The 265,739-nt window shown below is 38.4% G+C and overlaps 14 protein-coding genes, 1 long non-coding RNA gene and 1 other non-coding gene across 26 annotated transcripts; 10 read left to right on the forward strand and 6 right to left on the reverse strand.

Annotated features, from left to right (window-relative positions):
• Positions 1–1,036: 1,036 nt before the first annotated feature.
• LOC114363241 (uncharacterized) lies at positions 1,037–1,655 on the reverse strand (the record flags this gene model as incomplete). The annotated part of the gene is made up of 2 exons (XM_028318917.1): positions 1,152–1,655; positions 1,037–1,081 (listed from the first exon to the last, which is right to left on the reverse strand). Coding segments are annotated over exons 1-2 (300 nt in total), but the record flags the coding sequence as incomplete, so codon positions are not given.
• A 3,178-nt stretch (positions 1,656–4,833) lies between these two features.
• Positions 4,834–26,229, forward strand: LOC114363237 (uncharacterized). The gene is made up of 17 exons (XM_028318912.1): positions 4,834–5,101; positions 5,555–5,707; positions 6,015–6,200; positions 6,525–6,753; positions 7,069–7,165; positions 7,379–7,483; positions 9,878–9,966; positions 10,247–10,278; positions 14,501–14,818; positions 15,341–15,493; positions 15,986–16,171; positions 21,953–22,175; positions 22,791–22,887; positions 23,896–24,000; positions 24,671–24,759; positions 25,397–25,463; positions 26,075–26,229. Exons 1-17 carry the CDS (start codon positions 4,843–4,845, stop codon positions 26,135–26,137), a joined length of 2,451 nt encoding a protein of 816 aa, XP_028174713.1. The 5' UTR covers positions 4,834–4,842; the 3' UTR covers positions 26,138–26,229.
• Positions 26,230–30,828: 4,599 nt separating this feature from the next.
• LOC114363238 (uncharacterized) lies at positions 30,829–33,376 on the reverse strand. The gene is made up of 2 exons (XR_003656759.1): positions 32,762–33,376; positions 30,829–32,323 (listed from the first exon to the last, which is right to left on the reverse strand). It is a non-coding gene; the product is annotated as an uncharacterized LOC114363238 (long non-coding RNA).
• On the reverse strand, positions 33,232–33,393 carry LOC114363242 (U1 spliceosomal RNA). The gene has a single exon (XR_003656760.1). It is a non-coding gene; the product is annotated as a U1 spliceosomal RNA (small nuclear RNA).
• Positions 33,394–33,784: 391 nt separating this feature from the next.
• Positions 33,785–35,495, forward strand: LOC114363225 (chymotrypsin-1-like). The gene is made up of 3 exons (XM_028318891.1): positions 33,785–33,799; positions 34,090–34,263; positions 35,322–35,495. Exons 1-3 carry the CDS (start codon positions 33,785–33,787, stop codon positions 35,466–35,468), a joined length of 336 nt encoding a protein of 111 aa, XP_028174692.1. The 3' UTR covers positions 35,469–35,495.
• Positions 35,496–37,671: 2,176 nt separating this feature from the next.
• Positions 37,672–39,647, forward strand: LOC114363240 (trypsin theta-like). Of its 2 annotated transcripts, XM_028318914.1 has the most exons (3): positions 37,672–37,779; positions 39,169–39,275; positions 39,459–39,647. In XM_028318914.1, exons 1-3 carry the CDS (start codon positions 37,728–37,730, stop codon positions 39,630–39,632), a joined length of 333 nt encoding a protein of 110 aa, XP_028174715.1. In that variant the 5' UTR covers positions 37,672–37,727; the 3' UTR covers positions 39,633–39,647. The 2 variants fall into 2 exon arrangements, with proteins under 2 accessions (XP_028174715.1, XP_028174716.1); XM_028318915.1 differs by lacking the exon at positions 39,459–39,647 and having other exon boundaries at positions 39,169–39,451.
• A 6,606-nt stretch (positions 39,648–46,253) lies between these two features.
• Positions 46,254–62,863, forward strand: LOC114363228 (oxidative stress-induced growth inhibitor 1). 2 transcript variants are annotated; one of them, XM_028318893.1, is made up of 8 exons: positions 46,254–46,388; positions 46,779–46,878; positions 54,468–54,551; positions 55,118–55,306; positions 57,687–57,796; positions 58,342–58,499; positions 60,190–60,347; positions 61,749–62,863. In XM_028318893.1, exons 1-8 carry the CDS (start codon positions 46,300–46,302, stop codon positions 62,502–62,504), a joined length of 1,644 nt encoding a protein of 547 aa, XP_028174694.1. In that variant the 5' UTR covers positions 46,254–46,299; the 3' UTR covers positions 62,505–62,863. The 2 variants fall into 2 exon arrangements, with proteins under 2 accessions (XP_028174694.1, XP_028174695.1); XM_028318894.1 differs by lacking the exons at positions 46,254–46,388; positions 46,779–46,878; positions 54,468–54,551; positions 55,118–55,306 and adding an exon at positions 55,372–55,794.
• A 1,015-nt stretch (positions 62,864–63,878) lies between these two features.
• Vhl (von Hippel-Lindau protein) lies at positions 63,879–65,411 on the reverse strand. Its single transcript, XM_028318896.1, has one exon. The coding sequence runs from the start codon at positions 65,394–65,396 to the stop codon at positions 64,890–64,892; it is 507 nt and encodes a 168-aa protein (XP_028174697.1). The 5' UTR covers positions 65,397–65,411; the 3' UTR covers positions 63,879–64,889.
• On the forward strand, positions 64,437–69,533 carry LOC114363230 (trafficking protein particle complex subunit 2-like protein). Its single transcript, XM_028318897.1, has 4 exons — positions 64,437–65,662; positions 68,201–68,412; positions 68,904–69,080; positions 69,256–69,533. Exons 1-4 carry the CDS (start codon positions 65,573–65,575, stop codon positions 69,299–69,301), a joined length of 525 nt encoding a protein of 174 aa, XP_028174698.1. The 5' UTR covers positions 64,437–65,572; the 3' UTR covers positions 69,302–69,533.
• Positions 69,534–70,158: 625 nt separating this feature from the next.
• On the forward strand, positions 70,159–72,563 carry RpS20 (ribosomal protein S20). The gene is made up of 3 exons (XM_028318913.1): positions 70,159–70,277; positions 70,817–70,978; positions 72,325–72,563. Exons 1-3 carry the CDS (start codon positions 70,275–70,277, stop codon positions 72,529–72,531), a joined length of 372 nt encoding a protein of 123 aa, XP_028174714.1. The 5' UTR covers positions 70,159–70,274; the 3' UTR covers positions 72,532–72,563.
• A 27,077-nt stretch (positions 72,564–99,640) lies between these two features.
• On the forward strand, positions 99,641–129,592 carry LOC114363227 (flocculation protein FLO11-like). The gene is made up of 10 exons (XM_028318892.1): positions 99,641–99,659; positions 100,307–100,469; positions 101,022–101,167; positions 101,930–102,035; positions 109,980–110,175; positions 110,638–110,845; positions 123,695–123,927; positions 124,507–124,690; positions 129,279–129,489; positions 129,571–129,592. Exons 1-10 carry the CDS (start codon positions 99,641–99,643, stop codon positions 129,590–129,592), a joined length of 1,488 nt encoding a protein of 495 aa, XP_028174693.1.
• A 5,457-nt stretch (positions 129,593–135,049) lies between these two features.
• LOC114363232 (tubulin beta-1 chain-like) lies at positions 135,050–159,297 on the forward strand. Of its 3 annotated transcripts, none has more exons than XM_028318902.1 (3): positions 135,050–135,351; positions 139,092–140,363; positions 158,815–159,297. In XM_028318902.1, exons 1-3 carry the CDS (start codon positions 135,295–135,297, stop codon positions 158,827–158,829), a joined length of 1,344 nt encoding a protein of 447 aa, XP_028174703.1. In that variant the 5' UTR covers positions 135,050–135,294; the 3' UTR covers positions 158,830–159,297. The 3 variants fall into 3 exon arrangements, with proteins under 3 accessions (XP_028174703.1, XP_028174702.1, XP_028174701.1); XM_028318901.1 differs by having other exon boundaries at positions 139,092–140,372; positions 158,824–158,935; XM_028318900.1 differs by lacking the exon at positions 158,815–159,297 and having other exon boundaries at positions 139,092–140,689.
• LOC114363233 (tubulin beta-1 chain) lies at positions 152,776–159,197 on the forward strand. The gene is made up of 2 exons (XM_028318903.1): positions 152,776–152,949; positions 157,543–159,197. The coding sequence occupies exons 1-2, from the start codon at positions 152,893–152,895 to the stop codon at positions 158,827–158,829; spliced, it is 1,344 nt and encodes a 447-aa protein (XP_028174704.1). The 5' UTR covers positions 152,776–152,892; the 3' UTR covers positions 158,830–159,197.
• Positions 159,174–170,730, reverse strand: LOC114363235 (uridine 5'-monophosphate synthase). 3 transcript variants are annotated; one of them, XM_028318905.1, is made up of 3 exons: positions 170,630–170,730; positions 161,243–161,380; positions 159,174–160,890 (listed from the first exon to the last, which is right to left on the reverse strand). In XM_028318905.1, exons 2-3 carry the CDS (start codon positions 161,378–161,380, stop codon positions 160,387–160,389), a joined length of 642 nt encoding a protein of 213 aa, XP_028174706.1. In that variant the 5' UTR covers positions 170,630–170,730; the 3' UTR covers positions 159,174–160,386. The 3 variants fall into 3 exon arrangements, with proteins under 3 accessions (XP_028174706.1, XP_028174707.1, XP_028174705.1); XM_028318906.1 differs by lacking the exon at positions 170,630–170,730 and adding an exon at positions 167,441–167,516; XM_028318904.1 differs by lacking the exon at positions 170,630–170,730 and adding an exon at positions 163,472–163,611.
• A 1,629-nt stretch (positions 170,731–172,359) lies between these two features.
• On the forward strand, positions 172,360–203,728 carry LOC114363231 (tubulin beta chain-like). 2 transcript variants are annotated; one of them, XM_028318899.1, is made up of 3 exons: positions 172,360–172,534; positions 197,356–197,464; positions 202,167–203,728. In XM_028318899.1, exons 1-3 carry the CDS (start codon positions 172,478–172,480, stop codon positions 203,372–203,374), a joined length of 1,374 nt encoding a protein of 457 aa, XP_028174700.1. In that variant the 5' UTR covers positions 172,360–172,477; the 3' UTR covers positions 203,375–203,728. The 2 variants fall into 2 exon arrangements, with proteins under 2 accessions (XP_028174700.1, XP_028174699.1); XM_028318898.1 differs by lacking the exon at positions 172,360–172,534 and adding an exon at positions 182,517–182,630.
• Positions 203,729–208,552: 4,824 nt separating this feature from the next.
• On the reverse strand, positions 208,553–214,665 carry LOC114363236 (activin receptor type-1-like). 4 transcript variants are annotated; one of them, XM_028318911.1, is made up of 3 exons: positions 214,515–214,665; positions 210,681–210,891; positions 208,553–209,149 (listed from the first exon to the last, which is right to left on the reverse strand). In XM_028318911.1, the coding sequence occupies exons 1-3, from the start codon at positions 214,538–214,540 to the stop codon at positions 208,997–208,999; spliced, it is 390 nt and encodes a 129-aa protein (XP_028174712.1). In that variant the 5' UTR covers positions 214,541–214,665; the 3' UTR covers positions 208,553–208,996. The 4 variants fall into 4 exon arrangements, with proteins under 4 accessions (XP_028174712.1, XP_028174708.1, XP_028174711.1 ...); XM_028318907.1 differs by lacking the exon at positions 214,515–214,665 and adding an exon at positions 213,721–213,871; XM_028318910.1 differs by lacking the exon at positions 214,515–214,665 and adding an exon at positions 213,025–213,173 and having other exon boundaries at positions 210,681–210,893.
• Positions 214,666–265,739: the final 51,074 nt, after the last annotated feature.

Genomic DNA, 265,739 nt, shown 5'->3' on the forward strand with positions numbered 1-265,739 from the left:
GGACCATAACTCTATCCTAGTACAACAGAGTCACTTATAGTGACCACTGATGGTAAAAATTTAAAAGCCAACCGACATATTTTACGAGATTCAACTGTTGCGATTCTGAGCTGGATGCGGCTGGTGCGCTCACGCGCATGACACGTGATGACTGTTTTGAAAGTCAGGAGGTCAAGTCCTCTGTTTTCATCGGTTGTCTGCCTTTCGGGGAAGTCCCTTCAAGGTTAAAATCGTATAAGAAAGGACTTTTTGGTGGCTGCTGATTTGATTTTGGGATTCAATTCCAGATCAGCCCCAAACTTTGAAGTTCGCTAGGCAGTTTTTCGTGTTTTGGAAAGTTTTTATCAAAAGACATGGCGTCAATCTTCGGTGTTTGTAATAAATAAATAAATAGATGAGTCTTTTAACAATTTCACACAGCGCCAGCTGGCCCCAAAGTAGGTAATAATTGATCTTATCTTTAATGAGTCTAAGTAGAATTACGTTTTTTCTGATAAGGAATTCTTAGTAGACAGTCGAGAAAATGCGATTGGCATCGATAAGAAATTCATATTAAGGTAATTGTGTTGAGGCTTGTCCTACACAGGATCATCACCAATATTACAATCTCATCATGAAGGGGCGCAGCTGTTTCAGACCAACAGCGTTGCAGGTGTGGAATCTAATTGATTTCTAGTTTCAGCAGCAGCGGAAGCGGCGCAGATGTCAACGAAAGCAGCAGCGTCGGCGGCGGCAGGGTTCGAGGCTAAGGGTTCTGAGTCCAATGTTTCGATAGCCACTAATGGTTTTTCACCTGCTAACGATTTGGCGTGTATCATATCACCACCCGGTAGTGTGGATATAAACCCATCAAATTATGTCTTATTAAGACAACTCCCAATTTTTAAACAAGTAGGTATGCATTATTGCATTTTTTTTTTAATGTGATATGTACTTTTACCAGTATGGAACAGCCCTTTCGACTGCCTGCTAAAATATGTAGCGGGTAGGTAACAACTTAACACGAATTATCTGCATGCCTAGTAATATTGCTCACTGTCGGCTGACTTAGGCCATGGAGGTCACCAGCATCATCTTGTACCTGAAAATGTATGAAAATAATTATAGCAGCCACGACAAAGGGATAAAATAAAACACTTTTTTGTGCTTACCTCACGACGTCCCCAACATCTTATGGCCACTAAAACTTGCAGTTCAGGACACGTGCCACCACCTCTAGCGCTCTGAACCAGATCATCTTCCACCAAATCTATGATGGTGCGCACTGTGTCCTTATTGAACCTATATTTTATTTTAAAATTTAGGTCCCGCAAATCGAATGGGTTGCTTCGTTGGCGGTAGAGCTTTCTACGTCGCGCTGGGTCGGCATTATTGGCTAAATGCACAATTGCATTTATAGCATTCATTTTCACAAGCAAGGATCACAGCAAGGATATTTTGAATAAATAAACCAACGAAGTGACATTCATATGAAATGACATTTATAAAAGTTAGGTTAAAATAGGTTTATTAGAGCTTTAAACAAGGCCCGAGCTCTCGATAACTTATCACACAGATAAAAGAGGATTTTAGCGCTAAATGACGATTATGAATAACAATTTTTATCAAACGTTTTATAAACCTCTATTAAGCATTTGATAAAATGTGAAAAATGATTATGAATAAGACCGCAAGTCTTAATGGTATAAAGACGAGGAGAATATTCATTGTCCAAATCTTAATACTTTTACTTTTTTATTAGTAGTACTTTATTCATAATATTGCCCGAAGTTATTAATCGACCGTATTTACGTATCTCTCTGTATAGTTCACAGCACTTGCTTGTCAAAATTAATAATAACCTTAGGCTCAGTTGCACCACCTAACTTTAACGGTAACTATGACGATAACCGGTGATTTTTGTATGGAATTTGGCAGATTTTTGACGTTTGTCAAAGCTAAAGTAAGATGTTGCAACCCAACCTTAGAAAAGCGACGTGTAATGATGATGTTACCAGCATTGACTTATGGTGACAATATATTTCGTATAAATAAACTATCATTGTTAACATCTTTACATCAGCAATAAATTCTTCTTCTTCTTGTCAACAAAAAGCCTTTGCTTTGTCGACTGGAGAACAAAATCGCATTCGCACTCAAAGTGTGAGTTGAGCATAAATTGATTTTATTTTTACAAGCTTTTTATTACTTTCACATGTCTGGTGTCTGTCGTCAAATCTTGCAACTTAAAATTGACCCACTTCCCGGTTTCCTATTGAGCTGAAATTTTGCATACATGTGTAAGTCCGATGACAATGCAATATTATGGTACCATTGAGCTGGTCTGATGATGGAGTCGGGAGGTGGCCATAGGAACTCCTAAACAAAACGGCGGAAACTCATCGAGTTTGGGTTCGTTGGATTTGTCTTTTCGAGCACTTTAGTGTTAGATAACGTCCAGGGTCCTGAGATTAAGATATAACTAAAAAGTGTAAAATAAAATTATAATAAAAATAAACTTTTTTAAAAACAAGCTTTTATTCTGAATTTCGAAAGCTTGTAGCGCAAACAGAGAAAAAGAGGAATAAATTCCATGCGCGATACAAACTTTCGAAATTCAGAATAAAAGCTTGTTTTTAAAAAAGTTTATTTTTATTATAATTTTATTATGATTTTGTCAACGCGACATTCGTTCGATTCCTTTTGACTACAATTCTTGATAGCTTATAACCTTTCCTCCCGTTCTTTTTCTTCTCCTTTTGTTTATAACCAGGTTCATTCCTCAATGCACATTACTTGATGGCAATATAACTGTCATTTGCCTCATATACATATACAACATTTGCAGTTAACCAGAATAAACAAATAATGCTTAAATATTAACACAAACATCATTCCTCCAATGTTCTCCTTCAATGTCGGCAAGACCATTCAAATAAAAAATGAGGAGTTAATACTTCGTTGCAACATTTCTCATATACAAACATCACATCAAGCCAAACTCTATAACCTTATGCAGTTCCAATAAGTGCTATTTTGCAACTAAAATGTTGTAACTAACTAAAGTATGATGTGCTGTACAAGTAATAGGAAGCCGGGACCCTCATCGTGGCAGAGGTGCGCTTGACAGCTGAAGCGGACGTAAATAAACGGCTGCGTTTATGTAAGTCCAGAGTGGTCAGATGGAAAACATCTTAGAAATTTTCTAAGATGACACTACATATATTTCTTAATGTACTCTCTGAAATCAGGAAAGTAATGTTATGCTTGGTTCAATTCAGAAAATATGGAACCTTTTGCGCAAGGCGGCGATTTTTCCACGCAAATTACTGGATGTTAACCACTCACGTCGTAAGTCTCTTAAAAGTCCGTACTGTACTGTACTGCACTTTACTCGTGATTAGGTATCGCATTCTTAGAATGATTTAGTACATATACAGTCATCGGTCTCCCTTCAGTACATGTTATATTTCAAACTTCTCCTTATATTCTTCTGACTAAATTCGTTCCACGTTCCAAAACAGTAAGCTACTCAACCCACTATTTGGTTTTGATAATAATCTAAACTGGTTGCCACCAAAAAGATGTTCGTGAATATTAACCAAAAACAATTAAATACTTGCGCCAATATTGGCACAAAAGTCGATAACAGCTTAAAGATATTTGGTTTAAATAATCCTTGCAACATTTCCCTTGCAAGCTTAATAGCTTGAAGGAGCGAAGTGCACTCGACAGCTACGCCCGGACATAAATAAACGATACTGCGTTCGCGTAAGTCCTACCGGTCAGATGGAAAGCGTCTTTAGAATATTCTAGGAATCTAATCTGTAAAACCTGAATTATTATGATAGCTGAATAATAATATAATAATAGGAGAAAAAAATCCATTGGCAAGCCGCAAAAAAATTTACCGATGTGAAATCAACAATTTTAGAGACGTATAAGAATAATTTAATCCTTGTCCTAAAAGTTACTTAATACATTTATTGATGACTGAATGAAAAAAAAATTAATCAATTCAATAAAGTAGGGTGTTTTTTACTCTGGAAACCTTATATAACTAAAATTTGTTTATACAACAAACAAAGATTTATACCAACTGAATTTCTTTTATTACTAATTTCTCACTTCTACAATTTTCCACTTTAAAGTGTAATATAATGAAAGACAACAGTCCTGTAAAATGTATGAAGGTTGCTCGTTAACAAACCTGTGATTATGCAATCACCGTTTTCACCACAACTACGAGTACAAAACTACAATCGTCAAACGATAAAATCTTAGAAGGGGCTATTCAAACGAATATTTTATTTGTGGACAAACACAATAAAATAATCTTCATTGAAACCAAAATAACATGCATTGAGATGTAGATCAGTGAATATAATAGCCAATGACGAGTCATAAAAGTCCGCCTATGTTTAGCAGAGGACTGCTATAGAAACTGCAAAGTGCGCTTATAGAAGTGACAAAAGCTATCTCTTTAGATTTAGAGCTTCATTTACCACATTATTTTCAACAGCTCATTTTGCATATTTTGATGCCATTGTATAATACGGCAATTTGGCTCGCTCAAAAACTCGAATCAAATTCAAAAACTGGTCCAAATCAGTGATAGATTACATTTTATAGATCACACTTTTTTGATGTTTTGTTAATTTTTTTGAAAGATGCATCTATGATTTTCTTTCGCCGGTAACAAAATGATACGTTATCATATTGTTAAAAATTCTTTGGAAATTCCAAATGGCTCTATTACATACAGTTTGAAAATACTGGATCATTCTTGATTGAAGAGCCGAATCCATTGTTTGTTCAAGTTTTTCTATTTTGACTGTTTTAGATGGTTTAACAATATTTTCAATGGAGGGCTTAGAAGCGTACCCCGAAGAATTTGCAAATTTTTTAAAACTATCTTTGGCGTACTATAAACGTGTCAACATAACATTTTTCGATTCCAAATCCAGTTTTTGGGATAAGTATTGGCATTTCTTTGTATTACTACCACCTTTTGCATTCTTCTACTATACCATGACAATGTACATGGTAAAACTTGTTACTGAAGGCTTAGACCCGTTTGCGAAGCCGGATATGATCGCTTTGTGGCTTGTATCAAACCAAGGTTTGTATTTCTTGTTTACATGTGTTTAAAACAGGGAATGCACGGGATTTCTGTGAATCAGTAGTAAGCGTTTCAACCTCGAATAACTTGTGTAATCCCTAGAGGATCCTAAAGGATCAGCAAGATGAAGCACAGAATAAATAAGCTGATCTGGCAATAGACTGATCACGTCTACTGTAATAGAACTCCGTTGGAGTAAAAATTCCTAGCAGTTTGGAACGCCTTCTAGCTGGTAGCGACTTGAATAGAATAGCTGTGGAACAGTCGAATTAAGGCCTATTTGGGAAAGCCATGATCAATACTGGATTTATTTAGACCACGTGAAACACGAAAGGCCAGATGCAAAATCTGACAATATGCCTGAAAGTGTATCTTGCCTTCTTTTTTAATTTTTGAAATAAGTCGTGTGTTGGTAAAAAACACTATATTAAAAAAAATCCTTTTTTCTTGCAGTTATCTTTAAAGATATATTATTTACCAAAAACAAGGAGGCCGTAAGACTGGTCATCGAACATCTGGGTGCGGTTTGGAGGATGACCGATCTGACAAAAGAACAAATAATAATAAAGAATACCTCGCTCAAATTCCTTAAATACGGAATATACAGTAATGTTATTAAATTTATAACTATAGTTGATTGATTTAATAATCCGAAGCAATTATATCGAACTTTATATGGCCCTAGTAGTTAATTTTGATAAATGTAGCAAATGTAAATGATGTTAAAACTTCTCAGCCGAGCCGTTCAGTCTCTTTATGAGTCCATTTTTTACATTACCCGTTTTATGTGCTACCTATTTCCTTACTCTACTTAAATTCTTCATCTTACCCTTTTACGAGTATGATCACCTTTTTACAAAACTACTAATATAATTTGTCTAGTGTGCTTTTTTCAAATATCTTTTGTTTTTAGTATACAACAAGTCCTGCATGACAGTAGCATGGCAGTACCTTCTATACCCGTTCATCTCGATGCTGTTCAAGCACATCTTTTGGGGCAACGAAATAGAAATGGTTCTGCCGTTCCCTTGCGAGTATCCGTTTGCTATTGACAACTGGCCGGTTTATTTCGCAGTTTATGCATTACAAATATTTGGTGGTAAGTTAAAACTGTTAGGAGAGTAGTATCGGCAGGCCTCCCACTAGGTCTTAGTACTCATACTAGTGACAAGACGGACCGACGATTTGGTGAAAGTCATGCGAAATACCTGCATGCGGACCAGTAGTGGAAATACTTGGGAGAGGCCTTTGTCCAGCAGTGGATCACATTTGGCTGATACGAACGAACGTAGATGTCATCGGCAATGTAACACCTTCATAATTATTGCACGAGAAGTTAATACAATAAATGGGCATTTTCTTTGAGTTTTCATTAATGACGTCACATACTCGTACCTTGTTAAAAAGCAAGTTCTCTTTTCAGTATTACAAATGGTTTACCTATACTTGGGCGCAAATTTTCTTCTGATCAGTTTGAGCATTTACATCAGCATACAGTTTCAACTCCTGCAAGATGACTTGATTAATATTAAGCCAACGAACAATAAAAAGACCAAATATTACGAGTATTATGACACGGAAATATCTGAGTATCATGAAGGCAAGGAGTACACAATCGAAGATTTTGTCAGACGCCATCAGGATATTTTATTGTAAGTTGGTATTTTTTTATCCACAATGAGGAAGCTCTTGGCCTATATCTCACCTGATGGTAAGTGACGATCAGGCTGAAGGTGGAAGCGAGCTTCACCCGGAATCCTCAACCACGGAGGAACTGGCTATCTTACCTCTAACTGCCGGAACACATTAGATTTGCTTCGAGAAAAGGTGACACACGGTGCCTTTCTGCTGGACTTGGTAGGCACTCCCGTGTCTCCAGATTTGATGAGGTTAATGGTATTTTAGAGTTCATTACTACGTAGGTAACAAATTATAAAATGTTTGTTTAAAATTCGTCTTTGTTTAAGGTTGACGCGGCAACTGAACGATGCGTTCAACAAAATGGTATTTGTAAACTTGGTGATCGCTACAGTCGTCGTTTGTTTCTTTGCGGTTGCTGTGAAGGTAAAGCCCGCCATATTGTATGGACAGCTTGAAGCCGCTAATATCGACAGCTTCAAGCTGCGACTGTATACCAAACTACAGTATTCTACGTACGCAAACTTATACTCGGAACCGCTCAAGCAGTTGTGACTGCTTCGGGCGGTTGACTGACAGCACATGTTAAGTTTAATCGGACGATACATATTTTAAAGAATAATGGTAAATTATTTTCAGACCACCACAGATACAGCGTATAAGTTAACCAATGGAGCTGCTCTAGTTGTGTACATGGCGAACATACTCATTGTTTGCTACTGCAGTGAAATACTGAGTATATCTGTAAGTAGCTTTTTGTATCATTCTCGTTTCAGCCGAAAGACGTCCACTGCTGGACAAAGGCCTCCCCCAAGGACTTCCACAAAGACCGGTCCTGCGCCACTCGCATCCAGGCACCTCCCGCGAACTTCACCAGATCGTCGGTCCACCTAGTGGGAGGCCTGCCCACGCTAAGTCTTCCGGTAGGCACTCAAGAACTTTCCTGCCCCAGCGGCCATCAGCTCTATGAGCTATGTGCCCCGCCCACTGCCAATTGATTTTAGCGATTCTGCGGGCTATGTCAGTCACTCTGGTTCTCCTACGGATCTCCTCATTTCTCATTCGATCACACAGGGAAACTCCGAGCATAGCACGCTCCATCGCCCTTTGGGTGGCCTTTAGGCTTTTTATGAGGCCCATAGTAAGTGACCACGTCTCAGATCCGTATACCATCATACCGTATACCGTTTTGTATCATCATCATTATCCTATCACCGTCATACATTCATTTGAGTCATCAATAGCCAAACGATAGATTGCCGATTTGAAATCCGAAGAACACATTGTTCGATATCAGCCGACCACTGGACTATTGTGGTGAAACCATAATACTATATCAACTAATCCATGCTTATCATTCTAAAGCATAATAACGTAAGTGCGCCTATTAACGACCCCCCAAAATTTGTATCCTATTACCGCCCTATTTTTCTTTCTTTCATAAAAGACATAATAACAGGTTCCAGAAAACACGTTACTTAAAAAATATCTAGATATGTTTATTGACTATCAAAACGATTAAAGTTTGTGTTCGTAAATAACCAGTAAACGGAGTTATTTCACATTAAATGGGACGCGCCCGCAACGGACGCACTTTTCATACTGACGCGCTCCCAGCTACTTAAGGTGCACCTTGTTATTAATTAGCGATTTTAACACATTTAAAATGAGTATACCAACATGTTTTTGCATAACAATATTAATTCGTACTTTAGTTTCTTTAATAAACCCTCAATATAGCCCTCTCGCTGTATTTATGTGGCTTAAATACAATTTTAAATAAGGGCGGTAATAGAAACACTTTTCATAATTTGGTTTCTAATACCGACCCATGGCGTTGTTAGAATTTTGATTAAGTTTCTTATTTTAGTATTTATATCTTTAATTACGCATTTAACCTCCACTTTGTTGTCTTGATCGATTCATAAGAATATTTCACATAATTAAATCAATTAACGCCATACATTAATTGTCATAGGTTTGGCATAAAACTGCAATGAACATTAAAGAATATCTCTAATAATGTATGACAATAGATTTTATAAAAACCTGTTAAATTCTAATTAGTACTTATTTGATATAAAATAAAACCTAATAGAAATGATACTTCACTGATCACGTCTTCGTTAAAGTAGATATTTTAGCTGGTTACTGTTTTTTTTTACGGTCGGTAATAGAATAAAGTAATATTCATACTTAATTCTATTACCGCCTCATAATTATAACGCCACCTGCGAAGACTTATAAGCCTGTATTTTGTATATAACTAACATTTATGACATGACACCTAACCAATCATGCGTTATCACAACTACTATGTAACTTTTTAAGATCTTTTGGATTAATAAAAAAAAATTAAAATAATTATATAGACATTGTCCAATTGTCCATAGTTTAAATTAAAATACACAATTACACACAATTAAAATCAAAAACATCAGTCAAAAACGAAAGTCAAATTAAAAATAAAATATTAAATGCAAATTATTTTTTATTAAAAACTCAAATATACATAGTTTAAATAATGACCCCCACTACTCACTAGAAGACCTGGTATCGCGTAATCAAGTATAATTGAGGAATTTATTATTCTACTATTTCTGCTTGATTATTTATTTATTTTCGAGAAGCGTGCCTTTTCTCTTTTAACAATAAAAAAAAATAACTTGAAAAAAAAAAACAAATTTAACTAAAACTAAAAGCAAAACAAATTTAACTTGAAAAAATCAAGTGGTTCCCGAGCCTATGAGCGGGAATCGAACCCGTGCCTCTTGGAATATACCCAATTGAAGAGCAATATTCTTAGCGGTCGGTAATAGAAACAGAAAAAACGTTAATAGAAACACACCTCGTCTATAGGTCGGTAATAGAAACAACTGCTTATTCAGATTAAATTGCTATTTATTAATTATTGTGTGATTGAATACTCATTGTTACTACTTGAATTCAAAGATTACTTCATCATTGTTATAAATAAATTAAAGTGTCTTTTCTATCACCACGTCTTATATCTAATTTTCTAACGTTTATCCGAAGTCAGCTTAAACTGGCGGTAATAGGCGCATTTACGTTATTTGCTTCTATTTTTTCAACTTATGATATCCACGATGTTATTTTACCCTCCATTTATTATTCCAGAGCACGGGTATAGCGTTGTCCGCTGCCAAGAACATGTGGTACGACGGGGACTTGCGATATCAGAAGATTATTTGCATTATTATCATGAGGTATTATTTGAGACCAGATATTAAAAATCTGATATCTTGTTGATACGACGTGTTGAAGCAATTAAGAAATAACGAAAATTATCTAAGGCGCAATAAAACTCTTAATTGACATGTACCTACTTTGAAATACAACAAAGGGCGCTTAAAATGGATTTTTCAAAAAAATTAAAAACATATATCTAAATAAACAGTCTCTTACGATGCCATAATGTTATACACCCACGTTTTCGTCTGAAGAAATATTTTTTCAACATTCACGAAAATTGTTTAACCTTTTCAGATCGCAAAAGCCGTGTACTTTACTGTCGCTAAATTAGGGGAGACTGGGTACGGTTGAAACAAAGGACGGTTGAAACAGAGCAAATATCTCGTAAACGGTTCCACGGGGAGTAAGGGGTCCTAGGGGAAAAAGAAGCGGAAGACAGGTCCGAACACGAATTTAGTGCCTAATAACTTCTTAATGCGTTTACGTTGTGTATAAAACACCATTTTGTTTTTTACTACCCAAAGTAAGTATTTTTCTTTAGACATTAACGCTTATACTACCTGTTCTTTTTATGTGAATGTATCGAGTGTGCGTTTGCGATTATAATGAAGCTTTTAGAATAAGGGACAGTAACTATTTTTAATTTGTGATTATTAGTGTCGAAACTATAAAGAATATTTTACCAAAAGTGGGGTTGGGGACGGTTGAAACATTTTTTTTGGGTACGGTTGAAACAGAAAATGTATTAATGTTTATTTTTTGTAGATGCCGAGAGTTTGGGTAAGGAAGATTTCCAGGGAGGAAATTGACTTGGTAAAGCATTAGAGGAGGTAAAAGCTGGAGATTCACTGCGGAAAGCTATGGTTTGAAAAAAAAAAAAAGATTTTCGTTAACTTTCTTCAGAATGTTAATATTATTTTATTATTAATGTTTATTAGATTTGGAAATATCATTTATTTTACCATATTTCTGTTATTTTTTTAAATGTTTACTACTTATCAAAGGCTAATTATTGTTTTAGAAATATTAAATACTTAGACTGATTAATGTTATCATGTGCTACCATAATTTTAATATTCGTAGTGTTAATGATAAATAAAACACGTTTTATTAGTAATTATTCTATTATTTGTATGTATTTCAACAGACCCCAATCGCTGTTTCAACCGCCCCTGGCATGGGGACGGTTGAAACAAAATTTCTTTTTTTTTAAATTTCGTATATTTCTAAAAATAGTAACCCGGGAACTATAATGATACAGCCATATCATAGCCAAAACTTCAAATTTCAATTTCACGTATCGTAATCGTTACTAGGTTATTAAACAACAAAATTATAGGCAATAAAAGCAAAATTGTTTCAACCGTACCCAGTCTCCCCTATTCTTCAATCAGCATGAAAACGTTTAACAAGGTATGTACATGAAAGTAGGTCCAAACTGCTATGAAAGGACTACCAAAAATCATTTATTTTTATAATGTAGCAAAATAAGTAACATATTTTTTCTAGACTAGAGAAGCCCTTTGAAAAAAATATCGCAATGAAAAATAAACATTTAGTTTTTCCCAAAAAGTGTTTCCGGGAAACGATTCCAATTTATCTGTATGTATGTTATATGTATGTAAACCTTTCTCGGACTTCAAAGAATATTTGAAAAAAATAATATTATTATCGTTCTAGCCCAGACCATTAAGTCTAGCCATTGAGAATCTTAGTATAGTAAAAGTACTTCTGTATAATAATTAAAATACGAGTAGATGTAGATACGTATAAAGTACACAAGGTAGTCAGATTTCGGGAGCGGGGTGGAAGCTTTTTAAAAAGGATTATATTTAATTAAACTAAGTGATCACGTCCTCGCCGAGTTGGAGGCGATTTAATAATGATTTAATATTGTGGCCGATCGCAGTCGTCCAGTACGGTGTTTACAATTTAGTTCTGCTGACACATCTCTTATGTGAATAACAATTCTACGAATGCTTACACTGTAGAGTGGAAAGTGATGACTTATCTTGTTTAGTCTAGAGCAGAGGGAGCTGACGGATGTATAACTAGGTAGACCAACGACCTTATAAAGGCAGCAGGATGCTACATGTAGGCCCGTATGTACATAAATACCAACTGGTCACTATGGAAATCATTGGGATTGGCCTAAGTTCAGCAGTGGACGACATATGGCTGGCAATGATGTTGATGAGATACTTACCGTAAATAGATATTTAATTTTCGTCAGTGACAATTTTAGTAAAATTGTCAGGTTCAATTCATTTCTGATTTATTCAGAGCTAATATTTTACTGTGTCTCTTAATACTTATTTCTATTGCAGGCGTTAAAAACGACATATTCATATTTCTCTCTGGCAAGCCACATTTACGATGCGAGGGATTAACAAAAATAGACATAAGAGATGAAGTAAGAAGAGAGAAAATGCACTACTAAGTATTAGAAAACTGCTTCTCTGCACTCAATTAGCTGGCAGTAGGAAAAATACACAAAATGTTGTAATGAATGTTGTTGTTGTGTATTCTTACTATCAATTTGTAGATTTGAGTAATAAATAAATGCAATAAACTTTATCTAATGCATAAGCTTAAGTTTTTTCATTTTATTATACCTCATATTTTGAATTTTGTCTATGGTTGTACTTCAAATGCTTCAAAAATTAAGTAAGGCAGTAGTGGTAACATAACAACCAACAATTTTATGGACACTTAAGAAGAAATTATTACTTTAGTTACGTAACACATTTATTGACGATTGATTGAAACAAATGAGTCAATTAAATATAGAAAGGTATATTTACCGACCGTTATTACAACAAACAAAGCTTTATACCAACTGAATTTCTTTTTATTATTAATTTTCCACTTTAAAGTGAAACATAATGAAAGACAACAATCATACAAAATGTATGAAGGTTGCCTGTTAACAAACCTGTGATTATGCAATCCCTGTTTTCACCACAACTGCAACCGACGAACGAAAAAGTCTTAGAAGGGGTATACGTAAGATTTGATTTGTGGCAAACACAATTAAATAAATGGGTACTTCTCATTTACACTCAAATTTGATGGTCACACAATAATACTTCATAAACGGTTTAAGTTAGAACAATAACTTTGAAATCAGATGATAAAATATCTATTTAGCTACATCTTCTATACTTATAATAAATCTGTAGAGAGGTCAATTCTGTACATGAAATATATTTTCAAAATAACTATCAGGGGGTGATTAGTGATCGATACTGATGCCAAAAATGCAATCAGTAAAATTTTTGTCTGTCTGTCTGTCTGTCTGTCTATCTGTCTGTCTGTCTGTATGTTCCTTATAGAAACAAAAACTACTCGACGGATTTTAACGAAACTTGGTACAATTATTATTCATACTCCTGGGCAGGTTATAGGATACTTAGGAATTCCCACGGGAATTTTAATAACTAATAAATTATACGTGGTAAGTAGAGATCAGTACATCAATAAATAAATAAGGGCCTCGTATTTTTGTTGTCTGTCTGTCTGTGTGACTGTATGTATGTCTCTTTATGTGACTGTGTGTGTATCTGTTTGTAAGATAAATTTAATCTGAAGTTTGAGTTAAAAGTTGTACAACAAAAATACGAGGCCCTCTGGCCTTAATAAAAATATATTTTCGTTGAGGGACTGATAATCAGTTAGAGTTCTTTTTATTGAGGTACTGATAATCCTTTTTTTGCTTCTTTAGCAATTCAGAATGCCACCAGTGTCACCCTTAAAACCAATTGCGTAGAATCTTGTAACTTAGTAGGTGACGTAATCGGTAAAATTTTATCTTGTATTTAAGTAGGTACCTATTTATATTATGTTATTGCTATTTATCTATGAAAATAAGACAAAATATATGTTTTATAAACACTTTAGAGTCATTTACAGTAGTAAAGTTTAAAAAAAATATTGCTGTGAAGTACAGAATCACTTTCGTGGCATCAAAAAATTCAAAACGTTAAAGCTTCCAAACGAGACTCACTATTTGACTGATTTACTGAGAATACAATCTTCACATCAAGCGCTACAATTTTTGTTTACAAAAAAATGAAATAAGTTAGAAATAAAATTCGCCACGAAGGTGACGATGAGAACCGTGGCGATGAGAAATAGCCAAATCTCTATTGAGACCAAAATAACATGCATTGAAACATAGATCACTTACATGAGTGCGATGTCAATGACGAGTCATAAAAATTACTAGCGGACTGCGATGTAGGACAAGGTGCGGTATAGATAAATGACTTGAAAGCTCTAACTAAAGCTTCATTAACCAGAATTCTAACATTTGGTTAAAATTCAAGAATACACAGATCCAAATCTCTGACTAATTAAATTTGAAACTAACCACACGTTTGTAACGAGGACAAAGATGCATTTGTGTTTTTCGTTCACCAGTAACAAAATGATATGTTACCTTCTTGTTAAAAATTCTTTTGAAATAGTAAATGGCTCCACTACATGCAGTTTAAGAAAATATTCCATTATTCTTGATTGAAAAGCTGGATCATTTGTTTGTATAAGTTTTTTTTTCTTTTTCGACTGTTTTAGTTGGATGGTATAACACCATACAATATTTTGCAATGGAGGGCTTAGAAGCGTACCCCGAAGAATTTGTAAATTCTTTAAAACTATCTTTGGAGTACTATAAACGTGTCAACATAACATTTTTCGGTTCCAAGACCAGTTTTTGGGATAAGTATCGGCATTTCTTTGTTTTCGGCATACCTTTTGCTTTCTTCTACTATACTGTGACAATGTACATGGTAAAAGTTGTAGCTGAAGGCTTAGACCCGTTTGCGAAGCCGGATATGATCGCTTTGTGGCTTATATCAACCCAAGGTTTGTATTTGTTGATGTTACAGACAAAACTCATAATCGGTCCTGCTGGCTCAGCTGGTAGGGTAAAAAGATTATGAGACATGTAGAGGCTCCTTAAGAGCAAAATGACGATTTGTAAGAACTATTTATTAGTCTAAAAACAAATTGACTTTGACTTTGGTCAAAACCACTTTTGACTGCTAATCAAAAGTGAAAGCACTCAAAAGTGATTTTGACCGACGCCCTTGTACAAAACCACTTTTGACTGGGAAAATAAGCCAAAAGTGGTTTTGACCGATTATGAGTTTTGACTGTAACATTTATGTACGGTAAATGTGATAAATGTGAAAATTGTTAATAATAACCGGTTATTATGAATAATTACCTCATGATTTCGTAAATGTGATAAATATGAAATCGTTCGTTCATTCGTTCGTTCGTTTCAGCCAAAGGACGTCCACTGATTTTCCAGCCAAATATGAAATCATTTTAATAAAACTAAATAGGCGGCTTAGGGGTGACCTTTAACCTTTGATCTTGCAGTTATCTTCAAATACATATTATTTACAAAAAACAAGGAGGGCGTAAGACTGGTCATCGAACATCTGGGTGCGGTTTGGAGGATGACTGATCTGACAAAAGAACAAATATTAATAAAGAATTCCTCGCTAAAATTCCTTAAATACGGACTATACAGTAATGTATCTGTTACTACTATATTATGATTAATTAATTTAATAAATTTAACATTTTAATATTCCTGCGAAGCAATAATATCGAAATTAATATTATGATCCTAGTAGGTACCTATTTATTTTAAAACCTATCATTGCAAATTGAAATGATGTTGAAACCTCACAGGCAGTTCATGATATACTTTTTAAATACATACATAGTAACACCCAGACCCGTCACAGAAATTAAAATTCATCATTTCAATTTCTGCCGGCCGGGAATCGAACCCGGGACCTCTCGGCATAGTAGTTCGTTTAAAGGTGCGTACGGATTGCGCGTACCCTGGGTACGCGTACTCAGTATACGCGTATCCGGAACGCCTAGTCCATGTATGTATGGACCAGTCCATGTATGTATAGACTAGGCGTTCCAGAAACAGGGTACGCGCAATCCGTACGCACCTTTAGAACCACTACACCAAACGGCCGACCGTTTATATCTTTTGTTTTTTAGTATACAACAAGTCCTGCATGACAACAGCATGGCAGTACTTTCTGTACCCGTTCATCTCGATGCTGTTCAAGCACATCTTTTGGGGCAACGAAATAGAAATGGTTCTGCCGTTCCCTTGCGAGTATCCGTTTGCTGTCGACAACTGGCCGGTTTATTTGGCAGTTTATGCATTACAAATCATTGGTGGTAAGTAAAATGTCATAAGTCTAAAAGTTATTACCATTTGATACCTTTTTATTTGTTGCATGAGAAAAGTACCTAAATAATATGGACTATCCTTTTGACTAAGATCTCCTATTAAACGCTATACGCGTTCCTATCGACGTCCATACGCCTACATTAACGTTTGAAATAGACTTGATACACAGTACATTTCTATAGTAAGCATTATGACACAGCCTACGGCATTTATAGGAGACCACGAGTTTAATTTTGGTTAATTTTGATTTCGGCGGTCGGCCGTCACTTAGTAAACATCTGTGTTCGTTAGCTCCGTAAACAAATCAGTAAATTGTTGGTAAAAAGTGTAATACCAGTGTCTAGTGCGCAATATTCTTAAAGCCTGTGATCTACACTACATTGGGAAGTGATCAGTTTTCATAAATACGTTATAATAGTCAAGTTATAAGCGAATACATTTCAATATTTTAATCGGCCGTTACAAACTGTACCGCCCGCTACGCTACGCGGTACGCTCGCAGCGCTGAGTCACCGTCCGCCGCCCGAGCTCCAAGCTGCGTTCTGCGATCGAGATGACGTCACTACGCCAAGTTAACTGCGCGGGTTGCCGCGGCGTTATTATGGAAGACAGCGCGTATATGAGGTGTACCAAATGTAAACAATACTTTGATCTCATATGTGCCAATTTTACCGCAGAGATATTTGTTACATTGACACCAGAATATAAAACGATTTGGATATGTTGCGAATGTAAAAGCAAAATACCGAAAAATGATAACTCGCTAACGCCTGTGCGCCGCCAGCTAAGTCAAAATACGGGTGTTGTTAGTGATGTCTTGTTGCATGGCCCTGATAATGTTACGGTCCGTAATGTGCGGCGCCCGGTGCCAAAGTTGGTTGAGCCTGTTGAAGTAACGATGATGCACGACTCCAGCTCCAATAATATGATTACTGTAATTCAGGAAATAAAGCAAATGCAGGATGGATTTGAATCGCGCCTTACCGAGAGACTTTGCACATTATTAACCCAGCAATTCAACGAATTTAAGGCGACGGTGTATGAAAAAATTTGTCAATTGACCTGCAAAGTTGACAAATTGGAAGACATGATCCAAAACAGGGACAAATACAGTGCTGTGTCAGCACAGGATAAGGTGGCCGAGGTACAGCAGTCATCAAACATGGATAATGGAAAGACTAAGCCGAAACAAAATTATTCTCGTCAGAATAAGAAAGAAGCTGCAGGGAAAGCTGGCACGCAGACTAAGTTAGGAGTGCCTTCTACCTCTCTGGCACCTGTTCCTACCCGTACTCAGGCTCTGGTATCTGATGTCGCCACTCCAATTAAGAACCCGATCAATAGAGCAACTCAGAAATCCGGAGACATTACCACTGTGCAAAAAAACACAGAAGAGTGGACTCAGGTTAGACGTAAATCTGGGCGAGCGTCATTACCTAGTGTGCTCCGCGGCACCGCAGCTCCAGGGACCACTACGTTGCGTGCATCTGAAAGATGGAGGTATCTGCATCTCTATTATGTGCAGGAGGGCACAACAGCTGAGCAGGTCCATGATTGTCTTCGTTCTATCAATGGAAATGTTGATTACACAGNGTACACAGTTGAGGAACTGAAATCCAGAGGACGCTACTCTTCATTTAAGCTAGGTGTCCCAGCGAAGATTGCCGATAGTGTTATGTCTCCCAATAACTGGGCTGAAGACATTTGCATTAAGCCATGGCGGCAGAATTTTCGTGCCAAAGATAAAAGTCCGTAGATTGATTTACTGTTATCAAAACGTCAGAGGGCTACGTTCGAAAACTGTAACTTTTAAAAATAATGTGACACAATGTAACTTCGATGTGATTGCTTTGACTGAAACCTTTTTGACTAGTTCTATATCAGACGGTGAACTGTTTACTTCGGAGTATGTGGTAGTACGTAAGGACAGAAATGGTGACACTGGTTGGGGAGGAGTGCTCTTGGCCGTACGGAAATGCTACACAGTACAGCACGTAACTAATATTGATGCTTTTACGTCTGATATGGAACTAATTTTTGCCCTTGTCAGTGGGAAAGGCATTGGTAAGTTTTTATGTTGTGTTGTCTACCTACCTCCCAGTTATAATGATGACCAATATCTCAGTGTTTTAACTTGCATTGAGAATGCTATTGTTACATACTCGTCCTTCAATGTTATAATCCTAGGAGATTTTAATTTAAACTCTTGTAGTGTACATGTTAAATCCTATTTTGATTCTTTTTGTGACTTTTGTGGGGTACAGCAACGTAACATTGTGTATAATAATCGTGGCGGCATGTTAGATCTCGTATTAAGTGATCTTGACCCTGAGCTTATTACCGTGTCCGATGGTTGTGAACCCTTAGTACCAATCGATGAGTACCACCCTCCACTAGAGGTGACGATCAGATTTTGGTGCGGCGCACCGGCCCTGTCCCCGTCCTCTCAGCTACCCGCACAACGTCCTGGACATCGCCCGGACTGGAATTGGCGTAAGGCCGATTACCAAAATTTGTATGCGGCATTAGGATGCATGAATTGGTCTGATTTATATGAATTAACTGACATTGACGCTGCAGTTGCACTATTTTATGACCGTATTTACAATTGTATTGATCAACATGTTCCTGCCAAATCCCGTTACGTACCAAATCGCAAATTCGTGTATCCAAAATGGTTTACTGCCGATATTATAAGCAATATACGTAAAAAATATTATCACTTGAAACGGTTTAAGGCTGAAGGCAAAGAATTTAACAAGGAATTATTTAGATATTATAGATGGCATGTTAAAAACTTGATTGACAATGCAGAGAAGCAGCACCTATATTTGACTGAAAAAAGTATTTCTGATAACCCAGCAAAATTCTGGGAGTACGTTAAAGACAAGAAAAAGGATAGGCAGTCCTTAAATGTATATATGGCTGGTAACACTGAGGTTGTTGATCAAGCGGCAGCAGATGCTTTCGCGGATTATTTTAGTTCCGTATATCAGCAGGGGTGCCCGTATTGGACCCAGTCGATGCGATACAGACAGCACATAGTCAATGTAATGCTAACTATATTTCGGTAAATGCAGTTGATGATAGGGATCTCATTAAAGCAGTTAGTCGATTAAAGCCGAGATCATCGAGTGGTCCCGACGGTATTCCTGTATTTTTAGCAAAGGACTGCATATCCGCTTTCGAAGGTCCTCTTCTCTATCTTTTCAACTTGCTACTGTTTTACTCAAAGTACCCACAACACTGGAAAGTTTCTAGAGTCACACCAGTTCCTAAGTCTGATAGTGGTAATGATGTATCTTCTTTTAGACCGATTGCAGTGTTATCAGTCTTTGCAAAAATATTTGAGACAGTACTGTGCCAACAAATCAACAGGCAAATTGCAAATCTATTACATGATAGTCAACACGGTTTTAGAATTGCTCGTTCTACTACAACCAACCTAATAGCCCATGTAGACTTTGCATNTAGCAACCCATTTTTACGTGGAGGTAATTCGAACTGACACCCCAAGGAAAACTATAGGGTGTTTAATGAAATAAAATATGTAAAAAATGTTTGATTTACATGGTATTGGTTTTGTTTAAAAGATGTTCTTATGCCATTTATGTTTCAAAATGATTTCGGGCCAAGGGCGCCACGGTTGGCTCAAATGTAGCGTAATCGAGATGTCCAATTTTGAATTTCTTTTTCGAGCAACTGGGGCCATACATCGGCAATAACGCGACGAATGTTGGCATTGAATTCCGTAGTTTATCTGCGCAGTAGTGGACTTCACGTATCCGCAGAGAAAATAATCCATAGGTTCGCGTGGTGGTTGGATATTAAAACCATAGCTCTTCCACCTCAATATCATTCATCTGAGGAATAAAAAGTTACGAAAATTACGTCGACCGTAATAGGCGTTTGTATGGAAAACTGAACCATGATTTTCAAAATATATTTTTGCACAATTTGCAAGTGTTGCGTTGTTCCGAAGTAATTCTATTTAATTATGAAATGGCAAAACATACTGACCACAAGTGTACCACCAACTATCCAATTAACTGTCACTAGAAAAAGTCTAAGCAATTTAAAGTTGTATACCTCTAAAAACAATACCACAACAACACCCTTTATAACGGTTAAGATACATTAGTTAGTTTTAGAGTAATAGTCATTTGACTCATGTATAAAAATTCCTTAGAAGAAAATATGAAAAGTGACTTTAGATGAAGTAATTGCTTGCTTCTGAAATATGTGTATGTAGACTTTGTATATGCTGAATTGGATGCTGGTAGGCAGGTGGACGCTGCCTACTTTGATTTCAAAAAAGCATTTGACTTGGTTGACAATGACATCTTATTACGTAAATTGGCAGCGTTAGGCTTTACACCAAAACTTGTAGCGTTTTTTTCAAACTATCTGCGTGATAGGCGTCAATTTGTTAGGGTTGGTGAGTTCGTGTCCAGTGATTATTTTACAAGATCAGGAGTTAGTCAAGGAAGTACGCTTGGGCCTTTGCTTTTTCTGATTTTCATAAATGACCTGCCGGAAAGGGTTATCGCTTCCAAATGCTTACTATTCGCAGATGACCTCAAACTGAGCCTAGGCATAGATGACCCAACCGATGGCGACACTCTTCAGAGAGACATCAATGCGGTTGTGGATTGGAGTGTTTCGAACCGTCTTCCATTTAATAAAAATAAATGTAAGATCATAACTTTCACGCGTAAACGTTGTCCACTTCTATTAGTTTATAATCTATCTGACGCACCCTTGCAGAGGGTAAGTGAAATACGTGACTTAGGTTTAATATTAGATTCCAGATTGGACTTTCATAACCATGTGATCAGTGTTTGTAAAAAGACCAGCAAAATGCTTGGTTTTGTCATGCGCACTTCGTCTCAGTTTAACGGATCAGGGGTCCCATTGGTACTGTACAATGCGTATGTACGAAGTATACTCGAATACGGTGCCATTATATGGGATCCATTTGAAACAAAGTATTGTCTCATGATTGAGAGGGTACAACGCAAATTTTCACGCTGGCTATATAAGAGGAAATACGGTTACTACCCGTACCTATATCCGTCTTTATTTGTATCTGGTATGGTTGGATTAGATACGCTTAAATTTAGGAGAACCATGCAGACGATAATTCACTATTTGTGTATTATACACAATAGGATTGATAGCCCGACGACGCTGAGTAAAGTGGGGCTACTAGCTCCCAAGCGCCTGAGTTGGGACGAGGAAGGAACGGTAGCGCCGCGGCGGCAGCCGCGCCTGCTGTGGTGCCCGCCCGCGCGCACTAGGTACGCCGCACACGCGCCCACCACTCGTGCTTTGCGCCTAATTGGGGATATGCTCGCTCACGATTATGATACCGACCTATTTGCTGACAGTCTTGGGCAGTTGTGTTGCAAAGCCTTTTCGTTTATTAATGACATTTGTACTTAATTAACATTGTGTGACTTGTTTTAATGTTTATTTCTGACTGCAATGATTTGTGTTGACTTGACTGTTTTACATTATGTTCTTCCTTGGACGCCTGTCTCTGGAGCTATGACTTGTATTTAATGACCATATTAATGATAATGTATTTTATTTTTGTATTTGATTTGACATGGTAATCCTAATTTATGACATGCAACTAAATGTAAATTAATTATATTATATGTATGTGTTTTGGACCTGTCTGTAAACATACATTTTCTGATAATAAATAAATAAATAAATAATGGTGTCACGTATCTTGTAAAAAAAGCAAGTTCTCTTTGCAGCATTACAAATGGTTCATCTATACCTGGCTCCAAATTTTCTACTGACCAATTTGAGCATTCACATCAGCACACAGTTTCGACTCCTGCAAGACGATCTGATTAATATTAAGCCAACGAACAACAAAAAGACTAAATACCAATATGACATGGAAATAACTAAGTATTATGAAGGCAAGGAGTACACAATCGAAGACTTTGTTAGAAGACATCAGGATATTATATTGTAAGTTGGTATTTAAGTAAGTATCATCATATCGATGACATCATAAAAGTAGCAGGGAAGCTTGGACGCAGGCCGCTACCAATCGATCAACATGGAAAGCATTGGGGGAGGCTTATGTCCAGCAGTGGACGTTCTATGGCTGAAATGATGATGATGGTATTTGAGTTGCTTCGAGAAAAGGTGACACATGGTGCCATTCTGCTGGACACACGGTGTCTACACTGTAGACAGTTGCATTGTCTTGCCGTCGCTCGATGTCACTCGCTTAGTTGGCCGAGGTAAGTCAACTGCCAACGTGTATGGAACTCATTTGGTGTAGTCAAAAATCAAAATCAAAATAGTTTGTTACTACTTGCAATCACTCGCGACCACGTCTTGCCGCACTTCGGAACGTTGTCGGTTTTTCAGCACAAATCAAAGGCGCTCGCGCGCACTCGGTCAATAGTGTTCACATGTTTGTCCGCGTATTTTGCATTGGTTTTCGACAAACTTGCCAAACGTCGAGGCAATACCACTTGCCTTGTATTAATTTGACTACACTCGCATTGGCCTAAGCTCGGCCAACGTGACTTAACAAATAATAAAATGATTGTTTAAAATTCGTCTTTGTTTAAGGTTGACGCGGCAACTGAACGATGCGTTCAACAAAATGGTATTTGTAAACTTGGTGATCTCTACAGTCGTCGTTTGTTTCTTTGCGGTTGCTGTGAAGGTAAGGCCAGGCCTGACATCTCCGCGAGTTTACATCGAAAACAAAACACGCACGATGGCCCACCTACAGGATACTATTCGACAAGGCCTCACATACGAGCGAACATTGACTCACGCACGCGTATTCTTGTGTATGATGGAAGAAAATAAAGAAAATATTGAACTAAATACTGTGCAGTATTTAACTGCCTAAATAATAATAAAAACATAGAATGAACTTTTATAAGTTGCCTCAAGACACTGAGAGGTAAATAAGTAGTTAATATTATTCATGATAATTCATGCTAAATCATGTATCTCCTCCGCCATTTTCCGCAGTTTGGCACCTCACGTCACATAATTTTACCGATGTCAGCCCTATAGCTTCGGCGCAGTGCCGATCACTGACGTTTGTCAACAAAATGGTGCTTGACTCTTGAGACAGGCTAAATTACACCATATTGTTAATGACATTGAGCATACATTTTTTAAAATACCTTCGAGAAGTAAATCTTCTGTGCGTAGTACTTATTATTATTCTGTGGTAAGGCCTGTCATATTACTTTTTATTTTTTTTATTTTATAGGAAAACACAACACATTACATCATTTAGATTAATACTAAATTTACAATTGTGTTGAACAAGAAAGTAATCCTTTAGCGCAGTGGTTCCCAAAGTTGTCTGGGCTACGACTCATACAAGTTCCCAAACTCGGAACCCACCTACCTATAGGAAATTTCGCCCTCTGCCCTGCGGTTTGATCGGTAGGGTGGTGTGTCGTTCTACAGGCTTGGCCCACTCAATGTGTGTTGCGACCCATAGTTTGGGAAACCCTGCTTTAGCGTGTTTCCACGGCATACTAGTAATGAAAGAAAGAAAGATACATTTATTACAATGAGAAGCTGACTGCTTCGGGCGGTTGACATCACATGTAAATTTATACAATTAATGCATAAGTTAATTTAATAGGACGATACATTTTAAAGAACAATGGTAATATGATTTCTTTTTCTCCACAATGATTTTCAGACCACCATAGATCCGGCGTACAAGTTAACTAATGGAGCTGCTTTAGTTGCGTACATGGCGAATTTACTCATCGTTTGCTACTGCAGTGAAATGCTAAGTATATCTGTAAGTGTTTTGTATTATATTATGATGATGCATTCTACCACCGTCATACATTCATTTGAGGCAACAATAGCCAAAAGATGGACTCATCATCATCATTTCAGCCATAGGATGTCCACTGCTAAACATAGGCCTCCCCCAATGACTTCCACATCGCACGGTTGGTAGCGGCCTGCATCCAGCGGAAGGCGCTGGACTGCTACCTTTATTAGGTCGTCGGTCCACCTTGTGGGTGGACGTCTCACGCTGCGTTTTCCGGTACGAGGCCTCCACTCCAGAACCTTGCTGCGCCATCGGCCGTCAGTTCTGCGTACTGTGTGCCCTACCCATTGCCACTGATTGCCAAACGATGGACTGCCGATTTGAAATCCCTCAGCCGACCGCTGGACTATTGTGATAAAAGGGGAGTAACTAGAGCGATTAACGGGAATAATGAAGTAATTTATGCACAACAAATTACCAAACACTCTTTACAAATACCTACCTTTATTTTCGATCTCGAAAACAAATGTGGACCACATTTATACGAATACACACCGATACGAAATAATTATTATTTTCATACTCATAATATATCAACTAATCCATGCTTATCATTCTAGAGCGTAATATCATTTTATTTTGAACTTTTGATATCCACGATGTTATTTTTACCCTCCATTTATTATTCCAGAGCACGGGTATAGCGTTGTCCGCTGCCAAGAACATGTGGTACGACGGGGACTTGCGATACCAGAAGATTATTTGTATTATTATCATGAGGTATTCTATATTATTTGAGACCAGTCTTATTAATATCTTAGACCCACGTCATAAAGATACTCTCATAGATCTATTTGGCATCAGTTTCTTTGATTTACTTTATGGACATAATCCTAGTTTAAGAAAACATATATTAATTCGAAAATAAATAAGATGTAGAGCTTCGTAGAATATGAGCCGTTGGTCCAATTAAGCCATGTACGAGTATGATATGACGTGTTTAAGCAATTAAGCATTAACGAAAATTATCTAAGACGCAATAAAACTTTTAATTGACATGTAATTTGAAGTGACAAAAGGTGCTTAAAATGTATTTTCAAATAAAATGAAAACATTTCCAAATATACGGTCTCTTAGGCCCAGAACAGACGGTGAAACGCAACTGCAACGAAACTGCAACTGCTAGTTACTTTTGAGTTGCATCTAAGTTTCTGCCATAGCGTCCGTTGAGAGACCACACATGACGCGACCATTTTGAAACTTTCAGTTTCAGTTTCATTCATCAGAATCATCAGAAAGTTGCAGTTGCATTTCTCCGTCTATTCTGGCCCTTACGATGTCATAATATTAAAATACGCCCACGCTTACGCATGATTTTTTTTATTTAACATTCACGAAAATTATTTAACCTTTTCAGATCGCAAAAGCCGTGTACTTTACTGGCGTTAAATTATTATTCAATCAGCATGAAAACGTTTAACAGAGTATGTATGAAAGTAGGCCCAAACTTTTTGCTATGAAAGGACTACCTTAAGTATAATTTGTTATGTTTCAAGGCCAGTGTATATATTTTTTATACCAAAGAGACGGCGCCGCGCTTTTTGAAAAAAAATATCGCAATTGAAATCCATCTCATGGAAAAATAAACATTTAGTTTTTCCCAAATTTGAAATGATTCCGGAAAACGTTTCCAATTTGACTGTTAATAAAAACTTTTCTCGGACTTCAAGGAATATTTGAAAATACTAACATCGGTCTAGCGCCACTCTAGCCCATAACAAGCGGCTAGCCGTTTCAAGTTTTAACGTTTAGAAAAACATTTATCGATAAATAAATACACAATTTCAGTAAGAACTTTCGAGCACTCATAAATGTAGTACAACGGTCGAGTTCAACGCCCGTATTCACAAACGATACTTGCTTAAGTGAAGCAGCAAATCGAACGCACAGCGTTGAATAGAGAGAGCTTTATGATTGGTTCGTGTGTCACCTTGTACTCATAGTAATGTTTGTGAATACGGGCGTTATTCACTTCAGATTTATTCTAAAAAAGTTAATATTTTACAGTTTTTGAATAATCCTTATTTTATTTCAGGCGTTAAAAACGACATATTCATATTTCTCTTTAGCAAGCCACATTTACGATGCGAGGGATTAACAAAGATAGAAAAGAAAGAAAATACACTACTGAGTATTAGAAAACTATTTCACTGCAATCAATTAGCTGGCAGTAGGAAAAATATAATGACATGCACAAAATGTAGCAATGAAAGATTCTTTCTTAGTACCAATTTGTAGATTTGAGTAGGAATATTTATTTAAAGTGTAATAAAATTTATCTATACGTACCTAAGCATAAGTTATTTTATTTACCTACCAGCGTTTTCCGGTACCTGGCCTCCACTCCAGAAAACGCATTTAGGAAAAACACTACACTCCAGAAAACGCAGCGTGAGACCTCCACCCACAAGGTGGACCGATGACCTGATAAAGGTAGCAGGAAGGCGCTGGATGCAGACCGCTACCAACCGTACATTGTGGAAGTCATTGGGGGAGGCCTATGTTCAGCAGTGGACGTCCTGTGGCTGAAATGATGATGATGAAGTACCTATCTGATATTTTGATTGGTCTATGGTTGTACTTCAAACGCTTCAAAAATTGAATAAAGCAGTATACAACATGCGTAAGAAAAATATTTACTCAGTTATTGTTTGGAAAAAAATTCAATACTTACATAAAACACGACAATGCGTTTAACATGTAATTATCCAAAGGGACATTACCTTCAAGCGGGCGCGCGGCGTCGAATCGACCGCGCCTAACACATTTTCGTTCATAACTTTTTTTTTACTTGTTACACATATTTTTCATTTTTAGTAGCCTGTCGCTTGCTCATTGTGAGTGAAATAAAGAGCTTACCTCAGCTCTCCGCGCTTTTCCCACCCCATGGCTTGCTATTGTTTTAGTCGCGGCGCCGGCGTCGAAAGCACGCCACGCGCCTGTCGTCGAAAAGACTACGCGCGACTCTCTATGCGATATAACATTTCTTCGGCTATCACCCAATATTATTGAATTAAGCTTGCAATACTGTTTTTTCTTATTAAATAAGTCGTAGACTGCTAGTACAAAGTGAAATAACAGAGGCATTACTATGAAAAGATGAAAAAGAGAGTGAATCGGAGCTCAGAGACCAAGCTAAACTGAACCAAAATTATAAAATTATGTTTTATCGTTATTCTGCCATTTCTATCGTTTTTACCAGGTACATTAACTATTCTGAGGTATTTTAAAAGATTTTGTGTTCCAAAAATTGGTTTTTAATCCAAATAATATTTGCGTTATGTTAATTGATTAAATAATTGTTTCTGTAACTTAATTCAAATTACTTATGACTTTAATACAATCATAATATATCTGCGTACAAAATAATAAATTATTATTGGAAAATAAGTGCTTTATTTCTCTACTAGACCCTATAGGTCTTTTCGTTTACGCGCGACCGCTGCCATTACAAAAGACCGCGCGCCCGCTTGAAGGTTAAATAACTTCAGACTTGATGAATGAAGTCGTGAGTTGGATACTACGACATAATTATCACAGGTTAGCGCCGTGATCGCCTTATTAGCAAGATCTGCAAACATTGTGACGTAGTTGTTTACTATCAACACGTGAATATGTAATATTTGTGTCAACAATAAACTTTGGGACATCGATTTTTAATTTTTGTAGCAGATTAGAAATTGATAAAGTTACATAATTTAACCGCTTGAGTCCCAGACGGCATTCATTAATGTCATAACAATTGATTATCTATTGTGTCTAGATTCGCGGGCCTTGAAGGATTAATGAGATTACGTTGGCTGCAGAATCCTAATACGAGAATGTCTGTTAATCCGAAATAGCGGTATTTTTTATTAGTTATTCTGTCATAGCGGTAGTATAAATAGGTAAAGTATTTATATTCCCAAATAGATCGAATTCCGCAATCAAAATCTTTCTCTCTCTCTCATTTCTATAAATAGATTTCATTCTGGTGAAAGTCGCGGGAAGCACCTGGACGCGAGCAACGCGCAGGAACTGTCGTAGTGGAAATCTTAAGGAAGCTTTGACCAGCGGTAGACGTTCTTTGGCTGAAACGTACAGATTTTGTATAACGAAATCTCTATTCCACCATGCAATTAAGAGAATAGAAATCCTTAGATGGATAGTTTCGTTCGTTCGTTTCAGCCGAAAGACGTCCACTGCTGTACAAAGGCCTCCCCCAAGGATATCCACAAAGACCGGTCCTGCGCCGCTCGCATCTAGGCACCTCCCGCGACCTTCACCAGATCGTCGGTCCACCTAGTGGGAGGCCTGCCGAAGCTACGTCTTAGATCAGTGGTTCTTAACCTTTAAGTCAAGAGGGACCATTTTACTAAATTTCTATCTTGTCAGGGACCACCTCAATCGGTCAAAACCAGTTTGACTGCAAAAATCAGTTAAAATTGGTTTTGACCAAGGTGTGCAAGTGCACTTCGTGGACCACTTGGAATGACTTCAGGGACCAGAAAACCACTGTCTTAGATAGATGGATAGGTACTACGTTATTATCAAATTAACCGTACCGTTCTAAGGCTGAGTTGCACCACCTAACTTTAACGGTAACTATGTAGTGTATGACACACCTCTCCTTTAGTACCAACTTAATGCAAGGCATATACTTATAAGTTAGCTGTAACTCATTTTAAAGTAGTATTAAACCGATCGTCGACGAATTAACATCTTTTATTCCATCTCCTTGGTCCCCACATTACATGGCGACCCTGCCAGTGCTGCCTTAGGGCAGTGCTGTGCACATAATTATAATGTGAATTTCGTGTACAAGTGAAAAACTAAAGTCGGACAATTTATTTTAAATGATGCGGTAAATACTATCTACGTTAAAAAGTTAATCAAGTGCGTTGGAGGAGACATTTTGATAGCAGCCGGGCGATGATGGTGCTCAAGGATATTCAAAATGAAGATCCAATAATGGAATAATGGCGAGTTATGCTGGGTGCCGGGCGATGGTAGGAGTCCGATGTCGATGATGTTTGTTGCTGGGCGCTGGGTGTTGTTGGAGCCGTGACGATTGTGGTTCCCGCCGGGAGTGTCATGCGTGTCAATGGACAAGGAGAAGACGCAGTTTCGAAAAAACGGAGAAGACACGGCAACCCCATTGTATACTTTCTTTTTTTTTTCTTTTTCCCTTAATGGAATTTTATTAATTTAACTTTTACGTGGCCACGCTAAGTTACCTAGTATGTACGCTAGATTATTATATTACGGTAAATGAGAACGGACGGATCAATTCTATTTTCATTATAATGCTATATTATTACTTAAATTTTGTTAAATACAAACAAAGTAAATTTTTTTTGCTTCACTGGAATTAACTAATTTTATCAACATAGATTGCTGCTCAACGACAGTAAAATTACACAAGTTTTATTTTAAAAAGGTAAGTGAAATGATTATTTAATAAATGAATAATTAATATTTATTCATTCCATTACTCCATTAATCCTATAAATAACTTTGCATACTGTGATTATTATTGCATTTTGAAGTAGCTCTACACGTCAGGAATAGCGATAGGTTAAAATTGCTGATTGGATGAAATGTTATTTTTAGATGCCTGTACGAATATTATGATGTTTAACATTTCGTGGGTTCAAATCCCGCCTGAGGCAATTAGTTTTTTTTTTTTCTCAAAGATTTAGGTTAATTTCTCATTTATTTCTTTAACACATTGGGTATTATTTGCACAGTTTGCATACAAAATACATGATGTTACATAAAACTTTTAATTTGGTTTTCTCAAATTTAAATGTAAAAAATGTACTGGCGTAAGTAATTAGGTACAATCGGATTTGCAATTTTTTAAGTAACAACTCTTTTTAGGCTTTCAATTATTCAAGATTGTAATATCCAATCATTTTTTTGCATAATAATAATATTAAGTAAAACATCGTAATCAGTGTGTCCTTATACATTTAAATTCTTAATAAAGTTTAAAATTAAGTAAATCATATAATTGCCAATATCAAAATTATTGCGTTAAAATATTGACAAGTAGTTTTGACATCAGTAGATTTAAAAAAAAATACGTTTATTTTTAGAATTCGTCGTAAATTACAATAGTTGAATTGCATAATAATTTAAAACATCGTCTTACTTTTGCTAGGTGGATGTCATCATCATTGCATCGAACCATATTTGTCGACACGTGTTGTAGCATCAGCATTTTGCGAAATATGAAGCCCTTCTATATAGAGAAACGAACACTAACACAAACAATGTTTATACCAGAAATTATTTTGCAAATTAGCTCAATCTAATCTTTGTTATTCGATATCATAACTATTTTATTTGGAATTCTTGTTAGGTACTACTCGTAGAATAATAGGATGCAGCAATCCGTTTAACTTGTTATTTTTCTCAACAGTGGGTTATCTAAAAATGTTTAATTTTCATTTTCAAGTTACAATAAAAAGCATTAGATAAAAAAAAAAATGAGACATAGATAGGTAGTTAGAATAGAATGATGTGTCTAATAATTCACGGAATTGACTTTTACTTATATGCGATGAGGAAACGTAGGAATAATATTCAGAGAGTTATTACTGAAATGGCTATAGGAATGTATTAAAATAGCTTTGCATCATTAAAGCTGCATTAGCTACATTCCAAATAGTGATAGAACGGTGGTAGGTAAATAGCAGGTAGAAGTAGTTAAATGAGTCTGAAAATAATGATTGACAATTAGATGGTGATGAATATGTAAGATGTGGTAGATAGTTTAGAAANCACACTTTTCTTTGTTAACAATAAAACTTTATGTGGATAAGATCTAAAATCATGTTCATATTATTAAAACATAATATAGTCTTTACCAATACCCGGATAATTGTCAATTATAAATAATTGAAATGCAACTTTTCTCTCATAGAGCAGCTGTAATTTGCTGTAATTTTCTAAAGTCCAACAACATTTACTTAGTAATGTTTTCCTTCATAAAAATAAATAAATACTTTACCTTAAATACTTTTTAACAACAGTCATTTATATTAGTCAGGTAATATGCATCTTTGTGATCTAAAGTTACTAAATAGGTAATAATTATTCTGTATAAGCTTACATACTGTGCGATAATCCTCTAGTTTAAAATGTTCAGTATTCACAAGTGTTAAGTTTTTCAAATTCAAAATGAAACATAGGTACCATTTGGTTTCTTATAACAAAGACTGGAGAACAGAATCGATCACTTGTAACCATCATGTTTCAATGGCATTCGTACTGAGTAACAATTTAAATTTTAATTTAATCTGCCGTTGGTCTACCAATAGCAAATTATTGTTTAGGGGTAGAGACCCCTGTTGAGGTAATTATTTATAACCCTGGACACAATATAATATCACAGGATCACTAGTGATTTGCTTCCAATTGTTAAGAATAAAAACTGATTCTGCCTACCTTAGCATTATTTTTACCCTCGTCTCCTTGCTGGCTGGTTTTGACGATTGCATGTCGGCCCGCCTGACCTCTGGAACCTCTGTGATCACATCCGAGGAGGGCCCCACCAGTTTGAAGCACGATTGTTCTCGTTCTCAGCACTGATTTCAGGTCACCTTATGAAGTTCTTCTTTTTCTCATTCACTGTCACCTTTAATTCCTTTCATGATTATTGAACTGCCCTTGCAGTTTTTATTTTTTCAATCAGATTATTATCAAACAAATAATCTCCATTCTCAGTTTCAAGTAATGAGTCCTTAGATTGATACTTTTTATTGTTGAGAGTGCCAAGTTTCTACATCAATTGGTTTCCGGAACATATATAATCACTTAGCTGCTAACCCGCTTCATTCAGTTTCTTAATACAGTTTTAGTTGTTAATGATCTCCAATACACATCTATACAGCATGGCCTACACAGGCCAAGGCTGTGGACATTTGTTTCTGTCGGGTTTCAATTACTTGATCCCTTCTCTTAGCCCTGTCATTTAGAGCAGCGGCAACTTCCTTATTATGTTTTTGAGCACACATCTTGAGTACATTCTGGAAGGCTGGATTGTCTTTTGTAACTGTTTCTTTTTCATCTTTTTTCAGTCCTTTCTCCAGGATCTCGCACCATCTCTCAGCAATTTGTTTGAGCAGAAGTGCATTCTTAGGGGCTGGAGCGGGAGCCACTCCTAGTATATTCAGTACTTCATCCCCTAATTCCTTCTTTTTGTTGTAATCCTCGTCAAGGATAAGATCCTCAAGGAATTCTGTTTCAGGATGATCATTCTCATTTTCACTTTCAACTTCACCTTCAATCTCCTTAACTGTAAAAGAAACACTATTGAATGGAAGCTCCCGGTACTGTGCTGCATTGTACCGCGAAATTTACATGCATTCCCTCCGGATGCATCGAGGTTTGCCGACAACGTGTGCGTCCGTCATAGAAAACATAGTTGCATAGCTTGTCATGCATAAAAGTTGCGTGCATTCCCGAAGAATGCCCTTGGTAATTATTGCCAACCGTGTGTGTTCCCACAGAACACCCCAGTGGTTGCATAAATAGACAAGTATTGTTTTGTCGTAGCGTGCCTTGCCGCCATATTGCGTCATGCAACAAATGCGTACATCGCCGCAAAAAAAGTGCTCTACTTATATCGCCAACCTCGTGTGTTCCCACAGAACACCCCCATGGTTGCTATAAGTAAGTTTATTACCAATAAACCAGAGCCTCGAACAGATTCTTCATTTTTTCATAACCTCACCTTCGTCATCGGATTCCGGTAAACTGATTATTTTCTTTTCCAACCGTCAAATCTTTTTCAGTAGAGGAAGTTTATGTTCTCCTTTCCTTTTTATTTCCATTATTTCGAATATTCAGTACAAAAAACACTCTAAATAACAAATTTTTCACGACCGCAAACGTGACGCCATTAACACGGAAAACCGAATGAGTTGACAGGTATAGATGGCGTGGTGGGACCTAGGTACGACTGCGTTCAGAAATATTTTATTTTAGCTTTAAAATTGTGTGACGCCAGAGGATGTAAGCCGGGACTACACTAGTTATCTTTCATCATCGAGGACGAGACAACAACGAGCATAATTTTAATCTCGATACTAAACGCGGATTTGTAAAAGTACCACCAAACGATTATATCTGTCCAATATTGGTAGAAACTGCCTGATATAAGGCCTCCGAGAAGACGCTAACTAATTCATGGAGGGAATTCTGGGGGGACGGCGCGTACGCAGTCCCCACTACCAAAAATTACGCATCCGAGTTATCCACATTAGGGATAATCGCAGGGGTCAACCGTTCCGCAGTGCAATGGAACAGCCTCGCCCTGGGGGAACCGCCTTCATGATCACGGTGTCCCCTATGCCAGGTAAGTATGCTTTGAGATTGGTTGGCAGGGGTAGTCTTTACCGGAAAAAAAACTCTAATATCGCGAGTCAAGTGCGCACAGTGCCATCTAGCGCCGTATTGGTGGAAACTAACTCGCGCTGCAAGACACACTTCAAACTTACAAAGCATGCTAAAATCAGCACGTGTTGCCGTTGCATGCAACCAATACAAGACGAGGGTGCATAAATTACGAGATTTTATTTAATTTTGCGCCGGTTCTGGCCAGGTATTGCCTGTGGGATGATTTATGAAATTCACTTCCATTCTTGTTTTTCAAGAGAGACTTTTTTGATAGTTATCATAAATTTGAAAACATAGCAAAAGTTAAAAAAAAAAATTAATCAAAATAATCATTTTAATTAGTATTTATTTATTCTCAATGCCACATACATTGGTATATGAGGCGAACTTTGGGTTAATCGGGAAGAAAAAGTTTTATTTAGAATAGAAATTAGTTTGGTGGTGCTTAAAATGCAATAAGATACAGACTACAAGTACCTACTCAAGTAGGTACCTATAGATAAAATTAAATTTATGTACATATATTTTCCTCAATTACATGAAAATGTAACATGATACAGAAAATTATTTCCCAAGCGTAACCAAACACATTATATTGTATTTTTTACCTTTTTCTTTTTTTTATCGCAAACACATTGTAACTCATTTTTTTTTATTTCTCAGGCTAACGCAGCCATCCCGGCCTCGCTACTAGAAGTCCAGCTTCCCACCATCGACGGCCAGCAATGCGTGCGCGACGCGGCGCTAGCATCGGTGACGCTCAACATCAATGCTCCGCCTGTAGAACCACACATCGAGCTGTGCACCTTCCACTCCCCAGGCAGAGGCACTTGCCGCGTAAGTTATTAAGCTATTTTGGATCTTGTTCCCTTGTCATAAGGAGGCGTCGGTGACGCTCAACATCCGCGCTCCGCCTCTAGAACCACACATCGAGCTGTGCACCTTCCACTCCCCAGGCAGAGGCACTTGCCGCGTAAGTCACTAAGTTTTTTTCAATCTTAGACAGGCCAATATTGAAAGTAACGTGAGATTTTGGGTTTAGGATCTAAAGTTTCTAAACTATCGTAACTAGTGCTGCTTGCGGATACTCAAGAGAAACTAGTGTGGGGAGTTCAAGCGTCATTTGTGTCCAATCACCGGTGTCAACTGCAGTTTTAAGGTAAGTATGACGTTAATAGAAGTCCAGCTACCCACCATTGACGGTCAGCAAGGCGTCGGTGACGCTCAACATCCGCGCTCCTCCTGTAGAACCACACATTGAGCTGTGCACCTTCCACTCCCGAGGCAGAGGCACTTGCCGCGTAAGTAGATAAGCACGTCATTTTGAATGTTGATGCTTTGTCTTAGGGCCCTCGCCCACGGTGACAGAATCACTACTAACGCGCGTTAGTCGCATTTGCAACGCACTACAGAAGTGATGCCAACGCGCTACTAACGTCAGAGTCTGCTAACCTGCTATAGCAGCACGACTGCATCGCTACAAAGAGTCGCTGTAGGCGAGGGCCAATATAGATACAAAAATAGGCACAAAATGTTTTAGTGACGATCACGGATCGAAACGTAACAGCCCCGGTCACTGGATTGACGATCTGGAGAAGGTCGCGGGAAGCGCCTGCATGAATGTAGCATACGATGCACCAGCAGTGCACGACTTTGGTTCGAAAAAAATAAAACAAAGATTAGAAATTAATAATAATTATACTTAACCCATTAGTGCATATTAAATGTTAGAACTTGCTAACGCGCGCTTACAAGATGCAAGACTCTGATAAAGTGAGTAGGTATACCTACAGAATAAAGCTAGACTTATTTCCCCACCATTTTGTAGGAGATCAGATGCTTAATATAGTGAAATATTATTCTCTAATAATTTATGGTTCATTTTGTCATTTCAGGGTGACTCCGGCAGTGCTTTAGTCCGCATCGACCGCGGCACCCAGATCGGAATCGTGTCGTGGGGCTTCCCTTGTGCCCTCGGAGCGCCCGACGTGTTCGTCCGAGTCAGCGCCTTCCAATCCTGGATCAACCAGCACCTCCGTTAATAAATGAATAAACACCTGATCTGCTAAACTGAATGGAATAGTCGTTTTATTTTAAGCCAATATCGATAGTATAACGAAATTCATATCAATGATAACAATGGCAGTGCATTTAATGCATTGTAGTAGAGATTGCATCAAATTATTTTGATTGATACCACGATTTTTCATAAGTTTTTACTATGGTAGGGATCTAGATACATACAGGTGACTTTATAAACAGTACCTACCTACTTATTCATTTTTTTTTCGTAATCCAGTAGGTATTAGTAGTTTCGGGAATTCGTGATTATCATTGCCTTTTAGTCAAGTCATCTTTTTTTCAATTACAAATAACTTTACAATCTACTTACTTATTAGACACGCTTTAGATAAATGTACCTACTTAATTAATTTTTCAATTGATGACTGGTTTTTCCATAGTTAGATATCTATTGATAAATCCATTACTCAGTAATATCGGCTAATCAGACCCAAGTCGATAAAACTATGATCTATTAAAGGGAAAAGCCAACAGTTGAAATTAAGCGAAAACACTTCGTTAAGCCCGAGCCGCTGTGAATGTGATATCACGATTTTCGTCATAAGACGTCCAATTTTGAACATAGGTCTTTCCCAATTATTTCCAGATTGACTGTTTATAAGTAGCCTGCATGCTAATTTAATTAAGTATAAGCTCATTTGTCTGTAATCTATGATTTTGTACCGTCACCTAATCTGAAATAAGGGTGTTTAGCAGTCACATAAAGTTCTATTGACCTAGTCAAATGTGAGCTATTTTGAAGATTTATCCAGACTAACCTAATCCATCTTAAGACGCTGGTAAAAACGACAGCGACAGTTATAGTGATCCTATCCTAAAATACTGGATAGGTTACCGTTAATTTTATGTATGTAATTTTATGTGGGACCTATTACTCCCACAAGAACCTATGTGATGATTCCAGGCGAAGGCTTGACAAAGCTGTGCTCATCATAGTAATTGACTGTGATTGATTAGTTAATCTTGAGTTTTAATGAAGCTACGTGTCTTCTTCTGGCGGTTTAAAAAAAATAGTACCTACTTATCTATGGAAAACCCACAAAAGAAGAGGAAGCTACTGACATACCTAATAGAAGATTACACACGAATACGATCGCAATAAGTATTCGGTACCAGTCAGCGTTGCCAGTTTTTTTTTTCGCCAAGTCGGGACTTTGGTACTTTTTGAGTGAAAATAGCGGGATTTTTCCGTCAGAAGCGGGACATAGTAAAAAAACGTACTCGTATATAATCAAAGGTTTTCAAATATTTATCTTTTTATTTGACTTAAAATTAAGTTTTTTTTTATCCACAACGAGGAAGCTCTTGGCTCTCGCCTGATGGTAAGCGATGATCAGGCCGAAGGTGGAAGCGAGCTTCACCCGGAATCCTCAACCACGGAGGAACTGGCTATCTTACCTCTAACTGCCGGAACACAACAATGCTGTTAAATTGTTGTTATAGCATGTTGTTTACGTGACAATAGATAGCAAAAGTAGCCATAGAAAATGTATTTTAACAAAAAAATTATATTTTAAATCAGATTTTTACTCTATCTTTAAATTCGTCTTTAGAATAAAAAAAGAAAAAAAATCGAAATTAAAAAAGTTTTATTCTTCAGAATAATATGGCGTTTCAAACAATAGTCTGATGAAGTGAGTGACTCTCTCCGAAAAGCGGGACCGAGCCTGTCCCGCGCGGGACATTTAAATTTGATTTAAAAATCGGGACGTCCCGCCAAAATCGGGACGTCTGGCAACGCTGGTACCAGTCGGCCTGTGACCACGGTCGGTGCAACGCAGTTTAAAAGCAAAACAAACTTACTTATTGTCAACGTTTTAATTATTTGATATTTAAGTAGGTACATATTATGCATTTGATCGTGTCAATTTCCGTGTTCTTACCTTAACAAAATAATAGAAAATGGTTATGGTCCATTGTAACTAGCAGTACGAGCGCATGCAAATAAGTAGGTAAGTTGTATTGGTTTTTTTAATCCTCAGACAGCGATTAAAATTAGTACCCAGGTAAATACGTATCTACTTATTATTTGTTTTTAATCCTGCACCTTATCAACTTCAGAAACGTTTTTGTTATGAGGTTAAACTAATTAAGTGTCGTCATTTGTTATCTAGGGTAACTTTAATCTGGCCTATCAATTAATTCGTTGATAGATTGAGCCGGTCTATAAAAATCTGTGCATTAATCATTTACGTTCAAATCCTTCTCGGGCTTCCAAAATGGCAGTAAAAACCGGAATACTTTTCTTCACCCTGCTCGTGGGATGTCTAGGTAAGTTTTCTAGCATATAAAAGTACTAAATAAATACCCTTCCCCATTATTTTTTAAAATAACAGCATCTTAGATTAACATTTTGAAATGCTGTCTGTTTTTTAAACCGTTTTTCTTTATTTAGTGCTCGATAAGTAGCCTTACTTAAGTGCCTTTTACTAGGTTTTTTATTTTATTTCGTAGAATTTATTAGTGTCTCAATTATTATGCTAGTTATGATAACTCATTCTCACTGATTAATAAAACATTGTAGTTAACTAAAAAAGCGCAATCCCACTTTTTAAAAACATCAGGGATGATAGTTCTAACATACCTGTTAGTAAAGCTGTGAACTTGCCTAAGCCAAATTTTTAAATCAGTACGAAATTGTGTTCAAACAAGTTATCTTTAATATTTATCAATCAATACAAATTATTCAGTAATCATTATCAGGAGGCACGTGTCCACGTGATGCTTGATAAATTAATTCAGGTCCTGAATCGCGATTACAAAATAAAGCGTAAGCGTATTTTACCATTGAATACCGATAAATCTTAACTGATTGTTTAATAATTTGAAACAATATTTCATTCGGCCTTAATTTATACAACAATGCTGACTAGACTAGAGGAATTCTAATTCAATTCCCGTATCCCTCGTATACCTACTTATATCATCTAATTTAATAAATCAATACAGTATCGAGAAACTGCACGAAGTACTTTCTTATCTTAAACATCAGTAAGTATCTGTGCATACGAGTTTACAATAACTCCTTTCATCTTTCGAAAAATCTTTATGATCCTTATCCTTAATTGACTCGACAAATGGCAATGCCAGATTTTGTATGGAAAGTGGCGTCTTTTTTTTTTCGCGCGGCCATCGATCAAACTTTGTTTTTTGATTACAAAATAGTGTAATAAACCAAACTTACTATGGCATGTATACCTCTAAACTCAGTCTGAACTGAGTTACGAGCATTAGAAGTTTGATGATTTTCATACTAGATTTGCTTTTTGTGCGCAAGTTTTGTAAGAAATTGCAACAAAATATTGCGCTATTTTTTTATTGCACTGATTCTGCTCCATACTGATGTCTGGAGCCTTTAAGGATGGTATTGTTTGTTTACACATACAATCTCACTAGTTTGTTGCAATTTCTTACAAAACTTTGCGCGCAAAAAGCAAATCTAGTATGAAAATCATCAAACTTCTAATGCTCGTAACTCAGTTCAGACTGAGTTTAGAGGTATACATGTCATAGTAAGTTTGATTTATTACACTATTTTGTAATCAAAAAACAAAGTTTGGTCGATGGCCGCGCGAAAAAAAAAAGACGCCAATTTCCGGCATTGTCTTTTCTGCCGGAGAGTAGTAAAATAAAAGTCTTAAATTATCATTATATTTCCAGCTATCCCCAAGCCCGCGTCGGATGACCTGTCCCAGTTCTTCGAGCATGCCAACCCAGATTCCCGCATCGTCGGCGGGACGGTGGCAGCCATCGGCGCCCACCCTCACATGGTGGCCATGAGCAACGGTCTCCTGATCAGGAGCTTCGTTTGCGGTGGCTCTCTCATCTCCTCCCGTACTGTTCTGACCGCTGCCCACTGCATCGCTGCTGTCTTCAGCTTCGGCTCTCTGAGCAGGTACGTTTTAGGGCCGTAGCAACCTTCTGTTGTTTTATTAACGTTGGGCCCACACATGGTGGCCATGAGCAACGGTCTCCTGATCAGGAGCTTCGTTTGCGGTGGCTCTCTCATCTCCTCCCGCACTGTTCTGACCGCTGCCCACTGCATCGCTGCTGTCTTCAGCTTCGGCTCTCTGAGCAGGTATGATAATTATATCGGCCGTAGCAGCCTTCTGTTGTTTTATTAACGTTGCCCACCCCCACATGGTGGCATTAGCAACGGTCTCCTGATCAGGAGCTTCGTCTGTGGTGGCTCTTTCATCTCCTCCCGTACTTAGTCTAAGATCCCGCTATACAACGACCTTCACCGAGATGCTTNCCTGGTATAGGATACTTGTTCTTTCGTCCGCGATCTTGTCACGAGTAGACGTGTTACCAATTTATTTTTCGTAAAAAATAAACTTGTGTACGCAATTGTGACAGTTAAAACCATAAACATAAGGTCCATTTAAAATAATCCATTCCGCATAGTTTCTTGCGAACGTTATCGACACTGTCGACACTGTGTGATTCATCTATTCATTGGCGATGAGCGGGACCACATTCCAGCGCGAGTGAAAGTGACAGTGCTATACAAGTTCTACCGCACACACTCCCACCTTAAAGAACGCCAGCCGTAGCACTCCATCTACGATCCCCACCGTGCTCAGTGACTACGCAGACTACGAAGTTACTACGAAACCAGCTCGCTGAGAGTAAACACTGTGCTACGTACCACAATCAGCTGCTTGTTCCTGATAATACATTAAAATGTCTCTGCAAAGGACGCCTCCTTCACAATCACCGCTAGCAGAAAATCGACCTCACATGACACAGTATTCTTCAGACCCCTCCAAATCGAACAACAAATACTAGTGGAGGATTTCTCACGCTCGATGACAATATTACTCAACGAAATAAACAGCAGAAATTGGAAGACTCCCCTAGCGAGCGACCCAGTGAGTCACCCAGCGAGCTTTCTCTTTTTAAGGACGAGATAAAGGATTACATAAGGTCGCTCATCAGTGCACAGAGTAAGGAACTTACGTCCATAACCAACAAGCTACACGAGTTAACTGAGTCAAATGCAAAAATTGACGCGGCTATGTCACTGTTAACGTCACAAAATGAGGAGTACCGTGGCAAAATTGCACTCCTGGAAAATCAAGCTCAAAAGGACCGCGAATACATCTGCATATTGGAAGAAAAAGTTGAAGATCTTCACAGAACCGCCCGTAAGACCTGCGTGGAAATCAAAAACGTCCCCAAAAAAGCCCTGGAAACTAGAGAAGACTTGAAACAAATGGTTGTGAACCTCTCAAAATCAATCCATCTTGATATGAATGAGCATGATATAAATGACATACACCGCTTGAACTCAAGGGGTAATGGGGAGAGGAAACCCACAATCATCCTAGAACTAAGGTCTGCAATTCTGCGATTTGACCTACTGAAAAAGGTGAAAGACTTCAATCTCAAAAACAAAACACGACTGCAAGCTAAACATCTAGGCTTCACTAGCAACGAAGACACACCTATCTTCATAACTGAGCATCTTACCTCCAAAGGGGCTCGTTTGTTTTTCTTGGCGCGGGATCTGAAAAGAGCTCAAAAGGTCAAGTACTGCTGGACCTCCATGGGTAAAGTACTTGTAAGGAAAGATGACACGTCAAAAATTATTCACATTCAACATGAAGCACAAGTGCAACAACTAATGCAAGAAAAATGACTATCTATGTGCATATTTCTCATAAAAATATTTTTCACTTATAAAATATTGTTTTTTAACTGTTTGGTAAAATTATTAGTGTATAATAATATGTTAAATACATACAATGTAACAAAACACTCACAAACGTTTACACATATTCAAACACATACATACACACTCCTATTGCACAATAACAGTAGCACATTCTATACCTCACTCAAACTACACACTCACTCTCAAAACAATTATTCAAAACACAAACAAGGCTTACATTTACCTACATATATTTACACCACCAACACTTATTATGGAAACGAACTCTTATACTACATTTATTACAGATACCTATCACTCTATACACCATTTACTCAATCATCTAGACAATTTTATACCACATTCACACCCACACTTTTATACTCTCCACTACCTAACCTGCCGCTAACTGCACAACCTAACTACCCCAGTTGTAACCTCAAGAGTAATAATTTAATTTTAAATGGATAGCTTTGATACGCTTAAAGAACTCGATCAGATACAGCCAGGGCCGGATTAACCATCTCGGGGCCCCTAGGCACAGCTCGTTTCGGGCCCCCCCTTTTTCATACCACGACAATGCAATTTGGAAATTTTTACTGTCTACATTACGAAATTGAATGAAGGTGCCATCAATTTATCGCAAAGGTATACGTCTTCCTTCAAGTGAAAAGACTTTCGCCACAATCTACAGGACGAAGTATTGGAGTCATTTAAAAATGAAATAAAGAATAGGAAAATCTTGCATATTTTTATAAAAACTAACATAAGTAAATACTAAAAAATAAAAATGTACATATTGTACTGATTAAGATGCATGTTTAAATATTTACCCTTCTAATTTTTTTGGATACAAAATCGTTTAAAACTTCTTGAAAATTGACCTTTTCTTAAACATCATCTTTCTTTAAACATATGTTTTTTTTTCATTTTTTAATTAGGAGTGCTGGGCCCCTGGTCATAGTGGGCCCCTAGGCACTGGCCTAAAGTGCCTTATGGATAATACGGCACTGGATACAGCTCTCAGAATCACTCAAATGTAATATACAGGATTTAAAAATAAATTCTGACAATTCTACACATAATTTCATAGTTTTAACACAAAATATTAGAAGTATATACAAAAATTTTAATGACTTACAGCTTACATTGGCACAACTGAAATATGAATTCGATATTTTAATTTTAACGGAATGTTGGCTAAACCCTAACAAAAATATACCGCAATTAGAACATTACAAATCCTTCCAAACAAAACATCATAATAATAACCAAAGTGACGGGGTAGTCGCTTACACTAAAAATAGTCTATCAGTAAAATTCAAGGAGCTAAAACTTGCAAATGCTACCGGAATCGAATTACAAATCTTAAATTATACAATACTAGGTATTTACCGCTCCCCTTCTTTTATAAACGCAGGTAACTTTATTGTTATAATATCNAGATTTTTCGGATACACTATAAAAGTTCAGCTACCTGTCAAAGATCAACGTACGCATGACACATGTCAGCAGAGCACCGAGCGACGTGACCTCACTCTAGAACGCCTCGAGGCGGACTGAATTTGAACGATTCGTGCGCGGCGATTTATAGTAGTTTTCAAATACTCATAGAAAAAAAATTACAATGAATTATTTAAAATTTCAAAGTAAATATTTTAGATAAGATATTCTTCTATTATATTAAGCTATTTTTGTGTTGAATAAAGGAAGAATATTGGTGAAAAAATCACTTTGATTTTTGGGTATTTCACGTTCTTTTAATTTGTGATTTCTTAGTGTAAAATGCTTAAATCTAAAAATTTTCTCAGATAACTATTTGCCCAAGGATCTATGCTATAGGATATATATGTTTGTTAAATCGTTTTCACAGTGTTTTTATAAAAATTTCAGCTTGTAAACTGACGCTAAAGTGGAAATTTACAAAACCTGTGTGGACTTATCTGGATAGAATTCTTAAATGCTAAACTAATCGCAATATTTTCTCAATTAACTATTTAGACGACGAAATTGTCTAACTATTTATGCCTATAACATATTTGTAGTATTACTGGTTAATGATTGTAACGAGTTGAAAAAGTACTGTTTTTGCGCCAAACGGCGTAAACGCTCTTAATTTAAAAAAAAGTATATTTGACAACTAAGACTACCCGACCCGATACTTTTGGATACCCGATAAGATTACTACTGGACTGGACCCGAGGTTTTTAAATTTTTTCCTCTTCTGGCAAAACACCAATTGATAAAATTGAATTAAGTTTTAAAAAATATTTCAATTGACATACCTAGTACTTTTTATGAAGTTTAAAAATACTACTGCTACATTTCGTATAATAAATTGAAGATGTGACGTCATTTTTTCACTAAAACAATTTTGACAAGCTATTTATTGGTTTCAAATCAAATAATTGAAAATTGTTGCAGTCCCAGTTGAATTTTCTGTGCTTTTGGTATTTTTATAAACTGAAAAAAAGGGAATAATAAGTATGTATATCGTGCTAATCCAGACCAATAAAGTGTTTGCTAGAGGCTGTAATCTGTATGTAACAATAATAGATAAAAAAATAGAGAGGCCATATTTGGCTAAGGCGACAAATGGAACACAATCTCCACGTGTACAAAATGGCGGTCACGGCTTTTGTTTTTATTAAACAATCAAAAACATTATCAATCAATCGACGGTGTCATGTTCAATACATTCATTCATCAAAAACTTCCATAATATTCAACAATTGACTGTATGACCCAATATCAATCTCACAAAACAAAAGAAGATTTACGAAAATTGGTCATTGTTCAAGAAAAAGTCAATTTCATTTGTTTTAACGTGTCATTTCTTCTTGATTTAATAACCCTGTGGTTAGTTGATGACCTAACTCTGATAGTGAGATCATAGAACACAAGGTTTTTCCAAATTGAGCTTTCGCTGGCTTTAATGTGTGCTATAATGAAACTACTGATACGTAAGTCCGAATTGATTCAGGGTTTCATAGATTATGGACTTTCTCATTTTCGGTAATTCCTTACAAAAAGGTTTCGGTGGGTTAAAAATATGGGCGTTATAATAAAACTACTGATAGGTTTTTGGTCCATACATTGTGGATCTTCTCCTTTTCCGATAATTCCTTGTAAAAAAAATCATTTCAAAAATATAATTTTATACCAGCGGCCACTGGTGATATTCAATGAGGGTTTTCGCGTATGAAAATTCCGCCAGATAGCAATACGTAGACGCGAGGTCCAAATGCTGCATGATTGGTTATTTTTGACATGACATTGACAGATATGTCAAAATCCACCAATCACGCAGCAGTCAGACCCCACATCCACGTCCCGCCATCTAGCGGATCTTTCATACGCGAAAACCCTCATTTCTTTATCCTTCTTTATGTAGGTCCTTTACAGGGCTTATAAGCACCGCCTAAATATAGCTTGCTCTACCACTTTGAGACAACAATATCGGTTGGTGCTGTGAGAAGAAATAGTTCTTTTCTTTTTATAAGAGACTCGTTTTCAATCAATCAATCAATAAATCATTTATTGTCTTAGTTATAGGTATTACAATTCATTGAAAGCAGGGGAGTAGCTACCGCCGTATCAGCCGTATCAATAATACGGGGCCCCAGAATACAGGGCCCAGTGCCGGGGTTTTTGGATTAGACAACTGGCTAGGAAAGTTCTATAATTTTGAAATGTAATTTTTTAGATGAAAAGGACCCCTTGACGTAATTACTTTTTTAGATGGGGCCCCCAAAAAAATTTAATACAGGACCCATCTAAGGCGCGATACGATATTCAAAGAGTAAAAACCTCTGCTCGCGCGGTAACGTAATATTTTCATAGCTAATTATTTTTATCAGTGTTGCAGTATTACACAATCAATGTTTACTACTATTCGTGTATTTGCTATTGTTTGGTCTTCGATAGATTCATTCATGTTTTGTACATACTTTTAAACTGTTTTTACTATTACTGGTAATATTTTTTTGTCTTTTTAACATTTGTGAACTATACAATAGTGACTGAGTTTCTTGTGCTAAGTTGCGCTGCTTCTTCTCAGCACACACAAATTTCTGTAGTGTCCTGATTAACACGCGCCAGACACGGGATAGATATCAATCGTGTCCGTCTGTCCACCGGATCGCGACAGTTGACTCGCGTAATTGGCCGGGTCAAAGCAATTGTTGCGGAACGATCTGGAACTTGAGACGGTGTCATTATCTTGATGATCCATTTGAGATCTCACGAAAATAAGGATCAGCTGGGGGTATCTGCAGGATATAATCTTCCGTAACATTATATCAAATTGGACATGTAATGAACATTATGAATAAATTTCTTATTCTTATTCATTTTTGACGACAAATGCGTAGTTTTATCGTCTAAAATGGATTTAAAGAGAATACGAAGACGCGAGCGGCCGCTAGCCGCCCGCGACTTCGTATTCGTGGACCCCGTTTTACCCCTTTAGTTTCTTAAAATCCGTTCTTAGTGAGCACCTACCATCTAAAAGGAACCCCCATGCAAAATTTGAGACTCGTAGCACTTGTAGTTTCTGAGATTTCGTGATGAGTTAGTGAGTCAGTCAATCAGTGACCATTCGCTTTTATAGATACATTCATTTTTTGGTTTCCTCCATCCAAAACATAGTTTTATTACTTTTCATCCTTAATTGTTGGTACAATTTTTTTCGCGATTAAAGGTAGCCTGAATTTTGGTATAGACAGAGAACTATTTGGTACGGATTTATTTTGTACGCGTAATAGAATGACCTATTAGAGCATGTGTAGTGTAATCCTAAAGCTAAACGTAGCGCTCCCTAAAGCGGCCTCTGTGATGATGAATGATGGAAGGCGACTATAGTCTGGTCTCTGAGCACGTAGAATTTTGTCCAATGACCCCAAGCTATTCATTCTTATCGCTCGCCCGGAATTATGTCGCTGTCGCGCTCGCACTTTACTGCGGGCGCCCGTCGCACAGTCGCGACAGCAATATAATTACGCGCGAGCGATAAGGATGGGTAGCTTGGGGTCATTGGACAACATTCTACGTGCTCAGAGACCAGGCTTTAGTCTTTTCCATTGGCAATCAATAACAGCTGTATAAAATCCTCAGGCAACGGCCCCAGCGGGATGGTGACGTCATTCATGCTGGCAGGAAACGTGCCCTACCTGAAGAGAGTGCCAGAAGACCTGCCCATTGACGACATGCTCAGAGCCAGGTAACTTGCAAGTATTTAGAATTTCAGCCATAGGACGTCCACTGCTGAACATAGGCCTCCCCCAATGATTTCCACAATTGCCCGTTTGTGGCGGGAGACGGCATTTAGAATAGAATAATATTTGCGGGAAGCACCTGGATTCGGGCAGCGCAGGACCGGTTGTTGTAGAAATCTTTGGGGGAGACCTTTGTCCAGCAGTGGACGTCATTTGGCTGAATCTAACGAACGAAAGAAAAAATGTATTCAGTATTTCGTTACAACCAAGAAAGTCCGCTGCAGGATATAGGTCTCCCAAAAACCACAACAACCGGTCCTGCACAAGTGACCTGCACATTTGTCCCTCTGATTCTTAGAAAGGTATACCATTTCAATAATCTCTGTGTATTTCAGATTATCAAACCTGCCAGAAGGACAGAATTTATACGAAACAGACTTACTGGAGCTGGCCGAAGGTCTGGAGGGAAGAAGCCAGAACCCCATCCCTTTACTGGTGAGTCTCTTTGATACTAAAATATTGGTCAAAAGACTATTCCCATCTCTCGTTCCCACCGCTGCAACTCCTGTGTAGCCAGGATCTACAGCTTGACCGCCAGTAAAATGGATGCCGATGGGTCAACCAGCTCTGTTTCTTTACGAGATCGAATCAGAAATGAGCGTAAACGAATTAAAGTCGCTGACATAGCCCGACGGATTAGCAAGCCGAAGTGGCAATGGGCAGGGCACACCCAGAACTGACGACTGATGGAGCAGGAAGGTTCTGGAGTGGAGGTCACGTGCCGTGGAACTTCCATGCACAAGGTAGACAGATGACCTCATAAAGGTTTCAGGAAGGCGCTGGATGCAGGCCGCTACCAACCGACTTACCTGGAAATCGTTAGGGAAGGCCTGTTTTCAGCAGTGGACGTCCTGAGGCTGAAATGATGATGATAAATTAATATTGAATGAAATAATAGGCATATGATTATACACTTTGCCTAAGAAGGAAAACCATTGAGTTAGGTAAATAAATAAACTATGAAGCGGATTGATTGCTTACGCAAATAGGGTCGGTAATTGTTTAGTCATGTAATGATTTGTGTAAATTTAACTACTTACAATGAAGTAATTAATTGTATACAGTTAAAGTTCAAGTATTTCAACTAAATGAAGCCAATAGGTAGGTTTAATTTTTGATGAAATTAAAATAATAATAATTGTTAGTTGTTACGGACTTGCAGTAAAAACTTATGGTAGGTAATTTAGGCCTCTATTTTATTTTAAAATGAATTGTTAGGTACAATTTCGCAAAGTTAATGGTGTCGATTATATTACATTATCTGCCTCGCCTCATTGCCATTAATTAAAACACTAATCGCTTAGCAACAAACTAGCAACTTGACACACCCGTTAACCTCTGGTAAGTTTTTTTGAGTGCCCCCCAGTAAATTAATCTTTATCGTGTTTAAAATATGTTCAAAAATATTGCCACGAGAATTGGTTCCTACAACCAAGGTGAAAAAGTTTTGTATGATTTGTAGGTCGCGAAGTAATCATTTGATTGGTAGTTTGAATTAAGCAAATTGTTATTTGCTATTAATAATATAACATACATAATTATCATGAAGTGGTGGTAGAGCAAGCTACATATATTACGGACATGTAAGTGCCCTGAAACATTACAGACATAAATACTGAGGAAAGAATTCGTAAAACTTAATTATCTGTTAGTGTATACTTCACGTGTCATCCACCGTGGTGTCAACAATCCACGTGCGTCTACGCATTCCTCAAGTCAGGAAGCGTTGTCGAGTAGTCATTGTAAGGTGGTAGACGTAAATTACCACGTCTTGTAAACACGATTAAATGAAGAGGCGGTGTGTTGATTATTGAATACGTGCTATGTGCTGTCTTGAGTACACTAGTCGCTATAGCTATAGCTAATTAAATACTAGTGGTTATAGCTCAAAGAGCAGTCCGAGTTAGAGATGAGACGTATTTACTAGAACAGGTCCACACACTAGGTATTTTACAGTACTAAGTGGCACCTATTCCAATTTTTAAAATACTTGATCCACTTAGTATTTTTTAAATTACACGATTTCCGACCCTACCATCAAAGTAATAGAGGTTATTATTGCATAATACGTAGTCGTGTATTACACGCACCGCGTATTTCTCGCTAAGTATTTTTTAAATTACACGATTTCCGACCCTACCATCAAAGTAATAGAGGTTATTATTGCATAATCCGTAGTCGTGTATTACGTGCACCGCGTATTTCTCGCTAAGCTTATGTGCGAACGTAGAGATTCACTCCGTCTCTGTCTGACAAACAAATTTGAGCGCAGGCAGGTGTGAGATAGGAATAGGTGTTTGATGTATTACGTAATTTAAACTCTATTTGTACACAGGTAAGGTTTTGAATATTTTAATTTTTGTTCTCTCTCATCCAGCTCACTCCTTGTTGACTAGCCGGTAAAAAACCAGTTTTTATTCTTCCGACAGGTTTGTTTTGGTTTGTTGTCACGCGTCCGTGATAATTGCATAATTTGTATTGAAATAGTAATTTGATAATTAGATTAAATTGGAATAGTTTTCGAGTGTTGATTAGATAGAATTTAACTCCTGTTTCTGAGAAGTTACCCGCTAAAATACCGGTGGTGACAAAAGTTCCCAGAAATTTTTGGTAGTAGATGACCCATGGGGAGTTTTGTCACCAAGATTTTTTGTCTGTGTTTCTTTGTCAATTTGGGCGTGTTCCTTTACATGTATGGAGATTTGCTATTTTTGACATCAACGTTGATAAATTTAGCGATATCTGTGATATTTCTTTAATCTGTAAGCGTTTTGTGAGCGATGTGAAAAAATGTTGAAATGGAACACTCTCAGTTTGACATGAGCCGTCACACGTCCGATTTTTGAAGTGTTTATTTTTTATAGAAGAAACATTCTATTCTACAAGTTATTCAATTTCAAATTGCATTATTAATACTACGGTTGTATCTTTTCAAAGAAAATTGTATTTTAAAGTCATAATACGTGGATTAGTCCGCACTCCGCACTAGTCGCGTCAAGTATGGTAAATTACTACGTACTAAGTGGAACAGGTATTTGGATCACGTATTAATAAATACTTGGAATAGGTGCACCTAGTATCAAATTTACCTAGTATAACCCATCTCTAGTCCGAGTGAATATAGCAAACGAAACATCATTTAAGTCAATTGCAATCCATTGCTGGGCAATAGTCTTCCCAAGGAGCGCCAGAAATTTGAGGAAGAAGTCTACTAGAAGTTTCCACTATTGGACGTAAGATTATCCTAAGGAGCGACAGACCTTATGGAAGACGTTACACGTATAAGTACTGGCTAATTAGTGATGACACAAGTAAAATTCCACCTCTCGTTCCCACTACTGCAACTCCAGTATATCCAAGATCTACAATTCGGCCACCACCAAACTAGGCATGGAAATATTTGCTACTTTTCATTCATTTTAATTTCATCAAAAGTTCCTTGAATGGTTGAGATTTTATTGGCGGTGGGAACGAAAGTGAGCAATGCTCCCGTACTCAGACTTGGCCTTGGCATGTGTAATTGTGTACTGAATGCACTTATTACAGTCATTTTACAGTCACGTATATTTTTAATCATTAACCAGTACGGTACGCCACAGACCGCGGCCTTATATATAATGTATATTCATATTTTGCTATCGTGGGCCGCGGTGGCGTTCGATAACCTGTTGCCATGCCAACTCATTCATTCATTTGCTGATTTTTGACACCTCGTTGATCTAGTGTGTGTACTAATGTGTGAAAAACTACACATAAGTGCTATACAAACTACTATTGTGGGTACAGTCAGCGTCAAATATACTGGTCCTCACAAAAATCGGCCCACCTACGTTTTACAGGAAACCTCGTTTCTACTGACACAATCATGGTGCCCTAACAATATTGGTGTTATTTGAAAGCCCAATAAATATCCATAGACATAACTTATAGAGAACACATTTAATTTCTTAATAAACGATTAACATATACAATGGTGCTAACATTTGTGGGAAGTGCGAATGCATACGTTTGAAAGTGCTTGTCGCGGGAGGGTTGATTTTTGTGATGACCAGTGTAGTTCGTGACACCCAAAGTAGCTAAAAAATTCGCAACACGTCTTTGTTACTATTCGAATAAGGTTGTGTTGTCGACTTTTTGGCCACTTTGGGTGTCACGAACTATATGACGCTGACTGTACTTATACTGTTATAATACTGTTGCCAGAAAGACACAGCAAAACTTTAAAGGGCGTGGGAAAGCCTTGGAGGGACTTGTTACGAAAATGTCACTTATCGATTGTATTTCAATTAAAAAGACAATGATGATCATAGAGTAGCAAATGCAAGCATATACACTTTATAATTTAAATTGTCTTAAACACAAATTGCATTACATAAACGTACTGATTTTAACTGAAGCATGTAAAAATGTAGAGCTCACAAACAAAAAATAAGCGTTTTTACTTATTACCACATTATGTTTTAATTCGCTTAAGAAGTTATTTGCGGTTGTTTTAAAATATATTTTAATAGTACTAAAGTAGTACCTATCAGCAGATAAAACCAAACGTGTGTTGATACGAGTAGCTTTTAAGAACAAATAAGATTATAAAAAAAAATCTTATCCGAAAATACTTTTTGTTGATTCCACTTTGCCGGTCACGAATCCAAATCCAATATTTTTTTCATTCACTTTTTGCTTAATTTTTTTATCACACGACAGTGTTTCCTATAAAGCTTTGGTTCTTTACAAAGCTGTAGCGGAAGCGGAAAAACGAATGTCCTTTGATGATTGCAACGCCTTGGTTCAATAGTTTTAGACTCTTATTGCAAGCAATTTGAAAAAGGACCCTTTTTGCATATGCCCAAAATACGATTTAATCTGTCCTGTGATTGGTCTAAATATTTTGAACCAATAAAATTAAGGCCTCGATAAAAGTAAAGGCCTAAAAGTGCTTTTTAAAAGCCTACTTGCAAACATTTTTTTTTATTTATCCTTGAAATTGAATCTAGTTTTTTAAGCCTGGTAACCTTATAATCCAAGATAATGAGATTATTTTTCCTATTGTTTTATTTTAAAAGTTAAGGAACTTGCATTCTTTAAATTTATTTCTTAATTGCCGTTTATAATTTTAACTTGAAAGTATTCGCTTTGTATTAATTTATTGATACCGGTAGTAATGTTAATTTATTTACAAATAAATAATTTTGAAAGTCCAATGTCAAATGAATCAATGGACACTTCCTAGAATCCAACCAATTAACATTATTTTAATAGCTTGTGAAAAATAAACTGTAACGGTTGATCAATATTATAAGTAGCGCTAGCGTTGTTATAAATATTTATCAATTATCAATAACTACTTACCTTTAGCCCGTGGCATTGCCTATTAAGTAGAATTAATTTTTTACAACTTTCCTTTCAAAGTTGTCTGTTGTATAAAATCAAGTTTTCTATACTAATCAAATAGACTTTATATCATAAAAATATGAATCAAGGCAAATCAAGGTTAATTCTTTAAATATGACTATCATAAAATATGACATCGATTAGCACTTAGATTATGTTTAAAAACGTACTAAAGATTTTTTAGTGTATGTTGGTTGTCCTAATAAATAAATAAATAAAAATAAGTAATTATGTACCTATGTCCGGCTTTGCCGAAAAGCTACCTCTCGCTACTTTTTCGATCAATAAGATTACAATATAAAAAGTAAAAATGTCCGCTCCGTGTTCGTGATTTATGCGCCCGCGCGTGACTTACTTCGGGTACATGACCTGTGGGTCTTATTCTTATTTTTATTTTATTAATTAATATATTCGATGATTTTAAATTGAAAATTCCTGTCTGCAGAAATCGCATGCACTTTTTTGAAATACAAATTACAATGGCAAAAGAAGAATTATTTTTTCGTCATTTAGCGAATAAAAGAAGTAAAATCTAGTTAGTCTTTGAAAATCATCATTTTTTAAATTTTTTATTTATCGAGCTCTTTTAGCTTTGAACCTACAAAGTTCGTGACACCCCAAGTATCCAAAAAGTTCGCAGCACGACTTGGAATGAGGTTGTGTTGTCAACTTTTGGCCACTTTGAGTGTTATTTGACGCTGACTGTACAATAATTTAAAAAATGGTACCAATACAGTATACCTTAGGTACTGTGATAGAATACATACGTTCCTATCTGCAGTTACTACGAGTTACATACTAACTAATTAATGTTTATCATTAATTATGTGTTTTTTATTCATAACAAATGACTCGCCGTAGAATATTCATTATGCAATGTTTATTTACTCGGAGGAATATAGGTCATAGCCTGGTCAGTGGTCACACTATCAGGTTTGGTGGATCCGGTTTAATTTATTGGAAAAATAATATCATGACCGTGTGGTCTTGGCAGAGTAGAATAGGAAACCGCCACTCTTCCCGTGGATGTCGCAAAAAGGCGACTTTAGTCATAGTCATAAATGTTTATTGCATCATGTTGGTACATTTGGATGGGCCAAATATTATGCGAATATTATTCCTCCCCAACGCGTCTGGCCAAGGGAGTGTATATGTCACCGTAAAATTGTGAATTCCGTCAGATTATAATCTGACGTAGTTAAATTACAATCTAACCTAACCCACTGTTAGTTTACAATCTAACGCGTTATATTATAAACTGACAGAGTTCACAATTTCACGTTGACAATACATGCCAAATCCTCAATTTGCCTCTGGTGGATTAGAGAGTTTGTAAAAAGCGACTAAGGGACAAATATGCGAACATCGGGCCTCCAACCAGTCTAGTTAGCGTAAGATTGTAGGTCAAATCATCCATTTCATAATCATCATTTTAGCCACAGGACGTCCACTGCTGAACATAGGCCCCTGTCTCTCCCAATAATTTCCTCGCCCGATTGGTAGCGGCCTGCATCCAGCGCCTTCCTGCTACCTCCATGAGGTCGTTGGTCCACCTTTTGTAGGCGTCTCACGCTGCGTTTTTCGGTAAATGCCCTCTACTCCAGAACTTTGCTGCCCCATCGACTGTCAGTTCTGCGTACCTGCCCTGCCTATTGCCACTTCAGCTTGCTAAATCCGTCAGGTTATGTCAGCGACTTTAGTTCGTTTACGGACTTGCCTCTGGTAAATTAAAAAGGATTTTTACCTAGTAGGTACGACAATCACCAAGTCAGAAGCCGTCAATATTTTAAACATCCAAACTATTGAAATGAAGGTATTGTTATACATACAAAGTCATTGCTACTCGTGAAGCGTGGCACTTCGGCTTCTTCGGCCTTCGTCTAACAAAGGTTATTGAATTGACTATAAACAAAAAATGGATCGTTCGCGTTTTTATACATCCTTGAACTGTTTTAGTGTCAGTGACTGTAGTAGTTCAAATACGGCCTATAACTGCTATAACTCAGTACCTCTATAAGAATAGCTTCTAACATTTTTGGGGCTAGAACGCGCCGTGATAAAATCTTATCGATTTAGACGACAAATGTATGGGCTTATCGCGTACCTGACCTTTAACTTCATCTTTTCTTTCCCTAATTATCTATTCCTTCTGCTAGATGTCTACTCTCCCAAGATCAAAGTCGACCCTGAATGCTATGGAGAACATTTAAAAGATCATGCAAGTAAATTAAGAATTATGTATTTAATCCCAATTTAACTAATTTTGAAAGCGAAGAAGTTTTATATTGATTAAAGTCAAATAAACATGTGAGTTAGGGAGTAATTTTGCAAAAGTAAAAATGACAAATGATTCGTGAACCACAGTAAACGTTCAAAATCCTTTGAACTGCGTCAAATTTGTGGCCTGCTGATGAGCGAACTCTCTCTTTCCCTGAAGAAATACCAAAAAAAAGATGACGTCTCTAATTTACTTGTTTTTGTTTGTAAGAACAATGTTTACTCCTAATTTTACAACTCAACAATGAAATTACTTTTCGATTCAATTCACGCAGCGTTCTTGACATAGAATGCTCAATGTCTAACAAGTAATTGAATGGAACGGCGATGTCAATAAATGATTATGTACCATGTTTCAGATGGACAACCTTCTGAGGCCATGCGCTGACCTGGGCATCCCAGCTGACCCTCTGATCGAGTGGAAATATGACGTTGAGAAACAGGTAAGAAGAATTAATTCTACTTCTTCTTGTCGTGTCGACAACAACATACAGTGTCAGCCCAAAACTCCGCCACAAGAGTGGCGTTGTCAGTTCATTAAATCTTCCTGCGTGTAGTTGTTTGGGCACGCAGGGCACAACACCATGACGTGTTTCGTCGACTGGGGAACAAAACCACACTTGCACTCCTAGTTTGAGCCATCCAAGAATCCCCAATCCAATTACTTATTATGTAAAGCAAAGTAAAACTTTGTTTACGTTTACGTTACCTTATGCTTCATCTTATCTCATCATGTCTCGCCTGTCGTAGTCCGTTATGAAACACTAACGGCCGACAAACAGTAAAAGTTAGCGCACATAGAGGCGGGAAAGCAATCTGATAGCGACCTAGCCCTAGCGCGAAACGGTGAACCGGTGGTAGTGGTGGTAGCGCGAACTAGAACAAAAATATCGCCCCTGATCGCGACCGCTTTCCTGTTCTTCCCGCCTCTGTGTGTGCTGACCTTATAGGTCACGTTTTTCCCGCCGGAAAGTCAAACTGACTTTAAATGACACGAAATCTATTTCAGATCTCGCACATAGTGCTGGGGCGGGGCCCGCCCGGCGGCGCGTGGCATACCTTCCCGCCCGGAGTGCGGACGCTTTCACCCGGCGCGTGGTTGTCACTACCACCGTTAGCTGCCGCCGCGCCTGGGAGGCTGAGGGCGCGGGCTGTGGCCGATTATTGTAGGAGATACGTACGAGTTTGTAGGCTACAGGTACGTACTAATCTCCATCAGCAGGGTTGCAGGTCCTGTACTAGAACCTCCATCATCATTAGGGTGCGCACGCGCCGTCACCGATTACTTTTGACGCTATGTGCGCGTGCGTAGATACACCTACAAGTCTGCAGATTACAGGTACGTCCTAGAGCCTCCGTCATTATTAGGGTGCGCAAGCGCTGTGGCTGATTACTACCGGCGCTATAGACAAACAAGCAAAAGTTTGTATGATTGGGGCAGTAGGTCAGTACTACGAATACAGACTCCACAACCAGTTCCCGCCCGGCGGCGGCGTAGGTATTTACTATAGTTTCCATTACACTAGTTTCCATCACAAGTGGCATACCTTCCCGCCTGGAGTGCGGACGCTTTCACCCGGCGCCTGGTTGTCACTACCACCGTTGGCTGCCGCCGCGCCTGGGAGGCTGAGGGCTCGAGCTGTGGCTGATTATTGTAGGAGATACGTACGAGTTTGTAGGCTACAGGTACGTACCTACAAAAGTGTCTATCATCAGAGTTATTAGATCAGTAGGCTAGGTACTACACGCTCCATCATCATCAGGGTCCGTCACCCTATAACTTTCGCGCGTTCTATTCTATCATCAGAGTTGTAGGTCAGTACTGGAGGCATTAGCCTCCATTACACAATGGAATACGATCACACGTTCCCCCAATTAAATTAAATAATGTTTTGCAGCTCTACGAAATTGATATTGCACATCGTTGACCGGTTTTCACAAAAGCGAAGTGGAAATAACGAAATCTGATTGGTTATTCAAAACACTTCTCCGCTCTGCATTAGTGAAAACCAGGCCTTCGGCTGTGGCCATGCTTTTGACAGCCTTTTAAGGCTGGTTTTAAGTGTCACGCGGACCGTCCGGTGCGGACCCGCTCCGCACGGCCAATCTGTATGAACTTCTAGGGAGCGTTTTAGAGTAATACGGTCCGGAGGAATCGCTCCGCTCCCTAGCAGTTCATACAGATCGGCTGTGCGGAGCGATCCGCACCGGCCGGTCCGCGTGACACTAAAACCAGCCTCAATGGATGAAGCATTTGCGACATAAATATGTCGGCTCGTCAGGGATTCGAACCTCAGATATTGTGGGCGAAATAGGGTATCGTGCAATGAGAATGAGACTTGTGTTCGAACACTTTTAATAATCGTCAGAGTTCAAAATCAGCACTTAGTTCTTAGTATTACAATCTAGACTTCGTCGAGCGATAAAATAGGCACTAGGTGAAACGTGGGACAGTTCCGTGACGATGTCTTCTCTTGTCGGCGTCCGGAGCGAAAGTGAGTAGTGTTGCCGATCGATAGTCGACTATCGATAGTCTATCGATAGTCAAACTATCGCAAGACTATCGATTGGCCTATCGAGAGTATCGATACTGTCGATAGTATCGATACTATCGATAGCTCAAAACAAGGCAATACTATTGAATATGTGCAATACTATCGATACTATCGATAGTATTGTTGCTCGTGAAGAATAAACTCTCGATAGTATCGATACTATCGATAGTATTGTCGCTTTTGAATAAAAAGCTATCAATACTATCGATAGTATCGATACTATCGATTGTTTTAGACTATCGATTGTTCTAGACTATCGATAGTTTGGCAATTTACAATAGTATCGTTTACAATATTTGGGTATAATAGTCAATAGGCACAACAATAGGGTTAATGGAATACTTGAATTATTTCATATAGTTAACCATAACATTAAATTATATTTTTCCAAAATTGGCAATACATTTTATTTGTCGTACTTAACTAATGCAGGTAGTTTTAAATACAAGTGAGATTATTATTGTTAGTTATAATATGTTTAGTTGGTAAGTCAAGCAAAACATTTGAAATATTATAAAAATGAATTTAAACATACCCAATACTATTGCAAATTTACAGACTATCGATAGTCTAGAACAATCGATAGTATCGATACTATCGATAGTATTGATAGCTTTTTATTCAAAAGCGACAATACTATCGATAGTATCGATACTATCGATAGTTTATTCTTCACGAGCAACAATACTATCGATAGTATCGATAGTATTGCACATATTCAATAGTATTGCCTCGTTTTGAGCTATCGATAGTATCGATAGTATCGACAGTATCGATACTATCGATAGGCCTATCGATGGAGAAGGCTTTTTCCAATGAAAACTATCGATAGTTTTACTATCGATAGTTCGGCAACACTAAAAGTGAGTTCGATCCATCCCGCCGTGACCGTTACGACTCTGTCGAAGCGCGCCAAAGCGGTGTTGCGCCGATTCGCCGCTAGGTGGCGCACTTGCGTTTCACTTTAGTGTCCGTACTCATGACCGTCTGCGACAAATATTTAAAGTGTTTGGTGGTTTCCAGAGGTACTTCCGCAGCGGCGCGGTGGTGACGAGCGTGACGCGCGCGCCCCGGGTGGCTGCGCCGCGGTGCGTTGCGTCGTGCCCGCTGCAGGCCGGCTTCTGGGTCTCGGGGTGAGTACAATATTACTAAAGCCCGGTCCGTAAGCACGTAGAATTTTGTCCAATGACCCCAAGCTACCCATCCCTATCGCTCGCGCGTAATTATGTTGCTGTCGCGCTCGCACACTCACTGCGGGCGCCCGTCGCCGCACAGTCGCGACTATACCACCATACTAGTTTTATAATGGTTATTTTGTACAGAGAGGCTCTTCTAGGTAGCTAAGTAGGACTTCATAATAAAATTGATGTTTACTATCTGTGGTGCATCATATCTTTTCATAAAGGTTTTAATTTAACCTTTGTTTTGTCACCTGTCATCCTTTTTGCACTGGAGGGAAGTCGAACCTAAACTTCGAACTCCTCCAATGTTCTTCTGATTAATTTCGTTGCGTCCAATGATAGTTTAACTTTCTCCTGGGACAAACGACCTTCAGTGGTTGGTTTTTACTTGAGTGGTGTAGGTCCTGGCTATACAAGAGTTACAGAGGTGAGAATAGTCCCGTTTTGTAGTTGTTATTTTAATTGCACACTAAAGATTTTCTGTCTATCTATTCCAGCTTCGACGTGTGTGAAGGCCGTGCTTTCCGCTACTTATGCCGGCGCGTGGTGGTGGCGTGCGGCGCCGGCGCCAGACCTAACTCACTACCACATGCGACAGATGCACTACACGCGCTCGCTGATATAGAGCAGGCGCTTACTGAGCTGGGAGACTGCGGTAAGTCCTGAACGAATCATAATCTTTCTTTTCACAGTCCAGCTACCTTCCTCTCACTCTAAGGTGGCCCCCCTCACATTCAAGCTGCCCCTGTTCCTTTACCTAAGCGCTGGCCCCCTCTCACTCTGAGCTGGCTCCCTACCTCTAAGCTGGCCCCCTCTCACTCTAAGCTGGCCTCTTTTTTCTCTAATCTGGGCCCCTCACTAAGCTGGCCCCCTCTAAGCCGACCCCCTCACTCTAAGCTGGCCNCCCCTCACTAAGCTGGCCCCCTCTAAGCCGACCCCCTCACTCTAAGCTGGCCCCCTTTCACTCCAAGTTGCCCACCTCTCACTCTAATCTGGGCCCCTCTCACTCTAAGCTGGCTCCCTACCTCTAAGCTGGCCTCCTCTCACTCTAAGCTGGCCTCCTTTCACTCTAATCTGGCCCCCTGTCACTGTAAGCAGGCCCCCTCTCACTCTAAACTGGGCCAGTCTCACTTAGTTGCCCGGCCCCTTTCTTACTTCCCCTCTCCTTCCTTCGCACTCTTTAAGCTTTCCCTTTCTCCCTCTCACTCTAATCCTCCTTTCGCTACTCATGCCGGCGCGCGGCCCAACAGCCTGCCCCACGCCACAGATGCCTTGCACGCGCTCGCGTATATTAAGCATGCTCTTACTGAGCTGGGAGATTGTGGTGAGTCTAACTTTAAGCTATTCCCTCCTTCTCTCTCACTCTAAACTGTTCGAGCACGTAGAATTTCGTCCAATGACCCCCAGCTACCCATCCTTATCGCTCGCGCATAATTATTATTGCTGTCGCGACTGTGCGACGGGCGCCCGCAGTGAGTGTGCGAGAGAACAGACGCGCTACACCCGCTCAGTGAACTAGTAAACTGTGGTAAGTACCCCCTCTGACCTCTTACTTGAGCTGCCTCCCCTCCCCCTCGTTTCACTCGAAACTACTCTCCCTCTCACTCTTAGACTGCCCCTCCTTCCCTCACTCAAAGCTGCCCCCTCTCACTCTAAGGCGACCCCGTCTCACTCTAAGCTGCTCCCTCCTTTCGTTACTTGTGCCCTAATTCATTACCGCACGCGACTGATGCCTTGCACGCGCTCGCGGATATAGAGCAGGCTCTTACTGAGCTGGGAGACTGCGGTAAGTCTAAACGAATTCCTTCTCTCCTCCCTCTCCCTCTAAGATGGCCTCCCTTACTTACTCTAAGCTGGCCCCCACTTACTCTCCTCCCCCCCTTTCTATCCCACTGTATGCTTTCCCCCCCGAGACGATCAATCTTTTTTTTTTTTTTTAATGGCAACCAAACATCTATGGGNCCTCTCTGGGAGGTTTATTTCTGCCAATGTCGAGTGAAAATTGACATAGTTATCAATAGAACGTGGGTGTTTCAGTTCTATTGATTTTTCATGGATTCCGTGGAGTTAAGTATGCCCGTAAGCAGGTTTCGAGACGCCACCGGGTCCAAAGCGGGTTGTTCATACGACAACCCACTCGACACTCGATGCGCGCTCAAATTCGAAGTATTTCAATGTTTTTTATAATTTATCACTTCACTGCACTTTAGAACACAAAATAACACCAAATTTGTACACTAAAGTCCATTAAATAATAAATTGGTCAAAAAATCATGAAATTCGTGTGACGTACTTTATGGATGGCCCCTAATCTTTTTAAAAAAAATCTTATTTTCTTGTTCCAGGCGGCACGCACACAGCGCTAGTGGTGGGTTCCGGCGCGAGCGCAGCGGACGCGGTGGGCGCGGCGCGCGCGCGCGGCGTGCGGGCGCTGCACGTGCACCGCGCGCCGCCCGCCGCGTTGGCTAGGCTGGACCCGCAGGAGTATCCCGACTACTGCCAGGTCAGTAGCCATAATACAATTTAAACGGGACTATTCCCACCTCTCGTTCCCACCACTGCAACTCCTGTGTAGCCAGGATCCGCCATAAAAACCCAACCAATGAAGGTCAAGTTTGTCCCGGGGGAAAGTTAAACTGTCATTGGATCCGCAACGAAATTAATTAGAATAACATAGGTAGGAGGAGTTCGAAATTAAAAGTAGGCGCACACCGTTGATTTTTAGTCGGCCGATAGTTGTGTCCGTTTTTAAATTGTATGAAGAATCGGCCAAATCGAATCGGCGTAGTGTGCGCACTCCCATACTGATCAACTGCCCGACTAAACTATCGGCCGACGAAAAATCAACGGCGTGCGCCTACTCTAAACGTCGCTATAGTGGATGGTTTACACGTGTAGGTAACGAAATTTTAACTTAATTTCAAGTGATTAAATTGCATCGTAACTAAATTTTAACTTAATTCCAAACGTCCAGCTCTTTTAATTTACTATGAAACTGCTTGTCAAAACGTGTCAAATAACAAGCCCCGCCCACCAACTTGACAGAAAAACCAAGTAAAAATTTAGTTACCTACTTATCTACTTAACACGTGTTAATTAAAAGCTTTAACCAAACCAACGCGTGCAGATCGCGAATTTGGAAAGCGCGACCCATAACAGTCCGGGCGACCTGTCATTGGCCTATGATCGCGCCGTCAATGGAGATGTGTAAAGCCTGGTCCGTGAGCACGTAGAATTTTGTCCAATGACCCCAAGCTACCCATCCTTATCGCTCGCGCATAATTATGTTGCTGTCGCGCTCGCACACTCACTGCGGGCGCCCGTCGCACAGTCGCGACAGCAATATAATTACGCGCGAGGGATAAGGATGGGTAGCTTCAGGTCATTGGACAAAATTCTACGTGCTTACGGACCAGGCTTTACATGTATTGCCGAACTTAACTGGCGATGTAGCTAGTAGAACTGATGACCGTTGCGCGTTGTCACAAAAGTTCTCGAGTGGCGACCACGGGCTGAAGACGGAAAACCAGACGATGATCTAGTAAAAATAATAGAGATAATTTGACACACAGAGAAAAACAAAGAACAATTTTTATACCAGGTTGAAAAAGTGAGATTTATTGCGCATACGCGCAGTTAATATTTGTGTGACAGACCGAAATAAATGCAGGAAAATTTATTTTTGAAGAAATTCTTCAATTGGAATTCTTCTTAAATTGCAATTCTTCTTCATTTTCCAATTTAATTAAAAATTCTTGCCAGTGCTAACATAATATTATGGTCAAAATCAAAAGTAAGACCTAGTGGCGTCACGTCATTTTTCCCCTATGCGGCGTCTACCCTACCAGCCAGCTAGGCTATATTTTGATTAAACAATTGCTAACTAAAACATTATCTATTACAGGTCTACAAAATGATGTGCGACGGCTCCAAAGGCAACTACCCCAACTACAAGTCGTTCCCGGACCACGTGATCATCGACGTCACGCCCGAGGTCACCGACCCCGCCTGCGGACACGGCCTCAAGCGCGTGCGCCTCCTCGACCTGACCACAGACCACGTGACCGAGGTCACCGTCTCTCTCATAGCGGTCCTCATCGGATCCAAACCAGACCTCTTCTTCCTCCAAACAAACTTCAACCTCAACTGCATACAACAAGACGACTGCATCAACTGCCTCCAAGAAAAACACGTCAAGAAAAAAATGGACGACGAACGCAAGGAATGCTTCCTCAAAAACCACTGGATGAACTTCAAAAACGTATTGGAACAAGGCATCAATAGCTGCAAATCTAGGTACTTGAATTATTCCGAGATAAACGGGAACACAGACACAAAATGTGAACTGTCAGACTGCAACAGACGGCCGGAGAAGACGAGATGCGCGTGCGATAAGACTGAAGAAATCATTCCGGACAATTGCGAGTGCCAGGCTAACCCGTATTCGAGCGGGATCGGTTTCGGTATCGATCCCAAGAAGCCTGTCGATGGGAGAGCGAACCCAGTGGCCATAGACAAGAGCACGCACGAGCTGCTAAACGGCCCCAAAGGTGTCTATGCCCTCGGGCCGCTGACTGCGGACAATTTCGTCCGCTTCATCCCGGGCGGCGCCCTGGCACTAGTAGCGCACATACACAAAGACAAGAAGTCAGCCGAGTGACTTGCCATACCTAAAGTGATTGTGATTTCAAATACTTAATTGTTTTTTTACAATAAATTATTTTTTATACCCTATACTTTGTTTCACTTGCATTTTAATTAATCTTGCTTTTAAAAGACATTATATCTTGCCAATAGAGTAAAAAAAATACAATTATAACTCAAAAGCAACAAGGAGAATAATCAAATACACTCATAGACATCAATGTATATTTTAATTCCATCAAAATTGTATATTTAAACAACATCAAAAGCTAAAAAGTAATATGGCATTCTTAGAGTTAATTCCTTAAATACTAAATGACTGTCGGTACAAGGTAGGTAGATAGGTCAAAAATAGTTTGTATCTTTAAATATAATTAATAGTTAAATAAAAAATTAGATTTCTCAAACACTAGATTGATAGAGGTTAGAAACTCGTATGGTATATGGATAAACTATTAATCACATAAAACAAGAATAAATCATATTATCAAAGTAATATTAGAAATAATTAGGTACCAAAATATGAATTTAATTGTCAATTAGTGAAGTAGAAATTGGGAAACATTTAGTAGTAGAAAAAGTGTAGGCCTAGTGCGTTTATATTTGGCTTATTACCTAATTTTGTTGGTATAATTAATTATAATTAATAATCAACATTCATTACCTAACAGATTAATTTAACATTTAATTGGATTTCAAGTTATAAAAATAAAATAACTATACAAAATACAAATAATTATATAAATGCAACCATCTTTTTCTTAGCACAGTACATTGTATACTCGTACATTCCATCTAAAGTTATGTACCTACATCACAGATTAAATTATAAGAGTCACAATAAAACTATCGTACATAATTAAATGTATGTTGACAGTATGTAATTTTTAATTTATATGTAATTTATTTTTAATTAACTTAATCCATCACAAAGTCTAAATAACATTTATGGGATATACAATAGATTTTTATAAAAATTTTGATTCGATATCTTCTTGATCACAAGATTCACAAGTCAGTTCCACACCAAATCCAAATATTCAAAGAGAAGAGACAAACATCGCTTCATAGCACCGCCTAATAATTAGTGCAATCTCTAGTGCACCTAATTATGGCCCAGAACACACGGTGAAACGCAACGAAACAGTTTCGTTTCAGTTGCGTTTCACCGTGTGTTCTGGGCCTATTTCTTTCCTTTTGTTCTATCTATCTAAAACTTGAAATAATCATGGACTTATTCTCAAAAATTTTACGTCCATAATCAGTCGATTTACTTTTAAAGAAAATAAAAGATATTTTTGCCAGTTCCTGGCGCAAAGTTTTGCACCTGAACTAATAGAAGTGTGCATGCACGTCAATACTTCAAGAACTTTTATCAATTATGCATAACAATTTTGTAACGTATCGCTCAAAACGATGATTATCTAAATATCCTTAGCAATTCAGTCTCAGATGTTACCCCTTACATACGAAACAATTCCAAATATTATCCATTCCCAAGCTCGTTTTTAGGAGTGCCCCATTTTTAGGCGTTTACTCCCTTAAAGCTTGTCATTAAATTCTTATCTTTGATAATTTTTTCGATTAGGTACCTACCATAAATTGGTTCTGCTTTGCTTCAAAATTGGAAAACAATTGTTTTTCCATCATAATTTGGACTTATTCGAAGGTACCCTTTTAATCCCCTAAGATTGAGAAGCAAAATAGGTAAAAGCAAAACCTTTGGTTTTACGTACATTTTAGAAATGTTTTTGTAATAATTACAATTTTATTTTAGCTGTTATTAATCATTCTATGCATTAACAAGCCATCTTGCCATTATCACATTTGAAATTAAATCATTAATTTATTAACTTAACAATTAATTAGAAATAAAATATGTCTTACCTGTGGTCTTACTGCAAATGGGGAAGTAATAAATAAAATTAAAAAAAACATTAAATTACAAATTAACCACAGAAGATAATCCGCTAGATAACATTGAGCATATTGCAACAAGTCAAGACATAAGTGTCTTAAGATTACGCTAAAATTATAGTTCGCCCTTAATTTATACAATTTAAGGGACTTCGATAAAAAATATGTACACTAATTAAATGTTGTTTAAAGAAAGGACTTAAACTTATTGATTTTTGGTTTAAATCACGAATTAAAAAGGCAGCACTTAATGTAATTTATAATGTTAATAGTAGTAAGATAGGAACAGAAAGATATTTATAATATCAGTTACTTAGTTTCGCTTTTGGATAGGCTACTATCAGAAATGAACTCAATCCACAAAATGATCTTAAGCACATAATTCAAACCATATCTTACTGACTAAACAAACCAGAAAGGCCCCCGCCACAGATATAAAACTAATAAGTACTGCCGTCCGCCCATTTGTATCCAAAACCATATATCAGGAGCGCTGCGGCGGAGGCGGTGTGTTCTGAATAGCTAAGATGAGGCCCTCTAAGTCTCGGGACAGCTCGCGGGGCAAGCCAAGGGCGGGCACCCGCGTAGGACATTTTAAGTGCTGAGCCAAAAACAATAGAGCAGTTTTCCGTAGGGACCTTACCTGGACGCAAACAAACCAGTTGGTCCGGTGCTGCACCCCCGCCAGGCAGCTGGGAGCTCTGAAGAACCTCTTGTTGTGGATTACGTAGTTCTCGTTAGTCGTCGGATCGGTGAACTCCCAGGGATGAGTGACGTAGGTGTCCACGTTGAAATATGTGCGTGGCTGCATCCGCACATAATGACGACGGAGGCCTTGGAAATCGATCCACCAGATGTCTACCGGGCGCGACACGCTATTTACGAAACGTATGTAAATAGCTTGCTCGGAAGCCGTCGAGCGCACCATGACACGCTCGCCGCGTTCGTTCGTCTCGTAAAAGTGGTGAATGTCTTCATCGTTACCTGCCATTTTAAAATCTGGATTCTGGACCACAAATCGATCAATCAACACATTGCCCTAAATCACCTATGATGCAACTTCACGCAGACGTCCGCGTCCGATGGTATTAAATAATCAATAAAATTATTGTCATGCACACGTATGTACGCCAATAAAGTTTTTCAAAGTTTCCCGCCTTGTATGTAATGTTAGTTGTAAGCTGTTGGCAGCACCAATTTACTTCCCGTCAACATAGAGCAACGATGGCTGTTTGTGTCGCAGTTATTGGCAAAGATGTAAGTTTTTCAGTCATTTTAAGTACCTAAACACATTTTAACTTATTTATTTCACCAAAAATCACCTCTAAGAACATTTTCAAACACAGTCTTGATCTATTTTTGGAAAATCAGTAAATTTTACACGTCACTTTGTTTTGGTGTCATTCATGAACCATAGACCACCATAGACAGACACCAATGAGAAAGATCGATTTTAAGGGGCGGTGTAGATTTTGTAAAAAAATTTTTTAAAATCGGCTTTCTTATAAAAATAAGTTTTAGGACGATTTTCAGAAACTTTAAAATAAAATTATATTTCACTACGTGAATAATGAAATATTAGACCTTTTTATTACGTTGTAATAAAAAAATAACATGCATGCAGAAAAATGTAACACATAGATGGCGCTAGTGTTACAAATAGGTCGCTCAAAGAAAGTTGAGGCGAACATATCCTCACACCTATGTAAAATTTGAATACAGAAAACAAACAACACATTGAAGTTCAAATGTCAAATACAGTAGTTACCAGCCAACCATGTTCATGTTGTTAAATGTTTGCAAGCGAGACAGAAAGCACTTTGTCAGTCCGACTTAGAGATGGGTTTCCACCCGGGTAAAAACCCACATGAGGGTAAAAACCCGTTTCATTCCACCCGTGGGTGTTTACACCGGGTGAAAACAAATAATTTTATAATTATTTCAATTGGTATCTTTTCTTTATTTTTATTGAATTTTTCTCATTTAAGTTTATTGATTAATAAGTAATAAGTCAAATTTAACACTAATATGCAGTGTCCGACCGAAACTAGTTTTACGACCGAAACCGAAACCGAAAACGAATTTCGGCAACGGTGTCTATTTCGGCCGAAACCGAAACCGAAACCGAAACTTCCTTACAAGGCTCATATTTTGAGGGAAAAATAAAGAAAAAGTTATTATAATCAGTCAGTCTTTATTGTTTTCTCTTTCAATTGCATTAAAATTGAACTTATAAAGCGCCTTTTCGAATCGCTAAAATAAAATGACAGTGGGCGGGGCACATAGCTCGTAGAGCTGATGGCCGCTGGGGCAGGAAAGTTCTTGAGTGGCGACCAGTAGCCGGAAGACGTAGCGTGGGCAGGCCTCCCACTAGTGGACCGACGATCTGGTGAAGGTCGCGGGAGGTGCCTGGATGCGAGCGGCGCAGGATCGGTCATCGTGGAAATCCTTGGGGGAGGCCTTTGTCCAGCAGTGGACGTCTTAAGGCTGAAACAAACAAAAGCGCCTTTTTACTCTAAAAGGTATCAAATAATGTATTAAAAAAGAAAAAGAAGGATTTATAGTCTAGATTTTTTTTAATTACTCGCAATATTCAGGACGACAACATCTACATAACCCCTCCCATGGTCGGGTCTTTACCTTAATAATTTCTCAAAACAAAATTGGTAGTACGTAAGTTAGTATCTACTGTACTTGCCACTTGGATACCTTGGTGATAAATACTTAAATGAACTTTGAAACTCTGAATCCATAATATTATCACCATGAAATGCACTATAGTCATTACTAACTACCTAACTAATGTTTGTTTACGTATAGCATTTGCGAACCAAAAAAAAGGTAGGTATAGGTTAGATTAAACTTGATTATACTTTTATTAGTCATATTGAATATTTTTTTTTATGTTTACTACCTGCTCTTATGTTATAACGACATAAAACGAGATAAAACTTACCAAATTCAAAATAAATCACTCGAATTTTTTTTTTAATGAGGGATCGGATTCATTCACTCATTCAACGCGCCGAACATGACCGATAACAGCGCGGAAACTCCCGAATGCATATTCGGTTTCGGTCGTAGTTTCGGCAAGTTTGCCGCCGAAAACGAAACTAAACCGAAACTCGTGTTTTTACCGAAACTCAACCGAAAACGAAACCGAAACCGAACATTCGGTCGGACACAATATGCATTTATATCGTGGCCAAATCGTAAAATTGATCACGTTATGATGATGTGACCAATTATTTTATAAAATGGTGTTATTTCAAGAATCGTTGAACCGATTTAGAAGAAATTTAGTAGGAACACAATAATTTGTGATCATGGCAAGGACATGGAGGGGGGGGGGGGATTCCAAAGATGTCAAACTCTCTCTTTGATGACATTACGGTATAAAGTTACAAATAACAACACCAACTACAAAGTACTTCTGCTTAAAAACTTGAAGTCGAACCGCCCTTCCGCCACTGTAACGCATTGTAACGTTTTTCAAGACATCCTCTCCCCCCTGATTGCATTACGTAACACTAGAACGCCCCCTTAGCAACAAATACCACTTCTCACTTTAAAAAAAACGCTATTTTTGTTTTCACCCACCAGAATGGGTGATAATGGGTAAAAACCGGGTTCTTACCCAAATCACCCAGTTTTAACCCAATCGGGTGAAATGGGTTTTTACCCACTACCCATCTCTAGTCCGACTACGCAGTTAAAAAAAGTCCATAGGATTAGGTGCTTTTGGCATTCTACTACACAATACGAAATTAGTAATGAAGTCGATATTTTTTCCAGAACTCCCCGTTATACATAGGCGGTATCGGCAATGATTCCGGGTCAGACAACGAGCTATCACGACAATGGTTGGTCCACACCGCCCTTGATGCATTGGAGGAGCGTCTTACCACCAGCAGCAATGGCGCTGCTGGCGCCAACGCGAATGCAGCCCGCACTGATATGAGAGACCTGTATTTGGGACTTTTGTACTCTACTGATACGCATAAAATGTACGTTAACTATTTTTAACATGACTGTAATTAAGCAGGCACTAACTTTCTCTTTCAGTTCCACTTAAAGTAGGCGCACACCGTTGATTTTTCGTCGGCCGATAGTTTAGTCGGGCAGTTGATCAGTATGGGCATGAATGGGAGTGTGCACACTACGCCGATTCGATTTGTCCGATTCTTCATACAAATTAAAATCGGGCACAACTATCGGCCAAAAAATCAACGGTGTGTGTGGTGTACTACTACACAAATAAAGAGTGTGCGCTATGGCAACACTGACTAGTACGGCGCGGTGGGGGGTCAGTCGTAGTCGGGCCGCCACACGGGACGGACGTCAGTGCTTGCACTAGCTTACACAGTGAACATATATCAGTGTTTTATTTAAGACACCACAGTGTGCGCCTACTCTTACTATGATTGACCAAAAAGAACATTAGACAGCTAAGTCTTTTATTACGAAAAAATATACCTATGCTTTAAAAACATTCCAGTTACGGCTATGTGACCAACACGCGCATCAAGCTGGTGCTTGTAACGAGCTCTACGTCACCCAGCGGCAGCAATATCCGCGACGCAGAAGTCCGCACAGCACTGCGACGACTGCACGCGTTGTATGCCGACGCCATTTGTAATCCTTTCCATCTACCAGGAGACCCCATCTCTTCCCAGTAAGTAAAAATAGTAAAATGAAGTATGCTTCTAAACCAATTTGCTACTAATAAAAGAACACTTTCCTATAAAATAATGACCTATTAAAACTTGTGTTCTTTATGAATGTAAGCTGTCCGAGATAAAATTAATTCTTTATTGATAATTTTAATTTTATTCATCTTTTATTTTCAGGAAGTTCGACAAGCAAGTGAAGAATTTAATGCTGAACAACGTCTGATTTAAATTACATACATCATTTTTGCCCGTTGTATAATTTATATGATTAGTAAGCCAGAAATATCTAAACAACTTTATCTGAATTATGTGAATGCATTGGGGGACATGGAGGGTGATATGTGATAAATGATAATCTAGCTATGCTTTACCAACACTACTGGCCCCGTCGTTAAAATAATGTTTTATTTTAATTTTAGTACTTTAATTTATATTATTAAATGATACCTACCGTTCAAGTGATTTTTATTAACTATTCACACTGATTCAACGAGGAAGCTCTTGGCCTGTATCTCACCTGATGATCAGGCCGAAGGTGGAAGCGAATGCTCAGATAGCATAATATTATTACGAGTATAACTTCTTTAAATCACGAAAGCGAGTGAGTGAGCTCGCTCGCCTTCGTGGACAAGTCGTTTATTTATGCCAATATCACGTGGAAATTGATGTTTAACACGAACAAAAGAACATAGGTGTTTTAGTTCTATTGTTTTTTTGTATTCAATGGAAACAAAAAGTACTCACGTAGCCAGGTTTCAAGACGCCCATCGCGTTGGGTCCAAAGCGATTTGATCCCACAACAACTCGCTGTGAACTCGCTTGACACTCGATTCGCGCTACAATTCAAAGTGTTTCAATGTTTTTATAAATTTATCACTTCACTGCACTTTAGAACATAAAATAACACCAGATTTGTTTACTAAAGTCCATTAAATAATAAATTAAAACAGATCGACCATGTTTTCCGTCCTATCGGTTCAGCTACCCGCCACGGAATCCTAAACTTGTAGGAGTTGTAGGTGGCGTTAGTGATTACATTACAACTTCAGTTTTTTCATTAAAATTTGTTTATTTTTGTCTATGGTATGAATTCTCTCTTCTTTTCGTGACATTTGTCAAGCAAGCTGTTCTCCGGTTCAGCGCTGAGCAATTTTTAGTCGAAAAGTTGTTTATCTCGACCGGGAAATCGCATCAACATGGTAAGTAAATCCAATTTTATCGACAGAAATATGAATTTCGACATTTATTAAGTTTTTGGCTGAGTTGTGATTCATTGAAATTTTGAGGTTAGCTTCGCACACGTGTGGTCCGCAAACTTCTATTTATCATCTCTTTCAATAGTTATTGTCTAATTAAAATCATTAATTATATTATATTCTCATGCCTTTTGTTGACCATAAAGGTATTATTGGTGGTACGCCTCTAATACATTTTAAGCTCGAATCCTTCTTTATCAAGTGAACTGGAGGCTTTTTACGCTTTTAATGCACAATAAACAATCAATGTGTCCCTTAAGTGGACTTTCAATGTGTTTAATACCATTGGACTTAAACAAATCGCTATGGTATCCATCCTAGAGAGATGATAACAACTTAGTAATAAATACCACATACCTAACTTGAAACCACAATATTTTGTAGTTCTGACCGCAAACTACTAGTCTAATAGCCACAAAGACTGTCTACAATACTTCTATCAATAGCTAACAATAAATAAAATAATAACTATGTAATTCCAGGCAGCCGCCGTCGTAGCAGGCAAGGACATCGAGAAGCCCCAGGCTGAAGTCTCCCCCATCCACCGCATCCGTATCACGCTCACGTCCCGCAACGTCCGCTCGCTCGAGAAGGTCTGCGCTGACCTCATCAACGGAGCCAAGAAACAGAAGCTGCGTGTTAAGGTGAATATTACAAAAATATGAACCTATTAGTTCCTTATTCATTACTACTGTTTAATGACAAATAACCTTAGAGTTACTCAACATTTGTATTAGAGGATTAGTTAACTAATCTTTGATAGAGATAAAGGAAGGAACTTTCCATGTTAAAGTCCAAACCTAATAACCTTCAGTTGACCACACTTCAGACAGATGTTTTTGGTGCTAAATGGTATTTGTATCAACTATCTAAGATGCAACAATGTTTGATGTTTTGTCATCTGTACATGTCCTCATACAAAGACTTAAAAGGTATACTACTGCCTTAATACTACTCTGTAGTTAGGCATATAGCGCCCAGATGAAGACACTATGTGTTCTGTGCCATAGTGTTCACAAACCAGCGCAACATCAATACTCTTCAAAGTGCAGTGTTTGTCTTCCATTGCTGACTCTGCTCATAGGAGAGTTACAATTTAAACCCTGTCGTTTATGTATTGTTTATTATTTAAACAAAAGACAGACCAAATTCATAAAGCCAACAACTTAGGCCCAGAAGAGACGATGAAACGCAACTGCAACGAAACTGCAACTTTGTGATGATGCTGATGAATGAAACTCAAACTGAAAGTTTCAAACTGGTCGCGTCATGTGTGGTCTCTCAATGGACGCTATGGCAGAAACTTAGATGCAACTCAAAAGTAACTAGCAGTTGCAGTTTCGGTGCAGTTGCGTTTCACCATCTGTTCTGGGCCTTAATCTCACAGAGCATGGAATTACATGCTCTGTGGTTAATCTACAGGTCTAGCACACTAACTGAGTCAGTCCCTAACGTATCGGAGTAGTACGAGAGGGTGTTTTGGTGACATCAAATGTCAGCAAGACTTCCGATGCACTTCAGACTTGTATGCTCTGTCACGTGATATATCACTCCTCTCCTGTGCCACTCCACACACCTCAGGCACTGCTCAGTTATGTGCTAGACATGACCCTTGTGTACCCTTTGCACCACCGGCCTGCACCACTGGTGGTGCAAAGGGTATTTTTAAATCCCTCTTGCACCACCAACAAATAGTGCTGTGCTACCATCGACTGTAAAACTAGTAGTAGACTGTAAAATACTTAATAATTTAATTGTTATAAATAAATCAAAACCTACCTAAAAGTTTTAATTTGTGTGTCTATAAACATTTCACTTCAGACCCACAATACCCCGGGCCTACATCCTACATCCAACGAATAAAGTACCAGGGTTACATTTTGTATCGCTTCTCGTTGGCCGTACTTTATACATGTTATTTTTACTTCTTTTTGGGTTCCTATATTGAACCAAGTTAGCCAAAACTAATTCTGCTCCATCTTCATTCCAGGGACCCGTCCGCATGCCAACAAAGATCCTCCGCATCACCACGCGTAAAACCCCTTGCGGTGAGGGTTCCAAGACCTGGGACAGGTTCCAAATGAGGATCCACAAGAGGGTCATCGACCTGCACTCCCCGTCTGAGATCGTGAAGCAGATCACGTCCATCAATATCGAGCCCGGCGTAGAGGTGGAAGTCACCATCGCCGACGCGTAGGCACAGCTGCCAATAAACTTTATTTTGATTTATTTATGTCTTTTATTTGAAATTGTTGCCTGAACTTCTTCTTCTTTTCGTGTCGACAACAAAACCTACACAGTGTCAGCCCAAAACTCCGCCACAAGAGTGGCGTTGTCAGTAGCACTCATCAAATCCTCCTGAGTGCAGTTGCTTGGGCACTCAGGGCATGACATCAGGTGCCTCATCGACTGGGGAACAAAACCGCACCTGCACTCCATGTTCAAGCCATCCAAGAATCCCCACCTGGCCAGATTGTCCTTACTACGGCCAACCTGCGTACGAAGTCTATTTAAAGACTTCCAGGTAAGCCAGGGGAGCTCATGTCCAGGTGGAGGACTCTCAGACATAGGGACAAAAGGGCAGATGTCCATGTGGATTGAGTGATCCTTGCTTCAATCTTAACAAAAATCGAGGAAGTTTTACTTAAAATATGTTAAAACATTGCGATGAAGTTTAAAAATTTGTTAAACCTAAGATAAAAATGTTATGGCCAATAAATAGGAGCACTCATACCGCACGCTTTAAGAAAACGTCAACATGTTTATTTCAGAAAATAAAGCCTTTCCACTTCTTTTTATAGTATAGAAAAATTGTTAAGAATTTGTTAAAACTATTAACAAATTCAGAAATTCCTTACACTTCCCGTTCCAAAGTTATGACGATTATTTAGGATCACTCACACCGCACACGGGCCGTACGAGTGCTCTTCAAAATAATGACTTTTTATTAATAAATACGTTTTATTTCTGTTGGGAAATGTGTGCAAACTGACGAGCGAATTTGTTAAAGAATAAGTGTGACAAAACTTAAAAGCTGAAGGAAGAAATTAACCTTTATTCTTTCCTCCAATATGCCGTGTGAGTGATCCTTACTTTTACCTCTATCTGCTCATATGTAGTTCGTAGGCAGACTGAGATAGTATCTAAAATTGTTAATTGTTTTTAACAATTATTTGGCATATATTTTGCTTTTATTAAGGTCATAATTTAAGAAATATCAGGCTTAGATGATTCCTAAAGGAAAATGTTGATTAGGGTACATATGATTTTTTATTTTGTGAGACTAAGGAATTTCTGAATTTGTTAATAGTTTTAACATATTCTTAACAATTTTTCTATACTATAAAAAGAAGTGGAAAGGCTTTATTTTCTGAAATAAACATGTTGACGTTTTCTTAAAGCGTGCGGTATGAGTGCTCCTATTTATTGGCCATAACATTTTTATCTTAGGTTTAACAAATTTTTAAACTTCATCGCAATGTTTTAACATATTTTAAGTAAAACTTCCTCGATTTTTGTTAAGATTGAAGCAAGGATCACTCAATCCACATGCACATAAGGGCAGGGGAGATCAGCTCTTGTTGTTGCCTGAACTGACGGGCTAGGATGCGCGCCGTGATAAAATCTTATCGATTATAGACGACAAATGTATGGGCTTATCGCGTAAAGTCGATAAAATGACGTGATAAACGCTTATCGCGGCGCGCATCCTAGGCCAACTGGGTTGAATTGGCGTAATAAGAGCAATATGATAGATTTTAAAATTATGAAAAGGTAACTTGAATAACTATTATGAATATAACTTGAACGAGTCTTTTAAATAACTATGAAAGATTTTGTAATTAGATAGGTAGTGGAAAAAGTAGTAGACAATTATTTTAAGCAAAATAATGAATGCAGGCTATGACTATAGGCAGGCTAGGTAGGCTTATTAATTTAGAATACTATTTCCATCGCAATTTAAATTTTATCTTACTGATATTATAAATGTGAAGATATTGATGTTGGGGATAGATAAATGTGTTTCTTGTACTCTGACGCAAAAACTACTGGACGGATTTTGATGAGACTGATACACATTTGAGTAATGAAGGGAAAGAAGCCCCGTGCGTGACAAAGCTAGACTGCTGTTTTTTTTTTTAATTACTGCTTGCTTAGTAGTTAAATATCCAGCTTAGATCGATTCAGATGTATAATAATTAATAATATAGGTGCTAAAATGAAATTGTGTCGCTCCAACCGTCACGAAATATTTGATAAATGAGTTTAGTTTCTTCAAGGTCGACAGGCGCCATTTGTTCGTCGTGTCATGAAGAAGAATAAATCGCTTTTGTTTTGTAAATTATAAATGAAACAGCTGCTGGTTTTCCCATGTCAACTGTATGCCCATCATGCAATATATGTCTCATCAACTAAATAATGTAAGTAAGGATTTTTGTCTTTTCATGTTTGTAAATCTCTCTTCAGTAAGATCTCGTGACAAATTCAGTTTTGTGATCACCTAGTTGGGGTTCCGTAGCCAAATGGCAAAAAACTGAAACCTTATATCGATGGCTCCTACGTATAAGGGCGAAACTGCCGCTTACGCCTTTTTCCAATTATTTAAGCAATGATTTCACTTTGCTCTAATCTATAACATCAGTAAGAAAAAAAAATTTTTTTCCATTAGATACAAAATAAAATTTTAGGCAAATAGGCGTATGTGCTAAACTACGCCACGTATAAAGCCCAATCATACGATTCGTCAATCTATACGAGTAGTTGCTTACATAAACATATATTTTTTATAATCCAAATCTTAAATAAAGCCATGAAAATATTTAGCAAATTGTTTTATTTATAAATTATGACACATTATATAGTTATTTAATTTTTAGCGTTAAGAGTCGCATCTCAAACTAATTTGAAAATTATAAATAACTTGAAAAAATCGAACTGCCTAAGGCATCGTGGGTTCAATTCCCGCCTTAGGCAATTCGATTTTTTCAAGTTATTTATATTTTTTAAAAATATGACACATTATGTTAAAAGACCTAACTAAATCTCGAGCACAGTATATGGGCGTATTTGCGTTAAAACTTAAAACGGTACATTAAACGACTTTTTCTAACTGATTTATTATTGATATAGCACATGATAACAATTAAAATAATTACATGCATAAATAAAGAGAGTAATCGCTTAAAATATTATATTTACGTTGTCATTTAAGTCTCTTTACGTTGAACAATATACATGAAATTATAGAAATATGCCGACGTAAAAGGGCAATGCGTAAAATCTCAAAATATATAAGAAAAATATAAAAATTGATAACAGCAGTAGCAAAAGCATTACATGTTAAGGCTAAATGTGAAATTTCATTAAATTCGTTTTAGTAGGTCAGAAGATATGACCCAAAAATATGGTTCTGGCCACTAAAATGGCTCTCCTGTAAAATTTACTTTTTTCACTTACGCCAGTATACGTAGGAGCCATATTTTTTCTCGTAATTTACTTCGCTACATGAAGCGATCATGAAATAAATCTCACAAATGTAAAATAGAAGGCTTTACTCAGTTTCTACCAGTCGACAATCGTGGCGTGCTCTGTGGCGTAAAACACAAACACAAGGCTTTATAGAAAGTAGGTAGGTATACAGGGTGGAATTTTGTAATGCCACCTGGATGTAAAGTACCCTTAATACTGAAGATAGAAAATTTTTCTCAAAGAAAACATTCCTTTATTTTTAAAAAGAAAGAGAACTGCATTCAAAGATTTTCGAAAATTTACCCCCATACCATACAATTTTCTGTAGTTAAATAATTACAATAATCTAAGATTTCATGGTTTTCCTTTCATTTGATTTATCAAATTTGTTTGAGAGATTTCATCCTTATACTTAACCCTAACTATCGATGCATAAAAAATACAGGGTGTAATTTTTAACATATTTTAGTTGGTTCGATTCCCGGGTGTAGCAAGCAAATTTTTGGAAATCTTTGAATGCAGTTCTATTTCTTTTCAAAAATAAAGGAATGTTTTCTTTGAGTAAAAATTTCTATCTACAGTATTAAGAGTACTTTCCCTTCAGGTGGCATTACAAAATTCCAACCTGTATATGCACGGGTAGAGACTAGAGACGCTGGATAATGAAAATGATATTAGTTTATTTTTATAATATTATATTTTGATTCTGGTAATTATAATACAGATCTGTCGGGTTATGTAGCGGGTTTTGATGAATAACTTCTTGCATTGTACTTTGATGGCTAGCAACACTGGCCATTTCCGCTTCCGTATTTGGAAAGCCTGCATCAGTGTTGCTACTCTCGGGAACGATTTTGGGGGCTTGTTGTTTGTTTTTCTCAGTTTTCTTCCTTTTTGTCCTTCTGGTAGAGTGGGGAATTTTCTTTTTGTTCAATATTTCTGAAACGGTGCTTTTCGGGATGCTCAGCTCATTTGCCAGCTCTCTAATAGTTAAATTGCGGTTTTCCTTCATTTTTAATCGCACACGCTTGACGTTTTCAGCCGATTTCGAGGGTCGGCCAGAGCGGGCAGCGCTCTCGACAGATGTTCGGCCATTTTTAAAGCGCTTGTACCATTCTTTTATCTGGGTTTTCCCCATGCATTCCTCCCCGAACGCCTTTTGTAGCATTTCGATTGTTTCGGCACACGTTTTTTCGAGTTTGTAACAGAATTTTATACAGATTCTTTGTTCTGTTCGTTCGGTCATGGTCGGAAAGTGTTTTTTGTCACCGTATTGATACGCGACGATAGACGCTTGCTTTTGTGAGACTGACCGGTTTGCAAAACTTATGAAGGAGTTTTGACTTGGAATCCTATAGATGGCGCTAGAAGGCCTACGCCGCGAAATTACAAACATGTCGGATAGTTGTTGGACAGAGCCGCAGCTTCGGAGAGCTTTAGAATGAAAACAATAGGTATTTCTAAATTTAATTTTGTCCTTTATACTACACAAAATGTTATCTTAAAGCTCTTGTTAATAAGGTGTTAGTATATTCCGTCTTCACTTGTTTACCTTACCTACAAGTTTTACACAACTTTGCAATTTCATTATCCTGTAATTTGCAATACTTACCTATTATGTTATATTCAAGGCTGAAAATATGAAATTTATTCTGACTTTTGGGTCTCAAAAATCACGTTCCCATTCACATTTCAAAAACCCACGTAGCAGGACACGTTTCAAAAAATGTGGGCGGGATCGTGGGCAGTCGGTAATCGGTATCACTTACCAGTTTAATTTCTTCAACTTACCTACACACAATACTTATTTGCTTTTACGACATATAAACCATATAACTAAAATCTTTATTCCATTATTATCAGATTTTGCATTCAATAAGAATAAAGGCTAATAATCCAAGGATCACGCGATACGCAACTCAATAATAAACCATTATTGTGTAAAAAGCTTAGCGTTATTGTTTTAGCAAGAAGGGTGGATGTCGAATGGCAGTGTTTTGGCGTGTTTAGGGCAGATTATCAAGTTTCAGGGCAATTTTGGATGTTTATTTATGATTTGTTTTCGTTCAGGCAATATTTCTTTCGTCGTATGTCGGTAACATGAAAGGAATAAGAATTACTTCCGATAAAGAACTAGGTCACATAAACGGGGTTTGGAAATAAGAATTCAATTGAATTGGAATTAATTTGGTTGGCACAGTTGGCCACTATTATGGACACATTTCAATATTAAACAATGTAGAGACAATTAAATGTATGTAATTTGAATACCTAACCCGAAGCTTTTTAAGCTTGCTACAATGTGGGCCAGTGAAAAGGCACAACATAAGAAAGTGTTGGTTGTTCGTTGGTTTCAGCCAAATGGCGTCCACTGCTGGACAAAGAAACTGTTATTTCCAATTCAAGAAAATAAAATTAAAATCCTGATTAAAGTGGCCATAGCGGAAAGTTACTAATGAAGTGTGTATTAAATAAAGGTGCTAATTCAAAGAAGAAACTTAAAACCTCATCTTCAAAGTAAACAGAAAACAGATAGGCCAGGAATAGGCACAAATTGAGGAACGAAAGCGACGTGCACTTATCTAATTAGTGCGGGACGCGGAACTAAATTTGGGAGGTATACGACACTCTTTGAATTCGTGTGCACTCTTTTGAAGCTTAGAAAATTACAGATCGATGTCTTACACCTATTTCGAAAACAAATAAATTGCACTTCAGAATTGGTAGCTACCGGCTAGCTGCCTTTTAGGTTACTTAAAAGTTACCTGTGAAGTTAAAGACCGAGAAATGAGGATCATTTCGATTTTTAGCTGTGAATGCAGATTTATAGGGCTAAGAAATCCTTAATACACAGTGCAAAAATTTTTGTTCTACGACAAAAATTGACGAAGTTATGGCCAAATTACTAAAAAAGTTCACTGACCGCCCGGCGCGGGGACGATGACGTCATTATATCCGATCCGAACGCTGCCGGCGTACTGCGTGGATAGAAAATATTTTTTTCTAGCCAAATTATCAGTTTTAGAGAAAAACTTGTAATGACATTTATTCATCAGAATAAAGTAAGCTATCGATAGGTAATTTTTAAAAATGGAAATTGTGAAAAATAACGCAAAAAATCCATACGCTCATACGATTCAATGGCACGCAGAGACGCGATTGGGGTCTCCGCGGTGGTATATTTGGCGATTTATTCAAATAAAGTGTACATAAGTGTTGTTAGAGTCATATCTTCTTCCAAGTAAAATATAAAAATGTATAAGTATTAATTGTATTATTATGTTCAATACAAACAATCATTAAGTTACACTCACCCCAACCGCGTCTCCGCATTGCATCGAATCCTATGAAAATGTGGTTTTTGGACATAGCAATACTTATTTTTCACAATTTTTATTTTTAAAAATTACTGGTCGATAGGTTACTTTATTTTGAAGAATAAATGTTATTAAAAGTTTTTTTCTAAAACTGATAGTTTAGCCGGAAAAAAATATTTTCCATCCCATTAGTACGCCGGCTGCGCTCGATTCGGATATAATGACGTCACGCGGCCTTGCGTACGTTGACTTTTAGCGGCAAAAACGGCCTATGTTTATTACTTAATATCTTCGTAAGTAATGGTCCGATTTGGATAATTCAAAAAGATATATCTTTCTTATGTCTTAAAGATTAACGTAGATACTAGTTTTATTGAATTTTCTACAACAGTACTGATCCTCATTGGGGAAATGTAGGTAGGTAGAGTACTTAAGTCCGATATTATCTTCTAAGTTCACATTTTATATTGTTGCTAGGCTACATATTGCTGGTGTTTATGCAAATTAATTCTCGTTTTCGTCTTTGACTTGCTTTTGTGCTTAGTTAAAATTGCTGTTCCATCATCATCATCATTTCTGCCACAAGACGTCCACTTCTGAACATAAGTAGGCCTCCCCCAACGATAACGATGGGGTTGGTTTTCCACATCGTCCTCTTGGTAGCGGCCTGCATCCAGTGCCTTCCTGCTACGTTTAAATAAATATAGCACTCTTTTTTATCGAACGTCTTTCCTCTGAATCTAGGTAGCGACATAAATGTTCCTTAGCCGTATGATGCAATGCCGTATAAAAATAAAAACGTTTTGTCTCTGGCCGGCGCCGCGCGCCATTGCGCATAGACAATCGGATGAAATATGGCCACTTTTATTTCGGAAGTATCCTGTACGACCTTGCAGGATTGGATTAAAAGGCATTTTGATTTGCGTTTGCCACTGGATTTCATTGAAATTGGTGTTTCAGTGAAAAATCCCATTATTATCCATGAAATTCGCTTATTCTGGTCTTTAAAAGAAAATAAACTTTGTCCTTAGTTCCATTAATAATAATGCTGCCCACCAAAGACGTATGGCTGTCTGTAGACTGTATGGTAGACTTTTATGAGTTGAGAGAGGTAGTTAAATCTCTTATGACAGTAGAAAGTCCCCAGACAGGCACTTCAGAACCATTCGTACCTACCTATACGAGTATGTACCTACCTAATTTTAATAAAATTGAAACTTACTCGATTGATATGACTTTATTGTTAGTCCCGTATTAAGGTAGTTTAAATTATTAACCTGAATAGAAAGAAACTTGACTTCTACTCGAATCTTGAAACATTAAATCCGCAATTTCTTTATTACTTAGTGGTCCTTTTGGAATTAATCTTTCACGAAAATTGACTTAATAAGATTCAGAATGGCTTGCTGCTCAAGAACTCTACAACCACAACACAAAATCTGTTTTTAAATGTTGCATTATTTTAAAGATCCCATCTAGCGTCATTCTTTCTAATCTAACTCCCTAATTTAGCCAGTCCATCAGACATTTGAATTGACCAATTTCCCGGCAAAAAGACCATGAAAAGGCCAATTAAACAATCAGTGTGGGTACAAGCAATAATGGTGTCCAAACGCGTAGGCGTGTCAAAAGTGTTAGTTCCTAGTATAACTAGAAATCTCCAAGCGAATATGAACTGTATTGGTAAAAATATTGAGTGGATAATGTCTAGGCGGAATAAGAAATTGGTCTTTGAACATAAAAGTCACTTTACGAACAATCTGTCTCAATATACGTCCTCAAAGTTATCTGGGCCATCAAGGGAGCTCTTTTGGTCCGTCATGTCAGGGACAGATAAAACCCATCAAAAACAATACTTGTCAAAAAAACCAAGTCTCGCAACTCAGTTGTTCTACGGTAAAAAGTTGTGAGATCCATGTAATACCAAGTCCAGGCCAGGAAATCTTTAACGTTTTACATAAATATATTGACTTGGCCATCGCACTAAATAATTTAATTTACACGTGTTTTCATGCGATGGCCAAGTCAATATATTTATGTAAAACGTTAAAGATTTCCTGGCCTGGACTTGGTATTACATGGATCTCACAACTTTTTACCGTAGAACAACTGAGTTGCGAGACTTGGTTTTTTTGACAAGTATTGTTTTTGATGGGATCTCATTTCTTTTTGTATTTTGTAGACAGCAGTTATGTATCTAGAAAACTGGACCGAAATTGAAAAATTTTACTCGACTTGGCGGTTGCACTACCGTGCCCCCAAATATTTTAGTTTTTCCTTGATTCATACACCAAACACTACTTATATTCCAAATTTGAAGCTTCTAGGTCTGCTAGAAGTGCCTTAGAGTTTTGATGATCGGTGAGTCAGTGAGTGAGTCAGTGAGTCAGTGAGTCAGTCAGTGAGTGACAAAATTAAGTAACTTTGACCCGTTATAATTCTTAAACTACTGGTTCAAATTGAATGAAATTTTAAATATACCGTGTCTTTACAATGCCTGCATAGCTAATGAAAATTCAGCCTTCTAGTTTTATCCACAACGAAGTTACAGGCGGTCGAAAATGGCCTGAATTGCTTCGAGAAAAGGATGGTACGGCCGTGCCGCTTTTTTGCTCGACTTGGTGGGGGCACTGCCGTGCCCCCAGATAAATCTCGCTGGATTAAGTAGCGGGATTGAACAAGATTGATACTTTAGATGAAAAAACGAGATAATTTTAATAATTTGCCTTTGCAATTTGCAAGTGGTGGGTGGGTTATGTGATAATGAGTAAAGCCTAATACACACTAGGGATAAAAAAAACATATTTTATTGTGCAACGCTGACTCAATACTTATTCAAGCAGCTCTGAAAACGAGCACACGTTTGACAGTCTTATATTATTAAAAAAATAGCAATAAAATAGCTAAGTTATATAATAGGTACACGCCCTTTTCTTCAGTCATGTAGCTTTCTGAAATGAACTTATTATTTTATTTCGAGATTATAAAACGTATACATTATAAAACGTATGCCTACTTGCCTAAGTACCCATATTCAGCGTTACGTAATTTCAAGTATATCACAAACTCATCAATACTCCCACTCCCGCCACCCACAGGTCGCCATGGCAACGCTACCCAGACTTCCTCTGTAACCTAGTGCTTGAGCGAGCGAGGCAGCCTTATGCGGATGGTTCTCCGTCTCGCTCTAGCAGCAAAAATGGAAGGCTGGAAGCTGCGCCACGCCCTGAAAGCTAGACTGAGATGCGGTAGTTAGGTTTGCTGGGGCCGGTTGAACCGATGGAGCTGATGCGGGTTTAACTGTCGATTAACAGGGAGGGGCTCTTATCCCTCTGATCAGAAGGTACGATATTAGCGAAACGTCTATCAGCGCGAAATTTCAATTGCTTCATAAACACTATGTGTTATCAGCAGAACTCTATTCTGTAATAAACGTCCCATTCTCAAACCGTTTGGACAATTGCATCGTTAATTATCCTGATCATTTTGGTTCCTCTCACGATCACTTGTAATAAGTTGTAATCGATTGATCGATTACGACATGAACATTTACACTACTCATGTGTCCAGAGCCCCGATTACGGTCATTTTTAACGTCTCCAATCCAGACGTTAAAAATTACCGTAATCGGGGCTCAGTCCAGCCTGGAAATAGAACCTAGGTATTCGACCACGTGTAAAGACTATTGTATAGCCTTCTTTCAAAATAACCATTTCTACTAAGACCTAAAAAAATACGTTTAAGTATTGCTACTAAATTATCAGCAATCAGCAATACAAGCTATCTGAACTATCCTTCGATTGTTGACCGCTCTGTTCGATTGTTAGTCCACTGTTACCCTTATCGCTACTTAGCCCTGAACCACAAAGGCAGGGCATTAGCAGGGCTACTCAAAAATAAATTGATTTTCGTGACCTAGCTTAACCAGCGATTAACTAAACCCCTCTCAACAGCAGTTAGTGCCACCCGCCCGCATCCAGGCTGTAGGCTGTATTGATCCGCGGGGCATCGACCGCTATGACCCGGTACCTGGATTTTACTACCCTGGGTGTAGCTAGACCGAGTTATTGATATTTTAAAGAATGAAACTAAAACATGGCTCTACATTTTGAAGCCACTAGTGTAGGGCTTATGTTTAACAAAACACCATTGAATTGAGAGTCTACATGGTACTTATTAGGAATTTGGTAAAAGATTGATCCTAACCCCAAGTAGGTTACCTATGGTATCCTTAGAAAGGTTACTTATTCGATACCAAAAGAAACAAAGTTCAAGGTGATCAAAAAGCTTCATCAATCAATCAGAGAGAAAAAGAAAAAGATACAAAAGACACTAAATTAAGTAATAATACTTACCTAAAATAGTAATGATGCAGGAAAAATTTGAAAATATAGGGTGAAACACAGACTTAATTATTAATATTTTTGACTAGTAGAACAGGTAAATAAAAAGCCAGACTTGAAAGGCTGTATACAGCAAGCAGCCTGCATCGAAAATCACTGCGGAACAATTTGGCAGCGCCAGCGAATATTTTATAAACTGTTCCCGGTTTTTTGTCCTGGAGTGTAATGGCTTTGCAATTTGGCATGCCACACAGGGAAAATTGAATTGCGGGAATTATTCTACGAAATAATATTGTTTAAATGGAAATAATGAACATAAGTAAGTACCTACCAATCAAATTTAATACTTTTAAACCAAAAATTCCCAAGTCAGTAACGAACTAACGATACAGAATAACTAAGAAGTAACGATGAACGCAATATTTTGATCCCATCGCAAACTAGGTAAGTAGGTACGTTAATAATACTTAATTTTACTCAAAAGCAAAAAATCTTAAAACTTTAATATTGGACTCTACTTGACCTTGGCATTATTCAAATTCTACTTAATGCAGAATCACTCGTACTCTACAATTTTAGCCTAAATTCTTCAGTAAACACCAAATAATGTCCTCATTATAATAAAATTGAAAACCAATAACTTATTATTATCCTCCACAGCCTAATATAGTAAACATAGCGCCTTCCTCGAATAATGACGTGTCCATTGTCATAACAAATAGCAGATGTTCGGAGGCCTACATACAGCTACCTACGCCCCACAAGTCACAACCGCAATGAAGTAATCAATATAATAATATTTAGTGTCTATTATTTACTTAATCCATCCTTAAAGTGGTTCAGATAATCCTTTGTCCCCCTTAGGCATTAAGGCCATTTTTACCCAATTACTCCAAAAGAAGTTAAAAAAGTGCTCCAGAGCAGTTAAAATTCAAATGATTAGACACCAATTGAGTTTTCCAGCTTGAACGTGCTTAACTTCTACTCAATGAATTTAATAAAAAAAAGTTCATACTTTTATCATCATCATTTCAGGTAGGTTGAAGGAATAGGCGTGGCACTGCTCAGCGCCACGCCTATTCCTTCAGCACTATCAGAACCACAGAACATAGAAATTTCTATGTTCTATGATCTGAAGTCTGAACATAGAGTTCCCCAATACGTACTGGCTACTGTTTATGCTATGGCTAAATGTTGAAAAAAAAATTGGAATTTAATCTTACAAATCGTCAAAGATCATCAGAACATGAGGTAAACAGTACCTACTTAAATGTCTTAATAGGAAAATGTTTTATTAAAATCAACTTAGTCATCGCATTGTGCATTGTAAAGAACAATATTATTCATATTATTATAATAACAATTGCTAGCAACCATGACATAAATTGAGGTTTATTTTATAGTACTTATTTGTTTATAACCAACATCACAGTATACTCATCAAAATTCACAACAACTACAAGTCAGTTTGCCTTGAAGCGGCTTCGAACCTGCGACCGGTGAGTCACCGACCGGCCCGCCTACGCAACGCGCCGGTGCAGTAAAAGTTGTTCAATGACATTATGATTGAGAGATGACATAATATATACGTACCTGTTATATCGAATCGAAAATCGAATCCGTCAAATTCCATACAAAAAAGGGGCTTTTCGACCACTTTTCGACTGGTTTGCGATTATAATGGCACTTTGTCTAGACCCACTGAACACGATGGCCGGAGGGAAGAAGTGGCGATTCTCAACAGGGTCAATTATTGATCGTAGCTTAAAGTTTCATGGCATCGTAAGTCTGTAATTCTGTACAATTTTTAGGTTAGTTATTGACTTGATACGAGTACATTATATTTTAATGAACTAACTCCTAAAGACTAAAAAGTCTTACCTGTAAAATTATTAAAACTTTCTTTAGATTCCAGGTACATGAAATGCCTAGCCTCAAAGACTCAAAGCAAATAATGCTGAAAATGAAGGTACTTGATTATTTTATATAATATCTTCACATATCTACTAACTAACTAGTTACCCACACGTGTGCCTCTACCCCTACCCTACTTATTTTTTTTTAAATTTCTTCTCCGTGTAGATGCGGGTGCGGATCTAGCCAGTTCTGTTGCAGATTTAGCCAGTGACAATTTATTAAGTAATTTTTTTTTGTCAAAAACCTGTCGTGGTTAAACGCAATCCGCGAGAGCCATAAAGAAGAAAAAAAAAGTTAATTTTTTTAGGACTCTTTGTGACCATAGTAAAAACATGCCTTAAAAAATGTTAACTTCTTATTGATAGTCCAGTAGAATTAGCTTTTAAATCGGAAATAATTCCTACAAAAGATTTTATTGTTTTAATGGCTTCATTGGTTGCCCATTAAGACTCTCCTAAGTTTTCGACTTCGACGGAGTTGTGCTTAAGTGGTGGGGGCCCCCGAAAGAGGCATTTTTTCGGTTTTCCGGTTATACCGCGTAAAGGACTTACCCTATCAAAAAGTGGTCTTCATGACGGTTGAAGGGCACTTAATCCTGCATTGAATAAGACCAAATTCATATGTTTTGGACAAACCGTTCTCCAGCTAATGTTCGGCAAAGTAGAAAATATAAGTATAATTAATGACCCTCTCCACGTCCAATGGTTTGTTACCCACAGGCTTCCAAGTCTTGAAAAGGGCCACCTCAACCAGTGTAACCCTATCAAGGCTTACGAGCTTGATGCGCCTATCCTTGTTCGTCCCAGCCGTTCCTTAACTGCGGTTGCTGCACCTCTTCCTGGCACTCACCTGAACGACTCTGTGTTACCTACTGTGGCTGCCCCTCTTCCTTGTATCCTCCTGCATGACTACGTTGCCTAGCCGTATGCCTGGTCTAAGGTTCGACGCCAAAAATCAACAACAACAAGTTCATATTAAAACGCTGAAGAGTTTTTTGTTTGTTTGTTTGAACGCGCTAATCTTAAGAATTACTAGTTTGATTGAAATCATTATTTTTGTGTTGAATAGCTCATACATTGAGGAAGGCTATAGGATATAAACAATCACTCTACGATTAATAGAGGCGAAGCAGTGAAGAAAAATGTTGCAAGCATGGAAAATAGTATTTAAACTATTTTCACGCGTACAAAGTTGATTTTGTGGCGTCGAACCTTGGACCAGGCATATAGCTAAGCAATGCAATCGTACAGGCTCAGAATACAGAACAAACCAGAAGGAGTGTTCGATAACATTTCTACGCGGCAACTTGTGTCCAAAATACTTCCCCTCCCGCGCCCCTCTACCCCCTTTAGTGTTACTAGCGCCGTGTGACACCCCCGGCGCGCCGGCCATTGACTAATTGCTCTAAAGTCAAATTAGTGCGTTTTGGAGTAATTTATATGAATACACATTTACGCCCGTTGACGGTTTCTGGTTTGTTCCGTATTCTGAGCGTACAGGAGGGTACAAGGAAGAGAGGCAGCCACATTAGGTAACACAGAGTCGTTCAGGAGAGTGTCAGGAAGAGGTGCAGCAACCGCAGTTACGGAACGGCTGGGACGAACAAGGATAAGCGAATCAAACTCGTGAGCCTTGTTAGGGTTACACTGATTAAGGCAACCCTTTACAAGGCTTGGAAGCATGTGGGTAACAAGCCATTGGACGTGGAGAGGGTAATTAATTATACGTATATTTTCTACTTTGCCGAACTTTAGCGCGAGAACGGTTGTGGGTAACAAGCCATTGGACGTGGAGAGGGTAATTAATTATACGTATATTTTCTACTTTTCCGAACTTTAGCGCGAGAACGGTTTGTCCAAAACATATGAATTTGGTCTTATTCAATGCAGGATTAAGTGCCCTTTAACCGTCATGAAGACCACTTTTCGATAGGGTAAGTCCTTTACGCGGTATAACCGGAAAACCGAAAAAACGCCGCTTTCAGGGGCCCCCACCACTTAAGCACACCTCCGTCGAAGTCGAAAACTTAGGAGAGTCTTAATGGGCAACCAATGAAGCCATTAAAGCAAAAAAATCTTTTGTAGGAATTATTTCCGATTTAATCAATTTTTGTGTTTAATTCTACTGGCCTATGAGTGATTATTATCACTCAAAAAAACCTAATCATCATCATCATCATCATCTCAGCCATAGGACGTCCACTGCTGAATATAGGCCTCCTCCAATGCTTTCCATGTTGCCCGGTTGGTAGCGGCCTGCGTCCAGAGCTTTCCTGCTACCTTTATGAAAAAAACCTAATATTAAAATAGTAATTTCATTTAAGTAAGTGGATTAAGTTACATACCTCTACCTACTAAGGCCATTAGCAAATTTGAACCCATTTCGGCTGCACACCTTACTGGGGCGTGTCGCGTCCAACCCCATGTCGGCGAACCCCTGTCTGGCGTGTTACCCGCGGGAGGTGACGTCATGCAGGGCTACCACTTCATAATTTTTCCATGAACAGACCCATAATAATAATACGTACAGAGAAAACGACTTACAGGATATTGCACTAGCTTCAAACTATACCAATTTATAAAGAAAAGATTTGATTTCTGTGTGACTCCAAAACTACTGAAACGATTTGAAAAATTCTTTCACCGTCAGAATCCTACATTTCTGGTGAACATAGGGGTAATATAAGTTCGCAGGGTCAGTTGACTGATTAGAAATGTCACTGGAACATTGCATGATGAACCAGTCGCCTGAGGAGCGTTCAGACAGAATGTTATAAAATTAAATCTAGATCAGAAAAGTAGAAATTAACACATTGTCATGCAGGGTTTCATGTCCAGACGAATAGAAGCCAAAAAGTCATAAAAAAGTAATTAATTGAAAATTCTTTAGCGCGAGGTCAACGCATGTTCGTGTTCAAGCTTCTATCAGAAATGTAGTTAAAACAAAATTCTTACAACATTATGGTTTGCGGAATAAAAATTATGCATTTGGTTATTATGCTTATGCATTTTGTAAGGTATGAAAGTACGAATTCAGCCCCATTTCATCTTATAACAGCCTCTATATGGTCTAGTGGCAAAACCACCTGCTTTAGACCCAGGGGTTCTGGGTTCATTTCTCAGTGACGAAGGCTAGCTAACAATATCACCTAAGTATGTCGCGAAGGTGGAAGTGCTCCTCCTGAAGGCACCTTTGGCTGGAGTTGACTGTCACTTTCCATCACGTGAGATGCAGGCCAGGCCAAGAGTTTACTCGTTGAGGGTTAAAAAAAAAACACTATTTCCGTTGTACCATGTAACATGCTCATAACTGGCGTATTATGTTTTCGATGATCGCCAGTACTTACACATTCGCATGGACGCAAGCTACGTGGCAGTGTACCTAAATAGGTATACCCCTAATCTTTTTTGATGACTATTTTTTTATTTTATTTGTGCTAAGCGGCTATTCTAGTTCAGTAAAGTCCTAGTAAAGACATCGTAAAGGTAGCAGGGAAGCGCTGGACTCAGGCCGCTACCAATCGATCAACGTGGAAAGCATTAGGGGAGGCCTATGTTCAGCAGTGGACGTGCTATGGCTGAAGTGATGATGATGATGATGAAAGTCCTAGTATCACTGCGACCGTTATCGATCTATTGTGATCGCCGCTATTTTCACTTTGATGACTAACTCTCATCTCAAAAATACACACAACAGTCACCCCCTAGCACACCCCTGAGGTGACGTCATTCGGTGACTCAGAGATGACACACCCTCGGGCTGGACTGAAAAGCAACTGTAAATTATTACATTAGGGATTGTGTGAGCAAATGTAATAAATTTGGACTTTGCGGCTAGTTTTGGTAGATACGCGCTAGGTCATTCAAATTTGACAAAAAACATAAAACTTTTATTGCAGTTTACTTTCAGAATAACGAATATTCTATTATTTCATTAAATCGTCCAATGAACCATTAGGGCATTTCTTAACCTTTTTGTAGAGATCTACAAAACTTTAGTTCGCGGGGTTCAAACTTCAAAAGACCATAAAATGGATTCCTATTTGAAAATGTATTATCTTGTCCAGTACCTGATAATATTAACGGTTATTAGGAGAGGATTTCTTTCCTGCTTCAGTTCTAGGTTTGTTGCCATTTTTAGTCAGACTTTTATCTAATGTTATTCCAAAATCCTAATGGCTAACGTCCACGTATTGTTAGTTCCCGCATCGGGTGCGGCCGATCGATATGGTGCGGTGTGCGGACCCAGACATGTATTATACAACTAGGTACAACAACATCAGACTGATTTTTAGGGCAAAATAGCATTTATCACCACTCTATAAGATGTCACAGTTTTGGCTTATGCTGTTGTGGTCTGTACCTTCCGTGAAACTCCTCGAGACATATGACCGAATGAAGAACTGTAATCAATAAACAATCTGCGCTAAGAGCAATAGACGTGACACCACTCAGTACCAACCAACTAATTTAGTTTCTACAATCTGTGGTACGTTGTGGGATTTTTTTTTCATTATTAATCTGTTCTGTAACTGTTGTACACCTTCTCCTTTTTACGCCTGTTGAACTTGTCGCAACATAGCGAGTGCGAATTTACCTTTACTAAATCTAAATTTAAATAAATCAAAGGTGACTGACAGACTGACTGACATAGTGATCTTCTATCAACGCACAGCCCAAACCACTGGAAGGATCGGGCTGAAATTTGGCATGCAGGTAGATGTTATAATAATAATAATAAATAAAATCATTTATTTGCAAGAACATGGTTACAGATTGGTGTTAATTTAGTTAATTCCAGCATATTCTGTCGCATGCGACGTGCAAAAGTTTTTATTCTTAAAGTTATGTTAATTATTATTGCTACATTTAGTCTTAGATTTTACATATTTTTACAACTCAAAATACTTTTACTCATAGTTGTTTTTCATATATCATGACAGTAACAAGTAACAATACAATAAATACATGTCAGGGAACAAAATTTGAATTGCAAATGTCAAAGAAATTTAAATTAATTTTGTAGATGTCAAATTAAGTTACATTACCGATGTCACATCATTCTATCATTTAAAAAGTCATTCACTGTATAATACATTTTAATTAACAAAAAGTCAAAAACTGCACTTTTAAATTTGGTAAAAGTTAACATTTTTACATTGTTTGGTAATTTATTAAATATTCGTATAGCCATACAATAACAGTTTTTGGAATACAGTGTCAATCTTTGAGGTGGGATTGATAAGTTGTCTGCCTTCCTACCTCTATAGCCATAAGTTTTATTTGTCTCAAATAAATGGGTATATCTCTTGACAAACATTGCCATCTCAAAGATGTATAAGCATGGAAGTGGCAATATGTTTAGATCTTTAAACAATGGCTTGCAACTGTCTAAATAATGTGCTCCGCAAATCGCTCTAATGCACTTTTTTTGTGCTCTAAAGGCTACAGGCATATCGACTGAGTTTCCCCACAATATAAGGCCATATCGTAATATTGATGAAACATATCCATGATAAGCCATAAGAGCTGCGCTTTTATGACGTAGGCATACGCTAAGAAAGGATTTTACGAAACGCCACCCATAAGGGGGTAAAACCGGGATCCACGTAAGTATACGATCTCGCGGCCGGGCGGCCGCTAAGTAGTTGGATGTAAGATTGTACCCGACGACATCATAAAGGTAGCAGGAAGACGCTGGACGCAGGCCGCTACCAACCGGTCAACATGGAAGTTTGTGGGTGGGGGAGGCCTATTTTCAGCAGTGGACGTCCTATGGCTGAAATGATGATAATGATGATTTTTAAATAAAAATGTTAATGACAAACAAAGTAATTATTTAAATTGTAAATGAAAGCGACTCACCTTTGCATATACTAATACAATCAGTAGATATTGATCATGAAAGAACGCATCGCCTAATAAGGCCGCCTGTGTGGGATTGAATCGAACACGTCAGAAGCGACACGACACGACACATCATAATGTTATACAACCTAATACGGCATAATCTTCTTTCATACAGTACTAGCTTTTCGCCCGCGGCTTCGCCCGCGTGGAATTTTGTCTGTCACAGAAAAACTTTATCGCGCTCGTCCTGTAGGCCTAAGATGCGCGCCGCGATAAGCGGTTATCACGCAATTTTATCGATTTTGATTTTACCCATACATTTTGACGTCGATAGAAGTTATCACGCCACGCATCTTAGGCCTATGGTTTTAAAAACCGGGATAAAAACAATCCTTTGTCCTTTCCCGGGACTCAAACTATATCTGACTCAAAATCGGATCAGTGGCTTAGGCGTGAAAGCGAGACAGACAGACAGACAGAGTTACTTTCGCATTTATAATATTAGTATAGAAGTATAGATAGATGCATTTAGGGTTGCCATCTCTAAAATTTGGCAACCAGGTAGGGTTCCCAACCCTCCCGGATTGCCCGGGAGACTCCGGAAATAATGGTTAACCTCCCGACCTCCCGGAGAGCAATATTTTCTCCGGTATTTCCAAAAATTAAATGCATCCATTGCTGCTCGTACTTGTTTATAAATTTTATCCTTAAAAGAACCAATCACATGGACCAGCATTACTAAACTCCAGGAATTATTAATTATTGACATAGATAGTGACAAATTGTACGATGAGGTTGGACTTTTGCGTGAGGAGCAACCACATCTTATTGAAGAAAATCGAGTGGATTTACGCTGGGTTGACTTCTTTACGAAATCGAAAGACAGAAATCCCTGTTATTAATGCTTCATTCGAGCTACTATAGAGCAAGCCCCCCCCCCCCCCTACAAATCTCCCGGATTGGTCCTTTCAAGAGTTGGCAACCCTACAACCAGGACAAGACGCGTCAAAACCTCGGATTTTGGAGCCCAGAACCAACTTTTCAACTTTGTCGCGTTGCCCGACATCGACCTAAGAACGAAATTTTTAAACTCTAAATGAGACCCCACCCGGACGCCATCTAAACTAGGACAAATCCGTGGAAACCCGGACGGGTGGCAACCCTACATCGTCATCATTAGGTCAAAAAGTCTCCATTGCAGTAAGACGTTTTAATAGAGTACCTAGACTAGGTACCTAGTTTCTAATTTAGTACTTACCATGAAGCAAAATGGAGAATTTGGCCTACACTCCACTTCCCTTCTACGATCTGAGCTCTCCACGCTCTGGCCAGACGGAGCATGGGAATGGGGTTTTAAAGATGAATGTAGGTACGCTCGCACACTCGCGAGCGCGATAGCAACATAATTATGCGCGAGCGATAAGGATGGGTAGCTAGGGGTCATTGGACAAAATTCTACGTGCTCACGGACCAGACTATAGTAACATGAAAGTAATCACAAGAAAAATATAAATAAAATTGTAACTATTACTTTAACAGTAAAAAACCTTGTTCAAACGTTTCCTAAAATTTTCGAGACGGCGCCGCACTTATTACTGCCCGCACCACCCCCGCGTACCTCGCTACACCACCGGGCCGCCGCCCCGGGAGAGTGTGGGGACTGTCCGGTAGCTCGCCCGCGTAATAATACCATTTTCCTGATTTCATGGATTTTTCCATAAAAATTTAAAAATATTGTTTTTAATTTTTTTTGGCATCAGTGTCGTGTATACTACCATCCCTGAGACGGGCGTTGTTTTACAAAACCACACCCTGTATTAAGGATTCAAAATTATTAAATTTATTTTGTTGTTATTTGTCAAGTAGATAACCAACAATTTAGCGTAATTAAACTAGATAGTCTATGTAACATACATAAATAGATAAATAAATTTTCTATAATTATTATCGAATATGAATATTTTATGACTCTTCTTAAGTTTTGTAGTACCATCACATTGATTTTTTTGTAATGTTTTGTGTATTTGTAATGTATGTAAGTACCTATTTCTGTTAAATAAATGACTTGACATGACATAATTCATTAATTATTTTCCTTCTTCCATCCTTGACCGCATACCTACCCACCTACTTAATGACTTATCGAGAATTAGAGACAGTACCTGTTTGGTTAGTCAACTACAAAAATTAAAAAAAAAACATCATGTACCATCGGCAACAGTGTTAAGTGTTAACTATTCATTGCCTGTCATGTCGACTCGTTCTATCGCAAAGAATCACCATTTTTTAAGAGAGCGAGAGCAAAAACGGAAATGGATGGATAGTTAACAGCGTGGCCTACAAGTACAAAACAAATACAAAATTTATTTTCAAGAGAAGTAAAAAGTAGGTAACAAGAGAACAATTTAGTTACGTAGGTTACAAACATAAAACCCTAAAAAGGTAGAGAGTAAACGTTGAGCTTTAGGTAAGGTAGGTAGGTACCCAAGTTAGGGCGATCGCGGACGGCACGGGTAACTTTCTTCACCGTGACGTCCGTGACAGTGGTGACAGTCCTGTATGTCTCTATTTTTCTCTTTATGAAGGTGTAAAAGAAACATAATAATATTCAAATATAAATAAATTATACTATCACGGATAACATTGCCTCGGCGACAACTCATCCGAGCAGCCGCTGCTTTATTTATATTTGGGCGCTGCGCCCAGCACTCTCTTAGCCTTAGGGCAAAGCCCTATTTTAGGATAAGTGAAGGCTCTGCCCACAACGAAAGTCACAGAAAGATACATCATACACCTATTATGCTTTATTTATTTAAGTAGCCATTTTAGTTCTTCTTTCTTTTAATATTGTATTTTTTTATTTTGTTTTTTCTCTTTTGTTTGTTTTTGTGTATTGTCTCATGTTTGCCCAGCTCTCTCCAAAAATGGTCACCGCAGAATAACAGCGTCGTGTTCTGGGTTTTATTTACCACTCCAGAGCATGACACATGCTGAGCGGTGGCCAGTTTTGGTTCTAACTTGTATCTGTTATCTGTTTTTTTGTTATCTGATTTTGTGTGCTATATTTTAAGTTGGAACCAAATAAATGTTTCTCTTTCTTTCTTTCTTTCTTTCTTTCATTTTAATTGCATTTTTAGGGTTCTGTAGTCCTGACAAGGAACCCTAATAGTTTCGATATGTCTGTCTGTCCGAGGTTTTGCTTGGAAACTATTGGCACTAGGGAGCTGTAATTTTGTGGAGGTATGTATATTAATTACGCCGACAAAATGGTAAAATAAATTAAAAAAAAAATTAGGGCAGCTCCCCTACATGTAAAGTGGGGATGAATTTTTTTTCATCTTCTACCCCATCGTGTGGGGTATCGTTGGATAGGTCTTTTAAAATGGCTTCGGAGTTTCCAGACTATTTTCCCATTTAGGGATCTGTTTGCAAATTATTAAAGTTTAAAGTGCCAATTTTTGTTCGAGTAGGGCGTCCCCCCCTCTAAAAATAAATGTATCTTTCCTCTAAAAATACATTGTAATAAATGTATCTTTCTTTCTTTAAAAACTAAACTGTTGGCTTGAAAAATCTGAAAAAACGTAATAATACTGCTTTTCATGAACTTTCAAAGAAAACTATAACGGTTAAGATACATCAGTTAGTTTAAGAGTATCATCATCATCATCATTTCAGCCACAGGACGTCTACTGCTGAACATAGGCCTCCCCCAATGACTTCCACATCGCACGGTTGGTAGCGGCCTGCATCCAGCGCCTTCCCGCTACCTTTATCAGGTCGTCGGTCCACCTTGTGGGTGGACGTCTCACGCTGCGTTTTCCGGTACGTGGCCTCCANATCATATTTTAATATAATTTGGCAAAATGAGTTTGGACTGTTTCTTGCGTAACATTACTTTACCATAATGCCTATAACACATTGTTTTGATTTAAAGTGAAAAATAGGTTAAAGTGCGGCGGGGGTGGCCCTAGCCGCCTATTTAATTTTATACACACATAAATGATCTCATATTAATCACATTTACCAAATCATGTGGTAATTATTCATAATAACCGGCGATTATTCATAATTTTCACATTTATCACTTTAACCGTAACATATTCAATAGACTGTAATTCTTCTTACGTTATAGGTACCATAAATTCTGATTTTTATGTATAATATTTGGGCAATGATTAGAAGTTCATCAGCCGCACAGTTTTGACAGTTCCAACTCCTTGCCAGACAGTTTTTTTAGGATAGGTGCCAAAGCAACGATGACCCAAACTTCATAATCCACCAACATTCTAACCTGTATTGGGAGCATACGCTGACAAATTTTCAGCTTTTATAAAATGACGTAGGTCTGGCCTTCACCAGCTCTTAGTCTATAGTATCTCAATCTCAGAGCCTTGGTTTAATTACAATACAATTTAGCACCAAAGTGCTCGAAAAGACAAATCCAACGAACCCAAATTCGATGCGATGCCGCTGTTTCATTTAGGAGTTCCTATGCCCACCTCCTGACTCCATCATCAGACCAGCTTAATGGTACCATAACATTGCATTTTCATCGTACTTACATAAGTGTACCAAAATTCAGCTCTATCGGTTGAGAACTGGTCTTAAAATCAGTTGCAAGATTTGTCCCACACATACTAACAAACCCAAACTAAACTGTTGGCTTTAAAAATCTAGTAAAATTCGTAAAGATACTGCTTTTCATGAACTTTCAAGGAAAACTGTAGCGGTTAAGATACATCAGTGAGATTAAGAGTAATAGTCATTTAACTCATGTATTATAAAATTCCTTAACTAGTGAAAATTCCTTAGAAGAAAATATTAAAAGTGACTTTAGATGAAGTAATTGCTTGCTTCTGAAATATATTGTGTTAATGACGGACAACTACGGAACCCTACACTGCGCGTGGCACGACACGCACTTGGCTAATTTTTATTCTAGTGTTTTTCAGCGTGCCTGCTGTATCTTTTTGGTAAATAGTAGGTACTGGATTAACGATTAACGGACTTAGGATAATTTAACGGAAGTTAACGAGTCCGTTAACATTTTTTAAAGTTAACTTAAAAGTTAATCCGTTAATAGAAATGTTAACTTCGTTAATTAACGATTAACGGATTAACGAGTTAATGCCCAGCTATGATATAAACAATCAATCAACCAATATTAAAAATAACCTTTTTCGAGTTATATTAACAGGTTCAGGTATCAGGATAGTCTTCGAACCCATATAAAACTTGCTTGCTCATTCGCGATTGTAAATTTAGTGCATATTGTAATCAAAACTTCGTAATAATATGGGAAATGATCAGGAGAAGTCTTATTTTTTTTAAACAAACAAATTAATATTATTATCAGCAAACATTTCACTTATTGAACTCTTCGTTGTCACCTTACACAAATAAATCATTTAAAAATTTCGTCGACTATAATCTCGCAAGGTTANCAACTAGCCTATTTAGGCAGTTGCAATATGGACCCAGTTAAGGCACAGCAACTTTGGAAAGAGGCAGTAAATATTATCATAAAATCATACGTGACAGCCCTAATGGCATGGCTCGTCTGTATTTCACGAGAATGATTACTATTTTTATAGTACTATGCAGACTTCAATATCGCCCACGCGTCGCTAAGGTCATAGACGAGACGGGCGCGGGAATCCCACTCGATTCCCGACAGCGTAGTGTAAGGGGTCGTCGACCGCGAACAGCTGATGCAGTGACGTCACGGTCACGTGTTTCTGTTGTCGTAGTGTGAAGACGGTGGCAAAGTTGATCCCTGATAGTTTAGGGTGCAAAATATCCTCCAACATGACGCCATAAAGTTGCGCCAAATGCTAAGCTTATGTGACGCAAAATGTGCGACATTGGATATGTTTGGCCAAAAATAGAAATTGTAAGCAAAATGGCGATTGCTATGGCAACTGCTGAAAACTTTCGGCTGTTTTCGGCGAGGACACGTTTGCTTTGCTTGTGACAACTTCCATTAGTGACGTTTTTCATACATCTTTTTAAAGTTCCAATATACTGCTGAACTGTCCTATCCATCCATGACATTGACAGCGGGGTGCCACCGTCAATACCGGATCGCTGGTTCCGATTTTTGCCATGTTGGAAACCATATAGTTGAACGATGGTAGCGCCCCCCTGTCATTGAGTTTGGTGGGACAGTTCAGCGTGAGTCATCTATAGCAGTGATAGCACTTACCGCTTAGCGATCGACATTTTGTTTACGATTTCTATTTTCGTCATTTGTCACCCATTGTCTACTGGACATTTACGTAGTTGTGGTGCCATACATAGGGATATTCCCAAGGCTTGTGATGATCTTTCTAGAGATGAAACGGATATCCGGTAACTATCCGGTAGGCCGGATATCTGGCCTAAATTTACTATCCGGCCGGATACCGGATATTAACTCACTATCCGGCCGGATACCGGATATTAAAAAATTACGACTATTTCCTATTAATAAAATTAAATACATTAATCTTTGAGGTAAATATCAATAAAATGGCTTACAATAATTACGGCTTTTATTTAAAGTTCAAAAAGTTACAAAAAAGCCATAAGGCCTTTCAAAGCTAATTTCTTTTTCTGGGCTATTCACTCTAATGACTAATAGATAAATAGTAAATATCTGTTAATGTTGAAATATCGCCAAATAAAATAAGCGATTTGTTTTTCACTGATGATACAACTAATTAAATTTTCGTTATTCAATCAGACACTCAAGATTGCAAAAGTGGCAAAATCTGACATTCTATTCGGACAGATTCGATTTTCAAAAAGTGTGACTAGTCTAGTCTACTAATAGACCCACTGATCGCGTTCGAAGCACCTGTGCGGCGCTAAACTCGTCACGACATGCAACGAGACAATGGGCCAACTATCCGGCCGCCGGATATCCGGCTATCCGGCCTAGCAGCTGGCCGGATATCCGGTATCCGGTCTCCGGCCAAACAATTATCCGTTTCATCTCTACAAAAAGACCACGTAAAAAGTATCCTTCCTTGTTACATATGTATAGGAAAGATCGCCAACCTCAGTACATCTGGAAAGTGCAGTCGGGGTTATTGACCGCGACATACAGCTGATGTGACGTCACATAAATAGGTCACGTTTATTTACGTTGTCGTAGACGTCCTTCGAAAAGTATTGAACTCTTGTGATCTCAAATCGATCGTCGACATAAAGATGGGTTGCTCACTTCTACTGAAATCAACCTTGGCTTTGGTGTGGTATACCTAATTACCTATACATTATGTTTTATGACCCATTTTATCAGTCAGTTTATACTTAACAAGAATTAATTTATCTTTCTAGCGTGCCTAAATGAAGGAATCTGTGGAAGTTGCTCACCCTTGTATGGTGCGGTAATTATAAAATTGTAGAAGATGACGTACACGTGTTTTAATTAAATATTGCTAATAGGACTGCTCTATACGGCCAGTTTGCCTTATAATCTTGACTTAGGCACAAACTTAGGGTAAAAAAAGTTGGTATTTAACCGTGTGCATTTGGATATTTTATGCATTCTTGCGCCTTAGTAATACTTGAAACACACCCTACCGCTTTCAGAATGATATTAAGTCGAACAGTGTCATTGACCGCGATGAACAGCTGATAGTGTGACGTCATCGGTCACTTGTTTGTGTTTGTGCCGACGTTATTTATGTGGAATACTTTCAGACACGCAATCATTGAGATGAGAGACACGTCTATTGTATGGAGATGATCGCTGGCCTCGGTCGTTCGTAACAAATTTAATGCTGTCCATAATAAATGAGACTTGCTATATGATGTTTTTCTGGGAACAAATTGAAAAAGCGTTTATCACCATTTTACCCTAACGCGACGGGAATATTCCTAGCCTGCATTAAGATGACTATGCCGAAGGTGGAAGCGAGTTTCACCCGGAATCCGCAACCACACCACAGAGCCTCACAGAGGCTATCTTGCCTCTGCTGTAACACAGCAATGCTGTTAACATTGTTGTTATCTTTTGTATCTTTCTACCCAACAACTGGTAACTTTGGCTTATAGATGGCGAAATCACCATTGAGTGGATTACGAGCTTTCATTATCTAAATATATGTAACTCAAAGGTGATTGACTGACTGACATAGTGATCTATCAACGCACAGCCCAAACCACTGGGACGGATCGGGTTGAAATTTGGCATGCAGGTAGATGTTATGACGTAGGCATCCGCTAAGAAAGGATTTTACGAAACTCCACCCCTAAGGGAGTAAAATGGGATCCACGCGTACGAAGTCGCGGGCGGCCGCTGGTTATTTAAAATCTCGTAACTAGCGCCATCATACATTTTCGGTTAGTACTTTGTATCAACTGTAAAGGTACCAGAGCCAGCATATTACTTGGAATATCGAGTTTTCAGCATCCAAAGATAGATGGCATTGAGCGTCCTTGGTAAATGGGGTGCGAGAAAGTCGTATATTATTCCGAGTGGCGGCGCTAGTTTCTACCGTGAGAACCATTAAGGTTTTGATCCTGAAAAAAGGGACCTCCCTTTCAGATCACTACGCGTTTAGTCCTAGCTTTTATATCCAGATGGAGCTTTTGGTCCAGTCATTTGGAGGATTTACCTGGAAAGTTTTCCGGGAATTTTACTTTTTCCGAATCACAACTTTGTTACTATCTTTACCGAAGCGCCGTTATATTGGAAAAATGGCGTCTAATTGCGCTTTTTTGACAATATGTATCTCTTTTCCGATTCTTTTTATGATACAAATATTTATACACGTGTTTACCATCGAAAAATCGGTTCAGGAGCAGAGAGAGAGCATTGTGTAAAACTTTTGTTTGTTTTATACATGCATATCTTGTATCCTGCTGCTTTCTTTCCTTATTATTATTTTTATGCTGCAACTTTACTATTTCATCAAGAGACAGAATATATTGTCAACTCGACAGTCGTATCGACCTTTTGTATCGCTGCTAGTTGGCCGTACTTTATCTAAAAATCAAAATACTAAACTGCTATTTTCTCCCCCAAAGTGTTATAGTGCCAAATACCATCTTAAACGTCTAGATACTAATATTCCATCCTTCCCCAGGCCGGTGTATGGACATGGAGTCGGAGCACAAGGAGTTGCAACTTCGCAACGTGTGGTCGCAATCAGAGCGGGAGGTGTTCCGCGAGAAATACCTTCAGCACCCCAAGAACTTCGGCCAGATTGCCTCCTTTCTGCCCCGGAAGAGTGTCAGGGATTGTGTTAGGTGAGAACTAGGGATTTATTCTAATTTTGTACGAAGTACTTACAGTAAATTCACTTCGCCAATCAACAAAGTTCTAATTTGAATTGAAAAACAGACATAAATCAAAACTTTCTAATTTGAATTGAAAACCTTTGAAATAATTTTGCAAATTGTAATATCTAAGTCAGTTCACGTTCGTTTACCTTCGTCGTGTGTAATGGTTATAACCATTTTGCCAAGCAATCAAGCTTTCACCATTTAATGCTTATTAATGTGTTAGATTTGGACGCGTCAACTTGGTCCTTCGAGCCGGATTTTTCGGGTGTAAATATTTATGATAAAGTTACCTATAGGTAATCTTTCGCGTTCCATTACAATTCAAATAGATAGTATAAAGTTGATTGAAATTTGAAGACTGTGCATGTACGGGCGGGAGGCAGTGATTGTAAGGCACCGCTCCCGTACCCGGGATATGAGGTCAGGAAGGGAACTAACTCCCTAGTGAGGATGCTGACGGTGCAGCAGGATGTACGATCGTACAGTGCAGGTGTTAACAGTTGCATTCTGTTTTAGATTCTATTACCTATCGAAGAAGGCTGAGAATTACAAGCAGTTGTTGCGGAAACCGCGCCAGCGCCGCTCCGCGCGCAATCCGCCGCGGCCGGCGCCGGAGCCCGACCTGCCCGCCGGAGTCACCACGCGCCTCCAGAGGTCGCAAGGTAAGCAGGAGCATCCTTAGAGCGCTTGTAGGCGTCCGTTTTTTCACCGGACGACGGACCGTCAAAAAACGGATATCCTTTGTTTGCTGTCAATTTTCTCGCCGGACCTATGTCCGATGCATGTGCACACGTTCATTATAAACCATACACCACCGCTAAATCCGGTGAAAAAATCGGGCCGTTGTCCGGTCAAAAAAACGGACGTCTACAAGCGCTCTTAGGCCTCGTCCCCCCACTATGCCGGTGCAGCAGATTTGCCGGACACCGGACGCCGGACAGTTGTTTACATTACACCGGATCCCGCAAGAAAATAGGACAGTAAACAAGTCTACTTTTATCAAAAAATGCGAGCCGAAGGACGCGAGGGAAGCACTTGGACCGATGCCGGACAAACTCTGCTCCGGTCCGGTGGTTCTACTTTAACTTCGCAGTGACAAAACGCTCGGCAAAAATGCCGGATCCGGGGTAATGTGAATAGCTTCATATAAATTGTACAGCCACTAGCACTTCCGGGCTTTTACCGGTCCGGCAGATTTCCAATCCGGCGTTGTGGGAATCGGGCCTTAGTTAGTTAGGGCTCCGTCAGATTCACAAAACGTCAGAGTTGCAATATGTCAAATGACGCATGTCAATAACGCAAAGCGACGGCGCGGTGTAGACCAAATCCTCCATTGCCTCTGGTAAAAGGAGGATCGTGCCTGCAGTGGAGTCTAATTGCCCTGATGATGATGATGAGTACTAAGTTCTGTATTTGTCCCCCAGGAGCGACGGCGCGGTCGGTGGATAACAAGGAGCCGAGCTTGGACGAGACGGGGCTGGCTTCTGGAGTCTCCTGCATCCTGCCCACGGCGGCGCCGCAGCCCGCAAGGTACGTGCTAACTATTACGAGAGCTTAGTGTGAGTTCACATCAAACGAAACGTCACTAGTTAGCGCGTAAAAATGACGTTAAATGTATGAAGATTGTACAGCGCCCCTAGCGGCTACTTTTAACAACTAAAATCTAAATAGATTTTTTTGAAGTACTCGCTAGTGAAGACGTTCCATGTGTGTACAGACGACAGCACTTCGAGCACACTGTGGCATCTGATATCTTTGTGGTATGGCCTATTTTGCTACAAAAATGTATAGTCTGATGTACCGTCGACTCTATCATGTGCATTTTTAGCCACAGTATCTTGAAACATTCTCAGATTATTATAAAACTAGCTTTCCGCCCGCGGCTTCGACCGCTTGGAATTTTGTCTGTCACAGAAAAACTTTATCGCGCGCATCCCTGTTTCAAAAATCGGGATAAAAACTACCCTATGTCCTTTCCCGGGACTCAAACTATCTCTATGCCAAATTTCATCAAAATCGGTTTAGTGGTTTAGGCGTGAAAGAGAGACAGACAGACAGACAGAGTTACTTCGCATTTATAATATTAGTAAACATTAAGCAGAATTTTTAGAGCTGATGAATTTTGTTTATTAAAGCGAATACATACAATTTACCAAAAATAATGTTGAAAGTGTAAATAGGTAGACAAAATAATAAAAAAGATCAAATTCTGTATGAGTACGATGAATTCTGTGCTTTTCAGAGCAATTACACGTCCTAATATGTATAGCTTTTACAGCATATTCTTCTAATTATTTAAAAATACATTTTAAAAAATCTGAATCTGAACAATAAAAAAGTGTCAAAAAGCGCCCATCCAGTTCTAGTCGGTACATCATTATGTTCAAACTTTTGTCTAATCAGAATCATGATCTGTAAAATCGTAAGCAACAAAAACAGTAACCGATCGCATCTAAATATTCGTATTTACAATCCAACATCACACACGGCCTTCAATCGATACTGTACAAATACAAATTCGCTACAGCCCGACAAAAAGCGGGTACCGGGAAAAATATCATATAATTTCCTCTGTATCAATATCGTGAGACCGAGAGAGCTTTTTAATTACATAGTGTCAACAGAACGTTCTCTGTTCTGTTGAATTATTAAAGAAGTTTTTGCGGGTCGGAGTCGCGCCGTGTGTAATGCGCCTTAAATGGATGAGGTCGGCGCGTGTGCTCTGGCCTTTAGACGTTAATTTTTAAGCGCTCGAGAATAATCCGCTTTAGGCGACATGCTGGTATTTTGTAGCCTACTCATAGAATAATGGCCTACCTTCGAATTTAAAAAATATGAACTTATTGATTAGGTAATTATTATTCGTCTTGATATAAAGGGAAGGGACTATATTTGCGTTAAATTCAAAATGTTCTTTATTGCTTCATGTATTTACAAAAGTTCTTAGTTGATAAACATAGACCCATTACATGAACCTGTTTATGGAATTGCAACAATAAATTAATTACTAATTTATGCGAATAATCAACAATTCATGTGTTAAATATAATAAACTGTATATATAATAACCATAATAAACTGTACTGTGTGTCCGCCGTGTGGTAACGGCAGAGTAGAATACATTTGTCACCAACCCATACTCTTCCCGCGGGTGTCGTAAGAGGCGACTTAGGGACTACACATCAAACAGAGAACGGGCAGCAGCGCTCTCTGAAAAACATCAATCTTTTAAACTGCGATCTCCAACCCGCCTGCCAAGCGTGGAGATTATGGCAAATCCCTCCACTATAGTGGAGGAGGCTCATAGTCCAGCAGTGGACTGTAAAGGGCTGTTGATGATGATGATGATGAATAAACTGTATGAAATGTACAGGAACAATATTTTTGACGGTTCCTTACAGACGTAGTCGCCTGAAAAGGGTTGATTTGATCCTGAAACAATTTCAATGCACTTATCTCCCATGAAATTCAGATAAGCACACAGCATTACCAAAATCAATCTTCATGTGCGGGAGAATTTTATTTTTAAAAAGCACCCAGAGAGGAGTTTCCGGCTGTGTTTGAACACCCCGGATAACTCGATATTTCATCTCGAGATTAATCGTTTAAAATTCACATTTTTATACACCCCCCTACCCCCTGGCTTCCAACCCGGCAACTCTCAGTCTTGGACCTTTTTCTTATATCTACGATTGTTCATTTCAATTTAATATCATCTTGGTAAGGCTTTGATCTTTAAATTTAATTTTGTAATTCTTTTGCTGAAATATGAATGAAGGTGAGGCTACTTAAACGCGGAAATAGAATTGATGTTTTTAGGTCAAGATTGTAGTAGAGTACTTAATACCAGCATTGTTTAAAAGGATCGTCAAATATTCCACCAATCGTAACACAAGCATTTTAGCTTAACACGAGGGGTTAATGGGATTATTAGTAACTAGCTGTGCCCGCGACTTCGTACGCGTGAAAACCCGTTTTCGCAACATTTTTCATTATTGCTCTGCTCCTATTAATAGTAGCGTGATGTTGTATAGCCTATAGCCTTGCTCGATAAATGGGCTATCTAACACTGAAAGAATTGTTCAAATCGGACCAGTAGTTCCGGAGATTAACGCGTTCAAGTAAACAAACAAACAAACAAACAAACTCTTCAGCTTTATAATATTAGTATAGATTTGTATTTACATATTGCTAATATTCTTTAAAAAAATGTGGTTCGATTTCACCATGTCACACGTCTTCTACTAATATCGTATAAAGGCTCATTGAGTTACTGGGAAATTGAAATAATTGAAAATCTGTTGTCAGAAATAAACTTACTAATTAGAGACTGTCTCAAATAACAACAAGACAAACAGGTATTTTATCAGGTAGGTAACAGTTAATGTTTTTGAAAATGTTTTGCCCCATCTTGACTTATAAATAAGCCGAATTTTCCCGGAATAATGAGAAAAACAAGTCCCAAGTAATTTGCTGGAATAAATAAATTTATTTGTTCGATTGTCGTCGTTCGATTTGAGCTTCCCATCCCCACGGGGGCTTGTTTTTGCGAAGGAAACGGGAATAATGCCCGCGTTATATTCGTGCGTGTTGACAATCACTCCCGTGATTATTTGCAGATGCCCCCGCGGGGGTAGGGAGGGGGCTGTGTCGATATGTTGCTTGTCGATGTAGGACTGTCTTATCGTGGATTCTTGATTATTTGAATAATGTCATTCTATTGAATTGTTTTATTGTTTCCCATAAGGTTACACCACCAATCACCTTTCTTAAAAGGTTTTCTGTAAGAGATACCGGTCCGCGTCTTATACCAATATCACTTACCCTACGTACACCAGTTGTCACCTAGCAGTTTTCAAGTCACTTTTTATGTAACGTATTTTCATGTCTTTGTCGCTCATGCCTAAATTAGGTGCTAATTGAAGGCTCAGGGAAATCTTAAAAGTTCTTTCTTGGGGTGTAAAAATCAACGCAGCTGTAGGTAATATTTCTCGATTACACTGTACATTCTGACCAAATAAAAACAAAGTTAAAACCACTAGCATCTATCCCGATCTAAACCTGCCACGTATCAAAGGACCAATAAAAACATCAACCGCCGATACTGTTGCGTATCACAGCAAAAAAAAAAAACGATAGAAACATCGCGCAGTCAATATTTGCGATGCAGGTTTTTGCGATTGCGCCAATTAGCGTTTGGCTGAGTCGTGTTTGCGTTTATCGATAAATCTACAGCCGATGTTTATCGACACCGGGCCGCCACTAGTATAACCGTACAAGGCTTGTTTAGATTTTTACGCAAACAGCGAGCCCATCTTTCTAATTGCCTTAATTAAAAGCAGCCGGCAATCGAGAAAGCGGAATATGCCCGCAGAGGCGGCACAGTCATGGCTAAGGGAGAACAGCTAGTCCATTCTGGTTTGCAGAACTCGAATAATTTTATACTTATTTTCTCAATTCGATATTTTCACCACCTGAAAAAAGAAACATTCTTTTTAAAGATTTATTGTTTTTGTACCTTACTCTTGAAACTGATTTTACGTACAAGGTGTCCAATGCCGGTTTCCGCCATCAATCCTTAATTTTTAAGTGACCCCTCTGCAGAGGGGTCCCAGAGCTCTGGTAACACTTAAGAGGAATTTTGTTTTCAAAGGGGTCACTTCAAAATTAGGAATTGATGGTGAAAACAGGCATAAGCCCTCCTTGACTTGGGCCAAGGGGAGGTTGGGTGTAACCTGAAATCAAAAAAACAGATTTTTTTCTTTCAGTGGTTGGGCACTTTTTTTTTATTTACTATGAAAATTAAATATAAGTGAGTGTGTAAGGTTATATTTCAATGAATTATTTCATAATAGAGTAGAGAACTAGATTTTGACTAGAGAGCCTGGATTGGCCTATCCGTTTAGGATGTGACCAAAAAACGCCTTTTTTGTGTACCCAACGTTCGGTTTTCGTTTTGTTAATTGTGCATTGCCTTGATTGGTGGTTTCGGAAAAATTAATTACCGACCTCTGGTGTAGATTGTAGATATTCGGATGGTTACGTTGCTAAATGCGAATGTTATTGTGTGGATTTTAAAGGATGCAAGTGTTAAAAAGTTAGTTACTTTTTTTTAAATATTGATTTTGTCAGTCTGTGCGGAAGAATATGTCCGTTTATCCCAGAAGTACTTTTGTAGAAGTATTCTTACAAAGTCAGTTTTAAGTCAGTCAGTGCCTGAGGCATGGGAGCGGCACAGGAGGGATGATATTGACATTAAATATTATGACGTGACAGAGCATAAAATATACCTGAATTAAGCGCTAGATAGGTGCTTAGAATGTTGTTAGTACTTGTTAATATAGGCACAGAATAATAATAAGTACTACGTACAGAAGTTTTACTTCGCGAAGGTATTTAAAAAAATGTATGCAGCATGAATTATCATGAATAATATTAACTACTTATTTACCTCTCAGTGTCTTGAGGCAACTTAAAAAAGTACATTCTGTGTTTTTATTATTATTTAGGCAGTTAAATACTGCACAGTATTTAGTACACCATTTTCTTTATTTTCTTCCATCATACACAAGAATACGCGTGCGTGAGTCAATGTTCGCTCGTATGTGAGGCCTTGTCGAATAAATAATAATAATAAATAAATAAATATCCTGTAGGTGGGCCATCGTGCGTGTTTTGTTTTCGATGTAAACTCGCGGATCACGGATCACAGGCCTGATATAGGTTTCACTGTGGAAGTTAAGCCTTATTAAATATCAACAGTTTTTTGTTTTAACTTTTACATGTCAACATCAATAAAATCATTCGTATTGACAATGTTTCATCCACAGTCAGGTACAAATACAAACAGAATATGCTGATCGGGAATATTTGTTTTATTATTTATTATGCTGTAAACGCTTTGTATCACACGCTGCGTCCATCACTGCATAAGCCTTAGGGCCCTTTTACACTGCTAGTTTTGACAGCGATACAAACGCGATTCAGAGCGTATTCCTATGGAGACATCCCGTTTTTTGCAGGATCCCGTTTATTAGTATACGTGTTTTAATATTAACGTTCACACGAACATCCCGTTTGTAGTGTCCCGCAAAAAACCGATCCGTTTGAAATTCGAATTTTAAAGGCACAAGTGTGTGTTCTCACGACTGTCCAGTTTTACTGGACCCCGCAAAACTGAATGAGTCCTCAGTCGTGATGCAGCATCCATACAGTGGCAAAACATCTACCTTCACACGTGGGTTACTAAAAGCAGCAACAATCGCGATACAATCGCACGACTAGTCGTGACAGGCGCGACTGTAAAATGCGCGTGTAATGCTGAAAAAAGTCAAAATCAAAATCAAAATCAAAAATATTTATTCAGTTTAGACCACAAGTGGCACTTATGAACGTCAATAGAAAATAATAAAAAAAAGAAAAAGGTAGCCCTTATGAACGTCAATAGAAAATAATAAAAAAAAGAAAAAGGTAGTCGCAATGTGTAAGCTCCCTTAATCCGCAAGTTGGATTAATTCGATTGTGTTTGCATCCCCCCACCCCCCGCGTATAATTACCCCTGGCTGGGGTATTAATTGGCTAAATTTTAATGATCTGCAAATAACGGTTTTGTACAGTCCACAGCACGTCAGACTATCTGGCAACTAGTGTTAAGTGAGTTTGTTCCGGTGTTTCTTCTTAGCACTATGTCTCGAAGCGCTGGTAGGGCCCAAAAGACAAGGGGCCATGTAAAGTGCCTCCAATACGATAATGTTATTGTTTATGGAATAATAAATGACTATGACTATGACTTTTTTTTGCTGTATTTGAAGTGCCACCAGTGGTCAAAATTGAATAAAATGTTTTTGATTTTGATAATATTATCTTTTGTTGCAATAACGCACCTATAGCAACTACATAAGATGTCACAGAGATTAGCTTGATGTACAGTCAGCGTCAAATAGTTAGTGACACCCAAAGTAGCCAAAAAGTTCGCAACACGTCTATGTTACAATTACAATACGGTTGCGTTGTCAAATTTTTGGTCACTTTTGTCACGAACTATATGATGCTGACTGTACCTACTGTTGGCTGTACCACAGACAACGTTGGCAACTTTTTGGTGCTTTTTTGGTACATTTTGCGGTTTGATTTTGCCGCGGTGAAAATTCGATGTTTATTTGTTTGAGTTATTAATTACGATTGGTGTAAATAACGCTTGTAATTATTTATGAGGCTGTGATAAATAATTTTAAAGTTACCTAGCTTCAGTGGCGGATTTACAGTTTTGCCGCCCGTAGGCTAGGGTGGGGTTGGATCTTTATTTAACTTTTATCTTCTGAAATCGAGTAAGCGTCATCTGAAATCTGCCGCTCCTAGGCCGTGGCCTATACGGCCTATTGACAGAACCAGGACTGCCTAGCTTTGAGCGTAATGATTTCATAATGATAAGTATTTTTAAACATACATAATGAGAAAATTATGTAATATCATTTGTCAGATATCTTTTACCTGAAGAAATCGCGACTTCGTACCCGTGAAAACCTTTAGGTAACACTTAGGGCTATTAAAATAGTTCGTCCTATTCTCAGACCTACTGAATATACACACACAATTTCAAAAGAATCGGTCAAGATAGAAAGGTCAAGCTATGATTTTTCTGTAAGCTTATATGTCGCTCATCGAAATAAATAAATAAGACGTTTCCAAAGAATTTTGTTACAAACACTGCTGGGACGCGAGATTTTTTTATATTAGCATGATGTCAAATTTCTAGCAATATTATCTAACGAAACTATAAAAATTCGTCCTAAAACCATTGTATCATTTATCAGCCGACAGGACATTTTTGTTTCAAAAACATTAAAACATCATAAACTGCCAAACTGTGTTCCTTTTTAACCAAGACCCACCCCAACACGTTCAACCCTAAAACGCGGCTCATCGTTCAATTATACATATCGGCGGATCGTTTGGGCAAACATAATTACGCGACTCGACGGGCTAATTAGACCGCGGCTCGCGAGGGTTGAAGGGCGAGGGGATCGGAAATATGGCGGTGATACTGTGATTTAAAGTTTACAGCTTTACTATAACTTTGAAAAATGTATGATGCCTTTTTGGGGGTTGATATTTTGAATTTGAAAAGAGGATGAACATGAAGTGTTGTTGATGGCATAGTTATAAAGGATAGAGAAGCTATCGTAAGCAAAATTCTTGCTCCATTTTGGATAGAATTAAAAGTTAAAACATTAGCTCTGTCGTCTAACCAAACCACTAAAACATGCAGCGGTAGATGGCTTACAGAACAAAGTAAAGTTTTCTCGCGACCAAAATGTCAAAGTCGCACTAAACAAAAGTAAGGTATACAGATTGCAATACAGTTCAGTTGAACAGAACGAGTGTTCGGATCGCAAAATCTATTGCGTGAAACGGTCTTTTTCAGTCAAACTAAGGAGAGTTATATGATTTTCTAACATCAAATTTCTTTCGCAGAACGGAACTCCGAACGCCGCCTCTCATACCATCCCCGCCGCCGGCGTCGTCAGCCCCCGGCGGCGCGCCGTCGGTCGCCGACTCGCCGCCGACGCCGCCGCCGCTGGAGCTCACGCCGGACACGCCGCTACCGCCGCTGCCGCCGATGCCGCCGCCGACTACTTGTGAGGCGATGATGACAACGACTGTTGTGACGGTGAGCGACTGACAGTCAATAGAATACTCAATTAATACTGCTTTTATGATTAATTTAAGAAAGTACTCATATAACATAAAAAAGGAACTGTACCTTAAAAAAATCCATTCGTAAGTTCGTAACAGATTTGATTTAGAATTCACATCTCATGGCAATTTAGCTATATGTATACAAAAAACGCAGGATCAAAGTGATTTCGGAACTATTTTTATGGTATTTTACCCACTGGATGGTTTTTCCGTCATACAGCTTGACCGTTAATAAAAACCCAATCAGTGAAGGTCAAGTTTGTCCCGGGGTAAAGTTAAACTGTCATTGGACCCGCAACGAGATTAATCAGAAGAACAAAGGAAGAGTTCGAAGTTAAAGTTCCATTTCCTCCAGTACAAAGCGGATGACTGGTGGCAAACAAAGCCTAGATTTAGTGGGTAGCACGTCAATAACAGCTCGTTTCTCCAACAGACATCATCATCACCCACCAGCGTGCCCTCCCCGCTGCCAGCGACCAGCCTGGCGCCCGCAACGGTCGCTCCCGCAGCATCATCGCCGGCGCCCGTCTCGCTGTCGGCGGCGGCGGTGTCGTCCATCCCCACGCCGCCGCCGGGAAGCGCGCCGCCCACGCCGCAGCCGCCGCCGACGCCGACGCAACCGCCGCCGACGCCGGAAACAGGTTGGTGGAATTTGATACTATTTCAGGAGATTTTGACTGCGTAGTTACCGCAGAAGTTATGGTGCATCAAGGAAGTTACTTTTTGACCATCCTATGGGTCCGCAGTCAGATTTAGAATCGTGTTACACATTATTGTATCTACTAAAATTTTTGTTTGTCGCAAATTCTTACTTTTTGCCATTTTTATATGCCTCAATCATCCCAACTAATATTATAAATGCGAAAGTAACTCTGTCTGTCTGTCTGTCTGTCTGTCTGTCTGTCTGTTACGCTTTCCCGCTTAAACCTCGCAACCGATTTTGATGAAATTTGGCATAGAGATAGTTTGAGTCCCGGGAAAGAACATAGGATAGTTTTTATCCCGGTTTTTGAAACAGGGACGCGCGCGATAAAGTTTTTCTGTGACAGACAAAATTCCACGCGGGCGAAGCCGCGGGCGGAAAGCTAGTTTAAAATATATTTAGGTTTCATAATCATTTTCATATTTATGAAATGCGAATGAATCAAATAACCAATACTCGAAATGAAAAGTAATTATTATACTTTTTCGAGGTATTATAACAGGTTGTAATCATGATAATATTTGAACCCATATAAAAACTTGTTTGCTTATTCGCGATTCTTAATTTAGTGCATAATAATATTGTAATCAAAACCTCGTAATAATATGGGAAATGATCAGGAGAAGTCTTATTTTTTTTTAGACAAACAAATTAACATTATTATCAGCAAACATTTCACTTATTGAACTCTTCGTTGTCACCTTACACAAATAAATCATTTAAAAATTTCGTCGACTATGATCTCGCAAGGTTAAAATTAACACACTACCTTTATAGATCCATCAAACCAACAATCACTGCGTCAACAAGTTATTAAATTAAACACCAACTAAATTCATAAACATTTATTACAATAACATTACAATCAAACTCACTAAATGTCCATAACCTACACCAATCGCTTGATCACGAACGCGATTTTATCCGTTCATCCTCAAATCAAAATCAAATAATGATAATTAAATTTTGAATTGGAAAAATCTAATCCGTCGTTAACTCCGTTATTCTACAAGCTCGTCCGTTGACCGCACTGATATGTTTCAAAAACCACTGTCTCTTCACGCTTTGGATGTCGAAGGTGCTGGCTCGTCGGGCTCCTCCGCGTGGCAGCGCTTGCGATGCTTATGCACGAAGTAGTAGGAAGGAAACTTCGAGCCACAGGTCTTGCAAGGGTAGTAGTGCAGGGTCGGCTTCTGGGTCTTACGATGGCGGCAGGGCCAGCCGCGTTCCGGCGTACTCTTTTCTCGCCAAGCAACGTTGAGCACTCGACTGAAACGCACCGGCCCGTCGCAGGAAGCGATATCCAATACAGTGTTAGAAGCAGGACGAGGTGGTTCCTCAACGTGTTCGACGTCCAACTCGCTGGAGGTGGTAGATCCTGGCGATGGAGGCGGTGGGGACTCCGGCGGGGGTGTTGTAGGCCGGGCCCGCCTTGGTACGGGACGGTGGGCCCCGGGAGGGGGCGCAGGGCGCGCCACGCAGGGCCCCGGGCCCAGCCACGCGCGGTACAGAGACAACATACTCGCGCGCGGGTCCACGGTGGACTGTGGAGCGCAGAGCGCCCGCCCGCCTTTATATCCGCAAGAGAAGTGCGGCCGATAGGTGTGATTGCCGCGTAATTTTCGACAGGAGCTCGCGTTTGTTGCGCGGAAAGTATTACGGTTGCAACGGATTAATTGAATGTGCTTTATTTGCGTATTCTGAAACAATAGGTTTTTTGTATCTGTCTATCAATTCAGTGTATTGTCGTATTTAAATTGAGTAATTTTGCCAATGTAATTATTAAAATGGCAATATTTTGCGGTATTTTCCCATTAATCTGATATTAACTTATTGGTTTATTAATAAAATTGAATTAATAATTTCCTATGAATTTGAAATTTCCTATGTATTAAAACGTGATACTTTCCAATTACATAAATAACGCGCTAAAATTCTTAGTTTTGTACAATTTTATTACAAGCTTTTTATTACTTTCATTATCAGTTCATGTTGGATTAACAATAGATCGATAACTAATTAAAATGAAATCAAACAAGCTTTTTTCTATTAAAAAAATATGATAGGTATTATCTACTCGCTACCCTCAATTACGTAAACCACGACAATGGTTCAGAGACTCAAAAACCTTAAATTATGCAGGCTGACAACCTTCGGGTCGTCTCGCAAACACTCATTCACTTAGGGTCCCGCGGGCGCTGTGCAAATCGCGCTGTTGGCACTGCAGTGGTACGGTCTTGTGACTAATTGCGGACGAAATCTTACAAGGAGCTCTTTGGAATTATTGAAAACTAGCCCTTTATGGTAGAATAGAATGTTTTTTTTTATTATAACGGTCACAATCAGGGCACATTAGAGAGCAAAATACACAAGTCGTGTACAGATAAATGCTTGATAGCTCTGCTTACAAGTTTTCTAAATCAAAGCGGTCAAAAATTATAGGTACGTAATAGTCAGTTTTGGAAGTGACATAAAATATGTTGATTATAATAATATGAACTAGCAGTTGCACACGTACAAATAAAAAATTACGCTATTTTCATTATTTCGTAATACAGAGGCTAGAGGAGGCTCTTGGCCTGCGTCTCATCTGATGGAATACATATTTTTCAATCTGTCATCACCTTTAATTTTCGTGGTGGAATTTGTTCCCTTTTAAGTCTGTTGAACTGACCAACTTGATTCTTTCTTTGTCAGTGGACTGAACTTTTGCAAAAAATGAAGTTAAAAATTCAGTTCAGTGAATAAAATCTCCAATCACTCGGCAATGGAATTGACGTTATTCAAATAAAGCTCCGATATACCGGCATTTAATATCGCGATATTTGTCATCCATGTTCTGTCGCGTCCTGAGTAAACACTCGCTCGTTAGGCTGCCTGTCCACTAGAGCGAGCGGAGAGATGGAGCGGATACCTTGTTTGCTAGAGAAATTTACTTAGATACATGGTTATTGGTTATGTACCTGGATAGATGGCATTAAGTTCGCCTCATGTACTTTTATGTGCATGTAAGTTTTAAATAAATAGAATGAACAATAGATGGTTACTGATGATGGCGCACGTGTGCCAATTTGATACAGACGCATAATTTTAACTCAATGCAGCTGATTATTTTAATAACGTACAAATCTCCCTACTCTAGGATACAAACAATGTCTTAAGACTAGTTAAAAACTAACAAAGTCTATCAATAACACATTTGTAATTGATTGTAGGGCACCATTTTTATTTTCTCAGTTTCGCTTGCTCTAAAAATGCAACTAGACCGCTCTATGCCCTCGTTAAATTGTCGCACTCGACAGCACACCATCCAGGATTTTAAACCGAACAATCTGTGTTTATTGTGTCCCTTTGTTACGTACAAAGTTTCATTCGATAACAAAACTTCCAAGCGGAGGCTCTCCGCTCCGCTAGCTGCAGTGTGCGGGCAGCCTATCACACGTTACAGCGCTCGTTAAACTGTCGCGGTCCGCTGCACACCGGGATTTGTACACAAACACTGTGTTTATTCCTGTCTTTGTGAGGTCGTTTGCTGGGATAGGGCTCTGGAGTACAAGTAGTGGTTATTTTATACTGATAATGATTTTGGGATATTTCATGAGGATTCCTCCTACGTTTTCACCTGTCTGTCCATCTCACACAGGTTTTTTTTTTCAGAAACTACTTCATCATCGTCATTATTTTGGCTAAAAGACGTCCACTGCTAAACGTAGGCCTCTCCCAATAATTAAACTACTTATTGCTTATTAAACATTTCATTTTATTATAGCTCACAGATGAGAAAGAGTAACACTCTTTCCGTGAGCTATTTATTTATTTAACGTTAGTTGTATCTACAATAACAAATTGTTTTAATTTTTTTAACCATCGCATATTTAGACAGAGGCTTTTTATTATAAAGTGGGAACATCGCAGGAAGAAAATGTTCAATCGTGGTAATAATATTTGTCCTAATAAATAAATAACGTTTTTATTTTTCTACTTTTTAGTGCACTTTTTTGGAGCCGGTTTTTTTATTGGCTAATCTTGTTGTTCACATACCGTAATTCTATGTATAAGTTGCTGAGGAGTGAAAAATAGTGATTGTTTATTACAAAACAAGCTACTTTCAGCTGTAGCTTAATCATAATTGTGTTACAAATAAAAATACATTCTATTCTATTCTATTCTATACAAAAACGATCAAAAACCGCTCATCCAGCTAATTACGTTAATGCAGCGCTAATCGCCGCAAAAGGCGGGCTTACGCCGCCGCCGCCGCCTCATCGCGCATTCCGTGTGAGCGCGCCGGATTACGCCGTCACGCCGGACTCGAAACACCCTTCGGGGATTAATATGCGCTGTATTGTATTAAAGTATTGTTGTTATTCATATGTATAAGCCAGTGAATGTGTCAGAAAACAGCTTTATAAGAATGACAATTTTATTGTCAAAAGTTACGAAAATCAAAGAAAATATTACGAACATACAAAATCATAACTTCCCATCCATTTTTATGGCAGTTCTGAGCTACGTGTATGTCATGAGCTTGAGCTATATCTATAAAAGCGAAAGGTCACTCACTCACTCATCGCGAAATCTCAGAAACTGTAAGTGCTAGGAGTCTCAAATTTTGCATGGGGGTTCCTTTTAGAACGTAGGTTCTCACTAAGACGGAATTTTGCAAAATTCAACCTCTAAGGGTGTAAAACGGGAATACGAGATCCATCCACGCGTACGAAGTCGCGGGCGGCCTCTAGTGAGCTATGTGTATCTCTTTCATAAAAGAAAAGTTATTAAAAAGATCATAAAGAATTTTACCATAGGCTAATAAAAACCACAAACAAGCGAATCAATCGTCTTAATCGAGTGACTTTCATCAAGTGTCATAAATATTAAACAATGCGAGAGACGGCGGATTCTTCCATGCCCTTCTCCCAGGGGAGGCCGAGCAAACGGCCTCTATGGGTAATCACTTCACTCACAAACGGTACGAATCGCTCTGATATCGTCCCCAGGGTACTGATTGTACTCGGCCAATAATATAAAATTTTCCAGTTTGAATAGTTGCCCCTCCTCCTTTTATCGTTTGTTGACAATTGATGACACTCGTTTCTAAAAATCAGTGGAGTTACACAAGATTTTAAACTTTCGCGTTCCATTTCAACTGAAATAGAGAACGAGAGAGCGTCTCTACGCGACATTTTTATATGAGTTACTTAAGTACTCGCTTGACGTTTCATATAAAAATGTCACGTTGAGACGCATGTTTCTCTATTTTAGTTGAAATGCAAATCAAGCGAGTAAATAATAATGTAACTCATATAAAAATGTCGCGTTGAGCCCCGTGTTTCTCTATTTCAGAAGTAACGTTAAATAGACCGAAATGTAGACGTGTTCTAGAAGGATTTATTATAAAAAGATACTTAAAATCTTTGCGTTCTTGTAAAAGGATACTCCAGAGACGTTGAGCATTTTTAAAAAGCTTGGATTGTCCAACGCAAAGACGTCTTGTTTGGCTTTCTGTCGTTTATTTTACGTCGTGTCTTTCATTTTACTAAAATTGCCGTTATTTGACTTTAAGTAGACATCTTTGAGACACCACGTTGGGCGCCACTTTAAAAAAGTCTGAAAAATTTCTTAAGAATTATATTATTGTAACTAAGGAATTAAATAAATAAATAAATAAATCCTTTATTTAACAAAGATTACAACTTACTCTCGATGATACTGAATAAACATTTTTTCTTTCTTCTTTCTTTCTTTCTTCAAACTAGGTTATACCTGTCTCTTGGTAAGTAAAGTAAATAATTTTGGCAATTTAGATACAAATAAAAGAAATATCTAAAATAATAATATTTTAAATTGGCCCCATGTTGGGCGCCAATTAAATATTTTATAAAAAATACTTTCATTAAAGTAAAGCAAAGTAAATCAGATTGATAATAAAATATTAATACTGTAATGTTTAATTAATAAATTAATTGCGATCCAAAAATCAAAGGTTTAATTACCACCACGTTGGGCGCCAATGTTGACTCATCACTAAATAATGGCCGCCAGATCAGCCAATCTAAAATGTACGCCGATCCAATTAGTTCCCGCGCAAATATCGTAATGGCGGGATTAATCGAGAGTAGCCGACGAAGATATTCGGTAAATAGAAGCATAGTTTCAAAGCATAGAGCTTAAATGTTCCTTCTAGGAATCTTGTGTTATTCTACACGCATGAAAGACATGTTTTCGTCACTTTATTTACCAGATAAAGATACAAGTCTGTCAATCAGATCTGTTAATCAGGTCTGTAAAACTACAGTTGGATGCATATCATCAGGTCATTTAGTTACTACTGCAGGAGCATGACTGCTATTTACCAAGTAGGCAAATTGGGGATTTCGCCTATTAAGACAGCCATGTGAATAATTAGAGAGGCCCTATTCTACTCAGCCGAAATCCCATTTCAGCCTTAGGACGTCTGCTGAACATAGGCCTCCAAATACTTCCAAATTGACCGGTTGGTAGTGGCCTGCATCCAGCGCCTTCCTGCTACCTTTATGATGTCGGTCTGTACGAGATTGAACATTCACGAGTGCACACTACAATAATGCCGCTCGGATCAAACTAGTCGCACCCGCACCCCGCGCTTCCCCTCGACCAAAATTTGGTGGGGCGCGTCTTCTTGAATGAAACGCTATACGAGTGAGTTCTCCACAATAGTCCATCGCGGGATTCGAACCAGCATTTCTCGTATCAGAATACATTTCTCTCTTTAAATTATACCGAAAAGTATCTTCCAGCGTCCCTGATTCCGGAACAGCTGTTCCCTAGATATTCCAGGCAAAAGTTTGCTTTGCCCGCCGACTAATTAGCGCTCTACCCTCAGAATAACGGATCAGAGCGAGACGGTTATTGTTTGCATTTAATTTACAACTCGCTCTGTGCTCTGTAATTCTTTGGTTTAAAAATGGAACTGGGTGAAATGGGAATATGGTTTTTTTGATAAAATATTGATAATGAATACTTTTTAAACCATAATAGATGACGTCATATCAAACAAACAAATATGCCAAGCATATTTCTAAGAGGTGCGATTTTGAAAAAAATAAAGCTTTTTTTCAATCGAGGTGTAAGTGCGAGTTTTCATTATACGTCATCACTAGCGAGTGCATAAAAAAATCTATGAATATGTTAGTTCTGTATGACGCTGTACAATCTGTCATTCCTTTCCTTTCTTACGCAGTCGCTAGCGATGACATTTAATGTACTCGCACAAAGCACACGGATGTAAAAAGCCTATTTGCAAAAATAAATGTGTTTTATGAGTTTTAGGATCTATCCATGTATGAATATACGTATTTTGAACCCTCGACTCTACGCGCTAACTGTAGTTTATTTACAAACGCGATTTCCATTTAACAGACTTACAATTCCCGAATGCAAAACCTGGCGCCGCTAAATTATGGAGCAACAGCGGCAGTCAAACACTAACTGATAGTGATGTTCAATCTGCATTTTGTCGATAGTATCCGTTACTATCGAAAATCGATAAGTCTAAACTGACTGATCACAAATTTTTAATAACCGATTTAGTAAGTGCTTTTCAGTCTTGATCATTAGCTGTAGTCTAGGTTTAATGACTGATACTGTATCAGTGTATCTACAGTAATTTGTTTAATCCAATCCTCAATCGAAATAAAATTTTGTGTATCCTAGCCTACAAATTAGCTCAGTAATTTTCGAGTCCAATATTAGAAACTAGCAGATATTATAAGACCTTGAAACAACTTTTTTAACACATTGAATTTCGGTCTGCTATAGCCTATGTTACTCAGGGATAATGTAGCATTCTAATAATTAAAGAATTTATGAAATCAGTCCAATAGTTTTTGAGTTTATTCGTTTCAAACATACAAAAATATAAATCCTCTTTACAATAAAATTCTTTGACCTTCCTCTTTTTAATAAATCATCGTATTTTTGACCACAGTCAGCTCTGCTCTGCCCATCACTAGTCCCAACTAACTGAGTTAGCCGGCGCACAAGCGCAGCGTGTTAATTATTGAGCCCGCTTGCAGCTCAACTTTGGTGTTTAACAGCGATTAACTGTTTGAATGTTTCAGTTTAGCCAGCAGTTAGACGGGATTTCGTCTGAATTCGCATTTTAACGCGGACCAGAGGGTAGCACAGATTTGATAGTCAATTACGGAGTTTGCACTTTATGCATTTAGTCAGGACTAACTTTAGCCAGTGGATTTTAAGCGGGCGAAAGGCTTTGGGCCTTATTACGAAAAGTTAAACACACGTTGAACATTGGTTTAAAATGCCATTTCCATACTAAATGACAATGTACACAAGTATTTAACTTTTTGTAGTAAGCCCTTTTGTCTTTACCTTCACATCTTCCTAACTAAAGTAGTCACATTTTGGGTCATCATTTTTTCCTGTTACTAAAAGAGACGTTTTACAAAATATTTAGTCACTATAAAGCTGTGCGTTGCCGATTCTTGCAACTCAAGCAGTCTTATTCATGCCTAAAAAGGAAAAGTGTCAAAATTGTCATTCTATCATCCGCTTTGCACTGCAGTCCACTGAAGGGAAGTTGATCTTTAACTTCGAAATTCCTGAAATTTTGTTTTGATTAATTTCGTTGCTGGTGCAATGACAGTTCAACTTTTCCATGGGACCTTTACTGGTTTTGTTAAACTTCTTGAAAATAAACAAAAGCCTATCAATAAAACTTCAGTAGCCAATAATTTAGAGACTGACGTGTACCAAACATGGCGGCTCATGGTGAATTCAGCGCGGCTGATTATGCGTCCCGGGATCGGTTCCCGTTAATAACAACCGATTGGGGATACATTATCAATGATACATTGTAGCGTTCAGGAATAAGATCAATAACGTTGAATTAAATTCTAAGAAATGTATGTTATTTGTCAAAATAGTGGCGTGGAACATGGCTTGTCTTAGGCCGGGTTGCACCATCTTACTTCAACTTTAACAAACGTCCAAAATGTTAAACTCCACACAAAAAATTCAAAAAACGGCTACCGCAAAGCCAGTATGGTATGAGGATAACTTCGTATCGTACTTTAAACTCAACTAAATGTCATTCACTCTAAATACATATTAAAGCGCAAAATTATAAAATCAGTCCGTGGCGAGGGAATGACGCTAAAAGCTCTAGACTCTTTTTCAACTAAAGAAAATCAAATTATTGTTTATTGAAACCGCAAAATATTAATAGAATTTGGTGTAATATACATTTAAATAGATTATTCGTTAATTAAAACAAAGGATAAAGTTGATGTTTTTATAAATGTGGGTCCCAAAACACAAACTTTTGGAGTACGGACATGCCTAGGGAATGACGTTTTGGGTCATTCAAAAGGAATTTAAGATGTTTTAAAAACAGTTTCAAAAAATATAAATGGGTGATGAATAAAGCACATTGCGAGCTGTTATTTAACAATTTTGGAATAAAATATTAACAAATATTTCATGTGAAATGTGGCGCGGACTAAGAGTTGACATATTTTTGTGGAATGACCCCTATAAGTCACCGAAATAAATGTAATATTATTTCGGTGACTTATAGAAGAAAAATGAAAATCAATAATAGGAAAAAAAAAATACCCAACTAAATTAAAATTAACTCATGACAGAAGTTACTTGTTTGTTGTATTGTAACTTGTATGTGGTATCATTAGGTACTACTTTATAGCACTTTCCTGTTGGTTTCAAAGGGCTATCAATCAGGTTTCATAGAGTTAGTAAAACATAACTTATACTTAGGGTTGGTATGGAGGTTGTACAGAAAGAAAAGGAAAAGTATTGAAACATTTACTTGGTGTGGAGCTTCATCCAAAATCGTAGCAGAGAGGTCCACCAGCTTTTAAACACACACAAGGAACCATTACATGAGACATGTAATGGTTCCTTAAAACTTCAAGCCCCATGAATCGAGACACAATAGATATTTTATTGTTATGCGGTCACTTAGGGATTGATGGGTTAAGGGCATAACTGTTCTTTTTTTTAAAGAGTTGGCCATTTGTAAATCATTACTGATTAAAGCTATCTATTACATATTATATTACTTTTTTACTTTATCTTTGGTCTCAAGGTATCAATATTTGAAAAGACGTGTGAGAGAACCAAGCTTACTCTCACTGCTTCTGCTACTGACCAATCTTAGCAAGTATGTTAATGAGACATAAGTCAATTTATTTATTTATTTCATTATTTTATTGGGCAATTCAGGTGCTAGTACAATCAGTGTCAAATAGGTTGTGACACCCAAAGTTTGCAACACATCTTTGTCACAATTATTGAAAGCCTGTAAACCTTTGAAAAAGAGGCTGACAATAGTGTCTGAGTGTCTTGCGCTGCTTCTTCTCAGCACTGGGCCATTTATTGTCCTGAAGCAGTGGTAGGGTTAATACTGGGAATAATACAGTGTAAAAGTGCTTTTTTAAAGCCTACTTACAGAAATAAATGAATTTTACTGAGTTTTTTATAAGGTTGTGTTGTCAACTTTTTGGGCCCTACTTTATGTGTCACAAAGTATTTGACACTGACTGTACCTACTTGTTTATCAATGTACAAATTGCACCAGTGGGTTCTTTATAAATGTTTGTTGGATATCTTCTGTCAGTCAGTATTTCACTTGCCATTAGAAATATCTCCTATTCATTTGAAAATAATATAATATCATTACATCTATATAAGAAAGTCGTGTTAGTTACTCCACTTATAACTCAAGAACGGCTGAACCGATTTAGCTGAAAATTATCAGGGAGGTAGTTTAGAGCCAGGAGAAGGACATAGGATACTTTTTATCCCGTTCGAAATAAAAAAAAGGCTGCTTATTTATTGCCATTAAGGCGGAACAAAGTTCGCCGGGTCAGCTAGTTATCTATATTTAAATATTATTTAATGTTTAATAATTTATCATATTTATTGTAGGGTGGAGCGCCGCATACGTATTGGCGCGCTCACATAAAAACCGCGTTCGGTGCGTTTCTATGTTTTATACAACGTGTCCCAAAATTCAAGGATAAGCCGGCGCCGCAGGGTGGACATAGTCATGACTACNAAATTTTGTTTTGATTAATTTCGTTGCTGGTGCAATGACAGTTCAACTTTTCCATGGGACCTTTACTGGTTTTGTTAAACTTCTTGAAAATAAACAAAAGCCTATCAATAAAACTTCAGTAGCCAATAATTTAGAGACTGACGTGTACCAAACATGGCGGCTCATGGTGAATTCAGCGCGGCTGATTATGCGTCCCGGGATCGGTTCCCGTTAATAACAACCGATTGGGGATACATTATCAATGATACATTGTAGCGTTCAGGAATAAGATCAATAACGTTGAATTAAATTCTAAGAAATGTATGTTATTTGTCAAAATAGTGGCGTGGAACATGGCTTGTCTTAGGCCGGGTTGCACCATCTTACTTCAACTTTAACAAACGTCCAAAATGTTAAACTCCACACAAAAAACACCGGTTATGGTTATAATAGTCACGGTTAAAATAAGGTGGTGCAACTCAGGTTTAGAATCATCCTTTAATTGTAAACAATTTAATGTATCTAGGACACATTTTGTATGGAATGGAATACATTTTTATTAAACACTAGCTTTTGCCCGCGGCATCATCCGGGTGAAATTTAGTTTGTCACAAAGAGTAACAAACATCCATCCAGACATCCATACAATACATCCGAACTTTCGCATTTATAATATTAGTAGGATAATTCAGTTGGACTTAATATGAATACTTTCTTATCTAAAAATAAATGAAAGTTTACACTAGACAATTATCTTTACGTTAGATTAAAAATGGAATTAACCTCGAACGTCGTCCTCATTAACCACTAAATAATTCTAATTAAATCTTCTAATTAAACTTATCCTTACTATGTAGCATGTAAATGTGGGGTTTAAGTTCTAGATTACATGCATTTGTCTCTTCAAAGTGTAAGCAGTGACTTGATGAAGTTTGTCTAGTTTGAATTTAATTTAGGAGTTCAATAAGTGAAATGTCAACAGAAGGTATGGCGATATTAAAATTTCTTAGCGAATAGAGTCGCTTCTCAAACTAAATTTTAAATAAACAAAACAACTTGAAAAAATCGAACTAAAACGCGGCCATAACAGCGTATTACACTTGAAAATTTCGACAGGTTCATCCAGTGTCTAAGTAGCTCAGTTGGAAGAGCCCGGCAAGCGGAAGGTCGTGGGTTCGAGTCCCGCCTTAGGCAGTTTGATTTTTTCAAGTTGTTTATTTAAAAGAAGGTATGGCAATCTAAAATCTTTTCAAATCCTAATCTTTTCTGTTAGAATCATACGACAGGCGGAGAATGTAGCTATCCGTTAGGGCAGATAAGTTCTCGAATTGCGACCACCAGAAGACGTAGTATAACGGGACTATTCCCACCTCTCGTTCCCACCGCTGCAACTCCTGTGTAGCCAGGATCTACAGCTTGACCGCCAGAAGTCGTAGTGTAGATAGGCCTTCCATTCGGCGGGCCAAAGATCTGGTGAGGGTGGCGTAGCACAGGACCGGTCGGTGTGGAAATCCTTGACCAACCTTTGTCCAGCAGTGGAAGTCTTTAGGTTGAGAGTGACTGAGTTTCTTGCGCTGCTTCTTCTCAGCACTGGCCCATTTATTGTCCTGAAGCAGTGGTAGGGTTAATACTGGGACGTGTAAAAGTGCTTTTTAAAAGCCTACTTGCATAAATAAAAATAACTTTTTTAAAAGAAACAACCTGTACTAACAATATAACCTTTGTCCGCAGCGGTTACGGAACGCGTCAGTACGCCGTCCAGCATACCACCTTGCAGTACACCGGGCCCGGTGACGTCGACGCCAAGCCTCGTGACGACGGCGACGGCGACGCCGACCGCCGCGGTCACCGTCACGGCCGTCACGACGGTCGCCAGTGCGCCGAGCGGCGCGTGCGCGGTCTGTGGAGCGCCGAATGCCACGCGAACAGTTTCAAGAGCGCGTGCGGCACATTATGGACTACAAGTGAGTATTGACTGTTTACTTTAACATTTCAGTCCCTCTAGAGTCTAGACAGTTGGATGCTTTTAGAAGAATCTCAAGCACATAAGAAATAATATAAGCTAGTTCTTTAGCCTCTCCACACAGAACATTCGTGATAGTTTTCACTCCATGAAGCGAAATTACTACGGAGTGAACTTTGTCTACGTGTGCGTTACAAATTCTATTCAGACTCAGATTTTTTCTTTAACCCTTAACCAGGCTTAAAAAAAAAGTAATTGGTTTTCAACCCTATCTTCACAGCATAAAGTTCAAAATTGATGTGGACTCTGTGGATACCAGAGCCTGGTTAAGGCTAATCCGGCTTTGTGGGCCCCCTGTAGCTGGAGAGCCCCGTATCATTTTTACGGCGTTAGCTACGCCCATGAATCTTGTCGTGTCGACAACAAACCTATACAGTGTCTGCTCAAAACTCCGCTACAAGAGTGGCGTTGTCAGTAGCATTAATTAAATCTGCGTGCAGTTGTGACATCATGAAATGTGTTTCATCGTGTGGGGAACAAAACCGCGTGAATGTACCAATTTTTCATTTGTTTCCCCCAGGAGGAGGCAGCAGGCGCGCGAGTATGCGAGCCGTGCCACTGCCGCTGCGTGCGGTCGCGCTACACGCGCTGCCCCGTGCCCACGTGCCCGGGCCCGCGCGTGCGCGCCAAGCGCCTGCGCCACCTGCCGCCGCGCTGGCACGACCTCAGCCCCGCGCTCAAGCGGCCATTGTTGGAGGAGCTGCGTAAGTGCCTAGATACGTAAAAGCCTAAACACTTCCCATAGGACAGAGCAGGACCAGAAGACTTTACAGGACTGAGATGAGCAGAACGAGAAGGCTTTTTGGGCTCCCGAAAATGGCCTGTCTATAGTCGCCAGTGGGCTATCCACACTCGCGAATAGGGTATCCATACCAGACTGATTACTTAATTCACCTGGCACGACCTTAGTCCCGCGCTCAAGCGGCTGTTGTTGGAGGAGCTGCTTAAGTAGCCTAGACACTTATAGGTCTTACAGGTCAACTGAAGAGCCGGATAATCTAGCTAGTTCAACAAGAAAACCTTCGCAACTCGCTCAAGCGACTACCATTGGAGGTGCTACGTAAGTGGAGCAGTCTAGATACTTCCCATAGGACCGAGCAGGACGACAAGGCTTCACAGGACCGAGCTGAGAAGGACGACAAGGCTTTACAGGACCGAGCTGAGCAGGACGAGAAGACTTTTTGGGCTCCAGAAGATGGACTATCCACACTCGCAAAGGGACTTCCCACACTCGCAAGTGGCCTATCCACACTCGAGCCGTGCCACTGCCGCTGCGTGCGGTCGCGCTACACGCGCTGCCCCGTGCCCACGTGCCCGGGCCCGCGCGTGCGCGCCAAGCGCCTGCGCCACCTGCCGCCGCGCTGGCACGACCTCAGCCCCGCGCTCAAGCGGCCGCTGCTGGAGGAGCTACGTAAGTGAAACAGTCTAGATACTTCCCATAGGATTGAGCAGGACAAATAGTCTATCCATCCAAATAGGCTGACTCGCAAGTGACCTATAGGTACTTGAGCCGCGCCATCTGCCGCCGCGCTGGCACGACCTCAGCCCCGCGCTCAAGCGGCCGTTGCTGGAGGAGCTACGTAAGTGAAACAGTCTAGATACTTCCCATAGGTCAATGTTTCACAGGTCAATAGAAGACCTGGAAGCTAGCTAATTCAGACGGACGGCCTGAGACACCTGCTCAAGCGCCCGCTGTTGGAGAAGATACGAAAGTGGAGCAGCCTAGATATTTACAGCTCTTACAGGTCTAGCGAAGAGCCGGACAGATCAGCTAGTTCAGCTGGTCGAAGCGCTCCGGGCTCAAGCGCCCGCTTTCGCTGAAGCTGCTTGAGTGTAGTAGCCTCGATATATCCCATAGGTCTCACAGGTTAACCGAAGACCTGGAAGCTAGCTAATTCGGACGGACGGCCTCAGACACCTGCTCAAGCGCCCGCTGTTGGAGAAGATACGAAAGTGGAGCAGCCTAGACACTTATAGGTCTTACAGGTCAACTGAAGAGCCGGTCAAGCTAGCTAGTCCAACAAGAAAACCTTAGCAACTCGCTCAAGCGACCCCCATTGGAGGAGCTACGTAAATGGAGCAGCCTAGATAGATACTTCCCATAGGACCGAGCAGGACGAGAAGGCTTTACAGGACCGAGCTGAGCAGGACGAGAAGACTTTTTGGGCTCCAGAAGATCCACACTCGCAAAGGGACTTTCAACACTCGCAAATGGACTATCCATACTCGCAAATGGATTATCCATACTCGCAAAGGGACTTTCCACACTCGCAAGTATCCTATCCACACTCGAGCCGTGCACTGCCGCTGCGTGCGGTCGCGCTACACGCGCTGCCCCGTGCCCACGTGCCCGGGCCCGCGCGTGCGCGCCAAGCGCCTGCGCCACCTGCCGCCGCGCTGGCACGACCTCAGCCCCGCGCTCAAGCGGCCGTTATTGGAGGAGCTACGTAAGTACACTTCCCACAGGATTGAGCAGGAAAGAAGGCCTATCCATACACGAAATAGCCTATACACACTTGAGCCGTGCCACGCGCTCAAGCGCCCGCTGCTGAAGGAGCTGCGTAAACATAGACACTTATAGATCTTACAGGTCAACTGAAGAGCCGGTCAAGCTAGCTAGTTCAACAAGAAAACCTTAGGAACTCGCTCATGCGACCGCCATAATTGGAGGAGCTACGTAAATGGAGCAGCCTAGATAGATACTTCCCATAGGACCGAGCAGGACGAGAAGGCTTTTTGGGCTCCCGAAAATGGCCTATCCATTCGCGCAAATGGACTATCCACACTCGCAAATGGACTATCTATACTCGCAAGTGGACTATCCACACACGCAAATGAACTATCCATACTCGCAAATGGACTATCCACACTCGCAAGTGGCCTATCCACACTCGAGCCGTGCACTGCCGCTGCGTGCGGTCGCGCTACACGCGCTGCCCCGTGCCCACGTGCCCGGGCCCGCGTGTGCGCGCCAAGCGCCTGCGCCACCTGCCGCCGCGCTGGCACGACCTCAGCCCCGCGCTTAAGCGGCCGCTGCTGGAGGAGCTACGTAAGTGGAGTAGCCTAGACACTTACAGGTCTTACAGGTCAACTGAAGAGCCGATCAAGCTAGTTCGTTAGCTAGTTCAGCAAGAAAACCTTAGCAACTCGCTCAAGCGACTACCATTGGAGGAGCTACGTAAGTGAAGCAGTCTAGATACTTCCCATAGGACCGAGCAGGACGACAAGGCTTTACAGGACCGAGCTGAGAAGGACGACAAGGCTTTACAGGACCGAGCTGAGCAGGACGAGAAGACTTTTTGGGCTCCAGAAGATGGACTATCCACACTCGCAAAGGGACTATCCATACTCGCAAATGGGCTATCCATACTCGCAAATGGACTATCCATACTCGCAAATGGACTATCCATACTCGCAACTGGCCTATCTACACTCGCAAGTGGCCTATCCATACTCGCTAGTGGCCTATCCACACGCGAGCCGTGCACTGCCGCTGCGTGCGGTCGCGCTACACGCGCTGCCCCGTGCCCACGTGCCCGGGCCCGCGCGTGCGCGCCAAGCGCCTGCGCCACCTGCCGCCGCGCTGGCACGACCTCAGCCCCGCGCTCAAGCGGCCGTTGTTGGAAGAGCTACGTAAGTGTAGTAGCTTAGATATAATCCATAGGTCTCACAGGTCAACCGAAGACCTGGAAGCTAGCTAATTCAGACGGACGGCCTCTGACACCTGCTCAAGCGCCCGCTGCTGGAAGAGCTACGTAAGTGGAGTAGCCTAGACACTTACAGGTCTTACAGGTCAACTGAAGAGCCGATCAAGCTAGTTCGTTAGCTAGTTCAGCAAGAAAACCTTAGCAACTCGCTCAAGTGACTACCATTGGAGGAGCTACGTAAGTGAAGCAGTCTAGATACTTCCCATAGGACCGAGCAGGACGACAAGGCTTTATAGGACCGAGCTGAGAAGGACGACAAGGCTTTACAGGACCGAGCTGAGCAGGACGAGAAGACTTTTTGGGCTCCAGAAGATGGACTATCCACACTCGCAAAGGGACTATCCATACTCGCAAATGGACTATCCATACTCGCAAATGGACTATCCATACTCGCAACTGGCCTATCTACACTCGCAAGTGGCCTATCCACACTCGAGCCGTGCACTGCCGCTGCGTGCGGTCGCGCTACACGCGCTGCCCCGTGCCCACGTGCCCGGGCCCGCGCGTGCGCGCCAAGCGCCTGCGCCACCTGCCGCCGCGCTGGCACGACCTCAGCCCCGCGCTCAAGCGGCCGTTATTGGAAGAGCTACGTAAGTACACTTCCCATAGGATTGAGTAGGAAAAATAGCCTATCCATCCAAATAGGCTGACTCGCAAGTGACCTATAGGTACTTGAGCCGCGCTATTTGCCGCCGCGCTGGCACGACCTCAGCCCCGCGCTCAAGCGGCCGTTGCTGGAGGAGCTACGTAAGTACACTTGTCACAGGATTGAGCAGAAAAAATGGACTATCCATACGCGCAAATGGACTATCCATACTCGCAAATGGACTATCCAGGCTCGAAAGAGCCTATACACACTCGAGCCTTGTCACTGCCGCTGGCACGACCTCAGCCCCGCGCTCAAACGGCCATTGTTGGAGGAGCTACGTAAGTGGAGTAGCCTAGATATATCCCATAGGTCTCACAGGTCAACTGAAGACCTGGAAGCTAGCTAATTCAGACGGACGGCCTCAGACATCTGCTCAAGCGCCCGTTGTTGGAGGAGCTGCGAAAGTGGAACAGCCTAGATACTTACAAGTCTTACAGGTCAACTGAAGAGCCGGATAATCTAGCTAGTTCAACAAGAAAACCTTCGCAACTCGCTCAAGCGACTACCATTGGAGGTGCTACGTAAGTGGAGAAGTCTAGATACTTCCCATAGCGTCGAGCAGGATGAGAAGCTGTACAGGACTGAGATGAGCAGGATGAGAAGGCTTTTTGGGCCTCCGAAAATGGCCTAACCATTCTGAAGGTCAACGGCGAGTTATGGGAGATTTGAATCCACCAAAAGCCCGGGGTCTTCCCACTACTGTTCTGTGGGAGACGTCTTGGAAACTAGACATGACCGCGACTCTTTTCGCAGTCATTCCGCCCTACACTGCGGGGCCTGCAAGCGTCCCTTTCCTTGTTGAGACCCGACAATGTATTCAAAAATTGTGTTCGTAACTAATTGATTATTCAGTTTGACGCGGAGCAAATATGTGGGACCCGGCGTCCTAAAAGCGTGCTAAATGAGCTGTTATATTAATTTTCAAATTCTTTGCAGAAATACCAAGCGAGCTCAGCAAGTGCTGCCTGGCGTGTTTCAAGCGGATCACCCGGCGGTTAGAATCTGCGGGCGAGAGCGCAGAACCTTCGGAGGAGGAAGTGTCCCGCTTCCGGGCACTCTTAAGGGAACACGGGACCGCTTGGGAGCGCGCCGGAGCGGCGGCCGGGAGGTCGCCGGCAGCGCTGAAGGCCTTCTACTTTACCTACAGGTATGTAGCTTTATGTGACTTGAATAGCCATGACACTACTGACATTTCAAGAACCATGTTGTTGACATTATAAACCAATAGGATAGTTGACCAGATGCGTTAGAAACACGCCCGCTACGCGTAAGGTAAGCTACTTCTTCTTAACCGCCTCTGTGGTCTAGTGGTTAGACCACCTGCTTCAGACGCAGAGGTCCCGGGTTCGATTCCCAGTGGGGGCAGAATTTTCTGTTCGGTTTGGTTGGTGGTAGGGCTTGTTCCAAGTCCGCCTGGCTAGCTACCACCATCTTACCTAAGTCTGTCGCCATAACAACAATGTTAACAGCATTGTTGTGTTCCGGCAGTTAGAGGTAAGATAGCCAGTTCCTCTGTGGTTGAGGATTCCGAGTGAAGCTCGCTTCCACCTTCGGCCTGATCATCACTTACCATCAGGTGAGATGCAGGCCAAGAGCTTCCTCGTTGTGGANGTGTAGAGGTCGGTGCGTATACCTGGATTACCTTCAACGAGTACCTTTTGGATACTCTGAGTATCAGGTATGCAACCCTGCTCGACACACTTCCGATGGTAATGATGTTGTTAATGAGGGACTTGTGGACGAGAAACCCGACACCACCTTGGGACAGTTGTTCGCCCTCCCGGTAGTAAAGCAGGTTGCCGGATTTCAGGGTTATCGTGTCCTCGCCCTCTCGCCGGACTTCCGATAGCCCTATAATACTCCATCGCAACCTACTTAATTCATCTTCCAGCTCTATAATCTTTTCGTCGGACCTCAGGGTGCGGATGTTGTGTGTTACGAGGGCCAGTTGTCGTTTGTGGTGGTAGCTATTCCTCCTCCGGGGATTCTTAGCACCCCCCGCCCCGTCGTCACCCCAACCGCTACCGTAATCAGGAACAACGGGGCTGCCGGAGACTGGGGGCCTGGTTTTAGCTCTGCCGTTCATCAGGGGGGGGAGTTGCCAATACTCGCCACGCTTGGCAGGCGGGTTGGCGAGCGCAGTTTTTTATAAGGTTTCGCACGTAGACGCTGCTGCCCATCTCGTGCTACAGGATTTAGTCGCCTCTTACGACACGCCTCCTGTTGGCGGTGGGGAATGGTATTCTTTACGGATAGTCATTAAATTAATGTAACTATTATAAAATTTCTTAACCAGTAAAAATTCCTTAGAAGAAAATATGAAAAGTGACTTTAGATGAATAAGTAATTGCTTGCTTCTGAAATATATTGTAGTAACGACGGAGAACTACGGAACCCTACACTGCGCGTGACACGACACGCACTTGGCCAATTTTTTATTTATAATCTAAACTGCGAATTTATCCCGCCAGTTGGCGTATTGTTTATTTCGTTTTATAAAAACTTATCATTTACATATTTTGCTAATTTTCATCAAAATACATTTCATTATAATAATTATCATCAACATAATAACCATCATTATAGTTTTTGTCTAACTTGTGACAGTTTGGTCCCAATCTTATATACTCAACGGGGCATGGTCTTCTTCCAATAAATCCAGCTGAAGACATAGCAATTAATGCAAAAATTAGAAGAAACTGGAAGTACTGGAACACCTGCATGTCTGCTTACAACTTATATGACTTCTTAACAGGTGCCAGTCGGAGAGGTTTCCACTAAAAAGAAAAGAACCAATTATTTTTCTGAATTAATTTTATACCCTTAACAATTAATAAGATTAAGCAATCTTGTTTAATATTCAATCGGTCAAATGCTAGCTTAGGGCCTCTATTAGAAGAGTTAAGAGCCCGTGAACCCCAGACCTCCATTATTTTATAAAAGAAAGAAAGAAAAGACATTTATTTGGTACCAAAAAATAAAAACAATAAGTAGGTTCAAAAATGAACTTAAAGAGCACTAAATACGTACATTGTCTGCGCATGCTCCCACCGCACACAGGGCAGAACAATGAACCATCATGAAGCTTGGCACGGGGTTGAAACTGTCAAAACTCTCTGGCTGATGAGGAAACATCGTCTAATTATTGCCCAAATGCTACAAAAAAATCAGCTTTTGCGGTATAAAGCCAGGAGTCCAAACTTCATGATGGTCCACCGTTTTTCCCTATGTTGGAGTACCTATGCGTTGCTGACAAACTTTAAATTTCTATAAAATAAGGATGTTCTAGGGTTCACGGGCTCTTTAGTCCACTCTTTCGCCATCTTCGAGAAGTGTCAAGTACTAGGCTATTCGTTGCTTAAAGGGTGACATCTTTTAAGTTACATAACTTGTATCATTGAACTAATTTTACAACTGTAGACAATTTTAGGTAATGTATTAAACAATAACATAATTATTATACAAACCTTATGAAGCTGTGATCCTCCTTGGTCGCCACTACCCTTGGAACTACTTTTTCTATAGTTTGCTTGGTTTTTTAAATAATACAGTGTTAACGTCCGCCCCGTCGAATTAATATTCTAGATATTGTTGCTAAAGTTGTATTGTTGTATTTATATCCATTGAATTTGCGGATAATGCGATCACAAAATTAAATAGCAAATATATAATAATAATCATTTTAGTTACGAACTACGTAAATATTACAATAACTGTGTAGGTAGACAATATTGTTCTAAGCTTAGCTTTTCCCGCGGCTACGCGTGGAGTTTATTTAGTTAGTCACACACACAAAGGTCGTTAAATTAATTAGCCTTTATTATTCTAAAGCATAAACAATTAAACAATAATACTGTTAAGTTTCATCGAGTTCCGTAGTTTTTCAGTGAAAGTGTGTAATGTGTAACAAACATCCTTCCTTTCACATTTATAATATTAAGGATACTTACTTACTTACCTACGAGTAGGTAATGTAGGTACCTAGTTGAGGAAGTAGAATAGGATTAGGTACCAAATTGATTAAATTTGACTGACGCATTACTAAAATAATTTAATTATAGTCTTTTATAATGCGAACATTGCAAACAGCTAGGGACTGGAATTCGCTGCTTGCTGCTGTTTTTCCCGAACATTATAATCCGGGCGAGAGTGATAGGCACTTAATAGTAGGGCAGATATATTAAGTAATGTACCATCCTAGACACTGCATCTAATACGATAGCGGTCTATTACCAGAGCCCCGATTACGGTAACTTTTAACGTCAACAATCCAGACACGCTTCTCGATTCTGCGATACGATTGGTCGTTCAACAGCGTACGTCAGCTGTTTTGACCAATCGTATCGCAGAATCAGAAACGCGTCTGGATTGTTGACGTTAAAAGTTACCGTAATCGGGGCTCTGCCTTGTTATGCATAAAATAATGCTTATGTCACTTGTAAATAAAATAGATCATAATTATTTTACTTTTTTTCAGTAAGTAAGTACGTAAGTACCTATTAAGTCCTTTAATAATATTAAATTAATATTATAATTTATCAAAATGGCCGCTTATACAGCTTTGAAATTTAAATTAGCATTTGAAAACAGATGTTTCTTCGTACCGCGCTAAAACTGTTTCGGGTCGATATTTTTATGTAGAGGTGAAAAAACTTATTGAATGAGTCATAGCGTCCAAATACAGTATGTTTTAGCGTCGTTTAACATAGACATTGGACCGGCAACTCCTAAACGAGTGAAGGTGGGCGAAGAAGATGACAGGAGGTAGGTTAAGGGCTCGCGCGCACGATTGTCTTTTGTCGCTGTGACTTTTTTTTCACCTGCATAAAGATTGTATGTAAAATGTAAAAAAGTTTTCCATACAATCTTTATGTCACCCACCACGTCGCTACGTGCTGGACTTCAAAAAAGTCACGGTGACAAAAGTCATCCGTGCGCGCGAGCCCTAAAGATGTCCAACACTGAAAGGTTCAGTCTGAACCACAACAATACTGAGCACAAAATGAGAGTAACTTTAAAATTGTCATTAGTTATGTCAGCCGAGAAAGTACGTTTTAATGTCTTACACAATTTCTCGACGTGTGAAGTCTGCTTTCTTTGCACATTCGTTTTTTGGATTGATATCTACTTAACATTAACTTGTAAATAATATACGAGTAGTTGTACTTTTTGTTCAAAATGTAAAGGGGCAGCCTAGGCTATAATGATTACAAGTAGTTAGTTAGGTTTTTTTAACTAAAAAATGCGCCGCACGCATCTGGAGATATTCTAAACATTCAATTGCTTTGTAGTAAACAAACGTTATTGTTAATTGAAGAGGAATTCCACCTATGCATCTGTTGTAAATAACGCCTAGGTTCTGTTTTAGCCAGTCTCGCCTCTCGCAACTAAGTAGAAAGAAGAAAGATTTATTTTGATTGTTTGTACTTATTGAATAGGCTCTGAAAGTAGGTAGGTACCTACTAAACCGATTTGAATAAATAATTTACTATTGCTATTACAATCTTACAATAATTCTGATGGACTCCACAGATGAGAGAGTATGGATGGACTCAGACGATTATGAAGTTCGCCGGGTCAGCTAGTCCTATTTCATAAAAATATTTTAAACGCTTAATCCGATTACGTAATAAAGTTTTTTTTTCCTTTTTGTAGTGTAGATTTTTGTTTAATTAATAATCATTTTCAAATAAAATAACTCATTACCATCACAACAGTGCTGCAGTGGGCTGAGTTTACCTACATCAAACGTCCTCACTGGTGAGCGCGTAAAAATGTCATAAAATGTAAAAATTATGACGGATTGTACAGCGCCCCTAGCGGAAAGGTTCAAGAACTATTTCATACATATTTTTAACGCACTCAGCCCTCATATGATTTTTGGGCCCTATTTTACGCGGGCAAAGTCACAGAATTTGTAAGTAACATAAAAAGGGTGACGATGACGTCGTCTGTAGGGAGTGGACGCAGTTTTAGCCGAAAAGCCAAAAATATCCCGCGATGCATGTAAAACGGAACCAAACAAAATGCAAAACGAATTGGAACAGAAATATGGCGAACGACAATAAATTACGGCTGTTTTTGGAAAAACGAGTTTAAGCTCTTACTTTGGTCGATAATTTCTTATTCGTTAATTTATTTTAATGCCTTTTCTGTAAGCAATATTTCATTAATAAATTGAGCTTTAGGTAAAAGTAATTATTTATTTTCTTTAAAACTTTTAAACATAGTTATTAATGTGCAAACTTATGTGGCCAGCATTCAATTTCAGAGCTAGTTGGATTGGATACAGTAATATAAAAAAAAGTTGAAAACAATGAGCTCAAGCAAGATCCTCCAAAAAAGGTCACGTAGACTGACACATTTAATTGATGCTTAACAAATTGCAACCAAGCTACCACCTACTGACCTATTAATTTTACTGCTAACTTTAGCATCATTACATCAGATATTTTAAAATAATACCTACACCTCCGTATAAGTTCTTTCTATTATTTACATGGGCACAAAAAAAGTTCAAACAATCTATTAACTCATTTCATTCATTGTAGTAGGGTATAAACTCGCATTGTTGCTTCAGCTGGACCGGTAAAAAATGCGCCGCAGTCCCCTTTTCGAATGAAGTATTTTAAAGTAGAATTCATTCAAGAAATCATAAAAGCATTTAACACAATAACAGTTAACCGTATAGGACCCCTGCAAAATGTAAACCATTACCTTTTAAAGCTGCAAGGATCTTTCCATTTGTGTATGACAAAATTCGCACGGTGTGAAGTTTGCCGCGGTTGCAGATGGCGGGCGCCGGCCAATGGCGGCGCGCCGGGCCCGCGCTCCGCGGAGGCGACGATCGCCTCAAAACCCCCCACCGACTGCGCTCGCTGTCAGATCACATCTTCGAAGCCGTGCGAGAGTCGCGGTGTGTTAAAATAATTTATTAAAATCAAATAACAAAATGAGGGAAATCGTGCATCTCCAAGCCGGTCAGTGCGGCAACCAGATTGGAGCTAAGGTAAATCTATTTTTTTCTACTTTTTATCCTAGTTCTCCATTGCTAGTTCATAACGGGTGTAACGGTTTTCGTTATCACCATGGAATTCCAATAGAAATTACGACTCGCTTCACTAGATGCTCGTTTTCATTTAATTATTGTAAGATTTTTTATAAATTAACGATAGATTGTGAATTACGATTGTCTCTTATTGCATAGTTCCGTTCGCTAGACAGGAATAGTAGACAAGGAAGAGTGTGTTCCGAATTTGAAATTCTCACGCGCGAATAGGCAGGGTTGTCACGCCCTTATAATTAATTTATGCTGCATTAATTATTGTTTTATTTAGATTTTTGTGTCGGATTCAAATAAAGTTAATACCTAATAATGATAATTATAAGGTTTTTCAACATCGAATTAAGTAGTTCATGTCTTATGCAAATTGATTATTAGATACGTCCTTCGTGGCGCTATAAGATAATTTGCATATTAATAGCTACATAACTTTGATAATGATTTTATTTTAGTATTTATAAGTAACTTGCGGGTTGCGAGCGAGATAACAGTTTTCTCTCCTCTTTTGATTTATTTGGTGTTATTGGTCATCATTCCTTATACAGACAATGACCAATCACACAGCCAATTTATGAACTCGTTCGTGATTTTCATTAACAAGCAATTTATTATTTTTGTTGTCAAGGAGTTTTAGTGTTTTATTTATCAAACTAACCGGTTTTGTTGTAATAAAATAATAATTATTAAGCAGTATATGAATTAACATAAACATCCCGTTGGCATTTATAGCACCGATATTACGACCGACATAGAAAATGGCACATTTTAGAAATTCACCATACACCGTAAATTATGTGCAATTATCAACTTTCCCATCAAATATATCGGTGAAACTCACGGTGCATAAATTACATGCAATTTTCAACCACCGGCTTTATCTTTGTCGATAATAATCTAGGCCGCCGTCCGTTCACAACATAATAGTAAAAATAGTATTCAAATTTTATGTAACAACAGACGACAATTAGACAATGCCATTCTGAAAACAAAAGAGAAATCTTGGGAGCAATGTTGTTCTATTGTTACAAATTAGACATTTGTATTCCCACGAAAGGCAGCCAATGGACATAGCTGAACCAAATGTTAAATATTAGGGCCAATAGATCAAGCCACCAATGTCTTGTACCGTAATATTAATTGCTCGTTTTACACGAAACCCGAAAACTGGGGCGTGTACAAATATCGGATTTGCAAAGACAAGATGCCATTGATCGACCCGTTATAATATAGCATTTCAATCCAATGCGTATAGTTTCTCTTCTTTTATTACTTCGCTATTTATGTCCGTACAAGTCATTGCTTAGTCAGATTTTGAATCACGAAGATGCCGTGGAATTTGGTCAGAGGAAAGATGTGTACTTAACAATTTATAAATAAATATACATGGATGATATACACATCAACAGCCCGCATCAATATCTCTTTGGCTGCCTTGTTTTAAAGTACTTTAAACAAATGTATGTTCTTTGAACCATATTTTAGCAGTATATTTTAGTGCAGACATGGCGTTACGGGCAATTTCACCAAATGATTGCGACCGAAACAATAGCTTTGAAAATGTGATGACCTCAACCGTTTTTCATACTCTAATGATCATGATAAATTCGAGAATGATTCATAACAGAAACACTGTTATGTTGGAGAAAAACTAAAATGATCAATAAATGTAGGCATTCCGTTCGCGCAGTTTTACTGTGCGGTTATTATAACTGGATAATAAATCGCGTGGAGAGTAATAAGACCGAATATGCGGCTTGGCAATAACTGCTCATATAAGACTATCTTATCTATATTCCAATAGAAATGAAAGTCGATAGATTACTGAGGGCGTTGACCCGACGGTCGACGTCCGAGCTTATAAATAACTTCCATCGCACAGCCATAGCAGAATGCACTCTCTTTTAAAACGCAATATTTCAGCCTCGAGAACCGTTAAGAGATTCCCAAGCCGCGAGCCCATGAATTATTTAGTTATGTACCTACTGCTATGGTGCTTATGACCAGAAAAGGTGGGAGTGGAGTTGCAAAATAGGTACTTACTGAATGTCTAAACTTGTTTTAAATTCCAAGCTCAAAGAGCTAACCAGCTCAGAATTTATTATTTCGGCAAGAATTTGCCTAAATGAATTTGAATAGACAGTTAAAAAATAGTGAACAATTAAAATAAGAACTAATAGTCAATAATTCAATAACACCTGCATTGAATATAAACTTATGCTTAAAATTGTTGAATACAAGCTCGTTTTAAAATCACAATTAATTTGTGAAATAAAAACATCTTTGCAGACCTAACAATGACCTACACAAAAGGCTCAGTACTTAGAAAAGGTCCGAGGAATGTTCGCCACAATTCAAGGCTCTTGCGGTTTGGTCTCTAGACTCTGAGAATAAGGCTCAAAGCCACTTTACACCTGCACTAAGAATGTCTAAGAAAGCCCATTGTAAATGCCAGGTTAGGGTTTCCCTGCGCGTGCGCCGGTCACACGGCACTTTCTTGCTTACTTATCTAGTTACTTCGAAAGCAGCCTCGCACAATCGAACACGATCACCTTTCACTTTTTGTTGTTATTAAAATCATTACTGTCATGATGTTTGAAAGTATCTTGATGAGTTCTTTTTGATGGATCTGTAAAGTCATATTCGATTAATCTTGGTTACGAAACATATTTGGTTTGGATGAGAGGGCAAAATGAGCTTGTTGCGAACTAGCGAAAAGACTGTGTTTCTCCTTTTAAAAGCAAAATCACTTGTGCCAGGTGTAATATTTTACAACTTTTGGTTAAAAACAACAAAATGAACATGTTTGTCGCTACGATATCAACTGTTTTAATTAACAAGAGGAAAAACAGGTCAATAAAGTTACAGAGCTGCCGATAGCATTGGCAAAATTAGCATAGCTCGATGTTATTCGTCGAATCTCGAAGCCCTGAGTCGAACGAGCCGTATTAGTCATTTTGCCTTATATGTCTGTGTCAGGCGAGCCACGTTTGCCTTACCCACACAGACGCCCACAGAAATGACATCATACTTATCGGTGTTCGTACTCGCTGCTGAATTTTAATACTTTTCAAACAGTCTCTAGGCGTTTACTCTAGGAGGTCTTGCTTCGTCAAGGATTTCTTTTCATGTGACGAGTTAACGACCAACTGGATTACAATAATTTACACAAACATCTGACCATATGGTCAGCGCCTGAAAATCAGGCCATGGATTTCAACGAGCGCCGAAAATTGAATGCTAATTTATATCGTAAGCTCGTACAAGACATTCACTACTTATATGGAGAGATAAAGCAAGTAGGGACGAGGCGTGGGCGTCGCCCGTCGCCAAGGCGAGTGCATTGTACACGCCCGCCATAACTCAAACCATTGTCTTGCGTAATCCTCTCCGTCGTCATTAAAGATGTATTATGTATCCTGTCTACCATTTACGCGATGGTTCATTGAGCTCGCGTCAACCAACTCAACTTTCCATTTGTGTACCATTCTACACTAAAAAGTTACGGCACTTGCTTTGCCATGTACTGGAGACGTTTCGAGATATCACTTAGGGCATGCACTAAACCGGTTCGAAAGCGAGGCGCACTTACAAATGACTCCCGAGAGCTTTCGTGTTGGAATTTTAATAGATATTGTTCGAGTTTGCGCTTGCAATCGTGTCTATAACGTTTTTTCTTTCTTTTACAGTTCTGGGAGATCATCTCCGACGAGCACGGCATCGACCCCACCGGTGCCTACCACGGAGACTCCGACTTGCAGTTGGAACGCATCAACGTCTATTACAATGAAGCCTCGGGTGGCAAATATGTGCCCCGCGCCATCCTCGTCGATCTTGAGCCCGGCACCATGGATTCTGTCCGCTCAGGACCTTTCGGACAGATCTTCCGCCCAGACAACTTCGTCTTCGGACAGTCTGGTGCTGGAAACAACTGGGCCAAGGGACATTACACAGAAGGCGCTGAACTCGTCGACTCAGTACTTGACGTAGTCCGCAAGGAATCAGAATCATGCGACTGCCTACAAGGCTTCCAGCTCACACACTCCCTTGGCGGTGGTACCGGTTCAGGAATGGGAACACTTCTCATCTCAAAGATCCGTGAAGAATACCCCGACAGAATCATGAACACATACTCAGTCGTCCCCTCGCCCAAAGTATCAGACACCGTCGTTGAACCCTACAACGCGACTCTCTCGGTTCACCAGCTAGTAGAAAACACAGACGAAACCTACTGTATCGACAACGAGGCTCTGTATGACATCTGTTTCCGTACACTCAAACTGTCCACACCCACTTACGGTGATCTCAACCACTTGGTTTCACTTACAATGTCTGGTGTCACAACTTGCCTTAGGTTCCCCGGTCAGTTGAACGCTGATCTTCGCAAACTGGCTGTCAACATGGTTCCCTTCCCACGTCTCCACTTCTTCATGCCTGGATTCGCTCCTCTCACATCCCGTGGCAGCAGACAATACCGTGCTCTGACCGTACCCGAGCTCACCCAGCAGATGTTCGACGCCAAGAACATGATGGCGGCCTGCGACCCGCGCCACGGCCGCTACCTCACCGTCGCCGCCATCTTCCGTGGACGCATGTCCATGAAAGAGGTCGACGAGCAGATGCTCAACATCCAGAACAAGAACTCGTCATACTTCGTGGAATGGATCCCGAACAACGTGAAGACTGCCGTGTGCGACATCCCGCCCCGTGGCCTCAAGATGGCTGCCACCTTCATCGGCAACTCCACCGCCATCCAGGAGCTGTTCAAGCGCATCTCGGAGCAGTTCACGGCTATGTTCAGGCGCAAGGCTTTCTTGCATTGGTACACCGGCGAGGGCATGGACGAGATGGAGTTCACGGAGGCCGAGAGCAACATGAACGACCTGGTGTCCGAGTACCAGCAGTACCAGGAGGCCACCGCCGACGAGGACGCCGAGTTCGACGAGGAGCAGGAGCAGGAGATCGAAGACCACCACTAAATGTTCGCGATAAAAAGCTCATCGCTTTAAAAGTACATGCCATTATATGTCTTGTTACTTTTTGTTTAAGTAACATTAATGATTCCTATAAATACCTACTGAGTATTGATTAGACATGCTTTCTAACTTTTAACAGAAGCACGACTAAAATTTCCCGGTCATGACATAATATGAATCGAAAGCATTTGTATTGTTAAATACATTCCTTGTGATTCTACCAAGCCTCGTTAAGAGCTAGATCTGAAATTGTAAAGGCTGATCTATTATATAGACATCTCTTTATGTATTTATGAAGTTTGGACGCCACGCCAAAGGCCAAACGTGAATAATTATGAAGGCTTCAATAACCGAAGTTTTATTACGATTAAAATTGTTTTGAACAATATAATTTAATGTATATAATAAAGTTTTTATTTATTTAATATTGTTTTGTTGTCATTCCTGATAAAATCCTATTGCTATACATATATCAAGATATCAATATACTAAAGTATTAAGTCAATTCTACAAATAAACAACCTTGAGAGTAGGGCATGTAATATCGGAAGGTTTTCAATTCCGATATTGGATTCCGATATTAGATCTCAATATCGGAATTCCGATATTAATATCGGAATTGAGTTCATGTGCTACAAAATTAATATTTGGTTATATTCGAAAGAATTCTGGATTCTGTTTACAATAAAATAATGATTTTAATCAAAATCTTTAATTTGGTACAAAACAGCACCAGGCCTCCGTCACTCGCCTATGCCGGCCGAGATAATTACCTACAGCGCGCGACAACTTCAAGTTGCAAATCAGTTAGGGCCGCCACGCGCCTGTGAGCACACGCGTATTTCTATACACGCTCGGTCGATCATCGTCGCAATCAAGGTTTATTGTTCCAACAGCACTGTTATTCGTCTTTAATGGAAAATCGTAATATTTAGGAATAATAATTAACTGTAGTGATTTAAATAATTAAAAAAATTACACTTTTTAAATAATTTTGAAATACTTAAATGACAAAAAACCGTAGCAAATAAAATATTTTAGCTAATAAAACATTAACTTTACTTCACCATGTCCATTTTCCGACACTGCACCTTTTAAAACTGTTTGTCCAATTTCGAATTATTATCGCAACACTGAAGTTTATTAATAGGTACTTTAGAGATGGTACGATTATACAAACACCACTAGATTAAAGTTTACCAATCGTAAATACAATAAATGCTTCTTAAAATTAAGTTTTTATTTATTTTACTTTGCTTATACAACCCTGACGCTTGAGCTGTGAGGTAGATCAATTCTGAACACAAAAAAATTGCGCTTTTGTGAGCGTAGTAGTAAGGTGCGATTTCGAATGCACCATGTGCGTTAGATATTTTGCATTATTATTATTACCGTTAAAATGCCGGCATCTGGTCCTACACAAAGGAGTGCAATTTCTGTTGCTACTATTATGTATTCTGTGACAGCACTTCATAAAATTGAACAGCACTGCATTTGGTTTTTTATGTGACAAGAGGCAAACGAGCAGACGGATCACCTGATAATGAATGGTTACTTATAATGAGCCTATATGGACTAGCAAATAATTAAAGTGTTTTTGTAAAATCACAGGTATCAAACAAACTTTTACTCCTTCATTATATTACCCTGTTTTATGTTGGCGGAACGAATTTTAGAGTCATTCAAATCACGTGTTACAAAAATTGTAGAGAGTGGTAAAAAACTTGAATATGCTTGTAATTTGTTCCATCCATCATCATCATGTCAGCCATACGACGTCCACTGCTGAACACAGGCTCCGATGCTGATTTTCACAATGGCCGGTTGGTGGCGGCCTGTATCCAGCGCCTTTCTGCTACCTTTATGAGGTCGTCGGTCCACCTTGTGGTTATGAGTCTTACGCTGCGCTTTCCGGTACGTGGCCTCCACTTCAGAACCTTGCTGCCTCATCGTCCGTCTGTTTTGCGTACTAAGGAAAAACCGTTGGAAGACCTTATCACAATGCTCGAAGACCCTAATCGAGTTTCCCAACAGGTAGGCCTTCGGATGAATATGGAAAAAACTAAGCTTATGTCGAATGTCCATGTTGCTCCTTACCCAGTTTCGGTTAGGAGCTCAATTCTCGAGATTGTTGACAAGTACGTATGTCTTGTCTATCTCGGACAAACGATCAGCTAGGTAGTTAGATGCAATTTCGAGAAAGAGGTAAATCGTCGAATACGAAGACGAAAGTCTTCAATTAGTGTGTATTACCAGTGATGATATACGGCTCGAAAACGTGGCCTTTGAATATAGGGCACAACGTGCTATGGAGAGGGATAAGCTTGGTGTTTCTTTACGAGATCTAATCAGAAATGAGGAGCTCCGTAAACTAACTAAGGTCGCTGACATAGCCCGACGGATTAGCAAGCTGAAGTGGCAATGGGCAGGGCACATAGTACGCAGAACTGACGGTCCATAGTCCAGTAAAATTAATGTTTGAAAGGGAGTTGAGATGTCGTTCTTTGTTGACCAAGTACCTATGGCAATTGCTAAAATTGATTTAGAACAAGTTAAATTAACCATAAATAGTAAATATATTAAAATATTTGCAGTAGAACAAAAAGTGATGGTGAGAGACATGAGAAAATCATTGGTCTTTACCAATAATGTACTTTGGGCTTTGTGGCAGGTTGTGGCGAGTTTAAACGCTTTGTTTAAAATCTCAATTAAAACTTTTATCTGATTCCGATATTACGATATTGGGTCGCTCAATATCGGAATTGAAATATCGGATCTCGCAGTCCGAGATTCCGATATTACGAGATTCCGAGATTCCGATATTCATGCCCTACTTGAGAGACCTTGATAATGTGATAATTACTTTATCAAAGTTCATTTTAATACACAAAATCCACGTCGCTTAACATTTAAATAAATAAAAAATACCATCTACCTACCTACCTAAATATCTTATGTCATAGCTGTAAAAAAAAAACTAGTCAGAAGTACGTAAGTAGGTAGGTATAATAAATAAATTATGAATTAATAAAGTATGTCACGGTCAGAAAAAAGGAAATTACTCCCTCTGGGGACTGGCTTCCGAGAATTTATCGACGAAATCTTATCGTTTATCATTAAAACAGTAATTTTTATTGACCAATTTAAGAAGTACCAAGTTGGTCAGGCTCGGAGGGCCTACATTGGCACGTAGGTACCTGACATCACTCGCCTTGTTTCTATATTTAGAAATGCATTTATACATAACGACCACACAATGAAGACCTCTGTCGGTCCCAGTTATGAGCGGCGTCCGTTCGTTTTTGATATTAAATTGCTGTCGTGGGGATCCAGTTATGCTGGCCATGATATCTCTGATGTCAGCGACACATTCATCACAAACAACCGTGCTTATGTCACGACAGTTTGTGCAAACAGGTTAAAATATTTAGATCACGCGAGCGACACATACGAGTCTATTGGAAATGATGATTACTGTTGACTACTGTAAGTGACATGGTTAACTAATTAGATCATCAACGCTTTCGTTCAACTATTTACATTTGCATACATGCTAATGTTAATGAAGGTCTTGGAAACTACAAGCAAAAAGAAAAACTCGGGGAGGTCACTGAAAGCTTATTGTATGTAACCTTTTTAGTAAAGGAAAAACATTTTTTTTATCAGACAAACTTGTTTGCGTATCTGTTATCTGTTAATATAATATGTTTTTTATAATTGCATAATGTAGTTCATACACAATATTGCGATTATTTAATCGATGTAATTTAACACACAAAATAATGAGCCGATAAAAAAAATTACAAACAAAACTACTCACAAGGTTCGATCCAAAATAAGGCATGAGTCAATTGGTTAAGTAAGTATAATATGACGCATACTTTTTTGTTTGCATTCGTAGTATTGAGTTTGTTAAATAAAACTTACACAGTAATAGGTACGGTGACTAAATGTTAAGAGAAAAATAGAGTTATAATTGAGAATGTTACTAGGTATGCAAAATCACTTGAAACCTATGTTACAGTTAAGCTTTTACATTTACAAATACATTAGTTTTTATTTCATTCAAAAATACCCAGTAGTTATGATTTTATAGGCATTCAAAGTTCGCTTAAATATTGAGTCCCGCCGACGGTCACGTGACCCCGTGTGACGTACATTCACAGCGTCCCCGCTCACTAGAAAACGGATTTAGACATACTTAAATATTTTTTTTTGTAAATACAAACTTATTATACATATTAACACCCAGACCCATCACAGAAATTAAAATTGAACCAAACCCAAACTTGATGCGATTGTGTCGTTTTATTGCGAATTACCTGCCAGCTCCATCATTAGACCTCGATTACTATATAGAATTAAAATACTCATCAATACAAAACGAACGAGCCCAAACTCGATGCATTTAAGTCGTTTTATTATAGAGTTCCTATGGCCACCTTCCAGCTCCATCATCAGATCAGCTCCAAGTCATCATAATATTGCATGGTCATCCAAATCACATGTGTTTGCGAAATTTCAGCTTAATCGGTTGCCTGGAAGTGGGTCTTAATTCAGCTTGCAAGATTCCACCCATACAAATATGAACCAGTCACTGTAATATGACGTCACGCGCATAAAATGGCGGGACTTTTAAAATTCAATATCTTGGAAACTAATTGACGTATCGAAATAAATCTTTCACGTGTATTTTTTATTTTTAACAGAGAATACAGAAAGCTAAAAAACAAAATTAGTGAACATTCTTCATTAAAATTTTGTATTCTTGATTTTTTTCCAATTTGTTCAACCCTAGCTGATTCGAAATTCAAATTTTCAAATCAAACGTCACTGTCACTTGTCACAAATAAACGGGTCGTGTCGTGTCGTTTTCCTAAATCTTCAACCCACTAAAATATTCCAAGGAGATTCAAAAATAGAACCATATTTTTATGCAAAAGGAAACCACCCCATTCATGAATGTGATTTCTCTGTGTCATTGGTGGACTTGGTTGATTTTACGGATTACCCATCATCTGATTCTAACCGTAGAAGTTTTTTTTTTAAATCAGGTTGAAAATAAAGCAGTGGGAAAATGTTGATTTTAATATAATTCACAATAGGAATTTCACAAAGTTACCTAATGTCAAATAATATAAGAGTAAAGTGTGTGCGAGTGTTTTAAACTTATGTATCTTCAATAATATTTTAAACATGTACAGATAAGAGATTCCTATGCAGACAGTAGGTAATAATAAAAGTATTTTGCATATCCATCATGTATGAATTCACGTATGCATTAAGATATGCACTATCTTAGTTAGGCCACACGTTCATGGAGACTTGGACCGTGAAACGGGGCGTGAAGTTCTAATAATCAAACAATTTATTATGAAAACGTATCAGAGCGTTTACAAAGTCGCGGTTTTTCACGCAGTTTAAGTAGTTGTGGTTTAGTTCAGTTTTAATGCGAGCTATTTTAGTGAGCTTTCATTTGCTTCGTGTTGGAAACAAATTGTCATATGGATAAAAATTTCATACTGTCTGGACTTGAACTAAAATTTACTACCAGAGAGTGGCTGAAAATATTACGATTCACGCCTACTAAAAGTACCTACATAACCTACCTACCTACGTTGATGGGCACTCACTCAAGCAGTGAGTTCCGAGCTCCGGTACGCCCCTAGACACCTACCTGTCTTGTGCCCAGGCGCTGAGCCATCCCTAAAATTGAGGAACAGTGACATCCACGCACATGGTAACATAGCGGTTGTAAGTAGGTATATGCCATATTGACTCGTCTGATATTCTGCTCATCCACGATGTATCGCGTCGCCTGACGTCACACTGCTAGAATGCTATAGTTACTTATTAACGTGATATAAGTGACGTGAAAATCACGGTCTCTCTTCCACTTCCTAAGCTTCTATATTTTTATGTCAGATCTTTGAAGATAGTTAAATTGCTAGTAAGTAGGATTAGCAATGACCGCGTTGCGTGGTGAGCGAGGTCAGCTGAAGGCAGTTCCTGTTGTCGTGGTGATTGTGGTGAATGAAGTCCTCCCACATGGAGTGACGTGTCCTCTTGCGCTGTCATTTGATTGATATCTCGGGGAAATGTATGGGCTGCGAGAATACAATTTAGTACGATCAAGATCAGCACTGCTGTGGTAGCGATATCTACAATCTACAGTAACTCCACTTATGAAACTGAGTTATGCTACATTGATGGAGAATCAGCGTAATGAACTCTTTCAGATGAGCTGAAAGGATTTTTCATAGCAAAAATTGGAGTTACTGCTGATATTGCTAGCACGGCAAAGCAGGTAGAACATCCCAACTAATATTATAAATGCGAAAGTAACTCTGTCTGTCTGTCTGTCTGTCTGTCTGTCTGTCTGTCTGTCTGTCTGTCTGTTACGCTTTCCCGCTTAAACCTCGCAACCGATTTTGATGAAATTTGGCATAGAGATAGTTTGAGTCCCGGGAAAGAACATAGGATAGTTTTTATCCCGGTATTTGAAACAGGGACGCGCGCGATAAAGTTTTTCTGTGACAGACAAAATTCCACGCGGGCGAAGCCGCGGGCGGAAAGCTAGTGAACCTATAAAAATAATGGGTTAGAAACAGAAAACCGTCTTACGATAAGTTTTGAGTTCAGTGAGGAAAGTTTTTAATTTCATTCTGAATTACCTAGCTACCAATCCTATAGTTCATTAAGCTGAAAAGACTAACATCATCAAAGTAGGTACGAACAGGAAAAGGCACAAAATTTCACCAGCCAAAAGGCTTAATAAATATCACTTTGTATCTGAAAATGGTGTCCGGACCAGGCGCCCTGAGATGAGTGCCTTTTTGGGCGGCGATCGATGTGAAAGTCTCCAGTCGTGACTCAGCGATTACGACATCTGGCAGGAGGGTTTGCAGTTGTTTGGTGTACATGTCTGGCCTTATTTTGGTAGTTATTTTTATTCAATGAGGGTGTTCGCGATTGAAAAATCCGCCAGATGGCAATACATATGGATTTTGACATATCTGTCAATGTCATGAGGTCCAAATGCTGCATGATTGGTGGATTTTGACATATCTGTCAATGTCATATCAAAATCCACCAATCATGCAGCATTTGGACCTCCCGTCTACGTATTGCCATCTGGCGGATTTTTCAATCGCGAACACCCTCATTCTGTGTCAAGAGACGAGCATTTTGTATAGAGGCCACGATAACCAACTATCGTGCTGGGAATCAATCAAACCATTGATTCAGTACTTAGGCTCTTTCCAGGGCTTTTATATCGCTTAAAATTTTTTTTTTTTTTTTTATTCTTTCTACCTCTAGCATGGTCACCAGAGCCTTTTTTATTATGTTTTAGTCAATTTTCTTCTATGGGTTTTAAGGTTTTAAGTTTAATTTTTGTGAGTATTTTCTTGAGTCGTTTTCTTTTTTGTTTTTAAGTATCTGTAGTTTCTCTCTAAGTGTACTTTTTAAGTTTGGTCATGTTTGGTTTTTGCAGATTTATCTAGTTTAAATTTTGATTTTACTAATTTTTCTGTTTCTAAATAATGTGCTTGCCAGATCATTTTTGTTTCTAATTTTGAATTTTGTTACTTATCTTGTATACCTTTTAAATGTTGTGCTTTTGTATTGATCATAATACTAAGTAAACATTTAACTTCCCTTTATTACCACGTATATTTCGATAAGTTTTACTTTCAAACGGGTCAATTTGGCCATCAAATTGCCTCCAGTTTGTTTGCCGAATTTGTGAGTAGGTTTTAATTTTGAATTTCGAAATTTACTAGCCAAAAGTATAAAATTGGAGTCTTTCTTTGCCGAACGTAAAAGGGTTAATTTTGATTCACCTAACCACCTAACAATTTTGTCAAGGAGTTTGTGAGATGTTTGGTTCATGAGCTGGATGTTGATCACGCCTAGAACTATGTGTGGGAGGTTACCTGACCAGTGGACTGCCATACTGTCGTGGGCTGAAATAATGAGGTTTTAATCATCTCAGAATTTGATCCATCGTTTCAGCCAAATGACGTCCACTGTTGGACAAAGGCCTCCCCCAAGGTTTTTCACAATGAACAGAATTTGATACTTGCAGAGTATTGACTGCAGAAACTGCAGAAAGCGATGTGTAAGTAGATCGGATCAAGTAGGTAGGTATCTATTAATTTTAGTTTAGTCAGTGTCATTTTTGCCGCAAAAATTAATTTGTCGGTCAGCCAATCAACAATCTGCTTTTCTAATTTTTTTTTTCATTTTTAATTTACACTGGGCTGTCATTGAGTGTTATTTTTATAACGTCTTATGAACTGGCTTACTTTCAATCACATGTAATATTCATTTCTTGATAGCTCGGGAATCAATTAAGTATTATTTATTGAATAGACTTCAAAATGTGACAGTAAATAGAAAAGTTAACGTGTGACTCGCACAACTTGAAAGCTAACAATGTTTTGAGGTTTAAAATAGATTTGTTTGGCGATGTCTCCAGTTCTACAAGCTGATTTTGGTCGTCAATGTATGCGTTGCAAAGAGTAAGTATCGCCAGACGAATCACTTTGGGTGGCGCCACTGTACAGTGGTGAAATTGTACAATTTGTAGGCCGTAAGAACAGATGGTAGACTTAAGCGATGTACCTACGCAATGTACGCAAATAAGTATTGTCACTTAGTGCATGCTTTGTAGGTAAATAGGTTAGATCGAGTATTGAGAGCTATTGAGATTAGCTAGACCTTGACTGCATCTAAGCCATTGTACCTACCTAACCTAGGTTGCCTAAATGCCTAGGCCAGTTTCATAACAAAAATAATAACTTGCGTCCCAAAAACCCCAAGTAGGTAGGTTGGGTAGGTGCTAGGTCTACAAGATTTCCCGTAAATCTAAATAAAGGACAACCTTACTACCACAATCCACACATCATGGGGAAAAAAAATTGTTCTATGACTTGCAAATTTGCATAAAACTAACTCGTCTTCCCATACAAAGTTTTTACGGGTTGTCCCCAATAAAATTTGCGGGACACCTGTAATGTTGTACCTACCTACCTACTCGGCTGTAGACCTAGCACCAATGCTGATAATGTTAGTGGAGGTCAAGTTTCATCAGTAAAACCTACAGATTCTCTAATTAGACTGCACTTGCCTTGCTTAGCAGTCCTAGCAAATGCGGGTCTAGTCTTAGATTAATAAAGCCTTTATTAATCTAAGGGTCTAGTTAAACCACAGAATAGGTTACTTACCTTCTATGGCTAGACTTAGCCTTAAGTAACCTTTGGCAGCGGCCAGCTTGGACACGCCCGGAAAAATGCGGTGAAAAGACTTCAAGACCTGCAATGCAATAAAATACAGATATTCAGGCTTATTTTGTGGCAAACTGACAACTCAATAACCAACTGTTAGGTCTGATCATGGACCTACAATTTTTTTTATTGGTCCATGGGTCTGAGTAGGTAAATCATTTCAGTACTTACCTAAGGCTTTATTAATCTAAGTAGGACCTGGGTTACCTACGCCATATCGAATGACAAATGATCGAAAATCAAAATATCGAATACGTTTCATCGAACGATCAAAATATCGAACGATCAAAATATCGAATGCTCAAAATATCGAACGTTCAGAATATCGAACCATCAAAATATCGAACGATCAAAATATCGAACGATCAAAATATCGAAAGTCGATATAAACGTTTTTATTAAATTTCATCATGCATCATTTCTTCAAGTTTATAAATTTTGAGAAATAATGTCCGTGGGGACCTATTATAAGCCTAGCCTGTCCCAAAAAGGAAAGTTCAGAAATGATGCGTGATGAAATTTAATAAAAACGTTTATATCGACTTTCGATATTTTGATCGTTCGATATTTTGATCGTTCGATATTTTGATGGTTCGATATTCTGAACGTTCGATATTTTGAGCATTCGATATTTTGATCGTTCGATATTTTGATCGTTCGATGAAACGTATTCGATATTTTGATTTTCGATAAGTTATATGTTAAGTTTTAATTTATTTAATTTCTATCAACTTAGGAAACTGTAAATGAATATTAATTAAAGTCAAGATATTTTTCTAACTACAAAGACACAAAATCATTTCTATTTTGTGCTGTAGATGTAAATAGGTTTATTTGAAACAGGATCCGGTAATATTTATCGTCATGATGATATACCTAGGTAGGTAATTTACTAACAAGATCTCTTTTAGCCATTAATATTGAGTTCAATTAAATTCAAGTCCTTGCTTGTAGTTACCTACCTACCTAACATTAGATAGTTGGTCCCACCTACACAAAAATTATTCCTAAATTGGTAGCTATAGGCTCACAAATAGTTATGACTTAACAACAGTAAAAGTGATTTGTATTTATCGGTACTTTACTTACTTGTAAATACTGCTAATTGCAAAACAAAAGAACGCCCTACATCAAAATTAACATCTTATTTACCTATTATTGTTAATCTGTTTTCATTTTTTTGCCGGCCGGCGCCGTGCTGTATCACCAAGTACCAACCTTACAACGTTGAAACATCTGCGTGAATTTCATATTTTCTCTAGCAATATTTACAGCTCTGATATGAAATTAATCATCAAAATACGTTTATAAAAGTTAAAAAGAACTTTTCTCATCGTAAATAGAGGAAAAAACGCGTTCTTATAAAATTATAAAAAAAAAATAGATCGATACCGCATATGTCGTAGTGTTGGTACCACTGATTACAACATGGCGTCGTCGACCAATAGGAGGCGACCACACAAAGTTTGCGCTGGGATAGTATCGATACCGTTATCGATAAAGATTTTTGTATATTCATTTTTTTTTTGTTTCCTTGATAGATAAATGTGGTCCTTCTGTCAAAAGACTTGTTAGTTTAAAATATACATAGTGATGAGACGCCACATTTTAATTATTCCCGCGTATCGCCGAGTAAACACCGGTACATGAAATGAAAGTACCATGACGTAGAAGTAAAAAATAATGAGCATGCATGGCGGCCGTGGGCATGCACTGTAGATGCCCGCATAATAATATAAAAAAATTTCAGTTTTGGAATGAAGTTAAAGTGTAATATTCATTTCAGTCGTTGCTATATTATTACAATTTATTACATTGGAACAAAATCACTTTTAATATTGTCTTTAAAAAATTGTAACATACAATGATTGTTTACCGCAGTTCAAAATGCATTTTGTTATTCGTGTTGGCTACTTACTTACCCCCTTACTAATAAAAAGTTAGACAGTTGTTGAACACTGTTTTAAGATGACATTTCCATACGTAAGTAGGTAGGTAGTACCTAAGTTTTATCTTACATCTTTATTTTATATTTTTTTAAATCTTTTTATTATCTATTTACTTGTGATTAGTTGGGAAATCAAGCATTTTTGGGCATTTATGGACCAGCATTTATTGTGTTCATAAAAATGGGCATCGATTCCGCTAAAAATTTTCAGCTGCAACGCGATTGGACGACGAACGAAAATCTGCTGTTTGACAAATCCGTATCGCGGTGTCGTTATGACAGCTAGATCAAATGATGCTGTAACGTAATTGGAGCGCGACTGCGCCTTTGAGTAAAAGCTGACAGCAAGCTACTTTTTCTCAAACGCAATTCAATATCAGCTGGATTGAATGAAATGGAGCGCTACTCGCGCGCTACTGGAGATGAAACGCAAATAAATTGGAGACATTACAAATTAGCGCAATCGGGGCCCTGGAGGCTCTGTAGACTGTAATAGGTATTTCCCACTTCCTTCTTAGAACTTTTTTTAGGAATAGCCTCCTGGTGATATTTTCACAACGAATAAGAAAAATATCTGCTCATTTGTACATACAAACACTAAGAGATAGGCTCAAAATTAGGGATTAGAAAAAAGTTATAAAAAAAATCTGAAATGGTGACACTTACTCATCTCCTTAAATTTGGCTGTTTTTGGGATACCTTAAATATGCGATTAAAAACTGAGTCATCTCATTGCTGATAATGATGATATTATGGCCGAGCGTGCATCCCCATTGGCCCATTGAATATAATTATGCAAAAGTTATTAAAAAAAACTGAGGTATGTCTCGTTTCTGTCGGGCCTGGGTCACAGATGACCGTTCTTCTTTTTAACACTTATTTTCACAAAACTTGCCATATAAATGAAATGAACGAAATAAAGCTTATAAACAATCAAATCACAGCGATATCTTAATACAAGAAAGATGATCCCACTATGAAGAACTTTTTTATTTTTCGTAATTTCAGAATTTTTAATTTTATGAGTATGTCTTATATATTTTTAAAACTAGATCAAACTAAAAGTTTGTGGCTAAAATCACTATTAAATGACGCAATGCGACAAATTTTATCGATAGCCCAATTGAGGCTCGTCCCCATCACTATAAAATACGCAGCTTTGGTTCGTCGCACAGAGCGAATCGCGATTATTCTTCAACCAGCCACGGCAGTACGTGGTGCGTGCGGAGCAGAAATTTTTTAGTGATTAAGTAATTTATTAAGTTCACACAACAAAATGAGGGAAATCGTGCACATCCAAGCCGGACAGTGCGGAAACCAGATCGGTGCTAAGGTAATTAAGTTTCTTTTGTTTGATTTAACTAGAAATTCCATTTTCAAATGTGCGAGAGTCGGTCGGCCGGCATTTTGTGACGCCCCAGTGGTCTCATTAAATTGCTTACGAATACCTTTTTTGAGTGTTAAATTCCACATTAGATGTCGGGTTAAGATAAATTGCGGCGTATTGAGCCGATTTGACATCGAATCTGACCATTTTAGACTTTGCAACTCGGGGCGTGGTCTTCAAGTTATCGATCAAAATTGCAATGACTATCATTCAAAAGACCGTTAGTCGACGATTCTCTCACGTTTTACGGTAATAATGTGTGTGAAAAGTGATGAAATAGCGGATTTTTGGTCTGGCCCCACCTACTGAGTATCGATCGACGAAACTTCAAGTAGGTTGCCGGGTGGGCAAGATATTCCACGTGTCGCCTTCGCTATTCTTTGTACTGCAGCTCGTTCACTGCCATGGTCCGACGTGACGTATTTCACTCGGCTTTGACGTGTGTACTTCCAAGATGAAATAGGCAAAGTTGTTAGGTGTTCAACAATGGGTTCATTCTAATAAAGGAACTACACACCTTATTTAGTCGTACGGCGTTGCATAAATTAATTAATTAATGTCACATAAGAATTATGTAATCTAAGAACGTATCTTTTATTACCGGGCACTCATAACGGATTTTCCCGCCAGAAAAAGACCGTTACTGGTTGAATAGAATAGGGCACGCATTTTAACCGGGCCCAAGGTTGCGCCCCGCGTCCTTTGATAAGGGACGACCAATCAACGCGCGAGTTTTATAACGTTCGAAATTTGACGCAACAAAATAATAAAGTATGTTTACCGGCCAGATGTCGATCGCCTTTGAATTTTTTTTTAAGCAATGAAAAGAAGTCTGGTGGGTGTACAAAGGAGCAAGAACCCACCTATTGATTGTATTGTATTGGACTACTCATAGAAATAATTTGGTTCTGATTAAATAGGTGTACCACTTGTGATAAGTAATAAAATTGGTTCTTCGCAAAAAATTAGATGAAAACCTGAAAGAAATAATTCCGTGGGCGATTATTTGGCTCTTATTCGACTAAACTTATGTGATACGATAAAAAGTCTTGTAAAATACGAAATTACTATAAAAACGAGTTTATGGCACATGCACAAACGGCAAAAACATAATTACAGCATAGGAAGGAACTGGGTTCGACGACCCGCGCGCTTCCGCGTGCTAAAATAGAGCATTCAGTTTTATGACGATATGAAGACTGCTTTGAACGTTGAAACTCCCAAAATGGCCCGTAAAACTTTACACCGATGGTTTTCATGTTTCTAGTGAACTAAATATCTTGACAACCAAAGTTGGACGACAGTGGGATGTAAATTTTCAGTCGGCAATCACAAATTCGCGATATAACACCTATCCCTAGTCTAGCATCTAGCAGACAAAAATGACTAGAATTAATCAATAATTAACTGAAAATAACAAGCTATCAGCAGAAAAACAACAATAAAAATTAAAACAATCTCTAGCTGCTAAATGTTTATTTTGTTTTGATGAAGTAACTGAAAGTGTTATGAATTGATTTGAAAATATTTAAAGATATTTTTTATAAATAAGATTAGACTAATTTGAGAACTTTGTTTAATGTAACTTTGTTATATCAAAGCATTAAACTATACAGCAGTATTTTTCTTGTTTACTTTTAATAAATTTTATCTTATCAGCAGAAATCAATTTCTTCACAAATGACATCACTGCTGATATTGTTAGATAGTTAGTCATGTTTTGTTTTTCCTTTATTTCTGTTAAAAATTAAGGTGTTAATGTCCAAAAATTTCTTAAAATTCAGTAAAAGTCATACATACTTATTTTAATATTTTTTTAAGTTTATATTATATTATATTATTATTAATCTTCATTCAGTCTATTCTAACATTTCAAATAGATACCACTAACCAAAATGATTAAAGTCTCATTCGTCAAGTTCCCAGCAGATGAAACCTTATTAGTCTTGTTAATTGAATAAAAACCGAGCCAATTCCAAAGAAGTTAATTAACGATCTATACTCTTAGCTGATTACAACGTTCAGTTGACGACTATTATGTGCTAAAGTTAATTCAAAGTAATTGCAACCGTTGTAGTCATAGTGTTGGTAAAACTACAGTCGGTGAAACGCAGGGTACCTCTGAAAGTTGTGTTTTTATTGTAGTCAATAAGTTTTATATCAAATTCTGTCAGGAAATACATGCAACTAAGTCAGGTTATATTTCAATGTAGAAAAGAAGCAACATTTTATACGAATGAGTTTTTTTCTTATGAATCATGTTCGCAACTATGCAGACTGACTCCTAATAATAATACGGTGACGAATTCGTATCAATAATAAAACAATACCGAGAAGTTCGTTCATTCGTTTTTGATATGAGATTCTTATAGGCGAGTATGTAGTAGGGGCTTAAATGAGTATTCAGCCAAATAAGGGAACTATTCGAGTGGCGACCACGGGCTGGAAGACGTAGCGTGGGCAGGCCTCCTACTAGGTGGACCGACGATCTGGTGAAGGTCGCGGGAAGAGCCTGGATGCGGGCAGCGCAGGACCGTTCATTGTGGAAAACCTTGGGGGAGGCCTTTGTCCAGCAGTGGACGTCATTTGGCTGAAAACGAAGGGAACTATGTATTCAATTTGCCAGCACTAAACTGGCAAACTCCACATAGGTAGTACAATGTCCGCAACGGATGCCTTCAGGTTCAGAATGTCCAATTCCCAAAATGTCCAACGGTTTCAAAATGTCCAATTCCCGGAATGTCCAATTCCCAAAATGTCCAATTCTCAAAATGTCCAATTCCCGAAATGTCCAATTCCTGAAATGTCCAATTCCCGAAACGTCCAATTCCCAAAATGTCCAATCTACTATTATGATGGGTTTGTTAAATAAGTCCTCATAGGCTTTCTTAAAAATATTTAATAAATAACCATACTTAAATTTAAACAATTATTTATTTATTTACAAATTATTCTTTCCTTTTTAGGTCAATAGAAAAAAATATAAATAACTATACATACTTGTACGAGTATAAAGTGCAGTAGCTACAATTTTTTTCTACGTACTTTTTGCAAATAATACAAATTTTATATGTTTATATGCCGATTTTGCAAAAACTAAACTCATTCGTACATAAATACATTAATTACAAATTTTTAAGAAAGGCTATGAGGACTTATTAACAAACCCATCATAATAGTAGATTGGACATTTTGGGAATTGGACGTTTCGGGAACTGGACATTTCAGGAATTGGACATTTCGGGAATTTGACATTTTGAGAATTGGACATTTTGGGAATTGGACATACCGGGAATTGGACATTTTGAAACCGTTGGACATTTTGGGAATTGGACATTCTGAACCTGAAGGAACGGATGGTCTCAATTTTAACGCGACAAATACCTAGGAAGCAGTTTTTCCAGCGAGTTGGCACCGCTCCCACTTGCCCAACCAATTTGGCTGCTGAGATCATGGCAATGCAATTGCTATAACAATCTAGCTGGACAGTTTTATCCACTCGCTTCGTAAAGTTCTCCAAGTTGTCAGTTAAACTATTTCAGTATCGAGTTAAGGCTTAAATAATAAAGTTATGAACTTATGACTATGTTTCCATATAAATTTCATCATCCAGTTATCAGAATACCTATATGATTCGTAATGACGGTGACTGCAAAATTTCTTCCAAGCGACTTGGAGTCTTGCCATAACATATTGTTCACTTTATAAAACGGTAATAAAATATGATATTTAGACCAACCTGTAATTATACGAAAGTTGTGCTTGTGATCATGAAATGTTACTTATTTTAATAACTATTTTCTAATCGTAAATTCCAACTAGTCTAGGTCAGCGTTCACCGATAGACAATTATTTCCTTAGTCTAGATTTATAGATAGCAATAATTATGATAGAGACATTCTTTTTCTTGTAACGGATAAAATATGCTTTCTAAATTTTCTATTAGCGCGGCATGAAGCGGCCGTTATCGGCTAATCTAAATTCATTGTGAATGAATTATCGATAATATCTGGCTGCCGAGAAAGCCGCGATATAATCTTTTGTTGGCAACGCGCTCGTTAATTGACGCCGCAATATTAATATTGTACAAAGGATTATGCGCGATCCGTCCTCAAAATGTCAGGTTTCACGACAGACCCCGACCCGCTGATTTGTGAAGTACAAAATAAGAAACTTGCTCGACGCTCTCTACTTATATGGTGCCGTTACATATGGACGGAAAGTAGGCGACGGTCGTACTGTTAATTTTTTGCGGCAATTATGTTTATTCATTACCTTAAACCGAGTCGTGAATTAAGTAAGCGGAATGGTACCTGTAAAATCGATAGCTAAGTAGAGCGACCTCATAAATATTATGGTAATATGGCGCGCCAAGGGACTGTTGTTGCGAACCCCGTCGCTTGGCAACTGGTGACTCATCCGGGCGCGCGCGGTGCCGGTTCGCGATAATCCCTGCATCGTAAAACGGAAGCCAAATATATAACTAAGTCTGAATGCTGTCTATAAACAGAGGTTGTAAAAGAAAATTTATTGTTTCAGTTCTGGGAGATCATCTCCGATGAGCACGGCATCGACCCCACCGGCGCCTACCATGGCGACTCGGACCTGCAGTTGGAGCGCATCAACGTGTACTACAATGAGGCCTCCGGGGGCAAATACGTCCCCAGGGCCATCCTAGTCGATCTCGAGCCCGGCACCATGGACTCTGTCCGCTCAGGACCTTTCGGACAGATCTTCCGCCCAGACAACTTCGTCTTCGGACAGTCTGGCGCCGGCAACAACTGGGCCAAAGGACACTACACCGAGGGCGCCGAGCTCGTCGACTCAGTCTTAGACGTCGTAAGGAAAGAAGCAGAGTCATGCGACTGCCTCCAGGGATTCCAACTCACACACTCACTCGGTGGCGGCACCGGTTCCGGAATGGGCACACTTCTTATCTCCAAAATCAGAGAAGAATACCCCGACAGAATAATGAACACATACTCAGTTGTACCATCTCCCAAAGTGTCAGATACAGTAGTAGAACCTTACAATGCCACACTCTCAGTCCACCAGTTAGTAGAAAACACAGACGAAACCTACTGTATCGACAATGAGGCTCTCTATGACATCTGTTTCCGCACGCTCAAACTATCCACACCCACGTACGGCGACCTCAACCATCTGGTGTCGCTCACCATGTCCGGCGTGACCACGTGTCTGCGGTTCCCCGGTCAGCTAAATGCGGATCTCCGCAAGCTGGCCGTGAACATGGTCCCCTTCCCGCGTCTGCACTTCTTCATGCCCGGCTTCGCTCCGCTGACCTCCCGCGGCAGCCAGCAGTACCGCGCGCTCACCGTGCCCGAGCTCACCCAGCAGATGTTCGACGCCAAGAACATGATGGCGGCCTGCGACCCGCGCCACGGCCGCTACCTCACCGTCGCCGCCATCTTCCGTGGACGCATGTCCATGAAGGAGGTCGACGAGCAGATGCTCAACATCCAGAACAAGAACTCGTCGTACTTCGTGGAATGGATCCCGAACAACGTGAAGACCGCCGTGTGCGACATCCCGCCCCGCGGCCTCAAGATGGCTGCCACCTTCATCGGCAACTCCACCGCCATCCAGGAGCTGTTCAAGCGCATCTCGGAGCAGTTCACGGCTATGTTCAGGCGCAAGGCTTTCTTGCATTGGTACACCGGCGAGGGCATGGACGAGATGGAGTTCACGGAGGCCGAGAGCAACATGAACGACCTGGTGTCCGAGTACCAGCAGTACCAGGAGGCCACCGCCGACGAGGACGCAGAGTTCGACGAGGAGCAGGAGCAGGAGATCGAAGACAACTAAACCCCTCTCCACTCTCACACTCTTACCACCCTCCCCCGCGTCCCTCGGGACGCCCGCATTTCTTTGCTTGGTATTTTACAGTAACAAAAGTTCTGAATGTTAGTTTTACCTAGGGAGTACACGTTGATGTCTGGTAACATGAAGTTGCGTTTACATTCCCCCAGTTTTCCTTGACCGAAGGGCGGCTCTCGGGTGTTTACTTGGTAAACAGGCCCCATGCGACGTGGCCCCTTCGCCTGACCATCTGGTGCTGTGAACACACGTTGACACAAAGGAAATGATCTTTTTTTGATAAGGCTGAACTTGATTTTTTAATACCTAAGTTTAATTTTTAATTGTAACCAGTGTGATGAGTTTACATTGGCTTTTTTGGTAAACTAAAAAGCTAGTAACGTACAATTTTCGAAGTCGATCAAAGTTTTTAATTATTATATTCAGCTGGTGAATAATAAAACTACAATGATTTTATGTGGTTGTTTTATTTATTACACACTAACACATCAAAGATACTCAAACTACCAATAGCTAGCTAGTTACCAGTTCCCCATGTTAGGTCACACATTACGTTGTTCTATTATTACTACACCACATACACCCATCATACACCTATCTACTTCTAGATCTTCATTTGCAAAAAACAAAACTAATACCTAGGTAATATTGCACTGCACACACACGACATTCCTTCAGTAAGTAGGTTACTTCCTCTGCCAACTAACTGCAATATTTGAACCGCAAGTTAATGCAGTCCATTAATTCAGCAGACACCATTAATATGATTAGTCACATTATTATAATGCGCCGGACGCACACACGTCGCTACTTCCTCGCATAACGGCGCTGATTAGCCAGCCTACTACACACTATACAATAGTTAGCATAAATTGAACAATAGGTAAATAGGTACCCACCCTACCGAATACATAACATAGAACAATGAAATAGATAGCAATATCTTCACTGGTCAATTTGATTCTTCTTACTCATGTGTAGGGTCATGTCATGCCATGCCATGGATGTTTCATTACATCTCATGGGTCATGCATTAGGTTTATACCCGTAGTCCCCACCGAAACTTTAGTGGGATAAAGAAAGAAATTGCAAGCCAAAAAAACTTAACGGGCTGCTCACCCTAATTCCGGTTAGGGCAAATTAACAAAGAAGCCTTGTATTTAATGAAGTAGGTAGGTACCTAATGTAAAAAATAATGTTTAGTAGGTACCTACTACTTAATACCTTATGATTAATTTTGAAGATATCAAGTTACCTTTCAGCGCTTTATTCTAAGCTTAGTGATTCCATTTCGCTGACCCATAAATCTACATTAACTTTAATTACTTAATTTAAATATAATTATTCATAGTTAAAATATTAATTAATATTAGTAGGTACACAATTACAAGTGAAATTTATTTAAATTGTGCGTAATAATAGTAAGAGTTAATTAAATACATTTAATTAGGTGCTCATTTTATATAAATAAATACTATTTGTGCATCTAATAATTCTGCAGAACCATTGCCTAGGTAAGAAAAACTCCAATATTTTAAAGGTATGTTAGCTAGGAGTAATTTCATCTCCGCTGTTGTGCATAACACCAAACTGGCACCCTTTGATGTGGTCTGAAATAATGTCAACAGTATCATCTGTGATTCTGCCGGCATCCCTCAGAATTTGTGTTAAATTATTCAGTGTGAAGAGCGATACTACTTTGACGCCATTTGCTTTTAGTACACTAACGCCACCTTGTTCGCGGTCGAGAACTACTATGGCGTGCGTGACGTTTAGTTGCTCGTCTCGTAGCGTACGAACAGTTTCTAGTACGCTGCCGCCAGATGTCACTACGTCCTCCACGACGAGGCAAGTTTGGTTTTTGTGGTAGACTCCTTCGATGAGTTTTCTGGTGGCATACAGCTTGGTTTCCTTGCGTTTCATGATCATGGGGACGTCGGTGTTGACTGACATAACTGCTGTGAATGGTAGTGCGGCGTACGGCACCCCACACAGAAGGTCGTGGTTTATTTCGGAGGCCAACCGCTGAAGATGCTCTGCTACTGCAGACTGAAATAGAAATAAAATATTTTAATTAAAGTTATTCAATAATTTGAATAACTTTATAAGTGGTTGCTGTATTAGCTACTTCTAAGCACTTTTTGTACATTATTAGGTAGGTTTATAGGTAGGACACCTAGGCTGACGGCCCCACTAAGATGCCACTCCCACCCCTGGCATCTTATCTATTTTTTTATTCACAACAAGGAAGCTCTTGGCCTGCATCTCAACTGATGGAAAGTGATGATCAGGCTGAACCTCTTCTCTATTTAATGCATTTCTTATTTCTTTTGGGGACGTTCACGCCAAGAAATTAACTGCCACTATCTAAATTATTGGTGATGATAGTGAGGATACTGACCATAATCCTCGGATGCGAGACCACGACCCTGAGGTCGAAGTAGACTGGCGTGCGCCTGCCGATTTTGGCCTCGATGTCTCCCAGGCGGACGGCGCCTGCGTCGAATAACTCTAGCGCCAGCTGTTGTAGGGATGACATCTGGAACACATCATCATCATCATTAAGTTCTTAGAGTCTTCACTGCAGAAACACGAGTCTCCATTTTATCAGAGGCGAAAATTAATTTGATTACGTTGAAAATAAATATTTCATACTTTCGAGACGACGTGGATTCGATTTAAACTTCTGATTGTTGGTTCTGATTGTGATCTGTTTAAGGGTAACACGGTACCACAGAATAAGTAATAGTATAACGGTACCTACAATAAAAATGATAGAAGTTCAAATCAAGCTTCTAATTGCCATAATCTCTAGCCTACCCTACGCAGATAAGTCATTCTTGTGTGCCCAAGGATAATTTTATATAAGAATACATTTTAAAAAGTTTCAGGGTAGCGACTTGTTTAATAAGTAAATATTTAAACGCTAGGAAGTATGACATAATTATTTAGGTATTAATCTAATTATAGCCGTTATACTTCTGCAATCGCTAATTAGATGTCCCTTGACCCCATAACTGGTTATATCTGATTAATTACACTGTTTAACTATTCAACAACTGGGAAGGTATTTATTAGTTTATAGTTCTGCTATGGTTCTGTCATCAGTGTTTCACGAATGTTCTAACATTCGTGAAATATCATCATAATTGATGCATGACATGACGCAAAACAACACAAAAAAGGCTCGTTTTCAGGGACTTAAAAACATGAGAACAAGGGCGGATAAAATTGAAATATTTGTCGCAAAAATAAAATTTGAATGATAAGTTTCTCTGAGTAAACAAGCAATTCACATGTTTTTAAAATCTGCATATTTTAAATTAATATGCTGAATAAAGTTTTTCTTATATTGTTATGTCTAGTATGACATACAGACGTGCTTAGATTTTTTTATCTTCTAACTTTTTGTGGTCTTACCAGAAGAAGTGGATCAGGTTTCGATAAAAAACGTCTACAGTGGATCTAAGAGCAATAAACATGACACTAATGATTATTGTAGGTACACATTAATCAGAGTAATAAATTAACTCCATGAATGAACAGAGCGTATTGAGTAGCGCCCTGCGTTCCCACATCATTGCCCAATACAATTAACAATAGAAAACAATAGTTATACTGTTCCTTGTATGTGTCGGCGGCTGAGCCCGCCTGTTTTATTTTAGTCGCAATTACACCTTTAAAGAAATCACATGTTTTACTGTTCCAACCTTCTGACGTACGTTTTGTGGACTTAACAGTAATATACCTGAACATAACGTATATCAATATAATAACGTACATCGGGTATATAAAATTAACGTACAATTATGTTTTGTGCTATAAATAGTTATAATTTGAGTTCTCATTTTATAACATTACATAGGTACAATTTTACACACACACTAAAGGTCAGTAGAGATTAAGTGATCCAATAAATAAGAGAGCGATTTGTTTATTTTAATCTTAAAGACCACGCGTCATATTAATAAAAATCTTGGACGACACAATTTCAATTCAATTTTAATTAGTTATATCTCACATTGAGTTAAGTAATAAATGGGGTCTATTGTACCATGTCGGGAACTGCTAAGATTGGTTGATGATAGATAGATAAATAAACAGAAAGTTAGATAACTTTAGATAAACACTTTGTTGTAAGTACACAAAACAAGAAAAGAAAGAAATAAAATGCTGAAAACTAACATCGTGACTTGTGTCATGTCACGATTTTTGCTTGGGCCTCCTCAAAATGCCTCAATAAAAATTATAAATTAATGTAGGTATGTTTACTTAACTGTTAAATGCTGAAAAAGAACTATTTAATTGTATTCTATTTACCTAAAGTACTAAGATGAAAGGGACTCGAGAAAAGCTTTTACAGAAGTATGGAAAAGTTCCCTGAAAAGGGCTTCCTTTAGACTTTTCCAAAAAACTGAAAATAGTGTCATTTTCACAATTTCTCGAGTGCCATGAACATTTGCGAGCTTTTGTGTCAGTACCTACTGACTAACCGTATCTGAAATTAATTGTTTTGTAGGTTTTTTCGTTATTTCCAATAAATATTTGATATTAAAGGTGCTTTTCTCGAGTTCAAAATCGACTTTGTAGCGTCCTTTCACAATACAGAAAAAAATATCAAACAACTTACTTTTACAACTTTAACCACGAAACTTCAGCGCACTTTACAGTCCAAAATCACCAAAAGCACAGTTGTCTCCAAGTAAATAGTCGTTAAACTTGTTAGGTAAATATTTATTTATTTATTACGCGGATATAAGGTGTAGACGGTTCGCATATCAAAGCACTAATGAGTCAGAATAGTAAACATTTTCTATATAAGTTGGTCTGCAACTTCATTAAGATAATATTGATTGATGCTTTATGCATACTAGATGGTGCTCGCGGGTTTTTCCGTGAGGGTTTCAGTTTTCAAAACAACGATTGGAATGGAGTTAAAAATCTTTACCGCGCTTTTCAAGGTGCTTTTTTTTCGTAACGGAACCCTCTTTTTCAGAAACGTTAACAAATGCCTAGCCAGTAGCGGCGTAAGGGGGGGGCGGTAGGGGCGGTCCGCCCCGGGTGCCAAGCATCAGGGGGTGACAAAAGTCGCGCAGATTAGTACTCGCTGACGCATCTGCATGGCAAGGACGGTCGTGATGTCATGACAGGGGGTGCCATTCTGGGGTGCCTTAGGCTATAATTTATACCAACCTATGCTACGCCGCCACTGTGCCTAGCTAGGAAAAGTAACTCCCAGCCTCTATATTTTGGTAGGAAGATTCGAAGACTCGAACCCACGACCTTCCGCCTGAGCTATAATGTCAAGGAGTACAAACCCAAAGAAAGTAACATTTTGACAGGTCAAAAAAAATGTGTCAATTGACTATGTTTGGTGTCATAATGACTAAAAATTATCTACGGACTGTCTCACGTCCTCTCTGACATTTCCACTTCCAAACCTCTTTAAAAGTTAATTTAATTTAACACTCTCAGTCGATACAATCTCAAAGAGCCCATTCCGAGTCTCATCTCGGCTAAGATTGGTTTTAAGTTGTCATTTTGTCATCCTGGCTCCGAAAATATCAGCATCAAGACCACAAATTCCTTCTTAACACCGCGGCATGATCAGTCCTTAGACTAAAATAAGTCTTAACAAGAAGAAAATAAGGTAGACACTTCTGGAAGAGTTTGAAAGGAAAGCAAGTTGATTTGCTTTTTTTGTACATGACGGGATACATGTTGCTATTTTAAAGAGTTCTCTGTGAGAATTTGAAATATGTAAATGTAACTAGTTAAAAGTCCCTTAGTTTGAATGGCTGCTAAAACTATAGCTATGCGAGTTATGGCTCTCCTTGAACCACTTTTAAAACTAACTGTAACAGGAAGTTAGGTATGAACTACTATTTAGTGAATATCATCCAAGACAAGACATCCAATTTAGTAAACATCTCAAATTCAGCATTTTCAAATTAATCAGGTAATTCCATATCTGCCATTTTACCTCACAGCTCACATAATTATTGAACAATGCTTTTACCACTCTAAAAAAATTTCGACTCTACTCTGGAGATTGAAAAAAACTTCATAATTGGTTCAGTGAGAAACTAAGTTCCTGAATTGCAATAGAAAGCCAACAGACAGGCATTCGTATTTATATTTAATCAAGGATCTATTAATATGTAAGTATGTATTATAAATAGACAAACAACTGCGTACTACCTACCTAACTAAAAATTCAAGAAAGCTAACCATGTGTTTTCCTGCGTCATCTTCCCATAAACTACCGAATTTCACCAAAAAATCGTAAACCCATTTTGATCAGGTAATCGACCGGATCGTGTAAACATCCAGTATTAGACACTTTTACAACAACTAGTTACTGGTCGTTGCCCAATTTGCGTGCTTTGGTAAATCCTATTAAAAGAAGTAAACCGCCAGAAATTTTTGAACCGTTCTTAGGTCTAGCTTAGTGATGTCACTTTATAGCTCTATTGCGAAGTTGCAACAGGTTCCCCTACTTAGTTATTTAGTTCAATCACTAATTCAGGAGCTATGGCATAGCATAGCTTGGAAGAAGGAGGCTGTAAACGGGTAACGCAGGGCGAGTTTCACTGGTAACTCTACATAAAGTTGTTGACAGTTATCATAATTAATTATCGAGGTTGCTGATTTTTCACCTGTCAGATCTGTCGTCTGGATAAAATTAAATCATCTAAGACCTGTGGACCCTAGAGTTGTAGTGTAGTTTATCCGACATAAGTAACTATTGTTCCTCAGGACTCTTTCCCACATAGACTGCAGTATCTCGTTTAGTAATACGAGTATCAGTCTCGTTTTACGGGATCCTACATTACTGGATCCTGCAAAACTGGATTGCTGTGGGAAAGGGTCCTATTAAGGTATCGGAAACTTTATCAAAACTTACACAAGCATTGCATAACAATATCGTCTGTTACACAGGGACAGACTGAAGTGACGAAACGGTTGAAAAAACTGATTTGCATACCAACTTTAACCCTACAAGGCTCAATTTTTTTTTAGTGCGCGACAAAAATATATTGGTTGTAATTAGTGATCAGAAGATAGGAAAAACTTATAAAAATAAAAATAAAATCATATTTTACTGAAAAATCAACTTTTTATTTTAGTTCCACATATGGTACTCTGAGCCCTAACTATAATTTTTGGTATTAATAATTAAAATTATTATTCTTAATAAAATGAAATAACTATTACCTATTTAACTTTTTTATATATTGCAATTTATAATAAACATAATCATATGAATAATATCATAAATTTGTTATTTTTTATTGATGAAAAGATCTAAAACAATAATAATTATTATATTCATTTAGGAAAAGTTCTACGCGAAATTTGAGATAAGGACGTTTTACTTTGCAACCAGGATATTTGCATCGTTGTCTTTTTTCACCCCAAATAGGAAATGCTCAAACCCACCACGTCTGATATCACGAGGAGGTAGTATTGATGTACTTGGCTCCAGGTCACCGAAAGGGCGATGGAGCGTGCTATACTCGGAGTTTCCCTGCGTGATCGAATCAGAAATAAGGAGATCCGTAGGAGAACCAGAGTGACTGACATAGCCCGCAGAATCGAGTGGCAGTGCGCGGGGCACATAGCTCGTAGAGCTGATGGCCACTGGGGCAGGAAAGTTCTTGAGTGGCGACCACGAGCCGGTAGACGAAGCGTGGGTAGCCTCCCACTAGGTGGACCAACGATCTGGTGAAGGTCGCGGGAAGTACCTGGATGCGAGCGGCTCAGGACCGGTCTTCGTGGAAATTCTTGGGGGATGTCTTTGTCCAGCAGTGCAGTCCAGAGTGTAAAAAGTTTTGGATGGACTGATTTTTTTCGATGTCATCATCACTTTCAGCGTCAGAAAAATCTTGTTCATCTTCACTCTCAGAATGAATATTTAAGAAACGCTAAATTTTTCCATTACGCAACCTTCTTCGTGACATTATCTGCAATAAAATCAAAATATTCATATGGTAAGTTGTCGTAAGTACGTAAGTAAAAACGGACACTAAAGCTCAACGTACCGTATGTGGAACTACAATAAAAATGTGATTTACTAATACGTTTACTATTGTAATAAAAAATACAACTTACCTCTGCAAAATATACACTTTTTTATAACACAGAGTATTTTTTTTCTAATCAAAACTATTCAGTAACTATTTTTTATTTATTTTTGAATTCAGACAAACGACTAACTTGTCACTTTCATTCAAATTTTACACCGAGTGCACTACAACCAAAACACGAACGACATCTTTAGGTAAAATTTCGTATTACTACATTGCTAAATGTCAGTAGCTTCTAATAAGATGCAAAAGATGTCGCTACGAATAGTTTTGTAGCTATAGGAACGATTAAAGTCGGTGTTCCACAAATGGAACTGGGTGCCTTGTAGGGTTAAGATACTTACCTACGGGGCTATTAATAATCTCACTTAACTGGATTTTATATCCGAGTGGTCAGTGTCAATTAGTTCCTACCTATCACGTCCCATCACCATGGTCACAAAATACCGAACATAGAAAGAAGTTTCTATGTTCTGTGGATTAAGTAAGTGAATTCTCGATGGACTGACCTTGACGAATGTTGCATCACATCACTTGTTAGATGTAAAAAGCAGAGCCTGTTCAGAAGATGATGATGGCGATGGTGTGATCGTGTGACTGGCGCAGAAAAAAATATGTATATAAAAAAATAGAAATGGAAAAAAAAAAAATTTGAGGGTAGCTGTAAAAAAACACGACCACTAATGTCTCTACTCTACTTTGTAGCATGTGACGGGTATTCAATATCGTATGACTCGTTTGACGGTTTAAAAAAATAAATGTAACTTGAATTTTGAAAAAGGTAAAAAGAGGTAAAGTAGAAAAAAAAAGTAAGCCTAAAATATTTCTAATTTATGTGCTGAGCGAGGACTGTTTGGTACAATTTTATTTTTAATTTTAAGTTTTAATTTGTAATTTTATTATGTTGTGCCAAATGAACGTTTTTTTATTTATTTATTTAATTTTAAGCGAACACACTGAATCTTCTTTATCTTATCCCAAAGCTGTTTGTTTCACGATCAAGATATTTCCATTTGAGATAATACGAATAATAATTAACATTAAACATAAATATTCCGTTCTGGAGCTACTAACTAATTTAATAGATGATTGGGTATCCTTGGAATGTAGGTATTTCTGTCACCTTGTCACCATCAACTTAAAAGCCAAGGGCCACATGAGCACAGTCCGGAAAATACGGAAGTAAAGAAAAAACTGAACTAACCACATAGGTACCTACCTACTTAGCTTAATAAAAGGTAGGTATAGTGCTCGTTCGTTTCAGCCAAATGACGTCCACAGCTGGACAAAGGCCTCCCCCAAGGTTTTCCACAATGAACGGTCCTGCGCTGCCCGCATCCAGGCTCTTCCCGCGACCTTTACCCGATCGTCGGTCCACCTAGTAGGAGACCTGCCCACGCTACGTCTTCCAGTCCGTGGTCGCCACTCGAGAACTTTCCTGCCCCAACGGCCATCGTCTCTACGAGCTATAGGTATAATAGTGCATTCATAGTCAAAGTGTGAATTAATAGAGGAGAGCATTGGTATGCATACCACCCTTAGATTAATAAAACCTAGATAGATAGTCAGTGCACGAAAAGTGAGGCAGTTTTTAGGGAGCCGGCACGGCTTACTCGTAAACGTCACATGAACTGTCAAAGTGAAAAATTGGTAAACACGTCCGACGAATTTTAATTAATTAAAACGGTTTGTGCTGTGAAAGGGTGTCTTAAATACATCAGAAAAACGAAAGAAAGTGACCAGTGTTACATTTCATAAGTAAGTACTACAATTCGACGCGTATTTTGCTTGAATTTGGCTTTCAAAAATTAAATACGGGAATGATACCAGTAACAAGAAAATTTATTTCCCAACTAGCTTTCCGCCCGCGGCTTCGCCCGCGTGTAATTTTGTCTGTCACAGAAAAACTTTATCGCTCGCGTCCCTGTTTCAAAAACCGGGATAAAAACTATCCTATGTTCTTTCCCGGGACTCAAACTATCTCTATGCCAAATTTCATCAAAATCGGTTGCGAGGTTTAAGCGGGAAAGCGTAACAGACAGACAGACAGACAGACAGACAGACAGACAGACAGACAGACAGACAGACAGACAGACAGAGTTACTTTCGCATTTATAATATTAGTTGGGATTGTTCGCCGTACAAATACACTTCCTTTTTTATGAAATCGAGACTTAAGTCGATTTATCTTATTGTTATCAGGTAGGTACTTTGAATTCAATAAATAAGTAAGTACATGATGCGTTTTGTTTTTGTTAATTATAAAGTAAATAAAAACGTATTAAAAATTTCCCTACTTTCGGGAAAATCGCCTTCACTGTCTACACTCCCCAACAAAATTGACACTAATGACATAAGATTTTTGCCTCACTCTTGACGAAGCGTTTGTATGAAGACTATCCATCTAGGTTTTATTAATCTAAGATACCACCTAGGTACTTTAAATCTTAATTTCCTTTTCTTTTTCAGAGAATTCCATTGTATTGGAAAATGCAGCCACTTTTTACAGGCAAGAAATAAATCAACGGTCATTATATTTTATGGCTGTAGAATTAATTTTATGCGACTTTTAAAAAAATACCTGTGTCTATCTCATAGAAAATGCAAGTCCGTCAGTCAAGATGGCGCCAAATGTCATTAGATTCCCGCGCGAAGGGTCGACGACCTCTTGGCTCGCGGCCAGATGAGCTAGTTCTAGTTAGTTCTCTAGTCAGGAACATTATTATTCGACCAAGTTCATCTAAAAACGAGGAAGCGCGTTAAGCACCATAACAGTTATAAGATATTCATTTCCCTGACTTGAGAAATGATGTGTCCTCCGCAGGAACATTAATCCCCTATACTAGGACCAAGAAGTTTTAGCGACAAAACATACCTATGTATGGCTAACGGTAAAAAAAATAGGTAAGAAGGTAAGGTACGTAGGTAATACCAGTTACTTCTTGGTAATTTATTTATACATCTATGGATGGCCCTTTAGGAAGTTGTGATAGACCTATTTGCGCTGTGGTCGATGATTACCTCAGACTACGCCAGAGGTCGTGGGTTCGATCTTCGCAGAATAAAAACATTAGTTTATCGTGTTTTCTGTGCTTAAGTTGCATACCTATTTATCTGATAACGGGTGCTCTTGCTTGATTGAAGTGCCTATGGATTATTTGTCAGTTTAATAAACTTGAAATGGACTAGCCTACCTACTTTATAATTTCAATCCCGAGTTGTTGACTGAGTCAGTGTTTATGGCCTAAGTATGTTTTCACTGACACACTTATAAAATGGAAACTATAGCCTAGGTATTCTCCACGGCAATCTCTCATAGCAAGGGAGCATACTAATTAATAAACTAATTACAATTTCATGGAACAAAATATCTTAATGAAAGCTACAGGTGAAATAAATGTTGTTCCTAATTTAATTACGGAACTTTCAGTTCAGTTTTGCTCCAGTTTGTTTGTACAATAACATAAGAACTATGACGTAAACAATATAAATCCTGGCAACCCTAAAAAGGTATCATTTGATTCCACAGATTAAACATCAAATTGACAGTAAAAATGGCGCGTACCGCCATTGTTTGGCGGGCACAGATTCTCAAATTGCAGACTGAAATCTCTTTGTCAGCCTCAGACAGAACCAACTGCGAATCATTACGAGCAAATAATTATCCAAAATGAGTCCAAATTGCATACAGAACAGACCTAGAAAAAGCTGGTATCGGGGTTCTCTTTATTTCCGTTCCGTATAATTTTGCCATTTGTCCCAAGCAGGGTTATCACTGGAAGGAAAGTCCTGAAAAAAAGTTGGAAATGACAATATAAATCCCAAACGCAGCGTAAGTTTAACAAAATACCTGAAACATTCCTGTAAAATGTTTCATTATAAATGAGAAAGTTCGGGCAGAGGGTCATAGTCCGGATACCGGCATTTTGTAAGCCACTATGTAAAACAAAATGTAAAATTATTAATTATAGACATTATAAATGAAGCTTCAATCATAAAGAAAGAAATGTCTACTCATGCAGATATTTAATTACACACACAAAGTCTCAAAGCAGACTTTGATGAATAATTCTCCTCTAAAATGAGTGACTGCAATGTATTATTTATTATCAAGCCACCCTTAGCCCTAGGCAATATCAAGTGTTATCAGAAGGGCTCCAAGATCTCTCCAAGCACAGGGATCCTCAAGCATGTATAAGGACGCTTCAGCTCTGTTCTTGAAAGAAAGAACGAAAAATAATATATTTGGTTCAAAAGGTCTACACTATACTTAATACTTACTTGCTGAAAAATTATAGAATGCATCACAATCAATATTCGTTTACCTATGAAGTGAAACTTTCTTTCAATTACCATTCCTATTAGTTCTAATGGAAAATAATAGTATTAGCGAACAATAATGAGCAAATTAGACTACTCTGGGCAGTGCATGTGAATATGGGGCTAGGATGACCATAGTTTTGGAAAAATCTGGACAAAACTTTCAAAATTTTAGACAAAACACAAGGGAGACGTAAATGTATTTCTTACCAATACGAAAAGCATTTCTAATAGGTTGGGGAAACTTCAAATATTTTTTCATTCAAATTATCCCCAAGGTAAGCGCCTCATTTCATTTAGGCAAAAAAAAAAAAACTATAAACTTGCCTAATTGTTTTCTTTTTTTTTCTCTAAAAATTACAGAACGTTTTCCTGTTCCTTTATTAACAGCAACCATATTACGTCTCGTGTTAAACAGGAAAGATGATGGTGATAAAAACATAGGAGTGTAGTTTTTACTTGCGGTTGACTTAATAAATAAAATATCCGCCCGCTTCGCACCGCATGGTCGCCCGAGTAGCGCATCGGAGTTGCAATTAGCGCGGGAATTAATTTATGGTTTCGTCGTCGCGGTGATTCATGCACAGTGTTGCCAGAGTGAGGAATTTATTTACCCGGATATTTTAGTAAATACCGTCAGTGGTCAGGAAATTATTGTTTTAAAAAAAATTTACATTACAATTTAAATATTTTGTACAATTGTAGATCGAACCTTCAAATTAGGACCGCCTCGCGTTATGGGAAATAAGAAAGCATATGAGACGGTATAATATAATGATAAATTTGGACAAGCCCAAAATTTACTAGATGGGAAAAGACTGAGAAGAAATCTGAATTGAAGGTAGATGGATCATGACCAAGAAAAGATGCTGATCATCTTTCTGATAAGGAAATAAGAAATCGGTGAATTACAAAAGGGTTAATACAAAATAAATAGCAGTTTTATTTGAATGTGTTGTGGTCGTGTCGTCACAACGTCGATTGTTGCGAATTTGTTATTAAATTCTCTTCACGCATGAACTCAAAAGTAAACTTCTTGTTATTTAATTTATAGACAGCCTTCAATTCTCCCTAAAATCGGGTAAAACCTCGTGCTGTCCTCCCCACACCCCAGGCCACATCACTCGCCGTTCCTTCACTCCACTCGCCTCGGGAGGCCGTTAGTCCGAAACCCACTGTCGCGGCGTCCACACATATCCACTAGGTTTAGTCACAAATAAGGTACAATGAGGGAAATAGTGCACCTGCAGGCTGGCCAGTGCGGTAACCAGATCGGCGCTAAAGTGAGTTTTTTTAAAAATATTTTTTGAAACTTGACAGTTGCAGATTCAAAATTTGGAACTCCTTGTTCTAAATTTAAAAATTACTGTCATTTTCTTACAGAAATTGAATTTCTTTTTTTAATTCAATTCTTTATTTAAATTTTAAATCTGAAACATCGCAATCTAACTTCTGATATTTATTTTGTAAGTGCAACCGGTAACCTACAGCTGCTCTGTCAATTGGACAATAGATTCGTACCAAGGAAGGGGATAGTCTTCCTTTTGAAGAGATTGTCAATACAATTTTAGATTTTTATCTCATGAATGAGATTATCATTATTTTTAAAGCATACCTACTTCTACTTTACTAAAAATATTTAAGTCCTGATATGCATAATTATTATGAACGTTTATTACGGAAGTTATTTCATGTTTTTGTTTTTATTTAGACTTTTCACTGCTTTTACTTCAATCTAAACCATTTTACTTAAAATTTTATCTACCCGTTTACATCGCTGAACTCGAGCAACTGTACTGTCACGTTAATCCACTATATTTACTTTCAAATACCGTTTGTAGATAATTACTTTTATAAAATCTCGTTACTTTTACAGACAGTAAAGATTAGAAAGCCAATTATGAGAAAGAGTCTAGCCCGACTAAGTCAATGTAATAAAATTCTTGCCTAACTTGCATTTTCGCGGCCACTCGTATTATTTATTATGTGCACTAACATATTTTTTGCATGATTTCTAATTTTACACGCGTACGATACAATCAGTCGCAATGGTCGATGAATTTCATTTACTTAAAACAACTAATTAATGATAAAAATAATAATTTGTGAAAACTCGATGAAAATCGTATTGGATTGTACGGATCTATTTAACATCTTGTCGAATAAATGCAAGTTCAAAGAAGTTTTAAATAAGGAACAAAGGGAATGGATTAGCTGAAAATAATTCACCATGAAAATAAAAAAAAGAAAACAGTAAAAATTGAATTCAACCTTTTTGATGTCCAACTACAAGCGATGTCAAAAAATTCAAAAATATAGGAATCCGACTTTCTGTTCCAGGGTTGGCAAAAGTATAAAAACTTTTACTCTCGTCTTCAGTTATATGAAAATAATATGGTCATAAATAAACAACCTATTTTAATCGTATTAAAATACAGCATGAATATTGCATTGAAACTTCAACGAAGTCAAAGGAATGCCGAATAAAGATTCAGCCCGCATGATAAATGTATGAGTACAGACGACAGCAGATGAACTGCAGCTTCTTATTTTGTTGTAAATAAGTTTGATTTTGCAACAAAAATGAAGATTCTGACGTGCTATCAACTGTACGCTGTTCTGTTTTTGTTATTCCCGAGTTCGAACCCGACGGTGGCCATTTGTGAACCAAATGTAAGGAATAGTTGTTATTATTATCAGATATCAGCCTACTCTTTAGTAATTATCGTTTTGAACATTATCTAACGAACATTGTAACGGTCATTTTTATTAATAACTAAACAAAGATTAACATGAGTAATGTTAATGAGTTGATAAAATCATTTAAACAAATATTAGCAGTTATTTAGTTAGTAATAAGCAATGGGTCAGTCAGAACAAAGAAAAAAATACAAAAACAAACCAAAAATTAACATAATAAGTACATAGATATTTCCAATAAAATAAATAAATAAAATAAGATATAGCCCCAATGACATAAACATCTTATTAAAGCCCAGTCTAGTTGTCAATTGGAATCAGTAGAATAACAATTCAGCTGTCACTTTCTACTGGTCAAAGTTTTTTTCTCCATTTATTTTTGGAGTTCTCCACCAGTCTTTTATTGTTCCTTATTCCTAAGTTTGTCTTTGGAATATTGATTATAAAGTCAGGTTACTGATTATTTTGATCTTAAATAAACTTTAGTCAACAAATAAGTTTGACTATTAAATCCACGCGCCGGCGCCAAAAGGTTGACTTCTACTAAATTTTTTGTTCACTTTCGTTCTTTGATTGAAAAATACATTTTTTGTCGGCGCATTTGGATATATTCCACTTTCATTGAACGGGTGAAACTAATACGCTTTTTCGCTTTTACTGGAGCAAAGCGGCTATGCTTTCTAATGTTACAAGCTGCAATTTTTAGGTATCAGGTCGTTGGTAAAAAACGAAGACACCGGAGCTTATGTTACGCTTGGAACTGCCACGAATTATGTTTTTATTTTTAATTTGTCGTCTTTGAAGTCGATGGAAAGGCAAATGTTACATGAACTGACGGTACAGATTTGAAAAAGAAAAAATACAAGATACACAAGAACTTATCACCTTTGGAGTAGAAAAAAACATACGTGTATATAGCAACATAAGCATTAGGTGAGGAGCCCTAATGTCCCTCCCTAATGAGCACTTAGGTCGATAAGAAGGATGACCTCATCGTTTTCTTTAAGCTGGTATACAAAGAGGTTGATTGCCTTCTTTGAAAGGTCTAAGTGAAAGAGAGTTAACAATTTTTCGAGACAGACCTGTAATTTGGTGTGCTTATCCACAATTTTCCTTATCTAATTTGTGACAAGTTCAATGGTCTTCCTATTTGAAAACATGACAAAGAAATTAACCATTCTCCATTAGGTACTAACACTAACAGCAATGCTTAAGATTGAGAAACATGCAGATAATGAAATCAAGTGTCCTAAAGAGCCAGTCGCTCGAGTATGAATTCCGGTGTTTATCAATGCTGAAGACAGCAAGAAACCACCGGTAACTCCTCTACTGAACATGTCAATAGGCCATGATGATTGATTCCCATCAAATGACCCACATATTCCTGTGTACACACCGGAAAATTCCTATCACAAAGCTATCAACATTTTCAAGAAGGTTCACTGCCCCGTTTTCCCCTAATCGTCCGAGTTGTCCTGAATCGATGGAATACATCAACTATTCACCACCGTAATTAGTCACTATTCCGTGACCCGACAGGCCGCGGTCAGTATAGACCCTAATGACCGGGGGTAATGCCTCAAATTACTACTTGCGTACTTTCGAGGAGTGAACGGACGAACAATAGAATAAGTGCCCATGGTTGAGTGATCAGAGAGCTAGACTTCACACATTGATGTTCGGCTGGCTTAAAATGAAGATGATCCCTTTAGCAGTGGTTGGTCCATGAGCCTCTACAGATTTTTTGCGAAACATAAAGGAATATAATAGAGAACCAACTCAAAGTTCAAATAAAAAGGAAACTATTGCGTTTCTCAAACAAGATAGATTTTTATGGAAATGCAGCTGACATAAGCGAGAAAAAGGCCTTCTGAAGTGTATAAGATAAGGGAGAGACTTGTAGATCTATTCCTAGAAGTGGTTTCCATAATAATATTGGGATTGTCTATCGCTCTCTCTTGTAACATCTGGCAATGAGTGAGCAAGAATAATAGCGAGATCTATGTTGACCTCTTCATAGGTCCATGATTATGAGCAACTTGAGCGAGTTATGGACTGACGTGGTTGCTGTGGTAATGAGCGTATGCTTCCATCAGCCCGTCAGTAGTTTTCAATTAGAATCCAATCCAACAACAGTTCATTCTACGCTTCTTGTCAGCTGCTAAAGTTCCACTTGCGATGGAACTGTAATCCGAAGAAAAGCGAAAGAAATCGCGCATCTAGGCCGCGGCGTCTCAATCATATTTAGCCAAAAATGCATTAGCCAAATCTCTGCGGCTGTGTAGGGCTGCCTGCCGCCAGATTTTGGTAAATACCTACGACCTACATGATTAGCAAAATGTTGTTATAAAGGATTCACTTTGCTGAAAAAACAACCTAGTACTGATAGTGTCGCTGCCGATTGAATGCCCTAAATAGTGTTACCCTTTCTAAAAAATAATAAGTTTCATTAATGTTGCGTCCGTCTCCGTATCCATATTATATTTTGTTCAAATGAGTTTCTTATGTTGACGACTGGAGCAAGCAGTAAAGAAATCACTTTGAAATGATTCCTTGAAGCTTGAATCACCCTATTTTCCAAATAAAAAAGATAATTCCATGCTTCGTAGAGCACGTTAACCTTACAGTCATGTTTAGATTAGCCACAGTTTTTTCACGTCTGGCTGAATAGCTGTGATTCACTTATCTGAAAGTCTGAATCAGGCACCCCTTACTAATCCTATGACTCATTATGTCACCCCTACAGTAATGGTTTGTCTAGACATGGATTAGTACGACTCAGCGACATTAATGTTGCCTAAACTATGATTTTATTACCTCCATTAATGTAGGTGATTTCCGTTGATGGCATATGAAGATCAAGCTTAGTTGGGGTCTACAAATAACATAGTAGTAAGAGATAAATCTGAATTTTATTGTTGGTCAGCTGATCAGCTCCCAATTTTCTTATCACTAGTCCACTATTACAATCCTCTATAGTTGAGGATTCCGGGTGAAGCTAGCTTCCTCCTTCGGCTTAACATCACTTTCCATCAGGTGTGATGCAGGTCAAGAGTTTCCTCGTGGATAAAAAAGTACCCTGGTAACTGGCAACCCTGGAGATTCGGTGAAATAATTGTAGCGTCCGCTGTCATTACGCGACCGTTAGCGACCGTTACCCGCTACCGCGAGCGCCGCGACTATTGTCTACCATTTCGTCTTTTTGTACAGCTCGTCAAGCTAATCGCTGGCGTCTTATGTGTTTCTAATAGCAGCTATTTTGCAATAAAAATGTACAGTCGGATGCGCTGTACCACTCGGGTATACCCCACCAGATCATTGGTTAAGTACCTAGTAGCTTTTTATTAAGTGCAGGAGAGAACCTTAATTTGGATCTTAAAGATGATTGTTATCACGATACGAGACTATTCTTAAGAAATATCTCATGTATTTCTGTCAGTAGTGAGAAGGATCTAAACCAGGCAGAGAGCAGAAATAACAGGAGTAGCAGCGCGCGTTTATTTCCATACAAAAAAATTTCGCCATTTCCTGAGGGGGACGAGGTAATGACATTTGTGTAACAGCTGATGGCGCTGAGACACTATCGATATTTTTGTCGATGAGAATCATTGCTCTATGGTTCATAGTCTATGGCTCGTTTAAAAAAATGATATGAATTAATTTATTATCCTATGGGAGATTCAACATTTCAGATCTCTATTTAAAGGAAAATACGCAAAAGTTTGGCATTTCTTCCCTAGCACGAATACGAATTGTGAAAGTTAAGAGTTATATGAAAAAAACTAAAAAGTCATTTATATAGGCTCTTAAAAAGCACTTTTACACGTCCCAGTATTAACCCTACCACCATTACCCTACACTACCCATGAAATAGGTACCTAATATTCTTATATACCAAACATGACCCACGGCCACACTCCCTTGGCAAAGGGGATCGACTATCAGCCTTAGGCCCGGTTTCCACCAAAGCAGAGCGGTACGGAGACGAGAGATGTACGACGAAGCTGGCAGGCTATTTCCACCAAAGCGGAGCGGAGAAGAGCGCAGCGGTGCTGAGACGAGAGGAGATGCGTGAGCTGTGCGTAGCTGTTAGCTGTCAGTCTATTGCTATCTATGAAATACCGCACTGCTCCGCACAACTCCACACCGCTCCGCTCTTCTCCGCACCGCAAGGCAGCGTCAAATTCTATAGAAAATCAAGTGCACCTGATTCTTCTCCTCTTGATTCATTTCCATCGAAGCGGAGGGGAGTGAAGATGTGCAAATAAGGGAATCTGATTGGATTCAAAAAACTTCTCTGCTCCACTCCGCCTTAGTGTAAACCGGGCCTTAGAGGATGAACAGGAGGTGGCATTTTGAGCATTCATGCTCTTTCAATATTCTTTATTACTTTAGCGTATGTGAAGGTACATAGAAGGTTAGTTCAATGTCGAAATTCAACTTTCAAAGATGGTACGGAACTCTGTTTTAATTTTCTTTTGTTCGGTTTATACGTAAAATTATTTACAGGAGAGAAGTAAATCTTTCTAACAATACAATCACCAAGTCGATGTCGATATCGATATTTCATATTGTGCTGTACCACACTAAAATTTCCGCTGGGTGGCCAGCGTATTGAAATAAAAATGTACACACTTTTGACTGACCATAATATGTAAAATAATGAAACAGGCAAATTCCACGAACATAATTAATTGTATTATTACAAACGTTTGGATATAGGATTTATTTACATTAATTAATTAATATATTGGCCAAAGCTGTTATTGGCATTCATACACACTAAACTTCTTTAAGTAAGATTTTCATATAATTACTTTGTATGTAATGTTGTTGGTATGCCTCATTAGATAAATAAATAAATAAATTTTCCAGACTGGCAAAAAAGGAAAGTGAGAAAAACTGAAAAACTTAATTTCAATTTTTATTTACAGAGCAAGAAACTATTAAAAGCCTTGTTTCGAAGGTTAACAAAAATATTCCTACACATTTTTATTATAATAAGTACTTACATTATACACATGACTTGAACAGATAGAGAAAAATGGTGAAAAATACAAATATTATTTATTATTATAGTATATAATAAGATCCAGATATTGCGAGTAGTTGGATCTTTTGGAAATCTGTAAAATAGCGGGAACTTACTTAACACGTTTATTATGTCAGGGTAAATGTGATAAATTGAAAATTATTAATAATCGCCGGTTATTATGAATAATTCCCGACAGTCGAGGTAAAAGTAATAAATGAATTTACATTTATCAGTGATTATTAATAATGTATTAATACTAACAAATATCATAAAAGAGAACACCTATTGGCAGTATCAAATTGTTTGCATAGAATTTCGATTATATTGTTATAAGTACACTATCCTTAAAATATTACACAATTAGGAATTTTTGCTTTCCAGTCATTCCAGTGGCAACACTTCTAGAAATTTAGTTTTTTGCAAATTTAGTGTATTAATTAATGTGAAATAAATAAAATAATATTTACCGATGGAATGTAATGTTGTCCTTTTCAAGATTTGATGTTTCAGATCTCTTCTTACAATTAAAAACACTGCAATTCACCATTTTTATCGCAGCACGTTACTCTTCAATAGTGACATTTGGAATATGTCAATGGTGGCGCTGCAACTAGTTTTTATAAACTGAGTGAACCACTGGTCTACTTACATTGCTAGAGGGGATTGCCTGTCAGTTCCACTCCTGTTATTTCTGCTCTCTGAAACCAGGGATGGCGAACCTTTTTGTATCAACGTGCCCTTTTTCCGAAAAAAATCTTTGATATAGTCTTAGACGTGCCATCAAATATCACCTAATGCTATCATGAGGGGTATAGTACAAGTGGCGCCACTGGCGAGTGACAGGACCTTACTCTACAGTGGCACTAACTGATGAGGGCAAATACGATAGCCCTTATAATATAAAACACATTATTTTATAGTGAATTTTGTGATCGGTGGGCGTGCCCTAAATATTGTGGCGCGTGCCATTGGTTCGCCATCCCTGATCTAAACTATCGATAGACAGAACCCAGGACCGAGCCGCCTGGAGACTCATAATACGGAGGGCCGAATAAAATGGAAAAGGGCTAGGCAAAGAAGAAGGGAGAAGTATCGAAAGATACGGAAACTAGGGAAGGGACCTAGGAAAATACGGGATCGGGAGTAAAAGTCCCGATGAATCTATGAAAGCTTCCTATGCAATTCTGCTGTCATGTCCACAGAACATAGAAAATTCTGTTCTGTGGTCATGTCAGGAATTTAAAAATACCTACTGAACCTTGACTTGAACAGCCGGTGTGCTACAGCATGTTTATTTTTCTTATTATCCCTAACTTGTTGATACTTGTACAGACTGACTCACCCTCCCTGTTTTGTGTTAGTTTTCTTAAAATATCCCAGTATCCGACCCTTTTCCTGTGGATTATTTTTTCCTTATGTACAATAACCATAAGGTTCAATTTGATGTTTGACTGTTGATGACATGTTGGAACAAGTCGGTTCTAATTCAAAATAAGAACGGATACAACAAAGTACATACTTACTTTCAAATATGGAATCCGTTGGAAATGCCGATTACATCGCAAGCAAATGGACGGTTGAAAGAAAGCAATCAGTAATTTCAAATTTTTGGATTGAGAGCGCATAGTTTGATTGACGGCTGACATGTGGCGCTAGTGTAGGGCTGACAATCACCAACTAATATAGTTGAACGATTTTGAAGCGTCAAATGGCAAAGATCGGAAATCGTAACCCGACATTGATGGCAACGCCCTCCTGCAAATGACATTTCAGTATTTTCCAATGTGGCAAAATCGGAAATCCGGTATTGACTGTGGCGCCCCCCTATCAATATCACGGATGGGACACTGAGGCAGTTCAGACAGAGTAAATATTTGTTTTTCTATGGCCTAAAATATTTGTTGCTTGCTTGACCATTATTGCTGATATCCATCTTTTCCAAAACAAACATTTATTTTACCGCTTAACAATAAAACGGACTTTGATTGTTCGTACTAAATACGACATTAAGTAAACCAAACACAATTCTTCATGAATGATAACATCGAAACTGAATGGTAATTCAATCCGACGAGGAAGCGACAGCCCTACGCGGACGCGCCGATACCGCGAAGTGCGCACAAAGACAGCATTGTCTTTAACTTTAATTGGAAAGCGGATTTACTATCGTGAATAACTGTAACTTGATCTATAATCTAGCATCAACATCTACCATTACTAAAATACGGTCACAGTCAAAAGCATCCAATTCCATTTGAAATACTATTAATAAAAGCATGAATACTTCAAATAAAAAGATGAATGTTGCAGTTGCACTGCCCTTGAATTAATTCCTATGCCCAAAAGAGTAAAATTATTTCCGTTGCCCGCAATAAAACGAATCAGCATTAAAACAATAGCAAGCGACGAATGCGAAATTCAAATTCAAAATGAACGTCGTGATTCACGCATGGAAGTGCCGTGCGTGGTTCGAATGTTTAAGATAAAGGAAAATAAATAAATTAAAAATACTGGCAGCTTATCGGTCTATTAACTAAACTTAGACTGATTTGGCACAATAGGTTCGTGTCGTGAAACGTCGTACTTATGCCTAATTTGTATGGAATAGAACATAATAAATTAAACAATAGTAGAATTTGTAACTGAAATGGAGTAAGTAGATATGTAGTAAGTGGTCACTTTTTTAAAAGACAACTGATCGAATTATTGGTGATTATTTTGCTATTAAAACTAATTATAGAAAAAATAAGGAACAAACTTTTTACAGCTGGTTTAACTAAGTTTCTGGTTTCAAAAGTCGTAGTTAAAAAATATGTTTACCTTCTGTGCTATAGTTTTCTGCGATGGCAGTAGATATTTTTTGCGAGATAATCAAACTTTTTATTGCACTGCAGTCCTCATTTTGGCCTGCAATTCCAAAATAAGTAGGTTAATACCCAAAGTATAAACTAACGACACCTAGATAATATCATCATGTCATGATTCAAGCTTATGACTTTTTAAACGGCAATGACACATCGGAACAATGCCCCGCGCCATATTCGCCGCCATTGTGCCATAGACTACAGCTGGCGATGTCCGGCCATTTTTGTCTATGCCCTAAAACCACGGATGGTCATTTGACGTCTTTACTGAATGTTTTCTAGAGTTAAAGTTTTAGGAGATCTTAGTACTTTTATGGAACATTTGCCAATTTTACTCTCCCTGGGTTGTCTGGAAGAGATCGCTTCCTTGCCATAAGACCGCCATTTTTTACTACCGTATGTTTTGTTACTTTTTTGTGCAATAAAGATTGGTAGTGTTTATGTTTCATGACTTCATGTTAAAATTAAAATTTTAATTAAATTTTCCCTTTTTTATGATTTTTCCTACATGACTAGATAAGAAAATCAGTTGATAGAAACTGACGTGACGAGACGAGAAACGATGCCCATACAAATAAGTACTAACTGACACCACATAAGTAGGCCTTTTAATTACGACTACCGGGCAATCTGTTTTAGTATAGTTTTTCACAGGTCTAAAATAAGCCCGGCCTTCGTTGTATGTATTTATTAACATCGAGTTTGTTGCTGAACCTCTTTTCCTTTAGTCATAACCAACGTTCCTCGCTCGACAGACGTGCAGTGTTTTTCCTGATTTATGTGAGTAAATAAACAAATTATTTTCAACATTGCTACTTTTAATTACAACTAAAGGTCGAGTTTTATCGCCAAAGTTAGTTGGAAGTTGGAACGCGCTAAAAGGCATTTTTTTAGCAATTTACTACCTATTCGTTCATTTTAACTGTCTGGGTCCATTCTTGTGCAATTTTACGTCTTGTTATTGCTGATTGATGAATCATAGATCATGTTGTTTTCGTTTATCATCAATTTCGCGAAACGTCATTTGTTTCGACAGTTGACTGACAGCTTCTGTCTGTCAGCGCAGATGGAACGCTGGTTCTCAAACTGTTGGGTTATTGACCCACATGGGTGATAATTAAACCATTTAACTTTTTAATTAAATTAAATAAGATACAATCAGCACTGTTGCTAATTGCTAAAACATTAAAAATGTATGATAAAGCGTATAGAGTTGGTTGGTACCAATATAAGTCTTCTGTTTCCTACATAGTACAATTTAAGCTGTCCACTTGAAAACCCCGTGCGATTGTTCGGACGACTTTTCCTTCTATTATAACGTATGGTGTTGCTAATTATAAATAAACACCGAGTAGATAAAGACACTAATAATATAATATTAAAATAGAGAGGAATTCTTGCGACATAATTATTTAAACCGAGTTGTCGACGAACAATATGAAAGTTAAATATCAAGCACACATCTTTTTACGCTAAAAACTTATGCCAAAAGAATACTATGTAATTGATTCTAAAAACACTTTTTTGCATATAACTGCACAATATATTCGTTCATAAATAATGCGTACTAGATATTTCTCAGTAGGAAGGTTCCACGCTAGCAAACGTGCGACTTCGTGTGTTCAATGCATTGTAATGAGAATGTTATTAATTTCCATACTGACCGATTGAAGTTTTTATTACTCGTAAAGCGGCTTCTTTTATATTTGAATAATCTTCTTTTGTTTCTTGTACAGTTGCCATATTGAGTTGTCGAAACAGCGATTAATGCTTATGATGAAGTTTGTTTTTTACTGAACTTTTTACTCTCCAATTAATTGTAATTGGTCAGAAAAACAAAAATATTTCCATAAGTAATGAAATAATGAGTCATTATGTAGGTAGTTGTACTTATACAGCGTGTTTTTTTAATCTTGATAAAAAAGGGATGATGCTACTGATCAAATGCAACACCTCACTGTATAAAAAAGCCTCATAAAGGTACCTACTTTAATCTATCTTTCCGTGGGCGTCGCAAACCGCCTTTATTTGCGATTCAAAACGTAAGACGCATGCAATTGAACAATACAAAGAACAAACTGGTCCGGGTCGTCGAACATTATCAGCGATCTTGGCATTGTCGAGTCTGGCGACCGTCTGGGCTGAATTGGATTAACAAATTGAACCTTAGGTTAAATACTTAATGATCACGAATAATTTATCAAGGTGAATATCCGCCGTTCACTGTACCAGTGGTATCGAAAACTTTTTTCTTTTATTGTTAACCGTCTTGCACGCAAAGACACATTTTGAGATGCGACTCTTACGCCCGTATTCACAAACGATACTTGCTTAAGTGAAGCAGCAAATCGAACGCACAGCGTTGAATAGAGCTCTGTGATTGTTTCATGTGTCACCCTGTGCGTCCTCGCGCACTGTGAGACCTCATAGTAATGTTTGTGAATATGGGCGTTCCTACTCTTAACGCTAAAAACTTATTAACATTTTATTAAAGTAATTAAAACAATTAGGTGTGATGTAGCTGTATTAAATAAGTTATAATTAATGTGTTCTGTTTATTAATAACTGGATATATGGTATTCATAAATTATAGATCATGTTGTCCTTATTAAATTGTATTTCTGTCACTAAAACAGGATAACATAATTATTAAATGAATTAAATGTAGCTACATAATAATGTAAATTCCAGTTTATGTAGTATTTTACTTTTCTAAACTAATATTATAGCCATGAGTTTCACTGGCTTTATTTACCTTGTTTTATATTTGTTTAGTACTATTTAAGTACTAAAGCAAAGCATAAGCCAGTTGGGTAAAGTTAATAAAGTAGTAATCATAAATGATGAATTGAATCAGAACAACATAATATGCACACTATCACTAATCCATATACCTAATGTATAATTCATCTTAATCTTAACATGTTTCATGCACTCTACAAATACAAACACAGACTATCTCTCAGATGGCTATCAAAATCGTGTCATTACCACGCCGCGCACTGATTCGTCTGCTCATTTCCTTGTATTTGCCCAACTAAGCCGTTCTTAGTCATCTCTGATTGTGTTCACAGAAAAACTAGACCGTGAGTAAGGCAGAACAACAACAAATACATTATTTAGAAGGATAGTAATTGCCATTTTGGCAAGTTTTATAAAATGCATCAAGCCAAAAAAATACATCTCGAAATATAATTAACTAGCGTTCCGCCCGCGGCTTCGCCAGCGTGGAATTTAGTCTGTCATTCAAAAACTTAATCGCGCGCGTCCCTGTTTTAAAAAACTGGGGTAAAAACTACCCTATGTCCTTTCCCAGGACTCAAACTATATCTATGCCAAATTTCATCAAAATCGGTTCATTGGTTTAGGCGTAAGGCTGTCTGGCAAGACAGACAGACAGACTGAGTTACTTTCGCATTTATAATATTAGTATAGATTAAAATTTTGTAATAAATTTTGTTTAGTTAAGGATGGATTCATTTTGCCGCCTCGAAGTGGTAACTAATGGAAAACAAGGAAAATGTAGTAACTACGTGACTAAACTAATAAACTTTAGGAAACCTAAAATGCTTTGTTCAAACAATAGTACATTTACTGGCGTTTTATTGCAAGAAGGTTTCCCAATACAGAAAAGCAGTCTAGACTCCAGACAAATTCCCAATATCCTACTTAAATCGTGTGCAGTATGCAAAACTTCGCGCTAAAATAAATATCCTTGAGGACGGCCGTCTGCGCACGAGTTCAAGGATTGTCGCCACAAGGTGCTATGTTTCAATAGTGACTTTCTTTCTTTCTTCTTGCGTTGCTTTTCAGCACTGGCCCATTTATTGTTCCGAAGCAGTGCAGTGGTAGGGTTAATACTAGGACGTGTGAAAGTGCTTTTTAAAAGCCTACTTGCAAAAATAAAATGAGGTTTATGAGTTTTAAAATGTTCAGTTCAGTTTATCTGAAAAATCTCTCATGATACAAATAACTAAATGCTACGACAAAAATTGCTGGGTTATGAATTCAAGAAAAAAATATTGAAACTGTCACTTTCTTGCGCTTTATAGTTTGTAAGTACTCATACTGCCCGAAATTTAATTTCTCTTACTGAATTATTCTTATAGTCTACTATGGTTAGTGTTAGCCTATCAATTGAAATTTTCTTGTTTTTATTATGTGACAGGAGTACAGGAGGCAAACGAGCAGTATTGAATTAAATACAATGATTAAAACTATTTTCATTTACCTATTTCTACTGCCTCTTTACATTTTGTAAGATTGCTTAAGATATTTTAAGAACGAAAGCTTTCTTTTTCTCTGTATATCAATTTCTCTGTGATCCATTGACTGACCGCAGTCATCAGCATTTTATTGATCACTGATGTTCAGTTTCACAGTGCCTGTCTGTCTTGCTGTCAATAACTGAATGACATTGAACATGCGCCTGGACTCTGAACAGAAGTTGTTTCTAAAACTTTTTCAATGGGATTATGTTTAAAATAAATCTTGCATTTATATTTACAATATTTAAACAAGAAAACCGTTTATAAATAAATATTATTATAGTAGAAGAAAGTATTTTCTTTCACTGTGATAATACCGTTGACTGCAATTCCTCCCTCTCTATGAATATTGGACTTTTTCTTTCTAATTATTTTATTTCATTTTGTATTCGGAAGCTTCAAAAGTTCTAAAAAATATTCCATGAACGTAACAAAGGTCAAAGTGTCAAGTTAGGTCCAATTTCGGGCCCCAAAAGACAGGACAGACGATCTAATTGGATAATTCTACTAATTCAGTGTTTCGTGTGTCACGTAATTTGTCCCGACGACAGTGCCCCTCCCCTCTCTCCTAATGATGGCACGAGTGGGCCATTTGAGCTAATGATGATAGATTTTAAATTCTAGCTATTTAAGACAAGGAAGGTAATATTAATTTTTCATAATTTTTATATTTTTTGGGTTAAGTTAAAGGTAAAAAAACATTCAGGGAGTTCTATTACTAAAGATACTAGGAATAAAAATACATTTTAAAAAATATAATCGTCATCACGCTATTACAGGATAGAGTTTAATAACCTTAAATGAATCTGTTTTTATTTTAATTGTAACTACCTACTATACCAAATAGATTCAACTAAAATAGCAATAGTCATTGATCACAGTAACAATAAACTAAATGCAAACATTTGAATTTGAAACGCATCTAAAATAGAAATCTTAACCCCTTCACGGTTCTGCACAATTAATTTTGGCATAGGTTTTTGCTCCGGCGTCGCTCGCGCGGTCGTTGACCCCGTCTGCACGTGCTGCCTGCGCCTGCGACTTTATGCGCTTTTTATAATGCACTATCTATGTGACACTGACAATGACAATACTGTGATATTTATTTTATTATTCATGATTTTTTAATTAATTTTGCCTATTTAAAAAACATTCGTACTTCATGCACTACGTCATTCTGTAAGTAATTTCTTGATAATGATAATAATCATATTTTAGGTACCGTAAATACGCAATAAAGGATCTCTCCGATTTTATTTTGGATTGGTGTATGAGATTACAAAAAGGTTACGAAAACCTCCAGTAGATTATGGTTTGATGATATAAATTTAAGTATTTAATAGATATTCTTAATTGCCGTGTATCGCGTTATTTATGGTGTGGAACGAATCAGCAACTTTTTACAATAATTGTATACGTACCTATTAATTTATACAGGCTGTGCAATTAATTTTCACTGTGCTCGTAGCATATCTACAGTTCATATTTTTTTAAACGTAATCATTTGGAAATCACAGACATATCCTATCAATAAATCATAACAAAATTACTATAAACAAGTACATACATAAATATTATGGGCAATTTCATAATTGAAAAAAACTCGGGGAGAATAAAATTTTAATGAAATATATAATTTCGGACTAAACTAACGGATTATCTTTAGACTTTTTTGACAGTAATTCAAGAGTCTTTAACACGAACACTAAAATTAAAGCATTATCAAATTCATCAAAAAGTTCAAAACTTTATGTATTTTTTATAAAAATTTCAAAACTACAAAAATCCCTATCATCAACACCAGACACGCCAGCCACAGTTAAAAAATAAACACACAAGTGTGGACAGGTGTATCCGTACCAAAGTACTCGTAGCTTGAATAAAACAAACATTCAGACGAAGGGTTAAAAGGAGGGTACTTTCAAGGTAAACATTAATAAAAGCCATATATAAACGACTAGCTTTTAAAATATTCGATTTCATATAATGTCATTGAGAATGGTGTGCTATTATTAATTGTTCTAAAATACATTCAAAATAATAAATAGTAAATAGAGTAGATAAAAGTAGACCGAAAATGTTTGAGAACCAAATGCTAAGTGAAACTGATTGATTATGTAAATTTGTACTTTTTCAGTACTGATGTACTCATTGATGTTAATATTGTTTTTTTTAAATACCTAATCTACTTGATATTGCAGGGGTGGCCAACGCAATCGACCGGTCGATCGCGACTATTAGTCCAGTCGATCGTGGCAAGGCAAAAAAGACCTCATGATTGTATACTAAGCTATGCTGTTTCATTTAAGATTTCAATAAGTACCTATGTAAGTGGTAGATCACCCAAGGTTTCGTTAGTAAACAGTAGATCTTATGTCTAACCAAGTTGGCCACCCCTGTGATATTGTGTTTCTATTCTTATTTTTTTCACCTTAAAAAATTTGGAGCTAATACTTCCAAAAATATCACCACTTCCTTGTCGAGAGGTTTCGACATGGCGTCGGCTTCCGTTCTTTTTTCACCAAACTAACGGTAAGTGGCCAAGGAATGTTTACAGAATGCCAACGTTATAACACCGCGTGCAGTTTGTTTTTGTTAGATGTTTAAAAATATGAACGCCTGTAAAGGAACGTCACGTGTGATCCGCCATTGTTTTTTTAATAAAGAACATTATTTTTTAAATATTCGATAACGGTTTATTTCGCATAATAACTGCCAGTATCATAAACTTCAATAATTAAACTCCTTCCAACTACAAACATCAGCAAATGTGTCATAAAATAAAGGCCGTAAGGTAGATTATTCTGAATGACCTCGTTAACAATAGTTTATCTAAATCATGGTTATAAAATGCAGTTTATTGGCACAAGCCTATCTGTTTTACGACCGTACATCCCTATTTACTTTACTATCGAGCATTACTGATGTTGTGTAGGTGTGATAATGATACTGGTAAAGAGAAATAATCACAAAAAACAATTCAGATAACTGCTTATCGCACGTTCATAATCAAACCGTCACTATACAAAATTGGGAGAAATTGAGTTAACAACGCCATCTATCAGCACTCTTCAAAAAGTGTATGCTGTAAAAATCCCACACTTAAAACTCAAATAGTTTGGCAGATATCAGTAGTGTCGTTATGGAGTTTAATGGGGAAACCGGCATTTGTTGTGAGAAACAGTGACACGTTTTTAGTAGGGACGGGAACTGGACGGGCACGCCGTGATAGTTATGTGAACTCTGTGTTGAAAAACGTCATTTTTAGCATAAAGACGCTTTTACTCCAAACCATAAGGTAAGTCACAATAAAGTTATACGAAAAACGCCTTAAAACAAAAAGTGACAATATTTCTCTTATATTTTTAAGAAAATTGTTCCATCACTTCGTAGAATATTGTGTTTATCAAAATTGTGTAATATTAAAACAACAAGAAAGATTTTTATATGATTAAGTAGTTATATATTTTTTAACAGCTAACAAAAATGCCACCAGTCAACCCAAAAACTAGTAAAATCAAGGTAATTACTACTTGGTCTAGCGTTTGTGGACTATGAAAAAGCCTTGGATTCGATCGAGATCTGAGTAGTGCTACAGTCTCTCCAACAGTGCCAAATTGACTATAGATACATCGAAGTGTTGAAAGGCTTGTACGAAAACGCCACAATGTCGGTCCGTCTCCAGGATCAGGACTCGAAACTCATCCAGTTGCAGCAAGAGGTGAGACAGGGAGACGTCATATCTCCGATACTGTTCAACATCGCCCTGAAAGATGTTTTCAAGCTTCTGGACTGGAGCGAATTCAGCACAAATTAAGGAAGGTCTAGGCACAATGCTCAATGGCCTAAGTAGAGCCTCTCAACAAGTGGGCCTGAAAATGAATATGGACAAGACAAAAAACATGTCAAATGTCCATGTAGTATCCACTCATCTGGAGACTCTACACTCGAAAGTTTGTTGACAATTAATGTATACCTGGGACAAACAGTCCAGTTACGTAGGTCCAACTTCGAGAAAGAGGTCAATCGTCAATCCAACTCGGCTGGGCAGCGTTCAGGAAGCTTCGTGATATTCTCATATCCGAAATACCGCAGTGCCTCAAGACAAAAGTCTTTGATTAGAAAGAAAGAAAGAAGAAAATACATTTATTTGGCACACTAGAACAACAAATTACAGAATATTAATACGATAAAAAAATTAATTTAAAAATTATGCCAAATAGGCTTCCACTCAGCATAATGCCGCAGTGCGTAGCACCACGACGCTGGTTTTCAGTGGTCGCCTGATTTAGTGGTGGAGAGGCGCAGGTAAACACTAAAAAACAAGACGCAACTGAGAAACGGTGACACATACACATTTTGGCATAAGTTTAAGTAAAGCAGAAACAACAAACATGACAATGATAATGAGAATAACAAGGCACAAGATCAGATACCAACAGTAGATACGTGCAAACAGTCCCCAAAATTGTTACGTGCAAAACTACATCAGTTTTTGACGCTCAAGAAGATAAGCCTTGAATCTGGTTTTAAAAGCATATCCTGTCAATTATTATTAGATTAGTGTGTGTTGCCAGTGATATTTTATGGATCTGAGAGGTGGTCGCTTACTATGGGGCTTCTAAGAAGGCTCAAGGTTACCCAAAAGGCGATGGAGCGAGATGATGCGATGCTCAGTTAGTTTCCCTGCGTGATTGAATCAGAAATGAGGAGATCCACAGGAGAACCAAAGTGACCGACATAGCCCGCAGAATCGCTAAAATCAAGTGGCAGAGGGCGGGGCACATAGCTCGCAGAGCTAATGGCCGCTGGATAATGATCCAGAATTTAAACCTACTTCTCTGAGCCTTCTTCCCATGAAAAATCACTATCTAGTTCGTCAAGTTCATCGAGGTCATCAAGCTCTTGTTGTTTAAAGGCTGCATGAACAAGAAAGTACCTTATTTTCCAAGAAGTTGATTTATGTGATGTAATTTTATAGTAATTTCAAGTGTGTAACGTATTTTTTTCTGATCGAGAATTAATATTTATTACTGTTACCATTGATACCACTTAATCCAAATTATTATGTTTTAAGTTCATTAAAATTACTGATTTTTCTGTGTTAGTTTTATTTAATAATAATCATTTTTTAATATTTCTTCGTCAAACTTATATGAAAATAGTGACATTTCTACCGGAATTAATAATACAACATTAACATGTTTTTAATTGAAAACTGTCACTGTCTCAATTTTAGTAGAAAAGTGACACTATTTTTAGGGAAAAAATTAAATAATAAATAAACCATTATGATAATTTGAAAGATAGTTATATTCCCGTAAAGGCCAAACAAGCCACTACTGGTATTTAACAAAAAACAAAACATTTAAGAACATTTTGCTCATTTTGCAAAGGTTTTAAAATTTGAGTATTTCAAATGCTTTTCCTGAAAAATCGACTTTTTTGTATAGTGACAGTTTGATTATGAACGTGCGTTATATTGCATAGGTTCGCAAACCCATTTTTCATAAGTTTAATTCAAATCACAAATAATATTTTACCACCATAGATTGTAATGTGACTCATTCACCAAAAACTTTTTTTTTTTTAGGTTTTTACTTTTATAAAATAGTTCTTAAGTAAGTATGACATCTCCAGAGAAGTTTTGGATGTGAAAGGTCTGAAGATTTTTAACGTTATTATAACTTTTTGTAGCTACGGAAGCTATATTTCTGTGACAGATTATGCTGTCATCTATTACATGCCCAGCAATGGTATCATAGGAGCATTTATTTTACGGTTTCCATCCCGGAGCTCTGTCATCGCCACATCTGTACATCCTCAATGCGAACTAATAAAGAATGAGGCGTTTATTGTTTACGCCTCAAGCGATGGTATCCTGGCAATTAGGTTTATAGTTTTTGACAACTGCCGCCTGTAACGTACCAGACCAGCTTATAATTTAGGGCACAATCTAGCAGGAACTAATGTTGAACATGAGCTTTTAGGGCCCTTTTTCTTGACAATCCAGTTTTACGAAATCCAGTATGGATTCGGCAAAACTGGGCAATTGGAATTCGGTTGGAACGGATCGGTTTTTTCAAGGGATCTTGCAAAAACGGGATGTCGCCTGAAATTTTACATGAGTCATAATTTATCTATGTTGGAAACAAGAATCAAGTTTAAGATTCCAAAATAACAAAAATAAAATACTATGAAAATGCAATTTTGGTCCGATTAGTGTACTGTCCAATTGGATTAATCCTTCCGAAACTAAGCTTACACAAATCCATAAGTTCCTTTGTGCCGAGGCAGTGTCACATTACATACAGTTATAGCAGACACACGCCGCCTCCGAAAATAATGCACTTGGTTGGATGTCGACCAACGGCGGTGCAACGAAAAAAAAGACATTTCTATTTCAGCTGGATCCAAGATGGCTCCCACCGAAAATGGCCTTTTTGTGTCGCTGGTATTTTAGGAGCGACATTCTTGAGGATGGCTCTCCTGAAAGTGGCTGGGCTTGTCTACCAACACAGACTTATAAAAGGCAATTTTTAAAAAATGCCGTTTTTGCGTAATATTTTCCAAAAAAATCTTCATCGAGTAGCTGCCTACGAGGTTTATTCCTTCTTATGATTGAGTTAGAAAAAAGTAAAACAGTAAGCGATCGGTCAAAAAAGGGAGATTATAAAATGAAGGGGGTTGGCAAAAAGTTTGAGATCCTATGGATGAAAAACACTATTGTTCTTGTATTGTCAAAATAAAATACTGAAGTGCATTATGTAGGTAGGCAATCTGTGGTGCATTATTAATAATCAATAATCTTTGAATTTGGTATCATTTTAGTTTAAGCCCCCTGCTACCTTATGTAACCAACCATCTATATATATAAAAATGAAACCCGTTTCGCGTTGTCACGGCATCACGTGTGAACGGCTGAACCGATTTCGATAATTCTTTTTTTTAAATGTTTGTGGAAGTCCAAGGATGGTTCTTACGGAAAAAAATATTAAGAAAATCTCTACGCTAAGGCGGTACGAAGTTCGCCGGGTCAGCTAGTAATGTGAATAAAAAAATACCGCGACAATAAAAACATTTGTTTATGCATCGTAAAAATGATTGCTCATAAACTTATTAATGTCAAAGCAGTTACTGTCCCAAGCCCCTCACTTAAAAATCGTTTAAAAGGAAAGTTCTGTCGTAGGATTTCAACTTTATATCCACGGCTTAAGATTTGTAAAAAAAAAAACTATTATACCCAGACCACAGATTACACGGTTGGCGCGTTTTTTACGACAATTTTAAGCGGTGTTGCCATATCGGTCATGCTCTCATATTTATGGGAGTTTCGCGCTTTTACAGACGCGACGATTGCTATACCGATACAGACGAACTATTTATTACTTTCTCTTTTAGCGACTTCATGTTGATTGAGTTCTTTTATTGCGGATGCATTAACCTCTGAACAAAATAACAACGTCCGCCGTAAATTATTTTATTCTTTTGTGTTGTTGCATTCTATTTTTACTACGCGAAGTAAAGCAAACGTATTTTCAAAAAGCAGTGAATTGATTTGATTTGGAACCTACTTTTCATATTAATTTATATTTTATGCTCCACTAACTAATATTGATCGTAAGAGTTCTAAACTTGACAATATGACGTATCCATGTCCAATACAAAAGCTATCTAGAAATTCTAGAATTCCAGGCTTGCAAATCGATGGCACCCTTTTCATGGAACCGGTTTAAAATTACTGGTAACTTGACGGGTTTCCCGATTACCGGACAGTGGCGCCGCAGCGGCGGGTGGACAGTTTTAAAAAGGGGAATTGTGTAGGTATGCTTTTGCGTGTCAACATTTAAAAACAAACGTGGTCAGTTCGAATAAATTGATGGTTTTAAGTTAATCATGTAATTTACTAATGTAAATCACGTTACTTTTTTTTTATGTTACAGCAAATACAATATAATATTTTAAATAATTTGGGCAGACAATGCAATTTTGTAATCGTTACATATCGTGTACGATTTTATGAACCATTTTATTACAAACAATAGTTCTCTTGTGTAGTCAGTTTTTTGTTGTATTTTTTGGCAAAATCCTTAGCAAAATCAGACCTATTGTGATTGTGACTGAAATAAATGTCACACTGACCACTGTTATGCTTGCCATGCGTAAAACTATCAAACGACCAGTGACATTGGCAAAGACAATGTTAAGCATAAAAGAATAAAACAACTTACTGAAGTTACGGTTACGATATCCCCCCACCAAAACATTAAGGTCTGGCTGACTGACATTAAGTAAGTTGACTAAAGCCAATCACGTCCAATCTGGAGCTATTGTATATCAATTGATCCAATACGGATGACAGGACCTTCCTTTGATTTATTATAACAAGTATTTGAAGGAACCATGATGATGGCTTAGTTAAAACATTAAAGAGGGACAATGAAAGATTCTAACTCGTTAAGTCGACACACACATAGTTACACACATAGTTTAGGCAGGATTTTGGTATACAATATAATCTTACATAAGTAATTTCCCAAAAAAAATACTAGTACTAGAAGTTCTACTACTTGAAAAAATATGGATTCCCCGAACGTCCTACTTCCTTCTTGAAGGGTTTTTAAACCAAAAGTTTCCCATTTCCTTTTTCGAAGTCCAAACTATTTTTATACTAAAGTTCATCAAAATTAGTTTAATGGTTTAGTAAAGATTAAACAAACTAAAACTACAGACAAACCGTTGTCAGTCACAGATTTCTAATGCTCTTTTAAATGGATTCTTTTAACGGCGATAACTTTAAAAGCTTTTTGGCGACAACTTTATTTTATCTGCATAAACAACCAAAGCAATTTTCTGGACAGTCCATTAAAAGGCGGGTAATCGATAGATAGTGGTCAAAGAACGGAAATCGGTCGACCCTTCGCGTGAGGACGAACGACTGACGTGTGTGACTACCCTACATTAGAGGGGAATGTAGTTGATAACGATGATAAGTTGTTTTAGATTTGTTGAAAGGTCTTTGGCATTCCAATGTGCAGGAGGACTATGACAAACATGAAACGATATTCACATAGGTATTTTTTATGATTTCTTATCAGCACAAATTCAGTCCCTGCCCTAGTAGTTAAAGAGGTGCCCTGTAATCATGGAAAACTTTCTGGGATCAATTCTCTGGCGGGACGATAAAATTTTTTTTTTAAATATTTTCAGAGGTTCTATATTGGCTCACATAAAATTCTAAATCCTATTCTTTGTCTTACTACCGATTTGTGTTCATAATAATCTCTCTTCATAATTTTATTTTTCATACTTTTTTTATTCATTCATTTTTATTACTACCATCGGAGCTCATAACAGTTAGTAATCATAATTTTTTTATCAATACTGTTACTACCAAGAACCATTTAAAATACATAATTTTTATTTTCAGATCTTTTTTCTTCATAACATTCATTGATCATATTGTTTTAATTAATAATGTTGTTACTAAGAACATACTTCAACTCATAATGTTGTTGTTCAGAATAATTTACTTTATAACAGACATACTCGTATCTTTAAAAAAATCATATACATATAATTTAATAGAGTAGATAAGCATGCAGAGCATGCAGCATGCATTGGTATCTCCTCGTCTCCGGCGCTGCGGGATGTGCAGCCCTTCCGCCCTTGCGTAACGAGGCTCAGGCACCCACGCTTGCTTCCGCAGCTTCGGCTTTTTGGATCGCCATCGGCGCCTTCGGCGCCTCGGCGACCAGCCTCAGCCGCTCCAGCTCACCCGGGCGCCTGAGCCTCGTTACAGCGGGCGAGGGCTGCCCTCCCTCCGCGCCTCCGGCTTTTAAATTACACTCTAGGGGTAGGGCAGACAAGACTACGTGGAGTCGGTTTTGCAGCGATTCGTTTCTGTCACGTTAGTTTTGTGGCACAAAATATTGCCTGTTTTGGACCATTTCAAATTAATTTAATGTTAAAATACGATTTAATACGAATATAGACATCATGATTTTCAATAATATGGATAAATACACTTATGAGTAATAAATTTATGAAAACAAATATTAGGATACATCACATTTATGAATATTATAGTTATTTATTCGAATGATTATGAGTTTCGATCATTAGTATAGAAAAATATATGAAAACAAATATTAGTAAAAACTAAGTGTATGATTAGTGATATTATGAATATCAATGATTATGTTTTTAAATATGTAGGTTTTAAATTTTTTATGAAGAATGATCATTATGGTATCAAATTGTATGAGAAATATTTTCGGACCTCCAATGATAGGAATTGAAAAGTTATGTAAGAAAATGCGCTACCATTCTCAGAAAAAGGTAGAACCCTGATTGTACGAAAAGACATAGATCAAAATAGGTTCTATTGCTTCAGAATGCCTGTTAAGGTCAGAGATAAAACTTGTTAAGATTTTTAAAGTGTCACCAGGTCCCAGGTCAAAGTTGTTGGTGACCTCATTTCTTACCCTCACGAAGACAATACCTTAGTTTAATATGGTACATTTATGTTTGGAAGTAGGGCAATACAATAACATTAGTGTCTCATATTGATTTTGTAATTAGATACAATGACTACTATAAAAAGAGAACGATTGTTATCAATAGGTACATAATTATGGAGTGGTGCATTTACCTATTGAATACGCGCCATAATTGGAGATAGCACCAATGCAATGACTAATAATAAATATTTTGTCCTATAAAAATAATGTTTTCATATTGATATTCCTTATTGAGACTACAGGAACACAGTGACAATCTGTCTCTGGGACCTCAAAGGGGAAAATAAATGTAGCCTACTTATAACTCTTCTAGTTCTACATTATTATGAACAAAGAATCCTGAAAACTATTCGTAAATTAAAGAAATGACATCTTATATCCTCCTAACTAAAGCACCTACTAGGTTGTCACCAGATTACTTGCCATAGCTCTTGTAGTTGTCCAACATTGTAGCGCCCCAACTATGAAATTGTCAGGAGGCGGCTACTATCAAAGTATCAATACTCCAAATGATTGTCCAAGTACGTGGCAAAAGGTTGTCCAAAAGTTGGACTTAAAAATATGACATTTATACTTACAGGAGGATAGACGTTTAAAATTGTTTGACTATACCTTTCGAGGGAGCAGTTCCATGGAGTTTAGGGCGTCAATCCAGAACCACAGCTCCACCTAAGCGTAATTCCACACACTAACGATACCTTTCTTCTTCCTCAGTTCTGGGAGATCATATCGGAGGAGCACGGCATCGACCCGGCCGGCGTGTATCGAGGCACCAGCGACCTACAGCTCGAGCGAATCTCCGTCTACTACAATGAGGCCTCTGGTAAGTCGTCATCATCTAAGACAAGGTAGTCGTCAACTGCTAGACGTAAGATCAGGGTCTCAGCTAACGGCAGTTCACTTGAGCGTAACGTCCGTATTCACAAACGATGCTTGCTTAAGTGAAGCAGCAAATCGAAGGCACATCGTTGAATAAAACTCTGTGATTGGTTCGTATGTGACCCTGTGAGTCCACGCGCACTGAGAGACCTTAGTAACGTTTGTAAATACGGGCGTTAGTCTCTCATAAGTCATATAAGACTCTTACGTAAGAGATATTTCTCTTTTATCGCTTTTATCATCCGGGCATCCATCCTCTGCTCTCAATTATGCTATCCCATGGATTAGAGGGTAAAGTTAACGCTCTTCCATTTGCCCTATGGATTTTGGATTCCAACTAGCCACTACTAGCTTTATTGTGTGGACAGCAATATTATTCTTAACTGAGCTACTTTTTCCTAAACCTGATCTTACTTCGTTGTGCCTGTAGTTTACGGTCTTTCTCGTAAATGGCACGAAACAAACATTAAACACTTTGACTTATGAAATCGTTAAAAAACTAACAGCTTAATTGACATTTAATTTTACTCGAATTGACACCGAGACAACTGAAAGAAATTTTCTCGTTCAATACACTTTCAATAATAGGTACTAGTATTATTAATTTACATTCGTTCCAATAAATCTTAATTATTCTGTACCTTGTTGCACTCACTCGAGCTTGTAGTTGTACCCACATTTCTGCGGTTGATTAATACAGTGCCGTTCTGAATTAATTCTAATGATATTCATAACAGAGCACTACTTTTCCCAGATCGTCGTATCGTTTGCAACTTATAAAATAACATAGGCGGCGACACACATGCCAGTTGCCTACCTCTAGCACGAAAAACTTACTTGGGAATTGAGGCATATTATGATGCAAATTGCATGCAGGTGTATTCTCATTGCGACAGTTACTTGCACATGCTGTTGTTAATGCAGATCAAGACAAGTTTAGCTTTGCTCGCATAGCTGACGCAGTTTTCCATGGTTGTGAGCAGACTGCAAACTAAGGCTGAGTTGCACCACCTAATTTTGATCGTAACTTTGACGATAACCGGTGTTTTTTGTATGGAGTTTTAACGTTTGTCAAAGATAAAGTAAGATGGTGCAACCCAGCATAAGCAAACACGAGTTTGATGGACTCTTGACGTTTGTTAAAGTTAAAAAAGCATGATGACATTTTAATAACCTACATTTCGAACCCACCACCTGGTGCATTCGAAATCGTAAGATGGTGCATTTCAGCCTAAACCTGCACGCCACTTTTCCGTTTTACCAATTACTAATCTGAGGTTTTATTTGCATGTGTATCGCCTTAAAGCTGTCGTTGTAATCCTTCACTAATCTGTGCTCTACCGCGGACGGCAATTGGCTAAGCACTTACCAGAGCGATGACCCCGCTTCGGAATTAATTAGTCTTAATCCGCTGTAACATGCCATTGTCCTCTATTGTAACATGCTTTGGTGTTATAGAAGGGTTATGTTGTAAGACACGAGAAGTCTTATAAAAGCTAGATAAGACACTTCATATCGCGGCTTCTGCAGCAAAAAAGTTCGATGTTGCTTATTTTATGTAAATATTATAAAAAAAATGCATTGTCTGTTTGGTGCAACACAGTTAATTTTGATGCAAATCAAGTCATTTTATTTTGAACTTGACTGAGTTTCTTGCGCTGTTTCTTCTCAGCACTGGACTGGCCCATTTACTGTCGCGAAGCAGTGGTAAGGTTTTTGAAAGTTATACTGGGAGGTGTAAAAACGCTTTTTAAGTTTATTTCCAAAAAATAAATGAGTTTAGTGAAGTTTTTGAACGTTCAGTTGAATATTCTTCATTTCACTCACTCAATGCTACTAGAATATCGCCAGTTTCTACCCAGACATATCCCCAGTGTCTGAATTGAGATTTTTAGCTTGTGCTCATTTTCTACTTAAGTAAGTATGAACTTTTCAAGTACCCATTACACTTACACTCCTGTCTTAAAGACAGTTTTAACTTTCCTATGAGACTGCTCAACCGTCTCTGATTGGGTTTATTAGCGAACAAGCTAGCTCTATATTCTATAGAGTTACTACAGCCACTGTGGAAACGAATGGTGACTAAGCTATCCTGGAATGGTATCCAGACAAACAATGGCTTCAGTGTTTGATTTAACCTCGGAGTTGGTTACATATTATTATAAAATGTATCTTTATTTGAGAAGCAGAATAAGCTTAATTTAGTTTTCTTTTACACTGTGAGATAAAGGTACCTTTAAAGGACTAACAAGCCCCTAAACGCCTCTGACACATGTATTGGCTCAATCGATCCGATAGCTTGTCAAATAATTTAAAATTATTTGTTTGTGTAACCGTAGGCTCTTTGCTAAGCACCAAAACCTAACTCAATGAAGTAGCTTGCCTAACCATCTGCTCTTCGGGACAACATATTGGGAAGTGATGAGAAGTTATCAAATTCAGGAAACTATCACGTTACAAAGTTACAGTTTACTCAGTTTAGTGACAACCTTGAACTTTAAAACATTGTCAAAAGTCAGAGATTTGGATATCATCTAAACCTAACTCAATTAGCTATAGCTAGCTTGTGGGGGAAGTGATGAGAAGAAGCAAGAAGTTACCAAATTCACAAAACTTTCAAATTACAAAGTTACAGTTTGTAAGAAGAACATTGAACTTTAAAACATTGTAACAGGATAAAGAACTCCTGTTACTAAGTACTCGTATGTTCTGTCTTCTTCCAAGCCCAAGACAATAGTTTCATTATAACAATATCCAAGACAAAGAGTTCATAAAAAATCCTGTTACTGAGTCGTCCTTCTCAGCCCAAGACAACAGTTTCATTATTACAATATCCATAAAACCAATATCTAGTAAAATGATCAAGCCACAACGATTGCGATCGGGCGATCGGCTTACTGACCGCAGCGCGGCGCACCGTTCGCTAACAGTACTTTCATTATTATTCATACACTCGCATAGCGTATTGCAGCGTTATAATTGAACTCATTTCACTTAATTTCAAGTCCTTTTTATTTAGACAGTATCAGCAAGTCATAAAAGTAATTTATTTCTGCAAATCTGCATGTTATTAATCTGCTTTTATACGCCCCGAAGGCGTAGTTTACAAAATGCTAGAGAAGCAATGATCAATCACATAGTCCACGTTCATAATTCAGTGCGAACATAAAAAATGGTTCCTAAGAAGGCCTAGGATAATATGGCAGCCTATGAAATCTGTTTTCAAGTTATGCCTCTGATCCAGCTATACCACCATTAGTGGTTGGTGTGATTATTTTAAAAATATCGATGTATTAACTTAAATTCCTCTAGTAAGACACCACAAATAGTTCCCAAGAAACCAATTAAAAATAAAACACGGTAAAACACCGTGTTACAGATACCATTCGCGAGAAGTTCTCATTGGTTCTTTGATGAAATGATGCAGTTTATTTAGTTCTTTGACCTTTCACGGGCTAAGTGAAGCGGCAAATCATTAAGGCTTTTGACGTAAGGGATATTAATTAGATTGATGTTAATTAAATTCTTTTAAAACCACAATAAATCTCTAGGATGTATTCAGTTAGCAACGTCTTTTTGACTTTTTTATCCTTTACGAAGTCACGAAAACTTTGCCACAGATCTGAACGAATAATATCTGATTTAGCCTCGTCTGCATTCATAAAGCATAACATAAACAAACTTACTTACTTAACTAAAAGCATAACTAACTAAGGTAGGAACCGTTGACGCGCCGTAAGAGTGCAAATGATAATGTTGTATTCAAAAACTTAACTTACCCCACTGTTATCTGCAACCGCCGGCTAACCAGCTGGCTGGTTTATTGTAGTTTTTACAGACCTAGAAAGAAAGAAACACAAGGTTAGATGTTTTATTGGAGAATAAAAAGCTGATTTGCTGAATGTGTCCTAGAACTACCTAGCTAGTTCCTTTACAAGTTTTTTGAAGTCTGTAAACAGAAGGAAGTTGAATTACTTTGTCTGGGGCACCTTATTAATTAACCTATTATTAAGCGAGATAGTTGACGCATATTTGAATTCGAGGGAAAAAACCTACACTACTTAGGTATATTCTACAGCTGTCTGAGAACACACGACACTTTCCAATTAATATTTAATGCCCTGCAGCTTTTCTAACCTTTTTCACTCAAGGCTGGCCGATAAAGGTCATACGAAACTGTCACTCTAGAAGTAGACAGTAATTGGAGGGACCTTGATAAAATATGTTGTTAATGCCTTGAAAATAGTAAAAATACTTAAACTGTTAAATGCTAAACTTTCGAAAACATATTAATTTACCTTACCAACCTATCGAAAGGTTTTACCTTTCAACTGCTTTAAAATCTACAACTACGTGTCCCAAATAAGGCCGTCATAATGAATCTTGTGGTTTCGTGTCTTTATAAGTGATTCTCAGCAATGTTCTTCATGATCTATCATCATCATCATCATCTCAGCCATAGGACGTCCACTGCTGAACTTAGGCCTCCCTCAATGACTTCCACATCGCCCGGTTGGTAGCGGCCTGCGTCCAGCGCCTTCCTGCTACCTTTATGATGTCATGATCTATGGTCCACTTTAAAAGTAATTTCCCTGAAGGAGCATGCAGTCTATAACTTATTAAAACGTACCTTTCCTTGTTTCCAGTTGCGACGGCGGAGAACGGCGGCAAGTACGTGCCCCGCGCCATCCTCCTCGACCTGGAGCCCGGTACCATGGACGCCGTGCGCTCCGGCGCCTACGGCCAGCTGTTCCGCCCAGACAACTTCGTCTTCGGCCAGTCCGGCGCCGGCAACAACTGGGCCAAGGGACACTACACCGAGGGCGCCGAGCTCGTCGACGCGGTCCTAGACGTCGTCCGCAAGGAGTGCGAAAACTGCGACTGTCTCCAGGGCTTCCAACTCACGCACTCCCTCGGCGGCGGCACCGGCTCCGGCATGGGCACCCTCCTCATCTCCAAAATCAGAGAAGAATACCCCGACAGAATCATGAACACCTACTCAGTCGTCCCCTCGCCCAAAGTGTCAGACACCGTCGTCGAACCCTACAACGCCGTCCTCTCCATCCATCAGCTAGTCGAAAACACAGACGAAACCTACTGCATAGACAACGAAGCCCTATACGACATCTGCTACAGAACCCTCAAAGTGCCCAACCCCACTTACGGAGACCTCAACCACCTAGTCTCACTCACGATGTCCGGCGTGACCACGTGTCTGCGGTTCCCCGGTCAGCTGAATGCGGATCTCCGCAAGCTGGCCGTGAACATGGTCCCCTTCCCGCGTCTGCACTTCTTCATGCCCGGCTTCGCTCCCCTGACCTCCCGCGGCAGCCAGCAGTACCGCGCGCTCACCGTGCCCGAGCTCACCCAGCAGATGTTCGACGCCAAGAACATGATGGCGGCCTGCGACCCGCGCCACGGCCGCTACCTCACCGTCGCCGCCATCTTCCGTGGACGCATGTCCATGAAGGAGGTCGACGAGCAGATGCTGTCGATTCAGAACAAGAACAGCAGCTTCTTCGTGGAATGGATTCCGAACAACGTGAAGACGGCGGTGTGCGATATTCCTCCGAAGGGGTTGAAGATGTCGTCTACGTTTATCGGTAACACGACGGCCATTCAGGAGTTGTTCAAGAGGATATCGGAGCAGTTCACGGCTATGTTCAGGCGTAAGGCGTTCTTGCATTGGTATACTGGGGAGGGTATGGACGAGATGGAGTTTAACGAGGCGGAGAGCAACGTGAACGACCTGGTGTCGGAGTACCAGCAGTACCAGGAGGCGACGGCGGAGGACGACACGGAGTTCGACCAGGAAGACATGGAGGAGCTGGCGCAGGACGAGCAGCACGACTAGAGAAGGCCGCGTGTTGGGACGCGTTTCACCGTTTGTGATGTCAAAAATGCTGGTCATATAAGTGCGGTCAGGCTTCCCGCATCATCTCACTTCTACACTTTCGAAAATTAGAGGCTAAGATATCTTCTGTAAAACCAAAGCATCGTGACTCTTCGTGGGACCTCTCGCACTGTTATCCGTCAACGCCGTTGACGCGCCGTAAGAGTGCAAATGATAATAATAAATAATATTTTATAATATTATATTGAATAGTATTATATCGAAGTCTGTTTTTAAAAGTGAATTTTATAGATATCTAAGAGTCAGAAATTCATAAGGAACGTACCAATCTGTGCATTTCTTAGCTTAAGTTATTGTAATGTCTTGTATGCTTTTATATATTAATTTATAATTAAATGTTTTAAACAAAACCTTCGACATTTTATTTTGAAATCTCACCGAAATTAAACGACAGCTGAAGATTTTTTTAACGATTAGGGTCCATTGTGGTCCCGAGGAATTTGCAGTACTTCTAGATGATAAAGTGAAGGAAAATAAACGCAAGCTAATAGACAAATATTTATTTTACTCTCTCGACGCGTCCGCATTACAATAATATTGTACACTTATGACCGACTTATTTATACCATATTTACACTATTGTGAACACAATCTCTAGTCTACCGTTAATTTAACCGCTGTTGGAGAAAACCTCGACTTTACAACCCATGAAAAAAAACATATTGTTCGCTAGATGTCGCTTTTAGAGACAGTTTATTTATATAGATCTTTCATCCACGAAGACGCGCCCCACCAATTTTTGGTCTCGGTCGCGCGGGGTGCGGGGAGTTTGATCCGAGCAATCCGAGCGGCATTATTGTAGTGTATGTGTGCCACTCACATGGGTAATTTTAATTTAGCGTGTACCGATAATACTCCAACATTAGCGGAAGAATGGTGGAGCGCGTCTTCGTGGATGAAACGATCTATGCACAATGAGATTTCTCGAGTCAAATATTTTCAAAAAAAAAACCAGCGAGTGAGGCAAGATTTTCCCGCGGATTCTGGCATAAAAATGGCCAAAATGTTTGATTAGCAAGTAAAATACTGTTGCTAACATTAACCAAAGGTTGTAAAGCCAGGTTACCGTTATGTAGTTAGTTTTTATGTTGAAATATTGTCTTTTAATAACTCAATACAACATTAAATGCACGACAGCGGACTTATTACGAATAATATAACTTTAATATAATTATAACTAAAGGGGTGGCCACATAGCCGAGCTGTAACGATATGAAAGTAGTTTTTAGAACTCTTAGTATTATTTTTAAGATTATTTTAAGCCAAAAATGTAATAATAGATATAACAAAGCAAAAAATCTGCAATATCTAGAAACACAAACATTCAGTTAACCTAAGTTTTCTAAGATTAAATGTCAAGTTATCACTTTAAAATAAATCAACGCATTTTCATCAAAATCCGTCCCGTTGTTTTGTCTAAAGAAGTAACAAACAAACACCGAAAAATTACAATAAAAATAAGTACTACCGTCACATGTTCACAGATCAGAAACTGTGGCCACCCCACAACGAGTTACATCTAAAGTGAGGATCCAACAAGTGATTATTGCGTATATGTAGAGATTCTTACAAACCTTAGTAAAGCCTGGTCCGTGAGCACGTAGAATTTTGTCCAATGACCCCAAGCTACCCATCCTTATCGCTCGCGCGTAATTATATTGCTGTCGCGACTGTGCGACGCGCGCCCGCAGTGAGTGTGCGAGCGCGACAGCAACATAATTACGCGCGAGCGATAAGGATGGGTAGCTTGGGGTCATTGGACAAAATTCTACGTGCTCACGGACCAGGCTTTAGAAAATTTTACTATAACACTACTTCTCCTTTGCAGGAAAAATATTCATAAAGGCACATCGACAAGACCCTACGTTTGACGAAGCGACAAGCAAATAAATAGTCTAGCTAGGCGGTTACATCGCTTCAATGGTTAATATTATTTTGTAAATGCTATTATGTATACAAACACTTTTTTCCTCTGGACGTAGTATATAATATTTTTATCATAATACTAGCTGACCCGGCGAACTTTGTTCCGCCTTAATGGCAATAAATAAGCAGACTTTTTTTTATTTCGACAGGGATAAAAAGTATCCTATGTCCTTCTCCTGGCTCTAAACTACCTCCCTGACAATTTTCAGCTAAATCGGTTCAGCCGTTCTTGAGTTATAAGTGGAGTAACTAACACGACTTTCTTTTATATATATAGATTACAAGGTTTCCTTCAGTTTTTAAATCTGAATCTGTTCCGTCATCGTAACTTTTCGTTTAATTTTCATAATAATCGCGGGTATCGATGTCTCTGCATAAGTATCAATGTAGTGACAAAACGCAGTCAAACTAGGCTGCTTATGCGCTCCGTCCTTCGAGTTGGATTTTTATTGACAACTTGAGGGCAGTCACGCTTTGGAGGCCGCACCGGTCACATCGCCATCTTCTATTCGTAATCTAACGGGCCCGTCGACGCGTGTGCTAGTCACCCTCCCATGTGATCTCAACTTACCTCATCGTCTACACGCCCAAATGTGCTAGAAACCGAAGGAATTCCCAACTGCTGCTGCCCATACTCGAGGTGGAACTGTCAACGATCTGCTCAAGGTACGTGAGTGCATAGTATTTTGTCATTGCGTACTGCTCGTACAGAACATCGATCCCTTTTTACCGGCAAGCCTTCTACGGTTTGATCCAGGTGTAGCAGGAAGCCACCAATCGCCTGTTAATCGTGGTGCGTTTGCTACAGAATCAATAGTATTTTTTTTATCATAATATTACAATTCTTCTATTAATACTTCAGTTTTTAAATCTGAATCAATAGTATTGATACCTATTTCTAATCCATTTTCACATTATAATTAGTCATAAGTACCAAATACAAATATTCATATCATAATTAAACTTCCTCTTAAATTGATGTAAAGAAAAAATCATACAAACAATTGAATTAACGTACAGCTTTAAATATAGCAACAATAGAAATAGCCCTTTTTTCATAACACATTAGAATATTACTTAAAGCCCATGGATTTTTTAAAGACGAAAAATAACGTTTTAAAAAAATCACTGGACCCTATAGCTCAACTCAATTATGCTATCGACAAATCAAAGCGTTAAAAAATAACAAGCTGCCCATCTAAGTAAACAGTTATAATACACGATACAAAATATGGCAACGCAACGTAGAAATAATGCAACATTCGTTTTGTTAAGTTTTACTTACAACTACAGTAAAATTGTGGATTTTAATACTTTATAGCAAGAAATGGATGCCTCTGGCAAACTAGAGGGGGTCGTGCTCCTTTGGTGGAGAATAAAAGGCATGTAGGTCTAAGATATGCGCCACGATAAGCTTTTATCGCACCATTTATCGATTTTACGCGATAAACTCATACGTTTGTCATCTAAAATCACCGATAAGATTTTGTTACGGCGTGCATCCTAGTCCGACTGATGATGAAAATGCTTTCACATCTCTTAAATAAATCGATTAATTGATACAACTACCAAATTGACTTATTAAAAGTGACGTTATTAATATGTACGCTACAAGAGCTTGTCAAAATCCACAATTTTATTATCAACTATATTATACAGTAAACTTACACTTATTTATACAATCTTAAATGTAAATTACAATACTATTTCGGCACATTAATATTTAAGTAACTAATCCATATACATAATAGTTGGTGAGAGCGACAGATTCATTTCTCTCGCGTTTATAAGATTTTGACATCATTTTATCTCGAATTTATTTTAAATTAATTTAAAATCTAATCTATAGTAGCAACAAAGATTCATGAATTTTAACAAAATTCTCAAAATTGAACAACAAACATTTGCAAAATGAAATAAATGATCATACGAAATGCTTTCATAATTCTTTTAACAAATTACTGTAATTAATTTAAACTCTAACTAAAACCTTAGAATAACGCTATAAATAGCAAGCAACTAACATATCAAAAATGTAAAGCTTCTATGTCATAAAACATCATATTTAACATTTGTGTAATAATAACATTGCCCGAAAAATAATATACACTGTATGAATTTATTCCACAAATTTTAATCACGCATACAAAAGGGAACGATATTTTATTTCAACTTATTTATTTTACGTCTATTTGCGAGTGTATCATGATGCTTTGGAATTAATTTACGATGAACGTATTATTTTTAAGTTAGCAAGTCTAGTGGTAAGCCACCTGCTTCACACGCAGAGGTCCCGGGTTCGATTCCCAGTGGGGGCAGATTTTTCTGTTCGGTTTGGTTGGTGGTAGGGCTTGTTCTAAGTCCGCCTGGCTAGCTTCCACCATCTTACCTAAGTCTGTCGCCATAACAACAATGTTAACAGCATTCCTTTCCATAACATAACAGTTCCTCCGCGGTTGAGGATTCCGGGTGAAGCTCGCTTCCACCTTCGGCCTGATCGTCACTTACCATCAGGTGAGATACAGGCCAAGAGCTTCCTCGTTGTGGATAAAAAAAATGGAAAATTAAACTACTGTAAGAACATAATGATAATTCTGAAACGCGATGCTGCGATGCAGGATTGTACGCGCGGTGGAATATGCCGTAGTAACTCATGTGTCAGCGCCATCTGTTGGTTGATGATTACCACTAAATCTCTAGGGGCGAGTCGATAGATGTCGCTACACCATTACACACAAAATCTGTCTCAAAACAAGGTTGTGTCACAGAAACTTCTCTAGAATAAGGTCGCGACTCTCTTGGCAACGACTCTAGCAAAGTACGTTTAATTCAAAAAACAGTCTCTAACACCTACTAGTTACGGTAGAGAGTCACATGGCGACCTCTTCGACGACAGAGCCGCGGGAGAAAAATCCAAAATGTGCTACAATCAATTATAGTCTCTCTTGCTCACGATTTAAAGTCCATTACACCGCGTGCTCGCCGGCGGCGGGCAGGCGCACGGCGGAGTCGGAGTATCAATATACGTGACATTCAAAAACAGTCTCTAACACTCACTGGTTACGGTTGAGAGTTAAATGGCAACCTCTTCGCTGACAGAAAATTCCAAAATGTGCTACAATCAAAAACAGTCTCTCCTGCTCACTACACAACGTCCATTATACCGCGTCCTCGCCGGCAGCGGCAAGTATCAAATTAAGATTCATTCAAAAAACAGTCTCTAACATCCACTAGTTACGGTTGAGAGTCACATGGCAACCTCTTCGCTGATAGAAAATTAAAAAATTTGCTACAATCAAAAACAGTCTCTCCCGCTCACTACATAGCGTCGACAATCACACGGCGTCCTCGCCGGCGGCGAGTATCAAAATACGTTTGATTCAAAAACAGTCTGTAAACAGTAACACTCATAGGTCAACGTTGAGAGTGACGCGACAACCTCGCAGATTGTCTATTTTACATATCGGAGTACATTCAAAAACAGTCTCTCCCGCTGACTACACAAGGTCCACTATACTGCGTTCCAATCAAAAACGGTCCCCACCACTCACATAACAAGGTTGAGAGTCACATCCCGACTTCGTTGGACTACGCTACAATCAATTATAGTCTCTCTTGCTCACAAGTTAAAGTCCATTATACCGCGTCCTCGCCGGCGGCGGGCAGGCGCACGGCGGGGTCGGCGGCGGCGAGCTTGAGCAGCGTCTTCTTGACGCGCAGCGCCGGCAGCCGCACTGAGGCGCTAGCGTGCCAACATTCGCGCATTAGGTTCGCCATGCCCACCATTGTCTGCGGAAAGAAAGATAAAACGTGCCTTAGAAAATTACCATCTTCAGGGTATTTAGTCTCCAGCCAGTGGCGACAGCTAGTGAAAACTAATGCAGTACGAGGGCGCCGACTGGTAAAAACTTATGTTAATATAAAGACGCCAACTGGTGAAAACTTATGTTAATATGAAGACGCCAACTGGTGAGAACTTATGTTAATATGAAGGCGCCAACTGGTGAAAACTTATGTTAATATGAAGGCGCCAACTGGTGAAAACTTATGTTAATATGAAGGCGCCAACTGGTGAAAGTGTATATCAATAGGAGGGCACTAACTGGTAGTCAATACGAAAGCGCAAACTGGCGAAAGTTTATATCAATAATAGGAAGGCGCCAACTGGTGGAAACTTATGTTAATACGATGGCTAACACCCGTATTCACAAACATTACTATGAGGTTTCACAGTGTGCGTGGAGGCACAGGGTGACACATGGACCAATCACAGAGCTCTATTCAACGATGTGCTTTCGATTTTCTGCTTCACTTAAGCAAATATCGTCTGTGAATACGGGCGTAAGTTTTTAACTTATGCCAATACGAAAGCGCCAACTGGTGAAAACGTTTGTCGGCTGTGTTTACTCACCGGGTGGTCGTCGGCAGGCGGCGTAGGGCGGGCGGCGTCAGTACACACGATCTTGCGCATATCGTCAAAGCTCGGGTCCGACGGCGCAAGCTCCCAGTAGGGCGGGCGGTATTCGTGGGCGGGCGGTACTCGTAGGCGGGCTAGGCCGGCGATACTTCGGTGCTAGGGCGGGCTAGGGCAGCGGTGCTAGGGCGGCGGTACTAGGGTGGGCTAGGGCGGTGGTACTAGGGCGGGCTAGGGCGGCGGTACTAGGGCGGTGGAACTAGGGCGGGCTAGGGCGGTGGTACTAGGGCCGCCTAAGGCGGTGATAGGGCGGTTTAGGACGGCTGTACTTCGGTGCTAGGGCGGCGGTACTAGGGCGGGCTAGGGCGGCGGTACTTCGGTGCTAGGTCGGGCTAGGGCAGCGGTGCTAGGGCGGGCTAGTAGACTAGTATACTCACCGGGTGGTCGTCGGCAGGCGGCGTGGGGCGGGCAGCATCAGTACACACGATCTTGCGCATGTCGTCGAAGCTTGGATCCGACGGCGCCAGCTCCCAGTAGGGCGGGCGGTGCTAGGGCTGTGATACTAGGGCGGGCTAGGGCGGCTGTACTTCAGTGCTAGGGCGGCGGTACTAGGGCGGGCTAAGGCGGCGGTAATTCGATGCTAGGGCGGCGGTGCTTCGGTGCTAGGGCGGCGGTGCTTCGGTGCCTGGGTGGCGGTATTTCGGTGCTAGGGCGGCGGTGCTTCGACGAATCCGACGGCGCAAGCTCCCAGTAGGGCGGGCGGTGCTAGGGCGGGCTAGGGCGGCGGTACTTCGGTGCTAGGGCGGGCTAGGGCGGCGGTGCTTCGGTGTTAGGGCGGCGGTACTTCGGTGCTAGGGCGGCGGTACTAGGGCGACGGTTCCAGTGCAGGCGGCTGCGTATACTCACCGGGTGGTCATCAGCAGGCGGCGTAGGGCGGGCAGCATCAATACAGACGATCTTGCGCATGTCGTCGAAGCTGGGGTCCGACGGCGCCAGCTCCCAGTAGGGCGGGCGGTACTCGTGGGCGGGCCGCACGCGTCTGCACACTTCCCACAGGACGAGCGCGAACGCGTATATGTCGCATTTCAGGAACGACTCGAAGCATTCCAGGTTTATGCTGGAAAATAAGATGGGTGAATTAGGGCACTTGTGCACTATGCTACGAGACAACATTATTTCACGACGCAGCGTCATATTGTGGAAATCTACGACGCGACATTGCAACCTGCAACAACATACTCATAAAGTCCTTTAGATTAAAAAAACATAGGTGACAACCGGAAACTATAGGTCGACTAAAAGTATTTAGTGTACATGATGTCTTGTCTAATGGACTATTTTGGTGAATCTACTCCTTAGGCCATTATCTCGAATTTCGAGGGCAGCTCTTGAAAACAACGGCGCGGCAGCGGGTGACAAGCGGTGCACACACTCGCGCGTTAGGAATAAAGAATCAAGATAATGCGTAGCCATTGTTCTGATATTACACGTTCGCGAACATAAACAATCAGCTTGACGACACAAGATAACGCCGCGCATTTACCCGCTGGCTTCGAGATCGAGCCTGTGTTGCCCGCGCCTCCGCCACCACGAAATTCGAAAAGAGGTTTAAAAAACACATGTTATACCTTATCTTATTTTATTTAGGGCCGCGCATGAGCGCAGAGCACGTAGACCCATTGGGATCTTTTGTGCTTCCCGCTCATCCGCAAAAATCAAATTGTACCTTACCTCTGTTCAAGTAGCTCCGGACTCATATACCGCTTGGTGCCCTGGCGCGAGTGGTGGTGCGTGGTGATGTGATATGCTGCATTTCTCCTCCTCCTCTACATTTTAGTGGAATTTACCTGTTAGCTTCGTCGAACACCTCTCGTCTCATCTTCGATTAGATGGAAAGCTGGTGCAGGACAGCTGGTATACTAAGAAACTCACATCTGTTCCAGTAATTCCGGGCTCATATACCGCTTGGTGCCCTGCCGCGAGTGGCGGTGCGTGGTGATATGATATATGCTGCATTTCTCTTCTCCTCTCTCTTCATTTTGTTGGAAGTTACCTGTTAGCTTCGCCGAAACCTGGTGCAAGAAAGCTGGTATACCAAGAAACTCACCTCTGCTCCAGTAGTTCCGGGCTCATATACCGCTTGGTGCCCTGCCGCGAGTGGTGATGCTGCGTGCCGATGTGCTGTATTTCAATTCTCCTCTCACTTTATTTGGTGGAAACCTGGTACCAAGCAACTCACCTCTGCTCCAGCAGTTTAACTTCACTGCACATCTCTTGGTTCCTCTCCATGTTGATGGAAACCTGTGACCTGATTCACGTATTTTGACACACAGTCAAAACAGGACGACTTCTAAACAGACATTTAGAAGTAGTCCCATTGAAAAAAAAGTTCTAAATCCGTATTCACAAGGGTCATTTCGATAGAAAGATAAACTCGATAGGATTGCAACTCAGCGATTTGCTGGATGGTGCTGCGTGGACATTCTCTCATCTCCTCTCCACTGGTGGAAGCAGCTTGCTAGATTCCACATATGGAAATAGCCTGTGTGTTTCGTCGCACACCTCTCGTCTCCATCTCCTCCACATTGATGAAAACTTGGTCTCATGAAGCTGCATCTTTCTGCTTTCAAAACTGCTTGACAAAATTCGGCACAACACCCCGCTAATCCACGCTAAATTTTGTCAGTGAGTGCGTGCGCGCCGCGTACGTATTGGCGCGCTCACATAAAAACCGCGCTCGGTGCGTTTCTATGAAGATGACCTACTCATTTGTATCTAGTCTGTCTGTAGTCTCACCTCTGCTCCAGTAGTTCCGGGCTCATATACCGCTTAGTGCTCTGTCGCGGGTGGTGGTGCGTGGTGATATGATATGCAGCATTTCTCTTCTCCTCTCTCTACATTTTAGTGGAATTTACCTGTTAGCTTCGTCGAACACCTCTCGTCTCATCTTCGATTAGATGGAAAGCTGGTGCAGGACAGCTGGTATACTAAGAAACTTACCTCTGGTCAAGTAGCTCTGGACTCATATACCGCTTGGTGCCCTGCCGCGAGTGGTGATGCTGCGTGGACCGTGCTGCCGAGAGCGGCCCGTATCGTCGTCTCCTCTCCGCTTTGGTGGAAATATAGACCCGCTCTTCGCTTTGGTAGAAATGACCTGCTAGCTTTATCGCCTACTCTCGTCTCTCATCTCTCTTCCTCCAAGTTGATGGAAACCTGGTACCAAGAAGGTCAATCCTTGGGAAACTCAGCTCTGTTCCAGTAGTTCCGGGCTCATATACCGCTTGGTGCCCTGGCGCGAGTGGTGGTGTTGCTGCGTGGCGATGTGTTGGCGCGTGACGGCGAGCCCGAGGTCGGCGATGCAGCACTCGCCGTTGACTTTCACGAGGATGTTCTTGGACTTGATGTTTAGTGGAAACCTGGTCTCATGAAACTCACCTTTGCTCCAGTAGTTCCGGGCTCATGTACCGCTTAGTGTCCTGACGTGAGTGGTGGTGCTGCCGAGAGCGGCCCGTATCGTCGTCTCCTCTCCACTTTGGTGGAAATATAGACCCGCTCTTCACTTTGGTAGAAATAACCTGCTAGCTTTATCGCCTACTTCCTTTCTTCTCCTCTTTGGTGGAAACCTCGTACCAAGAAACTCAGCTCTGCTCCAGCAGAGATCTAGAGAGATGCCAACTAATGGCCCGAGTTTTAAACTCAGTTTTGCATAAGAAAATTAGATATTCACACACACAAAGTAATCAAAATGTGTGCTCATTATCCACTGCGATATCAGTACCCAACGTTCGAATAATATATAGTACTACGTCGCTGCTGTCATCATTGATGTCACGTCACGAGCAATGTGTTTTGTTTTTGGGCATATTGCTACGACACGGTCGGTGTCGTAGCAATATGCCCATGAAGATGACCTACTCATTTGTATTTACTCTGCTTGTAGTCTCACCTCTGTTCCAGTAGTTCCGGGCTCATATACCGCTTGGTGCCCTGCCGCGAGTGGTGGTGCTGTTGCGTGGCGATGTGTTGGCGCGTGACGGCGAGCCCGAGGTCGGCGATGCAGCACTCGCCGTTGACCTTCACGAGGATGTTCTTGGACTTTATGTTTAGTGGAAACCTGGTCTCATGAAGCTCACCTCTGCTCCAGTAGTTCCGGGCTCATATACGCTTGATGCTTGGTGCCCTGCCGCGAGTGGTGGTGCGTGGTGATATGATATATGCTGCATTTCTCTTCTCCTTTCTTTTCATTTTGGTGGAAGTTATGCTAGCTTCGCCGAAACCTGGTGCAGGAAAGCTGGTATACCAAGAAACTTACCTCTGTTCCAGTAGCTCCGGGCTCATATACCGCTTGGTGCCCTGCCGCGAGTGGTGATGCTGCGTGCCGATGTGCTGTATTTCTCTTCTCCTCTCTCTTCACTTTGTTGGAAACCTGGTACCAAGCAACTCACCTCTGCTCCAGCAGTTTAACTTCACTGCACATCTCTTGGTTCCTCTCCACGTTGATGGAAACCTGTGGCCTAATTCACGCATTTTGACACACAGTCAAAACAGAACGACTTCTAAACAGACATTTAGAAGTAGTCCCATTGAAAAAAAAGTTCTAATTCCGTATTCACAAGGGTCATTTCGATAGAACGATAAACTCGACGATTGCAACTCAGCGATTTGTTGTCCTTGAAGTTTTGTTACGTGAATAAGACTACTGGTCTCATGAATCTTTGCTCCAGACCTTGGGAAACTCACCTCTGTTCCAGTAGTTCCGGGCTCATATACCGCTTGGTGCCCTGGCGCGAGTGGTGGTGTTGCTGCGTGGCGATGTGTTGGCGCGTGACGGCGAGCCCGAGGTCGGCGATGCAGCACTCGCCGTTGACTTTCACGAGGATGTTCTTGGACTTGATGTTTAGTGGAAACCTGGTCTCATGAAGCTCACCTTTGCTCCAATAGTTCCGGGCTCATATACGCTTGATGCTTGGTGCCCTGCCGCGAGTGGTGGTGCGTGGTGATATTATATGCTGCATTTCTCTTCTCCTCTCTCTTCATTTTGGTGGAAGTTACCTGTTAGCTTCGTAACCTGAACCTGGTGAAACTGTAAGAAACCTGGTGCAGGAAAGCTGGTATACTAAGAAACTCACCTCTGCTCCAGTAGTTCCGGGCTCATATACCGCTTGGTGCCCTGGCGCGAGTGGTGGTGCGTGGTGATGTGATATGCTGCATTTCTCTTCTCCTCTCTCTTCATTTTGGTGGAAGTTATGCTAGCTTCGCCGAAACCTGGTGCAGGAAAGCTGGTATACTAAGAAACTCACCTTTGTTCAAGTAGCTCTGGACTCATGTACCGCTTAGTGTCCTAGCGCGAGTGGTAATGTTGCTGCGTGGACCGTGCTGCCGAGAGCGGCCCGTATCGTCGTCTCCTCTCCACTTTGGTGGAAATATAGACCCGCTCTTCGCTTTGGTAGAAATGACCTGCTAGCTTTATCGCCTACTCTCGTCTCTCATCTCTCTTCCTCCAAGTTGATGGAAACCTGGTACCAAGAAGGTCAATCCTTGGGAAACTCACCTCTGCTCCAGTAGTTCCGGGCTCATATACCGCTTGGTGCCCTGCCGCGAGTGGTGGTGTTGCTGCGTGGCGATGTGTTGGCGCGTGACGGCGAGCCCGAGGTCGGCGATGCAGCACTCGCCGTTGACTTTCACGAGGATGTTCTTGGACTTTATGTTTAGTGGAAACCTGGTCTTATGAAACTCACCTCTGCTCCAGTAGTTCCGGGCTCTGGGCTAAGATATGAAAGATAAGTCGTGTCCTTTCCTCTCGGCTTTGGTGGAAACCAGACCTTGGGAAACTCACCTCATGTACCTCTTGGTGCCCTGACGTCAGTGTTGCTGCTTCGTGGCGATGTGATGTGTACCATGTGCTGCATTTCTCTTCTCCTCTCTCTTCATTTTGGTGGAAGTTACCTACTAGCTTCGTAACTTGAACCTGGTGAAACTGTAAGAAACCTGGTGCAGGTCAGCTGGTATACCAAGAAACTCACCTTTGCTCAAGTAGTTCTGGGCTCATATACCGCTTGGTGCCCTGCCGCGAGTGGTGGTGTTGTTGCGTGGCGATGTGTTGGCGCGTGACCGCGAGCCCGAGGTCAGCGATGCAGCACTCGCCGTTGACTTTGACGAGGATGTTCTTGGACTTGATGTCTCGGTGGGCGATCGCTGGTTTACCCTGGATGGTGGAAATGGTAAATAACTTGTTTACTAATAATATTCTGATTATTTGCACTACATTTGAATTCAATTTTGAATTAAAAACGCCAATTATGAGTAAATCAATTTTACTCAAAACTCATTTTCAAGTTCAATAAAAGACTCTGATTATGATTGAAGACTAATATCAATATGGTGAGCTACCATATTTTCACGCACTAGTTTGTGCCACTGTCAAATTATATAAGACCAGCACGCAGCAGCGCCAACTGGTAAACACAAGCCCCCTTACTAATAAAAGTTATACGTGCGTTGAAATCTAATTTAGTGACGTTTAGTATGGAAATATCATTTTTAAACTACTGTTCAACGCTTGTACCATCGGCAACAGTGTTAACTATCCGTTGCCTGTTATGTCGTCTCGTTCTATCGCAAAGAATTACCATTTGATGAGAGCGAGAGCAAAAACGGAAATGGATAGTTAACTGTGTGGCCGTGTGTACAACATTTTTATTTATTAGTAAGGGTGAAATATGGTATCCCTAATTTCCCTAAGTTTAAAGTTTTTTTTTATTTGTAGACTATTAAAATTAAAATAGTACCCAAATATGAGTCCTACCTGTGTGCCGTGTATTTCCGTGTGCAAGTGTAACAGCCCGTTGATGGCCGACAGGCACATGACCATCATCTGGTGGCGCGTCAGCGTGCAGCGGGTTAAGTGCTCGTAGAGGGAGCCCAGCGGGTGGAAATGCGTTATCAGCCACAGCTGCAGAGAAAAAAAGTAATATTTATTACTCACAAGCTATGGATACTAATATCACTTACAACCCTTTAATCAGTATAGAGAAAAATATTTTTAATTGGTTTTAAACCTTATATCATCTCAATAAAGTTCAAAATATGGTGGCAACCATTCAGCCACTATCGGTAAAGGGGTTAAGAGCGTTGTAGCAAAAAGTTGGCGTTCGAATTTTAGGTTTTTATTGCTTGACGTCGCGTAGTGAGTGCGCAAACTGCATTTATCTGTACAATTTCAACGCTGCGTCGACTAAACGATCTTAATCCGTAGTTGTATCGTACCTAAGACAGTACCATCATACATAATAATAAAGAAATAATGTATAATTTACCTATTTGATTTTTTCTCAGATCTGACTTTTAGCAAAATCAAGTTACGTAATTAATGTATTTTTTACACTAGTAAATCCCGCGACAAGTTTTTAATCTTTAAATTGAGTAAAGTAATAAGTTGATGGGTTTGAAAGAATTTATGTTTTATTTTGTTCTTTTTACAGCATCAAAAGCTTGTTTATGAAAAATATTTACTATTTAAATTTTACTTTTGATTTTTTAGTTTTATGATGCGGGATGGAAAAATTAAAATTTATTCTGATTTTGTGACGTTTCCGCACATAAATATGGATAGGTTAAATAAATAGAATGAAATGTATGAAAACGAGCGAGCCATTTTTTAAACGTTATCTATAATATCTGTGTCCATCAAAGAGCTCGTAACTAAACATCGTAAGCGCCATTCAAATTATTATCTAAAAGTTAATAATAAATATTTAGTTTTTGTAAATCTAAACAAGTCAGGAAATCAAAGAGGTAAATACTGATATCATTGTGATTTTATAGAATTTATTATTATAAACCACGGTCGTATAATGCTAAAAAATCAGAGGTAACTTTAAGATTTTTATCCATAGAGCAAAATTTATCTAATCGTGTTTTTAAACAGTTATCCCATTAGGTACACATGCGTTCTGTAATACAAACCCATCAAAAACAATACTTGTCAAAAAACCAAGTCTCACTACTCAGTTGTTCTACGGTAAAAAGTTGTGAGATCCATGTAGGTAATACCAAGTCCAGTCCAGGAAATCATTAACGTTGTACATAAATATATTAAATAATAAATAATAAATATCCTTGGACATTTTACACTGCGCTTCTAGTCCCAAACTAAGCAAAGCTTGTACTATGGGTACTAGACAACGGATATAAACATACTTAAATACTTTTTTTTTTTTGTAAATACATACTTAATATACATAGAAAACACCCAGTCCAATACAAACAAATATGTTCATGCACACAAATGTTTGTACTGTGCGGGAATCGAACCCGCTACCTCCGGAATAGTAGTCCGTTTCGAACCACTACACCAAACGGCCGACTAAAAACTATTGACTTGGCCATCGCATGAAAACACGTGTAAATTAAATTATTTAGTGCGAAATGAAACGAAATTTTGCATGCCTGTGTAGACATGCAAAATTTCAGCTTAATGGGAAAACGGGAAGTAAGTAAATTTTAAGTTGCAAGATCTTACAACTCCAGATGTCAAAGAAAATAAAAGTTTGTAGATAGCTTTACAAAGAAAAGAAAGATTTATGAAGAAAATAAAAAGTACTGTCTACGATACATTTGTTAGGCCGTGTTGCACTGTCTTACTTTAACATTGACATCAAAATTTTGGATGTCAAAAATCTGTCTAACATAAAAGTTAGTAGTAGTTAAGTGTTAGGGTCAAAGTTAGGTGGTGCATCCCAGCCTTAGTGTATTTTAATTAAATTTAATACAAATAAGGATGACGAAAATAATCGATAAGTGATCTCACTCGAATATTTCTTACAGTAGGTATGCAAGATGTCGAACAAATGGTTACTTACTGAAAAAGTGCTTCATGAGACCTTGCAAACGGCATCAATATGTTTAAGAACGAACTGAATCTATTCAAAAAACCTATATTTCCAGCTTTCATACATTTAATACAGTTATAAACAAACACGAAATCAATGGTTTCTGAGAATTCTGAGTGCCTTAATGCCGTCCCCTTTATCTGTTTATTTAGTAATTATTAATTAGTATCTCTTGATGATATTATAGCAAGTTAAACCTAAAATCATGTTTTCCGTAAATTATTTAAATAAGAATGCAATTTACGAGTTTGTTGTTTGATTATTATATATTACTCAATTAAAAATTTAAATTTAAAAAATTAACACTTCTAATATGGTAGGTATGGCTGGCGGCATACATTTAGTATGAAATTCGGAAACATTGAATTTTCGCATAGATCCAGTTTATTCTTTGACCTAATTATTGTTATTGTTTTGAAGAGCTCATGAAGCACTTACAGGAACATTAAACAGTTTCTCGATATCTTGTATAATTAAAAATCAAGTGAAATCACCTATCGTTTCCACCCTGTACCTATACTTTTAAAAATAAACTCATTTTATACGTTCATTTGTATACAGGGTGGAAACGTTAAGTGATCTCACTCGATTATTTCTAAACTATACAAGATATCGAAAAACTGATTACTGATTCTGAAAGTGCTTCAAAAGCTCTTTCAAACGGTACCAATAATAGGTTACAGAATAAACTGGATCTATCCGAAAATTCAATGTTTCCAGCTTCCATACATTTAGTAAAACCACATAATATTAAAAAGTATACAAGATATTTAAAAACTGGTTACTGATCCTGAAAGTGCTTCACGAGCTCTATCTAACAGTACCAATAATAGGTTACAAAATAAACTGGATTCATTCGAAAATTCAATGTTTCCAGCTTCCATACATTTAGTACAGCCACAGTCATTGGCACTCATGTCTTGTTAATATTATAGCAAGTAAAGCCTAAAACCAATGTTTTCCAAGAATAATTTTAACAAGAATGCAATTTATGAGTTCATTTTAAGTGTTTATTATTTAACTAGCTGTGCCCGCGACTTCGTCCGCGTGGAATAATGACTTTGGGTAGGCACTTTTAATAATTTAGTCTAATTATTTTACAAATAGCTTTTGCCCGCGACTTCGTCCGCGGAGAAGTCGAGAACGTTCTCATACGATTTTTAAATGTTTTTAACGCTATTATCTAATTGTTTGAATACTTATAAAATATAAAAATCTTAAAGGTTAAATAAACATGAAAATAAAATTTTCTTACATTTTATGAATATGCAGCTCGGCCTTTGATCGGTGGTATTATCTTTTTACAACGAAATCGAAAACTACACCTACCGCAGTATTATTGGTAAACTTTTTTTTTATTTTCCTACGGGTGCTAGAATCACCAAGCTTCTATTTTTATTTTATTTTATTTTATTGGAAAACACAACAGATTACATCATTTGGTTAGATTAATACTTAATTTACAATGGTGTTAAGCAAGATAGTAATCCTATAACGTGTCTCCACGGCATGCTAGTAATGAGAAGCAGACTTATAGGGTTAGTAAAAATTACTTATACTATTGATATTAATAATTAAATTAGGGTAAAAATAATAAAATNAAGTTGATGGGTTTGAAAGAATTTATGTTTTATTTTGTTCTTTTTACAGCATCAAAAGCTTGTTTATGAAAAATATTTACTATTTAAATTTTACTTTTGATTTTTTAGTTTTATGATGCGGGATGGAAAAATTAAAATTTATTCTGATTTTGTGACGTTTCCGCACATAAATATGGATAGGTTAAATAAATAGAATGAAATGTATGAAAACGAGCGAGCCATTTTTTAAACGTTATCTATAATATCTGAGTCCATCAAAGAGCTCGTAACTAAACATCGTAAGCGCCATTCAAATTATTATCTAAAAGTTAATAACAAATATTTAATTTTTGTAAATCTAAACAAGTCAGTAAATCAAAGAGGTAAATACTGATATCATTGTGATTTTATAGAATTTACTAGCTGACCCGGCGAACTTTGTTCCGCCTTAATGGCATTACATAGCTGTCATTTACGTTTTGTTATTCCAAGTCTGATTCTTTTTTGTTATACCACGTTTTATAGTGACTGACGTTTCATGTCAAGTCACACGGGAATGCTGTCGAACGGGATAAAAAGTATCCTATGTCCTTCTCCTGGCTCTAAACTACCTCCCTGACAATTTTCAGCTAAATCGGTTCAGCCGTTCTTGAGTTATAAGTGGAGTAACTAACACGACTTTCTTTCATATATATAGATTATTATAAACCACGGTCGTATAATGCTAAAAAATCAGAGGTAACTTTAAGATTTTTATCCATAGAGCAAAATTTATCTAATCGTGTTTTTAAACAGTTATCCCATTAGGTACACNTCATGACATCCAGACATCCAAACTTTCGCCTTTATAATATTAGTAGGATATTTTACAATCCAAACTAATATTTACTATTTAGCATTTACTTACAGTAAAATAAAAAAAAGAATAAAACAAAATAGGGTTTCAAATTACCTATCTATAATCTAATATTATAAAGAGGTAAAGTTTGTGTGTTTGTATATTTGTTAAATTGTAAGGGGTAATCTCGGGATCTACTGAACTGATTTTAAAAAATCTTTCACCAATAGAAAGCCACATTATATCTGAGTGTAATAGGTTATATAAAAACCAAAAAATTCCACGCGGACGAAGCGGCGCGGGCGGAAAGCTAGTTTATTTATAATTATGTAAGAGCATAATTATTAAAGTCGAAGTCAAACATTCTTTATTTNGCGCCGCCGCCGGCCAATTTTATATCGGCGCCCACCTCTACTAGCTACCTCACAGCTGGTTTTTGCTTGTATTGATAGCCTCAACCCTCATAACATGGCATTTGATAATCCTTCTTCAAAATTTTTATTAAAATTAATCCAGTAAACTAACTTTAAAAAACCTCAAATAGGCTGGAAATATACAGCAGCATATTTCCACCCTCACCCATTCATTCTGCCTCATTTATATTCCAACAACCCAGTCCCAAATGCCAGCCCCGGCCATCGGTGCAACGCCGTATATTCCGCAAATAGAAGTGCCTGGAACTCCAGCTTAAGACTTCAACAAAAATCTTAATAACTGGCTCAATATAATATACTGCAGGATGTCCCCGCCGTAGTCCCGGTAAGACAGCTTCAGTGAAAGTCATGTTCATTCCATACAGACAGAGTAATAGCTCCAGGCATATGCCGTCGGCGCAGAGCAGTGTAGTTTTTTTTTTTTATCCACAACGAGGAAGCTCTTGGCCTGTATCTCACCTGATGGTAAGTGATGATCAGGCCGAAGGTGGAAGCGAGCTTCACCCGGAATCCTCAACCACGGAGGAACTGGCTATCTTACGTCTAACTGCCGGAACACAACAATGCTTTTAACATTGTTGTTATGGCGACAGACTTAGGTAAGATGGTGATATTTAGCCAGGCGGGCTTAGAACAAGCCCTACCACCAACCAAACCGAACAGAAAAATCTGCACCCACTGGGAATCGAACCCGGGACCTCTGCGTCTGAAGCAGGTGGTCTTACCACTAGACCACAGAGGCGGTGTGCGAGCATAGCTCGTTCCATTTCACAAATCTCAACTCACCTATCCTCATCCTGGCTCAATATAAATTGCAGGATGTCCCCGCCGTCCTCCCGTTGCGATAGCTTCAGTGACAGCCTGGCCGGTTCTTCATCCATGTTCACTCCATACAAGGTAACAGCCCCCGGCACCGGCTGCCTTCGCAGAGAAGTGCAGTGCGCGAATAGAAGCGCCTGGGATGACTCCAGCTCAAGACTTTAAAAAATAACTCACCCGTCCTCATCCTGGCTCAGTATAAACTGCAGGATGTCCCCGCCGTCCTCCCGTTGAGATAGCTTCAACGACAGCCTGGCTGGTTCCTCATCCATGTTCCCTCCATACAGGGTCACAGCTCCTGGCACCGGCTGCCTTCGCAAAGCAGTGCAGTGCGCGAATAGAAGCGCCTGGGGTGACTCCAGCTCAAGACTTTAAAAAATAACTCACCCGTCCTCATCCTGGCTCAATATAAACTGCAGGATATCCCCGCCGTCCTCCCGTTGCGATAGCTTCAACGACAGCCTGGCTGGTTCCTCATCCATGTTCACTCCATACAAGGTAACAGCCCCCGGCACCGGCTGCCTTCGCAGAGCAGTGCAATGCGCGAATAGAAGCGCCTGGGATGACTCCAGTTCAAGACTTTAAAAAATAACTCACCCGTCCTCATCCTGGCTCAGTATAAACTGCAGGATATCCCCGCCGTCCTCCCGTTGCGATAGCTTCAACGACAGCCTGGCTGGTTCCTCATCCATGTTCACTCCATACAGGGTAACAGCCCCCGGCACCGGCTGCCTTCGCAAAGCAGTGCAGTGCGCGAATAGAAGCGCCTGGGATGACTCCAGTTCAACTGAGAGAACCCGCTCGCCGACTAGGTTTTTGTAGAGAAGGGCCATGTAGAAGCTCTGGAATAAATTTTATTTTTTATTTTATTTTATTGGAAAACACAACAGATTACATCATTTGGTTAGATTAATACTTAATTTACAATGGTGTTAAGCAAGATAGTAATCCTATAACGTGTTTCCACGGCATGCTAGTAATGAGAAGCAGACTTATAGGGTTAGTAAAAATTACTTATACTATTGATATTAATAATTAAATTAGGGTAAAAATAATAAAATTAGGGTCTAGGGATATTCTTGAGGATGTCTTTTAAAGCCATTCTGAAACGACGCGGGTTAGAGTTGAAGATGTCAAGGTCAGAGAAGCGAGGACTGTAATCCTCGTAGAGTCGACATAATCTAGCCAGAGGCTGGTTGTGTGATATATTGTTGTGAAAAAGGGGTATGTCAAATATTTTTGTCATTGGTCTACGGGGATTGTGTTTAATGGTAAATTGTAGCAGTTCTAAGATCTCAGGGCTGTCAAGTTCCGAGTGCACTATTTTGTGCAGATTCACTAGGTCCATCTCGGCGCGTCGGAGGTGAAGTGGAGTTATGTTAAACTCATTAAGTCTCTGTTCATAAGATCGAAGCCTCCTGTTATTGCCAGTGCGGAAACTCAGTAAACGTAAAAACTTAGACTGGATGGATTCGATGCGTTCAGAATGCACAGCATAGTGAGGATTCCATATTATTGAACCATATTCCAAGTTGCTACGAACCAAGCTATTATACAGTAGAATTAGACTTTTGGTATTCTTGAAGTTTTTGCTTTGTCTGGTAACGAAACCTAGTAGGTATCTGGTTTGATTTTTTTACTATTTTATCGTAATGTTGACGAAAACTAAGTTTTTCGTCAAATATGACGCCAAGATCCCTGACAGTCGACACTCAAAATAGACTCTGTTGTTCTAAGATGTAATCGTTTGATACCTTTTTCTTTTTTAGAGTATAGGTGATAACGAAACATTTTTTAACGTTAAGAAACATATTGTTGTCATTGCACCACTCCGATAAGCAATGTAAATCCTCCTGTATGACGCGCGTGTCGTCCGCGTGGTTAATTCTATTGAAAATCTTAAGGTCATCAGCGTATAACAGGCAAGGGGATTTAATTTTTTCAATGAGATCGTTGATAAATGTAATGAAAAGTAACGGGCCTAAAAGAGAACCCTGTGGGACTCCTGACCTTATTAGAATCGCCTTTGATGCATAACCCTTGACGGTTACTAACTGACTCCTGTTTTTTAAGTAAGACTCCAGCCATCGCAATAAACTACCGTGTATCCCATGCGCCCCCAGTTTATGACATAAAACAGTGTGATCTATTTTATCAAATGCCTTTTTAAAGTCCGTATAGATGGCATCTACCTGACCCCTATCGTTAAAAGCATCACATATGTATGTTTTAAAGTTAAGGAGGTTACTGACTGTGGATCGTTTTTTAATGAATCCGTGCTGCTTTGTCGATATGGTAGATTTCAAATGGAAGTAGAGATGATCGAATACCACCGATTCAAATAATTTGGATATTGCGGACAGAATGCTTATAGGTCGATAATTTTCACAGTTAGCGCGATCACCAGATTTAAATATGGGGACTACGTTAGCTATTTTCCAGCGTGAAGGAAACACACCACTTCTAAGTGACTTATTAAAGATTAGTTGAAGCGGGAAGCTCAGTTCATCAGCACAAACTCGTAAGAACACGGGTGGAATGCCGTCAGGACCGGCACCTTTGTTATAGTCAAGACGCTTGAGTTTTGCCAAAAATTGGAATTGGACAAACTGGCCTCAAAATATTTTTGTTTACTTGTGTATAGTCACCGCAAATTCTCACTTTATCATTCTTAAGCACTACCACAATTGGTGACACAAAATCAGTAGGTTCCTCAATTGGACTAATAATACCTAATCTTTGCAATCTATCTAGTTCTTCCTTAACTTTGGGCAAAAGAGGTATTGCCTGGACATATGACTTAGGATTATTAATTAACTTTATGTGAAACTCATATTTGAATGTGTGTCACTGATCTGACTTGAATTTGAGATAGCACAAACTTTTAGAATATTCATACTATCAATTGATGGCCTGCCTAATATTGCTGTACTAAGATCTTTGATTACATAGACTTTACCTTCATATATCCTGTCCTTATATTGTAATTTCAGTTGCACCGTTCCCAGTACATTCAATTTAGTCCCATCTGGCCCTTTTACACTATCACCTGATTTCACCAACGGTAGTTTGGCCTTCACTGCAACATTTTCTGGTATAGCACTTATATCTGCTCCTGTATCAATTAAAAAAAATATTTTATCCACAAATTTGTCTGAATTAAATTAAAACTAATAATATATTAACGTATACTTCAAATATATTAACGTATACTTCCCACCTTGTATCATACACACCTCCTACTCGTTTGAATCCTCTTTTATAATTTTAACTGCTTTAGACCGACACAATTTAGCAAAGTGTCCCACACGTTTACAATTGTAGCAAGTTGCTTTTTCCGCGGGACATTTTTTTCTTGGATGTCGCTCCTTCCCACAAAACCAGCAGTTTCCTGTATTTTTTCTTTTTTCAATTTTCATGAGTTCTGTCACTTCACCCCTCATTTTCTTAGTTTCTTCCTGCTGTATTTCAGATTGTCTTCCCATTTGTATGGCTTCTTCTAATGTAAGATCTGGTTTAAGTAGCATCCTGTCGCTTAGACTTTTATCTGCAATACCAACGACAATTCTATCTCTGATAAGATCAGTCTTCAAAACGCCGTATTCACAGTTCTCGGCAAGTCGGTGTATTTCAGTGACAAATTCGTCAACCCTTTCGCCTTGTAGCTGCACCCTGGCGTTGAATTTGAATCTTTCATAGATTACATTTCGTTTGGGAGCGAAAAAATCATCAAATTTTTTCAATAGGTTAAGGTAGCACATGGGCCATGTGCCATGGCGTCCTCCCCAAACTGCAATATTACGTCTTCTGCCCTTTCTCCCATGCAATAAATGAGGCAATTTATCTTTTCTTCGTCGGCGTTGTTGTTTTGACCTGTTAAACTCATGTACCTCATAAATCTGGTTTTATACTTCGGCCATTCTTCTGGCACAAAACTGAAAATTCCGGGTGGCGTCACCTTGGCTTGGTGGCCTCTTCCACCCTGCTCTGCCTCCTTCATGTCTGATTTATGTTTTTTCTCCATTTATTACTTTTACCGCTGCCACCATGTGATAGAGGCAGTAGATAAATAAAATACTGAATGAATTACTGACACTGCATGTTTATTAACAAGCTCCCACAAGATGCTAAAACAACATGGCCGTCTTTCTTTAGTACCATAGACAATGAACACAATCATAGACTATTAAAGAAATCCAAAGATGATACAACACATACAGTGAAACAATAACAGTCTAAAAACCACTGTGATATAATGACAACTATTGGGCCTTCTTCATTTTTTAGGAGTTTCTCTCAATATTGTGCGAGAACTGACTTAAAATCGAGCGGCCGCATCCTACACAAATGTTGTGAAGACCAATTAGCCTCTCTTGATTCTCAACAATGTTTGCTCCAGTGACTTGAGCATTTTTAAGTTCCCAAGAGGCATGGCNGTCGATATGGTAGATTTCAAATGGAAGTAGAGATGATCGAATACCACCGATTCAAATAATTTGGATATTGCGGACAGAATGCTTATAGGTCGATAATTTTCACAGTTAGCGCGATCACCAGACTTAAATATGGGGACTACGTTAGCTATTTTCCAGCGTGAAGGAAACACACCACTTCTAAGTGACTTATTAAAGATTAGTTGAAGCGGGAAGCTCAGTTCATCAGCACAAACTCGTAAGAACACGGGTGGAATGCCGTCCGGACCGGCACCTTTGTTATAGTCAAGACGCTTGAGTTTTGCCAATATTTCGTTCTCAGTGAGTACGATTTTAGAGAGAAGGTTACTACTTTGAGGACGACAATCGGCCAGCACTGTATCATCGCCTTTATCCTCGAATACTGACCCAAAATAATCCGAAAATAGTTCACAGATCTCCTCGCCGCAAGAGGCTTTTTTTTCGCCAAATGTCATGGATTCGGGAATGCTAGAATCGTTACGTTTTTTGTTCTTTATGTAGCTCCAAAATGGTTTTACATTTTTAGTCAAAGCATTTTCGATAGATCTGGTGTATTTTTTATAGCAACTGTTCATCAGTTTCTTGTATCTAGCTCGGAGGAGTGAGAATGTATCATAGTCTCGGGGATTATTGTATTTTCTATAGCGCGCGTGGTATTTATTTTTTTCACGCAGGCAGCGACGCAGTGCTGGACTGAACCATTTAGGGTATTTATTTGAAAAATGCTTAATCAGCGGGGTGGATTCATTTATAATTTCGTAGATTACATTGTAAAATCTAGTCACCGTCTCGTCCACGTCCGCCCCACAAAACAATTCAGACCAGTCTAAATCGACAATCCTATTTTTTACAATTTCATATTGGCATTTATAGAAGTTTAGGCGCTTTGTCTCGTTGCTCTTGAGAGATCTATAGTTATGGGATGTGTGATAATTAATTAGTAGGGAAGGATGATGTTTATCTTCTTTTAATGAGGACTTCTCATTGGTTACAGTCATTTTTCCGGAGGTACTAAGAGCAAGGTCGAGTATTCTATTGTTATTATTAGGAATGCGGTTGTACTGTGATAGATCACAGAGAGCTAGGGTATCTAGCAACAGTTCGCTCCTGTAGTCCATCTCATCGCAGCTAGCCATCGTGCTACCATCCCCTGACAAAATCCATGAGATATTGGGCACATTGAAATCGCCAAATAGCATAAAGGAGTTCTGTTCACCAGCAGTGAGGACAATATTTTGAAGATTTAAATAGAAATCGGAGAGGTCTTGTTTATTTAAATAAGGAGGCAAATAGCAGACGCATACATTCATTATCTGATTCGCTTTGTTAGGTGGCAATAAACTAACCCAGACATCCTCAAGATCGCTTTCCCAGGAGCTCTGTCTGACGGCAGAATATTCTTTTTTTATTGCTAATAAGACGCCGCCTCCACCGGACTTGCCATACTTGTTGATACAAGTGGTATCGCGATCTCTACGGAAGACATTGTATTGCTCGTCAAACAGTTCCCCATCGTACACAGATGCATCAAAATTGGTTTCAGTTAGACATATGAAATCGTAATTTGAGTTCAAAAAGTTTCTATACACAATATCCACTTTGCTTCTAGCTCTATTGAGATTCTGATAATATATGAACATATTTAAGATAACTTAATAGTTTTCCAAATAAATGCATTGAGTTTAATTCACATTTTATGCAGAGTTCTTAGGCGCAAGCTTTAATAAAGAACTAATGTCTCTAATTAACACGGCAGGGGCTTCTTCATCTTTACGGACATAGACGCGGCCATACTTTATCCATACAAACTTGTAGTTGTTGACTTTAGACCATCTTCTTGCCGCGGCGTGTACTTCCTTGCATTCAGCAGATAGGTGCTCTGCTACGTAGATGTTGCATTTATCGCCGGTTATGCCCATGTGAGATGAGTTCAACGGAGACGAACGATTTGCTTTGTTGTATCTGCGCACTGCGGAGATGATAGTGTCGCGATGAAGTTCTGAATGCAGCGTGACAATAATATTACGTGGGCGGTCCGATGATGGATTTAATTTCGCAACACGGCGTATAGATTTTATGTCTGAATCAGCAATAGGGCTCTTTATAACCTCGCATAACTTCTTCAATGAGTGCAGCAAATTTTCCGAACGTTTTTCAGGTACCGATTGTATTTCAAGGTTACAGTTTCTAGACGATTTATCTAAAACCTTAAGGGTTTTATTCATTTGGGATAATTCACATTGAAGTTGTTTCTTTTCGTCTTCAAGCTTGCGTATTTTATCAGACAGTGTGTTGACCTCTGCCCTTACATCTCTTTGTTCCTCCGCGAGAAAGTCCGTCGTGGCGGTAAACTCGGACTTTAGTTTGGCAATTTGGTCACTAACTTCCTTTCTTATTGTTTTGCTCAGAGATATCTGAAAGCTTTCTAGTTTTGTGTCCAACTTTGAATCCAAAAGTCTGGAAAACTGGTCCAATGTTATGCTGGCAGCAGTAGGCGTAGTAGCGCTTCCAGATGATGTTGGTGTATTTACCGCTTTGTTTATAACAGGTCGGCTTACTTCAGCCAAAGTCTCACTTATCGAGATATCATCGCATGACATGTTAGATTCATCCATGTCAGTCAGTTGTTTCCGTACAGGTGTATTACAATTGCTTCCCTTTCTCCTTGTTATGTTAATGCACAGTGGACATATCCAGGACCTTTTCAGCTCGCCTATGTGACTCTTGTAATAATCGGGTGTCATGTTCAGGCATACGTAATGGTAGGGCGTCACACATTGTATGCATCGAAGCACTTCATCGCTTGTAATACGCTTTCGACACGCCTCACAATTCATAGTGAAAAAATAGACACAAAAAAAAAAACAAAAAAAATAATCTTTGACAGGGTTCGAACTCCGATTCTCGAATCACTTCCAAGCGCTTTAACGCGCGGAGCTACGAATGCGCTGACGTCACTGACGAAATACCGAGTAACTAGCTAGCTACTCAGACACTATTCGTACTTGAGAGTCCACTGCTATAATGTTGGGCTTAAAATTTCGGTATACCCTCAACACCAAGATTGTTCGATCTTCAATTGTTCATTTTTGCAGATTATAACACTTAATTGATTGTGTACTCCAAGTTTGTTTATACACGCACATAGTCCATAGTTCACAGATTGTTTTGATATATGTTCAACTTAATCACAAACACTAATTTAGCCGTTTTTCAATGATAACTTGGGAGCGTAAACAAATACGTCTTGCTTCTCCAATGACTTTTTTTTTTCTTCTAGCNACAAAAAAAAAAACAAAAAAAATAATCTTTGACAGGGTTCGAACTCCGATTCTCGAATCACTTCCCAGCGCTTTAACGCGCGGAGCTACGAATGCGCTGACGTCACTGACGAAATACCGAGTAACTAGCTAGCTACTCAGACACTATTCGTACTTGAGAGTCCACTGCTATAATGTTGGGCTTAAAATTTCGGTATACCCTCAACACCAAGATAGTTCGATCTTCAATTGTCGACTCCAATATCTTGTCGACTCCATTTTGTCTTTGTTCTCTCACTAGTTTTCTAAGTGTGCGTCACGTCACGCGGCCATTGATTGGCCATAAGGCACGCCTTCTGGCCAATCACAGCACTTTTAAGCCGGTTGCACATGTTGTCGTAGACTCTCAGTCGCTTTGTTTTTACACAGTTGAATGTGTGTGTGGGAGCTGTGGTGGGGGAAATGTGGGGACACTGGTTCTCGTTGTAGTTACGCGCGAGTCGCGCGACTTCATATCTATTCTCTTTCTATGATCTGAGGTGTGTTCAGAATGAAACCATCACTGGCACTTCACTTATCATCCGGTGGGCGACGGTAATTACTTACCATCAGGTGATCAGTCTGCTCGCTTGCCTCCTGTCACATAAAAAAAATTAAGGTTTCATTAAGATGTACCAGATATTCAAGCTTTAAATTTCTGAAACGGGAGAACCCAGAAATTTCGAGGATAGAACAAAAAAAGAACTTTTTTCATCTAGGCACTGACTAAGAGAGAAAATTTTCCTAAACCAAGTCTTAAGACTAATCCTACCATTTACAAATGCAATGAAGATAATGAAACTTAGACGTGGCTTAATCTTTGTCGAGCCGAAACGTCAGGCTAAGTTATTAAGCCTTTAACTGTGACCTAAATTAGATAACTAATTAAGTTAACTGGATTAACGCTATCTTGATGAAAGATTAGACGTTACGCCTAATACCTGGAATTAGCTGAAATTTAGATGAGAATTTATTAAGGTAGCTAAGGATTTTATATTAAGAACTTAGTCTTATTAACTAGAAGGATGATAGATAGATGTTAAAAAGAAATACAAAGTATAAAAAGGCTTTATTAAAGCCTTTCTTTCTTATGGCAAGGAATTCATCTCTTACAGAAAAAAGAAAAAATAGAAATGCAGAAAAGATAAAGCACTATCTGCAGCATTTTCATCCAAGTACTTACTGCTATAGCTATCTTTTGAATTCGTTAGTGATCGCATCGAATAGTGGGATTTGTATGTAGTCACACGTCCTGTAGTGAGGTAGTGCTCTACAAAGTTATGCCTGACAAAACTAGGCTTTTAAACAAATACAAATATCATCTGGGCAATAAACCTTTACGATTAGAAAGCCTATGTCCCACGGTCCTCACGTGTGCCATCAGCCAATAGATCGGGGGCGATAGCTAACGATGCTGATGCTATCGGCTCTGCTCTTGTTGTGTGGTACGAGGGACAAGCGAAAGCGATAAATTTCCAGCTTGTAGAATACTTCTGACCATAGTTTTGTCAGATTCGTACTTACTTAGCTAATTGATGGCCACTATCAAAATAATTATTATGATTATGCCCCAAAAAGGCGATTTATGAAAATTTTTGATTCATAATTTGACAAATAAATGGAAACAAAAATGCCAGAAACACCTGAATCCGCCTGCCTACTGAGATAACCGTAAAATTTTTCATAAATATGGCAATATTATTTCGAATGAGAAAATATTGATAGTTGTAGGTGATTCATCATGTAGTATTTGTGGACTTGGATAAGTAAATATTTTTAAAACAACTTGAAAAAATAGTAAGACACGGGCCTTAATGCGACGTTTATTAATGAGTTACATTATATACTCACGGCTTGACGTTTCGGCTGCGATGCTGCAGCCGTGGTCACAAGCAGACTGGCGCGGGCGGTTCGCGGCGTAGTCCGTTCGGGCGGGCTTGAAGATTTAATACTATTTTAATTGTAATGGAACGCGAAAGTTTAAAATCTTATATAGCTTGAAAAAATCTTAAAAAGTTACTAAACTTTGGATAAGTAATTCTTCAAATGCACCATATATTATGTAACTTGGACCACGCGCCAAACCACAGCGCCTGACACGCAAGTCTCATGCACAATGCTCTTAGCTCCAAGCGAAAAATCCCTCATTGTTCTCAAACAAATAACATGCACACAATAATATAAAGATCATCCGTTTGAAATATTACAACCATTCCACCCGACTTGACCTGCAGTCGAATGGGAAAACATACAGGATCTTTAGCCGTTTCGCACCACGAGTGATTCGGATGGCGGTGTGAACAGGATCTTAAGTCGTTTCGAACCACGAGTGCTTCGGACCACGGTGTGAACAGGACTCTTAGATTTTTCGCACCATGAGTGATTCGGATCGCGATGCGAATCGCCGACATGATGCCAATTTGAGTGGTTCACATCACCAATCCATCGATAAAAAGGCTATACAGATATTGTAGCTTTACAACCAACTGAAAACGTATTTAGTTTTCAATTGGGAATAAAAGATTCATAATAATTTATGACTGATTTTTGTGATTTTATTTTTTTATTTTAAGACTATTTCCTTCACGTTCTGCTAAAAGCATCTGCTTCTCGTTTATTGTATGCAGGCGTAAATAAATGATCTAGGTACCCTCACTTGGCTTCTAGGAGTAGCAATTGCATAGTCAAGAACGTAACTGCTTAAATTTTTATCAGTTTCTCTGTTGCATTTGCAGTTATTTCGAAACGTGAAACCTTTATCTGGAACTACCCTATTGTCAGAAATAGCTAAAAATGTGAAAACAGCGTTGAAGTGTACGGAAATCTCAATTTTTTTGGTTAGTGATACCAATTCTTGTATTTAGATTTGAAGAAAATATTATTGGGCAGAAGCTAATGTACCTATAAAGTTACTAAATTTTCCACGAAGCGTTATGGGCATTACGTAAAAGGTTTTTACATAGTTATTATAATTTTAATTTTAGCGTTAAGAGTCGCATTTTATAATTTAGTTTGAGCTTTTTACATACAAAGTATTTTTATTTTATGTATAAACATCAGACACACTTTGACAGACATACACAACATTTTTAGCATAAATACATCAAAGATCAAGTTTTTGCAAGCGCAATTAAATCAAATTACTCCAGAATGCCTCGCTGATTCTAAACACAACACTTACGTAAATTCCAGGTTAAACGGTCGTTATTAATAAATACCTGGGGCATGTTTATTAATCTCATTAATAGTAAATCGATCCGCTCCGGGTCAGCCATTAACATTTTAATCGAAAGCATCGGTTAAGTACAATTTTCCGGCTATCAACTGTTATTAAAACGTTTACGTGAATAGAGTCATTTGAATTAAAATAGTAGACAACCAGCAGTTATTCAGAACATTTATCAATAACTATGTGTACCTACCTACTTCAGGGCATAAATTGTAAGGAATAATTTTCTGAAGTAGGTACATAACTTGAACCATAATTCTTCTCATTATCATCATTTCAGCCACAGGACGTCCACTGCTGAACATAGGCCACCCCCAATGACTTCCACATCGCACGGTTGGTAGCGGCCTGCATCCTGCGCCTTCCTGCTACCTTTATTAGGTCGTCGGTCTACCTTGTGGGTGAAAGTCCCACGCTGCATTTTCCGGTTTTGGATACAGTTCTGTTGTAGTCCAATTTAAGTTAGTATAACCTATAAAGCTTCCGTTTTCGTCATGTTTATGCAAATAATCTAAACTACAAGTAAATAAATAGATTTTTTCCCTTTAAGATTCACAGAGCCTCATTTTGACTGTTTCCCTTCGCATAAAAATTAGTTTAGTTTCTTAATTTTGTCACAAATTTTTGTAAAACTACAATTTTTGTCTGTTTTCGAAAAATATTTGATTAGGTTTTAAGTGTATTGAAATAAAAAAAACAATGCCGAAGAAAGTGCGTCGTTATCGCCATTTTTCCAAGATGGCGGGAAATGCACCAAACTGACGAAAACTTACAAAATATCACTGAATATTTTATGAGATATTTGACCAATTTTCATAACTCATTTTATAAACAAAATACATTTTAACAGCAAAATTATGAACATTGAAATTGAATTGCAAGATACTACTAAGTGCCTTGATTATAATAACATAATAACGGTAAAATATTGCTCTCTAGGTTTATAAGAAGATTACCGAGGAGTAAATAAATTCCCTCTGTTTTGTTATTAACCTACATAACTATGTTTATCGTGGAAATAATGGAGTTTGGATATAATGTAATTATTATTCCAAGCTACGNGGGCTACGAAATCCCTAATCATTGTGCTCAGAGTATTTTAGGATGAGATGTTTGGAGTAATCTTCCAAAACAGGTTTTAGAGGCTTGGAGTTGCTGCCAACAAAAATATAGTATCCAGAGTTTGTGTTTAAAGATATTATTATGTTAAGTACTAGCGATCCAATCTGACGTCGCCTGTGTTGAATACAAGTTGTAAATAACACAAATTAGGTTTTTCCCGGAAAATTCATGACTTTCCTTCATTTATTTTAGATCTATCCCATCCCCTAAGCGGTCGCATGACACTGCGGTAACAATGGATTCTCGGGTAGGTACTTGAAGGGTTAAATAATACGCATTTTTTAAAAGTATCTTTCGTACTAGCTTCTATAAGCGCTTTCCTTAGTAGAGTCTAGACAACCCTTACCAAGACTGTAGGTTGGTTTTATCCATGATCATTAAATATTTAAGTTTATCAAATTCAAATTCTTTCCTAGCATGTAGCCTTACCTACGTACCTATAACCTTTTTAAAGCACACATACACGTCCCAAATATAGCTTGCCCTACCACCACTTCGGGACAACATTATGGGCTGGAAAGTTTTTGAAACTTTTTGAAACTTTTGTTACATAAAGAGGGAATTCCAAATCTAAATGAGTTGTAAGGCTTACACGAAAACTGTGTCTCAACCAGGATCGTTGCAAGTACATCCCAAATCCCATCAATTCAAAGGCAAACATTAGCAGACGAAACACATTCGAGTCGTATAAGACGTATGTTTGGGTAAATTACCCGCTCGCGATGCAACGCCGGCTAGTGACGCTGGATTGTCGATGGTTTCGATATCGATGATTAGAATGTAAATATCGATGTAAAATATTACCGAAACCTAAGTATATTTAAAATAAATAAAATATAAGTAAGTACATGTTTGTTAACAACAATTCAATGGCGTTTTAGAGAATGAAATCATTTTTTAGCAACTACGCCATTAACTGCTGGTGCTATTTTATCCAATAACCAACTAACTGACTACAGCAGTCCACTAATTCTCAGTTTTTGTATGATGTGCAATATATACTTAGTTTCAAAATGATCCACATCAAATAAGAACCTCTTTTTTTATGTCCATCAATAATCAAAAATTTTCTCCAGTTTTAAAGGTCCAAACTCAACGTCCTTCCCATCGTCTTTAATCCTTCATTGTTAAAATATTTTCAGAGGCAAGCCTATGCTTGTGAGGAGTGAAGGGATACTACTGCATTAGAGTATCGATAAATATGTATTTATCGATCATTTAATGCAGTATCCCATCACTAGCGGCATATTTACGGCGTGTTCACGCCGGTATAATTTATTTACGTTAGCGATAGTGCAGGCTAGGTGTAGAGCAAGTTGAGCTTACCTAGCGCTTTGGATATAATTTCCACGTGCAGTCCAGATGTCGCTAGATTGTTTCCAGGATTGTTTGCTTTGTTAATACGGATGGCTTGAGATAAAGAATTAAAACTAAGAGAATTAATTATTGTAATGCATGAAATTCTCGTATATCTGACGTGGTCGTCAGTCCGATTAAACTATCGCCCGGCAAAAAGTCTGTGGTCTGCGGGGAGGCTAAATGAAAGAATGAAACATTTATTACGATGAACATCACTTAGTTAAGGACAGAGAACGTATACGAAAAAAAGACAGAAATATCACATAAATGATGGACTTTCCATTCATAACTTCGAACTCCTCTTAAGATATCTATAATATTTTTATTAATTTCGTTGCGGGTCCAAAGACAGTTTAACTTTACCCTGGGAAAAACGTGACAAGGAGTAGATCCTGGCTACACGAACACGAACGAGACGTAGAAATAATCCTGTATGTACAAACAATGTTTTCTTGAATTCAGGGTAACCCTCAAAACAATGTTCATCAATGGTGTTGATAGATAACCTAAAAAGTTCAAAACTTTTTTGTTGCCTTGAAAATTTCAAGCCCACATTATCAATATAATATCACGAAATTATAAATTTAATTTTGTTAATTTTATAAAAATCCATTGCATTTCTCTAGGATTTAAGTCGAAAATCCTAAATGCTATGTCAGTAATGAAATAAAATCTTGAGGTAGGAGGAACGAGGTGTTCGCTTTAATTTATTCATCTTAGCGCTTAGCTCAGCTTAGAATAATATAATTTCGCTTTAGTGCCTAAAGCCCCGTTTCCACCAAGGCGGAGCGTTGCGGAGCGGAGCAGAGAAGTTTTTTGAATAACCAATCAGATTCCATTATTTGCACATCTCTGCGCCGTGTGGAATGGATCGAGCGGAGAAGTGTCGGGTGCACTTGTTTTCTATAGAATTTGACAGCGGTGGTGGCGCGGGTTGCCAGGCGTCCGGCTTTAGCCGGACATGTTTGGCTTTTTACGGTCTTGTCCGGCCAAATATTGTCTTGTCTGGCCTGTCCGGCTTTTATGGCCTGCTGCGCCAGGCGAAAGTTGACCACAGAATAATATGAAGCGCACGCATCAGGATGTTATGTTGGGCAACCGATGATACGATGACAGTACTCACTCGTGAGCTATGACACTAATATTGCACCCCCCCCCCCCGTCACATGTCCGGCTTTTAGGGTAAAATGTCCGGCCAAATGAAGCACAGAGTCCGGCTTTTTTGATTTTGGACCTGGCAACTAGGAGCGGTGTGGTGTTTCATAAATAGCAATAGACTGACAGCTGACAGCTATCAAACATCTCCTCTCGTCTCCGCTCTTCTCCGCTCCGCTTTCGTGGAATCCGGGCCTAAGACGGTCTCGTTCGGACAAACGCCCCGGGTGATAAACTTAGGTCTTGAGGAGTATGACGTACCTAAGCTATGGGAGGTATTTGGTCCATTTGGAGAACATGGCTGTGCTAACAAAAGTATGCGTTTCGTTTGAATCAGGTGGTTATAAGTTTGAGCTTGTCTTATTTAAAAACATTTATTTTGGTGGTACCTTTGTAGGTTCTTCTCCATTGATCTTCATCTTCATCACTCATTTAAACTCCATACAAGGTGCCTCCGCCCGGACCACCTCTAAACCTTTTTATTAATTGATTGTTAATTTTAATTATAGTCGGTTAATAAAATGTCTCTAAAAACAGTCGAATTATTTTTAAGGCTCTTTGTTAACATCTCAGTGTCTTCATTAATTATCTACTTAGAAAGTATCTTCTACTTTTTTTTCTTTAAAATATTTATTATACTCACACAATTCAATCAATCTTGAGAAATTACACCAAAACGTCGTTATGCAATTATAAAACTTTACAGCATCGAGCTGAAAACAATAAATAACTCCATCAAATCCGCACAGTAATTTGACAGTAACACTTTACAGCCCGTTTTACGCCGGACGTTAAATGAGACGTAAACGGACGGAATTGACAGTAAAAGCTATTTAATTTCGACCGAGATACAGACAGCTGGTAATAGACTTCGATTTCAAGATGGCGGTGTGTTTTTCAAGAATTTCATATTTGCGCAAACAGAAAATAGGTGAGACGATGAGATAAATATACTTAATATTCTAAAACAGGCTCAAAGCCAGAGCAACTTCTTGACAAACCTTGGTGCGGATCAAATGCCTGCCTTTTTATGCATAAAAAACCTAAGTATGTTAATTATTATAAAGATGAAGATCTTGTTTATTTGTTTAAACGCTCTAAACTCATTCTCAGGAACTACTGCTTAGATTTAAAAAAATATTTTTGTGCTGTGCAAAAACATTGAGATCGGGCTTTGCTTCGTCTTATCAACTTGCATGTTACCTAATATTTGCTCCATCAAATTACTTAAACACATGAAATTGTTTTAGCATTTCAGTACCTCTTCCGCCGATCCTTTCATCTCGGAAATAACTTAGTTCTCGAGTCAAAGAGCTCTTAGCATATCTCCCCTAATTAACTAGATGCAATTCTGGAAAATGCTCTTATCAATTTATATTATTTACCTAGTAAAATATAAGTATTGTACACAACATAAAAAAGATAGACAAATCCATATGTTTTCGTTGATTTTATTTACATTCTATAGTCATTTAGCCATTTAGTTCCAAACTAAGTAAAATCTTGTATCTCGTATATAACCTACGAGTATAGTTTGTGTTTGATTTACAAAGACACAGAAAAAGTTAAAAGTATATTTTTTTGCATTGTTTGGGATTCGTAGGAGATAATTTCTTAACTCCTCTCGATTTATCTCAATATTGATTCATTGTCAAAATTGTCATTATTATCTGAACACATTTATTTATTCTAAACTTATATGCACAAAGTCACTTCACTACATAAGGCGAACTTAATGCCATCCGGCATTCTCCTCCAGTTAACACATCGATGTCCAGTGTCCACTATGCAATACGGCATAATATGACATTGGCCGGACTGACAATGGCAGCGTGCGTCCTTTGATTCCCGGATTAATTAGGTCGGCCGTCCATCGGGCAGATTCGCCTTTCAGTGCAAATCGACCACTGCGTTAGTTCTTAGTAACATGCCTTTCTAGTTTTTAGCTTGTTAATCCATTGTTAATGTTTTTCCGTCGAACTTTTTGGATTTTTTGACAACTAATTAATGTTCTTTATTTTTCTTCTGTTACAGGTACTTAATTTTATTTGGCACTGCAGAAAGACAGAATAGTAAGCTAATTAATAATACTAGGTAGACATACTTAGTTTGAGTGGCGACCACGAGCCGGAAGACGTAGCGTGGGCAGGCCTCCCACTAGGTGGGCCGACGATCTGGTGAGATCGCGGGAGGTGCTTGGATGCGAGCGGCGCAGGACCGGTCTTTGTGGAAATCCTTGGGGGAGGCCTTTGTCCAGCAGTGGACGTCTTTCGGCTGAAACGAACGAACGAACGAACACATAGTTTACTACCAATACATCAATACATTATTTAAATAAAAACAAAACTAAATTAAATAGGTAGTCAATCATGTTTCCACTTCAAAACGCACATAATTATATTTTTGTCACGAAACATACCTAATTAAGAGTTGCTATCTTGAAAGTCCAACTAATTAATGGCATAAACTGTAGAATCCACGTTAAGTTTAGTTCTCCTGTTTGACTAATTTCTCCGAACTAAAGTATCTCGTCTGCACGAGCTTCTGTGAAGACTCATATGGAAATAAGTCTGGGTTGCACCATTTTACTTTAACCTTAACAAACATCAAAAGTCTGTCAAACTCCATACAAAAAAAAACACCAGTTATGGTTAGTCACGGCTAAAAAAGGCGGTGCAACTCAGTCTGTAGAGTTTCTACTTCTTAGCTTTTAAAAGCAATGTCAAGTAATTGTTATGTATTTATAAAGCAAAATCCATTAATTTGTAAACCTGAGTTTCTATTATTACCACAGCTACCTACCACTACTTAGTTATAATTTAACAGGTGAACAAAAAACAAAAGTCTTTGTTTATTTTCACGAAACTATTTCTATTTCGAGTGGCGCCGTCCTTTAAATATTTAAAACTCGTAGGCCAGACTACATTGGCTTCGTTATTTAATTAAAAGCAAAGTATCTAATTATGCGACTGCCATTACGAACGTTAGTGGCGTTTACATTTAACGGACTCTATCTATAAAGAAACATAGAAGAATGTTATTTATATAACTTTTAATAAAATTAAGACGTGATGGATTTATTAGCAAAGTTTACTTGAACGAAAAAAAGTTGCGCCACAAATATAGGAAGGAAATGGCAGGAATTCTGAGGTTCTAAGGTTTAATTAAAGATTAATTATTACAGTTACCTAACGCCCAATAACCTAACGATAAAAACTATTGACAAATATCACCGATGTCATAAGCCCTACTTAAAATTATACTTTTTGTCTAAACCAATCAGGTCATAATATCAGTCTGGGTAAAAAGTAGAAAATCAATACCATCCTAGAAATTAATTTATTCACATGCTACTTTAACGAAAAAGGACTCTCAGTGTATTAAAGGGTTTTTGAAACTAAAATAGAATTAGTATAGTAGGATAGTGTAAAGTCAAGCCCGTCTTTACTTCAGTTCGCGACTGCAAAAAAACTAATTATTCCCACATTTGAATGCGACTCCACATTCACGAACAAATTACACGGAGTCTAAAGGTGTGAATGTCATATTATTTGATAATTAAATTACCCCGAGTGGTTGCTTTATTAATTTCAAATTCAAAAGACTTCTTCCATAGAGTTTTTCCATTTTGGAAAGAATTAAAACTGGAGTTCACTGCAGACTACATTATACTTCTGTCTTCTATTCAAACTCAAAACTCTAGTTTTTCCAAATAGGACCCGAGATAATGTTTTTTTTTTCTATCTAGCACACAACATTTTGCTATACCTAATTTTATTATTATTTTGAATTAAAAACATAGCATCCAAAGGAGTCCATTCATTTAGAACTTTAAAACCCTAAATCACCAATGTAAAGTTGAATGTACTTCGTCTGAGAGCATAGTTAGCAAATTAACTTAAACTTAGTTAAGAAATGTACAAGAAAATACCATTATGCTAGAAATAATGGACGAAAATAATTAGACATTTTAACTTAAAATTAATTAAAACAAACAAAACTGGCTCTAGTGTTTTAAAATTATTTGCTAATTAAATTTAAATTATTAAAATACATTGTTCAGGTGAAACTTGAACTACCATTTGTTTGCCAGGCGATTACTCTTACCACTAAACGTTGTGTACATTTATATTACTAAAAGCGTCAAAAGCTACTGTGGAAAATTATTTTAGCAAGTTTATTTTTATTCAGTCTTCCATTCTTATTTATTCATAGATGCGCTACGATGAAAATATACGAGGCTTTTTACCCACAGTTACCTACTTGCACGTACTTCGAAAATTTTTTGGTGATGATGAGCCATCGAGTTGTACTATTACGATTCAGAAATTGATCCTGAAATAAACCTGCCTCCTGAATGAAACGCAGCGTAGGGTAATTCCAGGATACATGCCCCAGTGGGATAGGTGCCGCGATTTTAAGTACACTATGTTACAAGCAACTTAGCCTAAAGTTAACTATAACTTTAGGCTTATACGTACTAACGTATAATAGAAAGGGACCTCCCCGTACCACTTGTCGCCTCGCAAACCATCAAAGAGTGCATTCGTTTAGCCAGTGAGAGCAAAAATCTTCCGCGGCCAGACCTTAGCAAGCGTCGAAATGATATTGGTAAGTATTTTTTAATGGATAATTTTTTTGGCAGCTGTAAAATGAAGCAGATTTNGAAGCTACGCAATCCCTAATCATTGTGCTTAGAGTATTTTAGGATGAGATGTTTGGAGTAATCTTCCAAAACAGGTTTTAGAGGCTTGGAGTTGCTGCCAACAAAAATATAGTATCCAGAGTTTGTGTTTAAAGATATTATTATGTTAAGTACTAGCGAACCAATCTGACGTCGCCTGTGTTGAATACAAGTTGTAAATAACACAAATTAGGTTTTTCCCGGAAAATTCATGACTTTCCTTCATTTATTTTAGTTCTATCCAATCCCCGAAGCGGTCGCATGAGGCTGCGGTAACAAATTTTCTAAAGTGTCCCTATTCGCGGGTACTTGAAGGGTTATGACGCATTTTTTTAAAATATATATTTCGTACTACTCCTTTAAAAGCGCTTTTCTTTTCTAGGGTCTAAACAAACCTTATCAAGATTGGTTTGTGTCCATGATCATTAAATATTTAAGCTTCTCAAATTCAAATTCTTTCCTAGCATGAATGCCCATTTTAGGGCACATATACACGTCCCAAATATAGCTTGCCCTACCACCACTTCGGGACAACATTATGGGCTGAAAAGTTTTTGAAACTTTTGTTACATAAAGAGGGAATCTCAAATCTAAATGAGCTGTAAGGCTTAGGTACACGAAAACTGTGTCTCAACCAGGATCGTTGCAAGTACTTTCCAAATCCCATCAATTCAAAGGCAAACATTAGCAGACGAAACACATTCGAGTCGTATAAGACGTATGTTTGGGTAAATTACCCGCTCGCGATGCAACGCCGGCTAGTGACGCTGGATTGTCGATGGTTTCGATATCGATCATGTAAATATCGATGTAAAATATTACACTGTAAATTATGAGTTGAATACTAGTATTGCTAAATAAAAATTATTTTGCTCGTCAAAAACGTTCCGTTTTATGGTTTTAGATATTTATTTTTCTAAAAGAAAATAATATTCACTTATAAGAAAAACACAGAACACATTTAGTAATAAATAAGCAGCAAGTTGTTTTAAATTAATAAAAAAAACATTTTAGCAACTGCCAGAATGCCAGATTAGTTAATAATTATCGACTAAAATTATCCACAAGAGATAAAAACATTTTCATACAAGCTGACACCAGTCAACGGCTGGTATTCATCAAACTTACTTACTTCTTATCTGTTATCTGTAATTATTTTAGCACAGATTTATCGATACTCTAATGCAGTATCCCATCACTAGCGGCATATTTACGGCGTGTTCACGCCGGTATAATTTATTTACGTTAGCGATAGTGCAGGCTAGGTGTAGAGCAGGTTGAGCTTACCTATAATACGCTTTGGATATAATTTCCACGTGCAGTCCAGATATGCCGCTAGATTGTTTCCAGGATTGTTTGCTTTGTTAATACGGATGGCTTGAGATAAAGAATTAAAACTATGAGAAGGAATTCTAGTAATGTATGAGGTTCTCGATTTTGGACGCGGTCGACAGTCCGATTAGACTATCGCCCGGCAAAAAGTCTGTGGTCTGCGGGAAGGTTAAATTAAAGAAAGAAAGAAATAAACATTTATTACGATGAACAGTTAAGGACAGAGAACGTATACGAAAAAAAGACAGAAATATCACATAAATGATGGACTTTCCATTCATAACTTCGAACTCCTCTTAAGATATCTATAATATTTTTATTAATTTCTTTGCCGGTCCAAAGACAGTTTAACTTTACCCTGAGAAAAACGTGACAAGGAGTAGATCCTGGCTACACGAACACGAACGAGACGTAGAAATAATCCTGTATGTACAAACAATGTTTTCTTGAATTCAGGGTAACCCTCAAAACAATGTTCATCAATGGTGTTGATAGATAACCTAAAAAGTTCAAAACTTTTTTGTTGCCTTGAAAGTTTCAAGCCCACATTATAAATGTCACGAAAGTATAAATTTAATTTTGTTAATTTTATAAAAATCCATTGCATTTCTCTAGGATTTAAGTCGAAAATCCTAAATGCTATGTCAGTAATGAAATAAAATCTTGAGGTAGGAGGAACGAGGTGTGTTCGCTTTAATTTATTCATCTTAGCGCTTAGCTCAGCTTAGAATAATATAATTTCGCTTTAGTGCCTAAAGCCCCGTTTCCACCAAGGCGGAGCGTTGCGGAGCGGAGCAGAGAAGTTTTTTGAATAACCCATCAGATTCCATTATTTGCACATCTCTGATCCGCTTCGTAGGAAATGGATCGAGCGGAGAAGTGTCGGGCGCACTTGTTTTTTATAGAATTTGACAACGGCGGTGGCGCGGTCGTGACGAAGAAGAGTGGAGCGGTGCGGTGTTTCATAAATAGCAATAGACTGACAGCTATCACACATCTCTCGTCTCCGCTCTTCTCCGCTCCGCTTTCGTGGAATCCGGGCCTAAGACGGTCTTTTTCGGCCGAACGCCCCGGGTGATAAACTTAGGTCTTGAGGAGTATGACATACCTAAGCTATGGGAGGTATTTGGACCATTTGGAGAACATGGCTGTGCTAACAAAGGTATGCGTTTCGTTTGAATCGGGTGGTAAGTTTGAGCTCGTCTTATTTAAAAACATTTATTTTGGTGGTACCTTTGTAGGTGCCTTCTTCATTGATCTTCATCTTCATCACTCATTTAAACTCCATACAAGGTGCCTCCGCCCGGACCACCTCTAAACCTTTTTTAATAATTGATTGTTAATTTTAATTATAGTCGGTTAATAAAATGTCTCTAAAAATAGTCGAATTATTTTTAAGGCTCTTTGTTAACACCTCAGTGTCTTCTTTAATTATCTACTTAGAAAGTATCTTCTACTTTTTTTTTCTTTCAAAATATTTATTATACTCACACAATTCAATCAATCTTGAGAAATTACTCCAAATCGTCGATATGCAATTATAAAACTTTACAGCATCGAGCTGAAAACAATAAATAACTCCATCAAATCCGCACAGTAATTTGACAGTAACACTTTACAGCCCGTTTTACGCCGGACGTTAAATGAGACGTAAACGGACGGAATTGACAGTAAAAGCTATTTAATTTCGACCGAGATACGGACAGCTGGTAATAGACTTCGATTTCAAGATGGCGGTTTATTTTTCAAGAATTTCATATTTGCGCGAACAGAAAACAGGTGGGACGACGAGATAAATAATATTCAAAAACAGTAACGGTTAACCCAAAGCCAAACAAAAATTTTCAAATTCTTGACATATTATGTACCTACGCTAATATTATAATGACATATTATAACATGAAGAGTTTGTTTATTTATTTGTTGGAACGCTCTAACTCTAATGTCATTCTCAGGAACTACTGGTTAGATTTAAAAAAATCTTTTTGTGCTGTGCAAAATCATTGAGATTGCACTTGCATATTAATATTTGCTCCATCAAATTACTTAAACACATGAAATAGTTTTAGCATTTCAGTAAGTCTCTAACCGCCTCTGTGGTCTAGTGGTAAGACCACCTGCTTCAGACGCAGAGGTCCCGGGTTCGATTCCAAGTGGGGGCAGATTTTTCTGTTCGGTTTGGTTGGTGGTAGGGCTTGTTCTAAGTCCGCCTGGCTAGCTACCACCATCTTACCTAAGTCTGTCGCCATAACAGCAATGTTAACAGCATTGTTGTGTTCCGGCAGTTAGAGGTAAGATAGCCAGTTCCTCCGTGGTTGAGGATTCCGGGTGAAGCTCGCTTCCACCTTCGGCCTGATCGTCACTTACCATCAGGTGAGATACAGGTCAAGAGCTTCCTCGTTGNAAAAAAAAAAAGTAGGTAAGTACCTCTTCTGCCGTTCCTTTCATCTCCGAAATAACTTAGTTCTAGAGTCAAAGAGCTCTTAGGAATCTCCTAATTAACTAGATGCAATTCTGGAAAATGTTCTTATCAATTTATATTAATTACCTAGGTAAAATATAAGTATTGCACACAACATAAAAAAGATAGACAAATCCTTATGTTTCCGTTGATTTTAATTACATTCTATAGTCATTTAGCCATTTAGTTCCAAACTAAGTAAAATATATGGTAACTCGCATATAGGTTACTTTGGGTTTCATTTACAAAGACAGAAAAAGTTAAAAGCATAATTTTTTGCATTGTGTGGGGTTCGCAGGAGATTATTTATTAACTTCTCTCGTTTCCTCTCGATATCGATTCATTATCATCTGGACACATCATTTTAAACTTATATGCACAAAGTCACTTCACTACACAAGGCGAACTTCATGCCATTCGGCATTCTCATCCAGTTATCACATCGATGTCCACTATGCAACACGGCCTATGACATTGGCCGGACTGACAATGGCAGCGTGCGTCCTTTGGTTCCCGGATTAATTAGGTCGGCCGTCCATCGGGCAGATTCGCCTTTCAGTGCAAATCGACCACTGCGTTAGTTCTTAGTAACATGCCTTTCTAGTTTTTAGCTTGTTAATCCATTGTTAATGTTTTTCCAGTCGAACTTTTTGGTTACGTATTTTTGTTTAAATTCAATACTGAATTTTTCAAACATATAAATTAACATGCAATATTTCTTCTGTTACAGGTACTTAATTTTATTTGGCACTGCAGAAAGACAGAACAGTAAGCTAATAGCGAGAGTCGAGTAGCAAAAAGTCTGCCGTTTGGTGTAGTGGTTCGAAACGGACTACCTACTATTCCGGAGGTTGCGGGTTCAATTCTCGCACAGTACAAACATTTGTGTGCATGAACATAATATTTGTTTGTATTGGACTGGGTGTTTTCTATGTATAATAAATAAATATGTATTTACAAAAAAAAGGTATTTAAGTATGTTTATATCCGTTGTCTAGTACCCATAGTACAAGCTTTGCTTAGTTTGGGACTAGAAGCGCAGAGTAAAATGTCCAAGGATATTTATTATTATAATTAATAATACTAGGTAGACAATTAGACATAGTTTACTACCAATATTTAAATAAAAGAAACTAAATTAAATAGTCAATCATGTTTCCACGTCAAAACGCACATATTTTTTTTTTTTCACCAAACATACCTATTTAACAGTTGCTATCTTGTAAGTCCAACTAATTAATGGCATAAACTGTAGAATCCACGTTAAGTTTAGTTCTCGTGTTTGACTTATTTCTCCGAACTAAAGTATCTCGTCTGAACGAGCTTCTGTGAAGACGCATATGGAAATAAGTCTGGGTTGCACCATCTTACTTTAACCTTAACAAACATCAAAAGTCTGTCAAACTCCATACAAAAAAAAAAAAACAGTTATGGTTAGTCACGGCTAAAAAAGACGGTGCAACCACAAAATATTTGTGGTGTAACTCAGTCTGTAGTAATTTCTACTTCTTAGCTTTTAAAGGCAATGTCAAGTAGGTAATTGTTATGTAATTATTACGTCAAAATCCATCAATTTGTAAACCTGAGTTTCTATTATTACCACAGCTACCTACCACTACTTAGTTATAATTTAACAGGTGAACAAAAAACAAAAGTCTTTGTTTATTTTCACGAAACTATTTCTATTTCGAGTGGCGCCGTCCTTTAAATATTTAAAACTCGTAGGCCAGACTACATTGGCTTCGTTATTTAATTAAAAGCAAAGTATCTAATTATGCGACTGCCATTACGAACGTTAAAGTGGCGTTTACATTTAACGGACTCTATCTATAAAGAAACATGGAAGAATGTTATTATATAACCTTTAATAAAATTAAGACGTGATGGATTTATTAGCAAAGTTTACTTGAACGAAAAAAAGTTGCTCCAAAAATACAGGAAAAGGCCTGATTCTGAGGTTCTTAGGTTTAATTAAAGATTAATTATTACAGTTACCTAACACCCAATTACCTAACGATAAAAACTATTGACAAATATCACCGATGTCATAAGCTCTACTTAAAATTATACTTTTTGTCTAAACCAATCAGGTCATAATATCAGTCTGGGTAAAAAGTAGAAAATCAATATCAAAATCCTAGAAATTAATTAATTTTTCGTTCACATGCTACTTTAACAAAAAAGGACTCTCAGTGACTTATTAAAGTGTTTTTGAACAAAACTAAAATAGAATTAGTATAGTAGGATAGTGTAAAGCCAAGCCGGTCTCTACTTCAGTTCGCGACTGCAAAAAAACTAATTATTCCCACATTTGAATGCGACTCCACATTCACGGACAAATTACACGGAGTCTACAGGTGTGAATGTCATATTATTTGATAATTAAATCACCCCGAGTGGTTGCTTTATTTATTTCAAATTCAAAAGACTTCGTCCATAGAGTTTTTCCATTTTGAAAAGAATTAAAACTGGAGTTCACTACAGACTACATTACTTCTGTCTTCTATTCAAACTCAAAACTCTAGTTTTTCCAAATAGGACCCGAGATAATGTTTTTTTTTCTATCTAGCACACAACATTTTGCTGTTACCTAATTTTTTATTCTATTATGAATTAAAATTAGCATAGCATCCAAAGGAGTCCATTCATTTAAAACTTTAAAACCCTAAATCACCAATGTAAAGTGGAATGTACTTCGTCTGAGAGCATAGTTAGCAAATTAACTTAAACTTAGTTAATAAATGTACAAGAGAATACCATTATGCTAGAAATAATGGACGAAAATAATTTTAACTTAAAATTAATGAAAACAAACAAAACTAGCTCGAGTGTTTTAAAATTATTTGCTAATTACTTAAATTATTAAAATACATTAATTTGTTCAGGTGAAACTTGAACTACCATTTGTTTGCCAGGCGATTACTCTTACCTACCACTAAACGTTGTGTACATTTATATTACTAAAAGCGTCAAAAGCTACTGTGGAAAATTATTTTAGCAAGTTTATTTTTATTCAGTCTTCCATTCTTATTCATTCATAGATGCGCTACGATGAAAATATACGAGTCTTTTTACCCACAGTTACCTACTTGCGCGTACTTCGAAAAATTTTTTGGTGAGAATGAGCCATGGAATTGTAACTATTACGATTCAGAAATCGATCCTGAAATAAACCTGCCTCCTGAATGAAACGCAGCGTATCGCATGTCTTGTCTGGCTACAGCCTTATACATCACTTTTCTACGTCCATAAAACAATCAACCTTTCCCAGATATTCAGTTAGCATATTAAAATTCCTTTGAACCGAGAAACTACGTTTGAAATTTTCAAGGTAAATTGCACGGAAACAATTAACTAACTACTGGGAGGCCTTTGAGTGTATTAAATAAATAATTTCGGGGCCTGAGGCTCGCCCGCCGACCTGCTTCCTTTCAGGACCCCTACTAATGGAAAAAGGACTAAGCCAAGGCGCAGACCATCGACTTTTAGTTGGCCGATAGTTGGACTCGATTCTAATTTGTATGAAGAATCGGCCGATACCAAATCGGTGTAATGTGTTCCATATACTGATTAACAGCCCGACCCAACTATCGGCCAGCTAAAAGTCGGTCTGCGCCTAGGCTTACAATTCCACAACTAAAGCCTGGTCCGTGAGCACGTAGAATCCCGTCCAATGACCCCAAGCTACCCATCCCTATCGCTCGCGCATAATTATGTTGCTGTCGCGACTGTGCGACGGGCGCCCGCAGTGAGTGTGCGAGCACGACAGCAACATAATTACGCGCGAGCGATAGGGATGGGTAGCTTGGGGTCATTGGACGGGATTCTACGTGCTCACGGACCAGGCTTTAGAGGAACAAAAATTACTATGACACAGCGCGGTCTTCCGTCTACTTCCATTATCTTCAAATCATGTAAAAAATGCGCACGTTAATAATCAAGTGCTGGTTTCTCGCCTACAAACTTTTCAAGCTTTGCAGAGTTGCTCATCTCGCTGTAAATTGGCCTGTTAGTTGACATGGACTGGTACGACTATAACGCCCTTTACGGTAAAGCAGAATTTTAATGATTTGATTTGTACCTAAATATCATTTGCCACACTAAAAGCTTTGTTTAGTTTGGAATAAGATATTGGTTTTATATCTAGATATGACAATAACCCACAAGGTAGACCGACGACCTCATAAAGGTAGAGAGAAGGCGCTGGATGCAGGCCGCTACCAACCGACCTTTATGGAAATCATATGGGGAGGCCTATGTTCTGCAGTGGACGTCCTATGGCTGATGATTATGATCTAGATAATAATGATATCTGAGATAAAGTAAAAGTGATCTACATACAATGGTAAAGCGAAATTTCCCAGACATGCTTTTATTTTAAAGGGTTCAGGAACTGAGTTGGAACAATTTATCACTTATTTATAAAAACACCTTAACAAAATCCTCAGCTGAAGCTACAAAACGTACAAGTGCGATACTTAAACAACAAGTGTAGCGCAAATTGTGCTCGATTCGAGAGTCCTTAGTAATCCTCAGTTTGTTTAGGCCGCGATCTAACTCGCATTTCTTTGTCAGCCTCTTTACCTTCCCAAATAAAATATTCACGATATCTTCATTCGAAACGCTTGTGCAATATTCAGGACTGAACTAGTGATGCTCCTCGATGTGTCAACATCGATAATTTGTCGATAGCCTGGAAATAACAACAACTAGCACAGTAACAAATATCAGTATGGTATGTGACAATGATGTCGACAATCTTAAGATTTGACAGCTGCTAACGTCATCGATGAGTCACTGGTACATTAGACTAAAATACCTTAAACTTATGTCTAGCTTTTTCCTTCTCATTAAAATAATTTTGTTTTACCTTCCAATTTGCTACATCTATCACCCATCTACCCAACCCTTTATCCTGTCAAGATCTTCCTTCCTGAGATCTAGAAGAATGTCTCTATGTTAATGATCATTGTAATGCAATCAATAAATACAATTTCTATTCCCGAAGACCTTAATATCGATTGTAGATACACCTTGAACAATAACAGACAATAGTCGATATTTTCGCATCACTACACCCGGGTGGTTATTGATAAAGTGGGGAGAAAGGGTACGATATCGGCTCCCCTATCATTTATTAATAGTTTCAATACGATTTTTAAGGCTGCCATACGATATTACGATCAAATACCTCAATTTTTAGGGCGTGAGAACTAAATTTTCTATTGAATTATTATTTAAATTAAAAATGATGTGAATACCACACCTTACTCCTTGCAAAGTAAGTAGTACCTACCTACAAATTAATGAAGAATTTATTGACAGTTGGTTGACATCATTTGCTAAAAGTGGTTTCTGATTCTAAACCCTCCGGGTTTCATAGAATAAATATAAATAAAGGGATGCTTGTCTAGGATAACTCAAAGGCTTGATTTATCAAAGAAAACCTTACCAAAGTAAAAACTATTGACAGAAGAGAAGATAAAAACAGTCGGTAGTAGTGAAATCAGAAAAAAAACACATTTAACTTGAATTTTTTAGCTATGGCCATAAACATAAAATGTTTGTAATATTATAGGAGTTGTTTAAAATTGTGATTTCGGAGTATTTTGTATTTCCTCTTTTGATTTGACAAACGTGTACAAAAAAGCGCGCGGAAACCCATTTTCACGCCACTATTTGAGTTCCGTTTTCCGCACCCCGCGTGTACCGTTTGTTGAAAACACGCCCCACTCGTGCTTGAATAGTTGTACACTTCCAAACTTTTACTCGGCAAATATTGACCAGTCCACCTGTGAACTAATTTTATTAATTTTAATCACCACACTCGCGTGCCCCCACACATTAACTCATGCCGTTGAAACATGGTACGATAAAATAACTAACGATATTCATAGTAACGCCCTCTTTAAAGTATCATTAAACGTGTATGCCCCGATAAGGTATTGTTAATGAACCGTATTATAGTTAATGTAATGTGCTTTGGAGTTGTTTATTACGTTAGAATAATGCGAGTTTTTATGGACACAATGGCTTGTTTGGTCGCGATAAGATTTTTTGTTTTCCGCCATGTTTGTGGGTCACGCTATGGATGCGACGAAAATGATTTCAGTTCATGGAAACGTTCACGTGTTTCCTTTTCGTCGTGTGTGGGCGCTGTTTTACTTTTTGAAATAACTACCAGTCATGGTGGGTTAAAGAAATACAATTAAATTACGAATAGTTGAGCAATCAAACAAACACAAAGCAAACAGCATTGTTGTGTTCCGGCAGTTAGAGGTAAGATAGCCAGTTCCTCCGTGGTTGAGGATTCCGGGTGAAGCTCGCTTCCACCTTCGGCCTGATCGTCACTTACCATCAGGTGAGATACAACAGGCCAAGAGCTTCCTCGTTGTGGATAAAAAAAAATCAGGATACTTCCAATATTTATTATAACTTGGTATTGCAATAGTCCAACTACTCGTACATTGTTTGAAATCTGAACAAATTAATATTTCATAAATTGTAGTTTAATTTACTGTTGTTTTCTCTATAATATTTATTTATTAGAGAATAAATTTTATAATATTACATTAACTTTTCTCTATTATAAAATTTCAAGTAAAATATATTTTTTGGTATCTAACATAGTTATAATTCATATTTTTACCAAACATACGTGCTGTATAAACTGCAATAAAGCACCGTTAATTCGTACGCCGTTTGATATTGCGTGACCGGCAACTGTAGTTGGTTCGTTAAAATTTTGAGGGACATTCGTTCCAACTATTTAACTGTAAATAGTAAAGCGATTAATAACCCGTTTATCGAATGCCGACAGCTCGGTACACCGATAACGTAAGCGAAAACGATCACGCGAACTGAAATAGAAGACAAATTTAGTTTTCAGTTTTCGAATTTAATTTCGTTCGTAGTTATTATTCACGCAGCCCCGAGCCCTCTTCATTTGGGACGGAATAAATCATACTTCCAGTTGATTACTAATTAAAAATAATAATTCATTTCAACTGTCCAACTTTTAGTGTCACCCGAATCGATGGAACTTGCATCGGGATATTACCATATAGATGTGTAATTGTTAGTAGGCATGTATTTATCATGTTGACGTGTTCTATTAATATTAATTATCGTTTGTGTGCCATATGGTGTCAAAATTGACCGTAATTATTAATTGTAAAGCTTGTGATAAATGTATGTTTAGTAATAGTTTAGTTCTACTAAGATTAATTAATTACAGTTTCTCATGAAAGATGTAGAAATATTATATATTTACTTTTGGGCACTCGTTGTCTTTTTTCTTGGTTACTATTTTTGTTTAGAAGTGATATTTGTAATGACTGTTTTTGTGCCAAATAAATAAAAAAAAAATATGCAAGGTTATCCCTGCTTCAAAGAAATATGCTCTTCAAAAGCTGATCGTATTTAGTTAAAATAATACTTCTAAGGAATGACAATTTCACCAATTTTACAAAAAAGTATAACTTAGTTACAAAGTGCCTAAATTACTTCCAGCGATAAAATTACCTTGCGAATTGAGTTTCCATTTTTAATGTCCTCATTCTCGATATTAAGATCAATAAAATGCAATTAGTAAAATGACTTCATTGTCCCCATTTTAAGGCTCGCTAATCGTGGGGCTCTTTCTATTAGATTTCATACATTACAAAAGGTCAGGGAGCATTGTCTCTTGAAAGAGAGCTATCCGACCGGAATCCCGGCATGCTGGACCGACGATAATTATTTCTATTATCTTATTTACCCCACAAAGCAGGACGGTTTGGGACTAGTCAGCTTGGGGTTGGAGGCAACTAAACTCTCAAATTAAACGTGTATACCTTACATAATACCTAGGTATCTCAGGGTTTAGTCTACCTTACATATTAACTAGGTATCTCAGTATGTATAATTATGCAAGCTTGCACCCTCGATAGATGGTTGTTATGTGTTTAAGGTGGGTCCAACTAGACGTTAAATTGCACTAGTTTGTTTATTTAGCACATTCATTTCAAGGTATGGACACATTTATGAATAATGATGGTCGTAAATTATTTCATTTATCCTGACAGTTACATATCTAGTTCTAAATGAAGCAGATATACATACGAATAAGAACATAAACATGTTAAAACATAACATGAAATATTATTTGCCTCTATTGGGAATCGAATCCAATATTGCAGTTGGCTTTCTNGGCTTTCTAGTGTGATAATAAACCATCAGGCAAGCAAAGGTGGAAATGAAGAAAGTTTGAAATGTTGTTAGTAATAAGTATTCTCTTTGTTATGTTGTTACTAAATATACTCAAAAACAATTTCAGTTTGATGAGCAGTTTCATAAGACTCTACCTTGAATTTAATACGATCTCGATATTGATTTCCACCCTCGTGGTTGTTCTACCTTGAAGAATAATTCTTAGAAATTTTGATATTCCAGTCTAGTAATAAGTTTTCAATATTGTTCTAGCCCCATCTGGTATTCAGGCTGACCTTTCGTAGTCTGTCTGAGCGATGAAAAATTCAAAAGTCTAGCGTTTAAGCTCCGGCCATAACGGCAACAAAAGTATTTTAATATAACAGAATTCGAGAGGTTAAAGGTACGGCTATATTGTTGAAACTTTTTATTAATAACTAGTATTTTACAAAAGAGGACAAAACGAGAAAACTGAAGAGGGAACCAATGTTCCAAATGTAGAGCACGACAAGTGAACATGATGCCATATGGCATTCTCTTTCAATTACACCTTTGGGCCAAACAGAAAATTAGAGTAATTCAAATATACATAAAATTATGTTCTTTTAATGTCTAACCCTCGAATTTGCCAAAAAATAACATTTATCTTTTTTCAACACTAGCTAATCAATAGGATAGATAGCTAAAACTTCATTTAAATAACTCAAAGGTGACTGACTGACTGTCTGACTGACTGACTGACTGACTGACTGACTGACTGACTGACTGACTGACTGACTGACTGACTGACTGACTGACTGACTGACTGACTGACATAGTGATCTATCAACGCACAGCCCATACCACTAGATGGATCGGGCTGAAATTTGGCACGCAGGTAGATGTTATGACGTAGGCATCCGCTAAGAAAAGATTTTTTTGGAAACTCCACCCCTAAGGGAGTAAAACGAGATCCACGCGTACGAAGTCGCGGGCGACCGCTAGTTTTTAATAAAGTACTCAAATTGTTTACCAACCTGTTCCTATTGTGTCTACACTTCCTAAACGTAATAAAAACTTGATAAATATGCCTAAAAGTTATAACAATATTTTCGGCGCTTTGCTCGTCAAAGGGAATTCCTGAACATGGCGAAATAATTAGAAGCGCAATCCGATACGATACAAGGCTGTGGATTAGCGAACAATGTAACGTTATCCGACAGTCTCGAATAATACTAATTAGTTACCTAATATCGCTATTGGTTTAGTCAAAATACACATACACATCCAATCCTATCCCACTAATTTTAATTTATAAAGGCGAAAGTTTGGATGTCTGGATGTTTGTTACTCTTTCACGCAAAAACTACTGAACGGATTTTGTTGAAACTTTACAGTATTACTTTTTATAACCCAGATTAACATATAGGATATAATTTATGAAGATATGTGACAAATGAATTTCAATAAATAAATAAGACGTGTCTAAAAAGCGATAAACTACTGTATTTGACGTTCGTAAATATTCATGCAGGAGATGCCGTGAAACGCCATCTATCCACATGATATCTAACGGGAGTAAAACGAGATCCACGCGTACGAAGTGACGGGCGGCCGCTAGTGAATAATAATTCAGAGCTTAATTTTCGCATAGGTGTTTTACAGTAAATTCAGGATACGTAGTGGCCAGGCCCTTTACTAGGTAGACCGACGATCTAGTGAAAGTCATGGAAAGTACCTAGATGCGGTACAGTCGTCATAGAAATCTTTGGGGGAGTCCTTTGTCCAACAGTGGACGTCATTTGGCTGAAACGAACTAAACACAGAAGACCTGTGCCAGAATTTAGCTTTATGCGAATTATTGTAGGCTTACCATAACTTTCTACGTATTTTGATTGGACTGCTGTATACGGATTTAGATAGTTTAGTGCAAGATTCCAGTGCATTTACATAATGTAGCGTCAGCAATACGCCTAGGTACTCTATCAAAATCGGTATGGCCCATTTGAATTTTCTAACGGTCGCATTTATATTTGATTAGCGAACCCTTTCAATGCAAAGTTCGCCATTCTTCCCGTCCGTATGTCACAGGTGTAAGGGATGCATTAATAATGCGTCGAACGAACTCCAGCCGAGACGGGGGACGCTGCGCCAATCACATTAAAGTAACCCCACAGTTTAGCTCTGTTCATTGTTGGTTGCGGCCGTGTGTATCACCAACTTTTGCTCTGCTGACGAAAAAAGCACACAAGTATCTACAGTAATTATGTTTCATGTTGTTAAAGGTTCGGAAGCGGTATTGAAAAACCTGAAGGTGACTGACTCGCTTTAAAAAGCTTGCGATAAAGAGTTATTTTCGTTTGTTCGCAACGAGTTACATCCAGACGAGTGTTAGATTCGTACACATACTCACTCACAAATTGGATATTAAAATATACAAATAGTCTGAAACCAACTTATTCACCAATACCATAATTTGCTAAATCAAGCCATCAATCATAGGTACACAACACACTTTCGAAGGCTCTCGGCTCATGGCGTACTAGCTCGCGGCCCACGTTCGAATGCCACAAGGAATATCTTTTTGTTATCCCGTACGACTCCCCGCGTTCCTCAGGTGTAATTTGATAGCCAAATCAGCGTTAATCCTTTCGTTGCTAACACGAGTAACACTTTCACTCGTAGGGAAAATATCGTAATCAGTCACACTGCACTACCTACCTATATTCCCAATCGGTCACACATTAAGTACCGTAAACAAAAATGTCCAAAGAGTAACAGTGTGACTTGATGGAATTTTTTTCTAACGAGTAACGCAAGCGTTTATTTCTACGGTTTCATCGTTCACAGTGCTTACCCTCCATACTTTTGTTTGTTTTATGAGTTGATGTGCGAGCGTTTGTGCGATCTTTATCTGCAATTCGTGGATGTAATTTTTCAATGCAACAGCAATAAGAGTGAGAGACAGACCGATTACCTGTTAGTAGCTATAATTTTTGGCTATAATTCAGTAGGTATAATAGAGTTAAACTAGCTTTTTGCTAACTCGTTTCATTGCAATTTGGAGGTTGGAACAGCCAGGGATTTACATGATCTAGGTACCTTCAAACCATGATTGAGTACTCTGCTCGTTAGTATACTAGTTACATAAATATCTAGCACTAAAATTAATATGATATAGGTATACACACTAAACATTGTAAGCCATTGATTTTCAGAAATTCTGTCAAGTTTATATGACAGGAAAGCAATGATTAATTACTTAAATGCAACACACAGTATGTCCCTTAGCTGCCTACTTATCTAATTTTTATAATGTTAATAACAAAGTCCCATAAAAATTAACCTTCGTATACCCGCGGCAGAAAGCATTACACGTATACCCGCGCACGGTCTCTCAGACCGAAAGTTGAACTCGTGTTTTATAGTATAATTGTGTACTGTATTGTACTATAATTTGCTTTAAATTATACGTTAAGGTATTAATTGCATAAAAAAATTAAAACAAATTTTATATTTATAGATATTTTGGTTTAATCAGCCTTTAAATCAGACTTAAAATTTAAACAAAATTTTACATCAGTCTAAATTTAATAACAAAAATAAACTTTTTTTCTTTTGAAGCCTAAAAAATTACTATAAAATATAATAAATGGAACTATTCTTACAAGAACAAAACAGTATTTATCATTAGTGGTTTCCGTGGAATAATAACCGGAACATACCATAACTGCATGCTCGTATAATGACAAAAATACTTTTTCATGTGAGAATTCATCCTTCTGCTCAGAATCGGTGTTGTTCTCCTGCACTTCTAAATCATCCACCACCTCATCACTGTCACTCTGATCATCATAGTTGGAGTCCGAATCTTCACATTCTAACAGCGCCCTTATACTTTCTTCGTTCATTATGACGACAAAAATGGCTAAAACAAATTAATAATAATAAAATACAGTAATACTTAATTGATATGAAACGCCACTAAAATATGACAATACATTTTATTGAGTAATATTGTAAAATAAAACAATAGTAACATACCTGAAGTAGTTACACGTCGGTCTCACAGACCGAATAACAGCAAAAAGTGACACACATACACTTGGCAGCAGCGATCGCCCAACACTAAACAATGGCTGGCCACAAATCATGAAGCTGCTAAAAACCGCAAAGTCATAGAGTTAATACTTTTTGAAAAAACTCCGAATTATTAGTTCGTCGGTCTGACAGACCAACGCGCGGGTATAGGAAGGTTAATTATGATGCTTGTCACGACAAACCGGTGTAGGGGGTCTTAGATAGTCATATGGAATATAAAAACGAAATTAAAACAGCGTCGGAAGTATCAGAAAGGTCACGACTACGTCCCGCCAAAGAAAGAGTGCCGCACAACTCCGCATGGTAATCATAAAGGCATAAATTATACATTTAACCTACCACATAACTTATTTTGACCTATTCTTACTTTAAAAGGTTATATTGAAAAAATATTAATGACGAAGGGTCACACTATTTATACTCTTTAATATTTACAGTATTGAATTCGTTTGCAACAATATATCTTATTAGCTCCGGATGATGATACTATTTACCGAAGGAGTAAATAAAGTGTAAAAAAAAAACAATTTATACTTTAGAAATAAGGTGTAAGATTCTAGATCCTGAATTTGTTCGTGATATGTTTACAAGGCATTTCAATAGGCTTCAAAGTGCGATGACCTAACTCCAAAATTTTCCAAAGCCAGCTCCGTTGTTTCGCTAGACTAGACAATATTCCATGGCTGGACAACCATGGACATTAGTATTCCGCACGCACCGTGCCGTGATTGGAACGCGGCCCTTTGACACTTCGAGGAGCTGCCCAAAAATGGCCGCTCGAGACTTGTAGGCTCGACGGGACACGGATGGATTCCGAATAAAAATAATAAGACAGCCACCTGGTGTGGGCCAGATATGGGACATAGGGTGCAAGAGTACTGTTAACACATTTGCTGTGCCCATTGACGGGGTCCATATTATTGGCGAAACTTATTTTGAAAATACATTATGATATTAAGCTTACGCGTAGAAAAGCAATAAAGAATTTTAATTAGAATTTGAAGTAGAGATCCTCAAATGCCTATGGCTCATAATAATATCGAAAACAGCGTTTGAGCGCGCAAAAAAAAAACAGAACATAAGATTACAGTTGGGTGTCTCCAAATCCTTTTAACCCGCTTATTAATTCACATCTTAATCTTATAATTAAACTTGTAACTGCCCTAATTATTCGTCCCATTTTGATAGAAATTAGACGATTACAAAAAGAAGTCCTAACCCAGTTATCAACTCGCTGATTGCCCAAACGATGTGCTTAGTATTCCAGGTGCGAGCTCACAATGACGGCCGCTTCTGTGGATGACACCCGTTGGCAACTGCAAGACAATCTTATTCGAATTCTTTACTTGTAAATGACATTTTCAGGGTTGATAGACTTCCGTGACGACCTGTAAGTAAACAAGTTGCTCGGGATGACATAATATTATCTACTGGTCAACACAATTATTGAGGGGTCAAATATGCTTGAGAGTTACCTGAACGCACAGCCTGAACGCTAGCAGTTACTAACGCCTATTGATGTATGTCAATAGCATAAATTGGTTGCACAAACGTCAAAAATCTGTCAAATTCCAAAAATACCGGTTATCGTCGTAATTAAAGGTGGTGCAACTCAGCCTAAGAATTAATTAAAAATTCTACACGAATGATAAGAATTTCTAACTGACATAGAATAAATAGCTAACGAGTTCCATCCGATAAATGTCACATGTTAATTAATTACATAGTGTAACTTTAAAATTAAACTTAAAAAAACTTAAAAAAAAACAAGTTAATATGTTCAGAATAATATTATTTTATAACTGTACATCCTCTACTATAGTATGAATAAATTAATGGAAGAGCGTTTGCTCCCTGATACAGGCTCATTAGCTTAAAAGGGAGCTACGGTCACTAACATTGTAATGTACCCATTGTTATGAAATAAATTGTTTATTATTTTATTATTTTATTATTACATTTTGCTTTGTCAAAAATACATCGAAAGCTTTTTTTAAATCTATGGATTTATGTAATTAACATGTGACATTCATCCGAACTCGTTAGCTTTATTCAAAAAGCTCGCGGTATGAAGCTTTGACGGACAGGTTCAAAACTTTCTGAGCCTCTGTGAGCTTGTTGATCCAGAAAAAACATTTTTGCACATTTTTGTGTGTTTTTATTATGAAACAGTTAAAAATCATTAAAAAGTTCAGGTACAATTCTAAATGTGTAACTAAATCCGTAGATATCTTTGCAGAGTCCAAAATATTATGCTCAATAGCTTTTTTTTTTCTCTGCTATTTTGTTACCTGAATCAATGATTTTTTTTATTGAATGTTGAGTTATTACTCGTATTTAGCTAGTTTTATTGATTTTTGAGAAAGTAGAATAGTTTCTCGCAATTTTGTACCAGCAAACTGAAAAAGCCAATGACACGAGACAAATGCTCGATAGTGCATCTTCTCGAAAGCCTATCACAATATTCGCTATCGTGTATGTTTCTTTAAATGTGTCAACCGCAGCACAGCAACCCTTAATGCGTTTTACAGAAATGTGCCAATACATCTCTTTATACAATTAGCCAAAAGGCGCCTTTGTGACAAACGTGATTTCACAATAACAACGCTGTTCCCACCAAACGGGAAAATGCGTCCGATTCCTTTTCCTCATCCTTATTGTCATTGCTCATTTTTACTTTTAAAGACTGGTGTTGTCTTATTATCGACAGAGTAAGCATCGATAGTTCTTTGGTCTTAACTTCTGGCATAAATCTTTTTCTTTTCATTAATTACAACAATTATGTTGTCCTACACAACGTAGCACCAGCTAATATGGCAACTAGATAACGGATAATGCAACGTATCTATAATGACATTCGGTAAATACAATGATTACGGATAAAATTTCAATAATTCTGTTTACCGGTTTATATGCGGAATTTACGAGTAAGTAAGCCCGCAAGCCACATCCATTGATTTCTTCCCCCATACATTATTTCAATTTCAAGTCTTTGATACCTCTTTCTGAAAGTATACGCTGAAGCTGAATTTTGTAACACTTTTCTTTCAAACTGATTACATTCTGTATATCCTGGCTCGCTCTTTCTCTCTCTATGATCAGCTACGTACAGTTAAATTCGAAAATTTTAATCGATGCTTTTTAATCGATTACCATGACAGCACTATTCAAGCCTTGAAAGACAGCGATCGCAAACAAAGGTCCGGATAGAGGCAATGAAAATATAAGGGACCGCCACTCAAGTAGATTGCGTCTTACAGAATTTTAGATTCGCTTCTTTAGAAATGGACAAGTGAAGGCTACGGTATAAATATAAATGAATTGGTTCAACTGTTTCTTTAAAATCGTAACACAAGCTTATTTAGCTTAACACGAGGGGCTAACAAATGGGCAGGCCACATAGTACGCAGAACTGACGGCCGATGGGGCAGAAAGGTTCTGGAATGGAGGCCGCGTATCGGAAAACGCAGCATGGGACATCCACCTACAAAGTGGACCGACGACATCGTAAAGGTAGCAGGGAAGCGCTGGACGCAGGCCGCTACCAATCGATCAACATGGAAAGCATTGGGGGAGGCCTATGTTCAGCAGTGGACGTCCTATGGCTGAAATGATGATGATGATGATGATGATGAGGGGCTAATAAGACTAGGTAATAGTAATTTGTGCAATACAAATTGCTAACAATCTTCTTTTTTTAATATTTTACCTCACAACGAATGCTAGTCCAGTTACGAATTGACGGATTAAAAGTCTTAAAGACCACAGTTTTTAGTAAGTATCTACATAGATTAGTGATCTAAAAGAGTTTACCATGTTCCAGTTATCCCANTTATCCCACTACTTCAGGACACTAATAATATCTGAGGCAGTGCTAAGAAGAAGCAGCGCAATAAACTCAGTCATTATTGTTGATTACCCATTAATATCATGTGGTTAGGAAGATTTTTCCAAACTAAATAGGTATGAGGTATAGGCACAGAATAATAATAAGTACTGTGTAGGTACTTACTTAACAAACATTTAAGATTTAACAAAAACATAACCCTCCCTCTGGCGCAGTCGGATAATAAGATCGCATCCATCAGTAAATGAGCTTGCCATCCTACGGTGAATTTTCTTTTGATGAGTCTTATGAATATTGAATGTCTGATAAGCTGAAAATGAGGTTTTACTTACGAATTGAGGTCTGAAAACTGTTTGATTAATTTGACCTAGAAGAAGAACAAATTTTACGAAATTCAATGATTTTGCCTTATTTGTATTTCAATTTCATTACAAAAAACTTAAACCTCATTCGTATCCTGAAACATTGTGTAAAAGTTACGCGAAGAAAGCTGGCAGCGCCTCCATGCGGCGCGTTTGAGAACTACAGAGTTCCCCCGGGATACGCTTGGGAGTCGGGAATGCTATGGGCTCTAATTCTAACCTCTGCGTATAGATGGCGCTTTTTGATGATTTGTGTATTATGTTTTTTTTTCTTGTTATTTTTAGGATCATCATTCATCATCACTTAAATTGATTTTATTTTTGGTTGCATTTTAGATGGCTAGTAAATATGGCCGCATATCGAACTGTAACGTAGAAGGGGTTGCAGCTTCGAAACCCGCTGAGGGCATAATGAATGATTTATTTTGTTTGTAAAGAATAATAATATAGGTATCATGAAAGATTCTTATAAGATATTAAAAAGATTAAATTAGCTTATAAATATGTTTATGCATGTTTATATTTTTTTATCTTAGACTAAATGTTTTTTTTTTTTCAATATAGGTAGGTACTCTATAAACACCTAAACGTTTATTTTCAAAATAACGGTTTCTAATTTAATTAATTATGCTTATTATTTCATATTGCTTGGATCATCAATGTGCCGGTAGCTCTGCCGTATGTGTTGTAATGTAATTTATGTGAAAATTCAAAATTAAACATAAATATAATAACAAACCCAGACCGACAAAACTATGTTAAATTAATAAGTCTGTCCACACGAATTCATGCTGTAAAATACAATAGGAAGTAGTTTAAATTATTTAAATTCATGCAAATTTCATTCTAGCCGATTCATAATATTAAAGGGATTGATACACATGGCACTCCAAAATGTAGAGCTTAATATTTAAAAAAATAATAACTTTTCTTTATTTCATTACTATTGTAACCCTGATTGTTGAAATTACCTATTTATTCACGACGATAACAGCTACTTTACATTTCACGTTCCTAAATACTTAGTTTTCTTTTGGTGTATTCCATTTTCCATTATTAGAAATGCATGCGGATACATTCGTTTCTTTGTTGATATTAAAATTTTGTTTTTAGTTATGTATTTTGTTGACCATTCTGCTCAACCGTGTGTATCCAAATCTCAAAGATTATCCACGTGGGTTGCCCGACACACCGGCAGAGTGGATGGAAAGCAATCCCATGTCACATAGACTGCCTGACAGACAGTCTCGCTTCTTATTAAATTTGCATGGGTTCAGTCGAGTCGTGAGCTAATCTATTTTGTATGGGAAAAGTAGGGTGTGATTTCATGTCAACGTGACAGTTTGAACTTTATCCCGTTAAGTGGTAAGCAATAAGGGTCAAAATCAAACTGGATCTGTCAAATTCAAATTCAAATTCAAATTCAAATTCTTTATTGCTCCAATGTTGGTATATAAAAGTTCTTACATATAGACATAGACCCAAAACATGGACCCTGCTAGGGTATTGCAACATGAGATTAAATCTAATAAGTATTATAATTTAAATAATAATATTAGAGATCTGTATAATTACAACTTATTTCAATTACAACATTACAATGTTGTAATGCTGTCAGGTTTAATGTACGCGTTGTGCTAAAAGTTAAAAATTTATTCGCGGGTTTTCCTGAGAATTAGGGGTAAAGTTCAAAACAATTACTTACGCCAATATAAATTTTCAGCTAACAATAAAAATAGATACTTATTCAACTTATTTTTGCATTTTGCGAGTTGTGGGTGTTGTGTCCATTTTGGGTGTTTGTAATCACAATGTTGAATTCAATTCAGATCTCATAAATTGATACCTATTTGCAAACACTAACCTATAAATAGTTAGCATAGTTTAAGTTGACCAACAACAGGAGACTAAAGCAACAAAAGTATAAAAATTAAGAGTAAAAATTATAATTATATTTCCTGCGTTAAGTGTGTTTGTACCGCGTACACACTGCCCTAAAAAGGGCAAAACACTGATTTCCAGCGCAAATTTAGACCTTGAAAGTATTTTAACCATTATTACCACATGTTTTTATTACAAATGTCAAAAATAGAGCAGTCACTTAGTGTCCCGATGAGAATTACGATCTCCAGGGACCCCTAAAAATAAGTACGACACGTGGCGGGTCCGCTCCACGTAGGGTTGCCATCTCTACAATTTGATAACCAGGACAAAACGCGTGAAAACCTCGGATTATAGAGCCCAAACCCCCGATATGTCAACAGATTTTGATATAAAAATTTGTCGCATCGCTCGGTATTGGCCTAAGACTTAATATTTTAATGCCCGGACACCAAATGAATCCCCGCCCGGAAGCCCACTAAACTAGGACAAATCCGGGGAAATCCGGACGGATGACAGCCCTAGTTCCACGTCACTTAGCAGTTTATGACAGACTCCGTTTCTATTTATTTTTCACGAAATATGTTTCTGTTATACGTTTTACGGCTGGGAATGCCCCCAGCTAAGCGTCCTAAGTTATTGGGAGCGTGTTCTAAGTGACATAAAATGTAGGACATAATAATAAAGTTAGCATGATAGTAAAATGTTTTCGAAACATCAAAGAGCAAAAGTTTTATCGTAATGCAAGTACCTACCTATCCAAAGTTCACGGCAAAATATCTATTAATCTAGTTAAATGATGTTTTGTTTTTTCCCTAGATTATCAGAATGTTTATCAATTATTGTATTCGGCTTCAATTAAATTATAAAAAAAAGGTATTTATTTCAGGCATCCCAACTAATATTATAAATGCGAAAGTAACTCTGTCTGTCTGTCTGTCTGTCTGTCTGTCTGTCTGTCTGTCTGTTACGCTTTCCCGCTTAAACCTCGCAACCGATTTTGATGAAATTTGGCATAGAGATAGTTTGAGTCCCGGGAAAGAACATAGGATAGTTTTTATCCCGGTTTTTGAAACAGGGACGCGCGCGATAAAGTTTTTCTGTGACAGACAAAATTCCACGCGGGCGAAGCCGCGGCACANGCGGAAAGCTAGTTCAGTATAATAGAGATAAACTAGCGTTTTGCTAACTCGTTTCCTTGCAGTTTGGAGGTTGCAACAGCCAGGTATTTACATGATCTACAGTAGGCGCGCGAGTTCATGTCCATCGGGGCCTTACTTACTTACTTATTTACTTATACTTATACTTACTTATAAGTTGCAAAAAATATGGAATAAGTAGATAAGGTTGACCTACTTAATCTACATAAATAAAAATGAATTGATGTTCGTTAGTCTGATTATAATTCGAGAACGGCTGGGCCGATTGAGCTGATTTTGGTTTTAAAATGTTTGTCGTTGCTTGGCGGAAAGCTAGTTGGTGATAATTATCGATATCGACATTAGCATAATTAGTTAGGTAACATCACTACCGCATTCCTCAGGATGGACATGAACTCGCGCGCCTACTGTAGGTACCTTCAAACCATGATTGAGTACTCTGCTCGTTAGTATACTAGTTACATAAATATCTAGCACTAAAATTAATATGATATAGGTATACACACTAAACATTGTAAGCCATTGATTTTCAGAAATTCAGGCAAGTTTATATGACAGGAAAGCCCTGATTAATTACTTAAATGCAACGCACAGTATGGGACATACTGTGCGTTGCATTTAAGTAAGCTTAGCTGCCTACTTATGTAATTTTTATAATGTTAATAACAAAGTCCCATAAAAAATAATTATGATGCTTGTCACGACAAACCGGTGTAGGGGGTCTTAGATAGTCATATGGAATATAATTATCCTGCTTTCGCCTCCGAGATTTATTTTACCATGTAGTA

Source organism: Ostrinia furnacalis, unplaced genomic scaffold (assembly GCF_004193835.3).
Source record: "Ostrinia furnacalis isolate ACB-3 unplaced genomic scaffold, ASM419383v2 OfSCF7032, whole genome shotgun sequence".
NCBI lineage: Eukaryota > Metazoa > Arthropoda > Insecta > Lepidoptera > Crambidae > Ostrinia > Ostrinia furnacalis.

Excerpts from the sequence above, each read along its gene's own strand:
- RpS20 (XM_028318913.1), top strand. Across the intron at positions 70,979-72,324 it reads AACAGAAGCTGCGTGTTAAG|GGACCCGTCCGCATGCCAAC; the intron begins GTGAATATTACA and ends TCTTCATTCCAG.
- LOC114363228 (XM_028318893.1), top strand. The coding sequence starts at position 46,300 with ATGGTGACGTCATTCATGCTGGCAGGAAACGTGCCCTACCTGAAGAGA. Across the intron at positions 46,879-54,467 it reads AGAACCCCATCCCTTTACTG|ATGGACAACCTTCTGAGGCC; the intron begins GTGAGTCTCTTT and ends ACCATGTTTCAG. Across the intron at positions 60,348-61,748 it reads AGTATCCCGACTACTGCCAG|GTCTACAAAATGATGTGCGA; the intron begins GTCAGTAGCCAT and ends TATCTATTACAG.
- LOC114363230 (XM_028318897.1), top strand. The coding sequence starts at position 65,573 with ATGTTAGTTGTAAGCTGTTGGCAGCACCAATTTACTTCCCGTCAACAT. Across the intron at positions 65,663-68,200 it reads TCGCAGTTATTGGCAAAGAT|AACTCCCCGTTATACATAGG; the intron begins GTAAGTTTTTCA and ends TATTTTTTCCAG. Across the intron at positions 68,413-68,903 it reads TCTACTGATACGCATAAAAT|TTACGGCTATGTGACCAACA; the intron begins GTACGTTAACTA and ends AAAACATTCCAG.
- LOC114363227 (XM_028318892.1), top strand. Across the intron at positions 124,691-129,278 it reads GCCATTGTTGGAGGAGCTGC|AAATACCAAGCGAGCTCAGC; the intron begins GTAAGTGCCTAG and ends AATTCTTTGCAG. Across the intron at positions 129,490-129,570 it reads GCCTTCTACTTTACCTACAG|GATAGTTGACCAGATGCGTT; the intron begins GTATGTAGCTTT and ends ATAAACCAATAG.
- LOC114363225 (XM_028318891.1), top strand. Across the intron at positions 34,264-35,321 it reads CAGGCAGAGGCACTTGCCGC|GGTGACTCCGGCAGTGCTTT; the intron begins GTAAGTTATTAA and ends TTGTCATTTCAG.
- LOC114363240 (XM_028318914.1), top strand. The coding sequence starts at position 37,728 with ATGGCAGTAAAAACCGGAATACTTTTCTTCACCCTGCTCGTGGGATGT. Across the intron at positions 37,780-39,168 it reads CCTGCTCGTGGGATGTCTAG|CTATCCCCAAGCCCGCGTCG; the intron begins GTAAGTTTTCTA and ends TTATATTTCCAG. Across the intron at positions 39,276-39,458 it reads CCATCGGCGCCCACCCTCAC|ATGGTGGCCATGAGCAACGG; the intron begins ATGGTGGCCATG and ends TTGGGCCCACAC.
- LOC114363235 (XM_028318905.1), bottom strand. The coding sequence starts at position 161,380 with ATGTCATCCCTACAACAGCTGGCGCTAGAGTTATTCGACGCAGGCGCC. Across the intron at positions 160,891-161,242 it reads TCTCGCATCCGAGGATTATG|TCTGCAGTAGCAGAGCATCT; the intron begins GTCAGTATCCTC and ends TTTCTATTTCAG.
- LOC114363232 (XM_028318900.1), top strand. The coding sequence starts at position 135,295 with ATGAGGGAAATCGTGCATCTCCAAGCCGGTCAGTGCGGCAACCAGATT. Across the intron at positions 135,352-139,091 it reads GCAACCAGATTGGAGCTAAG|TTCTGGGAGATCATCTCCGA; the intron begins GTAAATCTATTT and ends TTTCTTTTACAG.
- LOC114363236 (XM_028318911.1), bottom strand. The coding sequence starts at position 214,540 with ATGAGCCCGGAACTACTGGAACAGAG. Across the intron at positions 210,892-214,514 it reads CCGGAACTACTGGAACAGAG|CATAAACCTGGAATGCTTCG; the intron begins GTGAGTTTCCCA and ends CTTATTTTCCAG. Across the intron at positions 209,150-210,680 it reads CGCCTGCTGATGACCACCCG|ACAATGGTGGGCATGGCGAA; the intron begins GTGAGTATACGC and ends TTCTTTCCGCAG.
- Vhl (XM_028318896.1), bottom strand. The coding sequence starts at position 65,396 with ATGGCAGGTAACGATGAAGACATTCACCACTTTTACGAGACGAACGAA.
- LOC114363237 (XM_028318912.1), top strand. The coding sequence starts at position 4,843 with ATGGAGGGCTTAGAAGCGTACCCCGAAGAATTTGCAAATTTTTTAAAA. Across the intron at positions 7,484-9,877 it reads GTGAAATACTGAGTATATCT|AGCACGGGTATAGCGTTGTC; the intron begins GTAAGTAGCTTT and ends TTATTATTCCAG. Across the intron at positions 24,760-25,396 it reads ATTTGTATTATTATCATGAG|ATCGCAAAAGCCGTGTACTT; the intron begins GTATTCTATATT and ends TAACCTTTTCAG.
- LOC114363233 (XM_028318903.1), top strand. The coding sequence starts at position 152,893 with ATGAGGGAAATCGTGCACATCCAAGCCGGACAGTGCGGAAACCAGATC. Across the intron at positions 152,950-157,542 it reads GAAACCAGATCGGTGCTAAG|TTCTGGGAGATCATCTCCGA; the intron begins GTAATTAAGTTT and ends TTATTGTTTCAG.
- LOC114363231 (XM_028318898.1), top strand. The coding sequence starts at position 182,532 with ATGTATTTATTAACATCGAGTTTGTTGCTGAACCTCTTTTCCTTTAGT. Across the intron at positions 182,631-197,355 it reads CAGTGTTTTTCCTGATTTAT|TTCTGGGAGATCATATCGGA; the intron begins GTGAGTAAATAA and ends CTTCTTCCTCAG. Across the intron at positions 197,465-202,166 it reads CTACTACAATGAGGCCTCTG|TTGCGACGGCGGAGAACGGC; the intron begins GTAAGTCGTCAT and ends CCTTGTTTCCAG.